Here is a 288,358-nt window from a genome sequence, read left to right on the forward strand (position 1 = left end):
AATAAAATATAAGGACCCCCAGGCTCTGTGGCTCACGCCTATAATCCCAGCACTTTAGGAGGCCAAGGCAGGCCGATTGCCTGAGGTCAGGAGTTTGAGACCAGCCTGGCTAGCATGGTGAAACCCCATCTCTACTAAAAACACAAAAATTAGCCAGGCATGGTGGTGCACACCTGTAGTCCCAGCTACTTGGGAGGCTGAGGCAGGAGAATTGCTTGAACCTGGGAGGTGGAGGTTGCGGTGAGCCGAGATCATGCCACTGCACTCCAGCCTGGGTGACAGAGCAAGACTGTGTCTCCTAAAAAAAAAAAAAAAAAAAAAAAAAAAAAATATATATATATATATATATAAGATCTGGCCAGGCGTGGTGGCTCATGCTTGTAATCCCAGCACTTTGGGAGGCCGAGGCAGGCGGATCACCTGAGGTCAGAAGTTTGAGACCAGCCTGACCAACATGGAGAAGCCCCGTCTCTACTAAAAATACAAAATTAGCTGGGCGTGGTGGCACGTACCTGTAGTCCCAGCTACTTGGGAGGCTGAAGCAGGAGAATAGCTTGAACCCAGGAGGTGGACGTTGCAGTGAGCCAAGATAGCACCATTGCACTCCAGCCTGGGCGACAAGAACAAAACTCTGTCATACTAAGACGGACATTTCAGTTATTTCCATCTTTTGCCTATTTCAAATAGTGCTGCTATGAATATTTGTGAACAAGTTTTTGTATGAATACTTATTTTCTTTTTTTCCTTTTTCTTTCTTTTTTTTCTTTGAGACAGGCTGTCACTCACTGTGTTGCCCAGGCTGGAGTGCGGTAGCACTATCATGGCTCACTGTAGCCTTGACTTCCCCTGACTCAGTGATCCTTTCACCTCAACCTCCCGAGTAGCTGGGACTATAGGCATGTGCTAACATGCCCAGCTAATTTTTGTACTTTTTGTAGAGACATGATTTCACCATGTTGCCCAGGCTGGTCTTGAACTCCTGGGCTCAAGCGATCCCCTGCCTTGGCCTCCCAATGTGCTGGGATTACAGGCATGAGCCACTGTATCTCGCCTTATTTTCAATTCTTTAGGGTACATATATCCAGGAGTGGAATTGCTAGGTCATATGGAAATTTTATGTTTAACATTTTGGGAAACCATCAATCTGTTTTGTAAAGTGGCTGCACCATGGGTTGAGGCGGGTGGATCACTTAAGGTAAGGAGTTTTAGACCAGCCTTGCCAACATGGTGAAACCCCGCCTCTATAATAAAAAAAAATTAATTAAAACAAACAAAGTGGCTGCACTATTTTACATTCCCAACAGCAGTGTGTAAGTGTTCTGATTTCTCCATATTCTCACCAGCATTTATTATCTGACTTTTTTGTTATAGCCATTCTAGTGGATAAAATGTAAAATGGGTGAAATGTGATTGGCATTTCCCTGATGACTAACAGGGATCAGTTTTATCTCTGCATATTCATCAATTATATCCCTTTTTTTGTTTTCATTTTTTTGAGACAGAGTCTGGCTCTGTCACCCAGGCTGCAGTGCAGTGGCATTATCGTGGCTCACTGCAGCCTCAACCTCCCAGGCTCAAGCGATCCTCCCACCTCAGCCTCCCCCAAGTAGCTGGTACTACAGGCACGAGCCATCATACCTGGCTAATTTTTGTATTTTTCATAGAGACAGGGTCTCCCTATGTTGCCCTGCTGGTACCTAACTCCTGGGATTTAGTGATACTGCTACCTTGGTCTCCCAAATTACTGGATTACAGGCATGAGCCACCATGCCCAGCCCCATTTGTATATCTTGTTTGGAGAAATGTCTACTTAGAGACTTTGCCCATTTTAAAATTCGATTTTCTGTCTTTTATTATTGAGTTGATAGAGTTTTTTTTTTTTTATGTATTCTAGATATAAGTCCCTTATCAGATAAATGATTGCAAATATTTTCTCCTATCCTGTGGGTTGTCTTTTCCCTTTGCTTATAGTATCATTTGAAGCAGAAAAGCTTTTAATTTTGAAGAAGTCTAATTTACCTATTTTTTCCTCTTTTGTTGTTTGTGCTTTTAGCATCACGTCTAAGAATCTATTGCCATTTTTTCTTTTCATTTTTTTTTCTTTTTTTGGAAATGGAGTCTCCCTCTGTCACCTAGGCTGGAGTGCAGTGGTGCAATCTTGGCTCACTGCAACCTCCACCTCCCTGATTCAAGCAATTCTCCTGCCTCAGGCAACTGGTACTACAGGTGCCTGCCACCACACCCAGCTAATTTTTGTATTTTTTTTGGTAGAGATGAGGTTTTGCCATGTTGGCCAGGCTGGAAAAAAAGAGCATTCTTCTACAGGTGGCTATCAATTTGTCCCAGCACCATTTGCTGAAAAGGCTAGTCTTTCCTCATTACATTGTCGTGGCACCTTTGTCAAAAATCAGTTGGCCGGGTGCAGTAGCTCACACCTGTAATCCCAGCACTTTGGGAAGTCGAGGCAGGTGGATCATGAGGTCAGGAGTTCGAGACCAGTCTGACCAACATGGTGAAACCCCGTTTCCATTAAAACACAAAAAATTAGCCGGGCATGGTGGCACACACCTGTAATCCCAGCTACTCAGGAGGCTGAGGCAGGAGAATTGCTTGAACCTGGGAGGCAGAGGTTGCAGTGAGCCGAGATTGCGCCACTGCACTCCAGCCTGGGTGACAGAGGGAGACTCCATCTTCAAAAAAAAAAAAAAAAAAATTCAGTTGATCACATACACATGGGTTTATTTCTGCTTATCTATATATTTTGCACTTCATTTATTAAACTTATTCCTAACTTTCTTATTCTTTTTTATGCTCTTGTAAATAGAATTATTTCTTAATTTTATTTTCTTGTTATTCATTGCTAGTGTACAGAGATAGTTGATTTTTGTATATTGATTTTGTGTCCTGCAAGCTTGCTGTGGTAGTTTATGAACTCTAATAGTTTTTATTGTGTATTTCTTTTGATTTTCTTTCTTTCTTTATTTTTGAGACAGGGTCACCCAGCCTCTGACACCCAGGCTGGAATGCAGTGGTGCGATCTTGGCTCACTGCAACCTCTGCCTCCCCAGGTTCAAGCAATTCTCATGCCTCGGCCTCCTGAGTAGCTGGGATTATAGGTGCTTGCCACCACGCCCAGCTATTTTTTTTTGTATTTTTAATAGAGACAGGGTTTCACTGTGCTGGCCAGATTGGTCTCCTACTCCTGACCTTAAGTGATCCTCCCACCTCAGCCTCCCAAAGTGCTGGTATTACAGGCATGAGCCACTGAGCTCAATCTGACTTTCTGTATATAAAATCATGTCAACTGTGAATAAAGGTAGATGTACTTCTTCAATTCCAATCTGGATCCCCCTTTTTTTCTTCCTTATTTCCCTGGTTAGAACCTCCAATATAATGTTGAGGAAGTAGTGAGAGTAGACATCATCTCCTTGTTTGAAGTATAATTGACAAAAATTATATATATAGTCAAGGTGTACAATATGATCACTTAAGTATACATATATGTGAAACGATTGCCACAATTAAGTTAATAAACACATCCATCACCTTACATAGCTGTATGTGTCGGGGTGGGGGACGGTGGTGAGGACACCTAAGATTTACTCTCTTGTCCTTGCCATGATCAGGACTAAAACATAGAAAATAAAAAAAGATTTATGACTGGGCGTGGTGGCTCATGCCTGTAATCCCAGCACTTTGGGAAGCTGAGGTGGGTGGATCCCAGGATCAGGAGTTTGAGACCAGCCTCACCAACATAGTGAAACCCCATCTCTACTAAAAATACAAAATATTAGCTGGGCGTGGTGGGGGGCACCTATAATCCCAGCTACTTGGGAGGCTGAGGCAGGAGAATCGCTTGAACCTGGGAAGTGGAGGTTGCAGTGAGCTGAGATGGCGCCACTGCACTCCAGCCTGGGTTACAGTGCTAGACTCAGTCTCAAAAAAAAAAAAAAAAATTTACTCTGTTAGCAAATTTCAAGTATACAACACAGTATCAACTATAGTCACCATGCTGTACATTAGCTCCCCAGAATTTATTTATTTTTATAATTGAAAGTTTGTACTCTGCTGGGCACGGTGGCTCATGCCTGTAATCCCAACACTTTGGGAGGCTGCGGGGCGTGGGGGGCAGATCACCTATGTCAGGAGTTCAAGACATAATGAAACCCCATCTCTACTAAAAATACAAAAATGTAGCTGGGCATGGTGGTGGGTGCCTATAATGCAGCTACTCGGGAGGCTGAGGCAGGAGAATCGCTTGCACCTGGGAGGCGGCGGTTGCAGTGAGCCGAGATTGTGCCATTGTACTCCAGCCTGGGCAACAAGAGCAAAACTCTATATCAAAAAAAAAAAGAAAAGAAAAAAGAAAGAAAGAAAGTTTGTATTCTTTGACTAACATCTCCCCATTTCCTTTTTTCTGATCTTAGGGAAAAGTCATCCCATTTTTTTACCATTAAGTATACTGTTAGGTGCGGGTTTTTCATAGATGCTCTTTATTAGATTAGGGAAGTTCTCTTCTTTTCCCAGTTTAGGGGTTTTTATATGAAAGAATGTTGAGTTTTGTCAATGCATTTGATATGATGTATTACACTTACTGATTTTCCGATATTAAACCAACTTCATGTTCTTGGGATAGATCCAACTTAGTCATAGTTGCAATTTCTTTCTTTCTTTTTTTTTTTTTGAGATGGGGTCTCACTCTGTTACCCAAGATGGAGTGTAGTGGCACAATTTTGGCTCACTGCAACCTCCATCTCCTGGGCTCAAGCAATCCTCCCACTTCAGCCTCCTGAGTAGCTGGGATCACAGGCATGTGTCACCATACCTACCTTTTTTTTTTTTTTTTTTTTTTTTTTTTTTTGTATTTTTGGTAAAGACAGTGTTTTGTCATGTTGCCCTGGCTGGTTTTGAACTCCTGGGATCAACTGATCTGCCCACCTCGGCCTCCCACAGTGCTGGGATTATAGGTGTGAACCACCATGCCTGGCCAATCTCTGCCTTTAAATTGGATTGGTTAATTTATTCACACTCAGTGTTATTGGATTAGATTTACATCTGCCATTTTACATTTTTCTTTTCTATTATGTCTCATGTGTTTTCTGTTTCCCTTATTTATTTTATTTAATTAATTAATTTATATTTATTTATTTGAGATGGAGTATCGCCCGGTCACCCAGACTAGAGTGCAGTGGCGAAATCTTGGCTGTCCTGTCTCAGCCTCTCAAGTAACTGGGATTACAGGCACATTCCACCAGGCTTGGCTAATTTTTGTATTTTTAGTAGAGACTGGGTTTTGCCATATTGGCCAGGCTGACTGGTCTTGAACTCCTGACCTCAGACGATGCCCACCTCAGTCTTCCAAAGTGCTGAGATTACAGGCATGAGCCACCATGACTGGCCTATATATTTATTTTAAAGAGATGGGGTATTGCTATGTTGCCCATGCTGGCTTCGAACTGGGTTCAAATAATCCTCCTACCTCAGTCTCCCTAGTAGCTGGGACTACAGTCATGCACCACTAGGCTTGGCAATTTTTTTTTTTTGTACAGTCAGGGTCTTGCTCTGTAACTTACTTTTCAGTGCTCTTACTTTTTTTTTTTTTTTTTTTTTTTTTGAGACAGAATCTAGCTCTGCTGCCCAAGCTGGAGTGTAGTGACACAATCTCTGCTCACTGCAACCTCTGTCTCCCGGGTTCAAGCAATTCTCCTGCCTCATCCACCCTAGTACCTGGGATTACAGGTGCCCACCACCACGCCCAGCTATTTTTTGTATTTTTAGTACAGACGGGATTTCACTGTGTTGGCCAGACTGGTCTCAAACTCCTGACCTCATGATGCGCCCACCTCAGCCTCCCAAAGTGCTGGGATTACAAGTGTGAGCCACCGCACCCCACCTCTGTGCTCTTACTTTTTAGCGTACACAAAAATGGTGTGTGTATGTTTCAAATAACTTAGGTTGTTCCCTAACCAGTATATGCTGGATTTCCAAACCCAACATTGAATACAGTATTACAGATTTTTATTTTATTTTATTGTACCTTTTGAGATGGAGTCTCGCTCTGTCACCCAGGCTGGAGTGCAGTGGTGCAATCTTGGCTCACTGCAACCTCTGCCACCCAGGTTCAAGTGGGATTCTCGTGGCTCAGCCTCCCGAGTAGCTGGGATTACAGGTGAGCACCCCCACACCTGGCTATATTTTGTATTTTTAGAGAGATGGGATTTCACCATGTTGGCCAGGATGGTCTTGAACTCCTGACCTCAGGTGATCTGCCTGCCTTGGCCTTCCAAAGTGCTGAGATTACAGGTGTGAGCCACTGCCCCCGGCCCAGTATTATGGATAATATAGTATATGTTTTTTATTTTTGTTTTTATTTTTGAGGCAGAGTCTCACTCTGTTGCCCAGGCTGGAGTGCAATGGTATATCTCAGCTCACTGCAACCGCCACCTCCTGGGTTCAAGCGATTCTCTGGCCTCTGACACCTGAGTAGCTGGGATTACAGGCACCCACCATCTTGCCCAGCTAATTTTTGTATTTTTGTAGAGACAGGGTTTCACAAGTTGGCCAGGCTGGTCTTGAACTCCTGACCTCAGGTGATCTGTCCGTCTTGGCCTCGCAAAGTGCTGGGATTACAGGGTGAGGCCCTGTGCCTTGCCATTTTCTATTTTCTGTATATAATGATGTTTTGACATCTGAAAAAACTTTTCTGCCTAGAGTGATTGCCCATGCCAGGGCTAGCCAATTCTTTTTTTTTTTTTTTTTGAGACAGCATTTCGCTCTTGTTGCCCAGGCTAGAGTACAATGGCGCGATCTAGGCTCACGGCAACTTCCACCTCCCGAGCTTTTTAAGGGATTTTCCTGTCTCAGCCTCCTGAGTAGCTGGGATTACAGGCACCCACCACCACACCCGGCTAATTTTTTGTATTTTTGGTAGAGATGGAGTTTCACCAGCTTGGCCAGACTGGTCTTGAACTCCTGATGTCAGGTGATCCACCTGCCTTAGCCTCCCAAAGTGCTGGGATTATAGGCATGAGCCACCGCCGTGCCCGGCCTTTTTTTTTAAAAAAAAAAAAAAAAAAAAAAGACAAAGTCTCACTCTGTTACCCAGGCTGGAGTGCAATGGTGCCATCTCGGCTCCTACCTGCAACCACCACCTCCCAGATTCAATTGATTCTCGTGCTTCAGCCTACCGAGTAGCTGGGATTACAGGTGCATGGGACTGGGACTGGCTAATTTTTGTATTTTTAGTAGAGTCAGGGCCTCATCATGTTGGCTAGGCTGGTCTCAAATTCCTGACTTCAAGTGATCTGCCTGCCTCAGCCTCCCAAAGTGCTGGCATTATAGGCATGCGCTACTGTGTTCAGTCCCAATTATTTATTTTATTTTACTTTTTTGAGACAAGCTCACCAAGTCACCCAGGCTGGAGTGCAGTTGTGTGATCATGGCTCACTGCAGCCTCAAACTCCCCAGCTCAAGCTATCCTCCCACCTCAGCCTCCCAAGTAGCAGGGCTACAGGTGCATACCACCAAGGCTGGCCAATTTTTTTTTTTTTTTTTTAATCTTTGAGATGGAGTTTCACTGTCTTCCACGTTGGAGTGCAGTGGCGCTATCTCGGCTCACTGCAACCTCCGCCCCCAGGGGTTCAGGAGGTTCTCCTGCCTCAGAGTCCTGAGTGGCTGGAATTACAGGTATGCACCACCATGCCTGGCTAATTTTTATATTTTCACAAAAGTACAAATTAGCTAAAAATACAAAAAAATTAGCTGGGTGTGGTGGCGGGCACCTGTAGTCCCAGCTACTTGGGAGACTGAGGCAGGAAAATGGCATGAACCTGGGAGGCACAGCTTGCAGTGAGCTGAGATCGTGCCACTGCACTCCAGCCTGGGCAACAGAGCAAGACTCCATCTCAAAAAAAAAAAAAAAAAAAAAAAAAAAAAAAAAGAGAAAAGAAAAGGTTAATCTTTGGCCAGGCACGGTGGCTCACTCCTGTAATCCCAGCACTTTGGGAGGCCAAGGCAGGCACATCACCTGAGGTCAGGAGTTCAAGACCATCCTGGCAAACATGGAGAAACCCTGGTCTCTACCAAAAATACAAAAATTAGGTGAGCATGGTGGTGGGTGCCTACAATCCCAGCTACTCAGGAGACTGAGTCAGGAGAATCACTTGAACCCAGGAGGAGGTTGCAGTGAACCATGATCACACCATTGCATTCCAGCCTGGGCAACAGAGTGAGACTCCATCTCAAAAAAAAAAAAAAAGTTAATCTTTGAGGTCAAATTTGGGTTTGAATTCTAGCTCCACACTTTTAACTGTGTGATTCCAGCCAAGTCACTAAACCATTGAGTCTTCTTTCCTCATTTAATAATCCTACCCTGCAGCAGTGTCCTGAGGACTAAAAGAGATTAAATGAGATCATGTAAATAATTCTAGTACTGAAACCACCTTTGCAAAATTATGACTGAGACAGTGAAAGAGATCTAACTTAACTGACTCCATCTTGCTTCTCGGTTGAACTAACTTTGGGAGAAACTTAAGTTTGTAGTTTATAGTTTTAAAACAAAGACAGATGCCGGGCGTGGAGGCTCACCCCTGTAATCCTAGCACTTTGGGAGGCTGAGGTGGGTAGATTATGAGGTAAGTAGATCCAGACCGTCCTGGCCAACATGGTGACCATTAAAAATAAAAATAAAAATAAAAATAAAAACTCGTCTCTACTAAAAATAAAAAATAGCTGGGAATGGTGACGTGCGCCTGTAATCCCAGCTACTCAGGAGGTTGAGGTAGCAGAATCGCTTGAACCAGGGAGTCAGAGGTTGCGGTAAGCTGAGATCACGCCACTGCACTCCAGCCTGGGCGACAGAGCAAGGCTTAAAAACAACAACAACAAACAAAGACAGTAACAGTCCTTTCCCAAAGCACTTCTCCTTCTTGCCTGGATTGCCTTTGTAGGACTAACATTAACCACAAGATTAGAAATTACGGTTTAGGATTCATGCAGCTGGAGACTACAAGATTCTGACCCTCCCTAAACTGCTCCTAAAATCAGTGCTTGAGATACTTTGAAGACGCTGCACTTTATGGATCAGCTGGCACTACCCAGATGGATAAACTGGCTCATCTGATCTTGTGGCCTCCACCCAGGAACAGACTCAGAGACAGAAGACAGCTTCGACTCCCTATGATTTCATCTCTGACCAATCAGAACTCCCAGCTCACCGGATTCCCCCTACCCACCAAGTTGTCCTTAAAGACTCTGCTTCCCGAACGCTCAAATGCTCGGGGACACTGATTTGAGTAATAATAAAACCCCGGTCTGACACTGATTTGAGTAATAATAAAACCCCGGTCTGACACTGATTTGAGTAATAATAAAACCCGGTCTCTCACAGTCGGCTCTGTGTAAATTACTCTTTCTCTATTGCAGTTCTCCTGTCTTGAATCGGTTCTGTCTAGGCAGCAGTCAAGATGAAACCCATTGGGCAGTTATACTAGTAGGTCAGGATTTCCACGATGTTTTCTTTCCCATTGCCATTGTGAACCCCAAATATGTGAGACAGGTCTCAGTCAATTTAGGAAGTTTATTTTGTCCAAGTTAAGGACGCGCGCCCTTGACACAGCCTCAGGAAGTCCTGACAACATGTGCCCAAGGTGGTTGGGGCACAGCTTGCTTTTATGCATTTTAGGGAGACATGAGAGATCGATCAATATGTGTAAGATGGCCATTGATTCTGTCTGGAAAGGTGGGACAATTCGAAGCGGGGAGGAGGCTTCCAGGTCACAGGTGTTAAGAGACAAATGGTTGCATTCTTTTGAGTTTCTGATTAGCCTTTCCGAAGTAGGCAATCAGATATGCATTTATCTCAGTGAGCAAGGGGATGACTTTGAGTTCTGTCTGTCCTTTGTCCACAAGGATATTCCCTGTGAGGGTGGTATGTAGCTTTTCAATCTTAGTAGCTATACATATTTGAAAGGAATAGAATGAAAGGCAGGGGCTGGGTGGGGTGGCTCATGCCTGTAATCCTAACACAGGAGGCTGAGGTGGGTGGATCACCTGAGGTCAGGAGTTCAAGACCAGCCTGGCCAACATGGAGAAACTTTGTCCTACTAAAAATACAAAAATTAACTAGGTGTGGTGGCATGTGCCTATAGTCCCAGCTACTTGGGAGGCTGAGGCAGGAGGATCCCTCGAACCCAGGAGGCGGATGTTACAGTGAGCAGAGATTGCACCACTGTACTCCAGTCTGGGCGAAAGAGCGAGACTCTCAAAAATTTTAAAAAATGAAAATAAAAAGGATGAAAGTCCGGTTTTTAAGTAGTTCCCCAGCTTAGACTCAGTGATTTTGGGGTCCCAAGATTTATTCTATTTTCCTATCACACTATATTATAACGAAAGCTTCTACCTGTTTTCCCATTATTTTGTTGTAACTACCAGAGGCTTAAATTACTTAAACTACTCATTTTAGCAACTACTGGGAAGGAAAAATGCACAAACAGGAATAGGAATAGAAAAATGAGGTATGGTATTTTCAAGAAAAAGAGAAATTCAGTATGAGATCATTTTTCAAGGTATTCAGAAAAATTAGTTGATATACCACCCTGGATGCTGGTGTATGCTCAAAGCCTGCAATGATAGCAATTTTTTAAAAAAACCACTGAAAAGCCCAGGTGCAGTGGCTCACGCCTATAATACCAGCCCTTTGGGGGGCTGAGGCAAGCAGATCACCTGAGGTCAGGAGTTCGAGACAAGCCTGGCCATCATGGTATAAAACCCTGTCTCTAATAAAAATACAAAAAGGCTGGGCGTGGTAGCTCACGCCTGTAATTCCAGCACTTTGGGAGGCCAAGGTGGGTGGGTCACGAGGTCAGGAGATGGAGACCATCCTGGCCAACATGGGGAAATCTCGTCTCTATTAAAAATACAAAAAATTAGCTGGGTGTGGTGGCATGTGCCTGTAATCCCAGCTACTCAGGAGGCCGAGGCAGGAGAACCCCTTGAACCAGGGAGTCGGAGGTTGCAGTGAGCTGAGATCATGCCACTGCACTCCAGCCTGGTGACAGAGCGAGACTCCATCTAAAAAAAAAAAAAATTTGCTGGGCGTGGTGGCATGCACCTGTAGTCCCAGCTACTGGGGAAGCTGAGGTAGGAGAATCACCTGAGCCCAGGAGGCAGAGGTTACAGTGAGCCGAGACTGCGCCACTGCACTCCAGCCTAAGCAACAGAGCAAGACTCTGTCTCAAAAAATAAATAAATAAAAATAAAAATAACCAAAAAAAAAAAAATCACCATTCTATGTATTTTTTATTTTACTGAGAGAATGCTAATAATCCTTTGAGGTAGGTAGGACAGGCATTATTACCTCCATTTTACAGGGACTTAAAACACAGAGGGATTGAGTGACTTGTCTGTGATTATAAAACTATTTGATGAGGAAGCTGGAAATGAAGTCATGTCAATTAATTACAAATTACATAGTCTCAGAGCTTTTGATAATATCTCAAAATAAAGGTCATACTGAGAGGATAAGGGTCATTATGCACTTATAAATAATACAATACAACACAATATATAATAATACAATAGTATTATTAACTATTGAATAAATAAATATCAGATTACAAACAAAAATTTTTTGTTGTTGAGATGGAGTCTTCGTCTATTGCCCAGGCTGGTGTGCAGTGATGTGATCTCCGCTCACTGCAACCTCTACCTCCCAGATTCAAGGAATTCTCGTGCCTCAACCTCCTGAATAGCTGGGATTATAGGCGCTCACCACCACACCTGGCTAATTTTTGTATATATATATATTTTTTTCAGTAGACTCAGGTTTTCACTGTGTTAGTGAGGCTGGTCTCAAACTCCTGACTTCAAGTCATCTACCCACCTTGGCCTCCCAAACTGCTGGGATTACAGGTGTGAGCCCCACTTCCAGCCAGTGAAAATCTTATTACAGTGAATACCATTGCATACATACAATGAATGCCATTTGCATAGGAAAGGAAGCAAAGAGGATCTCCATGCTATTTAAGATGAGCTTCCTATTTCCAATACAGATTTTGGGAACAGAGGGTAGGAAGCATATGTATGGATATTTATTCTGATCAAAATTTAGCAGCCTGGGCGACATGGTGAAACCTGGTCTCTACAAAACAATACAAAAAATTAGCCAGGCTTATGGTGGTGCATGCCTGTAGTCCCAGCTACCCAGGAGCTTGAGGAAGGAGGATCTCTTGAACCTGGGAGGAAGAGGTTACTGTGAGGATTACCTGTGAGCCCAGGAGGTCGAGGCTGCAGTGAGCCATGATGCCACCACTGCACTCCAGCCTGGGTGACAGACCAAGACTCTGTCTCAAAAAAAGTGAAACAAAATAAAAGTTTAAACAAAATGAGTGAATCTTTTGAAAGCTTTGTAATTTCCCAGGCACTGTGGCTCATGCCTGTTATCCCAGCACTTTGGGAGGCCAAGGCGGGTGGATCATCTGAGGTCAGGAGTTTGAGACCAGCCTGACTAACATGCAGAAACCACCGTCTCTACTAAAAATACAAAATGAGCAGGGCGTGGTGGCTTACGCCTGTAATCCCAGCTACTCAGGAGGCTGAGGCAGGAGAATTGCTTGAACTCGGGAGGCGGAAGTTACTGAAAGCTGAGATCACGCCATTGCACTCCCGCCTGTGCAACAAGAGCGAAACTTCATCTCAAAAAAAAAAAAAAAAAGAAAGAAAGCTTTGTAATTTGACTTGACATGGACTTCATGGTAGTATGTACAGAACATTGCTGTTTTAGTAAACCACGTGAAGGTATCACTGGATATGGGAGTGTGTAAGTAAACAGACGCACATTATTCAATATCCTTAGATTCCAGACCACAAGATCCCTGAGGATACAGCCTGATCTCTCTCACATCCACATCACAGTACCTAGCACTAATGAATGAATACATAAATGAGTGAGTGAATAAATTCATTTTCTTTAAAATTATCCTTCTCCAACTCATCTTGTCAAAAGTACGTTTCTCTACTTCTGACCCTTGGGGCCGCTCTTCTGTCCTTAGTCAAAAATACTTCCACTCCAGGACAAGACTGAATTCCCTCCAGAAACAAGATCCATTCTTCCCTTTAATCTACGGGAAGATAAGTGACAGATTCGAGTGACTCTCACAGTCATTTGGCCCCTGACTATGTTGGGGTCTTCTGGACTGCTCACATATATTTGCTCATTACCATTTCCATTATCTTACTCAGTTTGCGTGTGTGTGTGTGTGTGTGTGTGTGTGTGTGCGTGTGTGTGTGTGTTTTTAGACAGGGTCTTGCTCTGTCACCAGGCTGGAGTGCAGTGGCGTGATCTTAGTTCACTGCAAACTCTGCCTCCTGGATTCAAGCGATTCTCGTGCCTCAGCCTCCCGAGTAGCTGGGATTACAGGCACGTGCCACCACACCCAGCTCATTTTTGTATTTTTAGTAGAGACGGGGTTTCACCATGTTGGTCAAGCTGGTCTCCATCTCCTGACCGCATGATTCACCCGCCTCAGCCTCCCAAAGTGCTGGAATGTATCTTACTCAGTTTTTATAGCCCAAGCTTCTGATCGAAATCAACACATTCAAGGTTCTTACTGCTTGTTCTATTTTCCAAGCCTTTAATTTCTGCATGTCGATGAAAAGAGTCAAACTCTGCAAAATATTTAAAGAGATTTATTCTGAACCAAATATGAGTGACCATGGGCCATGACACAGCCCTGGAGATCCTGAGAACCTGTGCCCAACGCAGTCAGGCTACAGCTTGGTTTTATACATTTTAGGGGGACACAGGACATCAATCAACACATGTAAGATGTACAGCCCAGGCGCGGTGGCTCACGCCTGTAATCCCAGCACTTTGGGAGGCCACGGCAGGTGGATAACCTGAGGTCAGGAGTTGTAGACCAGCCTGGCGAATATGGTGAAACCCTGTCTCTACTAAAAATACGTAATTATCCAGGTGTGGTGGTGGGCGTCTGTAATCCCAGCTACTTGGGAACCTGAGGCAGGAAAATCTCTTGAACCCGGGAGGCGGAGGTTGCAGTGAGCTGAGATCGCGCCATTGCATTCCAGCCTGGGGTACAAGAGTGACACTCCATCTCAAAAAAACACACAAAGATGTACATTGGTCAGGAAAGACAGGACAACTTGAAGTCCGGTCTGGTGGAGGGGCTTCCAGGTCATAGGTGGATTCAGAGATTTTCAGATTGGCAATGGGTTGAAAGAGTTTATCTAAAGACCTAGAATCAACAGAAGGGAGAGTCTGCGTTAAGATGAGGAGTTGCGGAGACCAAAGTTCTTACTATGCAGATGAAGCCTCCAGGTAGCAGGCTTCAGAGAGAATAAACTGTAAATGTTTCTTATCAGACACGAAAAGGTGCCAGACTTAATTCGCTCCTGGATAAGGAAAAAGACCTGGAAAGGGAAGGGGATTCTCTACAGAATGTAGATTTTCCTCCACAAGAGATAGCCTTGCAAGGTCATTTCAAAATATGTCAAAGAAATATATTTTGGGGTCAGGCGTGGTGGCTCATGTCTGTAATCCCAAGAACTTTGGGAGGCCGAGGCCAACAAATTGTTTGAGCCCAGGAATTCAAGACCAGCCTGGGCAACATGGCGAAACCCTGTCTCTACAAAAATTACCCAAAAGTTAGCCAGGCATGATGGCACATGCCTGTAGTCCCAGCTACTTGAGAAGCTGAGGTAGGAAGATTGCTTGAGCCAGGACGGTTGAGGCTTCAGTGAGCTGAGATCACGTCACTGCACCCCAGCCTGGGCAATAGAGTGGGACCCTGTCTCCCCTCCCAATCCCCAGCATATCCCCCGAAACATATATTTTGTGATAGAATACTTTTATTTCTTTCAGGGCCCACTATCTGTCATGTTGGTATCTTATTGCTACAAGAGTTGGCTTTGTCAGTCTTAAAGTCTCTGTCAATGTTAATGCTGGTCAGTTGCACCTGAATTCCAACGGGAGTGGGGTATAATGAGGCGTGTCAGACCCCCACTTCCCATCATGGCCTGAACTAGTGTTTTAAGTTTACTTTGGAATGCTCTTCGAGAGGAGTCTGTTCAGTTGGTTGGGGGCTTAGAATTTTATTTTTGGTTTATATTAAGAATCATTCAGGAATTTATTATAGTATTCCACAGTTTTATGGATGTATGAACTTGCGATTAACCAGTTAAGAAAAAAAAATTGGCCAGGCACGGTGGCTCACACCCGTAATCCCAGCACTTTGGGAGGCTGAAGTGGGCAGATCACCTGAGGTCAGGAGTTCAAGACCAGCCTGGCCAACATGGCAAAACTCCGTCTCTACTAAAAATACAAAAAACTTATCTGGGCATGGTGGCACGTGCCTGTAGTCCCAGATACTTGGGAGCCTGAGGCATGAGAATCACTTAAACCTGGGCAGCGGAGGTTGCAGTAGGCAGAGGTTGCAGTAAGCCAAGATCGTGGCACTGCACTCCAGCCTGGGCAACAGAGAGAGACAGTGTCTCAATAAAAGAAAAAGAAAGAGAAAAAAATTCACTCTATACAATTGTTATTAATCTGTTGTAAATGGATTGTTAATCAGCAACTACTGGAAATAAGTTGCCTTTTTTGGTAAAAGGGTAAGGGTAAGAAGAATGGGAAAAAAAATGAAAGGAAGCAACTTTTTTTGAGCATCTACTTTGTGCCAGATATTTTACTATGCATTTAATTTTCACAAAAACCTTATAAGTAAGGGAGACAGATAATAATTGTTCCTAAATATCGGTTCTTCCCTTCTCGAAAAGTAACAGATTTTTGGTGGGCACATGGCTCTTCTGCTAAGTTCTATGATTATATTTATCAGCCTATCTCATAGCTAGGGACTCAGGAAAGTGGCATGAGCAGAATGGATGTGTATAACTTGTGGATAGTATTGTGTAAGGAAAGGAATGTGCCCTCCTCTTGGCTTCTCCCTCTCCCTGTTGGACTAAATGTCGACTTTTCTTTCTATTTTTTTAGAGACAAGTCAACCAGGCTAAAGTGCAGTGGTAAAATCACAGCTCCCTCCAGCCTTGAACTCTGGGGCTCAGGCGAACCTCCTGCTTTGGCCTCCCAAAATGCTAGAATTGCAGGTATGAGCCACTCCACAACCAGCCTAAATGTTGACTTTTCATTCCAGACCACATGGATGAGAGCACAGTTTGAATAGCAGAGTAATAAGACTGATGAAATCACTGTCACCTAGGTAACTAACACTATGGTGCCTACACATCAGCCCTGGGCAGCATCCCCTTGGACTGTCACATAAGTGAGAAATAACTTCTACCTTGTTTTTTTTTTTTTTTTTTTTCTGAGCCAGAGTCTCGCCCTGTCACCCAGGCTGGTGTGCAATGGCACAATCTTGGCTCACTGCAACCTCCACCTCCCAGGTTCAAAAGATTCTCTTGCCTCAGTCTCCCGAGTAGCTGGGACTACAGGTGTCCACCACCATGCCCAGGCAATTTTTGTATTTTCAGTAGAGATGGGGTTTCACCATGTTGGCCAGGCTGGTCTCAAATTCCTGACCTCATGATCTGCCTGACTCAGCCTCCCAAAGTGCTGGGATTACAGGCGTGAGCAACCAACCGTACCCGGCCAACTTCTACTTTGTTGATGCCACTGTTATTTAAGTCTCTGTTACAGCTTCTGAACCAAGTTGTTGTGTAATTCCCTGTGCAATCTATGTGAGTGGCTCTCCTGGAGTTGTCCAACATGACAGCCGTGACCTGAACTAATATGGCAGTGAGAAAACAAGTTCAGAAAGATTAAAAATTTTTCTGAAGTCAAACTGCCATGTGATAATAGCAAAGACATGGAATCAACCTAAATGCCCATCAATGGCAGACTGGATAAGGAATATGTAGTATATGCACACCATGGAATACTATGCAGCCATAAAAAAAGAACAATAAAATGTCTTTTGCAGGAATATGAATGGAGCTTGAGGCCATTATCCAAAGCAAACTAACACAGGAACAGAAAACTAAATACCACGTTCTTACTTACAAGTGTATAAGTGGCAGATAAATAATGAGAACACATGGGCACAAAGAGGAGAACACAGACATTGGGGCCTGCTTGAGAATGGAGGGTGGGAGGAAGGACAGGATCATTAAAAATAACTAGTGGGTACTAGGCTTAGTACCTGGGTGATAAAATAATCTATACAACAAACCCCCATGACATGGGTTTACCTATATAACAAACCTGCCCATGTACCCCTGAACCTAACGTAAATGTTTAAAAACAAAAATGACAACAAAAAAACTACTATGTGATAAGGTGGGATTGAACCTAGACCTACATGATACCAAATAGTTACTGTACGAGATTCTAGATTCTAGCCCTAGATTTTCACTTTGTGAAACGTTGCTGACCAGAAGGAAAGTTCCAGCACTTGTGCTTTTAGAGTATGAGCAAAGTGGTTTTATATTTTTTATTTATTTATTTATTATTTCTGAGACAGAGTCTCTCTGTCACCCACAGAGGAGTGCAGTGGTTTCAATTCCCATATTAAAACAGCAACAACAACGGCAGTGCGGACCGTGAAGCAAAAGGAGTGCCCCTGCCCTGGACGTGTGCTGCTCTTAGGAACAGCAATGGTATGAAGGAATCCAGTTTGGTTGTACCTCTGGACTTTTCTAATGACACGAATATCACCATGTACAGATTTAATCTCAGCTTTTGTTCTCAATTCTCTTGCTTTATATCCTGGAACAAGTTCTTTCTTCCTACCTGGCAATCACAACAAACTCTGCAGGGGAGGCAGGGATGGGAAATGAGTCCAACAAGAGTCACACTCGACAGAAAGTTATCACAAGGCTGAGGACAGGGAGACGTTGATATAAATGTCAGTGGGCAGGGAGAGAAAGCTAGATAATAAATCGGATTATTTATTTTAGGGAACAGAGAAAAGAAAAGTTAAAGTTACTGAATGTCTACTACAGTTATGTGCCACATAATGACTTCCAGTCAATACCAGTATCCCATAAGATTATAATACTGTACTTATTTTTTATTTTAGATAGAATCTCGCTCTGTCACCCAGGCTGGAGTGCAGTGGCGCAATCTTGGTTCACTGTAACCTCTGCCTCCCAGGTTCCAGTGATTCTCCTGCCTCAGCCTCCCAAGTAGCTGGGATTACAGGCGTCCATCGCCATGCCCGGATAATTTTTGTATTTTTAGTAGAGATGGGGTGTCACTACGTTGGCCAGGCTGGTCTCCAACTCCTGACCTCAGGTGACCCACCTGTCTCGGCCTCCCAAAGTGTTAGGATTACAGGTATGAGCCACAATGCCCAGCCAATGAAACAACATTGACAGCTTACTAGGATTGATGTATTCTGACATTTTTCTGTTCCATTTTATTCTTTTTTTTTCAGAGACAGGGTCTCAGGTAGTGGTGCCATTACGGCTCACGGCTGCCTCAACCTCCCGGGCTCAGGCAATCCTCCCACCTAGCTTCCTAAGTAGCTGGGACCACAAGTCACCACCACACCTGACTAATTTTTGTATTTTTTGTAGAGACAGGATTTTGCCATGTTGTCCAGGCTGGTCTCCAACTCCTGAGCTCAAAAGATTCACCCGTTTCAGCCTCCCTAAACGAGGAGGCGTGAACCACCGTGCCTGGCCTGTTCCATTTTATTCTATCTGAAAATATTAAATGATGGTTGAGACCCAATAAACTGATTTCACACTCCCTAAATTTTATTCAACACACTTACATTAAAACTGTTTAGGCCAGGCGCGGTGGCTCAAGCCTGTAATCCCAGCACTTTGGGAGGCCGAGGCGGGTGGATCACGAGGTCAGGAGATCGAGACCCTCCTGGCTAACACGGTGAAACCCCGTCTCTACTAAAAAAAATACAAAAAAAAAAAACTAGCCGGGCGCGGTGGCGGGCGCCTGTAGTCCCAGCTACTCGGAGGCTGAGGCGGGAGAATGGCGGGAACCCGGGAGGCGGAGCTTGCAGTCAGCCGAGATCGCGCCACTGCACTCCAGCCTGGGCGACACAGCGAGACTCCGCTTTCAAAAAAAAAAAAAAAAAAAAAAAAAAACTGTTTATTACACCATTTAATGTAACAGGGTCAGGAAAATATTAATATAATTTTTTAAAGCTTTTACTACAAAACAGAGTTGAGGATTGAAATACAGACCTCTGACAAATCTTAGGTGTTGGTGCTGCTAAAATAAATTAGATGGAGCTGACTTCATTAAGGCCTCTCCCTGTGGCTTTCGCTCTTGGGCAGAAGGAGGAATCAGACCAGGAAGAAGGTAAGTTTGGTTTTTATGCTGCAGTAGGCAGACTAGAGGCTATATATATATATATATATATATATATTTTTTTTTTTTTTTTTTTTGAGACGGAGTTTCACTCTGTCCAGCCCAGACTGGAGTGCAGTGGCGTGATTTTGGCTCACTGCAGCCTCCACCTCCCAGGTTCAAGCGATTCTCGTGCCTCAGCCTCCCAAGTAGCTGGGACTACAGGTGTGCACCACCAGCTAATTTTTGCATTTTTAGTAGAGATGGAGTTTCACCATGTTGTCCAGGCTGGTCTCGAACTCCTGGCCTCAAGTGATCCATCTGCTTCGGCCTCCCAAAGTGCTGGGATCCTCCTACCTCAGCCTTCCGAGTAGCTGGGACTACAGGCATGAGCCATCATGCCGGGCTAATTGTTTTTGATTTTTAGTTGTGATGAGCTCTTGTAATGTTGCCCAGGCTGGCATCAAACTCCTGAGCTCAAGCAAACCTCCTGCCTTGGCCTCTTAAAGTGCTGGGATTACAGGCGTGAGCCACCACACCTGGCCAAATTTACCATCTTAACCATCTTTTTAAAAAGGAGATGGGGTCTCACTACGTTGCCCAGGCTGGAGTCCAACTCCTAGCCTCAAGTGATCTTCCTGCCTCAGCCTTCTGAATACCTGGAACTGCAGGTCCAAGGAACCTGGCAAGGCTACCTTAACCTTTTTCAAGTGTACAGTTCAGTAGTGTTAAGTACATTCCTACTATTATGAAACTAAGACTTTGAATTTATCCTCCAGGCAACTGAGATTTATGGAATTACTGAAAGATTTCAGGACCCTACTAGAGGTTTAGGAAAGTTGTCTTAGGGGGTGGGCATAGTGGGAGGTAGGTGATGGAGGCCAGCAAGGACTGGAAGGGATTGTAAGTTTAAAAGCTTGCAGCAGGCCTCGTAAGTGAGGGTTGGTTTTTGGTTTGGTCACAGGGTTTTCTGCCAGACAGGAAGTTAGAGAAGGGAACTCAACACACCACTGGCTGAGTACCAAGCCTGTATGGGCCAGACGCTTTCCAAGGGCTGCACACTTGAGCTAGCCAGCCACATCTTGCCAAGATGTGCACTGTTAACCCCTACAGTTAAAAAAAAAAAATGGGGAAAGGAGAGGTCGGATTAGTTGCAAAAATGGAAAAATTTGGAGATTTCACTTTTTTTTTTTTTTGACAGACTTTCACTCTTGTTGCCCAGGCAATGGTGTGATCTCGGCTCACTGTAACCTCCGCCTCCCGAGCTCAGATTCTCGTGCCGCAGCCTCCCGAGTAGCTAGGATTACAGGCACCCACCACCACGCCCGGCTAATTTTTTGTATAATTTTAGTAGAGATGGGGTTTCACCATGCTGGCCAGGCTGGTCTCGAACTCCTGAACTCAGGCGATCCGCCTGCCTCAGCCTCCCAAAGTGCTTGGCTTACATGCGTGAGTCACCGCGCCCAGCCAACGCCCTGCTAATTTTATAATTTTCTTGTAGAGACGGGGTCTGGCTGTGTGGCCCAGGCTAGTCTCCAATTCCTGGCTTCAACTGATTCCCCTGCCTCAGCCTCTCAAAGTGCTGGGATTACAGGTGTGAGCCACCGAGTTCGGTCTCACTCCACTTTTAACAAACCTTTTAATCAATATATAACAGACATATAGAAAAGGACACAAATAAGCGTAGAGTTCAGTGAATATTCACAAAGCAACAACACCTGAGATGAACCAGCACCCACATGAACAAGCAGAACGTTGCTAGCATCTCTGGAGTGATGCTCATTTAACCCTACGAAACCTCATGAAGCCGACCGTTTTATCAACCCCATTTTACGCATCAGGAAACAAGCGTGGAGAGGTCGGTCTCAAGCAAAACCCTGTCGAAACCGACATTTGAATCAGATCCGCTGACTGACTCCAAAGCCAATGCTCTCAAGAAGAAGCCGGTTTGGGGGTTAGACGGTGAGTTCAGCTTTGAACGGATGTTGAGTGGGCGTCTCATTTTATCTGGTTTTACAGAAACTTACTTCCAGACGTCACAGCCACAGAAACCACAGCTAACCAGGCCATCGACGCTTTGTCTACACAGCGCAGCTTCCAGTGAGCCCGCGGCATGCCGCGCGACCTCCCCACACACGATGGCGCTGTCGCAACGACAGTAACAGGAGTGGCGCTCTCTACTGTCGCGGAATTCTTGAGGCCGGAAGAATGAGAGGGCAAAGGTCACGTAGACGGCGCGCCCAGCCCAGTACGCCTAAGTTCTCGCGCGACTTCCATTTCCGCCCTTTCGGCTCTCTGATCAGCGCCATGGCGGTTGGCAAGAACAAGCGCCTTACGAAAGGCGGCAAAAAGGGAGCCAAGAAGAAAGTGTAAGTGGCGACTGTCGTGGCGTCCTGCTTTTTGGATGTCTGCTGGAATCGGCAGGCTGGTCCTAGATCGCGGCGTAGGCCGGATGGCGAGGATTCCAGTCGGATTTTACGGGCCGTGGCGGGTTGGTGCATCCAGGAACGCGGCCTGGAGGGTCTGTGTGTTGAGTAGCGGCAGGTCGGCTGCCTTTCCCAGGCCTTCTGGTCCTTGCGCACTTCGCATTTGAGCCGGCTTGCCGCCGCGACTCGGCTGGAATGTTTGTTTTGTGGGCTCACGTGCTGCCTCAATTCCGCGGGTGTTTGATGGCACTGCGACAGCAGGAGTTGAGGAAAGCACCCTCCTATCCATTCAGGACCTGTCAATCCTGCATTTGCTTTGTCCCGCTGGAATCTGCGAGCTCCTACTAAGCTTTGAGGCCATGCAGGGTCTTAGTTATCAGTACATGCCATTACGTACCAGCAAAGTTAATGAGATTGCATGTTACTCGTACCTGTGTAGTGGAAGGACCGATGGATGTCACTCGTGTCTGTGTAGTGGAAGGACTGATGAGGGTGGGAAGTGGACATAACCTTTCGAAGTCTGATGCATGCAGTGAAACGTAGAGTGGGAAGAGCTAGATTTATGTTTGTGCCCCTCACCTCACTGTGAGATACAATTTAGTATCAAATTGCCGGTTAGCTTTTTAAAATATTAATGGAAAATAACATTAACAGTGATATTAGAGTGAAGAAAGCACAGAATAAACATGTAAAAATGTAAGAATAAAATAAAAATGTAAGAATGATCTGCAATGAAACTTAAGCATTTTCTTAAAATCCAGGGTTGATCCATTTTCTAAGAAAGATTGGTATGATGTGAAAGCACCTGCTATGTTCAATATAAGAAATATTGGAAAGACGCTCGTCACCAGGACCCAAGGAACCAGTAAGTAGCTTATTCTTGGTTTGTATTTTCCTTAAGTTGGCGCTTGTATATTGTAGCAGGCATCTTGGTCTGTTGGTCCTGTGGTGGGAGACTTTAAGGGAATGTCAGCTCTCGGTTGCAGCCTTGGTACCTGTAGTGCTTGTTTTTAGTACAGCACTTGGAGAAGCAAGATGGTGCTTTTTGAATTAAGAAAATGTGCCATAGGTAGTTCTGAGCTTCTAATAAGTACTGTCGATAAGTCACTCGTGTCTGGATAGATTTGACAACAAAGGTTAAGGTCTTTACGATTTACCATTAACTTAATTTCTACCCTCAGTTTACAGGCTTGACTTTGCTTATATGGTTCCTAAATGTTGATACTTGTTTTTTCTTTTGTAGAAATTGCATCTGATGGTCTCAAGGGTCGTGTGTTTGAAGTGAGTCTTGCTGATTTGCAGAATGATGAAGTTGCATTTAGAAAATTCAAGCTGATTACTGAAGATGTTCAGGGCAAAAACTGCCTGACTAACTTCCATGGCATGGATCTTACCCGTGACAAAATGTGTTCCATGGTCAAAAAGTGGCAGGTGAGACCCAAAGTTCCTTAGAGTGTGTTGTGCTATGCGTGTTTGACCAAGGATAGCATGGTTTGATATGACAGGAAGGAGCAAGTTCATTTTATTTATTTATTGATTGAGACCAGTGAAATGTCCACAAAGTTCATTTAAAATTTTGTTTTCTTGCCGTTATTGAGTGCTAACTCTGGGGTTGCCACACCATGATATTTTACTTAATATTTAAATCTAAGATTTAATAGTGGTGTATCATCAAAGTCAGATTTTCTTGCTGCATAGATCAGTGGTTTTTTGAGGAACGTTTAGGTGCAGGTGGACGGTTTTGCCTGTCTTCAGGATATTTTTTGACCTCAGAATTGAGTGTTGATTAACTGTGGCAATAGAGCATAATTGTGGCAGAGCCTCTGGTGTGAGGTTAAAATCTTGGCTCCATTTCCCTATTGTGTTCTCTTTGGAAAGTAACTTGTTTTCTAAGCCTCGGTTTCTTTATTTGTAAAGTGCAGGTGAGAGTATCATTTTATTGAATTGTGAGGATGAAATGAAAATATTTCAGATGTTTCTGGCTAACTATCCAGTTAGAATATTTTGGGGGAGTTTTTTGTTTTTGGGAGATTGAGGCTCCAGGCTAGAGTACAGCGGCACCATCTCTACTCACTGCAACCTCCTCCTCCTGGGTTCAAGCGATTCTCGTGCCTCAGCCTCCGGAGTAGCTGGGATTACAGGTACCCGCCACCATGCCCAGCTAATTTTTGTATTTTTAGTAGAGACAGGGTTTCACCATATTGGCCAGGCTGGTCTCGAACTCCTGACTTCAAGTGATCTGCCTGCCTCAGCCTCTCAAAAGTGCTGGGATTACAGATGTGAGCCACTGCACCTGGCATAGTTTGAATATTTTGTATGTGGGAATGAACGATGACAAAATGTTTCGGTCCCAAATGATACATACTGATTATACCGTTACATTTATCCTGGCATTCCTCTAAGGCTTTATGGTTTACATTTCTGGAAATATTTTAAGGTCTCTTATCTGTAAATTGTATTTGATTTTTTTTTTTTTTTTTGTTAATACTAAGGTTTAAAATTTACAAAATGCAAAAAAGGCAAATCAGTTTTCATCACTACCCAATATGGTTTTTGTTTTTTCAGTGTAGGCAATAATATGACCACTAATTAGGGGTTTTTAATTATATTTTAGCTCTGAAATTGGGTATTTAATCATCAACATGGCTTTAGTTTGGAACATTAAAGACATCTCTCAAGGTGTACATTTAGAGTTGTTATAGCAGTCACCTATTCACAACACAGTTTTTTGAAAATGATATAATCACTGTAGATGTTCATATAAAATACCATGGATCCTCTCAGAACCTATTTTCCTCTGGCATAGTTTTACACTTGAAGGGGGATGAGCTGTTTAGAGGGGTATATATGTATTTGCAGTGGATGTGGGTTTGGGTGCCGTCGAAATAGTAGTAGTGATGGAGGGTAGAGAGGAGGAAGGGCAGTTGAGAGGACCTGGTTATTTAATTGGGTAAGAATTTGGGGGTAACTATTGGTAAGTTCAAGGAAGTTAATTCTGTAAACTTAAGAGATGTTATTTATATTAGGATATTTTATATTTAATAATGAATGTTTGACAATTTGACAATCCAGCTTTTTAAAAGTAGAACTTCAGGTATAAATGGATAACGTAAAACCTGTTAAATCTGACAGTATCTTTTTTCTCCAGACAATGATTGAAGCTCATGTTGATGTCAAGACTACCGATGGTTACTTGCTTCGTCTGTTCTGTGTTGGTTTTACTAAAAAACGTAACAATCAGATACGGAAGACCTCTTATGCTCAGCACCAACAGGTCCGCCAAATCCGGAAGAAGATGATGGAAATCATGACCCGAGAAGTGCAGACAAATGACTTGAAAGAAGTGGTCAATAAATTGTAAGTGTTTCTTTGCTTCCTCACACATCACAACCTTGAGTATTGATTATTCCTCAGATAAGGGAAAGCATATGAGACAAGGTAAAGGTCCGTTGAAATCCTGTCTGTGAATCCTTCTAGCTATATCCCTTTACGTGAAAGAGTAAGTACTCAGTAAATATTATTATTTGAGTCAGAGTCTTACTCTGTTGTCCAGGTTGGAGTGCAGTGGTGCAATCCTCCTTGGCTCACTGCAACCACTGCTTCCTGGGTTCAAGCAGTTCTCGAGCCTCAGCCTCCTGAGTAGCTGAGAATACAGGGGACTGCCACCATGCCCAGCTAATTTTTTTTGATTTTTAGTAGAGATGGGGTTTCACCATGTTGGCCAGGCTGGTCTTGAACTCCTGACTTCAGTTGATCTGCTAGTACTCTGTAAATGGTAACAGTTTTTTTTTGTTTTTATTTATTTTGAATGAAGCTGTCTCACAGTAGATGGAGTTGAAGGACAGGAAATGTTTTTCCCCTACTTGGAAAATAGACTGCTGAATAAGCTGAGTGCAGTGGGATGTGCCTGGAGTCCTGGCTACTCAGGAGGCTGAGGCGGTAGGATTGTTTGAGCCCAGGAGTTTGAGGCCAGCCTGGGCAATATAGGGAGACCCTGTTCCAAAAAATAATAAACATACGTATATATATATACACACAGAGAAAATATACCGAATAGACAAAACCTTTCATGATTAATAACACATGGGAATAAGTGATGAAAAAAGTTTCGGTCCCAGATGATGGCCAGTGATAACTTACATTTTTCTGATGTTCCCATGCAATATACAGTTAGCTAAGAGGGTGTAATGGAAAAAGCATAAGACTTGGACTCAGAAGACTTTACTAAGTGTAATTCAGATAGATCATCTATCCTTTACATGTGAAAGGAAAATAATAGCTTATCTTACAGGAGGATTTATGCAGGTTAAATGAGGTAGGTGTTACATGTGTAAGTTTATTCCAAGGCTTCTCTGCATTTAAAGGAAATGACTTATCCCCTTATATCTCATAATTAGGACTTTAAGAAAAAAAATTTACTGTTACTGGTTTGCAGGATTCCAGACAGCATTGGAAAAGACATAGAAAAGGCTTGCCAATCTATTTATCCTCTCCATGATGTCTTCGTTAGAAAAGTAAAAATGCTGAAGAAGCCCAAGTTTGAATGTAAGTGAGAAATCACATGATTCCTGTAGGGCCAAATACATTGTTTTTGGGTGGAGGAGGAGTTTGGGGCTATATCATGGCCTTCTTTTTCTTCCTGTCATGCTTGCATAGTAGTGATGACCATTGTTTCAAGATACACTATTACTAACAGGTTTTTTTTTTTTTTGCCTTTTAGTGGGAAAGCTCATGGAGCTTCATGGTGAAGGCAGTAGTTCTGGAAAAGCCACTGGGGACGAGACAGGTGCTAAAGTTGAACGAGCTGATGGATATGAACCACCAGTCCAAGAATCTGTTTAAAGTTCAGACTTCAATTAGTGTCAAATAAAAAGTTTTATTTGTGATGGTTTGCTTCTGAACATTGTTTTTTTAAAAATAATCTGACAGCTTGGTGGATTAGATAGTAAATTTGACAGCTGGTAAACTTTTCTGACCCAGACAAATTGGATATAAACATACTACTATGCACTTTTACTGTAAAGCTGAAATGGGGCGGAGAATCTGTTACCAAGGTGGCATTTAGTGCTATCCACCTACAGTCATTCATTCATTGAGTTTCTACCTCTTCTCAAGCCTTCAGTTTTCTCACTTCTTGCTTAGCTGATAACCTTGCTTCGTATAATCACTAAAAAAAGTTGTAAAGCAGATGAGAAAAGAACCCCACAAATTTCTGTTACCTATTACTTTGCCACCTATGCATGTGTTAAATCATACTACCTTCTGTCATACCACTGGATGGATTGTGCTAAGACATAAGACAGCCTTTTTGTTTTTGCCAAATTGGCCTCATGGCTCCAGCAGTTCACACCTTTATCAATTCCTTGCTATGCCTTCCATCACCACACAAGTACTAGTAATACAAATCCCAGAGCACCTTACTCAGCCCCTTGATAGCAAAGCTCAAAGGAATGTTTTATGTATCTACCATTTTTTTTTTCTTTACATAGAAAAAATCACATATTTGAGGTCGTGTGCTAGCTCATGCCAATAATCCCAGCACTTTGGGAGGCTGAGGTGGGTGGACTGCTTGAGGTCAGAAGTTCAAGACCAGCCTGGCCAACATGGTGAGACACCGACTCAAAAAAAAAAAAAATTAGCCACGTGTGGTGGTGGTCACCTGTAATCTCAGCTTTTTGGGAGACTGAGGCATGAAAATCACTTGAACCTGGGAGGTGGTGGTTGCAGTGAGCTAAGAACACACCACTGCACTCCAGCCTGGGCTACAAAGAGACTGTTTAAAAATAACGTTTGAGAGACATGATCTTCCTCTCACCCAGGATGGAGTAGAGTGGTGTGATCATAGCTCGCTGTAACCCCAAACTCCTGGGCTTAAGTAGCCCTCCCTCTCAGGCCTCCTGAGTAGTTGGGACAGGCCTGTGCCACCACACCCTGCTTTTTTTTTATTTTAAAGACAGCCTCACTGTCACCCAGGCTGGAGTGCAGTGTTGCAATCTTGGCTTACTACAACCTCCATCTCCCAGGTTCAAGTGATGCTTGTGTCTCAGCCTCCCCAGTAGCTAGGATTATAGGCGCCCGCCACCATGCTGGGCTATTTTTTTGCGTTTTTTAGTGGAGATGGGGTTTCACCATCTTGGCCAGGCTCATCTTGAATTCCTGGCCTCAACTGATCCTCCCGCCTTGGCCTCCCAAATTGCTGAGGTTACAGGTGTGAACCACTGCACCAGGCCCACCCTGCTAGTTTTTAAGTTCTTTGTAGGGTCTTGGCTGTTATGTCCAGACTGGTCTCAAATTCCTGGCCTCAAGGGATCCTCCTGCCTGAGCCTCCCAAAGTGCTGGGAGTATAGGTGTGAGCCATGGTGCCCAGCCACATTTTTTAGTTTTTATTTTTCTTGGATTTGTTGCAGTTAGGCTTTTCCTCCAACACCACTCCAAGAAATTTCATTGTTAAGATTAGCAGTGATTTTGTTGGTAAGTCCAGTGGTCCATTCTTTTACTCGAGGTCTTTTGACCTCTATTAGTGACTTTTGGTTGTCACCTCGTCCTATTAGTGATTCTTGACAGTTGATTTCTTCCTGATTTTAACTGTCTTCCAGATCCTCGACTCAAGCTTTTCCTACATCATTGGCTACTCCTTTGCTAGTTCCATTTTTTAGACTTTTAATCAGTTTTATAAGGCCCTAGGGCTGGTTGGGTGCAGTGGCTCATGCCTGTAATCCCAGCACTTTGGGAGGCCAAGGTGGGTGGATCACGAGGTCAGGAGTTAGAGACCAGGTTGGCCAACAGTGAAACCCTGTCTCTACTAAAAAATAAAAAAATTAGCTGAGTGTGGTGGTGGGCACCTGTAGTCCCAGCTACTCGGGATACTGAGGCAGGAGAATCGCGTGAACCTGGGAAGCAGAGGTTGCAGTGACCTGAGATTGGGCCATTGCACTCCAGCCAGGGTGACAGTGTGAGACTCTGTCTCAAAAAAATAAAAGGCCCTAGGGCTTGGTCAGTCCTTACACGTTTCTATACTCTCCCTAGGTTCTTGGTTTTAAATTAATGGAGATTTTTATGTTTCTAGCCTGTACCTTTCTTTGGGAGATCAAGGTTTGTCTAAGTGCCAACTTGATATCCCCACTTGGATGTCAGACAGGCATTTAACATACAATGTTCTAAAATGGTATCATCTCAATTGTACCCACCCTTTTGGTTGCTTAGGCCAAAGTCCTCTGTGGGCATCCTTGACCATTCAGTTGATTCAAACCATATATATCTGGAGTCTAATCAGTTATTACCACCTTTCGCTATTTGAAACTAACCACCATTACTACTTGGATTGTTAACTGCCTACCTTGTCTATGTCCTCTCTTGTAGAAGTCTTTTATTTTTTATAGGCAGGATCTCACTCTGTTGCCCAGAATGGAATGCAGTGATGCAATCATAGCTCACTGCAGCTTTGCATTCCTGGGCTCAAGCGATCCTCCTGCCTTAGCCTCCTGAGTAGCGGGGGCTACAGGTGTGTGACACCATGGCTGGCTAATTTTAAAGTATTTCTTGTGGAAATGGGGTCTTGCTATATTCCCAAGGCTCCAAGGCTGGTCTGGACCTCCTGGCCTCAAGTGATCCTCCCGATTACAGGTGTGAGCCACTATACCAGGCCCTGAAAATCTGTTTTAGATGATTCATTCAAAGATCCATGCGATCTTGCGTCTGACTTGTTTCGTGCTCCTATTCCCCTTGCTCTTTCCTGTGCTTGAAATATTCTCCTTTACGTGGCCATAGTGGTTATTTCACCTCCTTGAAGTCTCTGCTGTTTGTTGTTTATTTTTAAGCAACCTGAATGAGGACTTGAAGTCTGTTCTAATAATGTCTCCTCCATAGAATCTGGTGATGCCCTCTGACACTCGTGATTTTTTTCCAGTTTTGTTTACTTGTGTCTATGAGAAAAATTCCATGAGGACAGTGTTTTTGGTGGTGGTGGGGCACAGATTCACTGTCAGATCCTCATTGCCTAGGTGTTCAATTCGTTGAATAAAGGAATGAGTGATATACCCTATTAATGTCCCTTAGCCAAGAAACAAATGCCTTATTTTCTACTAAGGGCTGGTTTAGACATAGATATGGGTCCCAAATGGTAAGGGCTCCCTCCCCAGGGTAGAAAAAGAGGTCATGGGATGAGGACTGGTTATTACATAAATGGTGGTTTTCCTTTTGATGCATTGAGGCTGGATATAATTTAGTAAAATAATAGTATAATCCATAATCAAGCTCTAATCTGCTACACCTCAGAACAGGGGTTGGCATAGTATTCTACTTTTAGAAGGGCTCATTTGAAAAAGGTTCCAAAAGTAATTTTTTTTTTTTTTTTTTTTTGAGACAGAGCCTTGCTCTGTTGCCAGGCTAGAGTGCAGTGGCATGATCTCGGCTCACTGCAACCTCTGCCTCCCGGGTTCAAGTGATTCTCCTGCCTCAGCCTCCCAAGAAGCCGGGACTACAGGCACCCGCCACCAGACCCGACTAATTTATTATATTTTTAATAGAGACAAGGTTTCACCACGTTAGCCAGGATGGTCTCGATCTCCTGACCTCGTGATCCACCTGCCTCAGCCTCCCAAAGTGCTGGAATTACAGGCGTGAGCCACTGCACCTGGCCATATTTTATTTTTAAAAAATGGTTTGGCTTATTTGATGGATTTAATCCAGTTTCCTTCCCAGAGACCAACTCGAAGGTGGTTAACATAACTATCTACTGAAAAACACTGTAAGGGGTGTTGCAAATTTCTCATTTTAAGTATCTGGATGGCTTTCCTTTTTTTTTTTTTTAGAGACGGAGTTTCACTCTTGTTGCCCAGGCTGGAGTGCAATAGAATGATCTCAGCTGGATGGCTTTTCTTTATTGATTTTACTTGAACGATGTTCCCTTAGTTTCTCATAGGAAAACTTTTGTGATCAGGGATCCACGACCCTTCAAAAACAGATGACTAGCTGGAGTGCAGTGGCTCACTGCAAGCTCCGCCTCCTGGGTTCACATCATTCTCCTGTCTCAGCCTCCTGAGTAGCTGGGACTACAGGTGCCTGCCATCACGCCCAGCTACGTTTTTGTATTTTGTAGTACAGACGGGGTTTCACCATGTTAGCTACGATGGTCTCAATCTCCTGACCTTGTGATCTGCCCGCCTCGGCCTCCCAAAGTGCTGGGATTACTGGCTTGAGCCACTGCGCCCAGCCAAGGCATCGCTGTTGTTAGCAGCAAACTGAATATTCAATTTGAAATGAGCTTTTGCTTCTTTAATTTGAACAGTTGAGCAGTATCACTAATGAAAGTGCATACTCATGTGAAAAGGGAGAAAAACTGCTAGGGAGAGTATCCTGAATTACCTGGGTAATTCAGTAATGACACTGGTTCATAAATGTGGAAGAGTGTGGAAGGGGAGATCAAATGATTACTGAAAACGGTTACAATTTTTGGGGGCATGTGCTTATCCCAATTTTCCCCACGAAGTTTTCATAGTTGCACTGTGTCAGAACTGCTTGAGTATACAGCCATCACTTGACTACTCTCCCTTTTAGCCTTCATTTAGTCTCAGTGCTGCGAGTAACTATGTTTTGTTGTTTTTCTTTTGAGAAGAAGTCTTGCTCTTGTCCCCCAGGCTGGAGTGCAGCATGTGATCATGGCTCACTGCAACCTCCACCTCCCCTGTTCGAGAGATTCCCCTGCCTTAGCCTCCCGAGTAGCTGGGATTACAGGCGCCTGCCACTACACCAAGCTAATTTTTTGTATTTTTAGTAGAGACAGGGTTTCACCATGTTGGCCAGGGTGGTCTCGAACCCCTGACCTTATGTGATCTGCCCACCTTGGCCTCCCAAAGTGCTGGGATTACAGGCGTGAGCCACCATGCCTGGCCACAAGTAACTGTTTAATGCCCACCACCAGTCTTTAGATTGATGGCTGTCTAGTTATTCTGGTTGTCTGAAGCATGTTCTTTGGTAGGTTCCTTAGGAAGTTCTTATTCTTCCATGGTGAGTATAATTTGTCAGTGTACTTTCTGTCTCAAAAGCACTTTTGCTGCATCCTTAGCTCACTCTGAGCATCTTAAATACGCTACTTCAATTTTTTTTAATAACATAAAGCATTGCTAGTGAAAAGTATGATAATTAAGTTTCTTTTAAAAGTCTTTGGCTTTGGGTAGAGGCCCCCCCAATTTTTTCTTTTTTTTTTTTTGGAGACAAAGTCTCACTCTGTGCCCAGGCTGGAGTGCAGTGGCACGATCTCGGCTCACTGCAAGCTCCACTTCCCAGGTTCACACCATTCTCCTGCCTCAGCCTCCCGAGTAGCTGGGACTTCAGGCACCAGCCACCACGCCCGGCTAATTTTTTGTATTTTTAGTAGAAGCGTGGTTTCACCGTGCTAGCCAGGATGGTCTCGATCTCCTGACCTTGTGATCGGCCTGCCTCGGTCTCCCAAAGTGCTGGGATTACAGGCGTGAGCCAACTGCGCCCAGCCTTTCTGTTTCTTTAAAATCCAGTAATTTTGCTTGAATATGTCTTGCTAGGGTTTTTTTCTGATTAAGTAGTGTTACATAGGCAGTATATTCTTTTTTTAATTTTTGATACAGAGTTTTGCTCTTGATGCCTAGGCTGGAGTGCAATGGCACGATTTCAGCTCACTGCAACCTCTGCCTCCCAGGTTCAAGTGATTCTCCTGCCCCAGCCTCCTGAGAGGATGGGATTACAGGTGTGCACCACCATGCGTGACTAATTTTGTATTTTTAGTAGAGATGGGGTTTCACCATGTTGGCCAGGCTGGTAATCCCAGCACTTTGGGAGGCCAAGCTGGGCAGATCACTTGAAGTCAGGAGTTCTAGACCAGCCTGGTCAATGTGGCAACACCCTGTCTCTACTAAAAATACAAAAATTAGCCGGGTTCGGTGGCATAGGCCTGTAACCCCAGCTACCTGGGAGGCTGAGGCAGGAGAATCACTTGAACCCCAGAGGAGGAGGTTGCAGTGAGCCAAGATTGTGCCACTGCACTCCAGCCTGGGAGCCAGAGCCAGAATCTGTCTCAAAAAAAAAAAAAAAAAAAAAAAATTTGCAGGTAAAGTTTTCCTAAATTGCAGTTTTTATAGATTTGAAAAAATATTTTACTACCTGTGAAAATTATATGAAATCCAAAATAAATGTAAATATCCACAAATCAAATTGTATTGGAACACAGTCATACTCATTCATCTTTAAGTATTGTCTGTTTCTGCTTTTTAAAATTTTTAATCTACTTCTAAATAGACATGGGGTCTCACTATGTTGCCCAGGCTGGTCTTAAACTCCTGGACTCAAAAGAATCCTATTGCCTCAGCCTTCCAAAGTGCTGAATAACAGGCATGAGCCACGGCACCTGGCCCACTTGCTGCTTTTTGCGCTACAACTGCAGTGGTGCGGATGCAGTTCACACTGAGGTGGTGCACTCATCACTTCATACCGAGGTGCACACTGCAAACTGCAGTGATACTGCGCTCAAACATTTTGAGCGCCATGTTTTACCTGAGAAAACACACCTTCACAAATGAAATACAGGCGAGGTGCTGTGGCTCATCCCTGTAATCCCACCACTTTGGGAGGCCAAGGCGGGTGGATCACTTGGGGTCAGAAGTTCAAGACCAGCCTGGCCAACATGGTGAAATCCCGTCTCTACTAAAAATACAAAAATTAGGCGTGATGGCATGCTCCTGTAATCCCAGCTACTTGGCTGAGGCAGGAGAATTGCTTGAACCTGGGAGGCAGAGGTTGCAGTGGGTGGAGGCTGCAGTGAGCTGAGATGGCGCCACTGCACTCCAGCTTGGGCAACAGAGTGAGACTCCGTCTTAAAAAAAAAAAGAAAGAAAGAAAGAAATACAGAAAATCTTGTTACGAATCATTGTTCACAGATGAAAATTTGCAACTCATTTTTATAATGGAAATCACTAAGCCCTAATTTAATGAAATGTTAGTCCCCATCCCAAAAGAAAAAAATTCCATTTTTTTCCTCATTAGTAGATCTGTATTACAAAAAAAAGTACTCAATTATTATCATCATAGTTTGAATTTCATTACTAATTTTGTGGAAATTGTTTTCTCTTGTTATATGCCTACATCCCAGTTTTGCTTCTTGGCCCACAAGGCCACAACGATTTATCAGGCTTTTTAAGAAAAAAGTTTGCCGGGGCCGGGCGCGGTGGCTCAAGCCTGTAATCCCAGCACTTTGGGAGGCCGAGGCGGGTGGATCACGAGGTCAGGAGATCGAGACCCTCCTGGCTAACACGGTGAAACCCCATCTCTAGTAAAAATATAAAAAACTAGCCGGGCGAGGTGGCGGGCGCCTGTAGTCCCAGCTACTCGGAGGCTGAGGCGGGAGAATGGCGGGAACCCGGGAGGCGGAGCTTGCAGTGAGCCGAGATCGCGCCACTGCACTCCAGCCTGGGCGACACAGCAAGACTCTGTCTCAAAAAAAAAAAAAAAAAAAAAAAGAAAAAAGTTTGCCAATGCCTACTGTAAATAAGAAAATAAAGCATCCAAATTAAACTGAAAGGGTTTGGGCAAAACTTGCTGTGGAGAAAAAGGTTTCTTAAATTTCTTAAATTTATAAAATTTATTTAAAAAATATAAAAATTTTATTTTTTTGGATATGGAGTTTCACTCTTGTTGCCCAGGCTGGAGTGCAATGGCACGATCTCAGCTCACTGCAACCTCTGCCTCCCAGGTTCAAGTGATTCTCCTCCCTCAGCATCCCCAGTAGCTGGGATTACAGGCATGTGCCACTGCGCCAGGCTGAGTTTGTATTTTTAGTAGAGATGGGGTTTCTCCATGTTGGTCAGGCTGGTCTTCAACTCCTGACCTCAGGTGATCTGCCGGCCTTGGCCTCCCAAAGTGCTGAGATTACAGGTGTGAGCCACCGTTCCCAGGCAAAAATATTGTTAAATTTAAGTGTGTGAGTCCCTCTGGGCCAATTCAGTGTTCTATTTTCCACTGCTAAATGTGAGATTGATGTGTACATGCTTGTGCACTTCATGTTTCAGAGGAGGATCTCCCATTCAGGGCACTGCTGTATTTAGAAAAGTGTTAATGGAACAAACTCCCCTGCCATTTGCCATGTGTGTGTGAGTGTCAGTATTTAAACACAAGTGTTTCTACTCTCTGATGGCCACAGTTTTCACATGAGAGAGAGGATGCTGTCCAGTTGTTTGACAACTCAGAATTCTCAATCTCATACTTTGTGGTTTCGCCACACCTCCACCAACAGGAGTGTTTGATAAAACTCCAAAAAAATTCAGGAGCCCGTTCACCAAGTAGTTTCTTGGGACTGTGTGGATGGATTCACAGTGCTTAATCCCTCTGGCAGTCGAGGACAAACTGCTATCTCTGACATTTCACTGCTTCTAGGCTTATTGGAGGGCTTTGGGTATTGGAAACCGCAAGCCTCACTTAAAAAGCCTTGCTGATAAAAAAAAAAAAAAAAAGTGTGTTCTGGGATGTAGCAGCCTTAGGATTGTCTTGGTTTTGCATGAAGTGCTAGTAGAAACTTCTGGAAAACTGTTTATCTCGCACTCCACTGCGTGAAGCGTACTTGCACCTGTTGGCTCAATGGGGTCCTTACTTCACATAAGTCTCCTAAATGATTGGACCTGATTCACTGATGGCTCTGCAGAACGGCAAGCTGATACTATCCATTGTGCTGCTGTTGCAATCCAACTTCAGTGATAGCCATGCAACTGAAGTGAATGAAATCCCTGCTCAGTGGGCGGAACTCAGTTCTCATAGCCAATACTGCTTTTGATTAACCTTGTCCTATTTTAACAATTATTATTTTTAGAGACAGGGTCTTGCGCTGTTGCCCAGGCTGGAGTGCAGTGGTGTGATTGCAGCTCACTAAGGGATCCTCCTACCTCAACCTCCTGAGTAGCTGGGGCTACAGGTGTGTGTCTCATGACCTGCTTTTTAAAATTTTTGTAGAGATGGGTGGCGGGGGGGGGTCTCGCTATGTTGCCCAGGCTGGTCTTGAACTCTTAGACTCAAGGGATTCTCCTGCCTCAGCCTCCCAAAGTTGAGATTACAGGTGTGAGCCATCACACTATTTTTTGCTGACTTGGGCTGTTACTAATGGCCTAGACATCTGGTCTGCCACTTGAAAGGCAGACTAAAGACATCTCTTTTAAGGCTATAAACTATGAAAATAAATTGTGGCTGCCAAGCGGAACATCTGGGTCACTCATGTAGATGGCTGTGGTTAAGGGCTGATAACACCTAAGACTGATAACACCTTGGAATCAAGCTGCTAATGAAGTCAGCATCACCTGGATTGTCCTCACAATGGCAACACATCCACCATGGCGGACTAGGCACCTCGTAAAGAACTTTCTCATGCATGCCAATCTTGGTGACCCCTGCTAAAGTTATCCCATTTGTCTGGAGGTAAATAAGGGCACATTACACAGGATATGGGCCTACTTGCTCCGAACTGACTGACTACACTGGCCATTTGGCCTCCTCTTAGGACAACTCATGACGGACAGGCTGACTGCTGTTGAGACATTCTTAGGCTACGACGTAGCTGTTTCAGCCTTATCAACTGACTTGGACCACACAATGACAGCTATTGAAACTAATGTGTCATATTCTTAGTCTATCAAACTATTTGCAGTCTGACAATAGGGCTCCTTTTGTCACAAAGGCCACTCAGCAGTGAGCCAAAAGAGATTATTTGATGACTATTTCACACTCCCTACCATCTGCAGATAACTGGCATTGTTGAGCATTAAAGAGGTTACTGAGTATATCACCGTGACGACTCCTGTTCCACATACCTGACTATCCAGTATTTGGGTCACAGAATAGGACAGTCCTAGAATCCCAGAAAGGGATTATCTCCATTTCACTGTCTCCTGGATAGTAATCAGGACAAAGGTCTGGCTGAAAGAGGAAGGTGAAAGAAAAGGTCTGGATGAAAGATGGGATGATTGAAGAAAAATGTGTTACAGGTATTAATTTTGTATCAGTGGAGGGAAGGCAACAACCCTGGCAACCGGGGAGAAAACAGCTCAGACCACACTAAGGAGTAAAGACAGGGTCTCATTCCATCACTGAGGCTGGAATGCCACGCTGCTATCACAGCTCACTACAGCCTTGACCTCCCGGGCTCAAGGGACCCTCCCACCTCAGCCTCCTAAGTAGATGGGACTACTGGCACATGCCACTACACCTGGCTAATTTTTTATTTTTTGTATTTATTTTTGTATTTTTTGTATTTATTTTTGTATTCACTGTATTTCCCAGGCTGGTCTTAAAACTCCTGGCTCAAGGGATCCTCCTGCCTTGGCCTCCCAGAGTGCTGGGATTACAGGTGTGAACCACCATGCCTAGCTGGAAGGGGAATCATTAATGCACAATTTGTTCCCTAGGTCAGTTTCTCAACCTTGGCACTATTAATATTTTAGGCCGGATAATTCATTGTTTAGCAGTTACACTAGCCTGTACCCATTAGATGCCAGTAGCACCTTCCCTCTAGTTGTGACAAATAAAAATGGCTCAGACATTGCCAAATGTCCCCTGAGGGGGCAAAACTGCCCCCAGCTGGAACCACTGCCCTTGATTCAAAACCACTACCTGAATCAAGTGGCAGCTGCAGCTAACAGTCTACCCTGCTGCTGGGTTTGTCCAGACCACTATGAAATGTGCTATGAAAACAGAAAATCTCTGTGGACATGGTCAGTCCTGCACTGTTCTGCTGTGCCTGATATCATCAACAACAGCACCCAAATTGGAATGTATACAGACATCAGGACCAACACAACCTTGATTCAATCTGACTGATCGTATGCTTTCCATGCCTGAGTGGTCTTGGGTAATACCATATATGGCTATTTGGTGACACTGCCCCTGTGACTTAACCAATGTGATGATACAAATCAGGTTTAGCAACGAGTCCTGAACCAAAGTGACTTGTGTCCTTTGGGGTTATATTTTTGTATGTAGGGGAAAAATGGGTCATGAGATGTCTCCCCATTAAGGACAGGGGTCACTTTCTGGCCCATTGATTGTCTAATTATTGCCATGACACCAGAGATTAACAGACCAGTTTAAACTCTCCGTGCAGGTCTTAATGAGTAAAATACCCTGGCCCTAGAATACCTCATGGCTGCTAAAATCGGACTGGTACTCCCTGAGATTTATTCACAGTGAGCTGTCTGGGACCCTGGAGAGGAAGACTGAGATCAATACTGCAGGTTGGCTTCATCTGCTGCTTTGAGTCTTGATAATAGACTTAATTAAACGTCATATGAGACAAATTGAGTGGATTTGGTTCTGGCTTCTATTGGTTAGATTAATCGAAGTGGTTGGTTGTCAGAGAAGCACGCTTGTGTAAAAATTTAAGTTTGGCCAAGAATGTGTCAGGCTGAGGAGTGAATAGTGACAGAGGCAATGTACTGTAGACCCCAAGTGTCTCTGCACATTCTTGCTGAGTGTGCCAAGAATACAATCCCTTGACTGTTCTTTACCCTGGCCACTTCTCAGGGCTGTTTTTGCACCCTTGTGAGCAACCTTGAAGGATGAGGTAATGTCTCCCCCAAGAAAAAAGCAAGCTTGCTTCCACTTGCTATAGTAGATCTCAGTGTTCCTCTCCTGTCACACAACTCACTGTATAATGGGCCCTTTGCATCACCTCCTCGGGATTTGGGGGGGTATAGGAAACTGACACATAAGAACATGAAACTCTGGTTCTCACTTTTGCTGTGAGTGATAAAGTCTTTTGTTCCTGGCCCAGAAGTCTTATGTCTTCTGCTAACATCCATGAAACCATGACAGACTAACTTTTTAGCTTACAAGTTGGGTAAAATGGCTAACACTGCACAGTTCCTGTCAATTTCTCCTCCCCAATTATTTGAAGCAAATTGAACATATCAAAAGTAAATATTTCATCATGTATCTCTAAAATGATTTAAAAAGAAATGTAACCACAATCCTATTAACACAACTCCAAATTTCAGTAGGAATCTTTAATTTCTTTAAATATCCAGTCATACCAATTTAATGAGTCATTAATTCTCTGACGTAATGCTGTGATAGGCAATGCAACTGTGACAGCTATGAAGGGTAATGGGTTGCCATTTGCTAAGATCATTTAAGAAGTCAAGGTAGGGCCGGGTGCGGTGGCTCACATCTGTAATCCCAGCACTTTTGCAGGGTGAGGTGGGTGGATCACCTGAGGCCAGGAGATCGAGACCAGCCTGGCCAACATGGCGAAACCCCATCTCTACTAAAAATACAAAAAATTGGCTGGGCACGGTGGCTCATAACTTTAATTCCAGCAGTTTGGGAGGCCAAGGTGGGTGGATCACCTGAGGTCATGAGTTTGAGACCAGCCTGACCAACATGGTGAAATCCTGTCTCTACCAAAACTACAAAAATTAGCTGGGCATGGTGGTGGACACCTGTAATCCCAGCTACCTGGGAGGCTGAGAAGGAGAAGGGCTTGAACCCAGGAGGCAGAGGTTGCAGTGAGCCGAGATCACACCATTGCAATCCAGCCTGGGTTGACAAGAGTGAAACTCCATCTCAAAAATAAAAATACAGATACAAAAAATTAGCTGGGCGTGGTGGCAGTCACCTCTAATCCTAGCTACTCCGGAGGCTGAGGCACAAGAGTTGCTGGAACCTGGGGACAGAGGCTGCAGTGAGCCAAGATCACACCATTGGACTCTAGCCTGGGCAGCAAGGGCAAAAATCCGGCTCAGGAAAAAAAAAAAAAAAAGAAGTCAAGGTAGGAAAAATTATTGCAGGTATCAATTCCTCGAAGTGTGTAACATCCATCCCAGCCCTATTATTTTTTTGATACGGATTATTTTTTGATATGTATATGTATATATACGTATATATGTGTATGTGTATACACGTTTGTGTATATGTATATGTATATACATATGTATGTGCATATGTATATACACACATACGTATATGTACATGTATATATACAAACACGTGTATACATGTATACATACATGTATATATACACATACACATGCATACATATATAAATATACACATACCTACATATATGTATACACAAACACTTTTTTTTTTTGAGACAGTGTCTCTGTCGCCCAGGCTGCAGTACAGTGGTGTAATCTCAGCTCACTGCAACTTCCATTTCCCAGGTTCACGCAATTCTCCTGCCTCAGTCTCCCCAGTAGCTGGGATTACAGGCCCGTGTCACCATAGCCTGGCTAATTTTTGTATTTTTAGGAGAGACAGGGTTTCCCTATGTTGGTCAGGCTGGTCTTGAACTCCTGACCTCAGGTGATCCACCCGCCTTGGCCTCCCAAAGTGCTGGAATTACAGGTGTGAGTCATACTGCTCTGCCAGAGGCCAATATTTTGGTATTGTCAGTTAATTTTTGTGAAACACAGACAGACAACCAGTAGGTAATATTCCTGCCAGAATTATGAATGTAAAACATTACTTCTCCTAAAAAATATTTAATTATTGCCTAATTTACAATACTTGAAGATAAATAATCCGTGGTATACATATAATTAGAATTCCTTTAAAAAATCAGAATACGTCTCAGACTCTGAAATATAAATCTGTTAGCTTAACAGTGCTTTGGTTAATCTATTAGACTCCAATATACTTATACAGTGTTTTGTGTTATATTTTAATGAAAATCTAGATTTATGATTGCTCTACTGTTATCAAGGGTAGAGCTCTACAAAATACAGCTGTACAAGATCTGATGTTCTAAATATTTGAATATTTTCTATTAAAGAGAAAAAGGAATCCCCATTAGTGGATCCATTCATGTTTCAGTTTCTAGGTGACATCAATATAAATTGTCCACATAAAACCGAGAAGCTGACAGGACTTTTCTTCCTGAAGGATAAAACTTCAAGGCTTTAATACATACTGTGTAATTCTTTCTAATCATGAAGTATTAGAGGCTACAACCATTACAGGCCAATGAAACAGATCAATTCTTCTTGTTTAACTGCTAAAGAGAAATGTATCACGTTGCCATAATAAATGGAAAAAGAACTCGATTGGAAATCCGCAGAGACAGGTTTTACTTTAGGCTCTGCAAGTAACTGTGACCTTAGGCAAATGATTTAACCTCTGCAAGTTGAGCTCTGGTCTCCAAGGGCTCTCTTCTGTGGTGTAACAGGATGAGCTTGCAATTAAGAGAGAGGCCCCTAGATGGTGGTGGTGTTCTGAGTCAGGCTTTCTATTTTTTTCCTTCTATAATTACAGTGAAGTAAAAAGGCACAAGTTAGAAAATGACTTCACGTTAGTTCTGAAAAAAATTCAGTTGGCTGGGCAAGGTGGCTCACGCCTGCAAACCCAGCACTTTGAGAGGTCGAGGCGAGAAGACTGCTTGAGCCCAGGAGTTCAACACCAGCCTGGGCAACATGGTGAAACTCCGTCTTTACAAAAAACAAAAAATTAGGCTGTATGCGATGGCTCACACATGTAATCCCAGCACTTTGGGAGGCCGAGGCGGATGGTCACTTGAGGTCAGGAGTTCAAGATCAGTCTGGCCAACATAATGAAACCCGGTCTCTACTAAAAATACAAAAAAATTAGCCAGGCACGGTGGTGCGTGTCTGTAATCCTAGCTACTCAGGAGGCTGAGGCAGGAGAATCACTTGAACCTGAGAGGCAGAGGTCACAGTGAGCCCAGATCGTGCCACTGCACTCCAGCCTGGGCAAGAGAGCAAGACTCCATCTCAAAAAATAAAAATAAAATAAAATAAAATAAAATAAAACAAAATGAAAAACAAAAAGTTTGCCAGATATGGTGGCACATGCCTATAGTCCCAGTTACTTGGGAGGCTGAGGTGGGAGGAACACTTGAGGCCAGGAGTCTAAGGCTGCAGTGAGCCGAGATCATGCCATTGCACTCCAACCTGGGCAACAAAGTGAGACCCCGTCTCGAAAAAAAAAAAAAAAATTCACTGTGAAGAATTCATTCAATGGCATTCAAAATGACATTGAATCATGAATCATATGGCTCATGTGCATTTTACATTAATTAAAAGAAATAAACCATTAATGATTATACCAAAGTGAACATATCACCTTATAATTAGTCCATATAGTCATCATTATTTTCTCTAGGTATATTTAGGTAAGCTTAAGAAACTGAGTAAAAACTAAGCAATGATTGTTAGGAGTACTGATTTACAACCCTATAGAAAAATGATTTTTTTTTCAAATGCCAGTCCTACTAATAAATTCTGATAAGCACACTTTCTTTCAGTTTGAGTATTACAGACTGAATTCAAGACCTGTGATTTCTATGAGCACAATGACAGATATATTCCATTACCCTTCCAGCCATGTAAACAAGGGCATCTTTTAAAGAAAAATGCTTTTAGTGTTCAAAGGATAAGAATAATATATTAAATGGCTTCTCTAGGTTTTTTTTCACCTGAGTCTGCTTGCTAGGAAAGGCTTCTCTAGGTTTAACTTATCAAAGAAAAAGGATTAAGAGATTCTAGTTTGAGGAGGTTTAGATTTTAACCTAAAATTCCTGAAAGGAAACAGAATGCATTCCTATTTCTCTCCCATAAAATTCACTGAGTATAAAAATTATGTTTCTCCTTAAACATGGTCAGTCTTGCCTTGAATTCAATCAATATGCAGAATAAGAAAGTACCTATGAGAGCCCATATATTAGCTTTTTGCTTCCTGTCAGTTGGGTGGGTAATGAGTGGCAAGCACAAAATAGAACATGAGAGTGAAATGACATAAAACTGTGAATTTTGTTTCAGTATAGATTTATGTCAAAAATTAAAGTGGAAAGATATTGAGTGAATCCAAGATAGTATCGCTGTATGTGAAAGTCATCCATCCATCCATCCATCCATCCATCCATCCATCCATCCATCCATCCATCCATGCATGCATCCATCCATGCATCCATCCATCCATCCATGCATCCATTCATCCATCCGTGCATCCATCCACTCCAACCAACCAACCTACCCAACCCACCAACCAACCTTTATTGAGCCTGAATGGTGCAAAGGACTAGAGATACAAAGATAAGTAAGATACCACAGGCCAGGTGCAGTAATACCAGCACTTTGGGAGGCTGAGGCAGGCAGATTGCTTGAGCCCAGGAGTTTGAAACCAGCCCAGGCAACATGGTGAAACCCTGTCTCTACAAAAAGAAAAAAAAAAATACAAAAATTAGCTGGGCACGCTGATGTGTGCCTGTAGTCCCAGCTACTCAGGAGGCTGTGGCAGGAGAATCACTTGAGCCCAGGAGGCAGAGGTTGCAGTGAGCCAAGATTGCATTGCACTCCAGCCTGGTCAAAGGGAATGAAACATGAAACCCTGTCTGAAAAAAAAAAAAAAAAAAAAAAAATATATATATATATATATATATCACTACCACCTCCATTCTCAAAAAACTCAGTCTAGTATGAGAAAGGGACTTTGAAAGTTCAGTTCAGTTTATTACAGTGTCAAGTAGATTTACAACTATTGCACTTATCATTCTGCTGACAGAAGGCCAAAATTTAAGATGGAGATTTTCCTCTAATAAAGATAGGTCTTCAGAATCTTCAATATAAGATGTTAAAATTATAAAGGCAAAGATATATACCTCATGTTCCAGTCCATATCCTTCCTGCTGTTGTACAGTTTGCTGCAAATGATAATTTAATTTGGATAATGCTTTAAATAGATTTCTCATGAAATTACTTTTGAGTGAAATTTGACAAGAATTTTCTTTATACTCTCTTCTTCACCAAAACGTATTAGAAGTCCCCATAGTCCAAAATAAAATGTAACCACAGAATGGGGAGATAACTTTAGTCAAACACCAAGTAAATATTAGCTTCTTTGCAGAACTCCAGGTGGTATTCATGTAAAAGTGTGGTCATTGGTTGCCTAACTTTTTGGACAATGGGGAAAAAAAACAATAAAAGCTAAAATGTGGTCCAGCATATGAAACTCTTCTCAAAAACAGAAGAAGGTCATGAACATTGTTGGGAAAATGTTTCACATTTCCAATGAAATTCTATTCCATTGATCTGTTTGGAAGATTGTCTTCAACCTATTTGGCTCTAGTCCATAAACTGTAATTGATTCAGTCATGTAAAGAACCACTTTTATCTTAAGCTTAGAATTTATAACAATGGAAAGCAGGAAAATGGTTTTTCATTTACTCTAATAATTGTGCAGGGATGAGCTAGGGAAAAAATAAAACAAAAAAGTATCAGTCTTCTGTCCTCTTATTTTTCATTCTGATTATATCACAAAGAAATGAGCTGTGGAGGTTTGGCACTGTTTTCCATCTTAACAGTTGTTCTGTATTCTAAGATTTTATATGTGATTCATAATGTACTACTATAACAAGACACAATTTTTATATATTACTGAAATAATGCAAAGAAAATGAATTTTCCTTTGGGTCCAGTAATTGTCAAAGGAATGATTGCAGATTCAGGAAATGTGCTTTGTAATAACTCTGTTAACATAAAGTATACACTGAGAAAAAAAATAAGTATGGCACATATATGGAAGGATTAGTTGTATTAGCAAGGCATTTCAGGGATGGTTTTGGTTCTTTAGACTAAGTAAGACACATCCAATTTAGACCCCCTTCAAATCCTTAAGACAAATGGGAATCACTTGGTAACATAAGGATTATTTTGGTGGGCAGGGGCTGATTTCACCATGTGCTTACAAATGCTCCAACTAGTTGGTAAACTCCCACCTGAAGGAAGGATTTGCTCTGGTAATAAGGTTGATATGCTCAAGCTGTAAGAATTAATTTGAATATCAAAAATGAAATTTAGATTGCTAACCATGTCGTTACAGCATGTAGAATATTAAATGTTCTCTTTTTAAACTAAAGTAAAAAAATGAAGAAGCATGGTTAATTCACTTGTGCTGATTAAAACAGACGTCCACGTGCAACTTCTGCGTGTAAGCCTCCCCATGCTGCCATGCATGCCACCAGATGCTTTCCCTTCGCCTTGCTAATCCCACTAGATGATTTCCTCGGTAGAACCCTAGCTCATGGGTTTCCATGTGCATGTTTCTACTGTAATGAAAACTATCTACAAAATCTAGACGTTTTCTGCTTTCAGAAAATTCTAGTGTACCATGTACAGCTTAGATATTTCTTTTTCAGTTAAAAAAAATAGTGCAAAAACATATCTGATAGTCAAGGTGATAGTTCAAGTGAGTTCTTGTGCCAAGGAACACAGTCAAGCTTCTCCTCTAGCTGATCTGTAGAAACTGTATGTAGTTTTTGGGAAATATTCCAGATTTTCCCATTAGTTCTCCACTCATCCAGTCATCATCTACAGATTCCAGCTCTGTTATTATATCTCCAGCCTGTAAGACAAAAGGAGTTAGAATTATTGGTTTCTGTTGAGAATAAGCATAGTAAATAGTGGCCTACCTAGGGCAGCATGAATAATCTCTATAGAACTCATTTATCTTGATTGCTGAGAGATTAAATGACAAAGATGATCTATACCTAATGATGCCCTTTGCTTGTATGCCTCTATTCCTTAAATCTCATTCCTTTGCCATTGCCACCCTTGCTGCACTTTGATTTTCCTGCTTATATTTTGTGCCTCTCAAATTCACCACTCCTAATCTAAAATCCCTCTTGAACAAATAATACTAGTTACCACACACACACACACACGATTATTTATTGAGTACCCACTATGTGTCAGACACTTTTCTGGGCACAATTAATATTCCCTCATTCTACAACGGGAAGGCAAATAAGCTAGCAGAAGAGGACAGAAAGCATGGGATTGCCAACTCATTAGGGCCATCAAGGGAGGGCCTCACTGAAGGTGTCATAAAGGCAAAGACTTGGAGATGAGTGAGTCATGTGCTTCCTGTATGCCTTGTCTTATTCTGTGTACTTCACAGGAAATAACTTATGTAAACACCACCACAGTCCTAGAGATGAGTATTATGTTATCCTCATTTTAGAGATTTTTTTTGTTTGTTTGTTTTTTCCAGACAGAGTCTCGCTCTGTTGCCCAGGCTGGAGTGCAGTGGCGCAATCTAGGCTCACTGCAACTTCTGCCTCCCAGGTTCAAACAATTCTCCTGCCTTAGCATCCCAAGTAGTTGGGATTACAGGTGCCCGTCACCACGTCCAGCTATTTTTTGTATTTTTAGTAGAGACGAGGTTTTACCACATTGGCCAGGCTGGTCTCAAACTCCTGACCTTGTGATCCACCTGCCTTGGCCTCCTCGCAAAGTGCTGGGATTACAGGTGTGAGCCACTGCCCCTGGCTGAGATATATTTTTATAGATTTCCTTATTTTAGTGAAAAAGAAACCAAAACTCAGATAGATTATAACTTGCTAGTGTCGCATGTCTAGTTAGTGGTAGAACCAGATTTCAAATCTAGTGCGATTCCAGGGCTTGTATTCCTAACCACTAGACTATGTGGCTGCCACATTTTACAATGGTCCTTTTTACTTAGAAAGGCTTTTACTATAATTGCCTTTTATCAATACCCAGAGCATTTTGCACTTTACATTTATTCTTGCACATAATGGCATTTCTCCTCTACCATTTGGTTTATCACATTCCTCCTATGGCCCCGGTATCTTTTTTTTTTTTTTTTTGAGACAAAGTCTCACTCTGTGGCCCAGGCTGGAGTGCAGTGGCACAATCTTGGCTCACTGCAACCTCCGCCTCCTGGGTTCAAGCGATTCTCTTGCCATGGCCCCAATATCAAATTTGCATTTTTCCCATTTTAAAGAGCTTCACCTTGACTCAGGACACTGATTTATCTTCATCGGGTTAGTCAAAGGGGCTGTGTGTCTTATTCATGTGCAAATTAGAATTCCTTCAGCAGATGAAGACATAACTATTTTGTTCTTTATGGTTTCTAAACATTTCTTAGAATCTGTGTTTAAGATGCTACAATGGTCCAATATGACTCTGGCTACTGTTAAGAATACCTTTATCAGGCTAACTGGATTTATTTGTAGCCTTAGTACATTACCCTCTGGGAAAAAAAAGTGGCTTGATTTAAGGGTTTTCTTTATGGAAAACGGAAAGGAAACATGCTATCAGATGTTATTAATTTACTCTGCTCTGCTAAAATCTGTAAAAATTCTGGCAATTCAAAGTTTTTGTTATAAATAAGTTCCTTCTGGTTCCTAAATTATAATTTAATAGTTAACTGAAGCTATTCTTGTAGGTCTGGTCCAAACCTACATACCGTGTCAGTTTCCTGAGGGCTAGGACTATTTGTTTTTTTTTTTGAGACGAAGTTTCGCTCTTGTTGCCCAGGCTGGAGTGCAATGGCGCGATCTCGGCTCTCTGTAACCTCCGCCTCCCAGGTTCAAGCGATTCTCCTGCCTCAGCCTCCAGAGTAGCTGGGACTACAGGCGTGAGCCACCACGCCTGGCTAATTTTGTATTTTTTAGTAGAGACGGGGTTTCTTCATGTTGGACAGGCTGGTCTTGAACTCCCGACCTCAGGTGATCCGCTTGCCTCGGCCTCCCAAAGTACTGGGATTATAGGCATGAGCCACTGTGCCCAGCCAGGCTAGGACTATTTTAAAAAATGAGTTTTGGCTGGGCACAGTGGCTCACACCTGTAATCCTGGCACTTTGGGAGGCTGAGGCACATGGATCGCCTGAGCTCAGGAGTTTGAGACCAGCCCGGCAACACAGTGAAACCCCGTCTCTACTAAAATACAAAAAATTAGCTGGGCATGGTGGCACATGCCTGTAGTCCCAGCTACTCAGGAAGCCGAGGCAGGAGAATTGCTAGAATCTAGGAGGCAGAGGTTGCAGTGAGCTGAGATTGCACCTCTGACTGTACTCCAGCCTAGGCAGCAGAGCAAGATTCCTTCTCTAAAAAAAAAAAAAAAAAAAAAAAATCAGTTTTATCTATTAACATTCTGTGGATATTTAATAAAACTGAAAGCAGTGTAGAATCCCTTAATAACAACAACAACAACAACAATTCTAGAACTATCTTATGGACAACCACTTGTAAAATGAAATGAAGATAACCTGTTTTCTGGGAGATACTGTGCATTCTGTTATTTATATTGACATAGTTTAAATGAAGACCAAAATAACATCCAAGAAATTTGAATTCAGATTTTCACTTGCAGTAAGTTTATGTAAAGATAAAAGGAATACATTTCGAGCCACTGACTCTCAAGGACTAAGGCAACAGTTTTCTTTCTTCTTTTTTTTTTTAAAAAAAAATTTTATTTTAAAGATCAAGACTTTAAAGGAAAAAAGGGAACTGATAGAAGGTTACGAATTTTTAATTTTGCATAGCTACAGCATAAGAAATACCTATCATTTATGGCTGGGTGAGGGGGCTTATGCCTGTAATCCCAGCTCTTTGGGAGGCTGGGGGTGGGGTGGATCACTTTGAGCTCAGGAGTTTGAGACCAGCCTGGCCAATATGGTGAAATGCCATCTCTGCTAAAAATACAAAAATTAGTCAGGTGTGGTGGTGCACATCTTTAGTCCCAGCTACTTGGGAGGCTGAGGCAGAAGAATCACTTGAACCCAGGAGGCAGACTGAGAGCGTGCCACAGCAATCCAGCCTGGGCGACAGAGCAAGACTCCATCCAAAAAAAAAAAAGAAAAAGAAGAAAGAAAAGAAAGAAAGAAAGAAAAGAAAGAAAGAAGAAAGAAGAAAGAAAGAAAGAAAGAAGAAAGAAGAAAGAAAGAAAGAAAAGAAAGAAAGAAGAGAAAGAAGAAGAGAAAGAAAGAAAGAAAGGAAAGAAAGAAAGAAAGAAAGAAAGAAAGAAAGAAAGAAAGAAAGAAAGAAAGAAAGAAAGAAAGAAAGAAAGAAAGAAAGAAGAAAGAAAGAAAGAAAGAAAGAAAGAAAGAAAGAAAGAAGAAAGAAAGAAAGAAAGAAAGAAAGAAAGAAAGAAAGAAAGAAAGAAGAAAAGGAAGGAAGGAAGGAAGGAAGGAAGGAAGGAAGGAGGGAAGGAAGGATATCTATTATCTGCTAACAATATATTATAACAGAAATGACATTTAATACAAAAAGATGCAATAACATTTTATTATTCAGAATAAAGTAAAACTCCACCACAAAATAGGAAGCTAGCAACCTTATGCTGACATATTTCAGTCAAGGTATCCCCCTCTTACCCCAACAAAGGCTGCACATACCTGATTCCGGTATTGCCTTGTTTTCCTCTTTTTCTTTGTTGAGATAGGGTCTTGCTATGTTGACCAGGCTGGTCTTTTTATTTTTTCATTTTTTATTTTTTTTTTTATTTTTGACACAGAGTCTGGCTCTGTCACCCAGGCTGGAGTGCAGTGGCCGGATCTCAGCTCACTGCAAGCTCAGCCTCCCGGGTTTACGCCATTCTCCTGCCTCAGCCTCCCGAGTAGCTGGGACTACATGCGCCCGCCACCTCGCCTGGCTATTTTTGTTTTTGTATTTTTAGTAGAGACGGGGTTTCACTGTGTTAGCCAGGATGGTGTCGATCTCCTAACCTTGTGATCTGCCCGCCTTGGCCTCCCAAAGTGCTGGGATTATAGGCATGAGCCACTGCGTCCGGCCATTCAGGCTGGTCTTAAACTCCTGACCTCAAGTGATCCTCCTGCTTTGGCTTCCCAAAAGTGTTGGGATTAGAGGTGTGAGCCACTGTACTTGGCCTTTTTCTCTTCTTGTTGTAGGCGAGTGAAAACCCTGTTTGGCTCTCCACTGTTTTAAACCACACCTTGTCCAATCATTCCTTGATATGTTAATTCTTTCTATAGCATCCTTGCCTCTGACTGAATATCTTCAATGCTAGAGAATTTACCACTGTCTGACACAGGCTATTTTTACAGCAGTGACTACTAAATCCACCCTCCTTCTTCTAGCACTGTTCCCAAAGTACTTTCCTCTGACCATGGTCCAGTTGTGGATTAGGGAAATAGAATCATGAAAATACCTACTTTTGGCCAGGCACAGTGGCTCACGCCTGTAATCCCAGCACTTTGGGAGGCCGAGGTGGGCAGATCACGACGTCAGGAGATCGAGACCATCCTGGCTAACATGGTGAGACCCTGTCTCTGCTGAAAATACAAAAAAATTAGCCGGGCGAGGTGGCGGGCGCCTGTAGTCCCAGCTACTCAGGAGGCTGAGGCAGGAGAATGGCATGAACCCAGGAGACGGAGCTTGCAGTGAACCGAGATCATGCCACTGCGCTCTCTCCAGCCTGGGTAACAGAGCAAGACTCTTGCCTCAAAAAAAAAAAAAAAAAAAAAGAAAGAAAAGAAAATATCTACTTTTACTTTAAGAAAAAATTAGGCATTTCTTCGGTGGAAAAAAAACAAAACAAAAACGAACAAACAAAAAACCTCTGCAAACTAGCTCAACCTTTTGGGACTATTTCCCCAAAGCTCTGGTCATTGCCTTTGTGGACAAGAATTTAGTGTCTTATAAGGCTACTATGCTACTAGTGCAAATTGTAGCAGGTGCTATCTGATTCTCCATCAGTTTCAAAGACATGTCAATGGCAGGCTTGGAGGGCCATGTAGACGGTCATCTGTTACTAATAAAAAGCCTAATATTACTGAGATGTGATGATGTAAGACCAAGGAACAGGGGATTACTTTGGGGATGTATGGGGGTGTAAAGCCAAGGTTTTCTCTAAGCACCTTAATGCCTGGTTGATACTGTAAATTAACAGGCAGGCCTATTTGCACTATTCACTTTCTGTAATGTCTTCCCTTATAATTAGGGTCGGAGATCTCTTCATTCTTGAGTAATGATCAATATTCCACCCAAATGTTCCATCATTCAATGGAAAACATTTAAAAAATTATAGTGCTTTATGTAGTTATGAAGAGATACACATTCTGACCTTGAAGGAAAGCTCATCTTCATTCTCCCCTCGGAAATCATATAAGGCTTTGGCCTTCCTCCCCTTCGGTACCATGGCTGACATACTTTTTGCCTCAGCTGTGAAGACATAAAAAATTTAAATATATAGAAACACAGTGGACTAAAACACAAATCTAACATCTAAAAAAAAAAAACTCTTGTCGCTCTAAAAACACAGTATTTTCTCTTCAGAGGTAGTGATATTAGAGATAAAAAACATTTTTAAAAACAGTATGTTCAATTAATTTTGAACTTATTTAACTTTCAAGAAGATGAACAATGTCCTCTTAGCAGGGAAAAATTACATAAACTGTTTTTATTAGATGGAATATTAGCCATTATTTAGTGAAGACATTTTTATCTTTTTTTTCTATAACTCTAACAAAGTATATGAATGCAGTTTGCACAACTTCATGTATCAACTCTTTCAAATATAGACAGACACACTGAGCAGGGCCAGAGGGGAAAGGAATGTATATAGTTTTGAAGGTTTCAGGCTCCCCGTGAGGAGTAGCACTCATGCCTTGCGGTTGTCATACCTGGGCAGGGCCTCACAAACACTGCTGGGAAGATCCCCTCCCTGTCCTGCAGTCTGCCCCTGCACCAGTCAGAATCCAGACGTTCCAGAATCTGGATCCGGTCTCCCCTCTTGAAGGATAAGTCATCACTGGTCTCTGCTGTAAAACTGTGAAGCGCTTCACACCATTCTGCAGAAAGACTGTTAACCTGTTATCAATTAGAAGTGTGGTCAGAAATGTAAGATTTTATTTGAAATTGAGTTCTACAAAGCTTAAAGAGTAGTGTGGAAAAAAAGTTAAGTGGTCTTAAGATTTCAAAGCCTGAAGACTTCTTTAAATTATCTAATACTTTATGTTGCTATCAAGTTTCAGAAACAAAAGTTTCCAATAATTTTTTCTTAAATTATAACTCTAAATGACAAGTGTGATAGAATTTGTGGCTTTTCTGCTTTTGAGGGATATACAAAGCTTAAGCAAACACTTTTTTCCTTTTCTTTTCTGAGACAAGTTCTTACTTAGTAACCCAGGGTGGAGTGCAGTGACAGAATCATAGCTCACACTGCAGTCTTGACTTCCTGGGCTCAGGCAATCCTCCCTCCTCAGCCTCCCAAGTAGCTGGGATTACAGGTGCGGCCACCACACTCGGCTATTTAATTTTATTTTTGCAGAGATGAGGTCTCACTATATTGCCCAGGCTGGTCTTGAACTCTTGGCTCAAGTGATCCTCCCAGCCTCCCAAAGTTCTGGGATTACAAGCATGATCCACCTCACTCAGCCAAAAAACTTTTTTCTTACTATGACCTATTATATTGTTATATTGAATAATTAGGTCAAAGCATAAAATATTTATGCATAGTATTTGACACTGAAAAAATTCTGATACAGTAATTATCAGTGAAGCTCTTCTTTATTTAAATTAGGAAGGATCAGAATGGGTGGGTCTATTAATTCCCAGGTCTTTATTTGATTCAGAGACTATTAGATTCCATAGCACAGAACTTCATTAATTCACACTTTTAATTTTATGAGGTGTAGTTAACTCTGAGATGGGCAGGATAACACCCAGATGTGGTGGGCTAGTGTAAGAACGCTTTTATCCCAGGTACATTAGAGAAAGGTTTTGCTCTGTGAAGAGGCAGCTCTGCCAGTTTGGGATGGGAACCCTATGTTCAAGAGGCTCAAGCAGATAATAGAGGATAATGAAAAGGCTTTTTTTTTTTTTTGTCCGAGATAGAGTCTCGCTCTGTTGCCCAGGCTGAAGGGCAATGGAGTAATCTTGGCTCAATGCAACCTCCGCCTCCCGGATTCAAGCAATTCTCCTGCCTCAGCCTCCTGATTAGCTAGGACTACAGGCGGGCACCACTACACCCAGCTAATTTTTGTATTTTTAGTAGAGACGGGGTTTCACCATGTTGGCCAGGCTGGTCTCGAACTTCCGGCCTGAAGCAATACACCTGCCTCGGCCTCCCAAGGAGCTGGGATTACAGGAGTGAGCCACAGCGCCTGGCCAGGACAAAGGCTTTGGAACTAGCCAGGCAAGGGTTCTAGACCCAGTTCTGCCACTTCTTAACTTCGTGACACTGGGCAAGATGCTTCTCTTAGCTAAGGCTCAGCTTCATCTTGGGGTTACTAAGAGGATTAAATGAGACAATGCATGTCTAACATTTAGTCCAGTGCCTGGCACATCTTAAGTGCTCAATAACTGATGGCTTACAAAACAAAAACAAAAACAAAAAGCAAGCAAACAACACTAACCTTGCCCTCTTGCCCCTGCACCTGAGTAACCAACCCTAAAGGATGGAACTTATCATTCCCCAGAAATGCAGGCAACAACCATGTGAACATTTCCTTTTGGAGAACTGTAGTCAGTTTCCTTCCTGTTTCACTTTATCAGTGGGTAGGGACAAAAGGATTAGGGGACACACAGGCCAATTACAAGTGACATTTTCACAAACATAATCATCCCATCAGGCTTAACTCTTCTAAATTTGTCACCGAAAAAACAATGGAAGGCTGGATGTGGTGGATCACCCCTGTAATCCTAGCACCTTGGGAGGCTGAGGCAGGTGGATCGCTTGAGCCCAGGAGTTTGAGACCAGCCTGGGTAACAAAGTGAGACCCTGTCTACAAAAAAGACAAAAATTAGCTGGGAGTGGTGGTGTGTGCCTGTCACCCCAGCTCCTTAGGAGGCTGAGGTGGATTGCTTGAGCCTGGGAAGCAGAGGTTGCAGTGAGCTGAGATCTTGCCACTGCACTCGACCTGGGCATCAGAGTGAGACCCTGTCTCAAAAAACAAAACAAAACAAAACAAAAACAAAAACAACAAACAAACAAACAACAAAAACAACAACAAACTAAAAAACAACAGAAGGTACCACATTCCTAGTACCTTTAAGCACTTCTGGAGTCATGTTACAAAGTGTAAAAATTTTAACCCATTATTTTTCTCCTTCTCATTATACAAATGAAACAATTTTTCCTAAATATTTGGTAAGCCGAGAAATGTATAAAGAAATGGAGGAGGCCGGGCGCAGTGGTTCATGTCTGTAATCCCAGCACTTTGGGAGGCTGAGGCGGGTGGATCATGAGGTCAGGAGTTCAAGACCAGCCTGGCCAAGATGGTAAAACCCTGTCTCTGCTAAAACTACAACAACTAGCAAAGCATGGTGGCAGGCGCCTGTAATCCCAGCTACTTGGGAGGTTGAGGCAGGAGAATCGCTTGAACTCGGGTGGCAGAGGGTGCAGTGAGTCAAGATCGCGCTATTGCACTCCAGCCTGGGCGAAAGAGTGAGACTCCATCTCAGAAAAAAATAAAAGAAGTTGGGGGGGGGAACCTACCCATTATATAATCTTACTACCTAGATGCAATTTAATACTAACTTGAATAATTTCCTTCCAGTCTTTTTATGCTATATATTCAATTTTATATCCCCTTTCCCTATATGTTTCCTCTCATGACATTTAAAAAATGATTTTACTTTATAAATCTAGTTTTTCATAGCTTTAGTACATTCTCCCAATAATGGTCATATTTAGGTCATTTCCAATTTTTTCTTATTATATTAGCACTATGCTCATCTTTGTGACTCAAACTCTCATTTTTTAATCCTTTTCTGTTGTTTTTTTTTTTTTGAGATGGAGTCTCGCTCTGTCGCCAAGGCTGGAGTGCAGTGGCGCGATCTCGGCTCACTGCAAGCTCTGCCTCCTGGGTTTACGCCATTCTCCTGCCTCAGCCTCCCGAGTAGCTGGGACTACAGGCGCCCGCCACCTCGCCCGGCTAGTTTTTCGTATTTTTTAGTAGAGACGGGGTTTCACCGTGTTAGGGAGGATGGTCTCGATCTCCTGACCTTGTGATCCGCCTGTCTCGGCCTCCCAAACTGCTGGGATTACAGGCTTGAGCCACCGCACCCGGCTTTTATCCTTTTCTTAGGGTGATAATAATGTGTACTTTCTCTCTTTGCTGACACTCACATGTGTATAATTGCTTGTTTAGTGTTGAGCTGCACTGAATCTTTGTTAACTGAATAGGTTAAATGGTATTTTATTGCTGTCTTATTATATATTTTCTTGATTACTAGAAAGGTTAAATATTTTTTCAATATTAGCCGCTTATTGTACCTCTTTTATGAACTCTCTAATCATGTCTCTTTTTCATTTTCTTTCTTTTTATTTTGAGACAAAATCTCGCTCTGTCACCCAGGCTGGAATGCAGTGGTGCTATCTCGGCTCACTGTAACCTCTACCGCCGGGTTCAAGCTATTATCCTGCTTCAGCCTTCTAAGTAGCTGGGACTACAGGTACATGCCACCACACCTGGTTAAGTTTTGTATTTTTAGTAGACAGTGTTTCACCATGTTGGCCAGGCTGGTCTCAAACTCCTGACTTCAGGTAATCCACCCACCTCGCCTTCCCAAAGTGTTGGGATTACAGGCATGAGCCACTGTGCCCAGCATCTGTTTTCATTTTCTATCAGGGTTTGCATGTCTTTGCATGAGCTCTCTATATAAAATATATTAACCATCTAAGTAATTTATTATAAACATTTGTTGTATGAATTGAAAAATTAATTCATACTATATTCCCTTAATAACCTGGCTGTCACTATAGTCATCTGTTCAAGCAGCCTACCTGAGAGTTTGAACCAGAATCTTCTTTTTTGGTTTTCAGTGGTACCTTTGTGCCTACATTAAAAAAAACAAACAAACACAGGAAGTCAGAACATTAGATGTGAGGGCCATATAGTATTAAAAATAAATGGTTGGGGTGGGAGTGAAGAGTCTGGGATTCCACACCAGTCTCTTCATGTATTGCCTACGTTGCCTTAACCTGTAGTACCCTCACTGAGCTTGTTTAGTTAATTGTAAAGTAAGCACAATTATTTATAGTCTACATACATTAGTAACAGTCTATAGTTCATTTCTGTTTAAAAGTCTTTGCCATTTATTTATTTATTTATTTATTTATTTGAAACAGAGTCTGGCTCTGTTGCCCAGGCTGAAGTACAGTGGTACAGTCATAGCTCACTGCAGCCTCAAACTCCTGGTCTCAGGTGATCCGCCCACTGTTGCCTCTCAAAGTGTTGAGATTACAGGTCTAAGCCACCACACCCAGCCTCTTTGCCATTTCTTATATGAAGTTATTGCTAATTACCTAAAATACCAAAACCAGCTCTTTGAGAGACGTCCACAAATGATGTCTATCCCATACAAATTCTCATTTTAAAATCAGTTTTCCTTCTACCTTAAAAATATGGCAATATGGATTATTATACAGCTTAAGTATAATGCTATTATTTGGTTTATTTGAATTAGGACATGACATAACAAAAAAAAAATTCTCTATACTCACTTAAAACATTTGCACCAGAGGTGGGATAATCCTCAACAGGTTCCACAAAGTTCAAGGGGAAAATCCCAGTTCTGCCTCGAACTTCTCCTCTGGCCCATTCCTCATTCACGTACTCTTTAAGAATAATAATTTCTCCCTCTGAGAAACTCAACTCATCCTTATGCTCTCCAATATATTCAAACCGAGCAACACATCTTGAGCCTCTGAATGAAGAACACATTTTGTGGATTAGACTAGAGAGTGCTTTTAAAATGTTTAAAAACCTTCATTCAGTCTTTCAATAAGTATTTATTCTGGGTTTACCATGGAATAAGGTATACTAGGCTAATTTGAAATTATTCCATGAAAAACAGTTAGTTACACTTCTAATTAACAGATAGGAACCTATTCACTCAAAAAGGCTAAAGCTCAAGATCACAGAGTGCACGCAGCTGGGTGGTTAGTTTATCCTGCTGTGTCTTTTGATCATCTTACTCCCCAGTCTCCATATGTTTGTATCCTTGGGCCACAGCAATCCATGGTCCAGTCTGAACCCTTCCAATCATAAATGCACTGAGTTGAGGAGTGTTAGCCCTAAGAATCTCGGGGCAAGTCATCAAATTTCCTGACTACTAATCAGGGCAGAATGCAATGGGCATCAGCTGGGCAAAGTCGATGCTCAATTAATCAGTGAGTTGGCCTTAAAAACTAGAAGGTTTAAAGAAAACAGAAACTCGGCATATCATAACACACAATCTCGGACCCAACTCTGTTACCTTTAAAAAGAAATGATTTTTGTATCGCCTTTAAAAGGGCTAAATTTCTGACATTTGGGACAATCCTTACATGATCTGCAATTTTGACTGAAAATAAGATAAAAGCAGAGATAAAATCGTGTCTCTAGAAGGTGTGCTTTAATACTAATCCCTAAATTTGAGGGTTTAGAAAGGAAGTTTCAATAGCAACAGGCTAAGGAGAAGCAATTGCCCAAAGAGAAAAGGCTGATTCTAGCTCTCACATAATTCTGATTTAAGTCAGATCAATGGGTCAATGACTGTAAAAGCCCACTTCAAATTCAACCTGCTGAGACACAGTATATGCTGCTTAAAAATAGAGAAAAACTGAATCTGAAATAGAATTCAACTACTGTGGATCAGAAGTTTTCTTATTTGTGATAACCTTTGCATTTGTTTTCTAAAGTCCTCTGGGAGCATCTCCTTATGTCTGACCTATTCATAGACAGGTTTACAGTCTCCAGCAGGTAATGAATTCTATTAATTTGCTCATTTAACTGGAATATAAAGTTGCATTATGGCAGTGTTTTAAATCACAAAGGAGTTACAACGACGCATAAAATGGTATATAAATTCAGGGAAAGGTCCTCAACTTAACTCTTCCTTCATTTTCTTCTAGTTCCTCTTAAAAACAAAAAAATACAAAATGTCTAGCAGTTATTGTAGGATTCATATTTCTACAGGATTTAATTATTTCTCATGACAAAAATACTTGAACCTTCTAAAAACTGGGTAGATAACACCAGAAGGCCAAAATAAAATGCAGTAAATGATGAAACTATCTCTGCTCATGCTAAGGCCAGGCTGCAGGAAGCACTGGCATAGACTGTGCTTTGCTGCTTTCTCTATGTCCTGCATTGATGTTGCAGAATTGCTTAGGTAAGCTTCTATCAGCATGTTCATGATGTATTTTCATCAGAATTTTAACCCATTGTCACCTTTTAAACAAGTTTTCTTTGTAATTAAAAAGACACAGTGAGCATTGGAATAATCACTATGTGAAGTGTTTTCTTTTAAAATAAAGAATAAATAAATAATAGAGAGGGGTTCTTGCTATGTGGCCCAGGCTAGTCTTGAACTCCTGGCCTCAAGCAATCCTCCCACCTCAGCCTCCCAAAGTACTGGGATACAGGTCTGAGCCACCATGCCTGACCTTGGAGTGTTTTAAGCTTGGTAATTCTTCACGATATAGATGGTTATCTCCTTTGTATTTTGTGCAAAAGAACACAAATAAAACTTACTTAACACAATGAGATGAAACAGATTCTCTTTTCCCGTTTCCTCCTTCTGGAATATCAATCTAGTAAAGACAAAATCAAGGCAACAATTATTTTTTTTTTCAGATTTTCGTCAGATAAATTTAAGGTTAAGTAATTAGAAAGTGCATGATTGAAATGGATTTGTTTAGCTAGGTGTTAATCTGATTAAGAGGAACTACAGGTGCTAACTGGTAAAAAAAAAATCCTGAATTTGGATTAAAAAAAAGTATAACGTGTGAAGTAGCCTTCCTTGAGTGGCCAATCAATTCTCTTATTTGCTGGAATAATCACATTAATATCACTCTAATTCTGACTGAATTTTCTTTATCCCTTTTTTTTTTTTTTGAGGCAGGGTCTAACTCTGTCACCCAGGCTAGAGTGCAGCGGCACAATCAGAACTCACTGCAGCCTCGACCTCCCAGGCTCAAGTGATCCTTCTGCTTTACCTCCCCCAAGTAGCTAGGACTACAGGTATGTACCACCACACCCGGCTAATTTTTGTATTTTTAGCAGAGACAGGGTTTCACCATTGTTGCCTGAGCTGGTCTTGAACTCTTGGACTCAAGCAATCTGCCTGCCTTAGCCTCCCAAAGTGCTGGTATTATAGGCGTGAGCTGCCACACCCTGCCAGCTCTATCCCATATTCTCCAGGTTGAAAACTGCAGCTGAGAAGGACTTAAGATAGAAATCAGGATTAGGCATTCACAGTGCCACGCATTAGCTCTACCACACCTACTCCAAGTGTTGGTAGAACCCTGCAATACTTCTCTGACCCCAAGGATAAAATATTTCAATAAAACTTTGGATTCTTGGGCCGGGTGCAGTGGCTCAAGCCTGTAATCCCAGCACTTTGGGAGGCTGAGGTGGGTGGACCAGGAGTTCGAGACTAGCCTGGCCTGGGCAACAACTGCGAGACTGTCTCAAAAAACAAAACAAAACAAAACAAAACAAAACAAAACAAAACAAAACAAAGCAAACAACTTGTGGATTCTCTTCACATTTATAACTGGAACATTTTCCCCCTTCAACATGAATAGGGAAGGAAGAAAGGAATCTGTATTTAGCAAACATCTACTAAGTGGCAAGCACTTTATTTTATTTATTTTTTGAGACAGGGTCTCACTCTGTTGCCCAGGCTGGAGAGCAGTGGCATGATTATGGCTCACTGCAGCCTTGCCCTCCCATGCTCACACCATCTTCCCACTTCAGCCTCCCAAGTAGCTGGAGTTGCAGACACCTGACACCATGCCCAGCTAATTTTTCAATTTTTTGTGGGGACAGGGTCTCATTATGTTGCCCAGCCTGGTCTTGAACTCCTGAGCTCAAGTGATCCTACCGCCTCAGCCTCCCAAAGTGTTGGAATTACAGGCATGAGCCACTGTGCCCAGCCAAGCACTTAATATAGTATCTTATTTCCAAGGCTCAGTAGAGGAGGGCTGGGTTGCGATAAAACATTTGGCTATAATGCATGCAATCTAAAACTACTTAAAGCTTGAGGTTTATATTAATTAAATCAGTGCCTCCTTGATAAATTTTAAAGGTTTGAAGTTTTAAAACAATTTTTTAAACTCGTGGGCTTAGAAATAACACACCAATAATGTGGCAGATTCTGTGTGATTGATTTCAGTGTGGTAATTGTGCTTTTTAAAGTACTGCTACATCGGGCAGAAGAAAAATGAGGAAGAGTGCTAAAACAAACATTATTCTTAATATTAATTTAGAGAATGTAGTTGAACTTCTTCAAAGAATCAAGGCATAGATAAACTAGACAATTTTTAATGCCTACCCTTCATAATCCAAGAGATTCAAATTCATTTCCATTTGAAGAATTCAGATTTTCTGTTAGTCTTGTTTTCTAATTTTGTGATGTAATGGAATTTGTTTACTTTTTCCTTCCAAATAAGCTGTTAATGCAGTTAAGCTAGATTTTTTTGATATTTCATGGTATCATAAGTTATATCAGGGACGAAGTCATCCTCTTCCAATGATACAAATGTGTGAGGGCTATCTGATTTTATCCCCATATTTCACAGCCATCTGGGCTTACACACAGCTCTCACACACAGGAATGCTTTCACAAGTTAGGCTGTGAGGGTATATAAAATTCTGGTACTTTAATATAATTATTCTAATCAGATTAGAAATTATTTTGTGGGCACAACCATTAATGAACCACTATCTACAATACAAATACCTCTGTATTCCCAAATAGATTTTTTTTTTTAAAGACAGAGATAAATAAGAATGGAAAAGATGAAAGAAACCCAAACCAAAATGTACTCCAAAGAAAAGAAGTGGTACCATAATCTCAGAGGACACCTCTACAGGATAATCTAGTATCGTTCAATTCATGTTCACTAAATGTCTCAAAGAATTACCATATATCCTTAAGTGCTTAACAACCCTCCAAGAACAGCTGATTCACCAGTTGACCTGTGGTGGTCTTTCACTTTAGGATTTCAGACAGCATTTAGGCATTAAGTTCTAACACCCCATAATATAATAATTAACCATCATCTAGTTGACCAAATCTTTATTTTTGAGTTTTCCAAATGGCAAATGAATCAATGAAAAAGAGAGAACTAGAATCTGGGTTTCTAGTTATTTTTTCCAACCTACAAGTCACATAGAACCCACTGAGTATATGACTAAATTAAAACAAATACAACCCACTTACAATCACTTTGACATAGTTGGCAGGAAATATGCCAGTCTGGTTTCTACAGTTCCCTCTGTACCAGTCTGTATCTATCTTCTCCAGAAGATAAACAATTTCTCCAGAAGTGAGGTTCAAATCATCAACTTGCTCTGTAATATAAAATTATGGTTATGTATGATGAATTATCCTGGGTGCACATTTGATAAAGGCACAAAGTAGCATTTGGTTGTGTACACTGAGGCAGTTACGTTCCACTGATTCTGAGAACATATTATACTAATCAAATTGACTTAAAAAATGCTATTCTTTTTTTGGATATTGTTATGAGCTCCCTTTTTAAAGACCAAATTAGTTACATTTACCATGCTTTGATAGATGGGAAATGGTTGAATAAAAACACTATTGTGTTAGCAAATGTTTCCTACTGTGCCAATATAAACCCATGCTGAATACACACTGAACAATGAAAAAAGTTTATAGACGTGGTATAATATTCTTATTATTCTCAATCATGCTTACAAATCATTTTAATTTCAAATGTTAACTAAGGGAGTACTATAACTCTTTAGCAAATAAGTATACCCATACCAAAATAAAAATCAGCCTATCAAGTGGATAAAAAGAGATTGTAAGTAAATCAGGAGTTTATTTGTAGCCTTGGGTAAGAGGGTATTTTAAAAATTATTACAAAAATAATTATGTGTGGGCATGGGTGGCTCAAGCCTGTTATCTTAGCACTTTAAGAAGCTAAGGTGGGAGGATCACTTGAGGCCAGGAGTTCAAGACCAGCCTGGGCAACATAGCGAGACCATGTCCCTGAAAAAAAAAAAAAAATTAGCCAGGTGTAGTGGCATCCCTGTAGTCCTAGCTACTGGGGAAGCTGAGGGGGGAGGATCACTTGAGTCCAGGAGTTCAAGGTTACAGTGACTGTGCCACTGCACTCCAGCCTAGGCGACAGAGCAAGATCTCGTCTCAAAAAAAAAAAAAATAATATTTTGCTCTCATAGGTAAGTAGCAGCTGAGACAACTTTGAGGACAAAAGAACTTCAGTTATTATGTTAGAATTAACTTTATTACTAATTTTTTTTTTTTTTGAGACAGGGTTTTGCTCTTGTTGCCCAGGGTACAATGGTACAATGTCAGCTCACTGCAACCTCTGCCTCCGAGGTTCAAGCGATTCTCCTGACTCAGCCTCCCAAGTAGCTGGGATTACAGGCATGCATCACCACGCCCAGCTGCTTTTTTGTATTCATAGAGATGGGGTTTCAACATGTTGTTCAGACTGGTCTGGACTCCTGACCTCAGGTGATCCACCTGCCTTGGCCTCACAAAGTGCGGGGATCACAGGTGTGAGCCACTATGCCCAGTCATATTACAATTGTTCATTAGTACCCACTATTTTGAAAGAGTTAAAGAGTTTGTGACTGGTAGGCAATTTGCAATGTTCATCTGTAAGGGAAAGTCTCTCTCTCTCTCTCTATTTCTCAGGGAGCTTCAAAGGCAAGGGTATACAACTAAGCTTTCTGGAATGGCTGGTACAATCGACCCTTCTTGAAGTGGAGTCCTGGATAAGATGACCTCTCTAGTCTAGGACACTACAAGCACAGAAAATGAAGAAGGAAGCCCTTGAGAGGCTAACCCCAGGGCAGGGAGAAAGACTTACTCCTGGATCCTGTGGTTCTCCTACTGTATTATTTACATCCTTACCTGCTGGGAAATCATGAAGAACAACAGCATGAGGAGCACCACTGTCAACAGGCTTTTGAGCGTGGCTTGGATCCTTAGGGGGGAAAACAGGGCTGTGAATGAAGTGTGCAGGATAGATGGTGGATTTATTATTCACTCTGAGACCAATTTTTTTTTCTCATTAGAGTCCTCTTGACACAATTACATTATGAGTACAAGATGCAAACCACACAGTTGAGCCAAACAAGGGAATTATTATCAAGTTGAAGAAGAATGTGTCCTTGCCAAGGGAGGACGAAAATCTCAATTAAAATATCCCCCAGTGTGTTCTGTTTTTGCTTTTTGAAACTGAGTAAAACAAAAGGGAACTGTTCGTTTACTTTTAAACAGTGCCTATTCTACCCTGAAGTAGTGGTTTTTGACCTCTTTCCCTTTCAAGGGTAGCTTTTTCCTTAAAACGGATCAAGACGGAGTCTTGAAAGTTGTGTCTTTATTAGGATGGGAAAAGGAAGAAAGTTCTATGATTTATGCTCTTGCCTTTTGTAATGAAAGGAGCTAATGACTTTCCACAAAAGTATAATTCACAAAAAGTAAAATCCATTTCATTTATGACCTTAACTAAGTGCTTTTTCTAATTTGAAAGCAATGCTGCCTCCCATGCCTGGTCTGCATTCTGTCTTTAATCCGAATGGTTTATTCCAACAGTAGTTCTAAATAAATTAGCAAAAATAATCTAACATTCTCTATCCATCTAGCCAATTGCCTAGACTGGCCAGAGGAGAAGGCAAAGCTGAAGAGTGACCTCTTCTTATTGACTAGCAATTGTTATTCTTAGTTTCTTTACATGAAGAGACAGGCTTATCCTCATCATCAAATCTCACTGAAGGATATTATTTGGAGTTATAACTTAACACTCTTCAACACTGGCAAGCCTGTGAAATAAATAAAGGCAGATTTTTGTGCCCTTTCTTGTCTCTTCACCTCCTCTAATAACTCTTGTCCCCTTAGAGACATCCTGACACTTCAATACCTCTGCCCTTCCCCTGGCCATGATGCACCAGGCTGATCAGAGTGCACGGTGAATGATGGTCCACTCCATTTCAACCCTGCAGCACCTTTGCTGAGATCTTTTCTAAATCTCACCTGCTCTTTCAACCAAAATGCCCCTGCAGAAACAAAACTTTCATTCTCTCAACTTAGGTAAACTGAAATATAACAAGTCAAGACTCTAATGGCTAATGTAGCTTACTAAAGTGGCTTACCAAGATGACCCTAACATTTTTTCATGGACTGCTTAATGCTTTTCTCTAAATAAATGGACACTATGGAAATTTCATGAATTCTGAGATATTTTAGTTCTGACATGGCTTTTTTTTCTTTGACACAGGGTCTTGCTCTGTCACCTAGGCTGTAGTGTAGTGGTGCAATCACAGTTCACTGCAGCCTTGACCTCCAGGGGTTAAGTTATCCTCCCACTTCAGTCCCCCAAGTGGCTGCGACTATAGACGTGCACTACCATGCCTGGCTAATTTTTGTATATTTTGTAGAGATGGGATCTCGCCATGTTGGCCAGGCTGGTCTCAAACTCCTGGGTTCAGGTGATCCACCTGTCTTGGCCTCCCAAAGTGCTGGGATTACAGGCGTGAGCCACCACACCCAGTCCCTCACTAAATTCTGGAATTTTACACAAAATCATATAATTTGTCAACTCTGAAGACAACTCTGTGGGCAGTTATCTCACACATTAAAAAAATAAAGTTTAGAGAAGTTACATAACCACCGAAGAAGGTGGAAGGGGAACCAAATGCCACTTCCCTGAAACCCAGGTCTAGGGTCTCAACCACGTACCAGGCAACACCCTTCCACTGTTCCCATGATCTCTCTGATTCAACCACAAATGGTCATGTTCATTCAATATTTTCTGTTTGCCAAGTTAGGGGGAAAGTACAACACATTCGTAGAGATATTTACCTTAAAACTAGGCTTTCAAATAGGTAAGTTTTATTTTTAAAAAATGTAACAAAAGCCATTAACCCAGAAGCATAAAGGACGATTCATTTCATTATCACCAATAGCTGCCTATCAGAGGCCAACTCTCTGCAAGTCTATAGTAAAAGATGAGAAGGTGGTATGTAAGGTGGGAAGAACTTTGCACTGTTATAAAAGACTAACTTTTGGCTGGGCATGGTGACCCATACCTGTAATCCGAACACTTCGGGAGGCCCATGCAGGCAGATGGCTTAGCCTAGGAGTTTCAGACTAGCCCTGACAACATAGTGAGACCCTGTCTCTACAAAAAATTTTTAAAATTAGCCAGGCATGGTGGCGCATGCCTGTAGTCCCAGCTACTCAGGAGGCTGAGGTGGGAGGACTGCTTGAGTCGGGAAGGTCAAGGCTGTAGTGATCATACCACTTTACTTCAGCCTGCCCATGGAGTGAGACCTTGTCTCAAAAAAAAAAAAAAAAAAAAAAAAAAAAATCTACTTGCTTTTAGCTTCTATTTTTCACAAAGGAAAGGTTTTTGGCAGTATAACTCCCACTGTTGCCATGAGTGTGTTCTGAAAAGAGGAAGGACAGCTATGACAGATGGATAATGCTGTACCAAAACAGACAAAAAAGAGTCAGAGGAGAACTTTCCCCATGGGAGCTAAAGTAAGGATTTTCATATGCCAGCAGAAGCTACCTTAACACATATCTCCTCTGCTCTCCAAATACAATTTTTCAGTTTCTTAGCAAACTTCAAAAGATAAACTGCCTTCTAAGAAGAAAAAGCTGGAAAAGATTATGAAAACTGGGATAAATGGCAAACCAAGTACTTTACTTGATTACTATTATTTTTCATATTTACTTCATTTTTTATTTGTATTTTTTTTCAAGACAGAGTCTCGCTTTATGGCCCAGGCTGGAGTGCAGTGGTACAATCATGGCTCACTTGTGGCCTCGATCTCTTGGGCTCAAGTGATCCTCTCACCTCAGTCTCCTGAGTAGCTGAGACTACAAGCATGCACCACCATGCCAGACTAATTTTTGTATTTTTACTAGGGACACGGTTTTGCCATGTTGCACAGGCTGGTCTTGAATTTCTGGGCTCAAGTGATCTGCTGCCTTGGTCTCCCAGAGTGGTGGGATTACAGACATGAACCCACTGTGCCTGGCCTATTTTTTATATTTACTATGTTAACAGATAGTGAAATTTTACCTGGATAACTTAAGAAGCTCTTTAAAAAATATACTCCTACAAATTGTTCAACATCATTTTTCTTGCTAAACAAATGACTTTCAATAATCACTGCATCTTCCCAGGTTCCACAAAATCGGGACTTGAGGTTGTTGGATTACATTTTATTGTTTTATGAGCTATCATCAGAGAAATGAGGTTTATATTAAGCTTAAATCTTAAAGGGAAGTGCTTTTTAGTGTCAGACTTCCATTCTGCTAGAAAACTATTCTCTGACACTTTGGTAAACAGGTTTACATTACTTAAAAAACAAACAGCTCTTACAGTTGAAAATTAATGACTGAATATTCTGGTTGTCATAAGTCAGCACATTATGAAGAAAGCAAAACACAGGGTAGTCACTCTATCGAGGTGATTAATATGGCAGTGGCAAGTCTCTTAGTAGTAATTTATTCTAAAAGTGGAATAAAATGCTACTGTAATTTTTACTCTGGTTACAATAAATGTGCTAATAAAAACCTGAAGATGAGATGTAATTAATAGTTCCATGAAATGTGCTGCTACGTGTGATATGAGGGCTGTAACAATATTAATCCCTTACGTGTGGTCTGCTTCTAAGATGTTCATCAAGTGGAGTGATAATCTTCATTTGAGACAGGTGAACTCTGCCAGTGTCTTCTCCCTTTTGGCACTCCAAGTAATTATTTTCCGTCTGCTTCAGCATCACAAGTACATCCCCAAGCTGTAAGGTACAATCCACTCTCTAAAGCAATTATTATTTAATAAAACATTATTACTTTTTCACATTTTAATCTTTGGAGCCTAAAGCATTTAATAACGTGTAATAGTAGGATTAATTTTTTTTTTTTACATTAACCAGTAAAGAAAGAGCTCTACTTTACCTTACAAGAGAGTTCTCCAGGGTTTTGTGAGACAATATCTTCATTGGCAATTCCATGAGGCACAGAGAGCTTAAATGTAAACCAATAAAAGGCTTATTCACAATCAAATAACCTCCTCTTACGTTACTGATCATTTAGGAATTTGGCATGTGTGTGCCTAAAGAGCACCTTCTCCAGCAGCAGTTCTCACCCGGCTTCATCACGCTCTAGATCAACAGGGCCTGTCATTTCTCATGGATGTTAAGAGGCTCTTGGGAGTTGGAGTTGGGCCCATAGAACCACAAGAGCTGAACATGGCCTAACATTCCCTTAATGACTATAACCAGGAAGTTCCATTCTACAGGATAAGAGCCACCAAGTCCCCTGGGGGTTTGAAGGAGAAACACCCAGCACTTGACCTCACAGCCAGTTCTTTAATTCAGGGTTCTTACAATGGTGGCCTCTGAAGGCTGATCAGTGATTGGAGCTCTCCGTGTACTGCCTGCCTGCCTGCCTGCTTGTTTCCATAGACCTTGAAGCTCTTCTTCTCCTAGAGTCTCTCTGATAGCAAGTGTCTACTTAAATCCATTTCATGGCCTGATCCCAGCCACTTCCTGGTCCACTCAGCTCTGTCTGATCTTAGAATGGTTTTTACATCTGTACTGGACCTTGTCCAAGGGGCTCTGTTTCCTGCTTTGGAAAATTTTAGCTGATTGAGTGCACATCAGAGGGTCTGTATTATATAAAACGCATACCCCAGAAATGTAACCACACAAGCTCACATCCAACATGGGAAGAAGGCTGCCTGGGCGTTGGGTCACCCAGGAGCAAAGATCCACAGTGCAAGGATGTGGCCCTGTACCGCTGGCTTGGTGGTGCCATTTCCCAGCATCTTTGTCAGATTCCTGGCTAGCAATTTAATGGTACTATAGGCAGGCAATAAATGAAAGATTTAAAGAATTATTTTGTAATAAGACATTCAGCTCTAAATATACCATCATTTTGAATGCATTGAGTTTTTAAAAATGCTTTATTGACATTATACGACTATGCTAAGAACTGTCAGGCCTCTGAGCCCAAGTTAAGCCATTGTGGCCTGCACATGTACATCTAGATGGTCTGGAGCAACTGAAGAACCATAAAAGATGACATTCCACCATTGTGATTTGTTTCTGCCCCACCCCAAGTAATCAATCGACCTTGTTATGTTCCTCCCACGGAAAAAGAGTCTCCTGATCTCCCTACCCTACACCTTGTGACCCCTGCCTCTGCCCACAAGAGAATAACCCCCTTTAACTGTAATTTTCCACTACCTACCCAAATCCTATAAAACTGCCCCACTCCTGTCTCCCTTTGCTGACTCCTTTTTCAGACTCAGCCTGCCTGCACCCAGGTGAAATAAACAGCCTTGTTGCTCACACAAAGCCTGTTCGGTGGTCTCTTCACACAGACGTGCGTGACAAGAACCAAACGTGAAATCTGGTTCCCCTTGAGAAAGGGCTCTTGACACAGAATGGCCAAATCAAGTAGAGGCTACAATTGGCATGATGGTTAGGAGCAGGCATCAGAGCCAGCTGACCTGTTCTCAAATCTTGCTCCCACCATTAATTAACTGGATTTACAACCCTGGGCATGTTACTTTATGTCTCTGTTTCTTATTTTTCTCACTTGTTCAAGGATAATAATATCTACCTCACAAGGTTGGTGTGAGGAATAAATGAGTTATTTAATATACACATAAAGTGCTTCAAACAGCGCCTGGCTCATAATTAGTACTCAATATACATCAACTACTGTTTTTATTTATTAATTAAGTAATCTATCCCAAAGAACACTCCTGGGTTTTAGCAATTAAAGTTTTATCAGTTTAAATGAATATTAATATATATGAATATACTGCCTCCTTCTTATTTGTCTATACCCTTCTCTAAAGAGGATTTTTAAAAAACTCTGAACAGCTTAAAGAAAAAATAATTCCTGGTTCGATGATGGAAATGTAGTAACACAATATAGAATTATTAATTGCTGTTCTTGTTACAAGCTACTCTGTCATTCAATTGGTAAAAAGTGTAAGCAGTCCTGCTCTCATGATCATTTTTATTTTTTATTTTTTTTTAAAAAGAGTCTCACTGTGTCACTCAGGCTGGAGTGCAGTGGCATGATCTTGGCTCACTGAAACCTCCACTTCCTGCGTTCAAGCAGTTGGCTTCCCAAAGTGCTGGGATTATAGGTGTGAGCTACTGCTCCTGGCCTCCTTATCATTTTTATTTGTTTTACATCTTTCAGGTTAACCTGATTAATGTAGAGAACACATCAACTTGTTGTTGTTGTTGTTTTGTTTTTTTTTTTTTTGAGATGGAGTCTCACTGTTGCTCAGGCTGGAGTACAGTGGCACAATCTCGGCTCAGTGCAACCTCTGCCTCCTGGGTTCAAGTGATTCTCCTGCCTCAGCCTCCAGAGTAGCTGGGATTACAGGCGTATACCAACACGCCCAGCTAATTTTTGTATTTTTAGTAGAGACAGAGGTTTCACCATGTTGGCTAGGCTGGTCTCGAACTCCCGACCTCAAGTGATCCACCCGCCTTGGCCTCCCAAAGTGCTGCGATTACAGGTATAAGCCACCACCCAGCAACTCTGTTTTTTAACTGTGGCAAATGCAGACAAAAGTTTAGGCCATTTGATGAGAAAAACATTAAAAGAGAACAAAATCAGTATCTCAACTATTGATGAAAACTTCTAACTGGTAACTATTAAATGGATCATGATAATTATTAGGCTTACAAAAGGGGAAAATGAGGGAAAAATCATCCATCTTAGTAAGAACTTTCTACTTCATTTTAAAATTTACTCAATGGGAAAAGGAGTTATTAGATATAAACTACATCAAGATATAAACCATAAGCCTGGAGGGGAGGCATGCTCCCATAGCCCCAGCTACTCAGGAGTGTGAAGCAGGAGGATCCCTGAGCTCAGGAGGTCGAGACTGCAGTGCACTATGACTGCATCACTGCACTCCAGCCTGGGTGATAGAGCGACACTCTTAAATGAAAGGAAAAACAAAAGATATAAACCATAGTATCTATCAGAGTTTTCCCATTAGTATTACCCACAGGGTCAGGTTTTTCAGAATTTCTGTTTGGTCCAGCCAGGCAGCAAGTTACAAGCGTGGCCTGCCCGGCTTTCTCTCCCCTTTCCCTACATTTCTCCTAATAATGAAACCCTGCTTTAAAGACCTAGGTGTTTTGTTTTTTTTGAGACAGAGTCTTGCTCTGTTGCCTCGGCTGGAGTGCAGTGACGCGATCTTGGCTCACTGCAATCTCTGCCTCCCGGGCTCAAGCAATTCTCACGCCTCAGCCTCCTGAGTAGCTAGGATTACAAGATTGTGCCAACATGCCTGGGTAATTTTTTGTAATTTTAGTAGAGATGGAGTTTCACCACGTTGGCCAGCTGGTCTCAAACTTTTGGCCTCAAGCTGCTGCACCAGCCTCAGCTTCCCAAAGTGCTGGGATTATAGGCATGAGCCACCATGCCCAAGACCTAGAATTTATTATGGCTACTCATCTAAAGCACTCTTGGTGTCAAGGGACAATTCCACATTTGTTCCATCATCTTTTTCTAAGGAATAAATGAATCTTATATATACTTTAGGGCACATCTCTTGACCACAAACATTTTTAAAAGCTAAATTTACCATGTATTTACTGTAGAGAGGGTGTCCTGGTTTGGGGCGAGGGGGTAGCACCGGATCTTGATTTTTAATAACTTGACTCTTGGCTTTTGAGAGTCCAGTTGCCAAGTTACTTTGTTTTTTCTGAAGATCCATGTCAGAAGAGGATCGATTAAAAGGCAGTTTCTTATTAGATCTTCTGGTTGCAGAAAGCTTTGGGGGAGGTGGTCTCTCAGGGGGCACCTTGGTTGGAGGCTGTTGAGTTGGAATGGTTTTTCCATTCACAGGTCTGAAAATCAATGTAGCAGCCATGAGTCAGTGTTCTGATCAGTATTAAATTCTGTTCTGTCCTGTCTTACACACACACACACACACACACACACACACACACACACACACACACACACAGCTTTCTGCTAGTGGAATACAATTTACTGAAACATGCAGTGTATGCTATTTTTGAGCAAATGACTGCTGCTGCATTAAACATTACATTATTAGAGGAAATGCCACGATTTTCCAGCTTCCTCTTATCTTGTACTAGAGATTCATTAGTTCAAGACAAACAAGCATTTACTATCATGAGCTCTCTAAGGTCCCATTTGCTCTTAAACACATCATGACTATTTCTGGAAACTAGGCACTTTCCACCAAAGTCTGAGATGAAAAGCTTATAAGATATGATGCATGTGTGCTGGGGTCTTGCACATTATTAGAAAAGGAACATCAAAATCCCCTAATATTCATGTTATAGGTGTTACTATTAAAACTCTAATTTAGATTAATATAAAGAAAGCTAGTTCTGAAAGGATAGGACAACTATTACTTTGAAAGCTTTTCCTTAATCTCTATGACATAAATAATTTTCAGCCGGGCGTGGTGGCTCACGCCTGTAATCCCAGCACGGATTTTTGGGAGACCCAAGCGGACGGATCACGAGGTCAAGAGATCAAGAACATCCTGGCCAACATGGTGAAACCCCATCTCTACTAAAAATACAAAAATTAGCTGCACATGATGGCTCATGCCTGTAGTCCCAGGCCTGTAGCCTACTCGGGAGGTTGAGGCAGGAGAGTCGCTTGAACCTGGGAGGCGGAGGTTGCAGTGAGCTGAGATGGCGCCACTCACTGTACTCCAGCCTGGAGACAGAGCGAGACTTCGTCTCAAAAAATAAACAAATAAATACATTTCAACATAGTAATAATGTCTTCTGATAGCATTACAGCCCTTTATTTGAACAGCTCTGGAACTCAGAAGGCAGTCACCTCTGAGCTCACAAAGCCAGTCCCCTTTGGAAATGTCAAAAACCAGTCTCTTAACCAGGAGGGTGTTAGTGGGCATGTATATGTATATTCTAGAAGTGGAGCTGTTTTAAGTTCAGAAATGAGTCTTGTTCATTTATTTGAGGAAATAAATGCTCTATGAGTTGAACTGTGTTAAAAAGGGAGCAGAGATTCCCACAACCTACCGTTATAAGCAGACTGTGGATTACGGGGCCTGGGTGAACTGGTGAGATTATTTCATCGCTAAAAAAAGATCCAAGGCCAACAACACTGAATTGTGGTGGTAAAAAAGAGAGCTGGGTCTCTGAGTCATTAATTTTTCTCTAACTTTTCCCACATTTACTTACCTCGGTGGCAACCTTGGGGGTCCTCGCACAAAACCTCCTGTTTGACCCGGGTGGTTGGATTCCTGCAAGTAGCAGAGAATGCTTTTTAGTTAAGGTTAATCTGAAACGAGAACTTGTCAAGAGAAATTCTGGACAACCTTTTGGCTGGATCTACAAGCAGAAACGCAGTTGAGTTACAGAAAGTAGCTTACAAGAGCTTTCAGCATTAAACAATATTAACTTACTTCTGCCTAAATTATTCATGTCCTAATACAAGTGAAAACACTGACAGGAAGAAACCAGTCTCCTGTTGTGGACCACAGCTTGACCAATTGCACTGCATGGTCATGCACTCAGTGGATTCACGAGATATTAAGGGAAAATTTAAGCAGGCCCTAAAGAGAATTTAAAAATATATGTTCTTGGTCAGGTGCGGTGGCTCCGCCTGTAATCCCGGCACTTTGGGAGGCTGACGCGGGTGGATCACGAGGTCAGGAGATCAAGACCATCCTGGCTAACATGGTGAAACCCCATCTCTACTGAAAATACAAAAAATTAGCCGGGCATGGTGGCGGGCGCCTGTAGTCCCAGCTACTCGGGAGGCTGAGGCAGGAGAATGGCATGAACCCGGGAAGCAAAGGTTGCAGTGAGCCAAGACCACGCCACTGTACTTCAGTCTGGGCAACAGAGTGAGACTCTGTCTCAAAAACAAAAAACAAACAAACAAAAAAAAAACTATCTATCTATCTATCTATCTATCTATCTATCTATCTATCTATCTATCTATCTAATCTAATCTAATCTAGATATATATGCTCTTTATTCATTCCTCTTTATTCATTCCGTGATCACACATAAGAAACATACTGCTCCTAAGTTTAAACACATAGTAAGTGGGGTGGTTACTAGTTGGTATTGCTTTGAATAGGCAGATCTTATCTCACCACTGTTTGGTTTCAACAATTTGCAGTGGGTTTTGAACTAGAAGGAGGTGGGAACGTAAAAGAAGCTTGCAGGATGGTCTGAGAGGAAGGCATGTGAGGAGAAATAGTTAAGGTCCAAGAAAGCAGTGTGCTTGTACCACTCCAGCAAAGGGGCTGGATGGGGTAAAAGAGTTTTGTAGAAAAAAGGAAAAGGAGAATAATGTGAAAAATAAAAGGTACAGTTGGAATGTTTTATTTTAATGGTAGATGAGAGAAACTGGAAGTGGGGAGATCAATAGGAAGATTTCTGTAGGGGAAGGGATTCAAACTGTTCCATTTAAACAGGTTTTCTGAACATGTTATAGCCCAAGGATTGGGAAATGAGAGTAATACATGGAGAATATTTTCAGATCCTCTGTGAGTGGGAAGCCAAAGGATCTCAAAGCCAAAATTTCTGTTTTTTGGGAGGGGGAAAAAGCCTTCACAAAATTCTTTTTTTTTTTTTTTTCTTTTTTGAGACAGAGTCCCGCTCTGTCCCCCAGGCTGGAGTGCAGTGATGCAATCTCAGCTGAATGCAACCTCTGCCTCCCAAGTTCAAGTGATTCTCCTGCCTCAGCCTCCCAAGTGGCTGAGACTACAGGCGAGACTACATTCCTCTAATGCTGTCTTTTCTTTCCCCCACTTTTCCTACTTTCTAAGTCCCCAACACTAACACTCAGGAAATAATATTTCTCCAAAACTTCATAAGAAAAAAAAATGCTGACCCTTTATATTACACTTTTTTTTTTTTTTTTTGTAAAGGAGGTTTAATTAAAGCTTGGGAATCTTTGGGCTGCTTCAGACTGTTTTCCTCCTTCTTATAAATGAGCCAAAACTCACTTCCATGATTTTTAAATTAGACTGAATATTTATAACCTTTTCCTTAAATACCAAATGATTAATTGCCAATAACTGTGATCATTTAAACATGTTTCAATGTTATAAAATCCCATTTTAAAAAACAAATTAAGCTTGCCCTTAAAACTTGGTTTCACTAATGAGTTCAGTTAATGTAGTGAGGCAAGTAACCAGCTCATAAACCCTGCAATATTCCAGAATATAATCCATGCCTTATAATTACACTGCTGCCCATATTTTTCCTGACAAATATTGCCATGATGCTTGAAAAATGCATTTATTTCTGTGGCTACCTTTAAAATTAAAACAAACTCTAGCAGATAGGAAGAAACTTTAATTGCTTTTATCAAAGCTGTAATTTTGGCCGGGCGCAGTGGCTCAAGCCTGTAATCCCAGCACTTTAGGAGGCTGAGACGGGTGGATCACGAGGTCAGGAGATTGAGATCATCCTGGCTAACACGGTGAAACCCCATCTCTACTAAAAAATACAAAAACAAAAACTAACCGGGCGAGGTAGTGGGCGCCTGTAGTCCCAGCTACTCGGGAGGCTGAGGCAGGAGAATGGCGTAAACCCGGGAGGCGGAGCTTGCAGTGAGCTGAGATCAAGCCACTGCACTCCAGCCTGGGAGACAGAGCGAGACTCCGTCTCAAAAAAAAAAAAAAAAAAAAAAAGATACCTTGATAAAGAAAATTTAAAAAACAGATGTATAAATTTGACATGGAAAGATGCAGATGATGTACTGTACTGTAATAAATGCATAGCATATGACTCTAATTTTGTACCAAATATTAGCTGTAGTTTTTCCTCGGTGGTGGTATTTTTATGGGAAATCTTAAACATCTTTTTAATTTCTTAATTTGCAACAGTAAGAAAATTTTAAATCAGGAAAAAAGAGTAGCACATTCAAATTCCTTTTTTTTTTTTTCTGAGACGGAGTCTCGCTCTGTTGCCCAGGCTGGAGTTCAGTGGCACAATCTCGGCTCACTGCAAGCTCTGCCTCCCGGGTTCATGCCATTCTCCTGCCTCAGCCTCCCAAGTAGCTGGGACTACAGGCACCCTTCACCACACCTGGCTAATTTTTTTTGTATTTTTAGTAGAGACGGGGTTTCACTATGTTAGCCAGGATGGTCTTGATATCCTGACCTCGTGATTTGCTCACCTCGGCCTCCCAAAGTGTTGGGATTACAGGTGTGAGTCACCGCACCCGGCCACATTCAAATTCTTTAGGGATGTTAGGCACATTCCTAAAGGCACTTCTTTATCTGACATACTCCAAATATTGAGAGAAGGAGATAGTTCTTGCAGGAGCCATTGTCTTAGCGTTTGCTCAAGTCTGGGTTTACATCCAGGTTCTGCTGAGTCTTTGCAAGATAACTGATTAGGGACTTCCTCCTCGTGGGTATTCCACAAATAACCTGAAGGCTCTCTGCATTTGCTTTTTGGTAGTTTTTCTCTAGCTCTGATATTCCTGAACTCTGGCTTTTAATGTGTTTGGACAAGCATTTTAGTTTCTGGTGAAGCTGGTTTTCCTGCTTGTATTGTCTCTGCAGATTCCATCTTTTTGTTCAAGATGGAATAATCTTGGAACATTTTGGAATATTATTCCATTGGAATAATAATAGCTGGGACTACAGGTGTGTGCCACCACATCTGGCTCATTTTTGTATAATACTATTTCTTTTTTTTTTGGAGACGAGTCTTGCTCTGCTGCTCAGGCTAGAGTGCAGTGGTGCAATCTCGGCCCACTGCAACCTCCACCTCCTGAGTTCAAACGATTCTCCTGTCTCAGCCTCCCAGGTAGATGGGATTACAGGTGTGCATCACTATGCCAGGCTTTTGTATTTTTACTAGAGATGACGTTTCACACCATGTTGGCCAGACTGATCTCAAACTCCTGATCTCAAGTGATCCACCCGCTTTGGACTTCCAAAGTGCTGGGATTACAGGTGTGAGCCACTGTGCACCCCAATATTATTTCAATAGAGCTTTATAGTTTATGAAGTCCATTAAGTATGATGGGCATTACATATGATGGATATTAACGAATGATGTTTTACTTACTTATCACCCTCTCACTCCTTTTTATGACCATTTCAGAGTAGAAGCCAGTAACCTTCTCAGGCAACTTTTCCTCCACGGGAATTTGGGATTTTCCTATTTAACATTAGTATGGTAGGAACCCTACTATCCTCTTTTGGGCTTTCTTGGCCCAGATTTAATAAAAATTTATTACCAGCTACTTTGAAAATCACAAGTGATCACTAAATTTTAATTCATTCTTCAGGAAAATCTCATTAACTAGATATTGACTAATTTAATTTAATGTCTCCTTCAAAGAAATTTTTCTTTGCCAGATGATTAGGTGGGCTTGCCTGTATAATAAACATAGTTAATGCACAATGTAAAACCATTATGAAATTTGAACTGCAAATTTGGTTCAAAGACTTTAAAAGTTAATTTCTCTTAAAACAAGCCTTAAAGATCATATGCCATATGGACATCTAAAAAAAATGAGTGTGGTCCAGCGTGGTTGCTCATGCCTGTAATCCTGGAACTCTGACAGGCCAAGGTGGATGGGTCACTTGAGGTCAGGAGTTCAAAGATCAGCCTAGCCAACATGATAAAACCCCGTCTCTAATAAAAATACAAAAAAAATTAGCTGGACATGGTGGTGCGTGCCTGTAGTCCCAGCTACTTGGGAGGTTGAGGCAGGAGAACTGTTTGAACCCAGGAGGTAGAGGTTGCAGTGAGCCGAGATCGTGCCACTGCACTCCAGCTTGGGCGACAGAGTGAGACTCCATCTCAAAAAAAAGGTGTGATCTCATATCTAGAAAAACCTAAAGACTCTACCAAAAAACCCCTCTTAGAATTGATAAATGAATTCAGCACAGTTGCAGGATACAAAATTAATATACAAAAATCGGTAACATTTCGATACATGACAAAGAACTAGCTAAAAAAAGAAATTGAGAAGGCAATCCCATTTACGATAGCTACAAAAAGAAATACCTTGTAATAAATTTAACTAAGGAAGTGAAAGACCTCTAGAAGGAAAACTACAAAACACTGATGAAAAAATGGAAGAAGATACAAAGGATACAAACAAATAGACATTCTATGCTCATGGATTAGAAGAATTAATACTGTTAAAATGAGAATATTACCCAAAGAAATCTACAGATTCAATGCAATCCCTATCAAAATACAAGTGACATCTTTACAAACATAGAAAAAAAAATCCTAAAACTTGTACAGAACCACAAAAGACCCTGAATAGTCAAAACAATCCTGAGCCAAAAGAACAAAGGTGGAGGCACCACACTATCAACTTTAAAATACACTGCACAAAGATGTAGTAGCAAAAACAGCATGGACCTAGCATAATAACAGACACATAGGCCAATGGAACAGAATAAAGAATCCAAAAATTAATCCATGTATCTACAGCCAACTGATTTTTGACAAAAGTGTCAAGGACAGTCACTGGGGAAAGCAGTCTCTTCAATAAAGGCGCTGGGGAAAACTAGATATTCATATGCCGATGAATGAAACTAAACCCTCCCACTTACTCTTGACAAGACTCAACTCAGAGACCTAAATCTAAGACCTGAAACAATACAACGACTAGAAAAGCAGGGAAAACACCTCAGTCCATTGGTCTTAAAAAACGTTTTATGAATAAGACCTCAAAAGCACAGGCAACAAAAGTAAAAATAAGCAAATGGGTTTATATCAACCAAAAATCTTTTGCACAGTAAAGGAAAAAATCAACAGAGTGAAAAGACAACCTACAGAATGGCAAGAAATATTTGCAAACTACTCATCTGATAGGGGATTAGTATCTAGAATACAAAAGAAACTCAAACATCATAACAACAAAAAACCCAAACAATCTGATTTTAAAGTGGGCAAATAAACTTTGGGAGGTGGAGGAGGTGGAGGCCGGATGACTGCTTGAATCCAGGAGTTCAAGAATGGCCTGGGCAACGTGGCAAAACTTGTCTCTACAAAAAATACAAAGAATGAGCTGAGTGTGGTGGCATGCGCCTAAAGTTCCAGCTACTCAGGAGACTGAGGTGGGAGGATCCCCTGAGCCCAGGTCAAGGCTGCAGTGAGCTGTGATCATATCACTGCACTCCAGCCCAGGAGACAGAGTAAGACCCTATCTCAAAAAAAGAAAAAAAAAAAAAAAAAAATCAAATGATCTGGATATTTCTCAAAAGAAGACACACAAATGGCCAACAAATACATTAAAAAATGATCAACCTCACTAATCATCAGGGAAATTCACAACAAAATGGCAATGAGGTATCATCTCACGCCAGTTGGGATGGCTATTATCTAAAAGATAAAAAAAAAAAAAATGCTGGCAAGAATACAGAGAAAGGGGAATTCTTATACACTGTTAGTGGGAATGTAACCTAGTACAATCACTGTAGAAAACAGGATGGAAGCTCCTCAAAAAACCACAAATAGAACTACTATACGATCCAGCAAGCCCACTACTGGAAATTTATTCAAAGGAAAGGAAATTACATTGAAGAGACATCTGCACATCCATGTTTACTGTAGCACTACTCACAATAGCCAAGATACGGAATCAACCTAGGTGTCCAACAACAGATAAATGGATAAAAAAAATGTGGCATGTGTACACCATGGAATACTATCCAGTCATATAAAAGAGTGGAAACCTGTCATTTGTGGCAACATAAATGGAACCGGAGGATATTATGTTAAGTGAAGTAAGCCAGGAACAGAAATTAAACACTGCATCTTCTCATTCATATATGGAAGCTAAAAATAAGTTGATCTCATAGAAATAAAAAGTAGAACAGAGAATACTAGAGGCTGGGAAGGGTAGAAAGAAGGGAGAGAGAAGGAGCTTTGTTAAAGAATACAAAATTATAGCCAGACAGGAGGAATAAATTCTAGTGTTCTATACCACTATAGGATGACTATCGTTAACAATAATATATAGCTTCAAATGACTGGAAGGAAGATATTGAGCATTCCAAACAGAAGTGGCGAAAAATGTTTGAGATGACAGATATGCTAACTACCCTGATCTGATCCCTATACAGTATATGTACTGAAACATCACTATGTACCCCAAGAATATGTACAATTATTATTTGTCAATTTAAAAAAGAGGAAATAATCAGGAGCTTTGTCATGGGCTTCCCATAAAGTCCTCTGAAAGCCTTTATTCATTCTTTATTTATTTATTTTTTGAGACGGAGTCTCACTCTGTCGCCCCAGGCTGGAGTGCAATGGCATGATCTTGGCTCACTGCAACCTCTACCTCCCGGGTTCAAGCGATTCTCCTGCTTCAGCCTCCTGAGTAGCTGGGATTACAGGCACATGACACCACGTGCAGCTAATTTTTGTATTTTTAGTAGAAACGAGGTTTCACCATGTTAACCAGGCTGGTGTCGAACTCCTGACCTCAGGTGCTCCACCTGCCTTGGCCTCCCAAATTGCTGGAATTATATGTGGGGGCCATCGCGTCCAGCCAACTTTATTCTTTTTCTTAAATCACTTATCTAATTACTTGTTGCATGTCTGTTTCCCTAAGAAACCACATAAATTGGAAGACCAAAAAAAAAAAAAAAAAAAAAAAGTATGAGGATACTGAGGTTGAAATGAAAAATATATATATTTACTTCAAAAAATCTTTGACCACCATCTTAACAAGTGCACAGCAAAACACTACTTTTTAAATTAAAAAAATACATTTTTCTTAAATTTCAGATTTAAATATTCTTATGGTAATTATCTCAAATTTTTGTCACTAATTGGGTATTTTAAATAAAAACTGACAAGTTGAATAAAGTTATTTCCCTGAATATTAAAGGTGTTTAGAGATTTTAATAACCTCATTATTAGTTTCATTTAAAAGACAATGTCATTAAGTTGGTATACAAATTATTTTATAGTGAAGTACAATGAAGTGGCCTAATCTCTCTACAGGGACTTTTAACATATTGAACACTACATTATGTAAGTACATGGGGCTTAGAAACTGGTCTCTAATAGAGGGTTCTTGTTTTTAATTTGACCAGTAATAAAATAATTTAGATATTAGCTGACTATTCAAAATTAATGCATAACTACGTCTTCAATCTAATACAATCTATAATGACCACTTACCAAGTTTCTAGTTCTGTCAACATTACTGAGTTTTCCAGATACTGTACTGAAAGTGTTTCCAATAGGTTTTTCAGCAGGGAGAGGAGGTGGGCTTTGTGGATCCTCATGTAAACCTGGAAAAAGTAGCAGTAATTCATCAATAATTTCTAGTTTTTAGGATTCCAAAGAATGAAATGATTGCTGTTTAGTTTATTAGAAAAATGGCTATCATAAAAGATACACACAAATAGTTAAGCAAATGAGAAAGAGCTCCCAGCAAACTTCAGAAAATTGATGTGCTAGTCAACATCAGTTAATTTTACTATATGTTTTATAGAGAGTGAAAATAATACTAAATAATTACAACAGCAGCCAGCATTGTTGAGAACCTTTTATGTGACAGGCATTAAGTTAGGCTCTATATTTACATACATTTCACCAACCAAGATCTATGTGCTAGATTTGTCCAGTCCACTAGCTAGTAGCTACATCTAATGATTGTCTTAAATCTTAATTAAAATTTCAGTTCCTCAGTTGCACTAGCCACATTTCAAATACTAGCCACTGTGACTAGTGACTACTAGCACAGTTAAAGAACATTTCTATCTTTGCAGAAAAGTTCTATTGCACAGTGCTACACTAGATAATATCTTACCTGTTTTACAGATGAAGAAACTGAAGCTAAGAAAATAAATGTGCTAACCAAGGTCTTACTGCTAGTAATTGTCAGATCCATTGTTTTGAACCTAAAAGTCCATGTTCATTTTGATAAGACATGCTGCTTCTTAATAGGTGGTGTATTCAACACTCTCTCATCCAAAAATAATTCAATGTGTTTTCTTTCTTTCTTTTGTTTTTTTTTGAGATGGAGTCTCGCTCTGTCACCCAGGCTACAGTGCAGTGGCGCAATCTCAGTTCACTGCAAGCTCTACCTCCCGGGTTCACACCATTCTCCTGCCTCAGCCTCCGGAGAAGCTGTGACTACAGGTGCCTGCCACTAAGCCCAGCTAATTTTTTTTGTATTTTTAGTAGAGACGGGGTTTCACCATGTTAGCCAGGATGGTCTCGATCTCCTGACCTCGTGATCTGCCCGCCTCGGCCTCCCAAAGTGCTAGGATTACAGGCGTGAGCCACTGTGCCCGGCCAATGTGTTTTCTAATTCATTAGCTTCTGATTAATGAACATAACTGCCCTCAATTAAACAAACAATACCTTTACATCCAAACCACAGCCATATCAGTGATAATTTATCCCCAACTTATTTTAAAAAGAAGGAAACAAAGATGACCAGATTTAATTAGTGACAGTTAATTAAAATGCGTGTGCAAAAACAACTGGAGAGTGGATAACTGTAACATACTGAAGGACGCTAAAGCCACCTTTTACACTGTTTGGTTTAGGCATTAAAAGGAGATGAGCAGATAAGCATTCTCTCTCTTTTCTTTTTTTTTTTTTTCAAATGTACACTCTCTACTTCCATTTCATGTGAAAAACCTATAACAAGAAGATGATTTGTCAGGTTCCTGTTTTATCCGCAGACAGGAAAACATTCTCCAAGGGAGGAAAATACCCAGGCCAGCAACTAGGAAAACAATGATTTAGAGCGAGGCAAACATTCTTAGTGAGAGGCAAGGCTGCTCTGGGAATTAAGACATATATAATAAAAACATCCAACTCAGTCACCATCTTGAAGATATTTTCTGTGCTGTGGTTTCCGTATTCTTACAAGGAAATAGTTGATCATTTAGAATATAATACTGTTGTGACAAATATTTAAGAGTATACGCCAGTAATATGAAAGTAGAAAGGAGATAGCTTACTGGAAGGAGGAACACAGGGAGTATCTGGTGTGAGTATGTGTGGGATGTGGAGGAAGGAGATTTCCAATTTTAAATAATGTAGTCAGGGAAGGTCTCTGAGAAAAAGTGGCATTGAGTGAAGACCTGAAGGACTGGTGAGGGAGGGAGCCTTGCAGACATCTGGGAAAAGGACAACCTGGTCAGAAGAAACAGGCTCCAGGGGAAAGGAGCTGACAGGTTCAAGTAAGATCAAGGACATTTGCACCATGAAGCTATCCCCTTTTTCCCAAATTCTTCAGACACCAAAGTTTAATTCTTTTTCCTCCACAGAATATATGCATTGCTTATTAACAAAATTCTGAGGAACTGATTTTTGACATAAATACAAATAACTCTCTAGAAATCATTCTGTCATTTCAGTTCTCCTACATTTAGCAGTATAGAATTCAACTTTCTTTTTGTTTTTTTAAGACAAGGTCTCGCTTTGTTGCCCAGGCTGGAATGTGGTGGCATGATCTTGGCTCACTGCAACCCCTGCCTCCTGGGTTCAAGTGATTTTCCTGCCTCAGCCTCCCAAGTAGCTGGGATTACAGGCGTGTGCCACCATGCCTGGCTAATTTTTTTTTTTAATTGAGCCTTTATTTTTATTTATTCATTTTTTAAAATAATTTTTAAAAAAATTTTACTTTAAGTTCTGGGATACACGTGCTAAACATACAGTTTTGTTATATAGGTATACATGTGCCACGGTGGTTTGCTTCTCCTATCAACCTGTCATCCAGGTTTTAGGCCCCACATGCATTAGGTATTTGTCCTAATGCTCTCCCTCCCCTACCCCCCAACTCCCCAACGGGCCCGGTGTATATTGTTCCCCTCCCTGTGTCCATGTGTTCTCATTGTTCAACTCCCACTTGAGAGTGAGAACATGGGGTGTTTAGTTTTGTTTCTGTGTTAGTTTGCTGAGAATGATGGCTTCCAGCGTCATCCATGTCCCTGCAAAGGACATGAAATCATTCTTTTTTTATGGCTGCAGCCGGGCTAATTTTTATATTTTTAGAACAGATGGGGTTTCACCATGTTGGCCAGGCTGGTCTCGAACTCCTAGAATTCAATTTTCTACCAGTTCTTGGAGCTTTGTCAGGATAATAATGAAAGTTGCTTCCTCAGCATATCCTTTTCAGGATTTCAGAGCTTATTAATGCAGTTTCTGAGTGTGCAGAAAAAGTAAACATAGCAGGCCTGAGACTTCATCCCTAGGAAGTCCTACTTACAAGATTGGTCCCTTTTTTTGAGTTTCGCTCTTGTTGCCCAAGCTGGAGGGCAATGGCATCATCTCAGCTCACTACAACCTCCACCTCCCGGGTTTAGGCGATTCTCCTGCATCAGCCAGGCACACGCTACCATGCCAGGCTTATTTTTGTAGTTTTAGTAGAGATGGGTTTTCACCATGTTGGCCAGGCTGGTCTTCAACTCCTGACCTCAGGTGATCCACTTGCCTCTGCCTCCCAAAGTGCTGGGATTATAGGCATGAGCCACCATACCCAGCCACAGGATTGGTCCTTGACTGGCATATAGGAACTTGGACTTTGGGACAGTTCTCGCCATCCTCAAAACTGATAAAACAGAATACGTGGTTTATGCTGAACATTTGCTTTCCTCCTGGAAATCTGGAATTTTGCTATGTGCCAACATTTCTAGGAGTGCCTACATAACCAGTCCCCAATAAAAACCCTGGGCACTGAATCAGTAGTGAGCTTCTCTGGTTGACATTTCACATGTGTCGTCACAACTCATTGCTGAAGGAGTTACGTATGTCCTCTGACTCCACCAGGAGAAGACTCTTGGAAGCTTGCATCTGGTTTCCTCCGGACTTCACCACATTTGCCTTTTCTCTTTGCTGATTGTACCACTTACACTTTTGCTATAATAAATAATAGCCATAAATACAACTATATGTTGAGTCCTGTGAGTCCTCCTAGTGAATCATCAACCCTGTGGGTGGTCTTGGGGACAATGACACAACAGATGAATAAATTTAAAAATTTGTATTTATTACTAATGTCTGTAAAAGTTGTATTACTTAAAATCCAGGCAATATTTCTCATCATTATATGTTGGTATACCTGTTAAAATCCAGAATATATTTAACAAAGTAATAGCAAACAGGCAGATAACCCAATGAGCTATCATTTTACTGATTTGTGGGCTATATAATACTGTCAAAAGAAACATACTGCCCATTTTTTCTTTTCTATTTTTTTTTTTTGCAGATGGAGTTCTTGCTCTATTGCCCAGGTTGGAGTGCAGTGGCATGATCTCGGCTCACTGCAACCTCCGCCTCCCGGGTTCAAGCAATTCTCATGCCTCAGCCTCCCAAGTAGCTGGGATTACAGGTGTGTGCCACCATGCTTGGCTTTTTCGTATTTTTGATAGAGACGGGGTTTCATCAAGTGATCCGCCCACCTCAGCTTCCCAAAGTGCAGGGATTACAGGTGTGAGCCACCATGCCTGGCTACCACTGGTTTTTAAATCTAACATTAAAATATTACCTCTAAAAAAATAAAATATAACTTCCTAAGAAACTAGAACCAGAATTTGATACCTCTGATTTTTTTCTCCTCCACATTCTTCATAGCAACTCAGTTCAGTTTTCTTGCTACTTGGCTGAGATCCATCAGTTAGTAACAGAATCATCAAGAAGACACTGAAACCAAGAGACTGATCCTTCTGGGTAGTGCTTTATGGAAAAACCAAACTCCTAAAATAAAGGGAATATGCCTGCAGTACAATCCTGGGTGCTACAGGTGAAAGAGTGGGATGCTTGTTCTGCTTTAGGAGGAATGAAGTGGGCAGAATCTCTTGTTAGACAAAGGCAAGAATGCATGTGGGCTATAATATAAAGGCATTGCAGGCATAAATGAAATTAGAGGCCCACAGAGAAAGCTGTGTGATCACTCCAAGCAGTGCCATGAACTGCTCTGGAACCCACTGTGTGTGTGTGTACACATAAAAAAACACACTTTTAATCACACTTTTTAATAATCTGGTGCCTAAAATAAAGAGTACTGGCCCTTGTGGCTTTCCCATTATAATAAATATCAGATTTCTTTTTGAAGTACTTATTAAAGCTCCTACTGAATTTCATTTGTTATACTATTAAAAAATCAAGTAAGGAAAAAATCAAGTAAGGAAGTAAACCAAAATGTAACGTTATACTAATATAAGAAGTTTTCTTTTTTGAGAAGGATTCTTACTCTGTCACCAGGCTGGAGTGCAAGTGGCCCAATCTCGGCTCACTGCAACCTCCGCCTCCCAGGTTCGAGTGATTCTCCTGCCTCAGCCTCCCAAGTAGTTGGGACTACAGGTGCGGAGCACGACGCCCAGCTAAGTTTTGTATTTTTAGTAGAGACAGGGTTTCACCATGTTGGTCAGGATAGTCTTGATCTTTTGACCTCGTGATCCACCTGCCTTGGCCTCCCAAAGTGCTGGGATTACAGGCGTCAACCACTGTGCCTGGCCAATTTAAGAAGTATTTTTATAAACTATTATTTCAAGCTTTTGGTTACTGCTCTTCACAGAATTCACACATAGCCATATTTGAGATTATGCTGATTGGAATAATATACTCCTGACTGATAGACATATACACCTTTATTTGCTTTTAGTTTAGATTACTTTCCAACCAAATTTGTACCAGAGGTGTTAACATGGGATATACTAATTGTTCTAAATTTCAGTCTCCCTCTATTCTCTGTCTAAAGACAACATTAAAGAAAAATGAAATCCCCAGCCTGACCAGTGAGGTGAAACCCCATCTCTACTAAAAATACAAAAATTAGCGAGGTGTGGTGGCATGTGCCTGTAGTCCCAGCTACTCGGGAGGCTGAGACAGAGTTGCTTGAAACCGGGAGGCAGAGGGTGTAGTTAGCTGAGATCACGCCACTGCACTCCAGCCTGGGTGACAGAGTGAGACTCCCCCCAAAAAAAGGGAAAGGGAAGGGAAGGGAAAGGGAAAGGGAAAGGGTAAGGTAATCCAAATTTACTGAACTAATTCTTCAAAGAATTGTGAAAAAACAACTTGCTTTTAAATAGCTTTGACTACGAATGAGAGATTATACATAATTTCAAAACCAGACATTGATAAATTGGCATATATTTCTCCCAGGCTCTTGAAGAAGCAAATAAAGAAAGCAGAGAAGTGCTTACATTTTCCTGGTTTGGCTGGAATTCGAATTACAGTGGGCTTCCTGGTGGGTGCTAGTTGAACTGCTCGTTCTTTTATTGGTTCTGTTTTTGCAGGGAGCTGAAAAGGATCTAATGAAAAACATAGTTTTATTTTGCATGTTTTAGTTAACATGGACTGAAACAAAAAACCTCATTCATAATTTAAGAGTCATACTTTTCATGCCCCTGGGGAAACTATTCATGGATAAACAAAATCTCAGTTTGCAGAGACAAAAACAAAGTTGGAACTCATAAAAGGAAATAAGTTAGTGTTCTGTAAATAATTCATGTGGCTTTTCTTCCTCTCTGATGAGAGAAATCGAGGATGATCTTGAATTATGTAGAAGCTGATCTTTCAGGGGAGTGTAATCATTTCATACATGTCTGCCTGAAAATGAGGGGCAATTGAGATGAGGAGACCATGTTTCCCACATCCTAAAGCCTCCCAGACGCCACAGAGAGGAAAGACTCTTTCCCCGTACACCCCCTGTGCCTGTCCCAGAATATTTACTCCCAGGGCCCTCATCCTACCCAGTGCTGTGCCTGGCACAGGGAAGGTGCTTAGCAGTCTCAGACTTAGTAGTTTAGTAAAACTACACTTCAGTAACATGAAAACGAAAAACATTCTATCCCAGAAATAAAATAAGACATATCCCTTCAAATATTTAATTTTGCGGCAAGGATATATGACTCGGCATTCCTCTATCTTAACCGATTTATTAAGTAATTGCAGTTTTTGCCATTAAAAGTAATGCACCAACCCAATATTTTAAATGGACAGTATATACTTAGGAGAAATACTTTAAACAAAAGCATAGTTCTAAACCTTTTACTGAAACAGTCTTTAACATAAATGTCCTTTTTAGTGGTTTGGAAAAATGACTATAACTTTTTTTTTAAAATGGGAAATCTACAAGTAAAAAGATTAGCAAAAACAAAAGAAAATGCTCTATAATGGATATTCTACTCAGCACACAGGATCGCATGAGACTGTCTTTGCTTTTATTTAACAAGAGGCGAAATGAGTGTATGCTGTAATTCTGCACCTGTTCTATGGATCTTGCCTGTGGGGAGATACTCTCTATAAAACTATGCACTCCATAGCTCCTGGGATGAACAGCATTCAAATTCTGCCTGTTATGAGGTGTAATTCAATAAGCACCTTTTGCTGACCAGCTCTTTGCAGGATACATGAATGGCTGAGCTAAGAATAAAAGCCCTTTTGGTAATCTGATACTTCGCCTTCTCTTCCACTCAGTTTTCAGTCAACCTCACCATCAGATACCCTGCTAGAGGCATCACTCTCTCACTAGCTACTTGCTCATATATTTATGCCAGTAACAGTGCTGGGTGGGGAAATATGACGGTAAAGTACAATCCTAGTTTAAGTTTCTTATCTACCACTTAGGAAGGGTCCCCAGATGGCAAGCTAGCTAAAATTATTATTATGCCACTGAGGAAAAAATAAATCGATGACTCCTCTGTGGAATCTTACCAGCTCACAATGAGCGAGGCGAGTCTTACGTCAAAAACGCCAACTCAAGATTATCAAAAGAATGGTATCAAACTTTAAAAAAAAGACTACTAAATTAATAATATAACTTTCTTCCACTGTGACCTATGTCACCCATAAAACAACAAAGCTCCTGTTTTCAGATTTAACCAAATTCCTTAATTATTTAATTTTATTATAACAAATATATATTAAGTATAATAGTACATTTTCACTTCACAGCAGTATTTGTTGTAAAAGTAAGAAACAGTAAGAATTATATAAAATAGAAAAAGAAAACCTCTTGTAATCTTATCTCTCTAAAATTAATATTGTCTAAAATTTGGTATATCTGTCCATGTATTTTCTATAAATATTACATGTATCATTATTATATAAATATTTTGAAAAACAAACCCAGGATCATTTTATATCAATTTCTTTGTAGTTTAATATCAATTTCTTAGTACTTTTATATCAATTTCTTTGTAGCACTTTTGTTCATTCAATATTGACTGGGTGCCTGCTATGCATTAAATACTGGGAATATAGCAGTGAACAAAGCACAGAACTCTGCCTTCATGGAGTTTGCATTCCAGCAGGGAGATGGAGACAAGAAACAATACATGTAATAGACAAGGAATTTACGTGGTATATTAGAAGGTGAGAAGTATATTGAAAAATGAAAAAGCAGAAATGAAAAAGGTGAGGAACTTCAGGTGTGGGCAGAAGGGAAGCAGGCTGCAGAAGGAAACAGGAGTGCAGTAGGTGAGGCAGGTGATATTGTCTTTCCAAAAACTGGATTTTACATATTTCAATAGTTCTTCCAATAATCATTCACGGTGTCCTACCTTTCAAGTAGTATTTCTTTCTTTCCTTTTTTTTTTTTGAGACACGGTCTCACTCTGTCACCCAGGCTGGAACGCAGTGGTGCAATCATGGCTCATTTGTAGACTCGACCTCCTGGGCTCAAGCAATCCTCCCACCTCAGCCTCCTGAGTATCTGGGACTACAGAAATGTGCCAGCATGCCTAGCTAATTTTCATTTTTTGTAGAGATGAGGTTTCACTGTGTTTTCCAGGCTGGTCTGGACCTCTTGGGCTCAAGAGATCCTCCCATCTTGGCCTCTCAAAGCGCTGGGATTATAGGTGTGAGCCACCGTGCCTGGCCTGAAGTGCTATTTCTTAAATAGCTGCTTTTGGTACCAATAACCTGTTGGTTATTAGTTTAAAATTTCAGTTAATGATGCTTTTGGGGTGGGTGTGAAGGGGGAAGAAAATCTTGAGCATGTAATGACTTAAATTGTTTCCCAAATCAAATTAAATTCTGGGCCAGTATAAGACCTACACCTCACATTTCGCAGGTAAGGGCATGGATGGGGGTAGGGGTGGGCAGGGAAAGGAGAAAAGAGGACAATCAGCACCTCTGAGGGGCTGAACACAGGGGGCATCCAAAATGTGCTTGCTGTGGGAAGAATGGCCTTAGGAAATCCTGATCCAAATCCTGCACACAGTGTGGGCAGATCTCACCTATCGTGTTAAAGGGTCCAATCATTTTTTGTTTTAACCTGAAGGATTTAAATTGAAGTAGCATAGGTATAACTTATGAAGTATTCAAAGTGTCCTAGCTTACTCTTTCTCGTTTTTTCATTTTTAATACTGTTAGCTGTTTTTTAATAATTGGCAGTTAGATTGTGTATAATCATTCTACTATACATGTCTTCGGAAAAAAAAAAAATTCTTTCTCCATGTAGCGAGGCAAGGAAGTCTTCGTGTTCCATCACCGCAGGCTGTTTGGCAGGAGTGGTCTGTTTAATGATCTCCCCCAGCTGTGCTCACTGAGTCAGTGAGCTCTGCATCTGCCTCTCTGTCTGCATGTTGTCTGGGCTGTGATCCATGCGAGGAGTGCAGATTAGTGGGGAGGATAAACAGCATCACTTCAATGAGAAGGTGGAGCCAGAGGCCTGTTTTTTATCTTATGATGGTGTGCAAGCTTCTCTCTAGCAACATAAGTTCACTTTTTATGTCTTCTCATAAGAGGGCTATTTTTTTTCCAACAGAAGTTATAAGTGGGCAACATACAAAGCAAAGCTGGCACTTCATATTGGGGTACTCCAGACACCACCAGGTAAGAAACTGGATCATTAGTACTAGTTAAAATGTTTAACGTTCATAACCTTTGACTAGTAGTCCCACTTTCAGAAATTTATTCTTCAGAAATAAAAGCCTCAGCAGAAGTGAACATGCTTATGAGGGTATTTACTACAGCATTTTTTGTAGTGGCAAAAACCAACAAGGAACAAAACAAAATAACCTCCCCCTCCACCAAATAAAAAACAAACGAAACAACCTGAATGTCCATCAACAGGGGAAATACTGAAGCAGCTATGATACACTATGAGGTATGAGGCAGGTATAAGGAGACAATGAATTAGAATTAGATCTATTATCCTGAAGAGAAGTGATAAATGGCATTGTTTAATAAAGCACTCTGCTGAGTAACAGGTATAGGATGGTAAAAATTTCTGGGAAAAGTCCATTATGTGTATATGTGTAAGCTTTGGTTTGGCATGCCCAAAGGCACAGAAGGCTGCATACTTTGTTCACACTGGTTACTGTGGGGAGATTACATTTTTTTTTAAATCCAAAATCTCTGAATTGTTTGACTTGTTACAATGAATATATTTTACTTTTCTAACAGAAACAAATCCAATAAAATAAATTCAATCATAAGGAAAAAGTTACAAGATTAAGCTGAGTTAACACCTCTGCCAAACAAACCAGAACAAAACCACTTAAAAATAAGAGAACAAAAGAGGAAACTTCTGGTTTCTTTCGTTGCTTTTTCAAGGCAATAATGGCCATAAAATTTTCCATAAAGCAACTAGAAAAATAAAAACTCTTTTTTTTGGATTTAATTTAAAAGGAAATAATGCAGATATGAAATTTTGAATTTATCTAATTTAGATGTATTTAGTTCATAACAATTCGCTTCTATTTGTAACCTTGAATAATATAACCGTTTAGATAAATCACTGTTTTGTTATTTTAAAAATTTCTACTTATCAGAATCTGAGGGTCAGTGGGGGAAGCAGTTCTTCAGAAGTGGCAAAGACGACAAGAGATAATTCTCCCAGTTTCTTTCAGCCTAATTATGCTTATGTTCAGCTATTTTGAAAAGATTATTGATTAAATACCTTGTTAAAGGTAATGCCTCCACATGGTCTGAAATTCAAAAGGGATCAAAATGCTTACAGTGAAACCAAGTTCCCTGTTCTCTCCTATCCAGTTCCTTCATAAAAGACAACCTTTGTACCACCTTTTCATACATCTCTGTACATTGCATTTGAAATTTAACACAAACAATAGCTAAAATAACACAAAAAGTATCCTGTATCTTGCATTTTTCATCTAATAATATCTTGGAGGTTGGTCCAAAGTAGGGGATAACAGGTTTCTCTCCCTTTTAATTATCACACAATACTCCATTGTTATGGATGTACCATAATTTATTTAAGCAGTCCACTGACATTTATTTCCAATATTCTATAGTAGAAGTCCTTAATTCTAGAGCCCAAATGGGCCCTCGAAGCTCTGGATATTGTACCTTGAATTGTGTGCACATGACTAATGGCTATTTTCTTTTTTTTTTTTTCCTCACGCTCCAGTCATTGAATTAATGGCTATTTTCAAGGCAGAGAAAAGACTCTCAGGCTACCTCAGATTCTCAGAGTTTGGTAGTCTGGAAAGGGTTAAGAACTTGCTGCCATAATTCTATTATAGACTGCTCTTGCTTCTACAGAAAAACAGAAAACAAAAAACACGGAGCATCTCAAGAAGAATCTCCTATCTGAATCTAAGACAAGAAAATGGCATTTTTGTCTACTTTTGTTTGCAGTGATGGCATTTTTGTCCACTTATATTTGCAGTGTTTATTCTGTCTTCCCTCTACCCCCTCACACCAGCACCAGTTATTCTACACCTGCTGATGAACAAGCAGAGGCCTCTTCATAACTATACCCGCACGGTCTTCATTACCGGATTGAGAAAAACACTGATGATAAAGTAGTTTTCCACCCATTAACTGTCTCTAATAATATGCTTGTCGTCACAATTAGTTTCACCATCCCTGGCTTGCTTTTCTGTCATTTCTTTCCCTTGAGTTCTGTTAATAGCAGACATTGGCTGCTAAACTATTATTCTGGTCTGTGTAATGGGGCTGCCGGCAGAAACATTCTCCTTTTTCTGACAGCTGGGTATGATTTGTAAAGGTGTGAATAAGAATTGCTAATACTTCTGGGCTCCATTACATTAACCTGGAAGGCATTCTACCCAAGAAATGAATCCAATATTAAATTGCCTGTTTTATGAGTTTTCCTTTAGTAATTTTTCTAATCTTTACAATGTTTTCATAGCTTCAGTATTTTCGGATCTCTATTTCCTGAGATTAATATGGCAACTTCATTTTACGAATGCTATTTTATTAGATTTTCTTTAATTTTGAGGTAAGAGAAAGGGAAGAGAAGACTTATTTGTAAGTTTCTCTTCTTTCTCCTGTGTTCCTCTCCCAGTTTCTGCCTGGTGTCTGGATGATTAGGCAAGGTTTCCCAGGACCATAAACCTTTACTTACAACGATAATGCTACCAAAATACCGCCAAAAAGTCACAAACTCCAAATCAAAAAGCAAACAAAAACCCCTCCACAGGTCAAGGCATTCAGAGGTGATCCTGAAGGCCTTTGGAGGGCGTAAGCAGGGAGGCAACAAGGGCCAGTGTGCAGTATAGAAACTCCCCCTGGGTAGCCACAGTATGGAGTGTGATAGGCTTGTCTGAGTGGGCTCAATTTAGGAGGCCACTGCAGCCATCAGAGTGTAAAGGCCGAAAGTGGGGCAGAACAGGGAAGGATGAAAAGGAGAGGCAGAGTCAAGAACTATTTGGAAGGTAAAACCAGCAGGAGTTGGTAACTAATGAGATGTGAAGGCAGAGAAGTAGCAATCATAAAACTACTACTTAATGATCATCATATTTCACACAATGTGATAGAGCTTTCCTATATGATCACATTAAACCCTTGCAATACCCTAGGTGAGGAGTAGTATTATGTCTTCCAAATGAGGAAACAGAGGCACTGTGAGGTTAAGAAAATTGCCCAAGGTCACATAACAAATGTGGTAGACCCTGGCGGACTCCAAATCTGAACAGCTAGTCACTGCGTGACACAGTGAGAAGACTCAACGATGATCTCTGGGTTTCTCCAGGGAAGGCTGGTGTGTGTGATGGTGTCACTAGTGAGTTGCAAAATATAAGAAGAAAGACAGGTTTAGAAAGAAGATAGTATTCAGCTCAGTATAACTCCATAGTCAAGAGCAATGGTTAAAGTCAGATAGCACAAGCAAATTACACACTTTGCTAAAAGACGCCCCAATAATTAAATGTTGTGCAATGAAGTGGTAGAAATCAAGAAACAGAAAAGGCTGAGTATGAAGCATGAGACTGTATTTATGTTAAAAGTATATTGTTGACCTTCCTTTTTGAAGATGACTATAATTATCTGCTAGATGATACAAAATAAATTCTCAGCAATTATTAGTCAAGTTGCCATCCCCATAGAAACTAGCAAGTTCTACAAAAGGTAATATTTCTCCAGCTTGCTGTTGGGTTTATCTATCCCTGTCCTTCTCTGAATCTTGTTAATACCAAAAAGGTTTATACAAGAAAATGGTATTATCAAAGACTTGAAAAGTTTTTAAAGTGTTGCCTGGTTAAGGATTCATGAAAATATTGGGTAGCAACATTATACAGTGAAAAATAAACTAGACTTAGAATAAAAACACTAAGTTTGAATCCTGACTTGGACAATTGTTTTATGACACTGGGCAAATGATCCATAGATCTCTCTCAGTCTCACTGTCTTCATTTGCAAACTTAGGCAGTGATATCTCACAGAAGGTTGTTGCAATTATTAAATAAAATAATGTATGTCTCAGTATTTAGCAGAGCATTAGGTACACTGCAGAAGCTTAATATATTCAAATGTTTTTCCTTCTACCCTTTATGGACAAAAGCCATGTATGTCTTTTAGTTTATATGCTAAAATGTTGTGTGTCAGTTACAATGTTCTGTGCATGATTAATGTTTAATAATGTGTATGTTTGCTTTCATTTTAAATACACCTGTGCTATGCAGAATTTGGTTTTGAAATCACAGAGCCTTTCAATTTTGATGCATGTTATTTTGATGCATGTTATATTTTGATGCATGTTAAACATTTATACAGTGACAGCTAACCTTTTGAAAATTCTATTAAGTTTATATGTTCACAAATTCCACCCAAATAAGTAAACAGCAGTAAAATAAATCTTATCAATGACAAGTAGAGCAGCTTAGCTTGACAAATCAAAGATAAGCTTTACCATCACACTCTCCAACGGAACAGTGAGAAGAAAGAAAACACACTCTCTACCTTCTGGGATATTTAATTGTACTGATCTTGGCAGCTAATTTACAACTGTTGTATTTTATTTACAAAATTTTTCACTCTCAAGGGAAGATGTTCTGTGAAGATTAAAGGAACAATTTTGCAACATGTGGCTGGGTCTTCATTCCGTACATTTTCGAGTCCTCCCCTGGAGCTGGCCCCTCGCCCAGCACTCCCAGCTGAGGCCCATTTCATCTGAGGAGTCCATCTGGGGCCAGGGCATGACTTCCCATCTATGAGAAGCCTCCTCTGCATCCTTCTACACATTCCCTAACCTCCCTGGATCCTTTCAATGTGAAGCCTGAACTTCCAACTGTCAAGAGTAAGGGAAGCCAGCCCCACAACCTATTATAGTTTAGCCCCTAGCCCCAGTCTGCTTACTTCTGGCTCATATCATAGTAATCGATGCATGTGTCTCCCCCTTTCTGACTCCATCACCCCCATCCCATATTTCCCCTTCCTTCTCTGTCTCCATTCCCCACTTAGCTCCATGTTTTGTGATCTCTCTGTTCATTCCTGTCTGTTTCTATACACACACATGCATGTGCACATACTTGCACACACACACATCTCAGTAACTTACGTACTAGAAACTAAAACAGCAAGTGCCATTTAAAATACCCTATCATGAATTTAGATTACCCTCCACTGCTGACTTTCCACTCACCTAGAACCATCTCTGAACCAACAGATTCTTCAGCCAGGTTCCCCGATGGGGTGGGCAAAACATCATCATCAAAGCTGATGAGATCGATGTCCCCCAACGGCTTGCTCTGCAGAACTGGAACTGGGGGGTTGGCTGGGGGCCCTTCTCCCAGTGACTTGTATGCTTTGGCTTGTGATGCCCCTGCGAGTCGGGGAGGAACAGTGACAGGTTTCAGTGGAGCTGAAGGGTCAGTGGGATTTTCTGAGGAAACAGATTTCTTCAGCAGCAAAGGCCGCGGGGCAGGAGTTGGCACTTTCTTCCCACCATCAGAGCTCTCAGCCAGGGGCCCTCTTCCTGGAATCTCAGGATTAACACTTCGTATAAGGCCAGGGTTTGGTTTCTTTGGCAATTCAGGTTTGGTTACTGGGATGCTTCCTGCTTCTTGCAGGGGAGGGCATGGGGTGAGTCCTTCCTTGGAGGTCACCTTGAGTCTGTTCTCAGTCCCAGAGTCCCACTCTCCAGAAGCTCTGTTAGCAGCTGGTTTGGGAGCTACAGAAGGTTTCCCTGAGGAAACAGTAGGCTTTGGAGGAAGTGAACGTGGAGTAATTTCCGGTTTCTTGGGCAGTCCTGAGGTTTCTATATTTGCCTGACCCTCAAACACTTTAATTCTGGAAACAATACTATTTTGGCTTTGTTCCGTGTTCATAATGTTCATCACTGTCTGACTGTCTGAGGTGCTAGCGTTGTCCAGGAGAGACTGGGGCCGGCCTGGGGATGACTCCTCTCCTATGGCTGCTGGGCTGATTTTCTGGTGACTTTGCTCTTTAATGTGAGAATCTCTGAGTATTGGTCTGAGGTTGCTTTTTGATCTTGGTTTTGGCACTGGACATCTTGTAGCACTGGGGTTTTCTGGACGATTCTGTTCTTCAGAAATATCAAAGACTATTAAAGGTGCCACATTTGTTGGAAGATTGCCAGATGAGACTGTTGGGAAAGGCTGAAGAGGCTTGAGAGGTGCCTGTAGTGCTGATGAGACCAAAACAAAACCAAAACAAATAAAAACAAGCTGTAATGTTAACAATTTATAAGAAAAAAACATAGAAGATACACAGATTTAAAATTACATACATGGAATATCAAGAGATTTTGGTTTCTTTAATTAGTTAAAAGTGATTCAAAAATGGAAATGTTTATTCTGTTTCCTGTAGGAGTGCTCTTCATATAACACATTTTTTTTTTTTTTTGAGACAGGGTCTTGCTCTGTTGCCCTGGCTGGTGTAGAGTGGCTCTAACGCAGCTCACTGCAGCCTTACCCTCCAGTGTTCAAATGATCCACTCACTTCAGCTTCCCTAGTAGCTGGGACTACAGGCACACACCACCACACTCAGCGAATTTTTCCATTTTTTTGTTTTGTAGAGATGGGGTTTCACTGTGTTGCCCAGGCTGGTCTCTTTTTTTTTTTTTTGAGACTGCGTTTCGCTCTTGTTGCCAAGGCTAGAGCGCAGTGGTGCGATCTCGGCTCACCTAAACCTCCACCTCCTGGGTTCAAGTGATTCTCCTGCCTCAGCCTTCCTGAGTAGCAGGGATTACAGGCGTGCGCCACCATGTCCGGATAATTTTGTATTTTTAGTAGAGATGGGGTTTCTCCATGTTGATCAGGCTGGTCTCGAACTCCCGACCTCAGATTATCCGCCCGCCTTGGCCTCCCAAAGTGCTGGGATTACAGGCGTGAGCCACTGCGCCCGGCCATCAGGCTAGTCTCAAACTCCAGTGCTCAAGGAATCCACCCACCTTAGTCTCCCAAAGTGCTGGGATTGAGCCACATGAGCCACTGTGCAACACTTTAAAAAAGCCTAACAGGACAACCACCCTTAGCATCCTATCAAGTATAAGTTGCTAAATATAAGACTTCTCAGTGGAAATGAATGGAATCAGTGGTAATACCCACCATGAATTATACAGATAATGTTTTTGTGATATAAACTAGGGTAAGCACAAGAGATTGGGGCTGCAGTTTGTACGAATGATCTATTATAATAATCACCACGTACCCAAAAAAAGCAAGTGCACAGTGATCACACTGACTGGGCAGCACAGCTCAATGAATTATGCACAAATTGCAAATTATTTTAAAGGCTGGAAGCCTACAGATCACTTCCCTAGAGCTAGGTCAGAGTTAGGGAAGACAAATTACTTGCATTACTTTGAGGCAGATCGTTGTCTACTTCTGAAAAGTCAGTCTGAGTTGCAGAAGTAATAGTGTGCCTTGGAGTAGCAGCAGCATTATTATTATTTGTAGTATTAACTTGAACTTGGTTGATTTCTTTTATAACTTGTTCATAAGATGGTGGGAGCTGAAAAGTAAAGAATGAAGATTTTAGACATCTAAGGGCAATAGCCAAGGTGTTGACAGTCTCACTGTTCTTAGCTTCGAATTTCATTTAAAAAATAAAATGCAAAGAGATAATGTAATGTTCATTCACCTCAGCAGGAACCAGCTCATTAGGCCTCCAAGAGCCTGCTGCAGATGATGTAGGAAATCCCAATCCTGGGGGTGGGGTTCCTGGAAACCACGAGGCTGGCCTCAGCGGCTCAGCTGCCACAATGGTGATCTCTGGGCGCCTAGTGGACAGAAGCCTCAGTGAGGTTTTGCAGGATGGTAACAAGCTACTGTCTATCTGTAAATGTCCAAAGATTCATGAAAACCACCACCACCCAAAAAGTTATGAGAACTAACACAGTCACAGAAATGACCCGTCTGGCCTAGGCTGTCTCTGACAGTACACCCAGACAGGCTTCAAGGGAGCAAGTGACAATCATCCTCTATGACTTTGGCCTCAAAAAGTTAGAGCTAGACCCTGGGCACACTTGGCTCTGCCTTGGTTGATAAAAACTAAGTAAGGGCCTATACAATCTCTTCAATCCAGAGCTATCTAGCCTTAGGGCAGACATATAGCATAAGATATGAAAGCCCACCAGTCAAATGGAATTGTTTTTCTGTTGTTATTATTATTATTATTTGAGACAGAGTCTCACTCTGTTGCCCAGGCTGGAGTGCAGTGATGTGATCTCGATCTTGTTTCCCTGCAACATTCCACCTCTCAGGTTCAAGCAATTCTTGTACCTCAGCCTCCCGAGCAGCTGGGATTACAGAAGTGCGCCACCATACACGGCTAATTTTTGTATTTTTAGTAGAGATGGAGTTCCACCATATTGGCCAGGCTGGTCTCGAACTCCTGACCTCAAGCAATCTGCCCACCTCAGCCTCCCAAAGTGCTGAGATTAGAGGCGTGAGCCACCATGCCCAGCTTGGTTTTCTGTTATTACAAAGCACATACTCTGAAATGAAAATTACTATTTAAAAAGAATATCTTCTTCTGCCTTACTTCATCTCTGTTACAATTCACAGTTATGTTTAAGTGTTTTGGGTTTACATGTTCACTTCTAGACTTTGATATGTGTCTCTGGGTTCATGGTCAGTTTTGTATATGATTTGATGATTAATCTTTAATAGTGGGGAGCTGTAGTGATTTAGCATGGCTCCTTTTATCTTTTTCTTCATCTGATTCTACCTTCTCATGTTTAAAGTAATTAATTAATTTTGCAGAGACAGGGCCTCGCTCTGTTGCCCAGGTTGGAGTGCAGTGGCGCAATCACAGCTCACTGCAGCCTCAAGCTCCCCTCTCCTCAGCTTCCTGAGTAGCTGGGACTACAGGCACATGCCACCATGCCTGGTTAATTTTTAAAATTTTTTTGTAGAAATGAGGGCTCGCTATCTTGCCCAGGCTAGTTTCGAACTCCTGGCCTCAAACAATCCTTCCAAAGTGTTGGGATTAAAGGTGTAAGGCACTGTGCCTGGAGCATGTTTACATTTTCTCTTCAACCTGATTTCCTAACAAACACCAACTGTGTGACCCTGAACAAATCAATGAACAGTTTTGATTGGAAAACTCAAGTTTTCTCACGGGACATATATGGATAATACCTGCTCTGCCTTTCTCTAGCACTCTATGGAAAATAAAAACAAAAAAGCACTGTCATTATCAAAATTATATATTATATACACACTCATGCTACATTGTGAAACAGTAGAAGCTGATCATTGATTAAATTTGAACTGCACTCCCTAAGAACCTCTGCTTATAGCTTTTGTCTAAACAGTAAGAGTTATTAGTTAATAAATGTTAAGCATCGTATGTACATTAATTCTTATGACAACCTTGTGATGTAGGTATGATTAGCACCATTTTAAAGATGGGATAAAGGAGCTAGCGAGATTAAGCAGCTTGTCATCCAAAGTCATATGGTAGAAAGTGGTGGTCAGGATTTGAACTTGGTTCTGATTCTAAAGTCCTTGTCCTTCATTACTCTATACCATACTGTAAGAAATTTGACAGCAGGGACCATGACTTATAAAAACCTCTCTATCTGATTGAATGTCATGATGTAATGTAAATAAAAAAGAATCTATCCATCCATTTAGCCATTTGTCCACTTCTCCCATTCTTTTATTTGTCCATCCATCCTTCCATCCATTCTATTGTCCATCTGTCCACTGGTCCTTCCTTCTATCTACCCAAATATTATCTCTTCTTCCTTCTCTTTTCCCTTCCTTTTTCCAAAAAGCCGTCCAGCCTTTATTCATCATGCCTATCTCCTCTTTTCCTTTCTTTATCCTTTCATTCAATTTCCTATCCTGTCATCCATCCATTTGGTTAGGCAATAAGTACTACTATGTAGCATGAGGTACAAAGCATTTCTCTGAAGCAGTTACAATGCTTTACATGTAGCAGTTGTTTAAAAAACATTTAAAAAATCAACTTCAGTAAATAATTACACTCAACATTTTCAAGTCTGTATCACTCATTCTCTCAAGCAAAATCATCTTTCAAACTTATAAGTTAATTCAGGAGATATACCGATGAAACAGAATATAAGAATACATTGCTTATGAAAGCAAAACATTTAACTTGCTACCTAATAACACACTTTTATTTCAGTTATTAGCCTAATATATGTCCTCCATTATAAATATAACCATACCTTCTATCTCGATGAAGTTCACTCTGAATAGAAGTCCGAGAAGCTGTTGAAGAAGGAATAAACTGGTATAGTACAAAATTAGTACGTTCGGTAAAGGTTTAAATTTTTACAGATTACACAATTGGAAAAAGCTTATACTTGACATCATATAGAATGTATGAATTTTAATATCCTTAAATAAAAAAGTAAATCAAAATGATTATTTTACTGGCATAAAGTTAATTATGGTTATATATTGGAGATTGCATAATATATAGATTTCAAAAACTCCCCAAAGAACATTCTGTAGTTGTGAAAATAATTTGAAGAATGAACAGAGAAAAGAAGACACCTATTAAACATAAATTGCATGGTTGGAGCATTAAGATGATGACATGAAGTAACAATGGGCAGAAAAAATTTTAAATGTCTATTCCAATCTATATGACTATGCTTTTGTGATGTTTGTTTATAAATCTATTGTAGAATGAAACTGGTCAAATTTTCATTTTTAGTCTAACTTATCTGAAATTTTATAACCTTTAAGTTGTTTTATTATTTATTTTGAGACAGGGTCTCACTCTGTTGCTCAGGCTGGAGTGCAGTGGCATGATGTTCAGGGCTCAATGCAGCCTCAAGTTCCCAGGCTCAAGTGATCCTCCTGCCTCAGTCTCCTAAGTAGCTGGGACTACAGACACATGACACCATGCCCAGGTATTATTTTGTATGTTTTGTAGAGATGAGGTGCCGCCATGTTGCTGGTCTCAAACTCCTGGGTTCAAGCGATCCTCCTGCCTGGGCTTCCCAAAGTGCTGGGATTACAGGCATGAGCCACTATGCCCAGCCTTTTATTATTTAAATTAAGATATAATAATAAATGTAAAAGGTGTTCAAATCACTTTTATAAATGTGTTTATAGCATATATTATATATGCAGCACTGACTTTTTCCTTAAGTCTCAAACTCAAGTCCTTAAGCTTGATAGTTAAAATTTTTCCCCAAATTTTACTTCATAAAGTAAATCAAGTCTTAATCAGATAATCTGGAACATATCACATATGGGGTCGTTTTTCTTTTCTTTTCTTTTTTTTTTTTTGAGACGGAGTCTCGCTCTGTCACCCAGGCTGGAGTACAGTTGCATGATCTCGGCTCACTGCAAGCTCTGCCTCCCAGGTTCATGTCATTCTCCTGCCTCAGCCTCCCGAGTAGCTGGGACTACAGGCAACTGCCACCATGCCTGGTTAATTTTTTTGTATTTTTAGTAGATATGGGGTTTCACCATGTTAGCCAGGATGGTCTTGATCTCCTGACCTTGTGATCCACCCGCCTCGGCCTCCCAAAGTGCTGGGATTACAGGTGTGAGCCACTGTGCCCGGCCCATATGGGGTCATTTTTTATGTAATAGAGACTATTACCTCTATTTTTCAAGGTACATATTCTAAAGATCTCTTTGGGGAAAAAAAATCTTCAAATACTATACTATAAAGATTTGTGCACAAAGGAAATTTGTTTCAGATATAAAATATTTTAACCATTTGCTTTCATATCTCTATAATACTCAACTTGTTCAATTCTTCCTATTTGAAAAGATTGGAAGTATAGATCTTCCTCCTCTCCTACTAACTTCTGCTTCTCTCTGAACAAGGAGGCTGTCAAAACTGGGGGAGGCAGGGGTGGAAGTTGAAGGTGGGAATGAAATTTAGGCCGGATTGGAGCCATGACAGGTAAACCTCTGCTGGGTTGGCAAAGCAAACCTCTAACATCTGAAACCAAAACCCTGGGTCTCTACTTGGAGGATGTCCTCATATTCATACCATCAACTGGTTTGACTGACCATTCACTTTTTTTTTTTTTTTTTGAGACAGAGTCTTGCTCTGTCGCCCAGGCTGGAGTGCGGTGGCGCGATCTCGGCTCACTGCAAGCTCCGCCTCCCGGGTTCACACCATTCTCCTGCCTCAGCCTCCTGAGTAGCTGGGACTACAGGCGCCCGCCACTATGCCCAGCTAATTTTTCTTTGTATTTTTAGTAGAGATGGGCTTTCACCGTGTTAACGAGGATGGTCTTGATCTGCTAACCTCGTGATCTGCCTGTCTCAGCCTCCCAAAGTGCTGAGATTACAGGCGTGAGCCGCAGTGCCTGGCCCATTAACATTTTTATTAGGAGCTAAAACCAAGCTGACAGGGAGGCTGGAGCTCTGCATGGTGTGTCTAATTGGTAAGAATGGTTTTATTAAGTCAGAGGCCCACTCAAGTTTGCTACAGTCACATCACCACCATCACTAACGCTGAAATCAGCAGGGACAACACTTTTGAAGACTACCTGTTATCGTCACAAACATACCTCTTCCACGGGGCATTTTTGCTGTGTACTATTCATGAGTGCTAAGGGAAAAAAAGAAGGGGTTATAGAAGAGGAAAGGAAGAGCAAAGAGTGAACCTAGTTGTCTAATCTTTAAAAGGAATTCAGGAGCATGACTGTCTTGCCATACCACTGATTACCCCTGCTATGCACACTTAAATGGAAAAGGAAAGTTGATGATCCACAGTTTCAGAGAGTAAAGAAATATTGCTGCAAAGATTTGTCTGTGCAGACCAGGATATCCACATACATAACCAATTGAAAAACCAGCTGGTAGGTTTTTTTCTTTTTTGAGACAAGGTCTCACTCTGTCACCCAGGCTGGAGTGCAGTGGCGCAATATTGGCTCATTGCAGCCTCGACTTCCCTGGCTCAAGCAATCTTCCTTCCTCAGCCCCCCTGAGTAGCTGGGACTACAGGCATGCACCACTACACCTGGCTACTTTTTGTATTTTTTGTAGAAACGGGGTTTTGCTATGTTGTCCAGGCTGGTCTTGACTTCCTGACCTCAAGTGATCCGCCCACCCCAATTGGCCTCCTAAAGTGCTAGGATTACAGGCATGAGCCACTGTGCCTGGCCTGTCTGCAGTTTTTAACAACAGTTTTAAAAAATCCAAAAACTATTCTGCAAAATCAGTTTGCTACTTCAATAAGTATTGATTTTAAAGTATGGATAGTACTTAAAAGGTAATTCAGTAGTCGATTTACATTGTTTCAAAGCAGCAATTTTAACTTGATTCTGCTGGTTCACACCAGAGGTCATTCGTAGCAGGCCCCCTGGCAGCAGAGTGGCACTGCTGCTGCAGAACACAGAGGGGTCTTGCAGTCATACTTACAGATCTCCTTCTGCACATCCTTTGAGAATCACTGCTTTCCTCTCTCCCTCTCTGATTTTTTTCACATTCACTCATCTATGAAATCTTTCTTTTCTCTCTTGATCCTTCTGGAAAAACTGACACCTTCTGTCAGTGCTGAACAAGATTAATAGCTACAAGCACTTTCAGTTTTTACCGCAGATTTTCATGTGTTGTCTTATGCTCTTTCTGCTAATTTCTCAACTACCCGGTTATATATCTCATTTTCACTTCCCCAGATTAAACAAATTTGCTGTAGTTGCCCAGGAAAATTGAATTTGCCAGAGTGCCCATATAGACAAGCATGTCCCATTTTACCTTTCTGCCACAAGCTGCTAGTCTTGTACGTTTTGGGTTAATGCCACAGAATAAAGGCAGTATTTTCAGTAAAAGTTATCCTATCATTTCACAGAATTATTTTCAAACTTTTCTTTTTTTTTTTGAAATGGGGTCTCACTCTGTCGCCCACACTGGAGTGCAGTGGTGCAACCTCGGCTCACTGGAACCTTCACCGTCCAGATTCAAGCGATTCTCCTGCCTCATCCTCCCTAGTAGCTGGGATTACAGGTGTCCACTACCGCGCTGGGTTCATTTTTGCATTTTTAGTAGAGATGGAGTTTCACCATGTTGGCCAGACTGGTCTCAAATTCCTGACCTCAGGTGATCCGGCCGCCTCAGCCTCCCAAAGTGCTAGGATTATAGGTATGAGCCACTGTGCTCGGCATATTGTCAAACTTTTCTAGTTCAAGTGGTTAAATTCTAAACACAAAATATATTCATGTTAGAGTTGAGATGTAGATGTGCGGTATCACCACCAATAAAGAACCTTCTCGAATTCCAGCAGGATCTCAAGCCTGGAAAGGCCCTCAGAGATCAACCTACTCAAATTTCACAGAGGAGGAGACTGAGATACAGAGGGGTTAAATGAATTATCCCAGGTCCAACAGCCCTTTAGGAGCAAGGCTAGGAGCGGTTTGTTTCTTGAAGCAGTTTAACTCTATGTGGAGCCAGGAGAGGGGGATGCTAGCTAGTCTTGATCTAAATAATTCAAAATTATCAATTAAATGATATCAGAAGAAATAAACACATAGAAAGATTATTAATTATACATACCCTTGCCATAGAACTATGAATGAATGATCAATGAACTATGAATGAAAGATCAATGAAAATCACAATAATATAAGAAACTTACTGACTACATTTGTTTGGGACAGGGTATGAGAGTTAGATGCATTTGACATGATAACAAGAACGTCTGTAGAGTGGAAAGCTGAATGGCCTTGAAGTCAGGAAGCCAGGTTCATATCTCAGCTCTACCTTGTGAAGCCATTTAACCTTTCTGAGACTCAGTTTCACTACCACATGTAAAATGGGTCAACACCTACCATGCAGAGTGCTATTCTATAATGTATGGAAACAGTGCCTGACTTATGGTAGGTAAGCAATATTAACTAAGTCTGAATTTCAGAAAATAATTTTCTCTTAAAAAGTTAATGAAAGGAAGAACGTAAAATTCTAGATGTATCCAATTAGGATACATCAAAACACTTTACCAAAAATATTCAGGACTCATAAGAATACATGCAAAGTAAAGGACCCCAGTGCTTGACTGGAACCAGAATGATTATGAAATAAGTTGAACTACAACCAATTAAGGAATATCACTTTAAAATGGGATAAAGTCTTTCTGCTTGCCAGGGTTAGATGACTGAGTATGGGATAGTAACATATACATTTTAATGGGCTGGCTGACATAAAAATTATTTACAGCTTTTTCTTATAGAATAGGCAAAAAGAAGAAAACAAAAGGAAAAGGCACAATTGTTCCTCATTCTGTATTTATATGTTATCATGAAAGGATCTGTTTGGCCTTCCTGCCTAAACATCAGGAATACAAGTTTACTTTAGTGTTTACAAAGTGACTGACAGAAGAATTAAAAGACAACTGAGTTAAAAACCAAAAAACACCAGCTACTTCAAAGCAAGGGTTTTCCCTTTGTTTCACATCCTCCTTCCTCTCTCTGCTAGGGCCCTGTTTCATCGTTTTCTCTTCTTTCATGGCTCCAGTCTGATCCCTCCACTGACTGTTTCCCCGCTGCCTACAAATGTCTTCATGCTTCCTCATCCTAAACATGGTCAGATCTCCTCTTTCCTTAATTCTGCCTCCTTCTCAAACTACAGCCCATATCTTTCCTGTTCACCACCAAATTTCATAAAAGAGTAGGCTACCCTAGCTGTCCCAACTTCCACATATTCTGTTCATGGTTGAAACTGAAGTGTGGCTTCCAACTTCAATATTTACTGAAAATGCTCTCTCATGGGTCTGCACTGACCTCCTAAGCGCCAGACACAAGAACCTGTTCTCAGCACCTTTTGCTTGGCCTGGCTGTAGTATTAAGAGCTACTGGTGATTAGCCTGTTCCTTTTAAAATCACCTTTGACCTCTAAAACACAGCTGTCTCTTGTTATTTATGTATGTATGTATTTATTTATTTATTTACTCTGACCATCTCTTTTCAGCTTTTATTGCCCATGTCTTAGCTGCGCCTTGCACAGCATAGGGGTCTCTAGGTGAGCAAGATCCATCTTGGGGATCCATGGGAAGTCAGGCACAGGTTGTGATTCCCTAACAAAAAAGTCCTGAAATCCAAGGGAGTTAAGGTAAGAAGCCAGGGAACAAAGGCAGGAGCCCACAGATATGACTCAGTGAAAGGAGGCCTTTCACAGCAGGGCTGGGGTCATTGGGTCATGCATTTTTGCCTTACGCCCCTTGAAGGCATAGCTTGTCCTCAGATGTCAGTGTCTCCAAGATTCTATCCCTTCTCATCTTTCTTATCCTGTGTACTTTCTCCCTACATGTTTGGCTACTTCCAGGATTTTGCTTATATCCGTGATTACTCTAAGTTATATCTCCAGCCAATAAATTCTTACCTAAGTTCTAGACCCTAATTTTGTATTTAAATTATCTCTCTGCCTGTCATCGCCTACCACCCCCAACCCAAGGGTTACAAGGCATGAAAGGCTATCAGTAATTTTTCATTTTTATATCTGAATTCTTTTCATCCTATACCATAGCATTCCACATATTTATAGTTCACCAATAAAGCAAAAAAACAGAGTGGGGAAACATGGCATATTTTTCTGTATTGTCACCTTGTAAAATTTTCACTGGAATTGTTCAAATGCATATTCTTCATGACCTGTGAATATCCTAAATTAATAGTAAATATTACAAATTATGGACCGGGCATGGTGGCTCACGCCTGTAATCCTAGCACTTTGGGGGGCCAAGGTGGACAAATCACTTGAGGTCAGGAGACCAGCCTGACCAATGTGGTGAAACCCCATCTCTACTAAAAATACAAAAATTAGCCGGGCATGGTGGTGGATGCCTGTAATCCCAGCTACTCAAGAGGCTGAGGCAGGAGAATTGCTTGAGCCTAGGAGGTAGAGGTTGCAGTGAGCCGAGATCGTGCCACTGCAGGCCAGCCTGGGTGACAGTGAGAGACTCTGTCTCGGGGGAAGAAAAAAAAAAAAACCAAGTTATGCTTCTAAAAATAGGGCACATTCTCCTCAGGGCAGTAACCTCAGCCCAAATAATGTGAAGAACATCTAAAATCCTATCTTTATCCTTTTCTAACACAGGCAATCCATGTTCTATTTTTAAAGAGACCTTTCCAGAGACTTTTATTTAAAAAAGTGTTAAAATACCACACTAATAGCAAGTTTTGAAGTTTTAACCAAGAGATAAGGACAGAAAATAGAAATGTTCCTTTCTGATGGGAATTCTACTCTTAGCACTTCTATCTTGATGTGGTAGTATAAGCCCGTCTTTATAGGCACTTACACAGTTAAAAAATAAATTTTGAAGAGTACCTGTAGAAACAAATGAACCACAAGGATTAATATTTCTTTTTTCTTTTCTTCTCTTTTTTTTTTTTTTTTTTTTGTTTTTTTTGAGACAGTTTCGCTCTTGTTGCCCAGGCTGTGAGTGCAGTGGCGCGATCTTGGCTCACTGCAACCTCCGCCTCCTGGATGCAAGTGATTCTCCTGCCTCAGCCTCCCGTGTAGCTGGGATTACAGGTATGTGCCACCACGTCCAGCTAATTTTTGTATTTTCAGTAGACAGGGTTTCACCATGTTGGTTGGGATGGTCTTGAACTCCTGACCTCAGGTGATCCACCTGCCTTGGCCCCCAAAATGGTGCTGGGATTACAGGCGTGAGCCACCGCACCCAGCCAGGGTTTAATATTTCTTAAACCTGTAAGATATCTCTAACTCTAGAAGATAGTTACATAAAATTTATATTAGATCACAGAAACTAGATAGGCAAATTAAAAAAATAAAAAAACAGATTTATACTATCACATTTGGGATTAAGAAAAAAAAACCCAGCTTTGTTCTGTAAGAGAAAAACACAGTTCTGAGAAACTGGCTTATCAATAAATGTAAGCTGAAAAGTAGCTGTTTGTCTGAAATGCTTTAATACTTCTTAGGAGAAGCTACTCTTGGGTACTTTGTAGATTTGTCAAATACAATCACCTGCTGGAAATCTAAATCATCACTTAAAATTATTACAGAGGAAAATACAGAGAAGGAAAAAACAAACTTACATCTCTTGATTACCGCTCTAATGGATGACAAGGGTCCTTGGCTAGAAAAAGAAAGAAAACTTATTATACATTCATTAATCCTTTTGAGAAGAGTCATTCATAAGGCCGAGTCATTTCTGGGATTCAATATGGTGCCAAGCCACAAGTTTGATACATTCTTTACTGGCCTATCCTCTTTACAAATCAAAAATTAAGGAAATTTTAAAAATTACCTTTAATTTGTTTTATGGGAAATATATTTGCGGTGTAAGTAAAATTTTGCCTTAAAATTGCTTTCGTAGCTGCTTACGTATCTTCCAGTGAAAACCTGGATACCACTCGTAATTCGACAGCATTACATCATGCTCAAAATGACGTTATTCCCTATAGCTCTTTTGTGTTTGACACTGAAATTCCTGTCTTCACATACCACATCAAAGTACATTATCTACATAGTCAATTTGACCTAAGGACCAACAGCATTTCTTCTTAAGATCAGAATTTAAAACATCACCACCTAAAAATAAAATAATCTTGTGAGACGTTCCCCTCTCCCTCCCAGACTCCCTGTCTCTCTCTCCCGCTTCTTTCTCTCGCTTTCTCCCCTCCTATGCAACACCCTGCTTCCTCTCTTGCTCTTCTGCCTTTCACCATGGGATGACATGGTAACAAGAAGACCCTCTCCAGATACCAGCCTCTCAATCTTGGAATTCCCAGCCTCCATACCCATGAGCCAATACATTTCTGTTCATTATAAATTACCCATTTTGTGGTATTATAGAAACACAAAATTGACTAAAACAACACTATTGTGCTATACAAGGGGAAAGATTAAGCTCTAGGAGGTCTCTGACGCCATAAAGAGAGGACTGTAATATAAAGATACAACTGTTTACAGTAATACTGATTTTTAAAAGAGTGCTTGAAGGCTTTCTATAAAACAGCTACTTGAAAAAAAGGATTGGTATAAGGTACAGGTGGAATGTCCCTCATCCAAAATGCTTGGAACCAGAATTATTTAGGATTTATTTTTATTTTGGAATATTTGCATTATATACTTACCAGTTAAGTATCCCTAATCCAAAAATCTGAAATCTGAAATGATCTAATGAGCATTTCCTTTGAACATTATGTTACTGCTCAAAAAATTTCAAATTTTGAAGCATTCTGGATTTTGGATTAGGGATACTCAATCTGTAATACAGAAGGGGTAACAGCCCTCTTAGTGAATACATCACAATCTCCTTGCTCACTACCACTGATTTGGCAGGGATAATATTATGAATTTAAAACATCCTTTGTTTCTTTTGTTGAGAAGGAAGATGTACTGATATGGATGGAATATGGAAGGTGTTATAGGTTGAACATATCCTCCCTCAAAAAGAAATGTTGGTGTCCTTACTGGTAGGACTTCAGAATGTGATCTTATTTGAAAACAGAGTCATTACAGATGTAAATAGTTAAGATAAGGTCATACTGGAGTTGGATGGGCCCCAATCCAACTTAACTGGTTCCTCAGAAGATGGTCATCTGAAGAGCCAAACCAAGGTACATCAAAGACTGTACCTTATGCTGGTCAACCTCCATAAGCTAATATGCAAGGAAGAATTCGCCTATGAGTTTCAGAGGGGGGCATAGCCCTGCTGACACCTGATTTCAGACTTCAAGCTTCCAAGACTGTGAGATGGAGTCTCGCTCTGTCGCCCAGGCTGGAGTGCGGTGGCACAATCTCGGCTCACTGTAAGCTCCACCTCCTGGGTTCACATCATTCTCCTGCCTCAGCCTCCCGAGTAGCTGGGACTACAGGTGCCCGTCACCATGCCTGGCTAATTTTTTGTATTTTTAGTAGAGACAGGGTTTCACCGGGTTAGCCAGAATGGTCTCGATCTCCTGACCTCGTGATCTGCCTGCCTTGGCCTCCTGAAGTGCTGGGATTACAGGCATGAGCCACTGCGCCCGGCCTAAAGGCATTCAGTTTTATAAGGGAAGCAGAGCATAAAAGTTTGGCAAATTTGCAGCCTGACAATGTGATAAAAGAGAAAATCCCATTTTCTGAGGAGAAATTCGAACCGGCTGCAGAAATTTGCATAAGTAACAAAGAGTCAAATGTTAATCCCCAAGACACTATGGAGAGAATGTCTCCAGGGCATGTCACAGGTCTTCATGGGGCTCCTGTCATCATAGGCCCTGAGACCTAGGAGAAAAAAATGGTTTCATGGGCTGGGCCCAGGGTCCCTCTGCTGTGTGCAGTCTAGGGACTTGGTGCCCTGCCTCTCAGCTACTCCAGCTGTGGCTGAAAGGGGCCAACATAGAGCTTGGACTGTGGCTTCAGAGGGTGCAAGCCCCAAGCCTTGGCAGCTTCCATGTGGTGTTGAGCGTGCAAGTGCACAGAAGTCAAGAATTGAGTTTGGGAACCTCCACTTAGATTTCAGGGGATTTATGGAAACACCTGGATGTCCAGGCAGAAGTTTGCTGCAGGGGTGGGGCTCTCAAGGAGAACCTATGGTAGGGCAGCGCAGAAGGGAAATGTGGGGTCAGAGTCCAACACAGAGTCCCTACTAGGGCACTGCCTAGTGGAGTTGGGAGAAGAGGGCCACCATCCTCCAGATCCCAGAACAGTAGATCCACTGACAGCTTGCACTGTGCTCCTGGAAAAGCTGCAGACACTCAATGCCAGCCATGAAAACAGCTGGGAGGGAGGCGATACCCTGCAAAGCCACAGGGGTGGAGCTGCCCAAAACCATGGGAACACACTTCTTGCATCAGCATGACTTAGATGTGAGTCAAAGGAGATAATTTTGGAGCTTCAAGATCATTTTGGAGCTTTAACATTTGACCTGCCCCACTGGATTTCAGACTTGCATGGGGCTTGTAGCCCCTTTGCTTTGGCCAATTTCTCCCATTTGGAATGGCTGTATTTACCCAATGCCTGTACCCACATTGTATCTAGGAAGTAACTAACTTGCTTTTGATTTTACAGGCTCATAGGTGGAAGGGACATGCCGTGTCTCAGATGAGACACTGGACTGTGGACTTCTGAGTTAATACTGAAATGAATTAAGACTTTGGGGGACTCTTATGAAGGCATGATTGGTTTTAAAATGTGAGGACATGACATTTGGGAGGGGCCAGGGGTGACATGATATGGTTTGGCTGTGTCCCCACCCAAATCTCATCTTGAATTTTAACTGTCACAATTCCCATGTGTCATGGGAGGAACTTGGTGGGAGGTGATTGAATTATGGGGGTGGGTCTTTCCTGTACTGTTCTCGTGATAGTGAACAAGCCTGGAAGATCTGCTGGTTTTAAAAAGAGGTGTTCTCCTGCACAAGGCACATAAGTAGAAAGCATGATATATCCACTGGGGCAGTACAACTGTTGGAAGAGTAGGGAATCTGTTCTTATTTATTTATTTATTTTTTGAGACACAGTCTCGCTCTGTCACCCAAGCTGGAGTGCAGTGGTGCGATCTCGGCTCACTGCAAGCTCTGCCTCCTGGGTTCATGCCATTCTCCTGCCTCAGTCTCCCCAGCAGCTAGGACTACAGGCACCCGCCACCACGCCCGGCTTATTTTTTTGTATTTTTAGTAGAGACGGGTTTTCACCATTTTAGCCAGGATGGTCTTGATCTCCTGACCTCACGATCCGCACACCTCGGCCTCCCAAAGTGCTGGGATTACAGGCGTGAGCCATCACGCCTGGCAAGTGTACAGAATATGTAGTCAGTTAGAGGTGTTTTCTTATTTGTGTGAGCTGGCCAATTTACTTACTTGCTGGAATTGTTTCCTTATCTGTAATATGAGGATACTAATGCCTATCTTTTGGCTTGTTGCTAAGACTGAATAAGAAAACTCTGTGAAATATATATCACAGTACTGGGCACATATTAGAGTCTCAAGATATGTTAAATTTTCTACCCTATTTTCCAATATAAACGTTTCTGTGGTTCACAATATATATGGCTGAAATTTTTGGGACTATCCTGCCATCACCAGTGAGTTAACCTATAGTTATTATAACCCTACCTTATACATTTAAATGATTTGCATTTCTGCAGAATTATTATTTACCATTTACAATCATTCTGAGTTTCACAACACATACTTCTCATATACCCAATCTCCTATGAAGCCAAAGCAGCAACAAAACCAAGAGAACAAAACAAACCTACAAGCTTTTGTGAACACTATATTTTCCCCATTGAAAACACAGACCTCTGTTCCTTTAGGTCATCCTTCTCAGGATGTTTCCCAGAAAATGGGCATGCTGATCAAGTAGCTATGTATATTTAGTTTCATATTGAACTCTATTAAAAAAGAAATTCCGGCCGGGCGCGGTGGCTCAAGCCTGTAATCCCAGCACTTTGGGAGGCCGAGACGGGCGGATCACGAGGTCAGGAGATCGAGACCATCCTGGCTAACACTGTGAAACCCCGTCTCTACTAAAAAATACAAAAAACTAGCCGGGCGAGGTGGCGGGCGCCTGTAGTCCCAGCTACTCGGGAGGCTAAGGCAGGAGAATGGCATAAACCCGGGAGCCGGAGCTTGCAGTGAGCTGAGGTCCGGCCACTGCACTCCAGCCCGAGCGACAGAGCGAGACTCCGTCTCAAAAAAAACAAAAACAAAAAAAAAAGAAATTCCACAAAAAAGTTCAAAGATCTTGGAAAAGACTTTCAATTATGTTATTTATAACTACAGCCAGTTTAAAAATCAGAATACGTTGCCCCGTCCTTCTCAATTCTTCTTCTTTTTGTTTTTAATCACACATTCCTGTCTTGACTCTCTAATTAGGCTGCAAGCTTCTCAAGGAGAAAGAATGTATCACGTAACATGTGCCCACTACTGGACTAATGTGAACTCAACTCTGCTCACAGAGAGAAAGAAATATTATAATTTAAATAGTACTAGTTATTCCACCTATAATCAACTTAATAAGCAAATCCCCAGGGATAATTTTGCTGCTGGTTTTGTTTTGTTGGACTCAATTGCCAGTTACATCTCACTATATGCATGTCTTATCAAAAGTGTTTGGTTTAATGTTTAAAGTAGTTTTTTTGTTGTTGTTTTTTGTTTTTTAAATACAAAATGTCATCTTGATGAGCATTTGGTGTTAACTAAAGAATAGCATTCCTAATGGAAAACTGGCCAGGTTGAACTTATTTAGAGATGGTGCAGTAGACTTCACCAAGGCACTTAAATTGGCAATAAATCTTGTACTTTTAGTATCAATTAACAGAATTTTGGAAGTAATTCTGCAATTTGGTTTTCTCATTGTACACTTTCTTTAGAACCTGTCTCTTCATAAGTTAAGACTCTGGTAGTTCCCAAGCAACAAGCAGCACAAACTCTTCACTGGTATACTGCTAAATTTCAAACCATGTGTAATATACAGTAACATACAGTGATGTTAATCAGATGGAACTTGTCTGAGTGGGTTATGTTACATGACGTGGAACAGATACAACTTGGTTTGGGAAGAGGTATGGTGCATGTCAACCCAGCACCTAAGAAATGTGGCATTTACGGCAACATATGAGCACAGAATCTAACCCTTTCAAATGTGAACACAGAAAGGTTAAGAACTGTGGGTCTGATGTATAACTGTGTTCAATGAACACCTGTTGAATGAACCAAGGAATTAATAACCAGAATAAACCTTTTCTGGGGTTATATCTTTCCTCCACAGTCAACCTAAGTGATCTATAGAAAGAGTTTATACAGAAAACCTAAAAAGACAAAAAGGGCTAAAATCTAATCCTCTCTTTTCTAGATGTGTAGCAGTATAGTAGGATTAACTTTTTTTTTTTTTTTTTTTTTTTTTTGTCGCTCAGCTCTGTCACCCAGGCTGGAGTGCAGTGGCATGATCTCGGCTTACTGCAACCTCTGCCTCCTGGGTTTAAGTGATTCTCCTGCCTCAGCCTCCCAAGTAGCTTGGATTACAAGCGCCCACCACCACGCCTGGCTAATTTTTTTGTATTTTTAGTAGACACAGGGTTTCACCATGTTGGCCAGGCTGGTCTTACACTCCTAACCTCAAGTGATCCACCCACTATGGCCTCCCAAAGTGCTGGGATTACAGGCATGAGCCACCACCCCCAGCCAGTAGGATTAATTTTTATGATTAGGAGTTATTTGTTGGTAAAAGGCATAAAAAGGATAGCACAGGTCTAAAGAGGTGTCTATTAAATGCCAGGAGAAAAATAAGAGATAAAATATAGACACATATATGGTAGTTTCAGTTTGAAGCATCCACAACATCTACAGATTGATTTTTCAAACTTTTGTCTTTTTCAATTCTCTCGCCTCTGTCTCCCGAGTAGCTGGGATTACAGGCACCTGCCACAACACCCAGCTAACTTTTTGTCAATTTAGTAGAGATGGGGTTTCACTATGTTGGCCAGGCTGGTCTCGAACTCCTGACCTCAGGTGATCCGCCTACCTCAGCCTCCCAAAATGCTGGGATCACAGGCATGAGCCACTGTGCCTGGCTAAACTTCTGTCTTATTAGCTGATGATTTCTTTATTTTTCATCAAACGATTAATGTGCATTTAACTGTTAAGAGTTAACTTTAATTTTCAGCTGGGCATGGAGGCTCACACCTTTAATCCCAGCACTTTGGGAGGGTGAAGCGGGTGGATCACCTCACGGCAGGAGTTTGAGACCAGCCTAGCCAATGCGGTGAAACTAAAAATACAAAAATTAGCCAGGCGTGGTGGCACATGCTTCTAATCCCAGCTACCTGGGAGGCTGAGGCATGAGAATCACTTGAACCTGGGAGGTGGAGGTTGCAGTGAGCCAAGATTGTGCACTGCACTCCAGCCTGGGCGACAGAGGAAGATTGTCTTAAAAAAAAAAAAAAAAAAAACAGGCCAGGCACGGCGGTGGCTCACGCCTATAATCCCTATAATCCCAGCACTTTGGGAGGCCGAGGTGGGCGGATCATGAGGTCAGGAGATCAAGACCATCCTGGCTAACACGGTGAAATTCCATCTCTATTAAAAAAAAAAAAATTAGCCAGGCATGGTGGCGGGTGCCTGTAGTCCCAGCTACTAGCGAGGCTGAGGCAGAAGAATGGCATGAACCCTGCGGGCGGAGCTTGCAGTGAGCCCAGATCACCCCACTGCACTCCAGCCTGGGCGACAGAGTGAGACTCTGTCTCAAAAAAACAGAAAAGAAAAGAAAAAAAGAGTTAATCTTAATTTTCAACCAAGAAACCTAATGCCTATGCTATTCCGGGCATTGTGCTGGGCACCAAAGAAAGAAGATTAACTAGGACATGGAGCCTGTCCATTGGTGCTCGTGGTCTAGTGAGAAGCCTGTAGATAAGAAAAGAGCTTATGATTTGAATTTCTGTTTTTCTTAAAATTAGAACATTTATATATTTTTTTAATCTTTTATCAGAGAGGTATTTTTACATATTAGTTCCTCTACTAATTATAGAATATAATCTCCTTCTCAGGCCATATACATGTTGGAATGATGTTGCACATAAATCCTAAATTAAAAAAATAATTACAGCAAATTTTAAAAAATTGAGGCAATTTAAGAAGTCCTCTTGACACGCCCAGATTCCGTGCCATAAAATACTTGAGATCATATGTAAAGAAAAAGTTTCTGAAAAACAACTGACTCATCCAGTTACACCCTACTCCCTGCTTAACAATGACTTTAAAATATGTGAAGAGAAGTTCTTAAGAAAAAAGAATTTTCTCAAACCTGTCATCCTGGTTTCAAAAACTATATATATGCAAAGGGGTGACACATCCCTTCGGACGCTTCCTTAGAACGTTTGGGGAAAACCTAGTATAAGCTGCTGCCACAGACAGACTGGCAGGGGAACACTGCCTGGCAAGAGAAAGTAGGACACAGGAAGCTGGGTGGAAATTCAAACAGGAATCATTTGGTCATATCAAAAAAGGAACGTCAAAGGCAGATGTTTTCTACATCACAGTCCATATTTAGAGTCTTAACATCTATACGTACAATAAGAAACAAATCTGGGCAACATAGTGAGACCCCTATCTCTACAAAAAAAAAAAAAATTAACTGGATGTGGTGGTGCGTGCCTACCCGTAGTCCCAGTTACTTGGGAGGCTGAGGCAGGGGGAAGGCTTGAGCCTGGGAATTCGAGGCTGCAGTGGGCCAGGATGGCACCACCACAGCCCAGCCTGGGCAACAGAGAAAGATCCTGTCTCAAAAACAAACAAACAAAACATAAAACACAAAGTAAAAGCCCTCTGTCCAGGGACGAAAAAATTCTCAGGGAGAAAAGGGAAGGAGAAAAGATACTAGCTTATCACTACCTAGAAAAATCTGCTATTTATAGTATTAGTTTTTTTTAAAATTAAACATATACTGAATACTCCAATATGTTGGTTCTCATCAGAACATAAAATCTATTTTTCTTGATGGGACTTAATTAAATTAAAAAGCTTCTGCACAGCAAAAGAAATAATCAGCAGAGTAGACAACCCACAGAGTGGGAGAAACTCTTCACCATCTATACATCCAGCAAAGGACTAATATCCAGAATTTACAAGGAACTCAAACAAGTCAGTAAGTAAAAAACAAACAATCCCATCAAAAAGTTGGCTAAGGGCATGAATAGACAATTCTCAAAGGAAGATATACAAATGGCCAAGAAACATATGAAAAATGGCCAACGACATTAATTATCAGGGAAATACAAATCGAAACCACAATGTGATACTCCCTTACTCTGCAAGAATGGCCATAATCAAAAAATCAAAAACAATAATAGATGTTGGCCTGGATGCAATGAAAAGGGAACACTTTGACACTGCTAGTGGGAGTGTAAACTAGTACAGCCACTATGGAAAACAGTGTGGAGATTCCTTAAAGAACTAGAAGGAGAACTACCATTTGATCCAGCAATCCCACTCCTGGGTATCTACCTAGGTATCGCGCACTGCACTCCAGCCTGGGTGACAGAGTGAGACGATCTCAAAAAAAAAAGAAAAAAAAGAAAAAGAGTTAACCCTAATTTTCAACCAAGAAATCTAATGCCTATGCTATTCTGGGCATTGTACTGGGCACCTTAGGGTAAAATAAGTCATTATACCAAAAAGATACTTGCACATGCATGTTTATAGCAGCACAATTCACCACGCCCAGCCTTCTAATTTACTTTGAATTCGTCAGAAGGGATAGTTGCATGGCCTGGGTGTCTAATATCTACTGATGATGTGGCAATCAAAATCAGCACGAAAATTCAAATGTTCCAAAAGCAGTTAATATTTGGAACTAGGTTAGCAACAAATGTCACAAACAAAGGGGTGTGTGCATGCATGTGACCATTTGGGAAGATGCCTTAACCTTAACATGTGATATTTTCAAATGAGAGCATATTCATCTCAATTAACCAGTGCAATATTCTGTAAAAAATAAAACCCTACTATTAATTCTAAAACATATGAAAAATCGGTGTGTTTAGAAGGCAGAAGGGAAAGAAAAAAGGTGAGAACCATGATTTTGTTTCTCTCCATTCTTTACGAGATTAAAATAAAACTACTGTAAGGGAGAATAGTGGTCATTTTAAAATGTAAAAACAAAGACATATTTTAAGCATCTGAAAATGATCAAAACATTAATTAAATGACATTTCTAAAAACTTAGAAATTAGGTCAGTTTGAAGCCAAGGCTTTATGTGAAATAGTGAGGCAGATACTTTTTTAAAAAGCAAAATTTAAATGTTATTAATAAAAATGTATAAATTATTTAAATTGTTGTGACACTGTAAGATTTTTTCCACATCGTGTAACTTTAAAAAAAAAAATGTATCTTTCAGGCCAGGTGCGGTGGCTCATGCCCGTAATCCCAGCACTTTGGGAGGCCGAGGTGCGTGGATCACGAGGTTAGCAGATTGAGACCATCCTGGCTAACAAGGTGAAACCTCATCTCTACTAAAAATACAAAAAATGAGCCAGGCCTGGTGGCACACGCCTGTAGTCCCAGCTACTCGGGAGGCTGAGGCAGAAGAATCACTTGAACCCAAGAGGTGGAGGTAACAGGGAGCTGAGATCACACCACTGTACTCCGCCTGGGTGACAGAACAAGACTCTGTCTCAAAAAATATATATATAAACATATATATAATATATTTATTTATATATTATATATAAATATATATTTCTTTATATATTATATATATTTATCTTTATATATATTATATATATATATATATCTTTCAAATGTGAATGCCCTAGTCACCCATTTCTTAGTTTGTATCACTTGATCAAAGGTTTTAGGTTAGCTAAGCCTTCCTTTGACCTTTTAGAGGCTCCTACATCATTACATTTCTAGCTTTTCACCAAATATCTAGTGATGTCTAAGCCAAAATAAAATACGCTCAATCAATGGTTGAGAAAATAATGAAGCAACAAATATATACATAACAGCAAAACTTAATGTAAATTCATAAAAATGCATAAATTATTTAATTACCAATAAAAACAAACACATTTTAAACACTTATTTAATTGAATCTTTCAAAAATAGGCAGCTCTTAAGGAGTTACTGTTATAAAGCTGAAGGCTTTAACCAAGAATATAAACGCAACGTGGAAACAGCTGAACTCATTCTTAACAATCAAAGATTTGTTCTCCTCTGGAAATTGCAACAGAAACTTCAGCAGTGGGTAGGCACAAAACCTTTACTCTAAATATTCAACAATTTCTCCATGACACAAGCAGGGCTAGCAGCCTTCCCACCAGCTAATATCTCTCTTTTTTTTTGCAAAGTCACTGGAGAACTTTCCCATTAGATACCAAGAACATATTTGGTAGCCCAAGGACATTAAAGTGATTTAAAATTATAAATACCAATAGTTACATGAAATTACCCAAAAGATACAGTAAACTTCTAGATTTGGGAGCTCACAAATAAGTATGTTTTAGGATATTATTAATATGTATCTGAGGATACCATCATTTAAGGGGAATGACTGACTATAGACACTGAGTCTGAGTACATCTGTCCCCAAACAAGCAGTTCTCTTTTCAGGATATTTAAAAAGATTCACAGAGAGGAAATGTGCCTTTTATCAGCCTCAGTTTAAAGAAGCAGACAGGAGAAACACAAGAAGGTACAGCAGAGAATGTAGTACAGAACGGCAAGTATCGAGTTCAGCAGAACAAAGGATGGGGCACAATATTGTGGGTGGACAGAGCAAGGTTCCAGATATTCTCAAAGTAAGGACTCTGCCTGAGAAATGATAAAGTTCATTTGGCAGCATACTTTGAAATAACTGGCCTGCTGCACAGGGGGGCAGATGCTGTCCCATCCCCATTCATTCCCTCTTCTTTCCTGCCACACTGGAAGCATTTCATTCAGCTATTCTCATCTAGCCTCCCCTTGTAACCAGCTCCATCCACTGTGAAATGGCCTGAAGTGCAGACTGTGCCAAAGCAAAAGAGTATGCATGACCAAATGACACCGGAATCCATGTCTACAAGGTAGATAAACAAGTCCCCAAACTACGAAATAGCATAATCCCAATATTATATGTAAAATCTTACTTTAAAAAATATATATCTCTTTTGCTGTGGTCTGAATGTTTGTGTACCCATCAAATTCATATATTGAAATCCTAACCCCCAAGGTTTTGGTACTAGGAGATGTGACCTTTGGAAGGTGATTAGGTCACAAGGGTAGAGCCCTCATGAATGGGATTAATGTTCTCATAAAAGAGGCCCCAGAGAGATCCCTTGCCCTTTCTGCCATAAGAGGAAACAGTAAGAAGATACTGTCTATGAACCAGACTGCAAGGACCTCATTAGACAGGGTGGGAGTCTGCTGGTGTCTTATCTTGAACTTCCCAGCCTCCAGAAGTCTGGATTTTTTTGTCATTTATACTAATACATACATACATACACACACACACACACACACACACACACACACACACCCCACACACATACTTGTATAATTACATTTATACAAAAAAAGTGAGAATGCATCTACCCAGTGATGTGCTGGAGCCAGCTCATACTGGCTCATGTGAGCTGACAATTGAATTTTCAGAAATTTTGCAAGCCAGTTGTTAAATATAACCATTATGAAAAATTAAGTTATATAAACTTATAATTAAAACAAAGCTAATATTAAAGGTTCATCATTTCCTAACTATTTTCTTAAACTTTACTACTGCTAATGATGTGCTACTGTGCATCTCGTCCCAATCCATCACCAGCGGTATCATATTGGTAGCTTTAAATTGGCCATGGTGGTAATATTTATACCACAAAACTGGCAAATTAGGGCTTAATTTATCATTTTATTGACTGTCTAAACTTAAGAAAGTGACAAAGAAAATGTTAGTAATAATGCACGTTCAACCTAAAAGCATGTTATATGTGGCGCTGTTACATTATGACAAGAACAAAAAAACTGAGGAAACATTCTTCCAGTATTTGAAAATTATCATCTGAAACAGAAAAGAGGTTGCTCATGCAATTGACAAATGAATAGAAACTCTGACTTATATTTTGGTTTTGGTTTTTGTTGACACATATTTTGTTTCACGTTTATCTTACTCATTAATATAAACAAACATATCAAGCAACATTCATACTGGAATTACACTCAGACAGCGAGTTGCTCACATTTATCACCATACCACTGCACCGGCCCCAGATGTTAACAATAGTTGATTCTAAGAGGTAGAGAATTAGGAATGATTTGTCATCTACCTGTGTCTCTGAATTTTTCAAGCTTTATAATTACTTTAATAATTTGTATGCTATTTTTAAAAATTGCTATAGCAAAAAGCAAAGCAAAATAAATTCACTGGTTCATGTCAAATTCATGACCTCTAAATAATGAAGATTATAGCCAAACCACCAGCCAATCAATCACTTTATGGAAATAGCAGGCTGAGTTCAAAGTCACATGTAGATGTCATTATAGGGCTGAAAATTCCCCAGAATCCTGATGTGAATAACAAAAGTGAATTAGAGCATGCACACAACTTCAAATCTCTGTGTTTCCCATACCCCTACTGCTCTAACATACAATAAAAATACAGGGCATTAATAATCCAATTAAATCCATATAAACATTTAGAATTTTAAAAGCATTAATTTAGATATTATTTCCCAAGTGTTTTCTATGTTCCAGCAATTTTCCTAGGTGCTGAGAACAAAAGTAAAACAAGATGAGTCCCTCTATTCAAAGAGATTACACTTAAGTACAGAAGACAGAGAAGTAAACAATTTTTTTTAAACAGGTAATTTTAATACAGATTAGAAAATGTGGAACCACCTAGGAATATCTGGAGTCTTTAAAAAATAGTATCACAAATATAGAACTAACCATGAATGCCAATTTCAATGAAATACAATTAAAGGAGAGGGTAAAGTATAATCAAACTTTAAAAAATTATAAAATAGGCCGGGCATGGTGGCTCATGCCTATAATCTCAGCACTTTGGGAGGCCGAGGCAGGAGGATCACCTGAGGTCAGGAGTTCCTGACCAGCCTGGGCCAACATGGCAAAATCCCGTCTCTACCAAAAATACAAAAATCAGCTGGGTGTGGTGGCGGCCACCTGTAATCCCAGCTAATGGCGAGGCTGAGACGAGATTCGCTTGAACCCGGGAGGCAGAGGTTACAGCAAGCCGAGACTGCCCCATTGCACTCCAGCCTGGGCTATAAGAGCAAAACTCCAACTCAAACAAAACAAAACAAAACAAAAGATAATAAGGCTGGGCGTTGTGGTTCATGCCTGTAATCCCAGCACTTTGGGAGGCCGAGGTGGGTGGATAATGAGGTCAGGAGATCGAGACCATCCTGACTAACACAGTGAAACCCCATCTCTACTAAAAATACAAAAAATTAGTGGGGTGTGGTGGTGGGCGCCCGTAGTCCTAGCTACTCGGGAAGCTGAAGCAGGAGCATTGCTTGAACCCAGGAGGCGGAGGTTGCTGTGAGCCACCTCACAGTGACACTGCACTCTAGCCTAGGTGACAGAGCAAGACTCCATCTCAAAATAATAATAATAATAATAATAAAATAGATTCTTAGTGGCAAGACTATGCATACATGAATAGTAACATCTGCTTCTCTGTAGCAGCCAAAGCCAGAGTTGCTCCTCAAACTCCCAGCTAGTCCAGTGCTGGCATTTTTAGAATTGATGTGGCACTACAGTCCAGTACTAATTCCAACTTTTAGTTGTACTAAAGATGATCCTCCTCACACCTGTAACCAATGTCTATGTCACCATAAGAATGTCTATAAGATATGCCAACTGTCTCTTATGTCATGTCTCTTGTGTCATGTTGGAAAAATTCCTAATGATAGAAATCAACCGAAATGAAGGTGTGAATGGATAGATGGAGGGACAGGTAGGTAGGCAGACAGACAGACTTCTTTTTAACAACCTTACTTTCAAAACACAAGATACAGTCGTTAGTAATTTCCACTACCTTTAGGTTCCATCTATTTAGGTAGCAAGTATTTATGTTTTATTAATGGAGTAACAGAGCATGAGGGCCCTTCTAAACACCCAAAACTAGTGTGATAAAGTTGTACATTTTGCTTCCAGACAAATACTCTGACCATTAAAACCGGGGCTTCAATTTTCCCAGAAGAGATTATACAACTGTTTCGGTCTAAGTTGAACTATGTCAGAGGCTATTTGGAATTCTGCCTAAAATTTCAAGAATGTTGGGGGGTTGAAGGGGGAGAGGAGATGGAGACAAATGAGTAAAGAGAAACGTGACTGTTGGTGGTGGGGTTAGGATCTAAGACTCACTTCCAAGCTTTACTCCTAATCCCACCTCATTCCCACAGGCCACAGCCCTAACACCAAAGGTCTGAAAAAGACAGGTAGAATTCCCATGACAGGACCTCGAGAGATCGCAGTGTCGGTGCCACTGGCCCTGTCATCACCACCAGCCCTTTTCCAGGAAGAGTCAGCTGATGCAGAACAATCCTTGGCAGTGGGGATCAGGGCTACTGGATGACTTCAGCAGCCTGAGAAGACAAACAGTGTGAAGATCACCAATGCACAGATCCTAACCAGAAAGATTTTCTTTAGCTTATTTATTTTTGCAAGTAGCTTCAAAAAGGAATAAACTTCTAGAGGTCCTCAGATTCTCTGTTGTTTTTATTTCATGTGAAAATGTTTCCTCTCCACTCAGTTCAGGAAACATTCACCGATCGCTGATAACCTCATGGTGTCGGACCACGGCTGGAGATACAAAGATGAACCACTGCCCTCAGGTGGGGATGCGAGCCCCATCAACTTATAATGGTCATTTGTGCTCTAGATAAAAGTATGCCAAGGAACTGTCTTTGCTTTGTTTTTGACCCTGAGGCATCAAAATGTTTCAAATAATAATTTTAATCCCAGTTTTAAAATTTTAACACCAAGACTTTGTACTTGTATTCCCTTCTAATTCTATCCTGCTGTTAGAGATGTCTGTTTTCAAACTAGGACTTTCTATAAGAATAACGACCTTTCTCTTACTGAAATAATTCAGCCTTGATCATTTTATTTTATATTATTTGGGGAAACAGAATAAAAGCTTGTCACCATGCTAATACTAAATTGCTGCAATTTATTTCATCGTAGTAATTTTGTGTGTATGTTTTTGGGGGAGGATATTTTTAAAATAAACTTTTAATTGTAAATTAGTTTTAGATTTCCAGAATAGTTGTGAAGAAAGTTCTCATATACTCCACACTGCTTTCCCTACTATTCTCATCTTACATTAATATGTTACATTTGTCACAATATGTTTTTAACCTAATCTGGTATAAATTCTACTTTTCCATGTTTTATCTGTAAGAGGTTTATAGAAAGTAATAGAAAAAAGTCCTACATGAATTAGCATAACACTGAACTGTAAACACTGAGTGACAGTATTGTTAGCAAAAATGATGTCAAAACCTAAATATTTTCTTAAGGTAAAGTCATGTCCAAATTGAGAAGTGAGGTCAAGTAGGCCCATTCACAGGACTCACCACTTTGTCTAGCTAGCTCCGTACAAAGATAGAATATCTTGGTTGGTATTTTACAAAGAAGTACTAGTAAAAGGAAGAAAAAATCAGAAGGCAGGAAGACTGCTAACCCTTAATAGGGTTTATATAGTAAATCTGGGTGAAGCGAAAATTTCTGTAGATTTATTTTTTAGGGTTCCAAGTCTTTACATTTAGTATAAACTACCTCAGTGCCTAGCAAAATGCTTTTCACACACAATACCTTTTGAATATAAGTGAATCTCACTTTCAAAACATATCATAGTACAGAAACTCCAGTATATCTGCTGTTTGATGTCAAATATGGATTCATCAATGTTTCATGGAGATGTTATTTTTAAAATCATGATCTTTCCCACGTCAGGCTTACATAAATTAAAGTTGCAGTTTTGCCTCAGGCTTAAGCAGAACAAATCTATGGGAAACTCAAAGGTGGTATTTTTAACAACCATTATCTAAAGAAATATAGCAGTACCTTATTTAAATACTGAGATCAAGTCTGTTCTTTTTTTATTTTTATTTTTTGAGACAGAGTTTCACTTTGTTGCCCAAGCTGGAGTGCAGTGGTGTGATCTCTGCTCACTGCAACCTGTACCTCCTGGGTTCAAGTGATTCTCCTACCTCAGTCTCTCAAGTAGCTGGGATTACAGGTGCGCACCACCACACCTGGCTAATTTTTACATTTTTAATAGAGATGGGGTTTCACCATGTTGGCCAGGCTGGTCTCGAACTCCTGACTTCAGGTGATCTGCCCACCTCAGCCTCCCTAAGTACTGGGATTACAGGCATGAGTTACTGAGGCCGCCCGGCTAAGTCTGTTCTTTATGCAAACCGAAGGCCAAAGAGAAGAGGGAAGAGGTGAGCACACAAAGGTATCCTGGGAATTTGTACAAACAGGAAGTCCAGCTTAACTTTGTGCAGTGCTGGGAAACACGGCGGCTTTTCATGCAAGCTCTCATTCTTTCTCACTTTCTCTCTGAAAACACATAATTTCTGCTTCAGTCTTCACATCTTCTGCTACACTTGAACTCTTCTTGATTGTTCGCTGGCATTCCTGTCTTTGTACATAAACCATCTGTTTGTTTTAGGCTATCGATGAATTCTTGGAGACACAGAGAATGTAGGACCATCCCCCTGATGGTTGTCAGACACAGCATGAACTGTGTGAGGAGTCTAGGGGTCTGACAAGCCCAATTTCAGCTCTGCCTTTACTCACTCCATGAGTATAATCACATGTCAGTTTCCTTATCTGTAACATGACATTATTGGATTGGATGATCTCTATTCTACCCACTAGGTCTAAAATTTTTAAAATATGACACTTAAAACATTCCAAGATTCCAATTTAAATTCATTTAATAAGAACCAATTACTTAATCCAACCGCAGTAAAGGGAGCCGGACTTGATATTTAATCCATTCCAATAGTAATAAAGAAATAACTAATCTAATTGACCTATGCTAATGGTTTTACATCTCTTAACTCACTTAATCCACACATCCACCCTTATAAGAAGGTACTGTTATTATCCCAGTTTTAGAGATGAGAAAAGAGTTTACATAATTTAAATGTCAAAGGACTCACAGCTGGTAAATGGTGAAGTCAGGATTGGAACTTGGACAGTCTGGTTCCAGGCAGGGCCAGAGTTCTTTGCCACTGTGCTTCACTATCTCACAAAAAGTTCACATACAGTTGAATGTTGAGAGGAAAACACACACACACACAGAACATATTAAGTGAGAATTGTGATTTAATTACCAAAGAACCTTAAGTACTGTCTTCTTTCACTGAACATCCCATGGCTGGAAGATTTAAATCAGAGGCAATGGTGGAGGAAAGGGGACAGAATCTTAAATAGTATCAGAAAATGATTTAAAACTTTTATCACTCCTGGGATTTATTCATAAAATGTAACATGTCAGGGAGTATATACAAATAAATGATTGGATATTTATAGGTCTGGCTGTATTTTGTGTTGTTTTAGAAAATCCTAAAGAAGGGTTTTGTGTGTGTGTGTGTGTCTGTGTGTGTGTTTTGCCTTTTGTTGATGAAAAAAGACAAAACAATAAAGTCTTCTATTACTCACTGGCATAGATCTGATGTCAGTGTTCATAAGACAAGCAATACACTTCCCTCTTCACACAACATATTATATGGCACGGCTTTTGTTTCTCCATAAATACTGTAAAGTACTACCCTACTCTATTTTCTCAATATATTCATGGCACCCTAATCTATATGGAAATAAATTCTAGAATCAAGGCTATAGTTTTGGTAGTCCTAAAACCAATGTGAGTATGTTACGTATGTGACTTTCATTTCTAAATTACAGTAATTTTATCATTGTTTCTTCTAATGGTATTGCATTGTCTTGTGAGGTTAAAACAACCGAAACCCCTTTAAACTTGATTGAAATTAAAGGGGTTTTTATTATGAGCACACAAAGGTATCCCGAGAATGGGTATGAACAGGAAGTGCAGCTAAACTTTGGGCAGTGCTGGGAAACAAGGCAGCTTCTCGTGCACGCTCTCATTCTTCCTCACTTCTATCTAGGACCACATCATCTCTGCTTCAGTTTTCGCAGTCTTCTTCACTTGGACTCTCCGTTCATTCACTGGCATATCTGGCTAGTGTTCATCAGCATGCATATCCTACCAAGCCCAAATCTAAATAATTTTAAAGCTCCAGAAACCATGGCTCTCAGCTCTGTGTCTTTTAGTTTAAACTTTCAAGAGAAAAAAACTTGATTAGCACACCCTACAGGATAGAGTTCTATCAACTATGGCCAAATGGGGTAGGACCATGTGGAAACCTGGCCACAGGTGCCTTTCCTTCAGCTGAGATTGGAGGCTTGGGAGGCACTTCTCAGGGATGCAGTGCAACCACCACTACTGCATGAGATACGATTTAGTAGTAGTGCATCACCACCTCGTCGTTCAAAACTATGGAAAAAAAACTAAACACTGAAATGCAGGCCTAGAGAATCTACAAGAGGAGCAATTACAGGGGTTGTTTCCTGAGTGACTGGTAAAAGCTTTGAAACCCAAGGCCACCGGGAAGTATCCTAACAGTTTATCATGCTTTTTCCATTAGCTATTTCACTTCTGAGTGGTCTATCTTTTCCTACTTTGAGTGAGACGGCAAAGAAGACATCCTACATTCAGAATGAGAGGTTAGGTTATGCTCAAAGAAATGCAATGAGCTTCCCAAAAGGAAGTTGATCACTGTGTGGAAAAATTAGCACTAGTGAAAAGAGAGGACCAAATCTGTATCTTTTCTTCACGTAGCCAAAGGTAATATTCTGCCACTACGTCAGAGGCCTGTGGGACTCTCAACAGTTCCTATCAACTCCAGACTTTACCAGTGCATACAAAGCAGGCATGTGTGACAGTGTGCTTATCTAAGCACGAAGGGATAGCACAAATGTATAAGAGCAAATAGCGCCTGGATCAAGGTGTCTATGCAGATGATGGCTTATGTTCCTTCACAGAATCCCATCGTGACCACACACCCTGGCTTGAGTTGAGAATCCTTGAGGACAATAATAATGCAATTGTAGTTTCTTATGACAAAACTAACAAATATCAAACTGATATGTCAGAAAGAACTTCTGGGTTACAGAGACTTGAAGAGCCCCGACCTTGAAAAGCAGAGATAACACTGAAAATCATTTCCGAGTGGGTTTAGTCTGCTTAACTGAGGTCCAAAGCGACTATGATAATCAATGTTATGTGTCAACTCGGCTAAGCTACAGTCTCCAGTTCTTTAATCAAACATTAATTTACATGTCGCTACAAAGGCATGTCAGTGTGATGAAAGTCCATCGGTTGATGGGGCTTTATCAGAGATTATCCTACCAAATCTGTGTGGGCCTGTTTTAATCAGTTGAAAAGCCTGAAGAGCAGAGCTGAGGCTTCCCAATGAAAAGAAATTTCACCTGTGGATGGCGGCGTCCATCCATGGATGAGAGTTCCAGCCTGGCCTTCCTGGTGGCCTGCCTTACAAAATTCTGACTTGCTTAAATCAGCTCCAACAATCACATAAATATTTCCCTGCAATAAATCTTTCTCTCTCTCTTTTTTTTTAAAAGATGGAGTTTTGCTCTTGTTGCCCAGGTTGGAGTGCAATGGTGCAATCCTGGCTCACTGCAACCTCTGCCTCCTGGGTTCAAGCGATTCTCCTGCCTCAGCCTCCTGAGTAGCTGGGATTACAGGTGCTCACCACCACACCCAGCTAATTTTTTTGTATTCTTAGTAGAAATGGGGTTTCACCATGTTGGCCAGGCTGGTCCCAAACTCCTGACCTCAAGTGATCTGCCCACCTTGGCCTCCCAAAGTGCTGGGATTACAGGCATGGGCCACCGCACCCAGCCTGAAAAAGTATTTCTTAAAAATCATTTCGGATTGCCCTAAAAAGCTTCCAAATTTGGGCATGACCTGAGAGTATTTTTAAAATTCATTTTGGGTCACCCTAAAAGTTCCCCAAATTTGAGCACAGACAGTCCAGATTACAAATACAGGCTTAAGGGTTATGCACTGGTGTCTATGCCTTGAATCCAGGTGATCTGACTCCTGAATGGCTTCAGAAAGGCCTCTGAAAAGCTCCGAGCATACAGATTTCCAGAGGCTGTGGATTAGCACAAGACCCCTTTTGGAAAGCACTCTTTTGGGATCTGAAATAAAAATAACAGAAATGGGTTAAAAAATCTGAGCATTCTAACATAAAAATATGAGTTACACTGGAAGAAACAATAGTCTTATTGGACACCTTCTAGAATAGAGTTCTATTAGCTATGGCCAAATGGCACAGGACCATTTTCTTCTGGTTCATACATAAACAACACAGGGAAAGGGAAGAACCTCAAAGAATGTTACAGAGGTAAGAATGCAACCCTTCATTAAGACAATTTGGTAGTATATATGAAAAGCCTTAAAATGTTTATATATTTTTTGTTCCATTAATTCTACTGTTAGGAATTTATCACAAGGAGACAATCAGTGATGGTCCATAAAAATGCAGGTATAAGAATCTGATTACAGGATTATTTATAATAGTAAAATCTTAAAATAACCTAAATGTCTGATAATAGAAAAATGGAGTTTGGTATACTACATGACGAAATGCCATGAAAATCATGTTATGGGAAAATGTTTATAAACTATTGTTTTATGAAAAGAAGTTTATACATCCCATCCCGAGTTTTTTTGTTTTGTTTTGTTTTTGTTTTTGTTTTTTTGAGACAGAGTCTCACTCTGTCACCCAGGCTGGAGTATAGATCATAGCTTACTGCAGCCTTGTGACCTCCCAGGCTTAACCCACCCTCTCATCTCAGTCATCAGGAGTTCGAGAAAAGCCTGACTATCTCTAATTTTGTAAAAATACAAAATTAGCCAGGCATGGTGGCACATGCCTGTAATCCCAGGTACTCGGGAGGCTGAGGCTGGAGAATCACTTGAACCCAGGAGGCAGAAGTTGCAGTGAGCCGAGATTGCACCATTGCACTCCAGCCTGGGCAACAAGAGCAAAACTCTGTCTCAAAAAAAAAAAAAAAAAAAAAAAAATAGTGAACGTAATGGATAAATGCTGTGTGTGTTCTGACTGTTCCCCTGGCAGTTCCCCCCTCTTTTCCCCTCTCCTTGGGTCTCCTTATTCCCTGAAACAATATTGAAATTAGGGCAATTCATAATCCTACAGTGGCCTCTAAGTGTTCAAGTGAAAGGAAGAATTGCACTTCCTTCATTTTAAGTTGAAAGGTAGAAATGATTAAGTTTAGTGTGGAAGGCAGGTCGAAAACTGAGATAGGCCAGAAGCTAGGCCTCTTGCACCACACATTTAGCAAAGCTGTAATAAAAAAAAAAAAAAAAAAAAAAAAAAAAAATAAGATTCTTGAAGGAAATTAAATGTGCTATCCCATGGACCACATGAATGATAAGAAACTGAAATAGCCTTGTTGCTGATATGAAGAAAGTTTCAGTGGTCTGGATAGAAGATCAACCCAGCTACAACATTCCCTTAAGCCAAAACCTAATTTAAAGCAAGGTCCTAACTCTCTTCAATTCTATGAAGGCTGAGATAGGTGAGAAAACTGCACAAGAAAGTGGGAAGCTAGTAGAGGTTGGTTCACGCAATTTAAGGAAAGACGCTGTCTTCATGACATAAAAGTGCAAGGTGAAGTTGCAAGTGCTGATGGAAAAGCTGCAGCAAGTTATCCAGGAGATCTAGCTAACATGATTGGTGAAGGTGGCTACACTGAACAACAGATTTTCAGTGTAGATGAAGTAGCCTTATATTGGAAGAAGATTCCATCTAGGACTTTCCTAGCTAGACAGAAGCTAATGCCTGGCTTAAAAACTTCAAAGGACAGGCTGACCCTTGTTAGAGGCTAATGCAGCTGATGACTTGAAGTTGAAGCCAATGCTCATTTACCATTAAATAATTTTTTGTTTTTTAGCGACAAGGTCTCACTCTGTCATCTAGGCCAGAGTACAGTGCTGTGATCAAGGTTCATGGCAATCCTCCTGCCTCAGCCTCCCTGGGACTACAGGCACATGCCAACACACCTGGCTAACTGTTATTTTTTGTAGAGATGGGGTCTTGCTATGTTGCTCAGGCTGGTCTCAAACTCCTGCCCTCAAGCAATCCTCCTGCCTTGGCTGCCTGAAGTGCTGGGATTATACGTGTGAGGGGCACCTGGCCTCATTCACCATGTTGAAAGTCCTAGGGCCCTTAAGAATTATGATAAATCTATTCTGCCAGTGCTCCATAAATGGAATAACAAAGCCTAGATGACAGCATATCTGTTTACAGCATGGTTTACTAAGTATTTTTAAGCCTACTCTTGAGACCTATTGCTTAGGAAAAAAGATTCCTTTCAAAATATTACTGCTCATTGACAATGCACCTGGTCACCCAACAGCTCTGATGCAGATGTATAGGGAGATCCATATTGTTTTCATGCCTGCTGATACAACATCCAATCTGCAATCCATGGATCAAGAGTTATTTTGACTCTGAAGTCTTATTATTAAAGAAATATATTTTGTAAGGCCATAGTTGCCATAGATAGTAATTCCTCTGATGAATTGGGGCAAAGTAAACGGAAAACCTGGAAAGGGTTCACTATTGTAGATGCCATTAAGAATATCTGTGATTCACGGAAGGAGGCCAACGTAACAACCTTAACAGGAGTTTGGAAGAAGTTGATTCCAACCCTCATGGATGACTTTGAGGGGTTCAAGACCCCCATGGAGAAAGTAACTGCAGATGTAGTGGAAATAGCAAGAGAACTAGAATTAGAAGTGGACCCTAAAGATGTGACCAAATTGATGTATCCGATGATAAAGCTTCAGTGGATGAGGAGTTCCTGCTTCTGGATGAGCAAATAAAGTGGAATTTATTCCTGGCGAAGATGCTGTAAACATTGTTGAAATGACAACAAAGGATTTAGAATAAATTTAGTTGATAAAGCAGTGGTAGGATTTAACAGGATTGGCTCCAGTTTTGAAAGAAGTTCTATTGTAGATAAAATGGTACCAAACAGCATTGCATGCTACAGACAAATTGTTTGTGAAAGGAAGAGTCAATCGATGTGGCAAACTTCATGGCTGTCTTATTTTAAGATATTGGGACCAGGAGTGGTGGCTCACGCCAGTATTTTGGGAGGTAGAGGTGGGCAGATAACTTGAGCCCAGGAGTTCAAGACCAGACTGGGCAACATGGTAGAACTCTGTCTCTACAAAAAAAATACAAAAATTAGTCAGGCATGGAGGCATACACCTGTAGTCCCAGGTACTTACAAGGCTGAGGTGGGAAAATTGCTTGAGCCCAGGAGGTCAAGGCTGCAGCGAGCCATGATTGCACCACAGCATTCCAGCCTGGGTGACAGATCAAGATCCTGTCTTGGGTGGGGGTGGAGGGGGAGGGGAGATAGGAATTAATAATATGAATTTATTTATTTATTTGACAGAGTCTTGTTCTGTTGCCCAGGTGTGTGGTGGTACAATCCTAGCTCACTGTAGCCTTGAACTCCTGGGCTGAGGACTTAATCCTCCTGCCTCAGCCTCCTGAGTATCTGGGACTACAGGTGCATGCCACCGTGCCTGGCTAATTTTTAAATTTTCTGTTGCCCAAGCTGGTCTCAAACGCCTGGCCTCAAGCATTCCTCCTGCCTTGGCCTCCCAAAGTGTTGGGAATACAGGCGTGAGCCACCACACCCAGCCTCATGAAAATATTTTGAAGACCGTAGTTCAGTTTACAAGGCTTCTTCTACCAAGAAGTTCTCTTCTACGGTTTCTCTTCAGAATCCGTAACCAAGAGAAACCACTGGGCAATAGATAGTGATAAACTTTAAGTCCTGCCTGTCATTCCTTGATAGCATCCCTGAACTGCCTGAACAAGGCAGTGTGCCAAGGAAAAACATTATCTTGAGGAAACAGGTTTATAGCTGAGGGAATGTTTGTATTGCAGACACAATGTTACTCTGAAGCCTTCAAACAATCGATACTTTCCTTTCATTCTTTATTTTTTTAATTAACAAAGGATACTGATTCTCAATCCTCCTATCCAAAAGGAAGGAAGGTCACCAAGGAGACCTTTCAGATTCCTGCCTTAAATTTTGCTGCATTTAGAAGTGTTGCAAAAGAGCCGGCTTGCTCACTCTGCATTTCTGGAAACATGGCCTACAACTAAAATGAGATTAGAAGTGGCAAAAACTTATTACGAGGGCAGAAATGAATGCTCTGATTTATTATGCAGGGGAGCTGCTAATCAACAAAGATACTTCTAACCTTGAAATTGAATTCTTGGGACCAGGCCTGATTTCTGGTTTCAGGAAAGGGTTTTACCTTTTTTTTGACGGGAGTCTTGCTCTGTTGCCCAGGCTGGAGTGCAGTGGCACACTCTTGGTTCACTGCAACCTCTGCTTCCTGGGTTCAAGTGATTTTCCTGCCTCAAGCCTCCTGAGTAGCTGGGATTACAGGCGTATGCGACCATGCTCAGTTAATTTTTGTATTTTTTTTTTTTTTTGAGGCGGAGTCTCGCTCTGTTGCCGGGGCTGGAGTGCAGTGGCCGGATCTCAGCTCACTGCAAGCTCCGCCTCCCGGGTTCACGCCATTCTCCTGCCTCAGCCTCCCGAGTAGCTGGGACTACAGGCGCCCGCCACCTCGCCCGGCTAGTTTTTGTATTTTTAGTAGAGACGGGGTTTCACCATGCTGGTCAGGCTGGTCTCGAACTCTTGACCTCCTGATCCGCCCACCTCTGCCTCCCAAAGTGCTGGGACTACAAGTGTGAGCCACCACACCTGGCTAGGGTATTACCTTTAAGGACAAGACTGAATTCCGATCAACAGCAGTTTACTTTCAATGAGACAGGAGGTGACTGAGCTAATTAACAACTGTTTAGCAATTCTGTCCTAAGATTTTTCGAGGAATTAGCTAGTACGCTTCTGTGGCATACAGTCATAATCAATACATTTGAAGAACGTGATGTATGCTGTGTTCAATAAGGGAAAATATTTGAATAAAAATTTAAAGTCCACTTGCACAAGAATATTTATTAGTTGGAGTAAAACCATAACCTAAGGACAGACTGAGGGCCACAAAGATGTATACAAATTTCACTTGACTACAGGCTGTTTAACCGAGATTTTGTAGAACTGTATAAACAACTACTTCTAAATTACACTGCAGAAAGGTAAATAACTAATATAAAATATAACCCAAGGGAAGAGAGGAAAGAATTAGGATGAAAAAAATTTAAGGGCCAGGAGTTCCATGCGCCCTGGACTGCTGAGAAATGGGTGACCAACATGCCCATCTTGAGAAAAAGTAATAAACACAGGACCAGCTGCTGTTCCAAAGTTAACTGCCTGCTGATAGTTTAATTTGAAGCAACTTCAGAAAAGCCCCACACTAAGTACTATGGCAGTGGTAGACCAGCCAATAAAACTTTTCAATTACCCAACTGATACACCATATAAATGCTTCATTTTCATTCCCATCACACTAGGGGGAAATGCTAAAGTTACCTTTCTGAAAACCACAACAAAACAACACTGTGTGTGTGTGTGTGTGTGTGTGTGTGTGTGTGTGTGTGTGTGTATTCTCTGCAGGACAACAAAAAAATGTTAATGGTCCTTTCACATCTTCCTTTGCAAAAGAATTTCCTGCCCACAAAACCTGTATACATCGAAATGTTTCACATTGTTTATGGCATTACAGATGCTGCAGCAAAAGTAATGTTTCTCTTAAAGCTTAGAAAACATAATGCCAGAAAGTAATTACACACAGCCATAGTTTATAGAGGTACAGGCATCAAAACATATGGTCAGGGAAATGCTACAGAATTACAGTATTAAACTAACCTCAGCAGAGCATGGTATTTTGATAGATATACTTAGAAAAGAAAACAGCTAAAACAAATTAAATCTTTTGCTTTTAGCTAATCTATTTAAACCACAATGTGATGATAGTTAAGTGTCAAAATAAAATCTTCAACATCTTCATAAGATCAACAACAGGATACCAATGCAGAGAACCAACACCCTTTCAAATTCTTAACGATATAATGATTGCTGTAAGTTTTAACATCACCAACTACTAACTCGGAGTGTACTAAACTATGTGTTACAAACATTCTGCATGTTGTTTCAGTCTCTCCCTGTGCTGGGTGACACTTCAGGTCACACTATGGGGAGGGAAGTTGTAATGGGCTCTAGAGAACTTGGAACAGTACCAAACACCAGGAAGCGATCTGAGATTTGGGAAGAAAACAGACATGTACGGTATATAGTATTTAAAAACTTTAAGTAATTGTGAATGAAAACAAAAACTTAAAAAAATCTATCTTGGAAGAACAATAAAGGTTTTCCTACATATCTATATACAAAGATATGAACATAAAGATGCTTATTGCAACATCATTTCTAACTGCAATGAATTGGAAACAACCTAAATGCTATCAATAAAGGACTGGTTAAATGAATTATAATAAGGTTACACTGGAAATTTTTATGCAGTAGTTAAAAAAATAATGAAGTGGGAACTGACATGGTAATACTTTCTTAAGTGAAAAAGGCAAATTGACAGAAATACATATATACGTATATAGGCCGGGCGCGGTGGCTCAAGCCTGTAATCCCAGCACTTTGGGAGGCCGAGACGGGCGGATCACGAGGTCAGGAGATCGAGACCATCCTGAAACCCCGTCTCTACTAAAAATACAAAAAAAAAACTAGCCAGGCGAGGTGGCGGGCGCCTGTGGTCCCAGCTACTCGGGAGGCTGAGGCAGGAGAATGGCTTAAACCCGGGAGGCGGAGCTTGCAGTGAGCTGAGATCTGGCCACTGCACTCCAGCCTGGGCGACAGAGCAAGACTCTGTCTCAAAAAAAAAAAAAAAAAAAAAAAATATATATATATATATATATATATATACACATACACACATATATATAGCCCCATTTTTTCTAAATATTATTTAAATATGTGCTATATATACACATAGAAAGCAGACTATGATAGACACTGAACCACCACTCTTATGTCACCTATGGGATAAAGGCAGACACCACATGTTTCTGTACTACTAAAAAATGTTTTCATGAGATACTCGTAGAACTATTAAGTGACAAAAAGGAGACAAAAATTTTCAGAGAAATACAAGATGCTTCTGGTAAAAGGAGACATGGGAGCAAGACTATAAGTAGAGGTAAAATCTGAACAGTGTTTAATCAATTTTTTTCTGAACATTCTTGACTATTTCCTCCATTTAATTTTTCTCTTTAAAAAGAATTCACTCAATTTTATACTCATGCCCTATAAAAACATCTTCTTCACTGTCATAGGATTCAAGGTCTCCTGATGGCCTTTTTTAAAAAAAATTATGAAAATATGCAGAGTTTTTTTTTTTCTTTGTTTAGAGACAGGGCCTCACTCTGTCACGCAGGCTGGGATACAGTGGTGTGATCATAGTTCACCACAGTCTCAAACTCCTGGGCTCATGCAATCCTCCCACCTTAGCCTCCCAAGCAGCTAGGACTGCAGGCATGAGCCACCATGCCCAGCTAATTTCTAGGAGTTTAAAAAAGTATAGATATTGCAAATCCTATCACTTAGCTTAAGAAATAAAGCAGTAAAGATACACTTGAAGCTCCCTATGGATCCTTTCCTGGCCCATCCATTTGATAATCAATATTCTAATTTCACTACTTATGACTCCGCACATCTTTTTATACTTTTAGTACCTATATGTAGTCATAAAAATATACAACAAACAATGTATTGTTTGTGTTTTGCCATGTGGTCCTTGTTGTGATAACTGTCCTGTTGTAATGTGAAAGCAGTCCAAGATGATATGCAAATGGACATGGCTGAGTTCCTATAAAATTTTAATTACAAAATGGTGGCAGGCCAGATTTGACCCATTTGCTGACCTCTGCTTTATATAAATGGTATTATACTGTATCTATCCTTCTACAGCTTGCTTCTGTCATCCAAAATTATGTTTATGAGATTTATCCATGTTCTCATATACTACATATCCTTAATTCAAACAGGGCTACTCTGAACTGACAAAGATTCTGAATCTTTTCCCAGTCCCATCTGTGTACTTCCTTGTAAAATCCAGTTTTGGCAGTAAGTCAGTTTAGCAAGAATCCTCATCTTCAATATCAGATTACTCTCTTTTTTTTTTTTTTTTTTTTTTTTTTTTTTGAGACGGAGTCTTGCTCTGTCGCCCAGGCTGGAGTGCAGTGGCCGAATCTCAGCTCACTGCAAGCTCCGCCTCCCGGGTTTACGCCATTCTCCTGCCTCAGCCTCCTGAGTGGCTGGGACTACAGGCGCCTGCCACCTCGCCCGGCTAGTTTTTTGTATTTTTTTAGTAGAGACGGGGTTTCACCGTGTTAGCCAGGATGGTCTCGATCTCCTGACCTCGTGATCCACCCGTCTCGGCCTCCCAAAGTGCTGGGATTACAGGCTTGAGCCACCGCGCCCGGCCAATATCAGATTACTCTTAACACCTGATCAGGTTCAATCCCCCACCATCCTCCTGGTGATGTCTGATCACCCTGGTCTGACTTCAACAAGAATCCTATTATGTCAGCTTAGCCATAATCCCCTTGATCCCCAATGTTTCCTCTCAGTAATTTTCTATCCACTGACCCCCACCCCTGCTCCTTTACTATAAATTCCCACTTGCTCATGAGTTGAGCCCAACCTATCTCCCCCACTGCAAAATCCCATTGCAGTTGTCTCCATACCTATCATGATGGTCCTGAATAAAGTCTTCCTTACAGTTGTACCAAATTACATACTCTCATATGTACTTGGTATTTTCAGTCTTTGAGATTTCTTTGCCAATTCCATGGAAGTGAAATGGTATCTCATTATCACGTTAGTGCACATCTTAATCCTAGCAAGGTGAAGAATCTTTTCGTATATTAACTGGTTACTTAGGTTTCATCTTTTATGTGTCCCCTACCCATATTTACTTGTCTTTTTCTTCCGTATACGTAGTTTTTCTTTATCCTGGATACTAACCTTTGTCGCCTACGTGCACTGCACAGTCATTACTTCCCTTTTCACATGCTTCTGATGTATTCATGTACATAAATTTTAAATTTTCACATAGTCAGATTTATCAATCTTTTTCTTCATGGTTTGTATTTGTTGAACCTTAAGAACTCACTACCTCATAAAGATATTCTTATACATTTATTTGAAATGTTTCCATTTTACTTCTTTCATTTCTTTAGATTTTTATCTCATGTCATAAGATAAATCAAATTCTGTGTAGATTAAAAATATGGATAATCAGGCCGGGTGCGGTGGCTCAAGCCTGTAATCCCAGCACTTTGGGAGGCCGAGACGGGTGGATCACGAGGTCAGGAGATCGAGACCATCCTGGCTAACCCGGTGAAACCCCGTCTCTACTAAAAACTACAAAAAACTAGCCGGGCAAGGTGGCGGGCGCCTGTAGTCCCAGCTACTCAGGAGGCTGAGGCAGGAGGATGGCGTGAACCCGGGAGGCGGAGCTCACAGTGAGCTGAGATCCGGCCACCGCACTCCCGCCTGGGCGAGCCAGCGAGACTCCGTCTCAAAAAAAAAAAAAAAAAAAAAAAATGGATAATCAGTTATTCAAGCACCATCTGTTGACATCTGCTTTCCCTCACTGATCTGCAATGTTGCCTCTATCATATCACATGACACAGAACTCTATGTATTCATCTATGTCTGTGGGCTCTTTAGTCTGCTTCAGCAACCTATTTCTATGTTTACTGACAAAAAAATTGTCTTAATTACTTACAAGAGTCCACCTCTCCTCTTTCATCTTCAAAATTGCCTTGGTTAGTCTTGCTCTTCCTTACACATTTTAGAATCACTTTGCTGAATTTCCATTTTCTTACTTCTATGATTTTTAATGAAATTTCATTTAATTTTATTAATGGATATCGAAGGGGATTATGACAGCTGACTGTAAGAAGGCTTTAGGGAGGCCAAGATTCAAATGACAATTTTTGAGAAATAGAGTTAAGATTCTTTGTTTTGCCGCCTTCTTTTTTTGCTTCTGTAAAATATTTCCTTGTAGTAGGTAAAACATTTGAGATGAATTAGGTGGTAATTCAGACCCCTAAGTCATCAAGATCTATTATTTAGAGCTGGTGGGGTGGTAAAAAGAGCTCTTAATTTTCTGTTTGTGGCACTGACTGCCATAGGGCTTAACATTCTTATTATCTTTAGCTCCTACTTCCCTCTAATTAGTTTCCCAAACTGCCATTCCATGGTACTTTTTTCTAGATGTTATTAATAGCTATGTCTGGGAAAAGAAGTTATAAATTCAACTAAATTTTCAAATGGGTGTGTAGTGTAGCTCTCACTTGGAGTTTTATAATGTACTTGAGTGTATTAAAGACTCTGAGGAGCATCACAGTAAAGAAATATGTCTCATTTTGTTTAATTCGCTATTTCATAAACTTTTCTGCATATTAACACTTATTTCTTGACATACGGATTAATAATCTACAGAAGAGAGTTCTGTGGGACATCAATTTGGGAAATGGTGTGTTTAAACTAACAAGGTTGAGACAAGAACAACTTAGATATTTCTCACATGTATATCAATCAATCGGCAGCAAGCAAATCAACATCAAAACAAAGTAATCAAAAAACACCCAGGATGCCTTTTGCTTGGGGTCTTAGTGTTGGCCTACATGTGATAAAACTTTTCCTTTAACTTGACAAGAATTATGTTTTCCTTCTTAGTCTAGCACTGAAGTGAAAGAACAGGCAGACGTCCCAGATTTATTCACCTCTTACTATGAAAGCTATAGCAGTGCGTGGCCTCTAAAAACACAAACAAGAGAAATGCATTTCTGTTATCACTGCGGGGCTTTGAGCCCATCATTCTTGCTGCTGAGTGCCCTGAGAACCGAAAAACCAAAATTAAATGACTTTTTGTTTATATTTTCTTCTTTCTGCTCTGTTGATGCAGCAAGTATTAATCTGCTTGATGCACTGCTGGCCTGGCAGGATAGCCCTGCTTAGCGGAGGATGGCAGGAGAAGAACAGGTCACCGCCAATGTCAGCAGATACCCTGGACAGAAAATGATGGCCTTTCCTGAAAAAACATTTCCCCTTTCTTATAGGGCATCACTTCTTGCTGTTGTAACACACATATCCAATAATAGTTGTGGGCGAGCTTTTCAGAGTCAGGTTCTTCCCGATTTGCAAGAGAAAAATACTGCCATTTCCCTTTCTCTCCTCAAAATACCTTTGGCATTTATTTATTCAACAGTTATTTATCGTTTATTGTGGGCCAGGCAATCTACTAAGTGCCAGGGTTACCAAGACCAGTAACACAGTACTAAAGAACTTGTTTATACTAAAGTACAAGAGATTAAAAATACAGAGAATACTTTCGAATACCCTCAAAAGTACCACATCATTGCCTAAAATATAACTGTAAAGACTGGGAACTTCACTTTAGGGTCAATAGATTCTCAGAGATGGGGAGTGTAAGTCCACAATAATGGACCCTCCATCAACCTGGAGACTTTTTCTTATATTCTATTGTATCCTCAGCCAGAATAGAGACTCACAAGAGATATTTATTGGCTATTAGTGTGCAAGGAGCTGGAGCCATCTAGAATAATGACTTAGCCATGCGTGAATCTTCTCTATTTTTATTTCCAGCGCTAGCTTGTTTAGCTTTTCTTTGACAGTATTACTTCACAGAGTAGCCCATTCCATTTTTGACCAGCTCTGTCAGGAAATTCTTCCTCATTTTGTGTAGAAATATATCTCCCTCCAAGTTCCACCCACAGAGGTGCATTCTGTCCTCCGGGACTCCCAGGAACACACACAACAGTTCTCTCCACTGTTTCTTTCTATTTTGAAATTTTCATGTGTACAAAAAAGCTGAAGAAACAGTATAAGTAACACCGATATGCCTTTCGTCTATTCACCAATTATTAATAGTTTTCAATATCTGCTTCTTTATTGCTCATCCTGGGTTTTTTCCCCCAAATTGAGATTTAGTTGCTAACATAAAACTATATCACCCTTATATTAATACCTTGGCATATATCTCCTAAGAATCACATTCTCCTGCATAATGACATTTCTATTCTACACCTTAAAAAGTAATGTTTAATAAAATATTATTTAAAATAACATCCATGTTTAAATTCTCCCCTCCCCAACCTTTTTTAAAGTTGGGATTTTTTAGTCCTAGATTTTTTTTTTTTAATTCACATATTAGATTTGGTTGTCAATATATCTTTGGTCTCTCTCTCTCTCTCTCTCTCTCAATGGAGTCTCACTCTGTCGCCCAGCTTAGAGTGTAGTGGTGTGATCTTGGTTCATTGCAACCTCCACCTTGGCCTCACGAGTAGCTGGGATTACAGGTGTGGACCACCATGCCCAGCTAATTGTTAGCAGAGATGGAGTTGGCCAGCGTTGAACTCCTGACCTCAAATGATTCACATGCCTTGGCCTTTCAAAGTGTTGGGATTACAGGCGTGAGCCACCAGGCCCGGCCTCTTTGGTCTCTTGTTATCTGGAATATTCTCCCAGCTTTTTTTTTTTTCTTCCCTAGGACTACTACATAAGTGTACTACTTATCTCACTAGTGATAATATACATGCTGACCACTTGATTTAGATGGTGACCACTAGGTCTCTCCATTAAAATGGTAAATTTTCCCCTTTGCAATTAAAAACTGATCTATGGGGTGATATTTTAACAACTTTTCCCAATAACCTTTTCTTCTTCTTCTTCTTCTTTTTTTTTTTTAACAGCAGCTGGTATCTTTTGGTTTCCCAACAACTTTTTACAGAAGTTTTAGCTGCTACTGATGATCTTTGCCTGCATCAACTATTACTTTAAGAATTACAAAATGATGATTTTCTAAGTTCTGTCATTTCTTCTACATGGGATCCATTATCATCATTTTTTTGGATACTGAAATTACCCCAAAATTTGGCCAGTGAAAATCCCTTGATGCTACCATCTCTCTTTTCAACATGACCCCATTAGTTAAGCACTTCCTAGCTTTCCATCACAACTAGATATCCAGGATCATCTTGATTTTCCCTTAGCCCAGACCCAGAATCTGCCATTCCTCCAGTGGCCAGGGATCCTCTTAGTAGAGAACAGTATTTATTAGGAAGAATTCTGCTAGTTTCCTCCACATATCAGCCTCTGGGTGTTTGAAGCCAGTTATCATTTCCATCCCATGCACTTCCCCAAACTTCCACATCTGGGTTAAGTTCTCCCAATTCCTCACACCAGTCTTCCTATGGTTTAGCTTTGACTTTTATCTTACTCTTCTTTTTCACCTTCCCTGTCCCAACTCCGCTGCTATATTCTAGACCAGTGGTCCCCAACCTGACTACACATCAGAATCACTGGGGGACTTGTTTAATATACAGATTTTGAGGATTCATTCGAGACTTATGAAATAGAATCTCTGGGGTGTCAAAGTCCTTTTTCTTACATTGCTTTATTTTTAACAGAGATGAGACAGTGTTTTGCTATGTTGCCCAGGCTAGTCGTGAACTCCTGGGCTCAAGTGATCCTCCTGCCTCAGCCTCCCAAGTAGCTGTGATTACAGGTGTGAACCACCATGCCTGGCTGCTATTTTTCTTTAGGTATCTAAAATAAAAGAATCTTACAAACTGTTTAATGATTATGGTGGTAGATACATAGTTGTACATGCCTGTCAAAACTAATAAGATTATACACAAAAAAGAATGAATTTTAACATATGTAAATCGTACCTGGAAAACAAAAATCAGTCAATATTCTAAATACCCAGCTATATTCTTCTCTCAGATTAGGTCTCACTAACTTATTTTGATTGACAATTTCTGCAAAATGCATTGCTACTCTAAGTAATGAAATTTTTATAGATTTTATATTTTTATTGATTGAAGTCAATGAGGATTTGGTTTACCAAAGCAGTCAACCCAATAAGTACATTAACAATTCCCACAACATAAAATATTTTAAAAAGGTGGTAGAATGTGGAATAAAAAGAAATTAATATTAGAAAAATTATAATCTTTCATAGTACTGGGTTAAAAATATTAAATATAGCCTGTCAGTCCTGCCTATGAGAAGTCAGACAACTTTTCATCTCTAACTTTGACAAGGATTTTTAAATGTACTCTTCAGTGTCGGAGAATTCTAGTGAAATACACTCAGTGTGGTTGAGAGCCTAAGTGATACAACCTTCCCCGCCACTTGAAATACCTAACAAAAACATGAAATAATCCATTTGAATATATACATACATATATAATCTAAAAGTCTAGAAAGAAACATACCAAAATTTTAGCAATAGCCAGCCATCGCTGGCTGATGGAAGGCAGTCTGGGTTTTGTTTTGTTCTGCTTTTTTCATGCTCTGTATTTTTAAAATATCTTTTAAATTTCTACAATGAGCCTATATTCATTTTATGATTAGGAAAACAGCAATACACACTTATAAAAATACTGGTTACAGGGAGGGGAGGAAAATAAGTAACAAAATAAAGAAATGAGAGTAAAATAATTTTTATGAAAATATATCTGTCACTGATAGGAATTCTTAAAATAAAACATGTTTTCCGGGTAGTCAATAGTTTTGTACGAAATTTTTATTCAGAGAATGAACAAGATTTCCCTTATGAAGCTTCTCTGAATGCCACAGAAGATTCCAATAGACAGTAACTCTAAAGAGGACACTTACATTGCCTCCCAACAATACTTTTCAAATAAGAAACTTTATACAGGATTATCAGATACTGTAAACTCATACCTTGAAGAACGGTGTTCTGGTTTATTTCGTTCGTTGCGATCTGTAGAGAAAGAAGACGGTTACATGTGAAAATGTTCGTTTTCAAATACCAGCTGCCATACCATTAGATTTCACAAAGGACTGTTCAAAGGCAGTTGGGTCTTCCTAACTATAAGGCTCTTCATCACAGTTCGTCTGACAGAGGCAGAAAAGAGACAACAAAGGACAGGCGTAAAAGCTTATGGTTTGTTAAAATCATCATTGGAAAACGTATCGTTACATGTATTATTTCATTTTAAAAGATCTCTCCTGTGCTAAATACTTTGCTAACACCAGAAGAGATTTAGCTAAGGAAAGAAAGCAAGGAAACTGCAAAGCCACAGATTACTCAGCTCAAAAAAATCATTCCATGAATCATGGTTGGCAGAAGCTTCTAACAGAATGGGGAGGGGGAAAAAATGAACAGTCAGCTACAACATCTGCAAATACTAAGACCAATACAGCTTCACCCTTAACTATCTATCACCCAGAACGTTTCAGAAGTTGGATTTCAATGTTTCTCCAGTAATTAGATATAATATGCCCTCCATATAAAATTTTTGATTGTCACAACTGGGAAGAAGGGAGCTCTTCATGGGTAGAAAGCAGGAATATTGCTAAAGGTCCTACAATGCATAGGGCAGTCCCTTTCACCAAAAGAATTATCTCATCCAAAATGTCAGTAGTTCAGAGGTCGAGAAACCCTGCTATAGGGTAAGAAATAAGAGCACACATGCTTGAACTTTTCAAAAGTGCCTCTCTAGACTGCTGTAAAATGCTATTAATCAACCTTGAGACTATCATATATAAGAGAAACAATCATAAAACCCACAGGTTGTCTTTTTTGAATCTGAGTAACAATTTTTCCTCCACTATATGCTTAAAAATTAAAAATAAATGAAGTAAAAGGCCGCAGTGTCATGCAAAAATAAACAATAAAAAGCAATATACAAACCACAACATATCCTAAGCAATGACTTTAAGAAAAAATCCTATGGAATATTATCAAAATACAGTTTTCTATAGTATCTTCTGAATTAATGCTAACAAGATAGAATTTAATGGCAATGTAAAGATTAGACAGGAATTCTTTTAGTTTTTCCTTAATTTTATTGCTGGTGGAACAGAATAAGAGGATTATGAAACATACTCTAAAACTTCTAGAAAGAAATATGGAAGAAAAGGAATAGGATTTATACGGTTAAACATATGTAACAATTCTTTCTGAATGAGTTCATAAAAAAAAACAAATGTTTTTCAAAGCCAAAGAGTTAGTACTCATGAAAACACTGTTCTCTGAAAGACTAGTAAGTAAAAAGATCCACAATAAAGCATGTCTGCTTAGATATAATGCTTTCCAAACACATAGTGTTAGCACGTTTCTGGTTCCAATTTCTCTACACTGTGACTTAGTATTACTGCAGCTTTTAAAACTTTTCTGTTTTAATTTAACTTGGTTTTACCCCTCCCTTAAATGAAAATATCATGTTTTTCATTTGATGAGTATTAAGATTTTAAAGTCATAGTAACGCAGGGCACATTTAAGTCATTTCTTTCAATCATTCTTCTCCAGTTTTTAGCCTGCTAGCTTCGCTACAAAAATGACGTATAATGTCTCAAAGTAAAACCAAAAACTGAATACAGATTAGCTATCCCCATATAACAAAGCAACAACTCTTACCTGTGGCTAAAGTCGAGCTAAAACTCTGTCCAGAACATCATTTGCTGTGGCTGTGATCCTAGTTTCATAGTTTATTTAGGAATGTAATAGCAAATTTCCCCACTAATCTTCCTAGTGGTACAACACACAAGAGGAAGGGAGAAACAGAGTCACGATGCATGTAAACAAGACTCAGTATCCAAGGGCTTCCCTCCAGGGCCTGTTCTGATTGGCAGATGTGCTATGACCAGTCTGCACAGCTGGAATGTGGCCACTCAGGAAGCAAATGGCTCACAGCTCTCCTTCATTCTTGGTTAAAACAGGAAATTCTACAGTCATTTTTACACTTTCTGCTCTAAGAAAATATGAATGCCTTCTCATAGCACTTCTCTATTGAACCAGTAATTAAAATTCAAGAAAAGACTTGATTATCTGCTGAGTGAAATTTAAAAAATTTTCCCCCAAATTCACTATTAGTGTTATCTGTGTTACATTCCTGTGTAAATACAGATACACAGTACTTATAAAATGTTATTCCTAAGAACTCATATAGTTGATAATCTGAGGGTAAGGGTAAATTATCCATTACTCACAATATTTCCCATACCTCACCTCTTGACAATGAAAAACAAATTGAAACACATGTTCTTGGCTTGATCTTTTCCCTCAAAGTATACAAATATTTTGATTTCACATTTTGCCATAGAGCCATATTTTAGCTTAAATACATATAAATAATGGTGTGTGTGTGTTGCGTATCTGTGTGTCTTATATACTTATACTTCTTCATATACTTATATTTTAAACAAAGTAATTTTCATGACAGTCAGGATTATTGTGCAATTGTCAAGAAATATATTAGCAGAAATAAACTTTTTGGCAAAATAGTAAGTGGTTATTATTTTGTTCCAAAAGCCAAGACTGAACAAAACAAATCACGAGGGTGGATTCAGAATCTGCTTTCTTGCCAACAATAACAAAACATTTGGATAAAATCCCCTTAAGAACGAGAACAGATCTACAGCAAACACGGAAATTTAATTTGGCTATATATAGTGCTTTAAGTGTATGGATTTTCTTTCAAATCAAATACTCTTCAGCACATTCTCCGAATTTTTTCTTTTTTCTTTTTCTTTTCCTTTTTTTTTTTTTTTTTTTTTTGAGACAAGGTTTCGCTCTGTACTCCAGGCTGGAGAGCAGTGGTGCAATCACAGCTCACTGCAGCCTTGAGCTCCTGAGCTCAAGTGATCCTCCCATCTCAGCCTCCCAAGTAGTTGAAGTAGTTAGGATTACAGGCACATGCCACCATGCCCAGCGAATTAATTTTTTTTTTTTTTTTTTTTTTTTTTTGTAGAGACAGGGTCTCCCTATTTTGCCCAGGCTAGTCTCAAACTTCAGGACTCAAGCAATCCTCCTGCCTTGGCCTCCCAAATTGTTGGGATTGCAGGTATGAGCCACCATGCTCAGCCTTCCAATTTTTTAGAGTTTCCAATTTTCAAATAATTGGGGAAGAATATTTCTAAAGCTTTTCTGAACTTCTGCATATTTAGAAATCATATGAATAACTTTCTGGCCTAAAGTCTCACCATTTCTATGAAAAAGAGTTATTAAAAATAAAATGCCTTAACTCTAAAATTTGCCAAATGCTACACATTTGCTATGGATGATATACTTATTCCAGGGGCCCGCCCAGCAGAGCATGATGGTTTAGGTCACTCAAAGACCAGCAGGACATTCTCAGTGTGAGGGTAACCATGGCTGGGTAACCATGTAATGGTTTTGTAGATATGTATGACTGACACACACACACACACACACACACACACACACACACACACACACATATACCCCTCGTGTGTTCCTTGTCCCTCTCATCCATGCCTCATGGTTAATAAAGCTAACTGAGGAATAGAAGAGTACTCTGTAAGCAGAACAAAGACAGAAAATAAGGCAGAGGCTGGGGGGCCATGGTTCACACCTGTAATCCCAGCACTTTGGGATGCTGAGGTGGGTGGATCACCTGAGGTCAGGAGTTCGGGACCAGCCTGGCCAAGAAGGCAAAACCCCATCTCTACCAAAAATACAAAAAAATTAGCTGGGCGTGGTGATGCACGCCTGTAATCCCAGTTACTGAGGGGGCTGAGGGTGGGAGGATCACTTGAGCCTGGGAGACAAAGGTTGCAGCGAGCCAAAATCATGCCCATGCATTCCAGCCTGGGTGATGGAGTGAGACTCTGTCTCAAAAAAAAAAAAAAAAAAAAAAAAAAAAGACAGAGCTGGCACAAAGACTGTTGGTTGTGTATGTATAAATGCTGTGGGGGAGATGTGAGGGATGCAGTGGGGGAACCCATGGTTTGTCAAGGGGACTGAAGAACAGTTAGGAGAGTGGTAGGATGTTATCATGGGTTAAGGACTCTGTGTAAGAACTCCAGATTATCCACATTTTCTTTTCACGTCAACTTGGTTCCATGTAATCTAGACACATGATTCCAATGTTTATGTATTTAGGTGTTATACCACTTATGTAGAAATGGGCCCCTATTCTGGCAGGGACAGCTTTTGGGTACGGCTACGCAGATCCTACTGATGTGGAACCATTCAGGGTGATTCTGACTCTAATAACACTTTGAAATGGAAATGACAAAAATGCAAATGTCATCTTTGCTTTGATTAAAACTAAGAAGAATAGCCAACTCGGAACATATTAGAATCTGTTGTAAGACATTCAGGCTTTGATGATTTAGCTTTGATCACTTAACTAGAGAGAAAAATCAAACCCCATTGGGTAGGGACTTACTTTACTAACTTAAGTTGGAAATGAAAGACCTGAAATCATTCTTTGAAATTAGGGGGAAGGCTCAGTCTATATGAATGAATATACACAGATACACTCACAATGGAGTAAGAAGTGGTTTAAAGTGAGTCTATCTTTTTTTTTTTTTTTTTTTTAATTGAGACAGAGTCTCACACTGTTGCCCAGGCTGGAGTGCAATCTTGGTGTGATCTTGGCTCACTGCAACCTCTGCCTTCCAGGTTCAAGCAATTCTTCTGCCTCAGCTGGGACTACAGGTGCATGCCACCACACCCAGCTAATTTTTGTATTTTTAGTAGAGACGGGGTTTCACCATATTGGCCAGGCTGGTCTTGAACTCCTGATCTCATGATCCGGCCACCTCGGCCTCCCAAAGTGCTGGGATTATAGGTGTGAGCCACTGCGCCCGGCCGAAGTGAATCTCTTATATCTCATCTTGGCATATCAAAATCTCTTTAGCAGGAGCATTACCAAAGAAGTGATTCTGCAGCATACTCCCAAGCATTACTGTTAAGTTCCAGCTTGGGAGTATATATAGTAGATACCATTTTAAAAATATGGATGAACCCTACATAAACCCTTTGTGCCATTCAGAATTAACTAAAGTTTCCTTGGGGCTAAAAAGGAATAATTTGTAGCAGCAATGTCATTACATCTTTACTTATGACAAGCAGAATAAATAAAACAATGAAGTCATCCATTATAAGACATAAGATACCCAGTGTTCATACATCTTACTCTGGTGATTCTTTAAAAGATTGCATAATTGATTCCAAACAAATAGAACATGGATGGGATTTTACTTATCAGATACCAAAATTTCAAATACTTTTCTAAAAACTTTAAATGGTTCTTATATTTAGAGAGAGAAAACTGCAAATATATATATATATAAAATATATATTTCAAGTATATGCTTCAAGCATATATATATATATATACACACTTGAAAAGAAGGCAGTGCTCATTCTACAAAGTTACTGACACTAACTAATATGAATCCACCTCTGTTTTCTATTTGACAGCCTTGTTTAGGTGTGTCTCCAAACTGATTTTTATTTACATTTGAGATTCCCACAGTGATGGTCTATTCTTTACATGAGAGCTTTTCAATAAATATATATTTGTTGTTGCTGAACTAACACATTGTTGAACTTAAGTCAGAAAGTTCCTACTCTCTTGGTTAAAAAAGCCAAGAAATTAAAGAGGGTCTCTGTCAGTTACCACTGCAGGGGAGAAATAAGACATATGACAGAGAAGTTTACATGGCTGCTGCTGCCCACGCTTCTATGGATAAATGGGAAAGTCTGGTCTACAGCACTATCAGTACTGACACTGTTCATTAATTAAAGTGCCTAAATTCATTACAATTCATTAAAATGCAGTAACCTAATCACCCAGGAAGGGAAGAATTGGAGATGAAAACGAAGTTTTTTCAAACAAGAATTTGTGTCTTAGCTGGGTGTGGTGGCTCATGCCTGTAATCCCAGCACTTTGGGAGGCTGAGGCGGGCGGATCACTTGAGGTCAGAAGTTGGAGACCAGCCTGGCCAACATGGTGAAACCCTGTCTCTACTTAAACTACAAAAATTTGTAGGACATGGTGGTGCACATATGTAATCCCAGCTGCTCAGGTGGCTGAGGCAGGAGAATCGCTTGAACCCGGGAGGTGGAGGCTGCAGTGAGCTGAAGTCACGCCACTGCACTCCAGCCTGGGGGATGGAGCAAGACTCTGCCTAAAAAAAAAAAAAAAAAGGAATTTATGTTTCAACAAAGAAGCAGACTATTTCTGGAATGTTTTCTCCTTCTCATCCCTACTGTTTTTACCCTCATTTTAGGTTCTTATCAGCAACTGTCTCGACTCTTAGGTCCTGACTGGATTTTCTGGCCCCAGTTTCTTCCCCTCCAACCCAATCATATTGCTGGTCAAATAAATCTAGGCCTCAGAAAAAATATACATCACTTAGATCTTGAGAGGATTAAATGAGATAATGCCAGTGACATTCTTAGCACCCTGTCTGTACACTTAAGCACAGCACAAATGTCAGCTGCCATCATGTTGTTAAAAGGCCAGCTATTAACTAGTTGTAGCAAATGATACTGCATCATAGTGACTGTACAAGTTGCTTAACCTCCTTAAGCCTCAGTTTTCTCATCTACAAAATGGGAAAATACTATCCTTATGGAGGTTTTATGAGGATAAAAGAATTAAAGGGTATGAAAGGTTTAGCTCAATATCCAGACCATCAATTCTAGGACTCTAATTCTGTGACTACCACTCTTAGTATCTTTTTTTTTTTTTTTTTTTTTGAGGCAGAGTCTCACTCTGTCGCCGGGGCTGGAGTGCAGTGGCCAGATCTCAGCTCACTGCAAGCTCCGCCTCCCGGGTTTACGCCATTCTCCTGCCTCAGCCTCCCGAGTAGCTGGGACTACAGGCGCCCGCCACTTCGCCCGGCTAGTTTTTGTATTTTTAGTAGAGACGGGGTTTCACCGTGTTAGCCAGGATGGTCTCGATCTCCTGACCTCGTGATCCGCCCGTCTCGGCCTCCCAAAGTGCTGGGATTACAGGCTTGAGCCACCGTGCCCGGCCCACTCTTAGTATCTTTAATGCATGGCTCAAGAACCACCTTCTCCATGAAGCTGTCCCTGATTCCTCTCTCTCTTCATCATCCTTGTATTCATTTCTTATTGCTGCTGTACCAAACTACCACAAATTTAGCAGTTTAAGATAACAAAAATGTATTATCTTAAAGTTCTAGAGGCCAGAAGTCAAAATGAGTATCACTAGACCCATTAATGTGGGGGTCCCCAACCCCTCTGCCATGGACCAGTACCAGTCCATGGCCCGTTAGGAACTGGGCCACAGGGCAGGAAGCAAGCAAGAATTACTGCCGGAGCTGCGCCTACTGTCAGATAAGCATCCACATTAGATTCTCACAGGAGAGTGAACCCTATTGTGAACTGCACATGGGAGGGATCTAGGGTTTATGCTCCTTAAGAGAATCTAATGTCTGATGATCTGTCACTGTCTCCCATCACCCCCAGATGGGACCATCTAGTTGCAGGAAAACCAGCTCAGGGCTCCCACTGATTCTACATTATGGTGAGTTGTATAATTATTTCATTATATATTACAATGTGATAATAATATAAAGCACACAATAAATGTAATATGTTTGAATGATCCTGAAACCAGCCCTCTGCACCTGGTCCATGGAAAAATTGTCTTCCATGAGAACAGCCCCTGGTACCAAAAAGGTTGGGGATCGCTGCATTAAGGTGTTTGCTAGGCTGCATTCCCTTTGGATGCTCTAGGAGAGAATCCATTTCCTTGCCTTTCGCAGTTTCCTGAGGTCACTTGCATTCCTTGGCCTGCTGTCCTTTCCTCCAATAGTGTAGCATTTAAAAATCTCTTTATGACTCTGGTTTCCTCATCTACCTCCCTCTTCTACTTTAAAGGACTCTTATGATGACACTGGGTACACCAGGATAATCCAGAATAATCTCCCTATGTCAAGTTGATTCACAACCTTAATAGTCCTTTGCCATGAAATGTGACACATTTGCAGGTTCCAGGGATTACAATGTGGACATCTTTGTGGGGCGGGGGATAGCATCATTCTGCCTAACGCACCATATCTGAACTCTCAGACTATCCGTCTATAGCACTCACTTCACACTAAGCATGATAGTGTGCACTGCTGTTCAAGGTTTTGGGCATGTGTCTGTCCCCTTTATCGAAGCAATGTCTGATGTAGGCAGGGTCTCTGTGTTAGACTCTGCTTCACAGTCAGTACTCTGTAAATATTTGTTCATAATGGTACTATCCAATGCCCTCCCATTTCCTTTTCTGCCCTGCATCCTTTATGCTATAGTTGGTTCATGGATATATCTAATATTGCTGCAAAATGATGTGTCTTCTTAAGAATTACCATACATTTTTTGACTTTTTATAAATACAATAGTGATTTTAGTGTCAACTTTCTCCTAAAACAATTCACATTTGGTCTATTCTTCTGCTGAACATAGGCCTCGCCAAAACAAAAAACGCACAGGAAAAAACTACAGCACATTTGAACTGGAAGAGAAACCAGCTATTTGGTGACAGGCTGCTAATTCTTTTTAATAGTTCTTCTTCGAAATGGTTCAAATGAATCATTTTGATTGTTGAATTCAACTATCGAATCAGGCTTTTAATGATTTGGGGTTCTTACGTTAGTCGTTTCAGAGATGAAAAATCAAAGCCACCATCTGTATTGCCCCTTTTTACCCCAGGGTGAATTTGGTAGAGACTTTAGGAAAATAACATTTGATCAGTGTCACTTGGGTCCTGGGAAGTAAGGCAGGGAGGGGAGCACCAAGGGAAGCTGGCTTAGAGACAGGGGGTCATCAACCCTTCCTGCTGCTCCCTCCTCAAGCTCCCTAATGATTCCCTTGCCTTAACAGTTACCTTCATACCTCTTTTTGTTATAAAATATTTTTCAGTAAGCAACATTTGTGATTTAAGGAGGGATAAAAGGACCTTTTAGTTCCCTATCAAATTCAAAATATTGGGCCATTCCTAAGGGTTTTTCTTTCTGTTTTTTGGTTTTTGTTTTCTTTCCAAGTTTTTTTTTTTTTTTTTTTTTTTTTTTTTTGAGACAGGGGCTCACTCTGTCACTCAGGCTGGAGTGCAGTGGTGCAATCTTGGCTCACTGCAGCCTAGACCTCCTGGGCTCAGGAGATTCCACCTCAGCCTCCCCAGTAGCTGGGACTACAGGTGTGTGCCACCACACCCAGGTAATTAAAAACACTTTTTTTCCTGTAGACATGGAATCTTACTTTGTAGCCCCGGCTGGGCTCGAACTCCTGGGCTCAAGTGATCCTCCTACCTCAGCCTCCCAAACTGCTGACATTACAGGCATGAGCCACCACCCCCGGCCTCCAGCTTTTATTTTAGGTCCAGGGGTACATGCGCAGGTTTGTTACATGCATCAAAGGGATTTGGTGTACAGATTATTTTGTCACCCAGGTAATGAGCACAGCACCCAACAGGTCATTTTTCAATCCTCCCCCTCCTCCCGCCCTCCACCCTCAAGTAGGCCCTCGTGTCCATTGTTCCTTCTTTGTGTCCAAGTGGACTCAATGATTAACTGTCACTTTTAAGTGAGAACATGTAGTATTTGGTTTTCTGTGGGTTTTTAATAAGGATCATAAATTTAACCTGGAATAAGATATGCTATAAGAAAGGCAATCTGAAAAAGTGACCTAATAACGGATTGCTTTCAGTGTTTCCCTCTCAAAATTCTGCAATTAAAAAAATTTATTTAACTTTGTTTAACACATTCCCCTAACTAATCTGAGGATAAAACTTTCTTACAGGCCGGGTGCGGTGGCTCGCACCTGTAATCCCAGCACTTTGGGAGGTTGGGAGGTGAATCACATGAGGCCAGGAGTTCAAGACCTAGCCTGGCCAACATGGTGAAACCCCGTCTCTACTAAAAATACAAAAATTAGCTGAGCGTGGTGGTGCACGTCTGTAATCCCAGCTACCTGGGAGGCTGAGGTTCAAGCTACCTGCTTGAACCTGGGAGGCGGAGGTTGCAGTGAGCTGAGATCGTGCCACTGTACTCCAGCCTGGGTGAAAGAGCAAGACTCTGTCTCAAAAAAAAAAAAAAAAAAATTTCTTACAAAATCAGTTTGGATCAGACTTAGTATCTGGTACCTAAGCATAGACAATGTTATCTCATTATCACCATCCGCTCTCCCAGGAAACCAAAGTCCCTTATACAGAGCTTAGTCTTAGTCATCTCCATGTCCAGCACCAGGCCTGACCCACAGCTATCACTTCTCAAATGAATTGAACTCCAACTGCTATAGGGTCAGGTACAGGCTCCAAGTGCCAAAGGGAGTGGGAAGCAAAGATAAATCAGTCTCCCCTCCAATCCAATCAGGTCACAAACCTTTTAAGATCTTTTAAGATTATATTAATTATACATTTTCTTTAATTCTATCACTTATATATCTTTGATTTTGCATCGCTTAGGTTAATTTGTACATCTCAGAATAACAGGTTTCACAAAGAAGGTCAGCACCAATTGCTTACCATCTCCAGGTATCTACTACTGGGGTGTGCCTGCAGTAGAAAATCAATAAATATTTTAGTATGACAATCTACACAGATGTTAAAAGCAGGAACTCTACATCAGACAGGCCTTGTTTTGAGTTCTTGCTTCACTACTTATTTATTACCTGAAGGACCGCAACAAACTGACATCTCTAAGCTTCAGGGTCCACATCTGTAAAAGGGGGAATAATAGTAATACCCATCTCATCAAACTGAAGGAGGATTAAATGAATAAAGTTATATAAAGGGTAGTATATTTGCTATGAATAAGTGCTCAACAAACATCTGCTATTACGATGATAGTATCAGGAATACAGAATATTTAGCAAGTTCATAATATTGTGGGGAGAATTACCTAAAAGGGTAATTTTCCTTTGTCTAATAGGGATTTCTTAATCTGTAGGATTTTTCTTTCTTATTACTGGTCCAGAGGACAGCAATGTACTAAAAGTAATTTCTAAACCTTCCCTTATTCAATGGTTCAGCCTATTTTTCCTTCTCTTCTTTCCCTTCCCAGCCCTTCTGAACCAGAGGCTATTATGAAAATTAATAAATCTGATTTTCATTTTCCCACTGTAGCCTCCAGCAGAAGTAATAAATAAGCCCTAAAAGTAAGCAGAAGAGGGAGAAAGCGAGCTAAAAGGCAGGCAGATAAACTGTGCTGACCAGGGATCACCATCCCTTCCATTCTCCCTAATGTCTTCCCTCATTCCTAGTTCCTCATGTGGGTTTTAGTCCTCACTGTCATTTTTTAAGACTTAAGAGAAGAGTTCCCAAATGAATTTTCTGAATAGGATGAATGAGTGGCATAAAGCAAGGAACTGGATTAAATGTAAATTTTTATCTATTTATGAAATTACTAGAATCTCCCATATTTCAGAGTAGTATGGAATCCTTAGAAAATAATACAGAAAACAAAAATTAAAAGTATTATTTCAGGTGCCAAAGGACGGATAACGTCTCTGTACATTGGTTTTCAGCTGTTAAGGGTAAAAATAAAGATTTTATTTTCTTTAAAGGGCAAAAGTCCCACTTTTTACTGTCTTTTCTTCCATTAGTTTTGTTTGTGCCACAGAGCTCATAATGAACCTGCAAAATGAACAAATATCAGAAACTGCTGTAACCAAGAGACTCCTTCACGGGCTCCCAAGACCAGGCACCTCCCTCTGGTATAAGAACACTCAGCTCTGGCAACCTTTTCTACTTGGATGAGGATTCTTCTGATCTGTGTCTTCAAACTAAGATTTTTATCCACAGTGGGGCAGTCTTGGTCTCTAATCTAGAGTGATAAAAAAAAAAAAAATAATTTTTTTCTTTTAATCAAGAAGAGGTAAAGCCACAGCCAGGCCTTGACAAACTACCTGAGGATAGGGAATATATTCTCTGTACAATACAACATCTGTTGCAAATTCAAGCCCACTCCTGTCCTTCCTCTCCACTTCATTAACTTCCATCCATACAACACTTTCAAAATGATACAGAAATACAAACAAGGAGAATGTCCAATTGTTTCATTCTATTATTCACTGTGTAGAATGCTTCTAAAGTAAGTGTTCAATTCTGATTTTTCACAGTTCTAAAGATTCACAGAATTCTTGAGTGAGAAGAGACACCTAGAGACATCTGTCACCTTTACTTTGAAGCCTTATTTGATCTTCCACAGGCAGAAATAATGCCCTCCACCTTGACATCTATATATTCAGTGCTTAGCACCTATGGGCACTTACCACATTTTGACTCACATTATAATCCTCCTTATGGCTTATTGCTTCTACTAAGATAAGGTTCTTTAAGACAGAGCCTTTATATCCCTTGAAATGGCTGGCAGAGCACCTTACACAAAATAGGTACAACATAAGTGTCTGCTGTTGAAGATACTGGTGTGAGTCCTCTCCACACCTCTGCAAGCTGGAGATCAGCTGAGCTAAAAAGCCTCTGTGTTGTTTGTTTTTGTTTCTTTTAGGGGTGGATGTTATTAATTCATAGAGAAGAAATACTGTGCTTACCACAAGGCTTCAAAAATTTTTTATTTGGAAATAACGCATTTTGAAGTACTACTTCAGAATTGCAGAATTACTAAAAACATAATATTCATGTAACGAAAAATGTACTATTTTGGGAGGGGTGGGAAGCAATGCAATCATGACAAGGAAGCATAGGAAGCTACATGAAGGATTCCCTTCTGTGGAACAGACATAGATAAATGTAATCTAAAAAATATGTTGACAGAATTTTAAAGAACACAAGTCAAAAACACAGAGATAGAAGACATAAAAATTAAGAGCCAAGAAAAATAGATTCAGGAGGTCCGTATCATTCATTCTTTTACACTTCTCCTGAAATGCTAATTCAGCATAAGATTAGATAGTAGAGCTAATAGAGGGGGTAACATGTTCAAAGGTATGGCAGTTGAAAAGTTATAAATAGGAAATAAGCTACCCTGAGACCTTAGTGGATAAATGACCAGATTTATCTTTAGAACATGCTCTAAAATTCTGTTATGAAGAAAACTCTTGGGCCAGGTGCCATGGTTCACACCTGTGATCCCAGTGCTTTGGGAAGCTGAGGCAGGAGGATTGCTTGAGGCTAGGAGTTTAAGACTAGCTTGGGCAACATAGGGAGACCCTATTGCTACAAAAAAATTTTTTTTTTTATTAGCTGGGCACAATGGTATGGGCCTGTAGTCCCAGCTACCTGGGAGGCTGAGGCAGAAGGATCCCTTAAGCCCAGGAATTCAAGGCTGCAGTGAGCTATGATTGCACTACTGCACTCTAGCCTGAGTGACAAAGAACATGTCTCTTAAAAAAAAACCAAACAGGCCGGGCGCGGTGGCTCACGCCTGTAATCCCAGCACTTTGGGAGGCCGAGGCGGGCCGATCACGAGGTCGGAAAATCGAGACCATCCTGGCTAACATGGTGAAACCCTGTCTCTACTAAAAATACAAAAAAAAATTAGCCGGGCGAGGTGGTGGGCGCCTGTAGTCCCAGCTACTCAGGAGGCTGAGGCAGGAGAATGGTGTGAACTCGGGAGGCGGAGCTTGCAGTGAGCCAAGATCGCGCCACTGCACTCCAGCCTGGGCGGCAGAGTGAGACTCCGTCTCAAAAAATAAATAAATAAATAAATAATAAATAAATAAAAAACAAAGTCAAGGGAGGTTTTCTTCACTACGTGTTTCATAAGCAGAAGATTCTGCACATGAGGCTTAATTTCTCAGTCATTCTCACCGTTGACCAGTTGTCACCGAAGCATGAGCAATATAATTTGTATGTATTTAATTTTAAGAAGTTACTAAGAATACACAATAAGATGCCACTTCACATCCATTAGGATGGGTATAATGAAAAAGGCAGATAATATTAATAACAAGTGTTGGCAAAGATGTAGAGAAATCAGAACCCTCATACACTCCTGGTAGGAATGTAAAATGGTACAGTTGCTTTGGAAAACAGTCCAGCAATTGTCAAAAGGTTAAACATGGAATTATTATATGACTCATAAATTCTACTCAGATTTCTATCAAAGAGAAATACAAACATGTCTACACAAAATCCTGTACACAAATGTTCATAATAGCATTATTTATAATAGCCAAAAAGTGAAACAACTCCAAAATCTATCAACCGGTGATGGATAAAATGTGGTATAGCCATACAACGGAAGGTCATTTAGCAAGAAAAAGGAATAAAGTACTGGTCCATGCCACACATGGATAACCCTTGAAAACATTAAGTAAAAGAAACCAGCCAGGTGTAATCCCAACACTTTGGGAGGCTGAGGTGGGAGGATTGCCTTAGCCCAGGAGTTTGAGACCAGCCTGGGTAAGGTGGCGAGACCCGATCTCTACAAAAAAGAAAAATTAAAAAACTAAACAGCCGTGGTGGCACATGCCTGTAGTCCCAGCTACTTGGGAGGCTGAGGCGGGAGGATTCCTTGAGCCCAGGAATTCAGGGCAGCAGTGAGCTATGATTGTGCCACTGCACTCCAGCCTGGGTTACAAAGCGAGACCCTATCTCTATAAATAAATAAGTAAATAAATAAATAAGTAAGCAAGCTAGTCACAAGAGACCACATGTTATATAATTCCATCTATATGAAATGTGTAGAATAAATAGGTCTATTTATAAAGACAGAAAGTATTATAAATTAGTGGTTGTCTAGAGTTGAAGGGCATAATGAGTGAAGGCTAAAACATTCAGGTTTCTTCATGGATTATGAAAATGTTCTAAAATTGATTATGGTGATGACTGCACAACTCTGTGAATACACTAAAAACCACTTTATTTATTTATTTATTTATTTATTATTTTTTTGAGACGGAGTCTCGCTCTGTCGCCCGGGCTGGAGTGCAGTGGCCAGATCTCAGCTCACTGCAAGCTCCGCCTCCGGGTTTACGCCATTCTCCTGCCTCAGCCTCCTGAGTAGCTGGGACTACAGGCGCCCGCCACCTCGCCCGGCTAGCTTTTTGTATTTTTTAGTAGAGACGGGGTTTCACCGTGTTAGCCAGGATGGTCTCGAACTCCTGACCTCGTGATCCGCCCGTCTCGGCCTCCCAAAGTGCTGGGATTACAGGCTTGAGCCACCGCGCCCGGCCTATTTATTTATGTATGTATGTATGTATGTATTTATTAATTTAATTTATTTATTTAAGACAGGGACTATGTTGCCCAGGCTGGTCTTGAACTCCTGGGCTCAAGTGATCTGCCCATCTTGGCCTCCCAAAGTGTTAGGATTACAGGTGTAAGCCACTGTGCCCAGCTAAATTGTACACTTTAAATGGATGAATTCTATGGTATACGAATTATATCTAATAAAGCTGTTACCAAAAAAAGAATAAGCCTGATTAAATGAGTGAATGGTTGAACTGTTCATTTTAATACTTATAGAAGTATACAACTATATGAACTAGAACTCTTAAATATATTTTCAATGGATACAATTTGGTATGATACTAAAAATTTAAAGTTCATTATTTCGGCCAGTGTTGGTGGCTCATGCCTATAATCCTACCATTTTGGGAGGCTGTGGTGTGAGGACTGCTTGAGCCCAGGAGTTTGAGACCAGCCTGGACAACAAGTGAGAACCTGTCTCTACAAAAAATAAAAAATTTGGCAGGTGGTGGTGCATGCCTGCAGTCTCAGCAACTCAAGAGGCTGAGGCAGCAGAACTGCTTGAGCTTGGAAGGTCAAGTCTCCAGTGGAGTGTACCACTGCACTCCAGCCTGGGCAACAGAGTGAGACCCTGTCTCAAAACGAAAAAAAAGTTTGTATTTTCAATTAACAGCATTCTAGAAGTGGATTTCTGGTTCTTTATGAAAATGACTTACAAATTTCATATATTGGCTTGGCCAACAAGATCTATGCCAACCTGAAAAGTAATGCTAATAATAATGCTAATAATTAGACCTGTGTTTATTGACTTCCATTCTGTGGGCCATGTGCATCAACTCTAATCCTCACTGTCCTACAATTAGTCCTATCTTAGAACTTCAGTTTCCACATTCTAAATAATATGCCCAGAGTCACAAAATAGGGGATAAATAACATGCCCAGAGTCACAAAACCAGCAAAGGGCAGATCTGGGACTGGAACCCCACTCAGCCTGACTGCAATCCCATGATCCAAATGCCTTTTCAGGCAGCACATTCCTGACATACCTTTAAAAACAGATAGTGAAAGAAAGTAAAAACATCACATTTTTATTAATAAGTGGGAGTTTTGCTTATAAAAAGGAAAAACTGAAATGGAATGAAAAGGAGAAAGTATATTTAGAAGCATAGCTTTTATATGATTTTATATAATTCTTTATACCCTTGGGTGACAGTTGATTAGGAAATTAATGATAATATTCTAAGACATAAAGCGTCTGGTTATGAGAGCTTTGATGATAAAGGGGGTTATATTTAATGAGGGATATAAGATTCTAAATCTCTAAATATGATACATGGGAAATAAAAAAGATAAATGATCTTTCAATAAAAACCTGTAAGAAAATCTCCCAGATATACGTAGGAAGCTGAACACAGATTCGGCATTGATAGTACAACCAAGCTGTATGAATCAAGAGGGAAAAGAGAATATGCAGAAGAAATTTCCCAATAACAACTCCAGGTGACAGGTGCACTGATAATTCTATGAGGTAATTCTATTAGAAAAATTGCAAAAAGATTTACAGGGAAGAGAACATTCCCAAACTTGTCTTCCATTTCCCTAGAAACAAATAGCACAATAAGAAAGACCTATCCCTGGTTATCGGTCCTCAATCTTTATGATGCTAATCAGCTTGGAGCGGATAGAACTACAATAAAGAATCTGTATACTTCCTAAATAATCTGTGTCCAAATATTTGTAAGAAAAATCATTTAATATCTAAGTTGAGAGTACTCTGTTATGAGCAATAAAAAGTATAATAAACAACATGAAAATTTAAGCTTTTATATGATAAAGTAGAAAAAGAAATGTCACTTGCTTTCTATTTCCCTCTGTAAATACCGTTAAGATGTGGCAGTGAAATTGTATACGTTGTTGACATGGGCCCTCAAAACAAAATGAGAGTGAATGTAAGTGATCCCTGTCTCTTACATGTCAGGATGTCACTGACAATATGGAAATTCTTAACTGTTCTAAGTATTCATATTATGTTGCCAAGTGGCAGAAATTAAGTCCTATATGGACCAGAGATTAAGCAAGATAATGGGTATGAAGGTCCTTCATAACACAAATGACTAAGTGTTAGTGTTATTATTTTGAAAACTGAAACAGACCATGAGACACTAGATCTGTATCATACGTCTCCAGGGCTATTTCCTAAGTCAAAGCATTACAACTGTTGGGATAAAAGCTGGACATTCCAAAAAAACTACTCATTTTTCTTGAGTATTGAGGAAAGCTGCTATTCTTTGATATAAGCTCAGAGAAGACTGAATACTGCAGTTTGAGAATTGCTGCTAAAAAGGAGACAAACCATAAACAGAGATTTTCAAACTCTTGCTATACCACGAACTGAACAAGGAGGATATCTCCAAATATCACACCTTCTTCAAAGAGTAAAAAATTCCGTGGATCTTGAAGACCCACTGTGGAATTTCCAAAGCCTTACGTACATTTGTTCAAAGTCTTATCAGGTGTTGATTGGAAGGGAGGCTGAGTTGTTTCTGTGACTTGATAAAACAGCTGGCTATTAGCCCCTGAATTTAATAACTAGGGAATAAAAGTTTATTTGACCCTTAAGGGTCTATAGTAAACAAGACACAGACATCTTACTGTAGTACCACAGAATCTTCCCACATCTCAAACAACAATAATAACAACAACAAAAATACACAAAAAAACCCAACCCTGCTTAAGGGTTTTTTATTTTGTTTTGTTTTGGTTCAAAGATATCTTAGTACATGAGTTTGGAGAACAAGCCTTTAGATTTTAGAGAAATTGTTCAAACGTTGATAGGGCATAGAAGGAAAGCTTAATGTGCAATTTAACTCAAGGAAAAGAGAATCTGCAACAAAGTCAGCAAAGGAAGATTCTAATACTTGCTTCTAAGTTGTTTCTTCTTACATCCGAGGATCACAAAAGAATGACTTTTTCTCAGAATTATCTTGTAAATAAAAACAAACAATAAAGATTATTCAAACTGAGATTTAAATGTAAATCCAGGTCTATTTTTAAAGGGCCCGACCAAATCATGTTATAGTGAGAGACCACACAGAACAGTCAAGTGAAATGTACATTCTGAGACAGCCTGAGGTGCCAATGTACCTCAGAAGTGTGGTAGTCCTTTAATTGTGCAAACTATTTAAAACAGATAATCTGTACGTAAAACATGTTTCCAATATTGAATTGAAATGTTAACCAAGTGTCACTGGGTGTAGCTATCTCTAAAACATAGCCATAGCAAAAATGACAGGTAAAAAGATTTCCCCGTTGTAGAGAATTCAAATATATATAAAAATAATTGAGTGCAGTGTCTCAGGCCTGTAATCCCAGAAGTTTGGGAGGCCGAGGCAGGCAGATCACGAGGTCAGGAGATAAGAGACCATCCTGGCTGACACAGTGAAATCTCGTCTCTACTAAAAATACAAAAAATTAGCCGGGCGTGGTGGCACACACCTGTAGTCCCAGTCATTCGGGAGACTGAGACAGGAGAATCATTTGAACCTGGGAGGTGGAGGTTGCAGTGAGCTGAGATCACACCACTACAATCCAGCCTGGGCAACAGAGCAAAACTCGGTCTCAATAGTAATAATAATAATAATAATAATGATAATTAAGTTGCTTAGGAGTTTTATCACTACTGACCTTTCTGAGTTAAAGCCTTTAAAAATCACTAATATATTAATATTAATTTGTTCAAGTCTTAATTAAGTAGTATAACTAACTACTCAGTTCCCTGTTAATTGGTTTTTTTTTTTAGGGGAAAAAGTGGAGACACTGTTTGGCAAGATTTACACATCAATGCTTGATTAAGGAAAAGGTACTCCTCCCTTAGCAGCGTGAAGCCTGGATAGAGATGGGTTCTTTCTACTTTCCAGACTTTAAAAGCAACTGTGCCCAGAGCTTCTAGATATTCCTTATACCTGTTCCCTGTAAAAGACCATAAACATTCCTGGTTTACTGCAGCTGAAAAGTCATCTAAACTCAAATTTATTGGATGCTTTGCATTGGTCCAGTGTGGTCTTACAATTTTTTTTTTCTTTCTTTCTTCTTTTTGAGATGGAGTCTCACTCTGTCACCAGGCTGGAGTGCAGTAGCATGATCCTGGCTCACTGCAACCTCCGCCTCCCAGGTTCAAGTGATTCTCCTGCCCCAGCCTCCAGAGTAGCTGGGATTACAGGCGTGCGCCAACATGCCCAGCTAATTTTTGTATTTTCAGTAGAGACAAGGTTTCACCATGTTGGCCAGGCTGTCTCAAACTCCTGACCTCAAGTGACCGCCTGCCTTGGCCTCCCAAACTGCTGAGATTTACAGGCATGAGCCACTACACCCGGCCTGGGTTTATGAGTCTTTCACTGGGACTTGACCCATTCTCACTTCCCAAAGAGTTTAAAGATTGGGATGAAGTTAACTGGAGTAGAAAAAATAAGTAAGATTGGAAAGATATATGACTTTATAACCCTATTGAAGACATACAAAAAAAAATAAAAAGTAAGGCTGAAATATAAAGTTTTCCCTGGTGGCATTTGTTTTGGTACGTTATTTTTAAATTTACATTTTCAGGAAAAATTCTCCATCAGATTAAATTGCTAAAGTTACAAAAGGCAAATACCCTAACACCACATAAAATTTGAATCTGAAAAGGTAAACCTAACTCCTGGTATATAACTAGAGGGGTACTGACAACGTTTCTGTTTCTCTGAGATTCAGGGATTTCAGGATAACATTTGAATTAAGGTTGTGTATCTATCCTTTCAACATTTGAATCATTTAACACAGAATGATCAAATGCTGTTTCTGGCCTATCAAATCACCTAACACTTTCTTTGCAATGATGATGTTCAAAGCTGGTGCAAATAGTGCAGGATGGAGTCATTCTTAGCTGCCATTGGTAGGAGTGGGTACGATCTTTCTGGAGAGTAATTTGGGCCTTTAAAAACTTTATGACCTTTTCTCCAAAATTCAGCTTCTAAAAAGCTATCTTCAGGAAATAGAAAGGTGAGATAAATTTCCAGATGAAGATATTTATTGCAGTGTTCTTTACAATAGCAAATCTAAATGGTCAACAATAGAGAAATGACAAAATACATTTTGTCATTAATAATTTTTAAAATATACTATACAGTTATTATCATATTTGACATTGTGTCAGGCACTTACCTAACTGCTTTACTCACTTGGCCTTCTCAAGAGCCCTATGAAGTACATTCTCTTACTTAGAGTTCCCATTTTACTGATGAGAAAAGAAAGAAGTGAAAAATGAACACTGAATATCTTATGCCCTATAATGGATGAGTTCATTGTTTTATTTATTCTGCTTATCGTAAGTAAAGAAGTAATGACATTGCTGCTACAAATAATTCCTTTCCGGCCCCTATAGGACCTTCGGTTAATACTGAACAGCACAAGATTTATGTAGGATTGATCCATGTTTAAACTTGCCCAAGGTCATGGAGCTAGGAAGTGATGGTGCTGGGATTCCAAACCAGCAGCCCAGCTCCAGAGCTGAAACTCTTTAGCATTATACCATATTGATGTTTTGTGTATTACTTTTCTTACTTTTCTTTTGTGTATTATTTTTCAAATGTGATCCTGAATTCTATAAAATGATAAAATTTTTATAATTTTTCTCTCACAGATTTTTGTTTCAATATTCACACGCAAAATTGGTCTCTGGTTTTTTTTTTTAAGAGAAATGTATTTTCCATGTTTCAATATCAATGTTATTTCGCCTTCATAAAAAGGAACGAACTGGAGGCCTTCCTTCATTTTCTATGTTCTAGGACAGTTTAAAATAGCATTAGAATAATCTATTTCGTAAAAGTTTGGTAGAATTTCTTTGCAAACTCTGAAGGACAGGGAAAGGACAGTAGCTCTATGACAACTTCTTTGTTACATCAACAATAACGGTTCTTTCAGATTTTCTAAGCGTTCTGGAGTCAGATAGTCATATTTTCTATTTATTTAAAAAATTAAACAGATTTATTGAGATATAGTTTATATTCCATAAAATTTACCTGACTGAAGTATACAACTGGATAATTTTTAGTAAATTTACACAGTTGTGCAATCACCATGAGATCATTTTAGAACATTCCCATCACCCTAGAAAGATCACTTGTACCTAATTGCAGTCAATCCCCGCTGCCATCACCAGCTCCTCCATTTTAACAGTTCAGCTGTATAACTTTAATGTATATAAACAGACATGTTTATTTTATGTGGATTAAATAAGATAGCAGAGGCAAATCTTGGGTGTATTGTATGTAATGTGACTATACTACATAAAAAATATTTAACTTTAAGAATTGAATGTGGTACTCTGCGCAAACAGTACAATTTTCTTATAGCTCATTAAAGCTACCTGGTACTTAGGGAAAAAACAAACAGTATGACTGTTTTCATTTTCCTATGATCAGCGCTGAGACTTCCATAAACACATATTCCTTACAGCTCCATTGGCAGCAAGCAACAGGAAGCAAATACCAAAACATGATCACAACAACCACCCTGCCTACAGATGAAATTGCCATTTTTCTTTACTTCATGTTGACCAGATTTTCAAAGTATAAGGTATTTTTTAAAGTTTTAATTTTTCTTTTTTTTTGTTTTTAGAGATGGGGTCTTGCTATGTTGCCCAGATTAGTCTTGAATTCCTGGCCCCAAGCAACCCTCCTGCCTCAACTTCCTGAGAAGCTGGGATTATGGTGTAAGCCACCGTGCCCGGCTTTATTTTCTTAATTTCTTCTATTTTTCCTAATGAGAGTTTAGGAAAAGTCTAGCTATTTCTGAAATAAACAAAGTGTTTTACCCATAGTGTTCAGAATTTAGTGCTTAGAATTAAGCACAGCTGATTAGAACACCAGCCAATATATTTTTAGTTTGCACTGAACAGAGAGTTCTCTAATTAGGAAGCATTAGGGTCATTTGATTTCTGATTCTTGCTTCAAAGTTTTCCCCATAAAACAGGGAACTTTAAGTATAAGATTAAACTTAATTTAACAAGAAAATATTTTTACATGTTCAAACATGAATAATCCAATCAGTAGCATTTTTAGATCTAAGAGTATTGGAAAAAGTTGCTCTCAGCATTGAGAAATTCTTCCACTGATAAAGGTCAACAGAAAGCAAACTCTTGGAGAGGTAGAAGGAACATGGACTTTGAAGCCATTGACATGGGTTCAAATTTCAGGTCCACCAACCACTAGATAGGTGTCCATATTCTTCCTCTTGCCTCTTTCTTTCCCTCCTCCCTGCCTGGCATCCCCTTGTAAAAACAAAGCAAAACAAAATGTAAACAACACACTTCAATGGAAACATACTCCCAAGATTTCTTTAAAGTGAATTTACACTGCTTAAATTTTTTTTAAATTCAGGAACTAAAGTAACTACGTTAAGTTCTCCTCTTGTTAACTCAATATCCTTGTTGGCCATCTGTTACTTTTCTATCATCTTCTACTCAAAGACATAAAGTGAGCCTCAAAAACATTTAAGTGCATATTGCAAGATTGTTTTGAGATTTAAACAGATGTGTACTTACATGAATGCCCAACTATCAAACACTCAAGGGTATGTAATTATTGTGCTGACAAGTATAAATTCACAATAAAGGTATTCAAAACACACATATACTCACAGAGGTATTCAGAGTCTGTCCATACACTTCATGTTAGGTATATATTGATCATATCTATAAAAGTCACAATATTTAAAAATATTTTCTTAGTTAAATAAAAGAATTATAATTGGCTCTTCTAATTTCATACTTAAGACTTGTTTTCAAATGTTTCTGTGAAAGAAGTATTAGAAAGTTATCAAGTGATCAATAAGAAATGTGACTTTTAATTGGATGGAGATCATAAATAAAAGATTCTGTATAGAAAAAGCACGAGCAAACGAAAAATGCTATTAACTCTAAATCTGTACTATTATATATTAAACATATACTATTACAGGTCCTTCTTTCCAAAATAGGTTAAAGTTTAAGGATCCCAAAAATCTGAATATTGACATAAAACTTCTTTCCAACTTAATCACTACAAACTTAATCACTACAAAATGAGAATTAAACTCATATGAAATCTGAAATCAATACCTCATTAAGGGTTTAGCACAAAATTTGCAATTTTTGTAAACTTCCTGCAAAAAAAAGATTTAGAAACAAAATTTTCAGGAACAAAGGAACAGAAATCAGATCTGATCTTTTTTAATGCCTTGATGACTTTCATTACTCTCCATCTCTTCCCCTGATCACTTTCCTCTTTAAGGAATTAGTTAAGGACAGATCTACTCAAGTCAAGTCTTAAATTAAATTTTGGAGAAATATTAATATTCAATCCTCTATATAAAAAAAGAATAAAATATATTCCTATTTTCTAATTCCTGAATTTCAGTTATTCTTCCCAAATTGGTGCCGTATGCTCTGGTGAAAATATTTTATCCTGATGGTCTCATCAAATTGGCCAAAATGTAGGGGTTAGGGGAAGAGATAATCAGTGTGAATGAGCACATGGGAAAAGGGATGTTCTCCATCAATGTGAATTGATGCCATCTGTTTGGAGGATAACGTGGCAATAGAGAGGTCAGATTTTTAAATGCACATTGTCTTTTCTTTAATACTTCCACGTCAAAGCAATTCTTGTCAAAGCAATTGCACAAGTACTCAAAAAGAGGAGTAAAGAATATATATACTGCAGCATAATTTATAATAGCAAAAAATAAAGAAAAATAAGTGTCCATCAACACAGGCATGATTTTAATGTTAGGTTACTTCTGTATGTGGAATGTTATGCAGCTATTTCAAAGAACAGTAATCAGGTCGGTACACAGTAGCATGGAAGGACTTTGAAAAAAGTTAAGTTGCATGTAGAATGATATACAGAATATTTGCATGTTTTCCTGTGATGAAAATACATATTTTATTTATATATGTGTGTGTGTGTATATATATTATACACAGACGTGTATATGGACCCCACACAAATATATATGGATGCAGGCAGCAAGAGAAGAAAAAGAAAGCGAGAGAGAGAGAGAGAGATCGATCTGGAATGATGCTCACAAACAACCCATGAGTGCTAGAAGTGGAGACAGTAAGTAAGTATATTTTACCGTATACATTTCTCTGCTGTTGAAATTTTTTTAGTAATTGTAAAGAAAAAACCCAACCATATATTATGCCCAGCAGGCACCAGAAGAAGAGGGAGTCAAATCTATTAATATTTTAATAACAGTTATTAATTCTCAGATTTCTTTCCATCAGTCTGCTGGAGAGAAAGAGCATTCTGCTTTGGTTGTCAGTACACAATTCCTAACACAAGGTCTCCCAGCACGGTTTCGTGAATCAAATGGAAACCTGTGGCCCAAATAGGAGCACAGTTTAGCTGGATACATTGTTAGTTGAGGATCAGTCAACAAAGACTGTTGGCCAATGGATCCATTCCAGTCTCAAGTTTCAGGGGCTCTGGCGGGAGGGAGGGCACAGACCCCAGAATATTCCTGAGAAGCCCTCGCCTATCCCTCCTCCATTCACTGCCTTTTCATCATAACCTGCCTTTAGGATTAAATGATCTTTCACCAGACCTTAGGCACTACTTCCATGGTCTTCCTGACCTTGTTATCACCAATAGCTGCACCCTTTCCAGAATCTCAATTTTAAGCATCCCACCTTGCCAACCCTTCCTTTCCTTTCCTCTCCTTCCTCTCCTTTCTCTTCTCTTCTCTTTTCTCCTCTCCTCTCCTCTCCTCTCCTCTCCTCTCCTCTCCTCTCCTCCCCTCCTCTCTCCTCTCTCTCTCTCTCTCTCTCTCTCTCTCTCTCTCTCTCTCTCTCTCTCTCTCTCTAAGGAGTCTTGCTCTGTCACCCAAGCTGGAGTACAATGGTGTGATTTTGGCTTACTGCAACCTCTTCTTCCAGGGTTACAGCGATTCTCCTGCCTCAGCCTCCCGAATAGCTGGGATTACAGGTGCATACCACCATGCCCAGCTAATTTTTGTATTTTTAGTAGAGGCAGGGGTTTCACCATGTTGGTCACACTGGTCTCGAACTCCTGATCTCAAGCAATCTACCAGCCTTGCCCTCCCAAAGTGCTGGGATTACAGGTGTGAACCACTGCACCTGGTCCATTTGTTCCTTCTTGAACTCCTTACAACAAGAAGGCCAGTTCCAATACTTTTCTACTCCATCAGGATTTATCATCTACTAACTTTATCTCGCTTTACTCTCTACACCCCCTTCATTCCTTACTTTCCTCCTTTCCAGCTTAAGTTCACGACTTCTCATTGTAATCACTCCCCTGTCCCCGCTTCATCATACCTACCTCTGAAAACCTCACCCTGCTTGCAGCCAACCCTCTGCTCTCTCCATGTCTCTACCTATGTTGCTGAGCAGCACTGGTGAACACACAATTATGCCAATTTCACTCGAAATTCAAGTGGATCCTTTCAGCTGCCCAGCAGTCACGCTATTATTTTCTTAGTTCATTCATCTCCCACACTGCTACATGACTAGCACACTTCTCCATAAGTCCTCAATACCTCCATTCCCATCCTCGTTCTCAATGGATAATTTCTATGCTTCACTGAGGAAACAATAAGCAGAGGAATTCCACCACCACACCTGCTGCCAAGTCGCATCTGTGCCCATTGCCTTTGCTCCTGTTTAGGAAAATCCATCTGTGTTCCAATCTAAGCATTCTCACCTTCCAGTTGGCGAGTTGGGATCTGTCCCCTGCTCAAGGACGCCTCTGCAGCACTATTTGCTTTCTTTCATGTGTCATCAATTTCCTCCTCTTTGCTGGATCATTCAATTTGCACACAAACAGGATGTAATTTCTCTCATCTTAAAACAAAACAACAAGAACAAAAGACTGTGCCACCCAGCCTCTTCTGCCAGCTGTTTCTCTGTTCCCTTTATAGCAAAACTACTTTTTCTATCTCAAAGCACTCCCCTTTTATTCTCTCTTGAGCCTGTTCCATGATGCTAAATCCAATGGTCAGTTCTCAGCCATCTGCAGCATTTGGCAGCCTATCACTTTCCTCCTTGAAACACTTTCCTCCTTGAAACACTTTCTCTACTCGGCTTCCAGGATGCTACTCTCAGTTCTCAGTCTACCTCACTGCTATCCTCTCAGTCTCTTACTGGTTCTTACTCATCTCATGAAACTTACGTGGGCTCAATCCTTAGCATTCACAGTGGGCTTTATTTATACTCACTCCCTAGGGGACCTTATCTCATTTCATGGCTTTAAATACTATGACATGCTGATGACACTCTTATCTAGCCCTAGTTTGGGCCAAGTCTCCAAATTCCAGATTTATATATTCAACCACCTACTGGACATCTCCAGCTGGATATCGATCAAATATCTTAAACTTATGCTACCAATGAACACTTTACCCTCCAGAAACCCTCTCCTCCTACAGTGTGCTCCATTTCAGTAAACAGTACTTCCATTCTTCCAATGGCTCAGGCCAAAAACCTTGGAGTCATTCTTGACTCCTGTCTTCTTCTCACAATCACATCCAATCTATCAGCAAGTCCTGTGTGTTCTACCTTCACAATGCAACTGGAGTCTGCCACTTCTTACCACTTCTCTGTATCTCTGGTCTCCAAATCCACCACCACCTCCTGCCCAGATTACTGCAGTAGTTTTCTGCCTGGTTTCCCTGCTTTTATCCCTGACCATTATCAATCTACTTGACAGTTTGATTCATTTAAAATTTAAGTCAGATCAACTACCTTCCCATACTACTAAGAATAAAAACCAAAGTCCTCACAATAGTCTGCAAAAGCCTACATCATTTGGTCTCCATTCCCTGTCTGACCTATTTCTCACCACTGGAGCCCCTCACTCACTCCTTTGCTCTGGTCTAAATGTTTCCTAAATGTCCCAAGCACACCCCTGCCTCAGGGACTTTGTACTGCTATTCTCCAAGCTTCAACCTCTTTCCCCTCAGTTCTCCACCTGGCTCATTTCCTCTCTTACCTCTCATGTCTCTGCTCAGAAATCACCTCACTGATGCCTTGTCTGACCACCCTATTTAAAAGTTATGCCCTACTCCAGCATCCCTATGTATCTAAGCCTGTTATTAAGCAAAGCACTTGTTGACTGGGTGCAGTGGCTCACACCTGTAATCCCAGCACTTTGGGAGGCTGAGGTGGGCGGATCATGAGGTCAGGAGACCAAGACCACCCTGGCTAAAACGGTGAAACCCCATCTCTACTAAAAATACAAAAAATTAACCGGGTGTGGTGGCAGGCGCCTATAGTCCCAGCTACTCGGGAGGCTGAGGCAGGAGAATGGCGTGAACCCGGGAGGCGGAGTTTACAGTGAGCTGATATCGTGTCACTGCACTCTGGCCTGGGTGACAGAGCGAGACTCCCTCTCAAAAATAAACAAAAAACAAAGCACTTGTCATGATCTGACTTACAACTACAATACAACCTCTATGAGGACAGCGGTTTTTTCTATGTTGTCATACCTCTATTCTAGAAAACAGTCCCTGGCATGGGTATTGAATAAATGATTGCTGGACGAACGAATGAGGTTTCCTGGACTTGGGAGGCTGCTGTAGCAAGATAACCAGATGATGACTCAGAAGATCTGGGTTTGAATATGATTACAGACAAGAAAACAGAAGTAACGCCCATCTTTGTTACTGCACAGTATAATTAGTTAAGCCATTTAACCTCCAAGGGCCTCAGTTTCCTCATCTATAAAGGGAATGAAAACATGCTTTACCCTCTGTGTGAATGAAAACGTCAGGCAAATGTAAAACACCATCAGGCTTCTGTAACTGATCACATATGTTAAACTATTTAGAATTAACATTTTTTTAGACAATAGTTTATGCTTAGAAGATTTAGTCACTTTGTAAACCAAAAGGATACCTTGAATTATAATAAAGATTTCAAACTGTCTTTCCCTCTCTAGAGTTTGTAATTGTCTCTACACAAATTGTATGCTTTAATATCATATAAACTTCTGGGCATTATGGCTAACATTATTTTTGTTTTCTGCCCTGAGGCCTTATCCATTCTCTTCTAAACAGGGGGATATGAGACTTGTCATCTTGAGATCTTTGATACTTTTATTTGGCTCTGGAACTATCCTTCCCACAGGTGCAGAAATACAAGTCAGATTCCTCAGTTTACGTAAAATGTCGAGAAAGTCCAAAGGCCATTGAGAGAACCTGGGCCTTGCCAAAGCACAGCTGGAGGTAGTTGCATTTGAAAGAGGAAAGAAGCATCTTCTATTAGGTTCCACTTCTGTTTCAAGTTACATAACAAGAAATATAAATACTTCAATTAAATTAGTTTAACTCTTCACAGAAATGCCTTAATCATGATTCAAAATGATAGTGTTCGCATTCACTGAGAGACAATATAAAAAATAAGGAATGTTTCTCAGTCCCCTATAGAACTGCATTTTACGTTAACCAATGTGCTTTTTACAAAGGTGAAAAATTCTTCCCCTGACTAAAGAGTATTGTTCTTATTATCCGATGACATAAGGTGTATGGCACACTTTTTTTTTTTTTTTTAACTTGGCCTCCAGAAAGCTTCAAGTTAATTATTATTATTATTATTATTATTTTGATACAGAGTCTTGCTCTATTGCCCAGGCTGGAGTGTTGTGGTGATCTCAGCTCACTGCAACCTCTACCTCCTGGGTTCAAGCGATTCTCCTGCCTCGGCCTCCCAAGTAGCTGGGGTTACAGGCATGTGCCACCATCCCCAGCTAATTTTTGTTTTCTTAGTAGAGACAGGGTTTTGCCATTTTGGCAAGGCTGGTCTCGAATTCGTGGCTTCAAGTGATCCACCTGCCTCAGCCTCCTAAAGTGTTGAGATTACAGGCATGAGTCACAGAGTCAGGCTGGCCTAGTTAATCTAGTTAATTTCTTTTCTTTTCTTTTTTTTTTTTTTTTTTCAGATGAAGTCTTGCTCTGTCTTCCAGGCTGGAGTGCAATGGCATGATCTTGGCTCACTGTATCCTCCACCTCCCGAGTTCAAGCAATTCTCTTGCCTCAGCCTCCCAAGTAGCTGGGACTACAGGACCGGGTCACCATGCCTGGGTAATTTTTGTATTTTTAGTAGAGGTGGGGTTTCACTATGTTGGCCAGGCTAGTCTCAAACTCCCGACCTCGGGTGATCCACCCGCCTTGGCCTCCCAAAGTTCTGAGATTACAGGCATGAGCCACCGTGCCCAGCAGTTAACTCTTAATTGTAATAATTATAATAATCCTAGCCTTGATTTTTGTAAGTATAATCTTCTCCATTTTTTCTATGGCCCTTCTAACTCTGCTCATTTTTACTATACACATGATGCCGTCCTGTGCCAGGCACTGGGCTTGGAATATTAAAGTGTCTCAACAACTATTTCTTCTTCTTCATCATTATTATGTTATTAATCATTATCATGCTATTAAGAATAGTAACCGTGGCTGGGTGCAGTGGCTCATGGCTGTAATCCTAATGCTTTGGGAGGTTGGGGAGGGAGGATTACTTGAGTCCTGGAGTTTGAGAACAGCCTGGGCAACACATCAAGACCCTATCTCTACAAAAAATAAGCCAGGTGTGGTGGTGCATGCCTGCAGTCCCAGCTACTCCAGAGACTGAGGAGGGAGGATCGCTTGAGGCTGGGAGGTCTAGGCTGCAGTATGCTATGCTCATCCCACTGTACTTCTAGCCTAGGTAACAGAGTGAGACCCTGTCTCAAAAAAAAAAAAAAGAAAAGAAAAGAAAAAAAAAAACCAACAACAACAAAAAAACAAAAGCAACAACAATAACAAAGCCAGTTCTTGGGGAGAGCCAGGAATGAGGCTGAACAGTCTGTGCCACATATGCAAATGCTCTCTGTCATAGTCCCATGTCACAGTCCCTTGTTTAGTTTCCATAGTCCCTTGTCCCCCTTTTCAAATGAACAGGATATAAATTATAAGTAAAAACCTCCTGAGTTATTTCCTTATTCCACCTCTCTCCCACTAGATGTAAACTCCTTGAAGACAGGCAGTTCCCTATAGATCCCATTCCACATTTTAACACAATATCCTTAACACAACAAAGACCTAAGACATATTTGCTACCTAAAGAAGGTTAAGAGCAGGTAACGATTGAGGCACAAAGGGAGAGAGAGAAAACAGAAAACACTGGTCAGAGAACTGACTGGTTCATTTTCCCTTTATTTTCTCCTGTCAGTCCTGTCAGAACCATTCTAGAGGCCAAGGACCTGGGGTGGCCAGTCGGCACGGCCGTTCGAGATCCCAACTCAGGGATCTGTCCTCCCTTGGTTCACCTTTGGTCAGGGCGGAATTAAATGGGCACACCAGGGCAGGTCCCTGAGATGTTGCAGGTTAGGCAGAGGGGAGTGTGTTAACTTAGATTTGTTCAATACCCGGGTCACTAAACACTGAGCGAGCCCTGCTCCTTCCAATGCCCACCTCCAACCTTCCCTTCTTACCTCCCATCACCCACCCTCAGGCTGAATCTCAGACACCCTGCTCTTCCAGGACAGCAGGGGGCGCCGCAGACCCCCCCCCCCCCCCCGCCCCCCCCAGTTCCTTCCTTGGGTCCTGCGGCTGAACTTCTGAAGTCTGTTCCCTTCAGGATCTGGCAGGGGGTGAAGACCAAAGGAGAGGAAGGGGTGAAGCAGAGGAATCCATCTAAGAGGAGATGGTCCTGCTCCCTCTTCTCTGGGTGCTCTCCACTGGCCTCTCCCTGGGATCCTGAGTCCAGGGGGCAGGGAGTGCTGGCCCTGAGAACAGAGACATGGTGCTGCTGGCTGTTCATTCACGCTGCTCCTTCTGCTGGGGATTTCGGGTGAGCTCCCAGAGCGAGGTAAGCTCTAGGTAGGGACAGGGGCTTCAGACCAGGAAAGGCTGCACAGGGCATGGGTGAGGGCCCTCTGTAGCAACAAGAATGCATCAAGAGTGCCTCCCACATTCCCCATTCTCCCACTAGGAGGTCTAGGCTGCAGTATGCTATGATCATCCCACTGTACTTTTAGCCCAGGTAACAGAGTGAGACAAGGTCTTCCCCCATTTCATTCAACGATATAACCAGTTACTCAAGACAAATATTGTATCTCACTTCCCCTCACCTTCCACATCCAATGTATATGCCATTCTTGTCAGTTCTACTTCCAAAACTGACAGATGAGGATGAACCAGAGAATCTCTTGAAGTCAAGTAAGATACCTCAGGCAGGGGCAGCGTGCCTGGATGGACTGAGGGAAGGGAATCTGTGTACAGAGGAAAGAGGACCTGAGTTTGGGAAATGACCATGGAGGGGTGAGGGCAGAGGGGCAGGATTCCAGGCTGCATCCCTCCAAGTTTTCTTGGCCCAGTATCATCTGGCATTGACTCAGGCTGGGAGGCTAGTGTGGGGCAGTGGCCCTGGCAGGTCAGCATCCGCCAGGGCTTGATTCATGTCTGCTCCGCCACCCTCATCTCAGAGGAGTGGGTGCTGACAGTGACGATCTGCTTCCGGTGAGTGTCGGCCCTGCTGTGGGGAGACCTATGAGGGTACCTGGGTGACTGCAGCGCCTGAGCTGAGGCTGGGCGGGGCTTATCGTGCACTGCCCAATACACTATGTTGTGCGTTATTGGTGGGTTCAAATATTTCCTACTCCAGCTCTCAGTTCAGTGCAACTACTCTCAGACTTTAGGCTTCTTCAAATGTAACATCACCTTGATTGAAATGACTACCTAAAAATAGTTACATTCTCCCACCCCATTCCTCAAATCGAAGCCTTAACCCAGGAGACATCCCCCAGGAAGGGCTCCTTCCCTTACAGCATGCCTGCACCTCATACCACTCTTCAGATGCACAATCCTGAGCCCTCTTCACTATCCCTAAGTTAACTCATCCATCATTTTTTTTCTTTTGGAAAGAAAGTGTGCCTCTTAGTTTAAAATATTTTTATTTTATTTGTATACATTTATGGAGTACAACTGTAATTTCTGTTATATGCCTAGACTGCATAGTGGTGACATCAGAGCTCTTGGGGTATCCATCACCCAAATAATGTACATTGTACCCATTAAGTAATTTCTCATTATCTACCCTCATCCATTTCCCTTGGTTTAAATGTCATATATTTGCTGATAACACTCATACTTGCATCTCTAGCCCCAAACACCAGTCCTGATGCACTTCCATTTGGCATCTCAAAGGTAACATGGTCAGAAAAGGTAATTTTACCACCATCACTGTCCCCCAATCTTTTTCTCTCTCTCTTCCTCATTTCATTCAACAACATAACCAGTTACTGAAGACAAATATTGTATCTCTCTTTTTCTCACCTTCCACATCCAATGCATATACCATTCTTGTCAGTTTTACTTCCAAAATATACTTTGACTCTAATATAGCTACCCCTGGACCACTGCAACAGTATAATAGGTTTTACTACTTTCAATACACATCAAAAAGTGACTTTTTAAAGTTAGGGGTGAGATAATATCACTCCCTGCTTTGAATCCTCCAGTGGTTGCTCAGGCACCTATAATAAAACCCAAATGCCACATTGTGGCCTAAAAGCCATGAATCACCAGGCGTGCGCCCACTTTTCCAACCTCATCCCATTCTCCACTTTTTCTTTCAATTCCTGGAGACGGCCAAGCTTTTTCTCACCCTCAAGGCCTTGCATACTCTATTCCCTGTCTGGAATGCTTTTATCACTCTTATGGCTGACTTTTTCCTTTTGGGACTCAGTTGAAAAGTTACCTCTTCAACAAGACCTTTCCTGACCATCCAATCCAAAGACTCTCCCCGATTCCTTTACTCTCTACTTTAAAATTCGGTTTTCTTCATAACATTTATTACAATTGTAAATTTTGTATTTGTTTGTTGTTTCTCTCGCCCTGCCCCAACACACATACACACACACACACGCATCCCTTAAAATTATAGCCCCGTGAGGGCCAGATCATGTCTATTTTCATTTCATTTATCAGGAGATGCTCAATACTTGTTGAAGGAATGAAAGCCTCAGAAGAACTAGAGGAAAAATGCCATATCCAGAACAACGGGCTCTGCTATGATGACCCAGGGCAGAGTCACAAGAAACCCATGGTATCTCTTCTGCTTCTCTTCTCAGGTCTAAGGATGCCAGGAAATATAGTGTATTGGTGGTAGATCTTTGGTTGTGCAGACTCCAAAACGATAGCACATGTGTCCCAGATTATCCCCCCACCCTGATTTCCAAGCACATACATCTAGTGCCATCGCTGTGGTAAAACTGCCCTCCCCAGTTTCTGTTAGCCCTGTTGTCCTGCTCATCTGCCTTCCCTCGTCTGAAGTCCACCTGAGGAAGAATACAACCTCCTGCTGGGTGACTGGATGGGGCTATACTGGAGTGTTCCAACGTGAGGATACATAGATTTTCTGTGTTCTACTTCTTCGACTGACATTCTCTCCGCCTGCTCTCTATCCTAGCCCTAGAGCACCAGATATACTGCAGTAATCTGAGGTGCTTCAGACTTCAAATTCTTTGTGACCCTTTGCCTCTTTCATATTTCTTCTGCTATAATCTCTTTGCTTATTGATACCAGCTTTTGTTCTTGTTTAGCAATAGTGCTGAGACCTTAAAGTAAAAAGGACAGAACAATGAATTTAGAGATAGGATAGTTCTGTGCAGTCTGATAATATAGTTCTCCCTCCGCACCTGGGTGGAGTGTGTGTGGGTAGGTGGATAGGGGAAGGAGACATGAAGATGTGTTCAGGAAAGTAAGGCCACTCAGCAAAGGTTCCTGAGTCAAACTAGCTAGGAGAGTACAGCCTCATTTCTGGGTAATTCTTCTTACTAGATCTACCCCTTATTCCTATGGAAAAATAAATATACATTCTGAAGACAATTTAATTCTGCATTCACTGTTTTGGGTTTTCCTAAATTACAAGATTTTTCTGTTATTAATTTGTGCTATATGAACAGGAGCCAACTGCCCAGAGCCTTGTCCAGGGCCGGGGAGCTCAGCCTTTAGGTTGTTTCCCAAACCAGAAATCAGGATGGTATCTAACACAGGGCAGAATATTTGAAATTAGAGCTTTCTCTGAAAATCAAAGGCACAAAATCTGTATCCATAGCGAGAAATCACTTTTTAATTAAGACAGCTTTGACTGTTTTTGGCCCTACAGATATCAAGCCTTCTTATACACTGATGGAGGTGAAAGTGTCCCTCACTGATCTCCAGACATGCGGTGACTACTATCAAAATGAAAGCTTGCCGCACAGAGTTGAGCTCATAGTCAGTGAAGCTCTGATCTGCTCCAAGCTCCCAGTGGGGCAGATGGATCAGTGTACTGTAAGAATCCACCCCTCAGGCACCTTTCACAGGCCTTGCCTTCCCCACTGTGCTTCCTCCACATCTCATATCTTCGGAGACCCTGGGTGAACCCAGGAGTGTCTGGACAGGCCTAACCGCACAGTTCTTGGCTAAACTGTTGAAGAGTTTCACCTCTTCCCTTTGCCCTATGCACTGTCTGGCCAACTTTCCTCTCTCTCTCTCTCTCTCTCTCTCTCTAGGCAGTAGAGGAGACCCCCTGATGTGTCAAGTTGAAGATTTCTGGGTCCTGGCAGGAGTGGTGAGCCAGGGATCAAACTGCATCCAAACCAATGGGCCTGGAATATACACAAATATCCATTTCCACAAGTCTTGGATTGAGAAGTCTGCCATCTCGCTTGTTGAGTTTTCTGCTACCCTCAGTCTGGGCCTCTCTGGGCTCCTCCCTATTGTGCTTCTGCCTCTGATTTTCCTGGGGCCACCTTAACTGGCTGAGGTCAGTATGCCCTGGGTAAAGTGGCAATTGAGAATGAGAGAAAAAGGAAATTCCAGAGCTGAGATTCTGAAGATAGATTTTGAAGGGTCAGCAAGACAGATGCAGTTCTGCTGTCCCATAAGCCTAATTTGCTTGCTGCCTTTCCCCCGCACAAGTCAGCCTAGTAAACAAGATCCCCAGAGTGAATAAAATTTGGTTGATTCTAACAATTATTTCTCATATTCATTCTTTTGATGAAATTGAAGACAGAGCCTGGGGAAATGCAGAAGCAGAGAACTTGAGGGCTAAAAGGAATCTGGACATCACTTAGCCCAACAAACCCCACATTCTACAGGTGAAGACACTGGGGTCCAGAGGTTAGTTTGCCACTGGCTTAATCCAAGATGAAAACCATCCAATCCTGGGATTAGACTGGATTCTGACGAAAAAGTAGGGACTTGGAAGATTACAAGGTTTCAAATAAAACAGGCCAGGCTGGAGGAGGAACTCAGGACGTATATTAGTTATCTATTGTAGTACAACAAATTACCCCAAAACTCGGTAGTTAAAACAATGAAGATTTATTATCTCATAGTTTCTGTAGGACAGTAATCTGGAAGACTTAGCTGGTTAGTTACGGTTTAGGATCTTTCAAAAAGCTGCTGTTGTGTCAGCCACAGCTGCAGTCATCAAGGCTCAACTAGGAAAGGATCAGGTTCCAAGCTCACTCACGTGCCTGTTACCATTCATATGGGCCTCTCTGAAGGAATGCCTTTGGCAGCTGGCTTCTCCCAGAGTGAATGATCCAAGACACAGCAATAGAGAGCACCCAAGATGGAAGCTACAGTCTTTTTTTTTTTTTAATGGACAAGGTCTCATTCTGTGGCCGAGGCTGGAGTGTGGTGGTAAAACACAGCTCACTGCAGCCTCGATCACCTGGGCTCAAGTGATCCTCCCCACTTCAGCCTCCTGAGTAGCTGAGACCACAGTTACACACCACCACTCCCAGCTATTTTAAAATTTTTGTAGAGACAAAGTCTTGTCACATTGCCCAGGGTGGTCTTGAACTCCTGAGCTGAAGCGATCCTCCTGCCTTGGTCTCCCAAAGTACTGAGATTACAGGCATGGGCACCCATGTCTGGCCAACCACAGTCTTTTTATAACCTAATCTCAAAACTGACATCTTGGCCAGGCGTGGTGGCTCACATCTGTAATCCCAGCTTTGGGAGGCTGAGGCAGGCAGATCACCTGAGGTCAGGAGTTCGAGACCAGCCTGGCTAACATGGTGAAATGTCGTCTCTATTAAAAATACAGGAATTAGTCGGGCTTGGTGGTGGGCATCTGTAATCCAAGCCACCCAGGAGGCTGAGGTAGGAGGAGAATCGCTTGAACCCGGGAGCTGGCGGTGAGCCAACATCCCATCACTGCTCTCCAGCCTGGGCGACAGAGCAAGACTGTCTCAAAAAAAAAAAAAAAATAATAATAATAATAATAATAAAAACCCTAACATCTCATTACTTCTTATAGTATTCTATTCTTTAGTAGTAAGCCAACAAGGTGTGACCATCAGGAGCTGAAGGTCATTGGAGGCCATCTTGAAGGCTGCCTGCACAAGTAGAGAGTACAGGAAGAGTCTGGAATGAGAGCCTGAGAAGCTAAGGCTGACTGTGCTTAGCAGTCATGGATTAAATGTTACAGTTGTGTTCTCAGGAGTGTTGGCGTTAATGAAGGTGTTTACTAGGGATATTTCCAAAATGTAACATCCTGTAACCAGAGTAGTCTAAGAACATGTTTCATATGAAGAATATATGGCTGCCTTATTTTCTTTTTTTCCTTTTTTTTCTGATATACAAAGAATGATTAAAAACATGGGACCTGACACTGACCAGAGCTGAGACGGATTTCACAGTATGCAGATTAAAATATAATAATAGATACAGTGCTCTACATTACTTGATGAATAAAGAGTAAAAAATAAGGAAGGAGTTTTGGCAAGACAGTGAAATGAACAACTGCAAAGTGAATATTCCTCACTCTAATTGAGTACTAATAAAATCATTGTTTGAAAATAATTTTCATAAATAATCACAAAAATAAGGTAATTACATAATAATAAGTTAATTAAATGTGGGCCATGAAAAAGCTTTCCATATATATAAAAAAAGAATTCAGAAGAAAACAAATTCCCAAATGCAAAAATTATCAAATTATAAGCAGGATAAAGAACGATTACAATTTATTCTCAAAGGGATACTGTTTATGTCAGTAACATCTTGTTAGAATTTTTGTAGATGACACCACCACAGAATTTCAAACAAGGCATACTTGACACTGTGGAAAATGCTTCAGCAAAAGAAAACGTAAACTCACTACCCACATGGGATGCTAAATCAGTTGAAACAAACAAAAAAAAAAAAACAGGATAGAATGTGAGAGAAGATGATGGATCTAGATAGTGGAGCCAAAAAATAGGAGATAAAGGAGGTTATAAAATCACAAAATATAACAGTTGGAAGGCACTTCATAAATTATTCGATACTACTCCAAGCTCAAGGCATAAGTTTACTTTTTAATAGAATGATCAGTTAATCTTTATATTTCTTCTATTTCTTTTCTTTTCTTTTTATTTTATTTATTTATTTATTTTTTTAAAGACAGAGTCTTGCTCTCTTACCCAGGCTGGAGTGCAGTGGCGCAATATCGGCTCACTGCAACCTCCACCTCCCGGGTTCAAGCAGTTCTCCTGCCTCAGCCTCCTGAGTAGCTAGGATTACAAGAGTGCACCACCACACCCGGCTAATTTTTATATTTTTTGTAGAGACATGGAGTTACTCCATGTTGCCGTTGCCCAGGATGGTCATGAACTCCTGACCTCAAGCCATCCACCCGCCTCAGCCTCCCAAAGTACTGGGATTACAGGCGTGAGCCACAGTGCCTGGCCCCCTTATACTTCTTATTACAAGAGCTTTGGAAAAGTATTCATCGTTGGGAATGAGGGAATGGGAACTATTTTCACTACGCAGTATTATCCACCCCTTGCCCACAAGAATCCTCTAAAACTGAAACTTAACAAGTAAAATAACACACATAATGGATGAGATAGTTACATGTAGGACAAACCTTGAAGTAAATACATATCTCATGTTTTAGGAAGAAGGTAATCTTGGAGACTTGGGTATAATCTTAAGGCTACGTACTGGGAATGAGATCGCACTGACGAAAGTTTAAATCTAATCAATAGTATTATGCACTGGTTGAAGAAAACCAGGATTAAGACAGGAGATAGCATGGAATCTAAGAAGGGAAAAGTCCGTTAACTATATATGTTCATCAGATTCTAGGCTGTTAAGGGAGAAAAACCCTGAGTCTAATGAATATAAACTTTATAATCACTTAGAAAAACATGTTCCATTTTAGAAAAGTGGTCTTTCAGTTTTTGTAAAGATGAGATATTTCCTCTTAGTAAGTGAAATGCTCCTGAAGATTAGCCACCTTCATTTATTCTCATTTTAAACCTCTTTAAACCACAACACATTTGGCTTCTTGACTCATATGAAGAAGAGGTGCCCTGGTAGGGAAAACTGAAAATTCCAAATAATGGAAATGAATAGCCCTTAGTGAGAATAAATATTCTGGTTCATATATAAGCCTCAGAGTTTAGTGAATCAGTCCCTTGAATTTGATCTCTTCTAGGTGCTCTGACAAGGCCTGAAGTCCAGAAGCTAAAAAGCTAAGAACCCAGAAACTAGACTGAGATTACTTGAGTCAAAGTCATGTTGCTTGTGGAAGAGCTGCCTAAGTGAATTCTCTGGATAACATGACATATCTCATTTCTTAACAATGGCAGGAACTCATATTTACTTTATGACTCCTCTGTGTTAAGTACTATGCTGGTCACTTTAAATATTATCTTATTTAGTCTTAACAACTCAAGAAGGTATTATTTAGCCCCATTTACAAATGAAATAAAAACACACAAAACTGAGGTTCAAAGAGGCTAAGTAATCTGCCTAAGACTAAACAGCTAATATTTAATTTAACAGATCTATCCAGGGCTGTCAGACTTCAAAAATATGGCTTTTTCAGCTGCGTGTGGTGGCTCATGCCTGTAATCCCAGCACTTCTGGAGCTCGAGGTGGAAGGATGGTTTGAGGCCAGGAGTTTGCAACAATCCTGGGCAACACGGTGAGACCCTCTCTCTCTCAAAAACAAAAAACAAAACAAAACAAAATTAGTCCAGCATAGTGGTATGCGCCTGTAGTCCCAGCTACTCATGAGGCTGAGGTGGGAGGATCGATTACGCCTGGAAGGTCAAGGTTGCAGTGAGCTGTGATTGTGCCACTACACTCTAGCCTGGGCGACACACTACACTCTAGCCAGGGCGACAGAGCAAGACCCTATCTCAAAGAAAAAAAAAAAAAAAGGCTCTTTCCACTATACCAAATTACCTCCGTTCATTGTTGGAAAGCTGTAAGATTTTTCCTTATATTATGCCAAAATAACACTTGGCCTTTGGCCCTAGTTATTTGTACCTCTTGTTGTATTTCTTCTCTCTATTTGTAGTTCCTTGGGTGCACATAGCTTTTACTTTTCCTTCTGAATAAAAACAGACTTGAGAAAATAAACTAATGTCCTACTCATCTTTCTGACCTTCTAACAACATGTAGTATCCTGCAAACAAAGTATTGAATCTTGTTTTTTCAATTAACAAAATGAGAACTATAGACTATAAAAAGCCAGCTGTCAAAACTGTAGGGAAGAATTCCTTTAGTATAAGTAGAAGTGAATAAACATAAAAAGGGAAATGTATTTTGTTAGTGATCAAAAGAACAGGTGCATTAGTTGGTGATCAAAATAACCAGTCCTCCCTGTAAAGGGGGGACTGGTTTTAAAGGGCATTAGTGTTCCAAGCAAGTAGGATGGTGCTCAGAGCAAGATTAGTCCCTGTCGAGGAGATGAGTGCAGTCCAGGGAAACCTGTAGACTGGTCAATAAGGCAAAGAGTCGGGAAGAGAAAGAAGATTATCTCTGAAAGGTTGTCCAGGGCTTGGCCCTGATATAACATGCTAAGTACATGACATGTTGCTTAATGATGGAGATACGTTCTAAGAAATGTGTCATTAGGTGATTTCGTCATTGTGTGAACATCGTAGAGTGAACTGACACAAAACTCAATGATACAGCCTGCTACACACTTAGGTTACACGCTATAGCCTATCGTTCACAGGCTACAAACCTGTGCAGTAAGTGACTGTACTGAATACTGTAGGCAACTATAACACAATGGGAAGTATTTATGTATCTAAACATAGAAAAGGTACAGTAAAAATATATTATAGAAGATAAAACCTGGTACACCTATATAGGGCAACTTACTGTGAACGGAGCTTGCAGGACTAGAAGTTGCTCTGGATGAGTCAGTGAGTGAGTGGTGAGTGAATGTGAAGGCTTAGGACATGATAGTACACTACTGTAGACTTCATAAACACTGTACACTTAGGCTACATTAAGTGTATTTTTAAAAATTTTTCTTTAATAATACATTAATCTTTGCTTACTATAACTTTATAAAATTTTGATTTTTAAGAACTTTTGACTCTTCTAATAACTCTTAGCTTAAAACACAAACACACTGTATAGTTGTACAAAAATATTTTCTTTCCTTATCTCCTTATTCTATGTGCTTTTTTCTATTTTTAAAATTTTTTTATTTTTACTTTTTAAGCTTTTCTTTAAAAAAAAACTAAGACGCAAGCACAGACATTAGCCTAGGCCTACACAGGGTCAGGATCATCAGTATCATTGTCTTCCACCTCCACATCTTGTCCCACTGGAAGGTGTTCAGGGGCAATAACATGCATGGAGTTATGATACTACTATGTCTACTATGATAACAATGCCTTTTCCAGAATACTTTCTGACAGACCTGCCTGAAGCTGTTTTGCAGTTAACTTTTTTTTTAAAGTAGACAGAGTACACTGTAAAATAATGATTAAAAGTATAGCATAAAAAATACATAAACCAGTAACATACTCATTTATCATGATTATCAAGTATTATGTTGATATAGTTTGGGTGCTGACCCCCACCCAAATCTCATGTTGAATTATAATCCCCAATGTGGGAGGTGGGGCCTCGTGGGAGGTGATTGGATCACAAGGGTGAGTTTCTCCTGAATGGTTTATTACCATCCTCTTGGTACTATCCTCAAAACAGTGTGTGAGTTCTGGTCATTAAAAGTGTGTGGCACCTCCCCACTCTCTCTCTTGCTTTCACCATGTGATGTGCCTCCTCCCCCTTTGCCTTCTGCCATGATTGGAAGCTTCTTGAGGCCTTCTCAGAAGCGGATGCCGCTATGCCTCCTGTGCAGCCTGCAGAACCATGAGCCAATTAAAGCTCTTTCTTTATAAATTACTCAGTCTCAGGTATTTCTTTACAGCAATAGAAGAATGGCCTGCCACATATGTACTATATGTAATTGTACATGTTATGCTTTTATACAACTGGCAGTCAGTAGGTTTGTTTATAACAGCACCACCATGAACATTTGAGTAATGCATTGCCCTACAACTCTAACGTCACTAGGCAATAGGAATTTGTCAGCTCCATTATAATCTTATGGAACCACCCTAGTATATGTGGTCTGAAATGTCATTATGAAGCACATGACTGTATATGGACTAATTCTAGCACTTACTGATTTGTGAAAGAAGTAGAGGGAACACAAAGGCAAAAGCCAAGGCCTGATATACATGTACTAGAGAAGTCAATTATTCTTTTTTTTTGAGACAGGGTCTCACTCTGTCACCCAGGCTGGAGTGTAGTGTCCCAATCACAGCCCACTGCAGTCTCAAACTCTCAAGTTCAAGCAATCCTCCCACCTCAGCGTCCTGAGTAACTGGGACTACAAACATGCAGCACCCCACTTGGCTAATTTTTTATTTTTTCTGTAGAGATGGGGTCTCACTATGTTGTCCAGGCTGGTCTTGAACTCCTAAGCTCAAGCAATCCTTTCGCCTCGGCCCCCCAAAGGTCTAGGATTATAGGTGTGAGCCACTATGCGTGGCCTCAATTATTCTTTAGGAGACTGTTTTATAAGAAGATCTATTCATTTTCCAATATAACAGATTGATTGATGGGTTGAATTAGAAAACAGACAATGGTGTCCATTTGCCCTTTCTGTTAATACAGATAAAAAGCTACAAAGCTTGCAAATCTATTGTTTTCCCTGTTTTATCCTCAGGGTGCTCAAAAGAAGACTGAATTCTTGAAGTAGCACCTTTGCTTTACAGCAGTGGTTCTCCCAGGGGACATTTGTCAATGTTTGGAGATATTTTTGGTTGTCACAACTAGGTGTAGTAGGTATGACTGGCATTTAATAGGTAGAGATTAGGGATGCTGCTTAATATCCTACAATGAACAGCCTAGCTACCCCACAACAAAGAATCATCTGGCCCAAAATGTCAATAGTGTCAGGGTTAAGAAGCCCTGGTCAATAGGTACCACCAACATCAATCCAAGCCATCACCAAGATAAACTGTTTGGGCAGAATCAAATACTTAAAGCTAAGAAATGAGTTCAACAACAATAATAACAAAAATAGCAGCTGCCATTAATTATCATATGCTAAATAGGTCAAACCCAAGATAAGTATTAGCTCTATAGTATCTCATTTAATTCTTATGAAACTCTTGCGTGATATTATTATTCCTATTTTGCAGAGATTATTATTACTATTATTATTATAGTTATTGTGTACAGCAGAGGTATTTAAAGATAACTTTAATGATAGCATAGGGTAATAATCTGGGGACAGAGAATCTAAGACCTGAAGACACAGCATGATGAGAGATGTAGGAACTGTAAGAGCTGTGTTCAGGGAAGTCCCTGGGGTGGGCATTAAGCAACCACTCTCTTGCTTCCAACTCTTTAGCACTTCCTTATAAGAGTCAATGAAGCAGTAAAATGGCAGATCCAACATGTTTCTTGATTACTGAATGAAAAGGAAGAAAATATTTATAGACAGATAATATAGGCAAAAGGCAAAGATAAATAGATAAAACATGGTGATAAACAAGCAATGCATAATTTAATCTTTGAGATAATGAACTGATTCCAGCGCCTTCATGGTACAATGGGAAAATACAAGCCTTAGGGAAAAGGTGACTTGCTTAAGGTAATACAACCATACCCATGAAAACAAAAGAATAGCACTGTGGGCTGAAAAACAGAAGAACTTTTCTTTTTTTTTGAGATGGAGTTTCGCTCTTGTTGCCCAGGGTGGTGCACAATGGCGTGATCTCGACTCACTGCAACCTCCACCTCCCAGGTTCAAGCGATTCTCCTGCCTCAGCCTTCCCGAGTAGCTGGGATTACAGGCATGTACCACCATGCCCGGCTAATTTTGTATTTTTAGTAGAGACGGGGTTTATCCATGTTGGTCAGGCTGGTCTTGAACTCTCGACCTCAGGTGATCCACCCGCCTCAGCCTCCCAAAGTGCTGGGATTACAGGCTTGAGCCACCGCACCTGGCTGCAACCAGAAGAACTTTCTCCAAAATGATAAATCATTTTAGCTTAGATTTAGAAAGGGTTAAGAGGGTCCCACCTTTCTCTTTAGGAATAGATAGTTTCTTAAAAAGCTAAATGCCATTATCACACCTGCCAAGATTAACAATAAGTTGGTTTGTTAAATCAGGATCCAAACACAAAATTTCTTATAATCTAAATCAGCCTCTCTCCCTTTTTACCCTTATAACATTGACTTACGATAGTAACTGGGTCAGCTGCTTTGTAAAATGTCCTACATTCTGGATTTGACTATTTACTTCCTTAAGTAGTAATTTGACTTACTCCTTTATCCCTTATATTTGCTGCAAGGGAAAGGAGCTTTAGAGATTCAGGTTTCACTTTTCTTTTTTTCTTTTTTTTAACAAGGATACTTCATAGGGGGTAACATCAGGAGGCACATGTCTGCCTTGTCCCACTTTTAGTGATGCTAAGATTGATCAGAGGGTTCAAATGGTAACAGCCTAAGCTCTCTATCAACTTTTCATCTAAAGATTTGATAATCATTCCTTGAATCAATTATGTCATGAGGGGCTGTAAGTGGTGATTTTCTAATGCTACTGGTCCAACTACATTTATTAGTTGGAATTTTTCCCTCACCAACTAAACCTATTTTAATACTCTGAATGACAGTTTATACAGGAAAAGTAGGATAACTATTTAATTATTTCCTTTTACCTTCCAATTTTCAAAATAAAGTACTGCTGCCTTATTATTTCCAACTAAATTTAACAGACACCAAAACTGAAATATATATTTACAAAACATTTAAACAAAGGAGAGGAGAGATTCTGTGAGCAATCCAACTAACATATAAAAGGTATAAGCCAGTACTTCAGATTTGTCCAGTGATGTATTAATAAAAGTCCCGCCGGGCACGGTAGCTCACGCCTGTAATCCCAGCACTTTGGGAGGCTGAGGTGGGCGGATCACAAGGTCAGAAGATCGAGACCATCCTGGCTAACATGGTGAAACCCCATTTCTACTAAAAATACAAAAAATTAGCCAGTCTGGTGGCACGCACCTGTAATCCCAGCTACTTGGGAGGCTGAGGCAGGTGAATCGCTTGAACCCAGGATGGGGAGGTTGCAGTGAGCCGAGATTAGGTCACTGCACTCCAGCCTGGGCAACAGAGCGAGACTCCATCTCAAAAAAAAAAAAAAAAAAAAAAAAAAAAAGAAGTCCAAAGACCTGGGACAACCACAAAATCCTCAGAGGGAAAGGACTGTCTGGTCAAGATTTTTGCTCCTGTGGTAAGTCAACAGAAAGATCTGTCCAAAGCTTTCAGGTCTCTGCAAAATGAATAATAAGCTACCTTTACTCTAAACATGATCAGAAGGCAAATCTCAAACTGAGGTCTGACTTTTTAAAAAAACTATACTTAAGTGACTTAACTCAACAGCCAAAATTGTCTGTGAATACCATAAATTAATTGGAATACTCACATAGATGGTTGTGCTATGAATAAGAAATCTTTTTCTTCAATGAAATGAGCTGGAGAAAACTGCCAGTTGTAATGTTAATTTCAGAAAAAATTAAGGTGAAAAATACTAAGAGTCATTATATAATGAAAAAAATCACAGTTAGTGGCAGAAAACCAGAGCGATTACATAAACAAAAAAAAAAAAAAAAAAAAAAAAATTGGATATACAAAACAAGAACCATTAAAAATGTATACAGAAACTATCACAAATGTAATAGTAGTAGGAGATTTTCATCCCAATCAAGCAGACATAAAGGAAAACAAGTGAATCTGAAAAACATACATTTGGTAAAAATTCATGGTGTGGCAGGGTTTGTTTAAAAAAGCAAATGAAGAGATTTTTTTCCATGTGTTCACTTCTAAAATCTTTTAAAAGGTATTTAAAGAGGTAAACATCTTTATGCTACTTTACTAAGATATAGCAAACCTGGCATCTGCCCTGCCACAATAGCACCTGCTGCTAAGCTGGCCATATTTCTGCATCTCCATCTTCTCACCTTCCCACATAAGGGTACTTACCCCAAGGACAGTTAATCCATGGCCATGAACCTATAGCCTAGTTAGAAAAGATAATCTGTACCAAATAAGACATCTTGGGAGTCTGAACTGAAAACAGGGAACAACTTGAGCAGTTTATAGTAGGACAGAAAGAAATGACACGGAATGTGGCGTATTAATATGGTTGAGCCATATTAATAGCAGAGAACCAGAGAGAAGATCCTGCTATGAGCTCTTAAGCTATCAAGAATCCAGAGCTCCTTTCAGCTCTGGTCTTCAGGGTTGTCCTATGGCAGCTCCAGGTGTCCTTGTTATCCTGTTCTTATTGTTCCATAGACATCTACATAAGTTTGCTAGGGCTGCTGTAACAAAGTACCACAGACTAGATGAACTTAACCAACAGAAATTTATTTTCTCACAGTTCTGAAGCATGGAAGTCCAAGATCAAGGTAGCAGCATGACTGGTTCTTTCTGAGGGCCATGAGGGAAGGATTTGTTTCAGGCATCCTAGGCTTGTAAACAGCTGTCTTCTCCATCTGTACATGTAACATATATGACATTTCCTCTTCGAAGGACATCACTCATATCAGATTAGAACCCAACCTAATGACCTCTTTTTAATATAATTACCTCTTTAAAGACCTTATCTCCAAATATTGTCATACTCTGAGGTATGGGAGTACAGTTAGGACTTCAAGATACATTTTTGAGGAGACATAATTCAGTTCAAAACAATAGCTTTAAAATAATCTCCTCTTGATTTAAGCTAGCTTAAGTGAGCCTCAGTGGCCTGTAACTGAATAGTTCTTACCAAAATAGCTACATTTTCTGGTCTTCCATTATTATTTGAGACAGGTTCTTTCTGTCACCCAAGCTGGAGCACAGTGGTACAATCATAGCTCATGTAGCCTTGAACTACCGAGTTCAAGTGATCCTCCTGCCTCAGCCTCCCGAGTAGCTGGGGACTTCAGGTGCACGTCACCACACAGGCTAATTTTTAAATTTCTGTAGATATAGGTATTGCCCAGGCTGGTCTCAAACTCCTGGCCTCAAGGGATCCTCCCAGCTCAGCCTTTCAAAGTGCTAGGATAACAGGCGTGAGCTACCACACCCAACCACCTCTATTACTGTTATTAATTTTTTTTTTTTTTTTTTTTTTTTGAGATGGAGTCTTGCTCTGTCACCACGCTGGAGTGCAGTGGTGCCATCTTGGCTCACTGCAACCTCCGCCTCCCAGGTTCAAGCAATTCTCCTGCCTCAGCCTTCCAAGCAGCTAGGACTACAGGCGTGTACCACCACGCCCAGCTAATTTTTGTATTTTTAGTAGAGACGGGATTTCACCAGGCCAGGATGGTCTCAAACTCCTGACCTCAGGTGATCCAACCGCCTCGGCCTCCCAAATTGCTGGGATTACAGGTACGAGCCACCGCGCCCGGCTTATCACTTTTAAACTATTTAATGTTTCTTTCAAGCATCCCAATATTTTAAGTTGCAAGACAGCAGTAACGTTTTAATAGTTCATTGAATTCTACCTCTACAGACTTAGCACCCTATAAACAATTGGCACAGAAAGCAAAAGGCACAATGAAGATTTCTGAGGCAGATGTTGTGGTGTACCACCCAGACCACCCTTTATAACTGAAGCATTCATTGCCCTAGCAGCTAATAGTGTTGGCTGCTGACAGTTCACAGATAAGTCCTATCCCAAGAACTGCCAACAGAGCCACCTCACCCAAGGTAATGCTCCCTCCTAGGAGGGGGCCTGCATCCAATTATGCAGACTTCTAAGAGCCCATCCTTCTTAGCTCAGTACAGAAATTCTCTGAGGGCCACCTCAGCTTCAGAGAAACTTGTGAGATAGGCTGAGGCCTCTGTTGCAAATGCATCACAGTTCAACTCTCCCTCTAACCAATCCTACTACCCACCCAAGAGGTGCTGATCCTGAGACCACTCTAAAATAAATTTCCTGCACACAAATCTCTGTCTTAGAGTCTTATTTCCCAGGAAACCTGACTTGCAGTGCCGCTAACACTATAACAGAAATGAAAACAAACAAAAAAATTCAGAAAAATTCACCAGATACTGGGTTCATTTCCTCTTTTCCATTTCTTGCTTTTAGAGAATCATGTCCACCTTCTATCTCCTTGCTAGAGACGGGGTCCTGTTCCTTCCAGCGCCCTCAAGCAGCCACTCCTCAACACCACAGGCAGAAACCCCAGACAGCAGGGGGACAGCAGGGGGCGCCGCAGACCCCAGTTCCTCCGGGACAGCAGGGGGCGCCGCAGACCCCACTTCCTCCCCTGGGTCCTGTAGCTGCACTTCTGAAGTCTGGTCCCTTCAGGGTCTGGTATAGGGTGAAGACCAAAGGAGAGAAGGAGGTGAAGCAGAGGAATCTATTTAGGAGGAGAAACTAGTTCTGGTGGCTCCCCACTGGCCTCTTCCTGGGAGCCTGAGTCCAGGAAGCAGGAAGCGCTGGCTCTGAGGGCAGAGACATGGGCCCTGCTGGCTGTGCCTTCATGCTGCTCCTTCTGCTGGGGATCTCAGGTGAGTACCAGGGTGGGGTTGGGAAGGAAGAGGCAGAGGATTTTTACTCAAGAAGGCATCATATACAACAATGTGACACTTCACCCATGGGATGTTACTTATGAGAGTATGGCCTGAGAAGGTCCTGAGAGGCTACTATATACCCAGCACCATTCCAATGCTCCTTATTGGAAATAGCAGTACACACACACACACACGCACACACACACACACACGATCCCTATCTTCGTGGGACTAATCAATGCACATATTAAACGTATAAATTATAAGGCATGTTAGAAGGTAATAAGTACTATGAAAGGAAAGGGGCATCTGAAGTACAGGGGCAGGAGTGTTGCAATCTGTAGAAGGGTAAAGAAGGCCTCACTAAGAAGTCATTTGAGCAGAACCGAAGGAGATAAGTAAATTAGCTAAGAGGATCCAGGAAAAGAGCATCTCAAGCAGAGGGAACTGGAAGAGCAAACACAGTTCAATGATTTCAGGTATACGCTTGAGCAAACACAGTTCAATGATTTCAGGTATACGCTTGTTCATTTATTTTTCTGGTCCACAGGGATTTAAAAGAAGGGTATACTGGCCAGGCACAGTGGCTCATGCCTGTAATCCCAGCCCTTTGGGAGGCCAAGGTGGGCAGATCACCTGAGATCAGGAGTTCAAGACCAGCCTGGGCAATGTGTCGAAACCCCATCTCTACAAAAAATATAAAAATTAGCGGGGCATGGTGGCGGGCACCTGTAGTCCCAGCTACTCAAGAGGCTGAGGCAGGAGAAGTGCTTGAGCCTGGCAAGTGGAGGCTGCAGTAAGCCAAGATAGCGCCACTGCACTCCAGCCTGGCCGACAGAGTAAGACCCTGTCCCCCCAAAAAACAAAAAACAAAAAGGGTATGTTGAAAGAGCAAAAAACTTAACAGGTAGCAAAGAAGAAAGATACACGAATACTGCAAAATGCCAATTCAGTTAAACCAAATAGCACAAAAGTAAACAGCTTGCAAACCTCAACCGCATCTGAGGGCATCTTTGTATTTATAAACTACAACACTTCATATTCCTGATGGTGACTTTGAATCAAGTAAAAGTTAAATTTGAATCTTCATAGAGCATATACATATTTTTTTAAGAGACAGAATCTCATTCTGTCACCCAGGCTGAGTGCAGTGGCACAATCATAGCCCACTGCAACCTCAAACTCCTGGGTTCAAGCAATCCTCTCACCTCAGCCTCCCTAATGGCTGGGACTACAGGCTTGCGACCACACCTGTTGTGTTTGTGGCCCAAAAGAGCTGAAGACAAAAAAAAAAAACCCTGACTGGTATTTAGGAAGTGATTTGCGAAATATAAGAAAAGTCTCTAATAGCACCTGTCTCCAACCTTCCTTTTTCTACTTCTATGCCCTGTCTCTGGTCATTCCTAGTTTGAGAGTCCGATGTGACCTAGGGTTTCCTTCTGCCCTGCCTATCTCACCACCATTTTTTCCTTTTTTTTTTTTTTTTTTCAGACAGGGTCTTGCTCTCTCGCCCAGACTGGAGTGCAGTGGCATGATTCCAACTCACTGCATCCTCCACCTCCCGGGCACAAGCGATCCTCCTGCCTCAGCCTCCCAAGAAGCTGGGACTACAGGCATACACCATCACACCAGGCTAATTCTTTATATTTTTTGTAGAGACGGTGTTTGGCCATGTTGCCCAGGCTGGTTTTGAACTCATGGACTTCAGCAATCCACCCACCTCAGTCTCCCAAAGTGCTGGGATTATAGGTGTGAGCCACGGCGCCCAGTCAATCTTACCACTTTCATTTGTCTGTTGGTTCATTTATGTAGTCATGCAAATATTCACTGAGAACCTGTTGTGTACTAGATACCAGCTAGAGCTCACACTTGTATGCAGTGTGCTGTTGTCAGTATCCACTTCTCATCGATGAGGGAACCGCCACAGATAAAGCTGTGGTCCAAGTGTAGGCTGACCTGCCAAGGCCAGCGCCCTGTAGCAGCATCCTGGCCACCTACAACACAGCTTGAGTATACAGGTCACCAGCACACTGGAGAAAGCAGAGAGAGGGAAATATGGAAATCTTTTTTTTTTTCAATTTTTTTTAGAGACCTGGTTTCACTATGTTGCCCAGGCTGGTCATAAACTCCTGGCCTCAAGCACTTCTCCCACCTCATCCTCCCAAAGCACCAGGATTACAGGCATGAGTCACTATCCCTGGTTTAAAAAACAATAATAAATTTTTATTTTTTAAATTTAAAAAAAATTTTTTTATTATTATACTTTAAGTTCTAGGGTGCATGTGCATAACGTGCAGGTTTGTTACATATGTATACTTGTGCCATGTTGGTGTGCTGCACCCATCAACTCATCAGCAAAAAACAATAATAAATTTTAAGTTAAATTGTGTTTCATGTATGCTGCTAAAGGCAGCTAAATATGTTTGTGAAGGTTCCCACTAATAGGTAGAAGCCATTTGAAAATTTTGGCCTTTAACACCAATCTGGAAAATTTAAATATAAAGGAAGGTTCTCTGTTCAGTGAATCTAGATATTAGATATGTTATTATGTATTAATGATACCCTATTTCTTCCTTAGGGTCTTGCTCATGCTCTTTTCCCAAAAAGAAAGAGCTGCAATCAGGTGAGTGGTCTCCATTTTGAGCCCAAGACTGCTGGGTGTGGAACCAGAATAGGAGAATAGGATAGAGTATGGTGTCTAGGGAGGGTTCAGGTCCTAGGAATAGATGGGAGTTTGGGAATGATGATAAGGTGGAGGCCAGAGAAAAAGGACTCCTAGGTTTCCACATTTCCCTTTCTTCTCTTTCTCTAGTGTGCGGGCGACCTGTATACTCAAGCCGCATTGTAGGTGGCCAGGATGCTGCTGCAGGGCGCTGGCCTTGGCAGGTCAGCCTACACTTGGACCACAACTTTATCTGTGGAGGTTCCCTCGTCAGTGAGAGGTGGATACTGACAGCAGCACACTGCATACAACCGTGAGTTCTAGCTGGCAGCTAGCACACAGACAGGTTGTCAGTGAATATTTGTAACACTTCATGGATGAACCAACTGACAAATGGAAGTGGTAAGATAGGTAGGGCGGAAGGAAACCCAAGTCATGTCAGACTATCAAACCCGGAACATCTAGAGATGGGTCATAGAAGTAGAAAAAGGAAAGTTGGAGACAGGCACTATGTTAAAGACTTTTCTTATTTTTTGCCAAATCACCTTCTAAATACCACTCAGGAGATTTCTGTCCTAAGTTTTTTGGGGTCATAAACACAATCTGAGCTCTAAGAGCCACTGCTGTGAGATAAGCAACTTGTCATGTGGTGAGTGTCCCTATGGAGAGGCCCATGTGGAACCCACATCTCTAGTCAACAGTGAGAAGACCCAAAGCCTACCAACATAAGTGACTTTGGACCCAGATCACCCCAATAAGATGACTGCAGCTCACCTTGATTGCAGCCACATGAGAGACCTTGAGTCAATGGTACTCAACTAAGTCACACCTGATTCCTGACCCATAAAAACTATGAGATAAATATTTGTTGTTTTAAGCCACTAAGCTTTATGATAACTTGTTATGCAACAATTGATAACTAATACATACAGAAATTAAAATTCCAGGACTCTTCAATAACAACACTGAAAGTTCAAATAAAATAAGCCAGGTGTGGTGGCTTGTACCTGTAATCCCAGTTACTCATGAGGTTGAGGTGGAAGGATCACTTGAGCCCTGGAGTTCAAGGCTGCAGTGAGCTGTGATTGTGCCACACATTCCAGCCTGGGTGACAGAGTGAGACCCTGTCTCTAAAAAAAAAAAAATTAAGTTTTAAAAAAATTCAAAGAAAATAGAGTAATAACTTCAAAATGCTAAAAGAAAATTATTTCCAACTTAGAATTCTACCCATATGCAAACTATCAATCAAATGTGGGATAGAAGTAAAACATTTTCAAATATACAAAGCAGCAAAAATGTTACCTCTCATACACATTTTCTCAAGAAGTCATAGGAGAATCTGTTCCACCAAAATAAAGGGGGAAAACAGGAAAAACAGCAAAACACAGAATCCAGACAAAAGGGGAATGAAACAGAGAAGAGAATCCCTAAGAAAGTCATAAAGGATAAAGAAAGTGCCAAGATGATGGCTGTGTAGCAGCCCGGTTTAGAACAAGAGGGCAGAGGGCTCCAAAAAAGATAGTATTGATAGAATGCCTGACAAGTTTGAACAAAATGAGAGGAGATTTACACTTCCGGTAGAGAGTCTGGGGAATGAGACTGGTGATGGGTATAAAGATAAAAACAAAAAACCAAAGTGAGCCCACTTACCAACTCCAGGAGAAGCAAAAGGTTTTACAAGAAATGTAATCACCCAATAGGACCCAGTAGTGAATAATGTTTACATAGTCACAAGAACAAACACATTAATGAGCTAACAAAAAGTTATGATAACACTGGCTAGGAGGATGGGTGGAATGGAAGTGGGAGGTGGGGGGTAGAAAGCGATATGTAAGAAAGTTCAATCCTCACCTTCCACACTAGGAACTCAGGATTCTAAAACTGAAAAAGAAAAATCAAGAAACAGGTATACATAGGGTTTCTTGAAAACACTTGAAAATTACTAAGAGCTAAAAGAGGTGAAAGTCATTGCCCCTAAATAGTTTGAACTGAGGGTGGTGGGGCAGATAACTTGTTATTCATTATTTATTTATTTATTTTGTACATCTTCTCAAACTACATACAAATAAATACACTATTTAACTGTGTATATATATTAACTGTGGTTACATTTTGCTTTAAAATTTTATTCAGAAATGAAAGTCTAGTGCTCAGAACAGGAATCAGTATAGACAATAAACACCAATGTCTATTAAGCATACAGGTGATAGTTGAAACCATGGAGAATGGGAGAGGTAAATGAGAGAACCGGAGAGAAAATACAGGACAAAACTCAAGCCACAAACCTCTAGGAAGAGACCACAGAAAGAGTGGTCAGGGAAGGAGACAAATCAACCCTAGTTGAGGTTGGAAGTACCATGGTTAATTCTCAGTTGGCTACCCTCCTTTCTTGACTAGATACTTAGTGCTACATATAGGCAGCTTGTTCTGACCCAGCTGCAGGCCATAAGCAGGCCTCCTTTCTTTTCTCCGCAGGACCTGGACTACTTTTTCATATACCGTGTGGCTGGGATCGATTAAAGTAGGTGACTCAAGTAAAGGTGTGAAGTACTACGTGTCCAAAATCGTCATCCATCCCAAGCACCAAGATACAACAGCAGACGTTGCCTTATTGAAACTGTCCTCTCAAGTCACCTTCACTTCTGCCATCCTGCCTATTTGCTTGCCCAATATCACAAAGCAGTTGGCAATTCCAGCCTTTTGTTGGGTGACCGGATGGGGAAAAGTTAAGGAAAGTTCAGGTGAGAATGGGCAGAGAGAAGGGTTGTTTTATATGTCACCCTCTTGTACTCCAGAACATTCCTATTCTAGGCATATCCTTACCATGGCAAATATTTTTCAACAAAACCAGATCAATCTAGTGGTATTATCTATACGTTTTTAAATAAAATATCTTTTTTGACATTTATATTTTTATGTTATTTACTCTTACATCTTGCAGAGTCTAGCTATAGCTGGAAGAGCAGATACTAAGAATTTAAACACATAACTACCTCTCTCAAACAGAGGTTAACAAGCCTTATTTAAAGTTTGGAGACAGTCTAGTGTTTTTTAACTGTTTTTAAAGTTTTGTGTCAACTCTTTCCCAGGTTGGAGTAGAGACAAGACAGGAACTGATCTAGAAGCAAAAAAAAAAAAAAAAAAAAAAAAAAAAAAAAACGGGGGGGGAAGGAAGAAGTTTTAGAATCCTTTAGAATACTCATACCTTTACTCAATCAGAATTTGTCAGCAGTACTTGTTATGTAGAACAATGACTCAATTTAAAATAACCTCAAAGCAGCAGAAATAATTTAGAATTACTGAGTTTTAGATTTAAGTGTACCAAAAGATCCAACCATAAGCAAATATGATTGGAAAGGGATTGTAAACTGCTTTTGGATTCCTATTCAGAGACTTCCGCACATCATGACTGAGTGCTGCCCCTGCACTTTTCCAGGTTGCTTTAATCTTTTGTTCCTGTCTTCCTCCGCAGATAGTGATTACCATTCTACCCTTCAGGAAGCAGAAGTACCCATTATTGACCGCCAGGCTTGTGAACAACTCTACAACCCCATCGGTATCTTCATGCCAGCACTGGAGCCAGTCATCAAGGAGGACAAGATTTGTGCTGGTGATACTCAAAACATGAAGGATAGCTGCAAGGTCAGGGTTTGCTCTTGAGAATTTTTTCTTTTAAACATGAGATCTTAATTTGGATCCAGGTTTTCCTATCTGTAAATAACAGTGGATTGGGAGTCAGGAGATGAGGGTTCTAAGAATAACTCTTATGTCACCCTGGACAAATCACTTAACTTGCATCTGTGAAATCAATTTCTTCAACTATAAGACTATTGATCTAGACCAGTGTTAATCACTGGTCAGTGGACTTTTTTTTTTTTTTTTTTTTTAATTAGAGACAGAGCCTTGCTCGTCACCCAGGCTGGAGTGCAGTGGCATGATCATAGCTGACTACAGCCTCCAGCTCCTGGGTTCAATCAGTCATCCTCCCGCCTCAGCCTCCTGAGGAGCTGGGACTACAAGCTCACACCTCACCAGGCCCACATACTTTTTTCATTTTTTTGTAGAGATGAGGTTTCACTATGTTGCCCAGGCTGATCCTAAATTCCTGGCCTCAAGCAATCCTTCCTCCTTGGATTGCTGGACTTTTATAGACTGGTATATTTTCATAAGTATATTATGAGGTTGAAGCAGAATTGCCAACTTTTAAATTTTTTCAAGTAAGAACATTTCATTCTATACCTAAAATATGTCATTCTATTGTCTCCTGGTCATAACTGATGAAAAATCAGCCATTATTTGCATCTTCATTTCATTGAGTGTAATGTGTTGTTTTGCTCTTGGCTGCTTTCAGTATTTTTTTCTTTACCTTTGATTGTCAGCAGTTTGAACATGATGTACTAAGTGTGGTTTTCTTTGCATTTATCCTATTTGGGGTTCACTGAGTTTTTGGTTTTTTAAATCTATTCTTTAACATCTTTCACCAACACTTGGAAATTTTTCAGTAATGATTTCTTTAAAAACTATTCTGCCTCATTTCTCTCTCCTCCCCTTCTAGATGAAACCATAAACTTGTTAAGTTATACCTTTTGGTATTTTCACACAGGTCCATTTTATTTTTATGTTTTTCTCTCTGTTCTTCACATTGGATACTTTTAAACTGATCTATATTGAAAATCACTGCCTCTTTCTGCTGTCGCTTACATTTTACTTTAAGTCCGTCTAGTGACATTTTTATTTCAGATTTTTTATTTTTTAGTTGTAGAATAACCATTTGGTTTTATTCTCTCCTTCTCTCATCCACACATACTTTCTAGATCTCTGCCAAGATTTTCTATCTGTATATTATAAATATTTTCCTTTACATGTGTTGATCACAGTTATAATAGTTACTTTAAATCCTTCCTGCTAATTCCAAAATCAATCTGAGTTATCTCAGGGATATTCTCCAACAATTGCTTTTTCTCATGAGTAGCATTTTCCAATTTATCTTGGAAAACATTTTCCTGTTGTTTTGTTTGTTTATTTTAATATCTAATCATTTTGGAATATATCCTGGACAATGTCAGTAGCATGGTGTAGGGGGTACAGATTGTTATGCTTCTCTAAAGAATGTTGATTTCCTGTTTCAACGGGAAGTCAACTTGGCTGACCTCAAAATCCAAACTGGATCTCTCCTGTGATAGGCATCAGCAGTTATTTTAGCCTTAGCTGAGCTGCTTGGAGTCTAACCTACACATGTGTGTAGTTCAGGGTTTATTCAGAAATTTGAGCAGAGTTTATATGCAGAACTCGGAACTCTCTCTCTGTGGCTCTCTCCTTTCTGGTATATTTCCCTTCACTTTCCAAATGCTAAGGTAACTTTAAACTCTATCCTCTGATTCCTCAAGTCAGTAAGACTGTGGGTTTCTTTCCAAGTTCCAGTCACTATGCATGATAATAACTGGGACATGCTTTAAGGGAAAAATCATTTTTTTAAAAAAAGAGTGTCATCCTTTTCTTCCAAGGATTGACTCTAGTTTCTGCCTATCAGCCACTCTCCACTGACTTCAGAGAGTAGCCTTTTATATGCTGTCCACAATTTATAACTGTTATCCGAAGCAAAGTTTGTCAGAGACAAGTCACTCCCATAAGAAATTTTAAAAACAGAAAGAGTCTTAAGAAGGGCAGAATATACTTTCTTCTTAAGTGCCCATGGAACATTCTCCAGAATAAACCATATGCTAAGCTGTAAAACAAGCCTCAATAAAGTTGGAAGGATTAAAATTATACAAAGTATATTTTCTAATCACAATGGAATGAAATTAGAAATAAATAAGAGAGAAATATGGAAATTCACAAGTATGTGGAAGGTAACACACTGCTAAATAACCAATGGGTCAAAGAAAAAAAGAATCATACAAAAAAATTAGGAAATATTTTGAGATGAATAAAAATAAAGAAACGACATACCAAATCTTATGGATACAGCTAAAGCAGTGCTTAGAGATACATTTATAAATGTAAATGCCTACATTAAACAATAAATCTCAAATCAGTAACCTAATCTTCCATATAAGACACTGGAAAAGAAGTTCAAGATCAGCCTGGGCAACACAGTGAGACCTTGTCTCTACTAAAAATTAAAAATTAAAAAAATTAGCTGGGTTTGGTGGCACAAGCCTGTAGTCCCAGCTACTTAGGAGGCTGGGGCAGGAGGATCCCTTGATACCAAAAGTTCACATACGTAGTGAGCTATGATCACACCACTGCACTCCAGCCTGGACAACAGAGCAAGACTCTGTGGCTCTGTCTCTTAAAAAAATAAATATGTAAATAAAATTTTAAAAGGCTGGGTGTGATGGCTCATACAGCACTTTGGGAGGATAAGGTGGGAGATTTTTTTTCAGCCCAGGAGTTCGAGACCAGCCTGGGCAATATAGTGAGACCCTGTCTCCACAAAAAAAAAAAAAAAAAAAAAAAAAAAAAAAAATCAGCCAGGCATGGTGGTACACTTGTAGTCCCAGCTACTTGGGAGGATCATTAGAGCCCAGGAATTCAAGGCTGCAGTGAGCTATATTTGCACCACTGTGCTCCAGGCTGGGTGACACAGTGAGACCCTGTCTTAAAGGGGTGGCGGAGGTGGGGGAACAAAAAAACTAAACCTAAAGAAAATATAAAGAAGGAAATAAGGGATATAGTGGAAATTACTGAGATAGAGAACAGAAACACAATAGAGAAAATAAACAAAAGCAAAAGGTGGTTTTTAAAAAGATCAATAAAACTGAAAAAAACTTTAGCTAAACTGAGCAAGAAAAAAAAAGACTCAAATTACTAAAGAATAAAACTGGGACATTACTACTAACTTTACAGAAATAAAAATAATTTGTAAGATACTACTATGAATAACAGTATGCCAAAAAATTAGATAACTAAGATGATATGGACAAATTCCTAGAAACACATAAACTACCATAATTTACCTAAGAAGAAATAGATGGTCTGAACAAACCTAATAAAAATTAAAGAGACTGCATTTGTGATTAAAAACAACAACAACAACAAAAAACTACCAACAAATAAAAGACCAGGTCCAGGTAGATAAATTCTACCAAACATTTAAAGAATTAATACCAATTCTGGCCACATGCAGTGGCTCATACCTGTAATCCCAGCACTTTAGGAGGTGAAGGCGGGCAAGTCACTTCAGGCCAGGAGTTCGAGACGAGCCTAGCAAACATGGAATAACTCCGTCTCTACAAAAAATACAAAAACTAGCCGGGCATGCTGGCACGTGCTTGTATTCCCAGCTACTCAGGAGACTGAGGCATGAGAACTGCTTGAATCTGGAAGGCAGAAGTTGCGGTGAGCCGAGATCGCGCCACTGCACTCCAGCCTGGGTGACAGAGTGAGATTCTGTCTCAAAAAAAAAAAAAAAAACAAATAAATAAATAAATAATAATAACAACAATTAATACCAATTCTACACAAGTTCTTTTGAAAAATAAAGAAGGAACTGGGCACAGTGGCTCACACCTGTAATCCCAGCACTTTGGGAGGCCGAGGTGGGCAGATCACCTGAGGTCAGAAGTTTGAGACCAGCCTGGCCTACATGGTAAAACCTCATCTCTATTAAAAATACAAAAATTAGCCAGGTATGGTGGCACATGCCTGTAATGCCAGCTACTCAGGAAGCTAAGGCAGGAGAATCACTTGAACCTGGGAGGCAGATGTTGCAGTAAGCCAAGATCATGCCACTGCACTCCAGCCTGGGTGACAGAGCAAGACTCTGTCTCCACAAAAATAAAAATAAAAAAAAGGAACACTTCCCAACTCATTCTGTGATCAGTATTACTGAGACCAAAACCTGACAAAGGCATCACAAGGAAGCTATAGACCAGTATCTCTTATGAATAGAGGTGCAAAAATCCTCAACGAACCAAATCCAACAACATATAAAAAGGATTATATATACCCGAATGCCAATTTCTTGTTTCAACAGGAAGTCAAGTTGGCTGACCTCAAAATCCAACTGGGGGTAATTACAAATGGGTATGTGGATTCTTTTTAGGATGTGGTGACTCAAGCCTTGTATTCCAGCACTTTGAGAGGCCAAGATGGGAGGATCACTTGAGGTCAGGAGTTCAAGACTAGCCTGAGCAACATAGTGAGACCTCGTTTCTACCAAAGATTTTAAAAATTAGCCAGGCGTAGTGGCATACACCTGCAGTCCCAGCTACTTGGTAGGCTGTGGTGGGATGATCACTTGAGACTGGGAAGTCGAGGCCACAGTAAGCAGTGTTTGTGCTACCACATTCTAGCCTGGGAGACAAAGTAAGACCCTATCTCTCTCTTTTTTTATTTTTCAAAAAAATTAAAATAAAAAGGATATACCATAAACAACTGGGATTTATCCCAGGAAACTTAGGTTGGTTTAAAATCCAGAAATCGGCCAGGTGCGGTGGCTCAAGCCTGTAATCCCAGCACTTTAGGAGGCCGAGACGGGCGGATCACGAGGTCAGGAGATCGAGACCATCCTGGCTAACACAGTGAAACCCCGTCTCTACTAAAAAAATACCAAAAAAAAACTAGCCGGGCGAGGTGGCGGGCGCCTGTGGTCCCAGCTACCTGGGAGGTTGAGGCAGGAGAATGGCGTAAACCTGGGAGGCGGGGCTTGCAGTGAGCTGAGATCTGGCCACTGCACTCCAGCCTGGGCGACAGGGCGAGACTCCGTCTCAACAACAACAACAACAACAACAACAACAACAACAACAACAACAAAAATCCAGAAATCAATTAATGTTAATATACCATGTTCTTAGAATAAAGAGCAAAACCATATGATCATGTCAAATAAATATGGAAAAAACATTTGATAAAAATCCAACAACCCTTCACGTTAAAAAACAAAACAAACAAACAAACACTCAACAATGATATGAGTGCAGTTTTTCTACTCGATCAAGTGCAACTACAAAAAAGCCCACAGCTAAAATACTTCATGGTAAAAAACTAAATGCTTTTGCCATAAAGTCAGGAAAGAGACAAGGATGTCTACTCTTGCCATTTCTATTCAACATTGTACTGGAAGTTCTAGCCAGAATTAAGCAAGAGACAAAAAAAAAAAAAAGACATCCAGATTGCAAAGAAAGAGTAAAACTATCTCTATTCAAAGATGACATGATTTTATAAATAGAAAATCTAAAGGAATGCCACCTCCCAAAAATTAGAACTAATAAACACATTCATCAAAACTGAAGGATATAGGGACAATATACAAAAAGCAACTGTAGGCTGGGTGTGGTGGCTCACGCCTGTAATCCCAGCACTTTGGGAGGCCAAGGCAGGTGGATTGCTTGAGTTCAGGAGTTTGAGACCAGCCTGACCAACATGGTGAAACCCCGACTCTACTAAAAATACAAAAACTTGCTGGGCGTGGTGGCAGGGTGCCTGTAATCCCAGCTATTCATGAGACTGAGGCAGGAGAAACACTTGAACCCGGGAGGTGGAGGTTGCAGTGAGCTGAGATCTCGCCACTGCACTCCAGCCTGGGCGGGGCAACAAAGCGAGACTGTGTCTCAAAAAAAAAAAAAAAAAAAGCAACTGTATTTCTATGTAGTTGCAATGAATAATCTAAGGAAACATATAAGAAAACATTATTCCATTTATAATAGTTTTAAAAAGAGTAAAAGCGAAATAAAGTTAATATTGTTTAAATTGCAGTATTCTCCAAATGGATATACAGATTCAATGTAATCCCTATGAAAACCCAGCTGGTTTCTTTGCAGAAACTGGCAAGCTGATCCTAAAATGCATATGGAAATTCAAGGGGCGCGAAACAATCTTGAAAAACAAGAAACAAGTTGAAGGACTCACATTTTTCATATTTCAAAACTAACAGTAATCAAGACAGTGTGGTATGGTACTAGCATAAAGAGAGACATATATAGATCAATGAAATAGGATTGAGTGTATAGAAATAAACCCTTATACTTATGATCAATTAATTTTAAACATTGGTATGGAATCAATTCAATGAACAAATAACAGTCATTTCAACAAGTGATGCTGGGACAAGTAGATAACCACATGCAAAAGACTGAACTTGGACCCTGACCTCACCATATACCAAATTAACTCAAAATGGATCTAAGACCTAAATATAAGAGCTAAACTATAGCACCTTTAGGAAAAAACATAGGTAGGTCTTTGTGACCTTGATTAGGCTACATTTTCTTAGATATGTTATCAAAAGCATAAGCAACAACAAAAAAAGATTAGAGTTCTTCAAAATTCAAAACTTTTATGCTTCAGTGGACACCATCAACAAAGTAAAAAGGTAGCCTATGAAATGGAAGAAAATATTTGCAAATCATATACGTAAGGGATCTGTATCTAGAAAAAAGAACACTTGTAACTTGATCATAAAAAGAACACAATTTTTAAAAGAGCAAAGAATTTGAATAGATATTTTTCTAAAGATACACAAATGTCCAAATGGTATAAAGATATGCAAATGTAGAGAAATTGGAGCCTTCAAACACTGTTGGTGGTAATATAAAATGGTGCAGCCTCTTTGAAAAACTGTTTGGCAGTTCCTCAAAGGTTAAATATAGAATTACCATATGACCCAGAAATTCCACTCCTAGGTATACGACCAAGAAAGATAAAAATATGTCCATACAAAAACTTGCACATGAGCTGGGCACAGTGGCTTCCACCTGTAATCTCAGCTACTCAGAAGTCTGTGGCAGGAGGATCACTTCAGTCCAGGAGTTCAAGACCAGCCTGGGCAAAACAGGGGGACCCTGTCTCTAAATAAACGAACAAAGAAAAAACTGGTACAAAAGTGTTCACAGCAGCATGATTATTATTTTAGAAACAGGGTCTTGCTCTGTCACCCAGGCTGGAATGCAGTGGCAGGATCATAGTTCATTGTAAACTTGGCTTAAGCAATATTTCTGCCTCAGCTTCCTGAGTGGTTGGGATGACAGGCATATGCCACCACAGCAGTTATTTATTTATTTATTTGTTTGTTTGTTTGTTTTGTAGAGACAGGATTCCACTAGGTTGCCCGGTTTGGTCTCAAATGCCTGGCCTGATCCTCCTGCCTTGCCTCCCAAGACACTAGGATTACAGACATGAACCATCATGCTGGGCCATAGAAGCATTATTTATAATATAATAGCCCAAATAACGGAAGCAATCACAATGTCCATCAGGTGATAAATGCAGAAACACCAAGTGGTACATCCATACAATGGAATATTATTCAGCCATAAAAAGGAGTGGAATACTAATACAACATGAATAAACCTTGAAAAGAATGTGCTAACCAAAACAAGCCAGACACAAAAGGCCACATATTACATGATTCCATTTATATGAAACGTCTAAAATAGGCAAATCCATAGAGACAGAGAGTGGACTACTGGTTGGCCTAGCTGGGAGGGCTGGGAAGAAATGGGGGTAATTATGAATGGGTATGAGGTTTCTTTTTAGGGTGATAAAAATGTTCTAAAATGGGTTGTGGTGATGGTTGTACAACACTGTAAATATACTAAAAACCACTGAATTGTGTAGTATGTGAATTATATGACAGTAAAGCTGTTACAAAAAAGAAAGAGAACAAGACTGCAAGACTACTACCAACTTCTATCACTATCATTTTAGGTAAGAATTGATTACTTAGCACTAAAAAAGAGCAGTAAGAACAGGAAATTAAGGCAGTTCATTCATCTGAATAAATTTATCTTTAGTGAAAAAATCATCCCATTAGTTTTATTTCTCTTTTTATCACAGATAAACATTTTGAAATTACTCATCTATTTCACTAAGGTCCCTGACAATTTCAATTCTATGATTCTAAAACTCCTGTGATCTCTCCCTAAAGCAGTGATTAGTCTAGCTCCCTGCAGTTCCACAGCTCCATGAGTCTCATGGCCCAGTTTTAAAGAATTCTCCACCCCTTATTACTAGTCTCTTCTTCATGCCTCTTTTCACTATGCTCATTACCTTTATTTCTTCCTTAGGGTGATTCTGGAGGGCCTCTGTCGTGTCACATTGATGGTGTATGGATCCAGATAGGAGTAGTAAGCTGGGGATTAGAATGTGGTAAATCTCTTCCGGGAGTCTACACCAATGTAATCTACTACCAAAAATGGATTAATGCCACTATTTCAAGAGCCAACAATCTAGACTTCTCTGGTTTCTTCTTCCCTATTGTACTACTCTCTCTGGCTCTCCTGCGACCCTCCTGTGCCTTTGGACCTAACATGATACACAAAGTAGGCACTGTAGCTGAAGCTGTTGCTTACATACAGGGCTGGGAAGAGAATACATGGAGATTTAGTCCCATGGGCAGAGAACTCACAGGAGAGCCACTGGTAACCCTGGATGACTTTATTCACAATTTGAAATGATTTTGTTTGTAAGGTTCTTGATTTTGTAAGTTTTGGGGTTGGAATGTGAAGAGTTAAGAAATAAAGCTGCCACTTTGTACATTCTTTGTCCCTGACTAATGAGTCTTCCAAGGCAGGAAGGATGTCCTTTATGAATAAGTATTTGTAGACACAAATTAAATAGTACTACAGAGGCAGGCAAGTATCTGTGATGACACAGGAAAATATAATAAGGGTCTACCTCATGCCCATGGGTTGCATCATGGGATTCTAGTCTATTATTTCTCACCTCCTCTGCTATCTTTAACTTCCCTTCTAACCCCTGCTTTACCCCTCAACTGTAACAAGAGGGCTAATAAAAAATTCATATAAAGCCAACTCTGGGTACACTGCCTAGGGATTAGCTAGCCCTGCTCCATAAGGAGCAGTAAAAAAAGAAGAAAAAAAGAGAGATGCAAACATGGGTCAGGCATGTTGGCTCACACCTGTAATCCCAACACTTGGGAGGCCAAGGATCATCACTTGAGGCCAGGAGATGGAGACCAGCCTGGGCAACACAGCCCCTGTCTCTATAAAAAAAATAAGAAATTAGCCAAGAATGGTGGCTTGTGCCTGTGGTCTCAGGTACTTGGGAAGCTGAGGTGGAAGAATAGCTTGAGACCAGAAGTTCGAGAATGCAGTGAGCTATGATCACATCACTGTACTCCAGTCTGGGTGACAGAGAAAGACCCTGTCTTTGAAAAAAAAAAAGGAAAAGAAAAGAAGGAAGGAAATGCATATATGTAGTTCAGCTCTGTATTTTTCTGAAGTCTTTACTTTTTAAAATATCAGTGTGACCTACTACCAACAATGGATTAATGCTATGATCTTAACAGCTAATCTGGACCTATCTAAGTGTTTTAACTTCACATCTATTAAAAAAAACACTTTAAATATTTAGAACAGGCCGGGCGCGGTGGCTCAAGCCTGTAATCCCAGCACTTTGGGAGGCCGAGGGGGCGGATCACGAGGTCAGGAGATTGAGACCATCCTGGTTAACACGGTGAAACCCCATCTCTACTAAAAAATACAAAAAAACTAGCTGGGCGAGGTGGCGGGCGCCTGTAGTCCCAGCTACTCCAGAGGCTGAGGCAGGAAAATGGCCTAAAAAAACCCAGGAGGCGGAGCTTGCAGTGAGCTGAGATCCGGCCACTGCACTCCAGCCTGGGCAACAGAGCGACACTCTGTCTCAAAAAAAAAAAAAAAATTTAGAACAAAGGAAATTATAGAAAAGAGCATTATATCCCATGCTTCCTTTGTTAAACAATCACATGACCTATCCTATTCCCTTCTATACCTAGGCTGCCAGAAACTCAGAGCTAACTTTTGAACTCAATTACAATCATTATCTTCACCATAGATTTTTCTGGTATAATTCCATTCATACTTCTTTAAGTCATCCTTTATTTCTCATTTAAATGAACTTAAGTTTTATTGCATCTGTGTCTTTTACACGATATGGCTCCTTTTATAAAAAAAATTTGAAAGTTTTTGAAAGTAAGTACACTTTGGCTTACTTTAAGCTTTAAGCTACAGGTGGCTCACACCAGTAATCCCAGAACCTTGGGAGGCCAAGGAGGGTGGATCACTTGAGGTCAGGAGTTTGAGACCAGCCTGACCAACATGGTGAAACCCTGTCTCTACTAAAAATACAAAAATTAGCCAGGTGTGGTGGCAGGTGCCTGAAATCCCAGCTACTTGGGAGGCTGAGGCAGGAGAATCACTTGAACTCAGGAGTTGGAGGTTGCAGTGAGCCAAGATCCTATCACTGTATTCCAGCCTAGGCAAGAGAGCGAGACTCTGTCTCAAAATAAAATAGAATAAAATAAAATGAAATAAAATAAAGTACATTTAATGGACATACATTTAATAGACAGTAAGGGTAGATTTGGGAACTTAAAATTCTTGCTAACGGTTAACCCCACCTGGGTTAGTAGCATCTGGATTGCCTTTACAGGCTCCTAACTAGCATTTCCACATCCTTTCTTATGCCTTCCATTTACACCCAACTCCATTTATTCTCCTCCACAGCATTCAGATTAGTGTTTTAAAAATAAAAATAATTTTTATACCTCTCCCCTTTTCCCCTGCTTACAGCACTTCAAAGGCATCCTCCTGTTGCTCACAGAATAAGGACCAAATCCCTTACTGTGGCCTACAAAGCCCAGCCAATCTGACCCCAGCCTGTCTCCTCAGCCTCATTTGGCTCACTTTCCAGCCTATTCTCTATGCTTAAACTTCTTCAAACATTTTAAGCACCCTTTCAGCGCCAGACTTTTGCATCTGCTATTGCCTCTCTCCGCTGCCCTTGTCTAGTTAATTCTTACTGTGCCTTCAGATCTCAGTTTATCCTTCACTTCCTCAAGGAAGCCATCCCTGTCTCTCCTAACCAGGACAGGTCCTCCTAATTCTCATAGCACTATGGAGCCCTCCTTTATAGAACCCAACAAAGCCATAATTGAACATTCATTATTTGTTGTCTAATTAACATATGCCTACCTTATCAAATTGTAAGTCCACAAAAAAAGAATTTTTGTTTTTATCCACCACTGTATCCTAGTCTCAATAAATATTTGTTGAAAAAATGAATGAGTAATAAACATCAATTCAGCTTATTTGTCTCCCTAACTATACTGTGAGAACCTGGATATTGTTTATGGAGGTAGCCCAGAACCTCAATGTTTCGCACAAAGTAGGTTTCAAATATTAGTTAAATACAAGGATGAAGGATGAAAAGAATGTTCCAATGCAATTCTCTTCTTCAGGCCTCTCTGGCCGTAAGGAACAAAGGATGGAAAAAATTATACAAAGTAGGTAAATTGAAAGGTTTCTCAGCAGCAAGAACTCAAGCTAAACAGGATCTGGAATGATGCAGAGGGCAAAGCAAAATGGCAGCTGAGAGGAAAGAACAAGAGACAAAGAAAGGAGGGGTAAAGACAGACTGCAAAGAGAAAAGAGACTATCATCAAGAACCAGAGAGGAACAAAGAGAAAGCACACAAGTATGTGGGCCAGGATGACACAGCAAGGGGACATAAAGATCAAGAAAGCCAAAATATTACTTCCTATCATTCCTCTCACTGTTGAGTTTGAAATTGGAAGCCACTGTTCCACAGCATAGGATCTGGCAACATTTTTCTCATCAACAATGAATAGAAACTTGGAGGGACCAGGCCATGCAAGCGGAAAGAAAGGAGTATCAAGAGAATAGGACATAAGATCTCACTATCTTGATCACTACTGGGTGGATGCACCAAGGGTACGCACCTAACATAACAGTTGCCCAGGGGGTGGTGGGGCAGTTAGCCCAGCCATCTTAGATGCACTCAGTATTGGACAACACAACAGACCCTCCTCTGGAGAAGTCTAAGTGTGAGCCATATAGTATGTCTACGTGCACTCAACAGTATTAAGTGCCCTCCATGTACCAGGTACCATTCTAGGCATGGAGGACACTACAGTAAATATAACACGTCAAGCCAGGCTTTAAGTAGTTTACATTGCAGTGGAAGACAGACAATAACCAAATGCAAAATAATTTCATATTATAATGTCATGTACAAGAAAGGCTGATAATAAAATAGAAGAAGCAGATAACAGTATCAGGATGGGAAATTCCACCTTAGACAGGGTGGTCAGGGAAGGTTCTCTGAGGAGGTGACATTTGATAGAGGCCTAAACAAAGGAGGGAAGCAAGGACTAAACGCAGGAGGGAAGGTGCAGCCGAGTGCACAGCGAGTACAAAGGTTCTGAGGTTAGGTGGGTGTGAGGAAGAACAGGCTGGTCAGCGTGGCTGGGGCACTGTGAGCAAAGGTGGAAAGGTGTATGAACTGAGACCAGAAAGAAAGGGAGCAGCGGCCAGGTCCTGCAGAAGCTACGAGGCCTCAGTAAGGACTCTGAATTTCATTCTCAGTGACATGAGAAGCCACTGGTGAAGTGAGAGCAAGGGAATGATGAAAGAACAGAAGAGAATCCCACACCACTGCTCATGGGAATATGCAGAGGCCAGGAGGGGGCCAGGATGGCAAAGAGGACAGTCAGATGGTAGCAGAGTCAGAACAAAAAGCCGAGAGAAAGAATCAGACACCAAGGCACTGAAGTAGAGCTGAGTAAACAAGGACTGCTATAACCTGAACATCAGTGAGTTTCCACACGAGGCTATGTGCTATCTTATCATCTTCCCCTATTCTTTATCTGCACTGTCCTTAGAGTAAGGCCCCATTTACCAACTGACTTGAGAAAGGTACAGCCCAAGTTTCCTAGCACTGACTTCGGAGTTCGTCACCAAGACAGCTAACTCACTTCCTGTTTGTTTTCTTCTTCTTATCCAGACAAGTGTTCTCATTTCTTCATCCCATTTCCACCTCAAGGCTTTATTTCCTCTGTCCTCTACACCTGGAATACCTTTCTTTTGATACCTCAACCCACTTATTTCTGCCCATTGATTAGAAAAAGGAGGCAGTGAATATCTAAAAAACACATTAAAAGAACCCTAGAAAATGGTTTTTAGGCTGGGTGCGGTGGTTCACACCTGTAATCCCAGCACTTTGGGAGGCCGAGGCGGGCGGATCACGAAGTCAGGAGATCGAGACCATCCTGGTTAACATGGTGAAACTCCATCTCTATTAAAAAAAACACAAAAAATTAGCCGGGCATGTTGGCGGGCGCCTGTAGTCCCAGCTACTCAGGAGGCTGAGGCAGGAGAATGGCGTGAACCCAGGAGGCGGAGCTTGCAGCGAGCCAAGATCACGCCACTGCATTCCAGCCTGGGCGACAGAGTGAGACCCTGTCTCAAAAAAATAAAATAAAAATAAACATTTGCATTCACAAAATAAAATTATCAAGTACTTACTGGTAACTAATTTAATCAGTAACACCACAAACAAGGAAGAAATAAAAGGGACATCTTTACTTTTATGGGGTTCAATATAGCATTTCCGCCTTAAAAATGAATATAAATTTGCAGAATATTTTATTCCATGGAATATCTGATTTTAATATGCTTCAATTTTCATTTCACACATCTTGAGGAATTTTAATTAAGGTGAGATTTTAACAAATAAAGGTTGCTAAAAATCCTATGACCACTTTTTTTCCTAAACGTGGGGAAAATTTGTAAATTCAGTTATTTCTTGATCTTTTCACAATACACTACTTCAAGTATGACCCATTTTTTTCCTATATTCCACTAAACTGTAATGTTACCCCCAAAATGTGAGGACATAACGGAAAAAGGATTCAGAATAGTAAAATGTCGAAGCTATATTTTGATAATATTTCGACAGTGAATGTTATATCTTTTCAGATGTTTGACTTCATCCTCTCTGCCCAACTGTGTATAGTTTATCCACACACTAGAAATCAGCTCCCTGAGAACTTTTTAAAATATATTGTTTCAGGAAATGGAGGAAGGGGAGGAGCCATTCAAAATAATCAGAGATCAGATTACTTTATTCTCTGCTATTAATAATTGAGAAGAAACATTGACTGTCTGAAGAGTAAAAAAGATAGAAGTCTTTAATGGAAATTCTATTTGCCTTCCAGGATAATTATCCTCTACCAACCTAAATCCTCTCCACTGTCTACTACTAGGTAAGCCTTCACTTTCCATCTCCATGTAGCTGAATAAAGTAATTGGAATCTAGTCCTGTGGCATTTTGTGTACCATTCTTATGACACTTAGCCCACACAGCCTTGTACCATAATTATCTCTGAACACCAAGGAGTGAAAAGACTAGGATAGGATGAGGGGCCTGTGGCTCCAGAATGCTAATTCTACTCTGCTTTTAGTGAAAATTAGTGAGAGGAAGACAAATCTAGAGACAGTTGGGTAGTAGAAGCAAGATAACATATTGATTGGATTTGGATGTAATTTAATGAATTGGATGTAGATGGTAGAAGGAAAAAATAAAGACAAAGAGAAATCAAGAATGACCATAGGTTACTAGCCTGAGAATGTTGTACCATTAAATAAAATGAGGAAGGCTAGAGGAAGAATAGATTTGCCAAGCTAAGAAATCAAATGGTGGGCTAAACAATGGCCCCTCTAAGGATGTCCATGTCCTAATCCCCAGAATCTGTGAATATGTTACTACATGTAGTAAAGGGGATTTTGCACATATGATTAAGTATCCCGAGATGGGGACATTATCTATATTATCTGGTGGGACCAATGTAATCAATCGCATGGCTTCTTATAAGAGTAAGATAGGAGGATCAGGGTCGGGGATACTAATGAGAGTATGCAGAAGACAGAAGGATGGAAGCAGAAAGAAAAGAGGAATGAAGATGCTACACTGTTGGCTTTGAAGATAGAGCAAGGGGCCATGAGCCAGGGAATACAGGTGGCCTTTAGGAGCTAGAAAAGGCAAAAACAGGATTCTCTCCTAAAGTCTACTGATGGAATGCAGCCCTTCCAGTACCTTGATTTTAGCTCAGTGAAACTGCTTTCAGACTTTAGACCTCCAGAATTACAGGATAATAAATTCTTTTTCTTTTTTTTGAGACAGGGTCTCAAAAAAAAGGCTGGGGTGCAGCTCAGCACACTGCAACCTCCGCCTCCCAGGTTCAAGCAATTCTCCTCCCTCAGCCTCCCGAGTAGCTGAGACTACAGGTGCCCGCCACCATGCCCAGCTAATTTTTGTAATTTTAGTAGAGAGGGGTTTCACCATGTTGGCTAGGATGGTCTCAATCTCCTGATCTCATGATCCGCCCGCCTCGGCCTTCCAAAGTGCTGGGATTACAGGCGTGAGCCACCGCGCCCGGCCAAATTCATCTTGTTTTAAGCCACTAAATTTGTAGCTAATTTGTTATAACTGCAATAGGAAACTAAATGCAGACATTTTAGAGTTGAGAGGCCTATTAGATATCCAAGTAGAGATGCTGAACAGGCAGTCTAGAGTTCAGAAGAGAGGGCAAGACTACAGAAATAAAAGCCTAAGACTCTGTTTGAATCATGGACCCTCTTCTCCATATCACCTTAACACTGCATCCAAGAAAGCCCTCATGCACATTTACAATATTTTTTCATATAATTTCAAGATGTTCAAGAATACCCTATATTCATAGAACTCCCAGAACATTATATATAATGACAAAGCAGCCTATTCTAACCCTAATAAGATTGTTGCCTCCCTGCGGAGGAGGAAATCGAATATCGTTTCACTTAAAAAAAAACTTAAAAACCCCTTTTCCACTTCTACTTATTAAAACAAAAAACAAAATGTCACAGAAATACCTTACATAAAAAGTTCAAATCCCCCACATAACCGTAGTGTTCCTCACCATCACCCTCTAACCTTTCTCCTTATACTTAAGGATTTGGTCATGGTCAATATGCCACTGATTCCTTTTTAAATGTTTAAAATCTTGCTTTTTAAAATTAAGCTTGCTTTTTAAAATTAGTTTATGGTAACAGAAAGCTGCGGTTGCAACAACTGCAAAGTTTCAGAGTTCAGAGATTTGAAAAATTGTATTAAAAATTCCATATTACTAGGCTAGATAAAAATAAAAAATAGCAGTTGGTTGATCAAAGAAATCTGTGTCAACAAATTTTAAAAAATGAAAACATTCTGGCCATAAAAAATTAAAATCATGGCTGGGCGTGGTGGCTCACGCCGATAATCCCAGCACTTTGGGAGGCCGAGGCGGGCGGATCACCTGAGGTCAAGAGTTCGAGACCAGCCTGACCAACATGGAGAAACCCCCGTCTCCATTAAAAATACAAAATTAGCCGGGGTGGTGGTGCATGCCTGTAATCCCAGCTACTGGGAAGGCTGAGACAGAAGAATTGCTTAAACCTGGGAGGCAGAGGTTACGGTGAACCGAGATTGCACCACTGCACTCCAGCCTGGGCAACAAGAACAAAACTCCATCTCAAAAAAAAAAAAAAAAAAAAAAATTAAAATCACTGTAGCATCTTCAAAGCCAAGTATTTGGATTTTAGGACAAATGTATTCCCTTATGAGTTCAATGAAGTTATTTTTATTTCTGAAACAGCGGGCTAATATGAAAGACCTCAAGGAGACAGTAGCATAAAGAAGAAAAAAAAAGCACGTGTCTCACATTCTTTTTATCCAGAAGCTGCTAAGTGTCATACAAGGAAAAATATGTTAACCCATTTAAAGAGGTCTAATAAACAACTAGTTCCAAAATAGGCCTATTTTAAACTTCTAAAAAACAGGTTGCAGAGAAAGAAATAAAACTAATGTTGGCTGGGCGTTGTGGCTCATGCCTGTAATCCAAGCACTTTGGGAGGCCGAGGCAGGCAGATCACCTGAGGTCAGGAGTTTGAGACCAGCCTGACTAACATGGAGAAACCCCGTGTCTACTAAAAATACAAAATTAGCCAGGCGTGGTGGCGCATGCCTGTAATCCCAGCTACTCGGGAGGCTGAGGCAGGAGAATCACTTGAACCCAGGAGGCGGAGGTTGTGGTGAGCCGACATCATGCTATTGCACTCCAGCCTGGGCAACAACTGAGGTTGTTTGTAACCACAGCATTAACAACAAAATATGACAGGTACTGGTGTCTAACAAATAAGAATGTATGACTTATTAGTGTTTCCCCTCTTCAAGTCAAATTTTTCTGGTGGCTTGCTAAGAAGACCTGATGAAAAAAATACTTGGCCCAAGTATTCCAAAACTAGAACAAAGAATTTTGAACCTGAAAAGAAACTTGACAGGAGTTAGCAAACTTTTTCTGTAAAGAGTTAGACAGTAAGTATTTTAGGCTTGCAGACCACATGGACTTTGTTGCAATGACTCAACTCTGCAGATGTATGACAAAAGCAGCTACAGACAATAAAACTTTATTCACAAAAACAGTCAGTGAGCCTGGGCTCTGGGTCTAAATCTTTCATACTGTCAATGAAGAATCTGAGAGATTAAATCAAGGTCATACAGCAGGCTAGTGGGAGGCTGAGCATTAGAAAGCATGTCTTCTGAATCTAGTCCTCTAGAACAAGTTCTGTTGGGTCACAAGATGGAGATGAAATGCACACAATAAATAAAGCAGGGAATGCTAAAGATAGGTTTTGATTATGTTAAACAGCTTTCAACAGTTTGGTTATAAATGAGGATTTGGGGTTTTGATTATGTTAAACAGCTTTCAACAGTTTGGTTATAAATGAGGATTTGCTTTTCGAGTGATTATAGTTTTCATGAAAAGAAGTAAATGTCATGAGACCAAACAGGTAAACAAATGATAAATTAGCTAGTGTTTTGAAAAACGATCTTCAGAGGAAACACAATTATATACTCCTTCCTACTACCATTTTCTTGAATAGTTTATCAATCATTTCTTTTATTAACGGGATGGCATTTGCTATGATCATTATAGTAATTCATTTTAGGGAAAAATAGGTTTTTAAAATACCATAATATGAACAACAAATATACTGGACCAGCAGCCAATTATTTCTCCCAGTATTTTGAATTTATTTTTCTTTAATTTTGAAAGTAATAAACATTCATTGTAAGTAACTGAAACAACACAGAAGCATAAAGTGACACATTCCAGGCCCTCCTCAATTCCACTCCTCAAAGTATTAGCCACACATTATTTTTTAACATGACTGATTTGTTCAGAATGGTGCAGTAAAGCTATTTCCTCTGAGCCACTTTAACAACAAAGAGGAATATAGAGTTCCCCTGGCCAGATATCCCATGGATATCATGTTTTGAAAAGTAACAAAGGGGTTTGGGGTGGTACATGGCATAGAAATGAGAAAAGCAAGCTGCCCATTCAGAGTCTGAACATGAACGAGGGGTTTGAGCCCAGCACTGTAACCAGCTGAGTGAGGCTCTTCTTCATAAAAACACCTTGATAATTCTTCTGTAGAATGTAGAAAAACTTCAAAAATGGGTTAAGAGTATCCCTACCTCCTCTTGCTCTCTCTCTCTTTTTTTTTTTTTTTTTTTAACTTGGGCTGGTTTACTCATAAAAACACTGATTTTTTTTTTTTTTTTTTTTTTTTTTAAAGAGAGAGGGTCTCACTCTGTTGCCCAGGCTGGATTCAAACTCATGGGCTCAAGCAATCTTCCCACTTCAGCATCCTGTGTAGCTGGGACTAGAGGCACATACTATCCAACCCAACTCTGATTATCTTAATCAGTTTTTTTCTTTAAGCCATATTTGACATATCTGAGTGACATCAGAAAAAATGGCAGGGTTAAGACCTCCAAAAGTCTATCCCTCCATAAAAGCAATAAAAACCTGATAGAAACTGGCAGAATCAACTTTTCAGAACTCTAGAAACTAACCAAAAGCTTGTAGCGACTAGTGAAACACTGAATCCAGAAAAACTAGCTGGATTTTGGTTAGAATATCGAGCTTTGTGGCATTTTAACTTACCCTGGTCCCCTACCTCTCCCCCAGCTCAGTGGGAACCTTAAAAATGTTAGCCTGCATTCCTGCTACCAATATCAGGACCAGAGGGAGCAAAACGAACCTTATTCGCAAAGAACTGTAATAATTTGCCTTGACCTGTCTGGTTTCTCCCTGGAGAGGACTTTCTTCTATCTTACCTAATTTGGAACTATCAGTGCAAAAATGGCTAGCTAGAGGGCACTTGCTGAAAACATTGACAAGCAAATATATTAGTTGCTGCTGCACGAGGATAAGAGTTAGGGCAAACAATAAACTAACCAAAAAGGTTGGGAAGATAGGCTAGAGAATGAGATGCTTTGAGGAATACAGGCTTCGAATAGCTCCCACATATTCCTGGGAATCTAGAAGGCCAACTGCATTACCAGGGTGGGCATATGCTCAGAAAAGATCTGAGAAGGCCTTAAGCTGCCACCTCTGGCTAACCGTCAGAATATGCACAAAGAAGTAAAGGTAACACAGAGTTGTAAACTGCCTGTCTGAGTATTGAAGATGTGTCAAAACACAACAGAGCCCATCTGCATAAGCTGGGAGGTTCTTTTTGGTTCTGGGCATAAAACAAAACAAAACAAAACAAAAACCTCTGTCCAATCACTAGCTGACCACTAAGCTAATGAAATTGAAACTTCAGTGTCATGCATGACAAAGAACATAGGATTTACAAAATTAGTTCAGAGAAGTCACTAAACAAACAACAACAACCATAACAAGCACCAATAACAAACCCTGGGGAGGGAGAAGAATCTGATTTCCAAAGCTGTTACATTATAATATTCAAAATGTTCAATTTTCAACTTTTAAATACGAGGTATGCAAAGAAATAAGAAATATGGCCCATACACAGAAAAAAAAGTAATCAATACAAACTGTTCTTTCTGAGGAAGCCCAGACACTGGATTTACTAGACAAAGACTTTATACTTCTGTATTGTTGTTTTGGGAGCTCTTTATGTATTCTACATTCAAATCTTTTGTTGGATATATGATTTGAAAATATTTTCTCCTATTCTGTAGCTTATCTTTTTATTCTATTTAACAGTGCCTTTAGCTCTTTGAACATATTTAAACAACCCAATTTTTAAATGTGCAAATATTTGAACATTCCCCAAAGATGACATATGGATGGCAATTAACCATATGAAAAGACGGTCAATATCAGTAGCCAAAAGGAAAATGCAAATTAAAATTACAATGAAATATGACTATACCTCTATTAAAATGGCTAAAAACAAACAAACAAACAAAAACTAGAAAAATCTAGCAGCATCAAGGGCTGGTGAGAACACAGAGCAATGAGAACTCTCATACATTACTGGTGAAAACACGTAACAGGATAGTCACTCTGGAAAACAGTTCGGAAATTTATTATAAAGTTAAACATATATTTATCATATGACCCAGCAAACCTGTACACAAATGTTTATAGCAGCTTATTCATAATCACTAAACACTGAAAACAATCTAAATATCCTTTATCAGGAAAATGCATAAACAAACTGGTACACTCACACAATAGACTACTACTCAGCAGTAAAGCAGATCAAACTATTGATACAGTAACAGAATGAGTAAATGTCCAAGGCATTCTCCTGAGTAAAGGAAACCAGTCTCAGAGGTTATATATTAATACTTTATGAATTCATTTATTTAATATTCTAGAAAAGGCAAAATTATAGAGACAGAGAGCAGATCATTGGTTGCCAATGGAAGGGCGTGTAGAGAAGGTCTGACTACAAAGGGCAGCAAAGGGAATTTCCAGGTGAAGGAACTGTTCTGTATGGTGACTACAGTAGTTGTCACAAGAAACTACATGTGTAATAAAATTCATAGAACTGTTCACCAAAAAGAAGCCAAGTTTACTGTATGTACATTTAAAAATTAAAGAAGAAAAGACTACAGGGATTCAAATCTCAGCTGCACTTAACTTCTCTTTCTGTCATTTTTCTCATTTTAAGAACAGGAAGACAAAAGAACCTGCCTTCCAGGATTGTTAGGAAAATTACATGAGTTCCTGACATATATTTAGTATAAATAAATGATTGGTAAATATTTTGTTCAGATATGCTAAAAAGTTGGTCCTTTAAAAGAAAAGTCTACTGCAGGAATAAGAAAACTGGGGACTCAACTAAAACAGGGGAAAAAAGAATATTGGAAGTAAAACCCCAATTCTTCATTAACGTCATTAAACATCCATTGGAAACCTATGAGGTGAGCAATACCAAATTACATTCTACAAGGTTGGCAAAACCCATGTGCTCAAGGAGCTATTGAAAGGTTTGTTCTAAATGCTACATAAGTACTCGTCATTAAATTTAACACTAATAGCAAATGCGCTGTAATTAAGGTTTAATACTAAATGTTCAGTGTCACTGTCCCTTTCCTGAAGAGGCTGTCAAATGGTAACCACCTTTTTCCAAGTTACAAAACGTTAGCAACACTGGACTTGTCCCTCATGTTGAGGCCCTGCATCCCATGTCACTAACCCAGTAGATTCCTTCTCAACTATCTTTATCATCCACTCTTCCGCATCACTCCTTACAATTTTCAGGGTTTGGGGTTTTAAAAACCAGCAGCTGCTGCAATCACTCCTAATGACGACTTCTCTCTTTTTAGTGTCTCCCTCCTTACCTGAACATGAACTTTCTTTGGCCAAATACCCAAAACTACATTTAAGCTTCAAAATCCAATTTAATCAGGACCCAAGGTGGCGCCGCCCTCATGAACCCAACAAGCCACTCACATACGGGCGCCAACACTTAGGCTCTGCTTTCCCAGGGTTCCTGGCGCTAGACCCGTCGGGCAGGTGTGCGCCCGCGGGGCCTGAGGAAGGGCATAGTGTTTAGGAGTTCGAGGCCTTGCGAGGCCCCTTTGCTGACTTTGAGGACAGTTGGGAAGGCCTCTGGGCACTGGATTTGACATCCATGAACTGTGCAGCAGCCCAAAGCCTGGGTCGGTTGTATTGACACCAAATGGCAAACATCTAAAGCGCTCAGGAGTAACAAAGAAACAGGAAAACGTGAAGTTTGCATATTAGTATGCATGGTTTCCCCTCCACAGAGTGAGCCATGAGCAGAGGAGGGATTTGCCTTCCAACCTTGTGTACATAAGAGTTCCAGTTAGACAGGCCGAGCGCGGTGGCTCAAGCCTGTAATCCCAGCACTTTGGGAGGCTGAGACGGGCGGATCACGAGGTCAGGAGATCGAGACCATCCTGGCTAACACGGTGAAACCCCGTCTCTACTAAAAAATAAAAAAAATAAAAAAATAAAAAAACTAGCCGGGCGAGGTGGCGGGCGCCTGTAGTCCCAGCTACTCAAGAGGCTGAGGCAGGAGAATGGCATGAAGCCGGGAGGCGGAGCTTGCAGTGAGCTGAGATCCGGCCACTGCACTCCAGCCTGGGCGACAGAGCAAGACTCCGTCTCAAAAAAAAAGTTCCAGTTAGAATGAAATGTAATCGAACTAAAAATAAAGACTACATTAAACCGTCTTTATTTATTTATTTATTTTATTATTATTATTATTATTTAGACAGTGTTTTGCTCTTATTGCCCAGGCTGGAGTGCAATGGCACCATCTCATTGCAACCTCCACCTCCCAGGTTCAAGTGATTTTCCTGCCTCAGCCTCCCGAATAGCTGGGATTACAGGCATGCACCACCACACCCAGCTAATTTTTGTATTTTTAGTAGAGATGGGGTTTCACCATGTTGGCCAGGCTGGTCTTGAACTCCTGACCTCAAGTGATCTACCCACCTCAGCCTCCCAAAGCACTGGAATGACAGGCATGAGCCACCGTGCCTGGCCTAAAACATCTTTTAAAAACCTCAAGACTGTCCTATTTGACAGCTATGTACTGAGAACATGTGTCAAGCACTAGTCTGAGTTATGAGGGATATGAACAAAGTAAGCCTCTTCCCTCAGGAAACTCACATTGCTGAAAAGTCAGAGTGGTCAGTTTATTCCTGGAGCCTACCAACTTTACCCTCTTTCCATTCTGAGAAACCTCAAGGTACCCCCCACAGGCTCTAGGTCCCATCAGACAGAAGCAATTGCAGGCATTTCTAGTATGTAGGTGAGTATGTGGGTACCACAAGACTCCGCCATCTTGCCCCAAAGGGACCTGGGATGGATCTGAAAAGGCAGCTCTCTACGGGTTTGCCATAGACCTCCATTGTAAATGGGCATAAGAACCCTGCTGCAAAAGGCCATCCTGTGCAGAACTGTGGCTGAGCAACCTACTTAGAGACTCTTTCTTGGGGAGGCTGACTGTGAGAAAAACAAAAGACAGCCAATTATTTAGTACCTTAGAAGCCATGGAAGCAGACATCAATAAACCGTAGTGTCACTAACCATAAGGAGCAACGTCATTCCAACTTATTAAAAACTGTTCTCCAGAGTAGCTATTTGCTGTCAGTTTTTTAGAGTTACTCTCATTTTCAAACACTTTCTGAAACTGCTTCCTGCGTCTTTCTTTTTTATTTTTTTAGACATCTTGCTCTGTCACCCGCTGGGGCTAGAGTGCAGTGGCACAATCTCGGCTCACTGCAGCCTCCACCTCCTGGGTTCAAGCAATTCTCATACTTCAGCCTCCCGAGTAGCTGGAATTACAAGTGCACACCACCATGCCCAGCTAATTTTTGTATTTTTTAGTAGAGATGGGGTTTCGCCATGTTGGCCAGGCTGGTCTTGAACTCCTGACCTCAAGTGATTCACCCACCTCAGCCTCCCAAAGTGCTGGGATAAGAGGTGTGAGCCACCGTGCCTGGCCATATTTTCTGTGTCTTTCAACTTACGTGTGTATCCTTCCAATAAGCCTCCATCAGCTAAAGTGAGCATGCCTGTTTCTTGCAAGCTGAAAGAACATCATGAACACATACAGTGCTTTCCAGTTACTTCAATGATAACTCACTACACAATTCTTTATGTGGAGCCTACTTAGACTATAAAATAATATAGGAGTTGACTAAAATCCATGTATAAAATTCATGGTGGGACTAAAAAGTTTCTGCAAAGCAAAGGAAACCATAAAAGGAAACCCAAGGAATGGAGAAAAATATTTGCAAACCATATATCTGATAAAGGGTTAATATCCAAAATATATAAGGAACTCATATTACTCAACAGCAAAAGAAACCCCAGATTTTAAAATGGGCAAAGGATCTGAATAGACATTTTTTCAAAGAAGGTATATAAATGCCCAATGGGTATATGAAAAGGTACTCATGGCCGGGCGCAGTGGCTCAAGCCTGTAATCCCAGCACTTTGGGAGGCCGAGACAGGCAGATCACGAGGTCAGGAGATCGAGACCATCCTGGCTAACACAGTGAAACCTCGTCTCTACTAAAAAATACAAAAAAAAACTAGCCGGGCGAGGTGGCGGGCGCCTGTAGTCCCAGCTTCTAGGGAGGCTGAGGCAGGAGAATGGTGTAAACCCAGGAGGCGGAGCTTGCAGTGAGCTGAGATCCGGCCACTGGACTCCAGCCTGGGTGACAGAGCGAGACTCCGTCTCAAAAAAAAAAAAAAAAAAAAGAAAAGGTACTCATTACTACCTACCAGGGAAATGTAAATCAAAACCACAATCAGGTATCATCTCACACTTGTTAGGATGGGTATTATCAAAAAATCAGCCAGAGGCTGGGCATGATGGCTCACTCCTGTAATCCCAGCACTTTGGGAGGCCGAGGCAGGAGGATCACTTGAGCCCAGATGTTCTAGGCCAGCCTGGGCAACACACTGAGACCCAATCTCTACAAAAAATTTAAAAATTAGCTGGGTATGGTGGCACATACCTGTAGTCCCAGCTACCTGGAAGGCTGAGGTGGGAGGATTTCTTGAGCCTGGGAGGTCAAGGCTATAGTGAGCAGAGATGACACCGCTGCACTTCAGCCTGGGTGACAGAGCAAGACCCTGTCTCAAAAAGAAAGTCAGCTGGGCATGGTGGCTCATGTCTGTAATCCCAGCACTTTGGGAGGCTGAGGCAGGAGGATAACTTGAGGCCAGAGTTCAAGACCAGCCTGGTCAACATAGCGAAACCCTGTCTTTACAAAAAAAAAAAGAAAAAAAGACTGGTGGTGCACATCTGTAGTCCTAGCTACTTGGGAGGCTGAAGCAAGAGGATTCCTTGAGCCCAGTGGCTTAAGGCTGCAGTGAGCTATGATCACACCACCACACTCCAGGCTAGGCAACACAGTAAGACCCTGTTGCACCAAACAAAGAAAAAAAAAAAGTCAAAAGATATGTGTTGGGGAGGATGTGAAGAAAAGGGAACTCTTACATGTTGTTGATGGGTGCGTTGGTATAGCCATTATAGAAAACAGTACGGAGGTTCCTCAAAAAAATGAAAAATAGAACTACCATTCAGCAATGCCACTTCTGGAAATAAATCAAAGGAAATAAATCACTCTCCCCCCCTTTTTTTTTTTAGACTCTCGCTCTGTTGCCCAGGCTGGAGTGCAGTGGTGGGATCTTGGTTCACTGCAACCTCTACCTCCCGGGTTCAAGTGATTCTCATGCCTTGGCCTGCTGAGTAGCTAGGACTACAGGTGCACACCACAACACCTGGCTAATTTTTGTATTTTTAGTAGAGACGGGGTTTCACCATATTGACCAGGCTGGTCTCGAACTCCTGACCTTAAGTGATCCACCCACCTTGTCCTCCCAAAGTGCTGGGATTACAGGTATGATTCACTGCGCCTGGCCAATAAATCCCTATCTCAAAGAGATGTCTGCACTCCCACGTTCACTGCAGCATTATTCACAATAGCCAAGATACATAAATAACCTAAGTCTGATGATGAATGAATAGATAAACAAAATGTGGTGTGTGTGTACACACATATATATAAATGCATATATGTGTACACACACAGTGGAATTTTATTCAGTCTTTAAAAAGAAGGAAATCCAGCCTGGGCAACACAGTGAGACTGCATCTCTACAAAAAAATTATTATAATAATAATTAGCTTGGCATGGTGGTGAGCGCCTATAGTCCCAGCTTCTTGAGATACTAAGATAGGAGGATCACTTGAGCCCGAGAGGTCAAGGATGCAGTGAGCCATGATCATGCCACTGCACTCCAGCCTGGGTGACACAGCAAGATCCTGTTTAGAGAAAAAAAAGGAGCAAATCCTGCCACTTGTGACAACATGAATGAACCTGGAGGACATTATGCTAAGTGAAATACGCCAGACACAGAAAGACTAATACTGCATGATCTCATTTATATGTGGAATCTAAAAAAGTCAAACTCATAGAAGCAGAGAATAGGCTAGGCACAGTGGCTCATGTCTGTAATCTCAGCTCTTTGGAGGCCAAAGTGGGAGGATCACTTGAGACCAGGAATTCGAGGCCAGCTTGGGCAAAAGAGCAAGACCCTATCTCTATAAAAAAGTTTTTTAAAATAAAAAATGAGCAGGGCATGTCCCTATAGTCCCAGCTACTCAGGAGGCTGAGGTGGGAAGACCATTTGAGCCTGGGAGGTCAAGGCTTCAGTGAACCATGATTGCACCACTGCATTATGGCCTGGGCAACAGAGTGAGACCCTGTTTGGACAAAAAAAAAAAAGAACCAGAGAGCAGAAAGGTGGTTACCAGGAGTTGTGAGGGTAGGGGAAATGGGGAGGTGTTCAAAGGTCTAAACTTTTAGTCATAAGATGAATAAGTTCTCGAGACCAAGTACATAGCATGGTGACTATAATTAATAATAACGTATTATATTTAAAATTTGCTATGGGAGTAGAACTTAAGTATTCTCACTATAAGAAACAAGAAAAAAAGGTAGCTATGTGAGGTGATGGATACTTTAATTAGCTTGATTGTGGCAATCATTTCACAATATATACATATATAAAAACATCATGTTGTACATCTTGAATATATTCAATTTTCATTAGTGAATTATATCTCAACAAAGCTGAAAAAGGGGGAAAAAAGAAAAATGCATGGTGGATTCTGTTTATTCTGTTTGAATAAAAGTTATCACAACATGAATTACTTAAGATGGAAAAACTAACAGTTCAAATTATAAGAAATCACACTGAAACCAATCAACATCATAACATCATTTTTTTTTTTTGAGACGGAGTCTCGCTCTGTCGCCCAGGCTGGAGTGCAGCGGCACGATCTCCTCTGACTGCAAGCTCCGCCTCCCAGGTTCACGCCATTCTCCTGCCTCATCCTCCTGAGTAGCTGGGGCTACAGGCGCCCACCACTATGACTGGCTAAATTTTTGTATTTTTTTAGTACAGACGAGGTTTCACTGTGTTAGCCAGGATGATCTCGATCTCCTGACCTCGTGATCCACCCGCCTGGGCCTCCCAAAGTGCTGGGATTACAGGCGTGAGCCACCGTGCCCGGCCAGCATCATATTTTTAAATACGATACTAGGGCAGTGATTCTCACCTTAAGTACAACTTTAAAAATCCAGTTCCTCAGCACCTATTACAGAAGTAATGAATCTGGAAATCTGAGGGTGGGGTCATGAGCACGTCTTTTTTAAAGTTTCAAAGTTGATTCTGATGTCCTGCCAGGAGTTGAGAAGCCTGGCCCTACAGTAGAGATAACTGAGGGCCTTGTTACTCAAAATGTGGCCCAGGGACCACCAGCAGCAGCATCACCAGTGCCTTGTGAGAAATGCAGAGTCGCCGGGCGCAGTGGCTCACGCCTGTAATCCCTGCACTTTGGCAGGCCGAGGCGGGTGGATCATGAGGTCAGGAGATCGAGACCATCCTGGCTAACACGGTGAAACCCCATCTCTACTAAAATTACAAAAAATTAGCCAGGCGCGGTGGCGGGTGCCTGTAGTCCCAGCTACTTGGGAGGCTGAGGCAGGAGAATGGCGTGAACCCGCGAGGCGGAGCTTGCAGTGAGTGGAAATCGCACCACTGCACTCCAGCCTGGGCGACAGAGTGAGACTCTGCCTCAAAAATAAGAAAAAAAGAAAAAGAAATGCAGAGTCGGCCGGGCATGGTGGCTTACACCTGTAATCCCAGCAGTTTGGGAGGCCCAGGCGAAGGATCACATGAGGTCAGCAGTTTGAGATCAGCCTGGCCAACATGGAGGAACCCCGTTTCTACTAAAAATACAAAAAATTAGCCAGCGTGGTGGCGGGTGCCTGTAGTCCCAGTTACTCAGGAGGCTGAGGCAGGAGAGTGGCGTGAACCCAGGAGGCGGAAGTTGCAGTGAGCCAAGATCGCACCACTGCACTCCAGCCTGGGCGACAGAGCAAGACTCCACCTCAAAAACAAAAAACAAACAAACAAAAAATTAGCCAGGTGTAGTGGTGAGCGCCTGTAATCCCAGCTACTTGGGAGGCTGAAGCATGGGAATCGCTTGAACTTGGGAGACGGAGGTTGCAGTGAGCCGGGATCATGTGACTGCACTCCAGCTTGGGCAACCAGGGGGACTGTCTGAAAAAAAAAAAAAAAAAAAAAAAGAAAGAAATGCAGAGTCTCAGCTCTACCGAAAACCTACTACATCATATCTGCATTTGAACAAGATCTCCAGGTGATCTGTAGACAGATCAAAGTCTGAGGAGCACTCTTTAGAGTTCCCATTGCTACAGAGGTATTAGAAATACCAAACCACATTACAAAGTTGAATACCTCATGAAACTTTCTATGAAGGAGAAACAGGAATGGAACAAGGTGGGAAATAAAATGTTACTTGTGATATAAAAGAATGTCACGTTATGAAGCATCTAATTAAGAGTAATATTCAAATAGAAGTCTGCATACTTTATTTATTTATTTTAGAGATAAGGTCTCACTCTGTCACCCAGGCTGGAGTGCAGTGGCGCAATCATGACTCACTGCAGCCTCAAACACCTGGGCTCAAGCAATCCTCCTCCCTCAGCCTCCTGAGTAGCTGGGACTACAGGCACACACCACTGCGCCCAGCTAATTTATTTTTTATAAAGACAGGGTCTTGCTTTGTTGCCCAGGCTGTGCACATTTTAAAACTTGCAATAACATTCCTTATTCCAAATGAATCCCACTTCCAGATGCTCCCTCCACTGGCAATAGTTACACTTTCACTGAGAGAAACGAATCTACCTTGTAATCTCCAGGTAGCCTCAGTAGTGCCCACTGAGCTAGTGTGTATGTTGAGGGGAATCCTTGTGAAGGAATGAAGAAACAAAGGGTGTGGTGGCAAGATAAGACAGGATCATTTACATGGGTGACCCTATGCTGGGGGCCTTCGAGTGTTATGTGAACACCTTTGCACTAGTTTCAGAGGACTATTTGGAAATGGTGACAATTATTGCCAGAAAAACTAATTCTCCACATCTTGTACAAACATCTTCTTCTGAGCCCTTTGTTCTTGGCCAGCTCTGAGAGAAAAAGCGGTTAACTATCATCCAGTATAATGATTCCTTGATTAATATATCTTCTGGAAACAAAGCTCCAGTATAATGAAGGCAGCCATATTGAAAACAAATGAACTCTCAGTCCCATGCAGCAGCCCTGGCATGCATTCTAGGGCTCATCAGCAATGCAATTGTTAATCTGCTCAAATGCATCAGAGCAGGGACAACATCACCTCCCTTCACAGCTTCTATTTATTTATTCTGAATTAAGTTGGCACTAGGCAAAATAACAAAACCAGAAAACTATATTCAGATTCTAAAGGCTTCCTTTTTGGTACCCTTCAACTTGCCCAAGGATGGCCACAACCACTTCAAAAACTACACATCACACATGAACATTTGAAGTTTACAAGCATGTTCCCCATAATGAGCCTGCAGAGTAGTTAGAGCATGAATAATTCCTATTCCAAAGATGTAAAAAATACAGTGGAGCGGGGGCCTCATAAAACCTAACCAATGTGTCCAAGGTCACACTACAGTAAAGTACAAAATAGCAACAAGAATCTAGGTATCTTAGGGTAACTTCATTATAACAAAATGTATTACAGCTTGGTGGTAAGAGGAGGGAAACAACAAAATCAAGTTAGAATCTATCAGTTAGGAATTGCCTTCAGCTGCCAGTTGAGGCCTACAATAACAGTGGCTTAAACAAGGTAGAGTTTCTTATTCCTTCCTTCTAAATACAAGAGAAGGCAGGCAATCAAAACTCATTTGGTGACTCTCTTAGCAGCAGTGACTGCAGGGCCATCTATTTTTCTGCTCCACTATTCTCAGTGCTTGGGTTCCAACCTCAAAGTAACCTCATGTCCCAGGGTGGCTACTCTGAGCTACACAGCCTTGTTCCTGGTAGCAGGTGGGAGGAAGGTGGTAAGGGGAAAAAGGTACTCTGTGCAGCTGAGTGAACCCCCTTTAAAGAACTTTCCTGGCAACCCCATTCAACAACTTTTACTTGTATCTCATTAACAGGCTAGAAGAAGTAGCTTCATAGGCGGGTACATTGCCGCATCCAGAAATACAGGGGTTCCATTGCCCAAAAAAGGAGGAAATGAGGAAAAAAGGAGGCAACCAGCAGTCCATGCTACCGAATCCTATTCTGTCACTCACTTGCTGTGTGACCTTGAGGAGATTATTCACCCTTTCTAGGTCTCAGGTTCCTCATCTGTTAAATGAAGGAAACAATCACACCTACTGCATAGGATTGGTACTCGGACTAAATGAGAAAAACACACCGAAAACAACTGCAATTGTCTCGGCACCCAATGCACAATAAATATTAACTTGTTATTTGATTATCTTAGCCCAGTGCATTTCCAAATTCCTTTCCTACTCTAGCTTCCCCTCCATTTCCAAAATTGGAAAGGAATTTACATTAGTCATTTGTACCTGCTGACAGAGGACTCTAGTGTAAATGAATCTCAGTCACAGGTCACCTCAATCAGACAAATGCATTTCATGCCTTTCCTTTCTAATTATACAATGAAATTATCTCCCAGACATCCACACAGATCAGATATTTTGGACAGAATTGGATGGAGAAATTGAGCTTACATTCTCCAACAGGTGGGGCCTAGAGACAATCCTAACCAGATCTTTGGAGAGACCAAACAAAGACAGTATTAAAGAATTTAGGCTGGCACAGTGGTGTGTGGCTGTAATCCCCTCTACTTGGGAGGCAAAGGCAGGAAGATCCCTTGAGCCCAGGAGTTTGAGTTGAGCCTGAACAACATAGCAAGACCCCATTTCTACAAAAAAAAGTCTCTCTCATGCAAAATAATTCCAAAAAAAAAAGTATGTAGATACTCTACCTTTGAAGAGGTATAGCATAATTCTTTACTCCCTAAGTGTAGCATAACTCTTACTCCATAGTGACTTCCTTCACTTCCTACAGTATGGAAAGAGAGGAAAAAGGCCAAACGTTTAAAAAAAATTTCTTTTTAAGAACTACTGCAATGGGGTCTTGCAGTTGGGGAGGGAGAGTGGACGCCAATGCCAAAAAGAGTAACTTTAGAGCAGAGAAACTTCACAAACACTACCTCTGCCAGGTAATCAAGGTCAGTATCAATAGAAAAGTCATGATAATAATATATGCCCTTGAATTGTGATAAAAATGGCACTTTACCTCTGTGATCTTCTTCTCAAACACCCATAAGCCAGTCTGATCATGAGAAAAACATCAGACAAATCTCAGCAGGGGAACAACATACAAAACATGTGACCAGTACTCTTCAAAACTGTCAAGTGTCATCAAAAATAAGGAAAATCTGAGAAACTGTCATAGCCAAAGGGAGCCTCAGGAGACATGACAACTAAATGTAATACAGTCTCCTATATGGGATACTGCAACACAAAAAAGGACCTTAAGCAAAAACTAAGGAATCTGAATCAAGCATGGAGTTTAATCATATATCAAGATTAGTTCATTAATTGTGATGAATCTACCATACTAATGTAAGATGCTAATAATCAGGGTGTGGGGTATATGGGAGCTCTTTGTACTATCCTCACAATTTTTCCGTAACTCAAAACATATTCTAAAAAACAAATTTTATTTTTTTAATTTATTTTTTCTTAATTCATTTTTTGTCCTTGGTATAACTTGGAACAAATTTTTTTTTCCCTTGGTATAACTTGGAACAAATTTTATTTTTAAAAAGAAAAAAGAAAAGAATGGTCCACAGCTCCTACCCCCACCCCCATGAGCTCATCCCCACCACAAGGACAAGCTTACAGTTCCTGAAGGTGAGGCCGACAGCGGCTGAGGAGCAAGGACTCGTTCCAGCTGCTTCTAAACAAGGGGCCAGGCCTCCGCCAGAGCCTTCTCCTTCCTGCCCTGTGTCAGGCTATCCAAGCTTCCTCCTCAACCTTTACCCTGCCCTATGCCCTGAAACTACCAGACACCTATTTTCCTCTTGTACTTAATTGATAGCAGCATTTCCCTCATACACGTGTCAAGTACTATAAATTCCCCTAGAACACATTCCATGTCTTCCATTGATGAAGGGGAACACTGCCACATTATCAGTGCATGAAGCTGCTATCTTGAAAAGGAGTCTGCACGACAAGTTACGCTAGACTACTTATGCCAATGTAACTGCCCTCACCAGGGAGACACCGTCTTGAACTTTGCCCCTTTGGCTTCTCCCGCACCAGTGAAGCAGTTCACAACGAGCCCGGGAGAAACTCTCCAAGATCTAACTTAGCACATGGGCAAACTTCTGTACACTATGTCGGAAGTTATCTTTCTGCTCATCTCCTAATATCGTAAAATGTAAAGTTGGAAGCCTTATTCTTTCAATCAATAAAGCAAAAGCTAAGGCCCAGAAAGATGCTATAAATTGCTGGATGCTACAAAGCTAATTGACAGATGGGATTAGAACCAAGTGTTCAAAGGATTAGTCTCTAAGCACCATTGGATGAAAAGCTGAAATGACCTAAGGGAAAACAGTGAATACGTTGTCCTCAGAATATAATATGCCAGTGAAGTTATAGAACCGCTGGATGAATAGTGTCAGAGAGGGAAAGAAAACAGAATGAAGGGATGCACTCTAACCAGAGTTAGAGTCATAGGATGATCAACTCACTTCTGATTTGCTGAAATCACTTTGAACATAATTGCTTATGTCACAATAATGAGCTTTCAATGGACAATAAAGAAAAGTTGAACGTGGGCTGGGCACAGTGGCTCGCGCCTATAATCCCAGCACTATGGGAAGCTGAGGCAGGCATATCACCTGAGGTCAGGAGTTTGAGACCAGCCATGCCAACTCGGCAAAACCCTGTCTCTACTAACAATACCAAAATCAGCCAACGTGGTCACACGCACCTGTAATCCCAGCTGCTTGGGAGGCTGAGACTACTCGGGAGGCTGAGACTACTTGGGAGGCTGAGGCAGGAGAATCACTCGAACCTGGGAGGTGGAGGTTGTAGCGAGCTGAGATTGTGCCACTGCACTCCAGCCTGGGCAACAGAGCGAGACTCTATCTTAAAAAAAAAAAAAAAGATGGGCCGGGTGCAGTGGCTCACGCCTGTAATCCCAGCACTTTGGGAGGCTGAGGTGGGCAGGTCAGAAGGTCAAGAGTTCAAGACCAGCCTGGCCAATATGATGAAACCCTGTATCTAATAAAAATACAAAAAAAATTTAGCCGGGCATGGTGGCACACGCCTGTAGTCCCAGCTCCTTGGGAGACTGAGGCAGGAGAATTGCTTGAACCCAGGAGGCAGGGGTTGCAGTGAGTCCAGATGGCGCCACTGCACTCCAGCCTAAGCGACAGAGCAAGACTCTTGACTCAAAAAAAAAAAAAAAAAAAAAAAAGAATAGAAAGCATTATTACCAGGCCATGTTAAAGTAATTCATATGGCTTAAGAAATATCAAAGGAAGAACTAGCCTCAGTCTTTGGGAGTCCCCTAGAATTAAGATATTTCCAAGAGATACATGAACTCCAAAGAAAAGCAACTACATTTGATTATTAAATGATGACACTGCAGATTTACCTTTTTCCTCTGCCAACATGAAATTCATAACTATTCCCAAGTAAAGAAAAATGCAGACTCAACTGTGAAATATTTTATCAATAATAAGAAAAAGGAGACATAAAATAAGTGCTAATAATTTTATAGGTATTTACTATGGGCTTGGCCATGTTCTGAGGGCATTATATACATTAACTCATTTAGTCTTCAAACCCAATGCAATAGGATTTACTATTATTCAAATTTAGAAATATAAATAAAGAATAGAAGAGAGGTTAGGTAACTTGTCCAAGGTCACACAGTTAGCCAGTGGTGAGCCAAAAAATGAACCAAGGCAGTCTGATTCTCTCATATCAAACTGATATCCACCATGGACTACTTTATATTCTTAATTACCTTCTTTAAAGTGTAATAATCTTACCTTCCCTAATTCTATGGCATAGTCTTTAAAAGCAGAGAGCCTATTTTATATATCTCTTTATATTGCCAGTATTTTAGGCACCATTTTGCACACATTATATTGATGGGGATAACTAGACAGGTGTTTTTTTCTTTTTGAGATAGAGTTTCACTCTTGTTGTCCAGGCTGGAGTGCAGTGGTGCGATCTCAGTTCACTGCAACCTCCATCTCCCTAGTTCAAGCAATTCTCCTGCCTTAGCCTCCCGAATAGCTGAGATTACAGGTGCCTGCCACCACATCTGGCTAATTTTTTGTATTTTTGGTAGAGACAGGGTATCCTCAAGCTGGCCAGGCTGGTCTCGAACTCCTGACCTCAGGTGATCCACCTGCACTGGCCTCCCAAAGTGCTGGGATTACAGGCGTGAGCCACTGTACCCGGCCCAGTTCTTCTTAGAGAATGTGATGAGTACAGGATTTTTAAACAACATGTAAATATAGTTTCCATGGAACTTAAAATTTAACTTTCTCAAAATAAATTAGACAACTTTGGAATTCAAATAACAAAACACAGTAAGCTGGTGGTCCCGAGAACTAATGCAGTTTTCAACACTATCTAACTAACTAGACAAAGTCATAGACTCTGAGAGGATACGACTTGACATGTTATATGAATCAATTAAACAAAACTCTACGACTTGCAACACACAATAGAGGCGACTGAGGTTCAGCTATACCTAGTTGCGTAATTTTAGATAAAACCTTCTAACATTTCTGAGTCTCAGTTTACTCATCTTTAAAATGGGAACAATAAAACTTACCCTCTTCCCTCTCAGTTTGTGGTAAGAATCCAATTAAATGCAGTTGTGAAAGCCCTTCATAAGTAGAAAAGCACCACATAAATGTAAAGTACTTCTAAAATACAGCAAGCAGCATGCAGGTATAAATGTGTGGAGCATCAATAGTAACTGACTTGTATTAGCAGTCAGTGTGATCACCTGAAAAAACATGGACTTCCACTTAACAAAAAACCTGCATTCAAATCACCATTCCAGTATTTACTGGCTGAGGGACTGTGGATAAGTTGCTTAAATGTTTGTGAGCCTCAATCTTTTCAATGATAAAATGAAGAAAATAGTATCTACCTCACAGGTGATAACACAAAGAAGCACCTGGTACACCGCGAACACAGTGAATGTTCTTCTGTGCCCTCGTACTGATGACATTAAAGTTATTTTACTCAAAGCACAACAGACAACAGTTATATCAGTCCTTCCAGGGTTTACCATAAACACATCAAAATACAGAAAGAGTAAATTTATTTAGTATTTAATAAGCCCTATTATGTGCCTACTACTCTTCCAGATATTGGAAGGAGGATCCACAATCTTGCATATCCTCCCTTTGGAGAAATAATATTAAAATGTTGTATGTCAGGCAGAGATTCTCAAATCTTTTTGAGAATCTGATGAATGCTATGGCATTTCTCCCCAAGGAAAGCTACAAAGCTTTTAGGGGACAATAGGGGAGATATAGGAGACTATTTTCATGACCTTGGATAGAAATCATATTCTTAATGAGGGTGAGGGGGGAAGAGACACAAATTATAAAGGAAAAGATTCATAAATTCATCTATACTGAAATGAAGAATTCCCACATCAAAAGAAACCATAGAGAAAATAAAAAAGTAAGCCAGAGTTGAAGAAGATATTTGTAACACACATAACGAACAAAAGTTGAGATTCCTGGGTAAACAAAGAACTCCAATAAATCAATAAAAAATAATAGGCAAAATGCTGTGGTATATATTTATACAATGAAAACAAAACAAAGAAAAAACCGACTGGGCATGGTGGCTCATGCCAGTAATCCCAGCACTTTGGGAGGCCAAGGCAGGCGGATCACCTGAGGTCAGGAGTTCGAGATCAGCCTGGGCAACATGGTAAAACCCCGTCTCTACTAAAAATACAAAAATTAGCTGGCCATGGTGGCATGCACCTGTAGTCCCATCTACTTGGGAGGCTGAGGCAGGAGAATCACTTGAATCTGGGAGGCAGAAGTTGCAGTGAGCCCAGATCACACCACAGCACTCCAGCCTGGGCAACAGAGCAAGACTCTGTCTCAAAACAAACAAAAAAAAAAACCCCACAGCTACATGTAACAATACAAATAAATCTTACAAACTTAATGTTGAGTGAAAAAGCACCTGGACTAAAGCAGGGATGTTAGTATAAATAATATTATCAGTAGCCTTTATCCTCACTTCTTCCCCCACCCAAGCTATCTTTCCACTATGGTGACTATCCTTGATTTGCCTGGGACTGAGGAGTTTCCATAAATGGGGCACTTTCAGTTTTAAAAGCTGGAACAGTCCTGGGAAACTGGGAAGAGTTGGTCACCCAATCTTGCCCGCCTATTCCCCCCACTCTCCACTTCTTGCCCTTGGCTAGCACTAACCAGCACTAACGCAGTGGCACTAACACACCAATCTTAGTTGTGCAGATAGATATGAAGAATATGCAATCAATAACAAAGAAAAAAAAACAAGAAACAAAAATGAAGTTGATCATAATTGCCAGGCTGCATAAATCAACCATGAAATCCTTTAAGCTACTGAGGAAATCCACAATGGAAACTAAGTCCCATATGTTAGTCTGTGGAAATCTCCATGTTTATCTCATGGGTTTTCATCTGATCTACTAAAAAGGACAAGTTAGCCAAAGGAACTATTTCTTAGAATTTAACAATCAGTGTTGGGGTGTGATTTCTCTCTTAATTATGTGGAGTTTGCAAAGTGCATCATCCTTTTGAACCAGCAACATAAGTATTATCTGGGAATGTGTCAAAATGAAAATTCTCAGGCCCTATCCCAGACCAAGTGATCAGATACTGAATGTGTACAAGGCCTTCAGGCAATTCTGATACATGTGGCAAAAGTTTGAGAACCACTGGATTAGTGTACCCACATCCTCTCTTCCTTTTTTGTGATGGGCATTCAGAATTCAGGTGTTGTGTCTAGTTTTCATATTACCACTCTCCGTCAGGTCAGGCAATTAAGGATCTTGGATACCACCATCAACAGTAAATATTTCACATAGTGCCAGATGTATGACACCTTAGCCTCAGCACATGACACCCAAACAGTGAAATACTCTCTGCTCCCCATTTACTTTCCTGTATCTGCTTATTAATCTTATGCATCCTGAACTGCTACAGAATTAACCTTCACTGGCCGGGTGCAGTGGTCCACACCTGTAATCCCAGCACTTTGTGAGGCTGAGGTGGGAGGAGTTCGAGACCATCTTGGCCAACATGGTGAAACCCCGTCTCCACTAAAAATACAAAAATTAGCCAGGCATGGTGGTGCACACTTGTAATCCCAGCTACTCTGGAGGCTGAGGCATGAGAATCGCTTGAACCTGGGAGATGAAAGTTGTAGTGAGTGGTGACCACGCCATTACACTCCAGCCTGGGCGACAGAGCGAGACTGCCTCAAAAAAAACAAAAAAATAAACCTGCACTGAATTGACCTCAGTACTTGATTGCCTATAATTCTGCAAAAAAAAAAAAAAAAAAAAAAATCAACTGAACTTTTTATTTTAGAATCATGTATTTTATTACTTTAAAAGCTGGAAAACATAACAAATACATTTTATAAAGAAGGTGAGCACAAGATCAACCATCATTCTTTGTTGTAAGATGAAATTGTGATTAATCAAACCCAATTTTTTTTTTTTTGAGACAGAGACTTGCTCTGTCTGTCGCCCAGGATGGAGTGCAGTGGCTGGATCTCTGCTCACTGCAAGCTCCGCCTCCCAGGTTCACACCATTCTTCTGCCTCAGCCTCCTGAGTAGCTGGGACTACAGGTGCCTGCCACCACACCCAGGTAAATTTTTTTTTTTTTAGTAGAGATGGGGTTTCACTGTGTTAACCAGGATGGTCTTGATCTCCTGACCTCCTGATCAGCCCGCCCCTGGCCTCCCAAAGTGCTGGGATTACAGGCTTGAGCCACCACGCCCGGCCAAACCCAATTTTCTTAACATTATTTTAAAAACACACACACATTTATTTCCAAGGATGCCCTACAAGGACTGTCCTGTGCTCAGAACCTGCCTGGGGCTCTTGGCCTTTGAATGAAAAGAACTCATTCCAGACATTTCATAATCTCAAGTCATTACTTGCTTTCTGTTGGGTTGATAAAATACAGGATGATTCCACTTATTATGATTTTAAAAGGTAAAACTAAACAATATTTTATAGAGATGCATATGTGTATGGTAAAACTATACAGAATAAAAAGGAAATAATAATCACAAAGGTTAAAAAAAAGGGTTACCTGTAGGGGAGAGAGGAGGCTAAGTCTGGAAGGGATGGGAATCCATTTTTAAGGAACTAACTATATCCTATTTCTTGACTTGAGCATGAGTTACAAGAGTTTTTACTTTATATTACAAATCTTACACGCTCTTCTGTATGCATGTTGCAAAAATAAATAAATGCACTTACACAACCACTCCAAAATTTAGCAGGGAGAGAAGGAAGAGTTCACAGACTACCTTAAGTCCATAAACCCCAGGTTTATGGTTATCAAGCTATGTGAGATCAGAGAAAAGGAAACTCTTTAGATTGTAAAATGGTAAGGGAAGGAGGGAGCACTGAGAACAGGAAAAGTGAAAAACTGAAAAGGTGATGCAGAAAAAACATGAAGCTTCTGCGTCAGTTCATACCCTCTCACTTGGAGGAGAGCAACGTCTAGCACAGACATAACTAACAAATGCCCAAGCTTGGTAAGGAATGTGTTAGTGTCTGAAAAACATGTTAACTAATAAGGGCAAAGTGGAGCTCAGCTTGTAAAGAAATGTAAACTATCAAATAATTTCTTCTAAAAGAAATAAATCCAAAAATTGCAAGTTTAACCCTCTTACTCATTCCATAACATCATCCTTACACCCTTTAATGAAAAAAGGGCATATAAATGGTTAGACAACTACAAACACCAATTACTGAATGCAAAAAGTACACAATGTCATGTCTCAGCAAAATATTATCAAAGAATCTAGAAAAGCCTTTGCCAGCCTTGGGAAATTAGGGAACTGGTGAAAACTAATTACAAAATGTCATTTCCACACTGGAATAAATACACATATTGCAACTAAATGATAAACACACATCTGGATCATATCTAGTCCGAACTCCAAAAGAGGTCTTCACTGTACAGTCTCTTGTAAGTGAGAGTGAAGCTTTTTGCTGAAGGTAACAGGAATCTAAGGTGGCCTACCCTGTTTAAATCCACAGGTCAGACATGGCGGTATATCTTTGTAAAGTTTTTTTCATTGTACTCTTGCAAGAAATATTCACTTATATCCAGCAACTATTCATTATTTCACCAGGTCTGGGTTTACACTGAACAAAATTACCAATTATGTTCAAAACTGGTGTTCATATAGACAGCCAAATGCCTTATTTTGATGAAAAGTTGTAGTATACGCATGGAGAATTATTTTTATGGTTCCAAGATTCTACCAAGGGCATTAAATTGACTATTTCTTCAAGATGTTCTTCTCAAGTTTTCCTTTCATCCTACCTTCTACCCTCCATTTGTTCCGCACAGATGCAATATCTTCCCTATTTCTCCAACTTTCTCTTAGTGGTTAAGGTAGTCACACAGAAAAGGTTCTCCACTTCATGGAATATTCACTATATTCCACTTTCTAACGAGGCTCTCAGTGAATCGTTCTCCTCCGACTCTCTCACTTCCCTATCTCCCTTTTGTTGCCAGTCCCCCTAGGTTTGTTCTTCCCTCTTGTTTTCAGATAACTCGGATTACCCAGTTGGAACCAAAGGCCAAAGAATTTCCTCTCTATTATGTTTGATTGAAAAGCCGCCCGGGAAGAGGGAAGGGGTGTGGATCTACACTTATTCACTCTTTCACTAATGCGCCAAACTATTTGATCCGTGCCGCTTTTGTGTACCCAAAACACACTATGATAAAAGTAATTATAGGCCCGAAAATGATTCTCAGCCCAAATAAATGGCCTTTTGGGATGCTATATTCTGGACTTCTCTTTGCGTGGGGGAGGGTCTCACAAATAATGAAAACAAGTCCTACAGAAAACTGGTGAGCTCGGCGGCTGGGGGAGGGAGGGAGAGGGTAACAGGTCCGAAGTTCAAGGGACGCCGAAACAGGACTTGACTCATTTATGAGCACGTGCTCTGACCTGGCTGGGGCGTCGCACGCAAACCCCTCGGGAGGGGTCGCTGACCACCGAGACGACTACTGGCCTCTGACTCATCCAGAGATAAGTCATCACCTAGGCCACAAGTCCCAAGCCAGCAGCTCCTGGATGTAGTGTGCACGGAAAATTTGGAGTTTCAGCTGCATGACCACTAGCAGTCAGAGATGGGTCTGAATTTCCTCGGGCTCAGCCGGAAAGTGTGGATGGCGATGGAAAGGCCACCCTCCCCGAGTCTGGCCTCCGAGAGTTAAAGCCGGTCCCATCCCGGCGCGTGAAGGAGCTGCCGCAGTGTGGGGCAGGACCCGAGCGGCCCCAGAGCGCGCTGCTCTGGGTCCCGGTCGCCCCGTTCCCCGCGCCCGCGCCTCTCACCTGCGGCCGAGTGGCCCGAGAGCGCACGGCCCCGGGCGCGGCGCTGGCCACCAAGCTCGCGGCGCTCGCGTAGCTCTTCCTCCTCGTCCTCCCGCCGCCGGCCCTCAGCCATGGGCGAGGCACGGGGCGCAGCCGCGGGATGGCCGGCGAGCTGCGGCCCCGGTGCCCCAGAACGCGAGCACCCGGCCCCACGCCACCGCCCTCGGGCCGGGGGGAAGGCGGCTCCCGGAGAGGAGGCGTCGGCGGCGGCTGTGGAAATGGCCACCTCCGCGAACTCCACCTGCAGCCGGCCCGGCAGGAGCCGGGCGCGGGCCGAGCCGATTCCCCGCCTCCTTGCGGCGTCCCGGCGGCCTCTCAATCCCTGGCCTTTCCCACTCCCACTCCCGCTCTCTTCCCCCTTCCTCTTTCCCTTCCCCGCCCCACAGAGCTCCACCGCGGATCGGGCGGGTTCGGGCCTGGCCTCGCCTCCTCAGGGAGGGGTTACCGGCCCCTAAGGCCGCCCCATGGCCACACATGCTAGAAACACCCGCTCGACCCAAACAAACGTATGCAAAATAAATAAACGGGATAGGAAGAGAGGAAAGAGGAGGTGGCCTGGCCTCTTCCTGCTTTTTCACGATATTCCAGTGTCAACAGGAAACCCATTTGTTTGACACTTAAACAAAAAGAGGAGGAACCCGACCGGGGCCGAACTGAGAGAGATGGCACAGCTGGGAGCTGCTGAACTTTGGAGCAAACTTGGCTTGGTGTTGGGTCGAGCCTCTGCGATGCGAACTTTTTTCTTTCCCTCTCTTTTCGCCGTTAAAAATCTAGCCTTGCTGGAGCACAGAGGATTTTTAGGGCAGTGAAACTACTATGCGTATGATTCTGTAATGGCGGATGCCTTTGTCCAAGCTCATAGAATGTACAAAACCAAGAGTGAACCCCAATGTAAACTATCGACTTTGGGTGATTATGAGGTGTCAATGTGGGTTCATCAGTTGTAGCAACTGTGGCACTCTGGTGGGGGTGTTGATAATGGGGAAGGCTATGCATGTGTGGGAGCAGGGAGGGTACATGGGAAATCTGTGTACCTTTAGCTCAGCTTTGCTGTGAACCTAAAACTGTTCTTAAAAATAGTCTAATAAGACCGGCGCGGTGGCTCACGCCTGTAATCCCAGCACTTTGGGAGGCCGAGGCGGGCAGATCAAGAGATCAGGAGATAGAGACCATCCTGGCTAACACGGTGAAACCCGGTCTTTACTCAAAATACAAGAAAAAAAATTAGCCGGGCGTGGTGGCGGGTGCCTGTAGTGCCAGCTACTTGAGAGGCTGAGGCAGGAGACTGAACCTTGTGGTGAGCCGAGATCTCGCCACTGCACTCCAGCCTGGGAGACAGAGCGAGACTCCGTCTCAAAAAAAAAAAAAAGTCTAATAAAAATGTTTAATAATAATTCAAGCCTCACTGTATTCCAGTTCGTTTAGGGCTAGGATATGGCTACAGTTCTCAGAAGAACAGGAAGAAAATGTGTTAAGGAGACCCATATGTGATTATTTGTAGAGAGGCAATTAGGGGAAGTGGAGAGAGCACTGGCTCTGGAGTAAGAAACTGTCATTTGAAGCACTTAGCTGTGTGAGCTACCCCTAAGAAAGTTTTTCAAAGCTGGAAAGAACCGTGTAACAAAAGTTGTGTGTACCTGTATAATACACATCTTAGGTTCAGTAGGTGCACGTACCTACTTTCACACACAGAGGAACAGATTCTGGAATTTCACCAGAAGATACCCAAGTAGCAGGCAGAAATATTACCTGGACATGAAACCTTAGGAAACTCATGAGTGCGATGAACGGGCCTTTATCTTTGGCGTCTTGCTCTATTTCTGAGAGAGTATGACAGCTCCTAATGTTCAGCAGCTAGGAGAGAAAAAGAAAGGGAGAAAAAGGTCACTGAAAATAGAATTGCCTGCCACACCTGAGTGCCATTTCTTTGCCTTTTCAGTAGTGGCTGTTGCCGCCTGAGAAAATCTTTCCGCTTTTAAGCAGATAAGAACCACAATCGATTCTGTGGAATTGAGGTCAAATCCACAAGTTAAAACTTTATTACTGCATAAGCGATTAAATAAGTAGACACTTAGAGAACTGGAAATTAAGCCAACAACAACAAAACAAAGGTTCTGGACCTTTAGGGTTGTTTTAAGTGTTTGGTAAGTGAAACCTTACTTGTCACTTCCCTTCAAGGATGAATAATTTAGAAGCCCCTACCTTGACCAACCGTACCATTTCATTAAGCCATTGGAGTCAGTTTCTACTATCATTGAGTCTTTTTTTTTTTCTTTTTTCTTTTTTTTTTTTTTGAGACTAGAGTCTCACTCTATTGCCGAGGCTGGAGTGCAGTGGCAGGATCTCGGCTCACTGCAACCTACGCCTCCCGGGTTCAAGGGATTCTCCTGCCTCGGGCTCCTGAGTAGTTGGGATTACAGGCATGCACCACCACCCCCAGCTAATTTTTGTATTTTCAGTAGAGACGGGGTTTTACCATGTTGGCCAGGCTGTTCTCAAACTCCTGACCTCAAGTGATCCACCCACCTCAGCCTCCCAAAGGGCTGGGATTACAGGCATGGGCCATTGCCCCCGGCCATTGAGTCTTAATTTGGAAAGGCCTGAAAGTTGTTCTGGGTTTCCCAGCCAATTAGAGCTTTGGGAATCCACATTTTTGTGGTGGGTGGGTGGTGCATGCCCAAGCCCACTCTACAATTAACAAACGTTTATGGTAACTGTTGTGTGCCAAGCACCACGCTAGGTGCTGTTGGGAGACTCAAAAGAAGGAAAGAAATATCCATTATCAGACCTATGGTAGGTGCTTTTCACATATGTCTCCTCATTACAAAAGAACAAAACAGATTCCCTGTCCTCCAATGAGAGAGGAAGGTCTATCCAGTTTACCACAAAATGAGACAAAACTTGGTAAGTCCTTCAATAAAGATATAACTTTGGACAGGGTGCCAACATAATTTAACAGGGAAGGAATTATCTTTACAACTGGATATCCACATGCATACGAATGAATTTGAGCCCCTATCTCATCCCATGTGCAAAAATTAACTCAAAATGAATCATAGACCTAAACGTAAGAAATAGAACTATAAAACTCCTCAAAGAAAACATAGGATTAGATCTCTGTGACCATGGTTTAAAAAATAATTTTTTAGATATGATACCAAAATACATAAATATCAGAAGAAAAAATAAATTGGACTTAGCAAAATTTAAAACTTTCATGTTTCAAAGGACACGATTAATAAAGTGAAAAGACTGAAGGGGAGAACATATTTTCAAATCGTATATCTAATAAGGACCTTATATTCAGAACATATAAAAAACAACTCAACAATAGTTGTTTAAAAACCCAATTAGGCCAGGTGCAGTGGCTCACATCTGTAATCCTAGCACTTTGGGAGGCTGAGGCGGGTGGATCACCTGAGGTCAGGAGTTCCAGACCAGCCTGGCCAACCATGGCCAACATGGTGAAACCCCATCTCTATAGTGAAAATACAAAACTTAGCCAGGCACGGTGACACATGCCTGTAATCCCAGCTACTCGGGAGACTGAGGTAGGAGAATCACTTGAACCCAGGAGGTGGAGGTTGCAGTGAGCTGAGATCCCACCATTGCACTCCAGCCTGGGCAACAAGAGTGAAACTTTGTCTCAAAAAAAAAAAAAAAAAAAAAAAAAAAAGGATGACCTTTGAAAACATTATGCCAAGTTAAAGAAGCCAGAGACAAAAGATTCCTATGATCTTGTTTATGTGAAATGTCCAGAATAGGCTAATCCATAGAGACAAAATGTAGGTTGGTGGTTGCAGGGGAGGGGAGAATGGGGATGATGGCCAATGGGTATAAGGTCTCTTTTTGAGGTGATCAGAATATCCTAAAATCAGAAGTGGTGGTGGTTGCACAATTTTGTAAATATATTAAGGGATACATTTTTGGTGCATGAATTATATCTCAATAAAGCTGTTTTTAAAAAAGATATAACTAGTTAACTGCAAAAGCACAGAAAACAAACCAGGGAGAGGACTGCACTCTGAAGTCATCATACTGAGGAAGAGAAACCAGATAGAAGTTACAAGCCAGAACAATGTAATCATATGAAATCAAACCAAAGGTGTGGCCAACTAGTAACTAAATAAACATGCTCAAACATCCTACCCACCCAAGTGACACAACAAGAGCCAAACCCATAGAAGGAAAGTGATAAGAAACTTGGAAAGAAAATTTACATCCTAAGAGTAAAACAAGATTCACCCTCAAAGCTTGAAGGTATAAGAATTTTTTTGTAAGAGATATTGAAAAAGGGCCCCCATTTTAAAGGACAATGTTCTTGGTTTCTCACTTTAGATATATAATCTTACCTGAAGCAAAATGGTCTGCAAATAGAACACTATAAAAAATAAGAATATACTATATAAATATATATGTGGTACAGTGTTTAGCATACAGAAGCACAATAAATATTTGTTTAATGACTGAATGAATATAATTCCAATTTTTTCTTGCTGAATCATCAGAAGGCCTGAGTCTCAAGGCTTTTAACTTAAAAAGTAACTATCTGGAGTTAAAAGTTTACAGTTGCAGACTTCAATGGAGAAAAAAGAAGGAAGGCCAGGGATATACAATGGATTTTAAAACTACAGCATGTCCAAAGTTTTAGCTCTTCACGTGACAGAATTTTAAGATTAAAGTAGGAGAGTAAGTCCATGAGTGATTATTATATTATTCTCCATATTTTCTATTTGCCTTTAATTTTTCATTAAAAAAAAAAAGCAGGCTGGGTTCCATGGCTCACACCTGTAATCCCGATGCTTTGGGAGGACAAGGTGGAAGGATTGCTTAAGGGCAGGAGTTCAAGGCCATACTGGGCAATATAGTGAGATCCCATCTCTATTTAAAAAAGAAAAAATTAGTTGGGCCTGATGACATGTGCTTGTAGTCCCAACTACTCAGGAGGCTGAGTTGGGAGACTGACTGCTTGAGCCCAGAAGTTGGAGGCTGCAGTGAGCTATAATTATGCCACTGCACTCCAGCCTGAGTGACACAGTGAGAACCCATATTAAAAATAAAAATAAATGAAAAGCTAAAAGTACAGTATAGTAGATTGAGATAGCTATAGTTTCTGTTTGTCCAGTGCTGTTTGTCCATAGTTTCTGTTTGTCCACTATAATTCTGTGCATCCACTTTAGCAAATTCTCCCTGTGGCAGATTATTGCAAAACTGTTCCAAAATCTTTATTCCCCCCCTCTATTCATACATTTCTAATGTACATTTGCATCTTCTTCATCAAGAAGTGGTTCCAAATTGCAGCTACTCAGGAGGCTGAGGCAAGAGGATCACTTGAGCCCAGGAGTTTGAGGCTGCAGTGAGCTATGATTGTACCACTGCACTCTAGCCTAGGTAGCTAAGTGAAACCCTGACTCTAAAAAGTAAACACACAAAAAATGGTGTTCCCTGTCTCCATGAAGCTGAGCTAGCCCTTGGATTTGCTTTGGCCAAATAGAATATGGCAGAAAAGACAGTATGTGAATTCCAAGTCTAGACCTGAAGAGGCCTTGTTTGCTTCAGTTTGTTCTCTTGGATGATGTATTAGTCTGTTCTCTCACATTGCTATAAGGAACTACTGAGACTGGATAATTTATAAGAAAAGAGGTTTAATTGACTCACAGTTCTGCAGGCTGTACAGGAAGCATGGCTCGGGAGGCCCCAGGAAACTTAAAATCATGGCAGAAGGTGAAGGGGAAGTAAGTATATCTTCACATGGCCAGCAGGAAAGGGAGAGGGAAAGGGAGAGCGAGAGGGAGAGGGGGAGACAGACAGACACACACAGAGAAAGAGAGAGAGAGAGAGATGGATGAAGGGGGAAGTGCTCATACTTTCGAACAATCAAATCTCATGAGAACTCACTATCATGAGAACAGCAAAGGGGAAATCTGCCCCCATGATCCAATCACCTCCCACCAGGTCCTTCCCCCAACATTGGGAATTACAATTTAACACGAGATTTGGGTGGGACACAGAGCCAAACCATATCAGATGCCTTCCACCACCATGTGATCAAGCCAACGTGAGCCAGCCAAAGAATGCACCACTATGTGAAGGAAAGGCCAGCTGTCCCAGTTGAGGTTATTTAGACCAGCATGTAGCCAACCAACTCCCACACATGTGAAAGAACCCAGTTAAGATCAACAGAAATGCTTATCTAACCAACAAATGACCACAGACACCTGAGTGATCCAGCTAAGACTAAAACCACTGCCACCTGGCCTGTAAACGTGTATGCGGTAAGTAGTGCTTACTGTTTTATGTCAGTGAGGCTTTGTGATTGTTTGCTATGCAGCATGTGCTGGTTTGGGATTCTCCAGGAACCAGTGGGCTGAGAGTTCTAGTACAAAAGTTTAGAGGGTAACACCTGTGAAAGGAGCAAGGGAGACAGAAAGATTGGTCAAGGGGAACTGTCATACCCCTATGCAGACCTGACAAAGCCTCTGCTAGTCCAACAGGAAGCTCTAGAATAAAGATCAGAATTCTACTTTTAATATAAGCAGGTGGACCCTTGAATCACCACCTTGCTCAGTCATTGACTTTGACTGCATGAAAGCTGAGGCAGACACTGTTGGAGACACAAAGAGATATGCCACTCAAATCTCCCTCCAACAAAGCCTTGCTGCACAGGTATGCTGAATATGGTATGATATGTCAGTATGCTGACAGTTCCTAGCTTCAGTGTCTGACTCAGCTTTCATGCAGATCTATTCCTTGTATCATGCAAATCTTCTTTCCCATACATGTTCAGGGAATAGCTCAGGTTACCCTCCATCACTGCAGTTGGTCTCAGGGCCTCCAGTATAGTATCCCTTCTCCACCCTCCATCTAAATTCCTCTTGCCCCCAGCCACCACCTCTGTTGGTCTTGGCGGCTTATCTAGTGGTATAACTCAAACTTTCATTATTGAGTTTTCTTAGCCCCTAGTGATCATATCCTTCTCAGGTGGGAGTTGCTTCACTTACCTGTTCACAGTTATGATCTATCAAGGGAGAACCAACAACCAAGAAGCACCCAAATGGGTCATCTTGAGTTCCACGCATATGTCTCCTGTTCCCATTGTGTAAGATCAGTCTTACCTCCCACTGTTGATCAGAGTTATTATTTCTGCCAAGATGGTTAGTCTTCTTACCTGCTGGCCCCTAGTCACAAGAACCTCAGTGCCCAGATGGCATCCATAGTTTGTAATCAATTGGACCTTTGCTGCGTCCTCTGGTGAGCATGTGCCCCTGCTGGCAACAGGACCTCTAACCCTATGGAGTCCCGGAAGCAAAAAGGTCTCCAGTAGGCCATTGGGAGTGATTGTAACTGCAGCCAATCCTGGGTCCACCCCTCTGATCCCAGATTTAAGATTCTGACTGGAGATACAGCACCATGTAAAGATCTCTGATACAATGTGTGTACTGCATTCTGGAAGATTAAACTTCATATTCTCAGGGTATTGCCTCTGATTTTGCACTTCATTTATGCCTTCAGCAGGAATACACATATATAAACTAGAAGTAAGAAGTATAACATATAAAACTATTTATTTTTTTGAGATGGAATGTCGCTCTGTTGCCTAGGCTGGAGTACAGTGGCACGATCTTGGCTCACTGCAACCTCCACTTCCCAGGTTCAAGCGATTCTCCTGCCTCAGCCTCCTGAGTAGCTGGGACTACAGGCACATGCCACCACGCCCTGCTGATTTTTGTATTTTTAGTAGAGACGGAGTTTCACCATGTTGGCCAGGCTGCTCTCGAACTCCTGACCTCATGATCCACCTGCCTCGGCTTCCCAAAGAGCTGGGATTACAGGCATGAGCCACCACACCCAGCCAAAACTTTTTAAAGTGGTATTTCACCCATCAAAAACAAATCTATAAAGCATGTGAACATAAATTCTAAACTTCTCAAAGTTACATTCATAAAACATGTTGTTATTAGTCCTTTCCCTCAAACAAAAATGAAGCCTATATTGCAAAATCAAGACCAGGGCTCTTAAGAGCTGTAGCTTCAGGTTCAAAATATAATAAAACAGCTGCAAGTGTCAAAAACGAGGGAGCATTTCCTTACTCCTTCATTTCGAAGAGTTCTTCAGACTCATCTAAAAAGAAAAATGTTAGTGACACATCTGAAAAAGAAAATGTTAATGGTTTATATAGTGACCTAGAGCTTCTAATGTTCTTAGAAGGTCATGGCAGGTCAAGTTTTAATCCTTTTCCTTCACTATTTTTCTCTCTTTCTTTCTCTTGATTCCTGTCCATCTTTTAACTTCAAGTTTTTCCCCTTTCTTCTTCCCTTCTCTCCATCAGTTTGCCTTTATCACTGTCTCTTGATGCCTCCTTGGCACTCTGGTTTTCTTAACTGCTGTGTGCCTCAATTTCTTCAACTGTAAAATGAGGATAATAATAATAATAGCTATCTCACAAGAAAGTTGTAAAGATTAAAATGAGTTAATATGTTGCATTGGTTTGCTGAGGCTGCCATAACAAAGTACCGCTAATTGAGTGGCTTAAACAACTGATATTTATTTTCTCATAGTTCTGGAGACTACACGTCCAAGATCAATGTGCTGGGAGGGTCCTGTTCCCTCTGAAGGCTCTGGGGGAAGGATCTGTTCCAGGCTTCTCTTCTAGCTTCTGGTAGGTCCTTGGCTTTTAACTTAAATCTTTTTAATCTTGGCTTTTTAACTCAAATTTTCACATGACGTTCTCCCTGCATGCTTGTCTCTGCGTCCAATTTTCCCCTGTTTATATAGACACCAGTCATATGGGATTAGGGCCCCACCCTATTTCAGTATGACTTTATCCTAAATAGTCACAATGGCAGCAACCCTATACTAAATAGGGTCACCTTCTGAGGTACTGGGACATTAACATAGGAATGTTGGGGGAACAAAATTCAACTCATGATATATACATAAAACCCTTAGAACAGTTCCCGGCATATAAAAGCACCACATATTTGCTATTTATTGAATATATCCTGTATGTGCAGCCCTGTGTGAGATACTAAAGATATGACAGTGAATAGACACAGATTTGTCCTTAAGGAGCTCATGGTGTGATACGATCCATGGTAGAGGTGATGTAGGGTGACCAATCATCCCAGTTTGCCCAGGACTGATGTGTGTTTGGGAGGTTTTGAGACACAAGACTTTCAGTGCTAACTCCATAAAAGCCCCAGGTAAACCAGGCCTAGTCTTTCACCCCAGAGGTGAACAAGATAGGGAGGATACACACTCTTAGAGGGAACATAGAAGAGGCATTGTGGCAAAAAGTGCTAGTTTCCCCCAATATCTGTTATCTCCTTGGCATTTGGTGGTCAGGAATAGAGACGACATTCTCCAGTGTCCCATGGCGTTACGCACGCCCATGTGATTATGTTCTGGCCGTAGGAAATGGTACGAATGACTTTACAGGAATATATTAAAGGGAAGAGGCATTCCTTCTTCTTTTTTTTTTTTTTTTTTTTTTTTTTTTTTTTTTTTTTTTTGAGACGGAGTCTGGCTCTGTCGCCCAGGCTGGAGTGCAGTGGCCGGATCTCAGCTCACTGCAAGCTCCGCCTCCCGGGTTCACGCCATTCTCCTGCCTCAGCCTCCGAGTAGCTGGGACTACAGGCGCCCTCCACCTCGCCCGGCTATTTTTTTGTATTTTTTAGTAGAGACGGGGTTTCACCGTGTTAGCCAGGATGGTCTCAATCTCCTGACCTCGTGATCCACCCGTCTCGGCCTCCCAAAGTGCTGGGATTACAGGCTTGAGCCACCGCGCCTGGCCCCGAGGCATTCCTTCTTTAGCCCTTTCCTCTGTTGATCAGAATTTGGATGTAATGGTGGAACCAGAGCAGTTATCTTGGATCACAAGAAGGCCAAATTTTGAGAAACTGAAAAAAGACTGGACTCTTGATGATTATGGAGAAGGCATATCTGCTATGGACCTCATACTTCTAGACTTCATTTATGGGGGAAAAAAAGAAACTTCTACTTTTTAAAGATATGCTTATTTTGGGTTTTCCGTTACATACTTAATATATTTCAAACGAATACAGACATTAAATTGTGTCTTAAACAGTCATGAAGGGAGCTAAGAGGGAAAGAAAGTGTACCAAACAATAGAAACCATGTATGTCACGCTTGCATCAAAAAGAGAATCTGGGCTGGGCACAGTGGCTCATGCCTATAATCCCAGTACTTTGGGAGGACAACGCGGGCAGATCACGAGGTCAGGAGCTCAAGACCATCCTGGCCAACCTGGTGAAACCCCATCTCTACTAAAATACAAAAAATAAGCTGGGAGTGGTGGCACGCACCTGTAGTCCCAGCTACGTGGGAGACTGAGGCAGGAGAATTGCTTGAACCTGGGAGGCGGAGGTTGCAGTGAGCCGAGATCGCACCACTGCTCTCCAGCCTGGCCACAGAGCAAGACTCTGTCTAAAAAAAAATAAAGAAAGAGAGTCTGGAATAACTTTTGATCTTATAGAGTGGACTAAATTATTACAAAATATCTCTAATGAATTGAGGGAAATCTCCAAGGCCCAAAAATAAATAAGGAGCTAAACCAGAGTGTCAGTAATAGTTGGCACACATATGATGCCATTCTAAGTGTTTTACATAGCTCAACTCACTTAATCCTAACACAAACTCCATGAGGTAGTGTTTGTATCGTCATCTTATAGAAAAGGAAACTGACATAAGAGTTATAGAGATATAATGATAAGGTACAATGACTGTCCAACCAGAATTCTAGAACGGAAAAGAGAAAAGAACTGAGGAGAGGCAACATTTGAAAAGATAATGACTGAAAATTGTCCAGAAATAATAAATGTCATGAATCTTCAGATAAATGAAGTGTGACGAATCCCAATTTGGTCTCTAAAATAATACTAATACAAAACACAATAGCTAAATTTATTCAATACTTAAGAGTTAGGTACTATTTTAAGTACATTATATAAATTATATCATTTAATCTTCACAACAACTTTAAGGGATAGTTCCTGTGATTATTCCCACTTTGCAGAAAAAGAAACTGAGGTGCAGAAAAGGACACTGAGGCACAGATAAGTAACCCTCCTAAGATCACAGAGCCTGCAAACAATAGAGTTGGATTCAAACTCAGACAATTTGATCCCAAAGAAGGCACTTTTCACATCGCTTCTTTGCAAAATCTCCTCTGGGGGAGAGCAATGAGTTTAGGATATTTAAGTGGAGCAGACCAAATGGCAATTAAAGGTATAGGTCTTTTCATTGTCCAATAGAACTTCCTGTGATGATGGCAGTGCTCTGTATCTGTGTTTTCTAATGTGGTAGCAAGGAGCACATTGACTACTGGACACTGGAAATGTGGCTAGTGCAGCTGAAGTACTAAATTTTAAATTTTATTTATTTATTTATTTATTTATTTATTTTATTTATTTATTTTTTGAGACGGAGTCTCGCTCTGTCGCCCAGGCTGGAGTGCAGTGGCCGGATCTCAGCTCACTGCAAGCTCCACCTCCCGGGTTCACGCCATTCTCCTGCTTCAGCCTCCCGTGTAGCTGGGACTACAAGCGCCCACCACCGCACCCGGCTAGTTTTTTGTGTTTTTAGTAGAGACGGGGTTTCACCGTGTTAGCCAGGATGGTCTCGATCTCCTGACCTCGTGATCTGCCCGTCTCGGCCTCCCAAAGTGCTGGGATTACAGGCGTGAGCCACCGCACCCGGCCCTATTTATTTTTAATTAATTAAAATTTAAATTGAAATCCCTACATGTGACTGATGGCTACCATATTGGACAGCACAGGTTCAGAGCTAATGCAGAAATCCAATGGAATGGCAAGGTTAATTCACTACTCCTCTTGATCTCATACTGAAATAGCTGGGTGCCTCCCAATTTTAGATGAGAAAAACTGATAAAGCGAAGTTTCTTCTTAAGCAAGGAATAGTCAACAAATTACCTTTGAATAGCTTTTTATTTATTTATTTTTTGAGATAGAGTCTTGCTCTGTTTCCCAGGCCGGAGTGCACTGGCACTATCTTGGCTCACTGCAACCTCCACCTCCTGGGTTCAAGGGATTCTCCTGCCTCAGCCTCCTGAGTAGCTGGGATTATAGGTGTGTGCTACTATGCCTGGCTAATTTTTGGATTTTTAGTAGAGACGGGGTTTCATCATGTTGACCAGGCTGTGATCTCAAATTCTGGACCTCAAGTGGTCTGCCCGCCTCAGCCTCTCAAGGTTCTGAGATTACAGGCATGAGCCACTGAACCTGGTTCCTTGGATAGTTTTTAATTGCCTATGAAGAACTGTATATATACATTGTTTATGCCACCACGTCAGGTAATGTGTATGTGTAGTGTATGTAGGAATGTTTAGAATTAGGAAACATAAAGAGAAATCTGCAAAGGCGTGAAAAGAAGTGTCCAGTGAGGTGGGAGGAGAACCAAAAAAGGAGGCTTTTCATTAGGCAACGTGAAGAATGTGTTACAAGAAGAGAGTGTGTTCTGTCCGATATTGCTGATAGCTTATAGAATGGGATAATCGAGGTAGGGTTATTGTTCATGTTGTTTAAATTATTGTTCTCTCCTTTCTTTTCCTCTAGTACATATAGTAGAATACAGACAAGTTAAATGCATATTTATCATACGAATACATGATAAATACATATTTATACATGTGTACATATACACTGTAAGCTTCCTTGAGGTATAAAGCATTATATTAGTTTTCTATTGCCTTATACAAAATTACTACAAATTTAGCAGCTTAATACAGCATCCACTCATTAGCTTCACAGTTCTGCCTAGGCTGGGTCGAATAGGTTTCTGGTTAGAGTCTCACAAAGCCAAAATCAAGGTGTGGCCTAAGGCAGGCTCTTATCTAGACGAGAATAGTCTGTTTCCACACTCATTCAAGTTGCTGGCAGAATTCACTTCCTCATGGTTGTGAGACTGAAGTTATCATTTTCTTGCTGGCTCTCGGCTCCCGGCAGCCACTCTCGGGTTCTTTCTACGTGGCCCCTCCATCTTCAAGTCAGTCATGGTACACTGAATCCTTCTTGTGCTTTGAATCCCGGCTTCGTCTTCCGCAACCATCTAGAGAAAATTCTCTGCTTTTAAACGGTTCATATGTATATGTTAGGCCCATCCCAAATAATCTTCACACAACATAGCATAATTTTAGTAGTGATGTCTCATTATATTTGCAGGTTCCACCCACAGTCAGAAGGATGAGGATTGTTGGGGATCATTTTAGAAATCCATCTACCACAAACATTATCTCATCTACTTCAAAATTTGTCAGTTGAGAAAGTTCTTTAACCTAACACATTTCCTAAACAGACTGCTTTTCTGAATTCATAATGTCTTAAAAATCAGTGAAATATGATTATACAAAATCTGTATTTAAAAGCCAGCTGAGATTTGTTGAACTCCTGTTATCGATTAGGTACTGTCTGAGGCCCTGAGGATACGGAAGTGAATAAGGCAGACATAGCTCCTAATGGCTCCTCCTTACTACTTTATCTTTGACTCCTTGTTTGTTTTGTCCCCCATTTGAATCAGACTGCAACCTCAAATGCCTTCAAGGATCAAGATAATATAGCTGAGCAAGACAACGAGGAGCTGGGAAGATCAGGTGAATGGGAGAGCTGACGCCCATTTGAGAGGGGCAGCAGCAAGTCAGTTGCTGCACGAATGTGGAACCAGTCTTTTCTTTTCAATTTTCTTTCTTTCTTTCTTTTTTGTTTTTAGAGACAGGGTCTTGCTTTGTTGCTCAGGTTGGAGGGCAGTGGCATGATCATAGCTCACTGCAGACTTGAGCTCCTGGGCTCAAGTGATCCTCCTACCTCTGCCTCCCAAGGTATTGGGATTACAGGTGTCAGCCACCACACCTGGCCTGGGACAAGTCTTGACAGGTATTCTGGTGATGACAGCAGAACTCAACAGAGTACCCAAAGCAACAGGTCACAAAAGGATTCTTGGGGCCAATGCAAATAAATCTATTAGCAGATATCCTGCCCCAAAAATGCCATGATAGAGAAAAAGAGAAAAGCACTGTACTGGGAAATAATAGGGGCGCACAGGTATCAGACAGTAGCCGAGGAGCTGAAACACAGAGAGATGCCTGAACTGGACACCACACAGAGCACTGAGCAATAAAGCAAGGTTTTGCGTGTTATGTATTCAGAGAAAAAGAGGGGTCTTTGGGTCCATGCTTAGGAATGCTGAGGTTGGCCTTGCTGGGGGTTCTCTATTTTATGGCCTTATCTTTCCTGCTTCCCTGAATGGAAGAGCTGCCAAACAGGACCACTAGCTGGTCTCTATGCTGACCTACAAAAACTCCAACACCAGCCGGGCACGGTGGCTCACGCCTGTAATCCTAGCACTTTGGGAGGCCAAGGCAGGCAGTTCATGAGGTCAGGAGATCAAGACCATCCTGGCCAACATAGTGAAACCCCGTCTCTACTAAAAATACAAAAATTAACTGGGCATGGTGGCACACGCCTGTAATCCCAGCTACTCAGAAGGCTGAGGCAGGAGAATCGCTTGAACCCAGGAGACAGAGGTTGCAGTAAGCCAAGATCTTGCTACTGCACTCCAGCCTGGCAACAGAGCGACACTCCGTCTCAAAAATAAATAAATAAATAAATAAATAAATCCCAAAAAATAAAAATAAACAAAACCAAAAAACACCAAGACCAGTGCTCAGCCCTCAGCCCGGAGCACTATCCTGCTCTGCTCCACTGGTAAACATCCTCCACATCTTCCTGGCTCAACTAGAGACTCTGCCTTCCTTAGGAAGCATCTCCTGAACCCCCTCCTCCCCCCAACCTAACTCCTGTTTCTCCTCTCTTTAGCCCCTATGCCACTTTCTACCTCCCCTTGTGAACATTTCACACTTGTCTGGTATAATTGTCCATAGATGCATGTCATTCACCAAAATATTACCAAGTGCTCTACACCTCCAGAAAAGAAAAATTACTAATCTTACTCTATGCCTTACGTCTTAGTATTACATCTTACCATCTTTCATATTGATATTGTATGCCCTTGCTACAAAGTGTGGTCCATGGACAAGCAGCGTCAGCATTACCTGGCAGCTTATTTAAATACAGAATATCAGCTCCACCCCAGACCTGTGGCATCAGACTCTACATTTTAATAAGATCCCCAGGTGATTCACATGCACAGTAAACTTTGAGAGGCAGTGTTCTATGCACTCACCAGTGCAAACCTATTGCAACATAATAATAAAAACATCTAACTTGAACCCTTTGGTATAAATTTCTGGTATTACCAGACTGTAAACTCCACCAGTGCAGGGACTGTGTTTGCCTTTATCATGACTGCATTCTTAGTGCCTGACACCAAACTAGGCACAGAGTAGGTCCTCAATAAAAACTAGTTAAATAAGTAAATAATATTGGCAGAAAACATGTAAGTTTTTATTATGGGAACAAGAAGATATGCTATTAAAATGACCTGGGCACGGTGACTCATGCCTGTAATCCCAGCACTTTGAGAGGCCGAGGCGGGTGGATAACTTGAGGTCGGGAGTTCAAGACTAGCCTTGCCAACATGGTGAAACTCTGTCTCTACTAAAAATGCAAAAATTAGCCGGGCGTGGTGGTGTGCACCTGTATTCCCAGCTACTCAGGAGCCTGAGGCAGGAGAATGGCTTGAACCCAGGAGTTGGAGGTTGCAGTGAGCCAAGATCCTGTCACTGCAATCCAACCTGGGTGACAGAGCAAGACTCTGCCTGAAAAAAAAAAAAGGCCTCTTTTGGTTTGCTTTAATCTAAGTTATACTTTAAAATATATCAGATTAAATAGGTATTGATAATGTTCTTGAATTGCTCTTAATTGAAACTCAATGCTAATGCATTTTCTGTTATATTAAAATCAATACCAAATGTATTATTTAAAAAGCTAGGTGGAAACAATATTTTTCTTCCCCTAGTAGAGCACAAATAGCATCCTGCTCCTTCACTTCAAATCATGTGATGTTTTCAAGGGTGTAATAGAGATCAAAGGTAAATGTTCTATTTATTTATATTTCTCAAAATAAAGAGGCCATAGGATGATGAAAGGAAATGTCCTCATTTGTAAGCAGTCCAACAATCTGGGGGAAAAGAGTGAGTGGGTCTTCTTTAAGGACTTGTTCAATTTCAACATTATTTTCTGAACCTTCTGTTTGAATTGGTGTTTATTTGCAAAACTTATTATGTATGGAATCTTGATTACTGTGCTTCCCTCTAATTTTGCTTCTGAAAGACAAACATTTTTGCTTACCTCTGCTTATGTAGTGTCTCCATAGTAATTGTCAGAACTCTTCCTCAGCAACAAACCCACCACATTGACCTTAGCAAGACTAAAAATGTCTTACACAGAACTTGTCTTATTCTGTGCATTCCAAAGGGAATGTTCAGCTTCAGCAATTCTTAGAGCTAAATATCATGAGCAAATTAGTGGGACTGACACATTTTACGAGTGTTAGTACTTGCAGGCCCTTCATAGCCTGGCCATGACCAGCATCCACTGCCCACTGGTCCCCTCTCCACCCTCCGCTGGTCACTGTCCTCAACACAACCTTCTCTTTAATGTCTCCACCTGGGCTAAGATAGCAGGAATGAACAGAAAAGATGGACTTTGGACAAACTCAGGTTCACTTCCTCATCCTGTGATTTTTCAGCAAGTTAATTAACGGCTCTGAACTGTTTATTGATCAGTAAAGTAATAGATAGCAATATCCAGGCCAGGCGTGGTGACTCACACCTGTAATCTCAGCACTTTGTGAGGCTGAGGTGGACAGATCACCTGAGGTCAGGAGTTTGAGACTAACCTGGCTAACATGGTGAAACCTTGTTTCTACTAAAAATACAAAAAATTAGCCAGGTGTGGTGGCGTGCGCCTGTAATCCCAGCTACTCCGGAGGCTGACGCGGAGAATCACTTGAATCCAGGAGTCAGAGGTTGCAGTGAGCCGAGATCACACCATTGCACTCCAGCCTGGGCAAAAAGAGAGAACCTCAGTCTCAGAAAAAAAGAAAAAAAAAAAGAGATTGCAACATCTAGCATTCAGAGCTGTCGTAAGGACTAAGTGAAGTAATAATGGTTAGCATTTAATGGGCACTTACCATATTCGATGATTGTACCAAATGCCCAATATTTGGAATTCCTTTTTTTTTTTGAAATGGAGTCTGGCTCTGTTGCCCAGGCTGGAGTGCAATGGTGCGATCTTGGCTCACTGCAACCTCTACCTCCCGGGTTCAAGCCATTCTCCTGCCTTAGCCTCACAAGCAGCTGGGACTATAGGCATGCACCACCATGCCCAACTAATTTTTGTATTTCAGTAGAGAAAGGGTTTCACCATGTTGGCCAGGCTGGTCTCAAACTCTTGACCTCAAGTAATCCATCCGCCTTGGCCTCCCAAAGTGCTAGGATTACAGGAGTGAGCCACCTTGCCCTGTCTGAAATTATTTTCTTACTGATCTTTAAACCAGGCAAACACTATGCCTGACACCAAGGAGGGGCCCAATAAATGCTTATTTAATGGATTGATGGTATAACATTGCTGATAGTTTGGCCACCTCTGCACTGTCACTTCCCTTCACCAAATCTCAGGTATTCCTCTACTAAAAATACTTATCTTGCATAGTTATTTTGAAGATTTAAAATAATAGTGTGGGCCAGGCTCAGTGGCTCATGCTTGCAATCCCAACACTTTGGGAGGCCAAAGTGGGCAGATCACATGAAATCAGGAGTTCAAGACCAGCCTGGCCAACATGGCAAAATCCCCTCTCTACTAAAACTACAAATATTAGCCGGGCATCGTGGGGATGCTTGTAATCCCAGCTACTCGGAAGGCTAAGGCAGGAGAATCACTTGAACCCGGGAGGTGGAGGCTGCAGTAAGTTGAGATTGTGCCACTGCACTCCAGCCTGAGTGGCAGAGCTAGACGCCATCTCAAAATAAACAAATGAATAAATAAAATACATTAAATTAAATTAAAATAAAGTAATACTGTGACACAAAGATACATGGGGAACATGTAAATGCATATTGCTAAGTGAAAGAAGTCAGTCTGATAAGGCTACATACTGTATGATTCCAACTATATGACATTCTGAAAAAGGCAAGATTAGGGGTATAGTAAAAAGATCAGTGGTTTCCAGGGGTTGGGGGTGTGGGAGGGGGAGTACAGTGGAGTTTTAGGGCACTATTCTGTGTGATACAAAGGTAACTATTTGTTAAAATCCACAGAATGTACAATACAAAAGGTGAACCCTACAGTAAACTGTGGACTTTAGCTATTAATAATATGAGTATTGGCTGATCAGTTGTAACAAATTTACTACATTAATGCATGATGTTAGTAATAAAGGAAACTGGGGGGGCAAAGTGAGCAGGTGTATGGGAACTTTGAACTTTCTGCTCACTTTTACTAAAATTGCTCTAAAAAGTAAAGTCCACTTGATGTGGTGGCTTATGCCTGTAACTCCAGCACTTTGGGAGGCCAAGGCAGGAGGATCACTTGAGTCCAGGAGTTTGAGGCCAGCCTGGGCAACATGGCGAGACCCTGTCTCCACAATATAAAAGAAAAATTTTTTTGAGACAGAGTTTTGCTCTTTTGCCCAGGCTGGAGTGTAATGGTGTGATCTCGGCTCACTGCAACCTCTGCCTCCTGGTTCAAACAATTCTCCTGCTTCAGCCTCCTGAGTAGTTGGGATTATAGGCGCATGCCACCACGACCAGCTATTTTTTGTATTTTTAGTAGAGACAGGGTTTCACCATGTTGGCCAGGCTGGTCTCAAACTTCTGACCTTGTGATCCGCCTGCCTCGGCCTCCCAAAGTGTTGGGATTATAGGTGTGAGCCACTGCGCCTGGCTCAAAATAAAAAAATTTTACAAATTAACTGGGCACAGCATTGCATGCCTGTGATCCCAGCTAACTGGGAGGCTGAGTCAGGAGGATCACTTGAGCCCAGGAGGTCAAAGCTGCAGTGAGCCACGTTGGTGCCACTGCACTTCAGCCTGGACAACAGAGCAAGACCCTGTCTCAAAAATAGAAATGAAAGAAAGAAAGAAAGGAAGGAAGGAAGGAAGGAAGGAAGGAAGGAAGGAAGGAAGGAAGGAAGGAAGGAAACATAAAGCCTATACATTATTTTAAAATAAAAAATTAGAATAATATTAACATAATAGCTTTAGAGTAGATGACAGGCTCTATAATAATTACATTCAGAAAATATCTGTTGACTAGCTGTTCTGTGTTAGGCTTGGTGCTAGGTACTGGATTCATGTAAATGGAAGACCTTGTCTTTTCAGGGGATTTAAGTCTCATGCGAAACAGAGATAAAGAGAGAATTTCCAGTACAGTGTGACAGGCTCAGGTATGCACAGAGGAAGCACATCTAATCCAGGCTGAGAAGGAGCTGTGGGTAGGGCAGGGAATTCTCGCTGGAGGAGGTTCTGCCTGAACTGAGTCTTAAAAACAAGCAGGCATTAACCAGGCAAAGAAGAGAGGAGGGTCTAAGAAAGATCTCCAGGCATGATCAAAATAGAGAGTTATGAACACAGTATTCAGAGACTTACAAATAGTGGAATGTTGCTGTGGCCAAGAGAAAAGGATTGTATGGGCAACAGGTGAAGCTGGTGAGATAAGCAGATGTGAAATTATAAAGAGCCTGTGTGTGTACTACGCTAAGAGACCCATTGACACGGCATAGAGATCCGCAGAAGGGTTTTTCGGGGGTTTTTTGTTGTTGTTTTTTTGTTTTTTTTTTGAGACATAGTCTTGCTCTGTGGCCTAGGCTGGAGTGCAGTGGTGCAGTCTTGACTCACTGCAACCTCCGCCTGCTAGGTTCAAGAGATTCTCCTGCCTCAGCCTCCTGAGTAGCTGAGATTATAGGTACTTGCCACCACGCCCGGCTAATTTTTGTATTTTTAGTAGAGACGGGGTTTCACCATGTTGGTCAGGCTGGTCTCAAACTTGTGACCTTGTGATCCGCCCACCTCAGCCTCCCAAAGTGCTGGGATTACAGGTATGAGCCACCACGCCCGGCTTTCCATGGAAGGGTTTTAAGCAGCAGAGTGAACGGGTGGCCAGGAAGAGCAATCAGAAAGGCTAGTATTTTTTTGTTTGTTTTGTTTTGTTTTGTTTTTTCTTGAGACAGTCTCACTCTGTCACCCAGGCTGGAGTGCAGTGGTGCAATCTCAGCTCACTGCAACCTCCGCCTCCCAGGTTCAAGCAACACTTGTGCCTTAGCGTCCGGAGTAGCTGGGACTACAGGCACATGCCACCACACCTGGTTAATTTTTGCATTTTTAAGTAGAGACAGGGTTTCGCCATGGTTGGCCAGGCTGTGTACTCGAACTCCTGGCTGCAAGTGACCCACCTGCCTCGGCCTGCTAAAGTGCTGGGGTTACAGGCGTGAGCCACTGCGCCTTGCCAGGGCCAGTATTTTGAATTCATCTTTCTCTCTGTATCAAACCCCCATCTCTGGGCAGCATTGCTGCTATCACTTTGGTCATTTGTTTCCTTGGAAAAGGTCTAGGAGTTGGCAGTCAATGAAAATTTGGCTTGGAGATTTTGGCAGCCAAATGGAGATGGAGTTAGGCATGAAATAGAGGCAGAGAATATGGGTGCCTTCTCTGGCTGCTCATGGCCCATAAAGGCTGCTTTTCTACAACACAGACTCTTTCCATGTCAATCCTCAACTCATTGGCTTAACCCTGAGGATGCCATCTCCACACGACCACTGTATGTGGTTATTAATATAGAAACTGAACAGCAAGCACAAAGCCAGATGCGTATGAAAAAGACATGAAAGTACTATTAAGCAAGATCTTGTAGAAGATAAACGGAGTAGAATTTCTGGGCCATAAACTGGCTTCAACTTCCATGAAAGTGTGTAAGAGTCACTTCTGGGGAAATCAGTGGGCAAGGTCATGGGTGAGATCTGGGAAACAGAACTTAACTAAGGTTGGAGCAATTGGAAGGCGGCCTGGGTGCAGGACATCTGGCAAGACTATGGTCAGGGAGAGGGTTGCTTTATATTTTCTGCTTCTAAGTTCACCAAAGCCCATCTCCGGTTCTGGAATAGAGCAAAGAAGACAACTTCTGTGGGGTCCTCAGCTTATCCAGGCAGTAGGTCATAGTGGGGGACAGATAGGTAGGAGAACAGAAACACCATCAAAACATGAATAAGGCAAATCAAATACAAACAGCAACCTGGATTAGGCTCATCCAGGCATTCGATCTGCAGGTTTTAAAAAGTACTAAAATGGCGGTTGACATCTTAGTGATAGCCTCTGCCGGTGCATCTTCTTTCTGGCATTGCATTGTTCTAATTTGGAGTTGTTGCTCTCTACAACTGATATACAGCTAGTAGACCATCATCCTCAGGACTCCCTTCTATTTCCTTAGCGGGATCTTCTGTTTTCCTATAGTCCATAACTTCTTTCTTCTTTTCTCTGTCTTTTTAATTTAGCACATCCTACCTTAGCTTCTTAAGAAAGGAAAAGATTCTTGAGAATTTATGTATATTTTACCTTTGTTCTTTTTTAAAAACCTTTTTTTAGATACAGGGTCTTGCTCTATTGCCCAGGCTGAAGCACAGTTGTGCAGTCATAGCTCACTGCAGCCTTGAATTCCTGGACTCAAGTGACCCTCCCACCTCAGCCTCCCAAGTGGCTAGGACAGCTGCTGCATTGCCAGCATGCCTGGCTTCTACCTTTATTCTTGATGAACCATTTGGCTGGGTGTAGAATTCTATCCTGAAAATAATTTTCCTTTAGAAATTTGGAGGCGTTGCTCCACTGTCTCTAGCTTCAGGGTTGTTGTGAGAAGCCTGATGCCATCTGGATGTCTACTTCTTTGTATGTGCTTTTCCTCTTCAGAAGTTTTGGATGTTTTGTCTTTGTGCCTGGCATTCTAAAGTTTCAGGATAACATGCTTTGTACGGGTCTGCTTCCCGTCACAGAGCTGAGCACTTAGTGGGTCCTTTCAATCTGGCAATTTAGGTCTTTCTGTTATCTTTCATGTTAGAGGATTTCCTAAGATGCTTGGGAATCCTGGTTGTCTGCTCGTATTCAAGGATGAGACAGCAAAAAGCTTCATCGTAGAAGCCCTGTGCTTTCGGGAAGACCTGTTGCCTAGGAACTTTATTGTAAGATGAAATGGGTAGGCTCTTTGTTGGGGAATTCTACCCACACCTATCCTACTCCATATTACCCCTTATCACTATCTTTTGGGATTTTTTTTTTTTTTTTTTTTTCCTTTTGGGCTGGTCACATTCCTTTAAGAAGGCTTTTCCAATTTTCCGCTTGGAAAGTAAGGCTTGACTTCCAGCATTTTAGGAAGTGGAGAGGATCTGAGCATTTAGCATGCCTGCATTAATTAATTAATCCCAGTTTTCTCTCTAAAGTCCCTAGCCCCTTCAACTATGGCTAAGAAGTGGACAAACTTCTGCATCTGTTAGGACGGAGGAGGGGCAGTCACCCAGTAGAAAGGAGTAGAGAGCGTGAATATAAGAAGTACTGCTACTTTTTAAGTAGTTTCCAGCCTCCAACTAGTTCCCTTATTTTATTCCTTCTTCATCTTCACTCTGTATCCTGATGATTTTGCAATGCCTCTAACTTAGCATTTGGTTTTCTCGGGTCTGCTAAGTCCTTTATCACTATTCTCTGGCCTCCAAAATTCTGTTGCTATTGCTTCATCTCACTCTCTTCACATTCTTGAGGGTTTTAGTGGGGTTCTGGAGGGAATCAGATTAGATGCATTTGTTTGATCCATCATCTCTACCTGGAATCAACTGTCAAACATTCCAAAAAAACTGAGATTTATTTATCTACTAAATACTGAGTGTCTGTGATGTTTCTGGCACTTTGATAAATGCAGGAGATGAACTATGATTTATCTTCATAGTGATAACTGATGCTCTAACATAGTGTTTTGGAAAGAAAAATGTATCTTTCCTTGCTACCACCCTGAAATTCTATTTTGTGAAGATTGGTAAATGTTGGGGTTGTTTTGGGCTAGGGCTGCCTCATAACTGATACTGATTTTAAACAACATCTAGAAGATTTGGATCATTTCTGATATCACCCACCCACTCATCCACCCTGGATGTGTTTCTGAGTGTCAGTGAGTGCACTGGCCTAATACCTAATTCCAATAGTGTATGCCAACTTATCTTAAAGGCCATTCATTCTGAACACTGTATAAGCAAGATCAAACACCTCAAGCTCTGACTGAAGGGTGAGTATGCAGCTGTCTTAACAAAATTTTTATATGCCCTCGATTGTGTCTCTGTTCCTGGTGACAATTTATTCTAGATCTTGTCTTCAAAGTTTGGCAATCACAATAATATGATAACAGGAGGGAGGTTTAACAATCATTGAGCGCCAACTATGTGTCAAGCAGTGGCCTTGATACTTCATAATTAGTAACTCATTTAACGCTATCCCTTAATAAATTATAATTAGTAACTCATTTAACGCTATCCCTTAATAAATTCATAAGCATAGCAAAACCCTCCTGGAACAAAGCCAGTAGTTCAAGCATTTGTCACTTTCTTTTCAATGTTCTCCTCACTCAGAATTCAAACTCCAATTCCACATTTTTGTATTCTATTGTATAAAATCTCTTGATGCCAAACAGACATATTACCCCTTATCACTATCTTTGGGGATTTTTTTTTTTTCTTTTGGGTTGTATATTTATACAAATCACATGCATATGAGGGCGGGCCCTCAGAAATGTTGACAACCCTACTTTACCCTGTTTTTATATTTCCAACAGATAAACTGCATACACCTAGTAGCATGGCCCAGTTGCTCTGGTGGCAGGTTCGGTGCACCCATGGAACAGAAAGATGCCAGGCAGGCTCCCATCAGGACCAACCTCCATGAGCTACAGTGGCTGCCATCTTTTGCCCGAAACACCAGTGTCCACGGTGATAAGGTTTTACTTTGAGAAAACGTTCTTTTGGCTTTCCAACTTTGTCCTGACATTGAGAAGATGCACAGTTTTGTTTTGTTTTGTTTTTTAATGGATTGTGTCATTTTAAATTTCTGGCCTTGACTATTGATCAGAGTCTATGATGAATTGGCAAAGAGAAAATTATCTCTTGTTACTGGTATCTTACATTGGCAAAGAACTGAAAGATCTCTGGAGTTCTTCCTCTTTTACATGAGTCAGGAAAATCACACATTTGGAGCAACTATCAGTAATAATGACATTAACAATTACATTTTATTTTTGTGAAGGTTACAAAGCAGTATTTTCAAACTAGTCTCTACCAATATCCTTGAACTTGGTATTCTTTGATTTATAACTGTGTGAGTCAAAGATTATACTGTAAAATCATTAAAGACTAACACAGCGAACATCAACTAATGATTTTCCAATCTCAATTTAAAGGTATGGTTTATGTGGGAAATTCCCCACCCCCGTAATAGAACCCCCTCAAAAATCATGAGAACAAGGAATTGTAGCAAATAAGCTGTTTGAGCCTTAGAAGCAGTACCATAAGACAGAAACATAAAATCTCAGTGATGGAAGAAACACTGAAGGTCAAACCTCTGCCTAAATCCTGTTCTACATTCAAATATTCTTCCCCAGGGGAAGGCTCTGAATGCTCCTAAAAGCATTTTGCATTTCCTAGATAGTGGATTATCCCTCTAAGCCAGTGGGTTCACAGGAGTAGGAGGGAGAATTGGGGGCAGTGGATAATAAGGAATTAGAAAAGGAGAAGAGGAAGGGAGAGAAATGGGAACTGCCTTAGGGAGAGAAAAGTGGAAAGTTTACAGGCACACTTGTTTTATTGAGCTTTATTTTATTGCACTTCGCAGATACTATATTTTTTTACAAATGGAAGGTTGGAGAAAGTCTGTCCATGCCATTTCCCCAACAGCACATACTCACTTTGTGTCTCTGTGTCACGTGTTGGTATTCTTGCAATATTTCAAACTTGTTCCCGGTTTGTGTATCTGTTAGGAGGATCTGTGGTCAGCAGTCTTTGGTGCTACTCCACAAACCATGCCCACGTAAGACGGCAAACTTAATTGATAAATATTGTGTGTGCTCTGATTGCTCCACCAAGCAGCCATTCCCACATCTTTCCCTCGTCTCAGTCCTCCCAGTTCCCCAAGACACAATGATATTGAAATTAGACCAATGAATAACCCGACAATAATACTGGGTGACATAGTGAGACCCTGTCTCTAGAAAACATTTAAAAATATTAACTGGGCTAGGTTGGGCCCAATGGCTCATGCCTGTAATCCCAGCACTTTGGGAGGCTGAGGTGGGCAGATCACCTGAGGTCAGGAGTTTGAGATAAGCCTGGCCAACATGGTGAAATCTCGTCTCTACTAAAAATACAAAAATTAGCTGGGCGTGGTGGAGGGTACCTGTAATTCCAGCTACTCAGAAGGCTGAGGCAAGAGAATCGCTTGAACCCAGGAGGTGGAGGTTGTAGTGAGCTGAGACTGCACCACTGCACTCCAGTGTGGGCAACAAGAGTGAAACTCCATCTGAAAAAAAAAAAAAAAGAGCTGGGCTTTGTGGTGACCACCTGTAGTCCCAGCTACTTGGGAAGCTGAGGTGGAAGGATCACTTGAGCTGAGGAGGTCAAGGCCGCAGTGAGCCACGTTCACACCACGGCACTGCAGCCTGGCTGACAAAGTGAGGCCCTGTCCCCAAAACAAACAAACAACAACAACAACAACAAACCCTACAATGGTCTCTACGTGTTCAAGTGAAAGGAAAAGTTGCAAGTCTCTCGCTTTATTTATTTATTTGCTCGTTTATTTTTGTAGAGATGGGGGTCTATTATGCTGCCCAGGCTGATCTAAAACTCCTGGTCTTAAGCAACCCTCCCACTTTGACCTCCCAAAGTACAAGGATTATGTCTCTCACTTTAAATAAAAAGCTATAAATGATTATGCTTATTAAGGAAAGCATGTCAAAAGATAGGCTAGGCACGGTGGCTCATGCCTATGATCCCATCACTTCGGGAGGGAGCAAGGCTGGAGGATCACTTGAAGACAGGAGTTCACGACAAGACTGGGCAATATAGTGAGACCCTGTCTCTAAAACAAAAAAATTGTTTTTTTTTTTTTTTTTGGAGACGGAGTCTCGCTCTGTCACCCAAGCTGGAGTGCACTGGCCAGATCTTGGCTCACTGCAAGCTCCGCCTCCCGGGTTCACGCCATTCTCCTGCCTCAGCCTCCCGAGTAGCTGGGACTACAGGCGCCCGCCACCTCGCCCGGCTAGTTTTTTGTATTTTTTTAGTAAAGACGGGGTTTCACCGTGTTAGCCAGGATGGTCTCGATCTCCTGACCTTGTGATCCGCCCGCCTTGGCCTCCCAAAGTGCTGGGATTACAGGCTTGAGCCACCGCACCCGGCCAAAAATTGTTTTTTAATTAGACAGGCATGGTGGCATGTGCCTGTTGCCTGTGGTTCCAGCTATGTGGGAGGCTGAGGTGGGAAGATTACTTGGGCCAGGAAGTTGGGGTTGCAATGTGCTGTGACTGCGCTACTGCACTCCAGCCAGGGTGACAGAGTGAAACTCTATCTCAAAAAAAAAAAAAAAAAAAAAAGCTAAGATAAGCCAAAAGCTAGGCTTCTTGCACCAGTCAAGTTGTGAATTTAAAGGAAAAGTTCTTGAAGGAAATTAAATGTGCTACTCCAGTGAACACACAAAGGATAAAGAAAGTGAAACAGCTGTATTACTGACTTGGAGAGAGTCTGATAGAAGATCAAACCAGTCACAACATTCCTTTAAGCCAAAGCCTAATCCAGAGCAAGGTCCTATCTGTCTTTAATTCTGTGAAGGCTGAGAGAGGTAAGGAAGCTGCAGGAAAAAAGTAGGAAGCTAGTAGAGGTTGGTTCATGAGATTTAAGGAAAGACGCCATCTCTGTAATATAGAAGTGCAAAGCAAACCAAGTGCTAATGGAAAAGCTGCAGCAAGTTATCCGGAAGATCCAGCTAAGATAAGATGAAGGGGGAAACAAAAAACAGAGGGTCGGGGAGGGGCGGAGGGGGGGGGTTAGGGGGGGAGGGAGGGAGGCAGGAGGGCGGGAGGGAGGAGTGCGGGTCTGGATCTTCGTCCTTTCTGAGCTTATTGAGTTTGGCAGGGGTCAGGGAGGAGGTATTGGGATTTCATAATTAGGAGTCGTTTCTGTAGGAATGTTGTCATTAATTCCTTCAGGCCTTACGCCTTCATATTTTCCTTCCTTATTCTTCATTTCTCCGCTTTCCTCCTTCCCTCCTCCCTCCCTTCTTCTCTTCTCTTTCCTTCCTTCCTTCCTTCCTTCCTTCCTTCCTTCCTTCCTTCCTTCCTTCCTTCCTTCCTTCCTTCCTTCGACGGAGTCTCGTTCTGTCGCCAGATTGGAGTGCAGTGGCAGGATTTCGGCTCATTGCAACCTCTGCCTCCCAGGTTCAACAGACTCTCCTGCCTCAGCCTCCTGAGTAGCTGGTATTACAGGCGCCCGCCACCATGCCCACCTAATTTTTGTATTTTTAGTAGAGATGGGGTTTCACCAAGTTGGCCAGGATGGTCTCTATCTCTTGACCTTGTGATCCGCCCACATTGGCCTACCAAAGTGCTGGGATTACAGGCGTGAGCCACTGCGCCCAGGCAACAGATTTTCATTGTAGATAAGACAGCCTTATATTGGAATAAGATGCCATCTAGGACTTTACTAGCTAGAAAGAAGTCAATGTCTGACTCCAAAGGACAGGCTGACTGCCTTGTAAGGGGCTAAAGCAGCTGGTGACTTTAAATTGAAACCAATAATCATTTACCATTTCTAGAATTCTAGGCCCCTTAAGAAGCATGCAGCTGAGCACAGTGGCTCACATCTGTAATCCCAGCACTTTGGGAGGCTGAGGCGAGTGGATCGTGCAACATTGCAAAACCCTGTCTTCACAAAAATAAAACTAAAAATAAATTAGTTGGGCATGGTGGCATGCACCTGTAGTCCAAGCTACTTGGACTTGGGAGGCTGAGGCGGGAGAATTGATTGAGCCTGGGGCTGTGATTGCACTACTGCACTGCAGCCTGGGCAACAAAGTGAGACTCAAACAAAAAAAAAAAAAAAAAAGAAAGAAAGAATTATGCTAAATCTGCTTGGCCTGTGCCCTGTCAATGGAACAATAAAGCCTGGATGACAGCATATCTGTTTACTGTATGGTTTACTGAATATTTTAACTCTACTATTAAAATGTACTGCTCAGAAGAAAAAGATTCCTTTCAAAATATTACTGCTCATTTACAATGCACCTAGTCACCCAAGAGCTCTGATGGAGACATACAAGGAGATTCATGCTGTTTTCGTGCCTGCGAACACAACATCCATTCTGCAGCCCATGGATCAAAGGGTCATTTCGACTTTCAAGTCTTATTACCTGAGAAATACATTTTGTAAGGCAATTACTGCCATAGATAGTGATTTCTCTGATAGATCTGGGCAAAGTAAATGGAAAACCTTCTGGAAATGATTTGCCATTCTAGATGCCATTAAGAATATTCATGATTCAAAGGACGAGGTCACCGTATCAACACTGGGTTTGGAAGAATTTGATTCCAACCCTCATGGATGACTTTGAGGGGTTCAAGACTTCAGTAAAGGAAGTCATTGCAAATACGGTGGAAATAGTAAGAGGATTAGAATAAGTGGCATCCAAAGATGTGACTGAATTACTGGAATCTCAGGATAAAACTTGAATGGATGAGGAATTGTTTCTTCTGTATAAGAAAGTGGTTTTTTGAGATGAAACTTACTCCTGGTAAAAATAACGTGAATATTGTTGAAATGATAACAAAATATTGAGAATATTACATAAATTCAGTTGATAAAGCAGTGGCAGAGTTTGATAGGATTGACTCCATTTTGAAAGAAGTTCCACTGTGAGGAAGATGCTACCAAACAGCATTGTATACTACAGAGAATTCTTTTGTGAAAGAGTCAGTCAATGCGGCAAACTTTGTGGTTATCTTAAGTAATTGCCACAGCCACCCAAACCTTCTGCAACCATCATCCTGATCTGTCAACAGCCATCAATCTAAAGGCAAGACCTTACACCTGTGAAAAGAGTATGTCTCACTGAAGTATCAGGTGATCATTAGCATATTTTAACAATAAGTATTTTAAAATTAAGGTATGTAGATTTTTTCAGCCATAATGTTATTGCACAGTTAGTAGACTACAATGTGCTATAACCATGACTTTTATATGTGCTGAGAAGCCCAAAAAATTGTGTGACATGCTTTATTGTGGTGATCTGGAACTGAACCCACAATCTCCGAGGTATGCTGTTTTTCAGGAGACACTGACCCCCCTCACCATGGACCAAGCAGAGTTGGTGATGTGAACATATACAGAGGGAGAAAATAGACTCAGCATTCAGGGAGTTTACAGCTTAGTGCAGAGGGAAGAACCTCTTGCATGAAGCAGTTAAATTTAGAAAGTGCCAGTGAGTCACTGGTAAACTCTGAGAACTGGACTAGTAAAATAAAGGCAAATCAGATTATACCGGATACAGATACTGTCAGATACAGGTACTTTAAAGGGACCAAACAACTCTCAGGCCAAGCACATGATTTGTTCAGAGCAGAATTGGGAGATGTTAACTTACCTACACGAAGAGTCTGGGCCAGGTGCGTGGCTCACACTTGTAATACCGGCATTTTAGGAGGCCAAGCCAGACAGATCCCTTGAGGCCAGGAGTTCGAGACCAGCCTGGCCAACATGGTGAAACCCCATCTCTATTAAGAATACAAAAATTAGCCACCTGTGGTGGCACGCACCTGTAGTTCCAGCTACTCAGTAGGCCGAGGCAGGAGAATTGCTTGAACCCAGGAGGCGGAGGTTGCGGTGAGCCGAGATCTCACCACTGCTCCAGCCTGGTGACAGAGCAAGGGTCTCTCTCACACAGAAAAAAAGTCTGGTCACCAGCTGGAGGGGACCAACTAGTTGCAAGTTAGGACCAAAAAGCAAGTCTGAGGGTCTCTTGGATTCCTCATCCCATTCTGAGGAGAGACCCAAACACTGGCTTCAGGGAAGTTTCCCAGTTGTGAAGATGGCCTTACAGGGGCCTGCAGGTGCCACAGTCAGGACTGCCTGCCATCTGCTGCTGTGAGCTCACTCTTAGCAACAGCCTTCTGCGTGATCTGGCGTTGCAGGTAACATCTCTGTGAAGTTTTCCTGGGTAGCATTTCCACCTCCTGGGTAGCATTAACCACTCCCTTCTCTCTCTCCACATTTATTGTGTACATACCTCTCTTATGGATCAACCATACTGTGTCTGGAATTGGTTCCTTCTGGTGGGTTCTTGGTCTGGCTGACTTCAAGAATGAAGCCACAGACCCTCGCGGTGAGTGTTACAGTTCTTGTAGATGGTGTGTCTGGAGTTTGTTCCTTCAGATGTTCAGATGTGTCCAGAGTTTCTTCCTTCTGGTGGGTTTGTGGTCTCGCTTGACTTCAGGAGTGAAGCCCCAGACCTTCTCAGTGAGTGAGTGAATGAGTGAATAAGTGAATGAATGATAAATGATCAAATAAATAAAAGGGTACATGGAAAATTAATGTGAGCAAATAGTTCAAGTCAACCAGGGAACAATGCTAACAATGACCTGCACAAAGCCTATGTGAAAAGAATCAAAAGATAGTGTGGATTAATAGAGTTTAGGCCAGGTAATGAAAGGCCTTGAGTGCCAATAAACATTCCTTTGTTTATTCATTCATTCCCCCAAAATATGCTGTTAACTTTATTAGGTTGTGCCTCTATCCTTAGGGAGTACGGAACTGAGGAGGAGAGGATGCCCTCACTACAGCTACATTCAAAGGCAGATGGTGGCAAGGGTAGTCAGAGAGGCACAACTCAGGGGCCATGGAGGTTCAGGGATCAATAAGTCACTTTTGGTTGTGCTGACAGAGAAGCATTTGAGCTGGACTTCAAGGGTAAGAGGACCAGCAGAAGGCACGGCATCAGCAGGGTAGCAGAGGTGGGATTGTGCAAGGAATATAGGGAGGCTGAGAATGGCGCCCCATGGCTAAAGCAATTCAGGAATCAGAGGGGCAAGATAGAAGATAAAGAAGATAAAAATGTAAGGAGAGGTGGTTCATGCCTGTAATCCCAATACTTTTTTTTACTTTAAGTTCTGGGATACATGTGCTGAATGTGCAGGTTTTTTACATAGGTATACACATGCCATGGTGGTTTGCTGCACCTATCAACCTGTCATCTAGGTTTTAAGCCCCACTTGCATTAGGTATTTGTCCTAGTGCTCTCCCTCCCCTTGCCCCCTATCCCCTGACAGGCCCTGGTGTGTGATGTTCCCCTCCCTGTGTCCATGTGTTCTTACTGTTCAGCTCCCACTTATGAGTGAGAACATGTGGTGTTTGGTTTTCTGTGCCTGTGTTAGTTTGCTGAGGATGATGGTTTCCAGCTTCATCCATGTCCCTGCGAAGGATATAAACTAATATTTTTTTCATGGCTGCATAGTATTCCACGGTGTGTATGTGCCACATTTTCTTTATCCAGTCTATCCAATCCCAATACTTTTGAGGCCAAGGTAAGAGGATTGCTTGAGCCCAGAAGTAGGAGACCAGCCTGGACAACATACTGAGATTCTATCTCTACAAAAATGTTTCAAAAATTAGCCGGTTATGGTGGTGCATGCCTGTAGTCCCAACTACTGATGAGGCTGAGGTGGGAGGATCACTTGAGCCCAGGAGTTGGAGGCTGCAGTGAACCGTGATCATGCCACTGCATTCCAGCTGAGACAGAGCAAGACCCTGTCTCAAAACAAACAAACAAACAAACAAACAAACAAACAAAAAAGATGTAACGGGAGGTTATGTGAGCCTTGCAGGGTGTTTGTCAGGCTAAGCTGAGTGCACTTATTTCAGGAGTTGCTGGGGAGCATGTGGTGACTTGCTGCAGGTTTGGGTAGGGCTAATTACTATAGGCATTGATTGCTGTCAGCCCAGCCCTGGATACAAAGGTGAGGTAAATCTTTTTGACAGGCTTACCTAAGGTTTTGAATTTTTTTTACTGTATAATTAAGTGTCAAATGCTGAGGTAGTTTCTGAGGTTTTTATATAAAAACTCATTCTTCTCAGGTTGCCCTTTCATGGCACCAGATACTGTCATTATCATTGTGTAGTGTTTGAAGACAGACCTCAGCTGAGACAGATAACCATAGACCTAGAACATGGTAGGTTCTCCCCTGCCTAATTATGACACCGTTGATCATGGGGTCAGTGAAGCCTCTAGGAAATGTACTATGAAAACTTTCAGTTTCTCAGTACTTGGCACATATTAAACCTCTGTTACTGTTAGCCCAGGTATGACTGTACTTATATATCGGAAAAGCATTTCATGTCCTGTAGTCTTAGAACAGAATACAAGTGTATTTTTCAGGATTCCATTGGTTGTAAGTGACAGCCAAAACCACTTATTCTTAGAATTAGATTTATTGGAGAGATACTGAAGTAGCCCACAGAACTGAAAGAAAAGCCAGAATTAAGCAGCTCTGGGGGCTTGGAGATGATAGCTGGGCCAAGGCTGCCCAGATTGTCTATTTACCATTCCCTCTGCTAGTGGGGAGCAGGACTTCCGGCAGCCCCAGATTCACATCCTTCCTGCATCATGACCTAAGAGGCAAGAATGAGCCTCCTCTCTATAGCTCCAGTAGACAATTCTGGATAAAGGCTTGGAACTCCTTTGTTTGATCTGTGTGCCTCCTGCCCTCACACTGAAGTGGGGTGGGTGGGGTGATGGGGACAGAGCACCACGATCGCCTCAGCATGGGTTATATGCCCTCCCCTGTGGTCAGGGAGTCTGGGACTCTGTCAGAGAAGTGGGGAAGAAAGCAGGTACACAAAGACAACAATTACTATGCAAACGCAAGAAGTCCCATGTAGGTGCTCAGCTGACTTCGGCTGGAACTCCGAGGATTTCCTGATTCAAGTTCCAAAGACTTAAAAATTTATGACTGGGCTCCACTCAACTGAGTATGAATCAATGATGTCCCCATACTTCAGTGTATGTCTTAATTACTTCAGAGTCACTGACACATGGCTTAAGTCCTTCAAATTGTTTAATTTAAAAGGTATTTCTTTTTACCTTCAATCTCTGTTTATCTTGAAAGACATCTTTTAGTTTTCTTAGCTTAGACATGGAATTTTCTATGTCTAAAAGCCAAGTGTATGCATTAAAAGACACTCATAGTAGCTTTTGTGAGTTTTGTCCCCTAGGGACCAGGCGGTGACTTGGTCATGACTCACCAGCTGCTAATCTGTAATAACCCTTCCAGTGTCTGAACCTGCAGTGGGAGCACTGGTGCTGCGCCTGCTGGGTCAAAGCTGAAGAGGGAAGGGAAGAGAGGGCCTCCAGCAAAACAGCCAGAGGAATCGCTGACTCTTTTTTATTTTATGTTTCATAGAGACAGAATCTCGCTAGGTTGCCCAGGCTGGTCTCAAACTTCTGGCCTCAAGCAATCCTCCCACCTCAGCCTCCCAAAGTGCTGAGATTACAGGAGTCAGCTATGGTACCCAGTCCTTAAATTTTTTTTTTTGTAGATGAAGTCTCACTTTGTCACCCAGGCTCGAGTGCAGTGGCGTGATCTCAGCTCACTGCAACCTCCGCCTTCCAGGTACAAGCGATTCTCCTGTCTCAGCCTCCCAAATAGCTGGGACTACAGGTGCACTCCACCACACCTGGCTAATTTTTGTATTTTTAGTAGAGACGGGGTTTCACCATATTGGTCAGGCTGGTCTTGAACTCCTGACCACAGGTGTTAAATACTCAGAGTATTAAAAATTGCCTCGGCCTGCCTTGGCCTCCCAAAGTGCTGGGATTACAGGCATGAGCCACTGTGCCCAGCCCTTAAAATAAGCATTTAGCACGGGATCTGAGAATATAGTAAACGCTTGTAGTAGGGCAGAATAGGAGAGGTGGCAATCCACAGAAACAGTTTTCTTCCTCATTCAGATGTCTTGAATAAAAGCCTAGTATACTAAATATCCTGATTAAGAAGGACAAGTTAGCCAGGCACCATGGCTCATGCCTATCATACCAGCACTTTTGGAGGCTGAGGCTGGAGAATCACTTGAGCCCAGGAGTTCAAGACAAGCCAAGGCAACATGGCAAAACCCCATTTCTACAAAAAATACAAAAATTAGCATGGTGGTGTGTGCCTGTAGTCCCACCTACTCAGGTGGCTGAGGTAGGAGAATCACGTGAGTCCAGGAGGTAGAGGCTACAGTGAGCCATAATTGCACCACCACACTCCAGCCTGGGCAGGGTGAGACTCTGTCTCAGAAAAAAAAAAAAAAAAAAAAAAAGGAACAACAAGTTGCATCAAATCTAAGGGTATATTCAATTTTTAATACTCTAATTACATTATACTTGATATTTCTTGAAATAAAATGACTTTCAGTTGGAAATATTTTTGTTCTAATGAATTTTTATACAGTTGTACTTTATAGTGGATTATGCCTATGTATATATAGTCAGTCAAGACCTGAATTCAAATAATTTACCCAAAATGACTCTATATCACTGGTTCTCAACTAGGAATGATTTCTGCCCCTTGAATACATTTGTCAACGTCTGGAGACATTTTTGCTTGTCATGATAGGACAGCCCCTTACACTCTTACAACAAAGAGTTATCCAGCCCCAAATGTTAAGAATGCTAAGGTTGAGAAGGACTGTGGAGGACTATTCTCTCTCTCTCTCTCTCTCTATATATATATGTATATGTGTATATATATGTATATGCAGAAGTATAACCATAAAATAAACAGACTGCAAGTAATCTATAGTAAAAACAGGACTTTTCCAAGGAAAATGTGAATGGGCAAGGGAGGTACTGAGGTGAACGGCATGTCCGAAGGGTCTGTCTGTGGAGACGAGATGATCAGGATGTCAGGTTTCTAAACAAGTCAGCCAACTTTCCAATCCATCTGTCAAGAGCTCAGCCCAATTCTGCCTCAGCCGAGTGACCCATCTGTGAGCCTTGGCTACTGGAGACAAAAGTGCTGCTATCTCTTCGCAGAACTGGGCACAACTGCAGAGTAATGCACACTAGCATTCTTGTTAGGAGTTGGCAAGTTCACAATTAGCGCAATTGTTTCTGAAAGTGTGCGAGTGCACTATTGCTTCATGTTATTAATGTCTGCAGTGTGCTAGGAATAAAAGGATGGCTGGGGGGAGGGGATACATACATTTTAATTATTCAAATACATGCAGAATTTTACAGCCTTAAAGACTCTATTTCTGAGGCTCCTTCCTGCATTGACACAATGTGTTAGATTCTACCAAGAGCTCAAAATACCTCCCTTGCTTTGGGTTGGGATTTTAAAAGACACTCATTAATTCTTTTGGGGTACCAGGTGAACATTTGATCATTCCTGTTGTGGAGGGAACAAAAGAAAACAAAATCAGAAATGACACAGCCTGGACTGGTAAATGTCCCTCGGTCCACCCTACCATCTCCTTATTTATGTGGCAGCAACTCAGCGGCAGCCTTTCAACATAAGTCCCATATTTTATTCAGTTCTGTTCATCAACTGCTGTTCTTGTTGCTTTTCCATCTAATCTTGTTTTTAGCTAAAAGAAATATTTGGGGTTCTATGATGTCAGTATCAAAAGATACTTGCTCTTTGACAAGTTAAGTTCTTATGTCTCCAAAGAAAGATATGCACAATGTCAGACCACCAAGATGCTATTTTATGTTGGTCTTAGAGGTCATGGAGTGATTCAAAGTAAAATGCTACTCAGTCTTATATTATATATTATATAATATATGTTTTATATATTATATATTAATCAGCAAATATTTAATGAGTGATCACTGTTACTCAGGACCACCAGTGTTAGGTTCAATGAGACATGTAAATATATGCTATTGATCTGTAAATTTAAAAGCAAATATAGATATAGAAAGAAAACATATCAAATGTTTTTACTGAGTCAGAGACAGTATTTGTGGTGAAGGAGTGTTTTGATAGGGGGTAAGTCAAAAGACTATTCTATGGCAGCCAGTTAATAGAGTTTCAGGCTTCAAGGATATCATAATCTAGTTAGGAAGACAAATTACATTGATAGTAGAGAATTAATGAGTGTTAAATAGTTTGGTCTTCATTATCAGTGTAATGTTAGTTTATAAAAGGAAAAACCAGATTGGCTTGAATAAATGGTTTACTCTGTAAAGTAGTCAGAAATAAGATAAGATGAATAATTCATATCATGAAGCCAGTCAAGCTAGAAAGTCTGAAATTGATCACACACACACACACACACACACACACACACACACACACACACACACAGAAGCAACTCTCTTGAATAACGGAATGACAGCCATTCAAGGGCCATAATATGTGCTGGGCACTGTGCCAGTTGCTAAGGGCACCAAGATGACCAGTGTACGGTTCTTGCTCTTATGGAGCTCACAAAGAGGCATTTTAGGAAATCAATTTGGCTGAAGTCCACAGGATAGACAGGAATGGGGTGAGTTGAGAGCTAAAGAGACCAGCTATGAGGATGGCCAGTGAGAAAATGACGGCCTGGGCTAATGTAGAGGTCTTGTGAGAGCAGAGAAGAGTGAACCTGCAGGTACCGAAGTGCTTGCAGCCTGCGAAAGGAGGGTTGGAAGAGAGGGAAGCAATAAGGAGGGCAGGAAGGTGGAAACAGGAGGGCTGCCACCAACTGAAATAGGGCACTTGTAAAGGCAGCCAAACTACAGTAGCAGAGATTATGAATTTTTTAAAAGATATTGAAAGTGAGCTCATGGCAGGACATACACACTGAAATAAATACTAGGAAGATGGAACTATGGACTGATGCAGGATAGATGAGGCTGGATGAATTCTCCAGGAGCTGAATAGGGAGAGAAATCAGAGCCTTAGCGGGGGCACCCAGGGAGTTAGGAGCTGGGAGGGGAAGGGAGTGAAAAGTAGTTGAAAGGTCAAGAAGAAGGAGAATGCAGTGTTACTGAATCTAAGGGAGGAAAGAATTTCAAGGAGTGGGTTGTCAGGGTGGTTAAATGCCACAGAGAGGCTGAAGAGAATGGAAACCAAGAGAAAGCCATTCATTGTATAAAACTGCACTCTATGAGGGAGTCTGTGGGTTTTTTGTTTTAAAAGTAAATTAAAAGTATATGATATTAATAGGCTCTGAAACAAAACATATATATGCAAATGAATATCAAAGATTCAGTGACCTGCAGGACTGGGATAAGAGCGCCTTACAGTCATACAGCACTTTGGTTTTTAAAGTACCTTAGAATACATTATTTCAACCGATCTTTTATCACATTCCTGGGATGATTTTAAAGTACCTTAGAATACATTATTTCAACCGATCTTTTATCACATTCCTGGGATGATTATGACCTAAAAGGAATCACATCTCTGTTTTGATCATTTAGTTGCTCAATTACAGTTTTGCATTTGTATAACTATATTGATAGTTATAAATAATAACTAACAATAAATAACTACCTAGGAACTTTGTGACAGAAAATGAAAGGTGATGACAATTATGGTGATACCCATAGTAATAATACGCAACATTTATATAGCATGAAATGACTTCACATATGTTATTTCATTTTACCTTCAACAGCTCAGGGAAATAAGTCTCATTATCTCCATTTTATATGTGTGGGCAGCTTTTAAAAATCTATGCTCCAAACGGATACATTAAACAGGGCTAAACTAGACCAAATAAATGGGCTTTTATGTTTAATAAACTTAAAGCTCTGTTAAGAACAATGAAGGAAATTTTTATTATAGAACAAGAAACAAAATATTAGGACACATCAATTAATCTATCCCCTTTCTCTAAGAAGACAGAATATGGAGTTGCTTATCCCATTTGAAAGTCTCATAAATTTCCTCTAGTTAGAAATGTTTTGGTTGCAAATGGTAAGACCCACCTCAAACTAATTTAGGAAAAATAGTGGCAGGGGGATTGATTGCTCAATAATTGAACAGACTAAGAGTGGAAGTTCGGTCTAAAGGTTCAGATGTGACTGAATTCAAGCACAATTCTAGTTGGAAAAGAGCAAATGCAGAGTTCAGATGGGCTGAGAGTGTGCGTGTGTGTGTGTGTGTGTGTGTGTGTGTGTTGGGGGTGGGAGCGGGGGAGATGAGACAAAGCCCTACCTCAATTTCAAGAACTTAAAGTGGGGAAGAAATGGTCTTCAGACAGAAAATTAAGGTGCTTCCAGTAGAAGAAAGAAGAATGGATGCTGGGCAGGCAAAACCGTAGATATCCAAAATTACTATCCTCAGTGTTCACCAACTTACCTGAAATTCTCACTGTCAGAACTATTTCTTTAAGACTTTGGGTCTCAGGAGTTTCCTAGAGTAAATTGGCTACTCTGGGGCAAATGTTCTCAATGTTGGCTGTATATTAGAGTCACGTGGGTAGCCAGAAAAGGTTTCAAAAATATACGGATGACTGAGCCTAACCTCTCAAGTGGGGTCCAGTGGACGCCCCAAACTTTGTCGATGCAGTGCATTTTGAAAGGAACAACAAATTGTGCAAAATTAGTAGCAGAGTTATCAGGTTTTCATCCCATATCTTCTCTCTCTTCTCTTTTCACCTCCAACGCTATCAGTGAGGACTGTCACGGAGTAGGCATCCCATAAATACTGGCAGAACTGAGTATAACGGAACTGCAATGAGAGAATATACTGTATTTTCCGTGTTCCTGTGTTTTCCTCCTTTGAACACACTAGATTCCTACTTTCGGTTTGGGACTTACTGTCGACAAAATGAGAAAAGTGATGGACAAAGTGAGGAGCCGTGTGCTCAAGGACCCTCCGATCCAGCAGGGGAAAGAGCTGAGTTTCCCGGAATGACTGGAATTTGGTGAGCACATCTTAAAGAATCCAAAGTCGTCGAAGTCTTAAGTGAGATTTAGAAGTCAGGGCGGGGCGCGATGGCTCACACCTGTAATCCCAGCACTTTGGGAGGCCGAGGCGGGCGGATCACGAGGTCAGGAGATCGAGACCATCCTGGCTAACACGGTGAAACCCCGTCTCTACTAAAAATACAAAAAAAATTAGCTGGGCGTGGTGGCGGGCGCCTGTAGTCCCAGCTACTCGGGAGGCTGAGGCAGGAGAATGGCGTGAACCCGGGAGGCGGAGCTTGCAGTGAGCCGAGATCACGCCACTGCACTCCAGCCTGGGCACAGAGCGAGACTCTGTCTCAACAAAAAAAAAAAAAAAAAAAAAAAAGGCAGAGAGAGGGTGCATTGGGTGTGCTGAGCATGATTAAAGTACAGTAAGCAAGAAAGCCGGCCCATTTGAAGACTTGCTTCAGTTATTGCTAGAGGACAGTGCCTAAGGGCGAGGTGAGCAGGGCTGAAGCTGGGGAAAGAGCCCAGGACCTAAGTGGTATGTTTATCTTTATTTAAATGCTCAGGGCTCTAAAGGAGTGTTTATTCCAGACAGAAATCTCACACATTCTGTCATTTTTGAACATGTACATTTCTATTTGTGGACTGAAGAAAAATATTACAGTTTTAAGTTGGGTTTAAAAAAATCAGTCAAGAACCCAAATGGCTTCCATCAGGCCACTATGATTTGGCGTTCTTGGGCTGCATTGCCACCACTCGGCCACAGGGGAGCAGTGCAGCTCAGTCGACAGTGGGTAGCGGAACGCAGAATAGTTGAGGGGCGGGATTCCAGGGAATCCCTCCCCAAAGCAGCAAATACAGCTGTCCTTGAACTAGGTGGAACACATTAGCCCCATTTCTACGCCTCCACACTTCCTTCCTCTATCATCTATCCCCACATCTATCAAGTCTAGCATAAATTCATGCGGAGTACAAATATGTTTGCAAAACAATGAACCCTACAGGACTTGCTACAAGCCCCTCCATCTCAGTAAACAGTGGGCTTCCCTTGTAAAAAAAAAAAAAAAAAAAAAAAAAAAAAAAATTGGAAATAATGAAAAGGTCCAATGATCAGAGGCTGACTAAATGACTTGTGGTATGTTTATACAAAGAAATAGAATGCCTCCATTAAAAAAAATCTGTTCTGCAGATTATTTAAAGACAGAGAAAATGATAAAGAGAAAAAAGTGGAAAAAAAAGCATAATCCGAACAATATGCAGTGAGATCCCAGACTGCTTGCTTGCTTGAGACAGGGTCTCTCTATGTTGCCCAAGCTGGTCTCGAACTCCTGGGCTCAAATGATTCTCCCGTCTCAGCCTCCCAAGTATCTAGGACTAGGGGTGACCGCCACCACAACTCACTAATTATTTTTAGTTTTACTTTTATAGAGATGAGAGTCTTGCTTTGCTCCCCTGGCTGGTCTCTAATTCCTGGACTCAAGGGGTCCTCTTGCTTCCGCAGAACAGATATTTGTAACAAAATAGAAACTTATTGTTTTCTGACTTGCTAAATTCACATAACTATATATCCTGAACTTTTCCCATGTCATTAAGTACATGACTTTTTATAACTGGGCTGAATACTTATTTTAATGTAAGTATGAACTATAACATATTCAGCCAATCTCCTATTGTTAAATATCTCTTTTATTGCCTAGTTTTTAGCTGGTACGAATGAGGTTAATATCTGTTTGCTTTTGTGTCTCTTTGATATTTTCTTAGTATTAATTGTTAGAACTGAATTGTTGGATCAAAGACATTTCATCCATTTGCCAAGTGAAAGGGTGCTGCAATTTACACTCTCCTCAGTAGTATCTTTTGGAATATCATAGCATTATGATAAGTCTTGAAACATGGTACGGTTAGTCATTCAACTTTGTTCTTGTTTTCCAAAGTTGTTTTGGCTATTCTAGGTCTTTTATATTTCCATATGACTTTTAGAATCACCTTCAGTTTCTACAAAAAAATGTGTGAAATTTTAGCTGGGTGCCATTGTGTGCACCTGTAGTCTCAGCTACTTGGGAGATTGAGGCAGGAGGATCTCTTGGGCTCAGGAGTTTGAGGCCAGCCTGTTTCTAAGAAAATACAAAAACAAAACCAAATTTGAACTGGGATATCATTGAAACTAGAAATCATTTTGGGGAGAATTGGTTTATTCTTAAAAATTGGCCAGGTACAGTGGCTCATGCCTGTAATCTCAGCAGTTTGGGAGGCTGAGGCTGGGGGATCACTTGAGGTCAGGAGTTCAAGACCAGCCTGGCCAACATGGTGAAACTCTGTCTCTACTAAAGATATAAAAATTAGCCAGGCATGGTGGTATGCACCTGTAATCCCAGCTACTTGGGAGGCTGAGGCAGGAAAATCGCTTTAACCTGGGAGGCGGAGGTTGCAGTGAACCGAGATTGCACCACTATACTCCAGCCTGGGCAACAGAGCGAGACTCCGTCTCAAAAAAAAAAAAAAAAAAAATTAATACAGGTTTCTATTTAGAGCAGTGTTAGGTTGGCAGAAAAACTGATCAGAAAGTACAGAGTTCCCACATACACTCGTCACCTCTCAGTTTTCCCTGTTATTTAAATCTTGAATTATTGCAGTATATTTGTTATACCAATATTCATGGTTCTGTTGTACATTCTGTGGTGTTTAACAAATGATATAATGTCATGTGTCCACCATTACAATATCATAGGTTAGGTTCTTATTATTTATTTTTGTATATTGATCTCATATCCTACAACCTTGCTAAACTCAGTTGTTGGAATGGCTTTTTGCAGGTTCCATTTGATTTTCGATATAGATGGTCATATTGTCCACAAATAAGAACAATTTTACTTCTTTCTTTCCAGAGCTTTCAGTACAAAGTTGAAAAGAAGTATTGAGAGAGGAAAGACATCCGTGACTTGCTCTGATTTTAGGGGTAACCCATTAAATCTTTCACAATTAAGTATTAGGTGTAGGTTTTTATGGATGCCCTTTATCACGTTGATGAATTCCTTAGCTTGTTGAGAAAAAGGATTTGGATTTTGTCAAATGCCTTTTCTGCATCTACTGAGATGATCTTGTGGTTTTCTTTTTCAGTTTGTTAACATGATGAATTATATTGATTTACTATATATATACACATATACATGCACACACAAAAATACATATATATTTTAATTTTAATAGCGTTTGGAGTACAAGTGGCTTTTGGTTATAGAGATGAAGTGTATAGTGTTGAAGTTTGAGATTTCAGCATACCAGTCCCAAGTAGTGTACATTGGACTCAATATGTAGCTTTTCATCACCTATCCCTTCCCACCCTCCCCCATTCTGAGTCTGCAATGTTCATTATACCACTCTGTGTGACTTTGCACATCCATAGCTTAGCTCCCACTTAGAAGTGAAAATATGCAGTCTTTGATTTACTGCCCTTAGAATAATGGCTTCCAGGCTGGACACGGTGGCTCATGCCTGTAATCCCAGCACTTTGGGAGGCTGAGGCGGGTGGATCACTTGAGGTCCAGAGTTTGAGACCAGCCTGGCTGAAACCCCATCTCTACTAAAAATACAAAAATGAGCTGGGCGTGGTGGTGCACACCTGTAATCCCAGCTACTCAGGAGGCTGAGGTGAGAGAATCACTTGAACCCAGGAGGTGGAGGTTGAAGTGAGCTGAGATTGCACCATTGCACTCCAGCCTGGGTGACAGAGAGATACTCCATCTCAGTAATAATAATAATAATTATTATTATTATAATGGCTTCCAGCTCCATATTGATTCATTTTCTACTTTTAAGCCAACTTTTCATTCCTGGGATAAATTCCACTTGGTCATGATGTATTATCCTTTCTATAGATTGGAGACTTTAGAATTTCGGATCTATGTTAATGGATGATAATTAGTCTATGGAATTTTGGATCTATGTTAATGGATGATAATTAGTCTATATATTAGTCCATAATTGGTTTTGGTGCCAGGAAAATGCTTGCCTTGAGTGAACTGAAAAGTATTGCTCCCTTTGAATTTTTAGGAAAATTTGTTGATAATTGGTAGAATTTTTTTCTCAAATGTTTGCCGGAATTCACTAGTGAAGCCATCTGGCCCTGGAGTTTTCTTTGTGGGAAGGTTTTTAACTACACATTTAATTTTGTTAATAGTAATAAGGCTCCCCTTGCTTGTGTCCTGTCTTCCAGACCTCATTCTTCTACATTGTCTGATGTCTGTTGCCTTGAAAACTATGGTTTCTTATGTTTGGTCTTTTTCCTTTTTTGGCTGCTTCAGAAAGGACAATAAATCTGGTTTTTGTTATTCCATGTTGTGTGGAAACAGAAGTGCTTTACATGTTTCTATATTTTCAGAGTAAAATTTTTCTTTTTATCAGTTCAAAAATTATAAATATACATTTGGAAAATGCTACATAGCTTTGAAGAGCAAAGAATTTAGTAATTACTTTGAGAATTTCGTACAAGTCCTCATTATTTACTCTGAAAACACTAAACTGTAAAGCTCTATGCAATTATTAAATATTATTTTTGTTGTGTTTTCCATGTTGTACAAAAGCTTTTTAGATACTTTAGGCTTACAATGTGTTCCTACTTTCACATAATATTTAGAAGAGGCTGACTAATGAAAGTTGGAGAAACAGTATATGAAATGCTTAATTTTGGTTTATCAATTATATTCAGTAAGTTAAAATGTCTAGTTTAATGAGTCATTAAGTACAAATAACCTGGATAGGGCTATTTCAAAAGTTTATATTAGGCCGGACGTGGTGGCTCAAGCCTGTAATCCCAGCACTTAGGGAGGCCGAGACGGGCGAATCACAAGGTCAGGAGATCGAGATTATCCTGGCTAACACGGTGAAACCCCGTCTCTACTAAAAAAATACAAAAAAACTAGCCGGGCGAGGTGGCGGGCTCCTGTAGTCCCAGCTACTCGGGAGGCTGAGGCAGGAGAATGGCGTAAACCCGGGAGGCGGAGCTTGCAGTGAGCCAAGATCCGGCCACTGCACTCCAGCCCGGGCTACAGAGCGAGACTCTGTCTCAAAAAAAAAAAAAAAAAAAAAAAAAAAAAAAAAAAAAAAGTTTATATTAGAGAAGGTTTTCTCTCAACATCTTGACTTTATTTAGAACTTAAGGAAATGTTTAGGTGAGAGGAAAAGTAGCAAAAATTGTAGTGATTAATGAACATTAAGGACGAAAGTTAAAATACCCACTCAAAGCTGCAAATGTTAAACTGTATCTCTCATCATGGTTTGACTTGAATATGCTCTACTGCACACTGAAATATATCAAGTTCAATGATTTTATAAATGATAAGACAATTGTACGTTTTCAAAAAAAGATGGTGGGAATTGCAGTAAGTGCTTTTAGAGGATTGAATTCTGTTCAGATGATTTTTAAAAATAATTGGCAATAACTTAGTAAATAGTTTAGTAAGCTATTTCTTAAATCTTTTTTCATGCATGATAGATATAATAATGTAGCATATAAATAGGAAGAAGAGTAAACATAAGACAGTCTGAAGGGATGGGAACAATTTCTTTTTCCAGAGATATGGATTTCCTTATTCTGCACTGTATGGCAGAGTAACAACCAACCAACCAATCAGACAAACAAAACAAAACATCCAGACAATTTTTTTTTTCTTTGAGATGGAGTCTCACTCTGTCACCCAGGCTGGATTGCAGTGGCGTGATCTTGGCTCACAGCAACCTCTGCCCCTGAGGTTCAAATGATTCTCCTGCCTCAGCCTCCTGAGTAACTGGGATTACAGGCACGTGCCACCAAGCCTGGCTGACTTTTTTGTATTTTTAGTAGAGATGAGGTTTCACCATGTTGGTCAGGCTGGTCTCGAACTGCTGACCTCAAGCGATCCACCCACCTCAGCCACTTAAAGTGCTGGGATTACAGGCGTGAGCCACTTCACCCAGCCACAACCAATTCTTTCAAGACCACCTCATTAGTATTCACAGTGCTGTGTCTCCAAGGCTCTAGAGATAAATGAAATAACTGAATCCTTACTTGAGAAAATTCTATTTTCTTAATGATGAAAGAGGAAATAAAACTGGTTTTCTGATGAGTGCAAATTTAATACATATTTTAAAAGGGTAAGGTTGTTACTTGTCACAAACAAAATCAATCAAATAGAATACGGCAGCTCAGATTCTGAATGAAACCCTATTCTGTATTTTGAGCCATTCCGTGTTGAATCATACAGTTACCATGTCCTATCAAATACAGAAACCAGTGAGCAGGATAAATTGGACACCCAATAGCTTTCTAGTTAAGCAATTTTTACAGCTATCTTCACTGAAACTATTAGGAAATTTCTACTTGACTTGAACAGAACTATCAGACTGAGTTTCTTGTAAGAAAAAATGATTACTTACTATTGTATCAATTTGGAGACCCTTGGTTTCAATGAAAACAAGCAAGGTATATTCCCCTATGGGAAACGTATTACCCGAGATGTGGAATTCCTCTGCTTCTTTCAAACAAATACATCCTACTGTAAATACGAGGCTGCAGGCCACTGTGAATTTTTTTTTTTTTTTTTTTTTTTTAGGAGGGAAAAGTCAATCCTTTCCTTATTAAAAAACAATCATAATAGCTCTGCCACATGCTACAGCATAGCATCTTCATAGGTCAAACTTGAAGACACTATGCTAAATGAAGTAAACGAGCCACAAAAGGACAAAAATTGTATATTCCACTTATATGAGGTTCCTAGAATAGTCATATTCATAGAGACAGAAAATTGCATGGTGTTTGCCAGGGCCTGAGGGGAAAGAGGAAAAGGGAGTTGGGGCTTCACTGGTATAAAATTTCCACTGGGGAAGTTGAAGAAGTTCTAGAGATGGAGGTGGTAATAGTTGTACAACAATGTGAATGTACTTAATACCACAGAACTGTATAATAAGAAATGGTTAAAATTGTAAATTTTATCTTATATATACTTTAGCACCTTAAAAAACAAACTTACAATAGCACTTATTATTCCTTTAATTATAAAATTATAAAATTTCTTATTATAAAATTATAAAATACATGTCCATTATAGAAAATACAGTACAGATAATAAAAAAGAAATAAAAATTCTACATAGTTAGCCATTGCTAGTTTTACTTTGTAATTTTCTAAGTCATTTTGTTGCATACAGATGTATGTTTGTGTGTGTGAGAGAGAATTTATTTTATAACATGGCCTCTTTTTGCAACTGTGAAGCTGGAGAGAGAATGTTGGTGATTAGTTTGACATTTCTTTTTTTTTTTTTTTTTGAGACAGAGTCTCACTCTGTCACCCATGCTGGAGTGCAGTGGCATAATCTCAGCTCACTATATCCTCTGCCTCCTAGGTGCAAGTGATTTTTGTGCCTCAGCCTCCCAAGTAGCTGGGATTACAAGCGTGTGCCACTACACCTGGCTAGTTTTTGTATTTTTAGTTGAAATGGGGTTTTGCTATGTTGGCTAGGCTGGTCTTGAACTCCTGGCCTCAAGTGATCCACCGGCCTTGGCCTCCCAAAGTACCGGGATTACAGGTATGAGCCACCGTGTGTGGCCTAGTTTGACATTTCTTATGCTACTTTATTTAAGAGGAGAAGGTAATTGCCCTTAGAAAGAAACTGCAGGCTGTATTAGAAAAGATCATCAGAATGTATTAAGAAAGCTATATTTTTCACTTGAGCCAAGAGGGCAATGGTGCCCAAATTATCTGGTCAGAGTAGTTAGTGGCCAGTGGCTTGACCTAGAAATTTCAGAATGTTGGCTGTGGGAATTGGACAATAAGGTTTAGGCAGAAGCATATATATACAGAACCAAAATAAAGACAATATTCAAGACAAAGTTCTAAAGAAAACACTTTCAACAGAAACATGAATAACACAAATAGTAATGTGGGTAGTTCCTTTACTCATTAAATATTTGTGTGTGTGTGTGTTTTTTTTTTACTTTGGAAAAAATACTCTGAATATGGAAAAATACAGAGGATAGTATAATAAACATCCACATACCCATCACTCAGAATTAACAAATATTACCATGTAGTCAAATGAGCCCAAATACTTAAGTAATAAAACACTACACTGAAACATGACAGATAAGAGTGCCCTGCCCCAGGCCCACTGTCCTTCTTCTTTTCCAACCTCTTTCACTTTCATGATTGTGCTGTGTGTCCTTCCAGTCCACATTTTTGATAATTTTAATACATATATATTATTCATAAAAAGTACATTGTTTTGTGTGTTTCTAAAATTTACATTAGTGGATGTATGCTGTCTGTATCTCTTTTTTTGTAGCTTGCTTTTTAAACTAAAAGCTATATTTTGTGTGTGTGTGTGTCTGTGTGTAAGACAGGGTCTTGCTCTATCACCCAGGCTGGAATGCAGTGGCACGATCACGGCTCTCTGCAGCCTTGATCTCCTGGGCTCAAGCAATCCTCCCACCTCAGCCTTCCTAGTAGCTGGGACTACAGGCACACACTACTATGCCCAGCTGAGTTTTAAAATGTTTACTAGAGATGACATCTTGCTATGTTGCCCAGACTAGTCTAGAACTCCTGAGCTCAAGCAATCCTCCTGCCTCATCTTCCCAAATTTGGGGATTACATGCATGAGCCACTGCACCTGGCCTAAAACTATACTTTTAAAGATTGATTCATGTTACTAGTTCATTCCTCTAAGCCAATATCTCTTGACAGTTGTTTTCTTTTTTTTTGAAACAGAGTCTTGCTCTGTCACCCAGGCTGGAGTGCAGTGGCACAATCTTCGCTCACTGCAACCTCCACCTCCTAGGTTCAAGTGATTCTCCTGCCTCAGCCTCCTGAGTAGCTGGGATTATAGCCCCTGTCACTACGCCCGGCTAATTTTGTATTTTTAGTAGAGAGAGACAGATTTCATCATGTTAGCCAGGCTTGTCTCGAACTCCTGACCTCAGGTGATCCGCCTGCCTCAACCTCCCAAAGTGCTGGATTACAGGCATGAGCCACCGTGCTGGCCAACAGTTTTGCCTCCTCAGTGGACCTCTGGCAATATCTGGAGATATTTTTGGTTGTCACAGTGGGTGGTGGGGAGGGAGGTGCTATTGGCATCTAGTGGGTAGAGAGGCCAGTGATAACATCCTACAATGTGGAGGATAGCTCCCTGCAACAAAGAACGGTCTGGTCCAAAATGTCAGTAACGCCAAAGTTGAGAAACCCTGATCTAAACAAGTGATTCTCAAAATGTCAAAAAATCAGCATCCCCTCAGAACTTGTTAGAATGCAAATTCTTTGGCTCTGTCCCTCACCCAGTGAATCAGAATTTGCGGGGGAGAGCACAGAAATCTAAGGTTCTACAAACCCTCCAGGTGATTCTGGTGCACACTAAAGTGAGAACCACTGAGCTAAACTATGGAATTGTTTTCAATTGTATGGAAACACCCCACTGCATTTGTCTTATTGACCATTTCACATGTATCATGTAAGAAGATGTTCTTTATACTATGATGCTCCTTTGTCCTCCTACACTACACTGTACAACATACCACTTAAAACATTACAATGGACGTTTTAGCAATAATAAACATCTGTTGGAATGCTTACTATTTCCCTGGCATTATTCTAGGTTTTTCATCTATTAATTACCCATAACAACCCCAGGAAGTAGATGCCAGTACTATCCAATTTCACAGATGAGAAACTAAGTAGTAAAGTAATTTGTTCAAGGTTACACAACTAATAAGTGTCTGACTGAGCCAAGATTTGAATCCAGACTGTTTGGGACTAGAGCCTGTTTCTTTAACATTACACAAATTTCCAGAAACACAGACCGTACCATTTTGGCTTAATGTTCAGAACCTAGTATAATAGATTATGCATCCAAATGTCTAACAAAAAGATGACGTGGAGGCTGGGCATGGTGGCTCACGCCTGTAATCCCAGCACTTTGGGAGGCTGAGACAGGTGGATCACTTGAGGTCAGGAGTTCGAGACCAGCCTGGCCAACATGGTGAAACCCTGCCTCTACTAAAAATACAAAAATTAGCCAGGCGTGGTGGTGTGTGCCTATAATCCCAGCTACTCAGGAGGCTGAGGCAGGAGAATCACTTGAACCCAGGTGGCAGAGGTTGCAGTGAGCTGAGATTGCGCCACTGCACTCCAGCCTAGGTGACAGAGCAAGACTCTTGTCTCAAAAAAAAAAAAAAAAAAAAAAGGTGGAAATGAGAGAAAGAGAGAAAGGGTGCAGAAGTTGGAGTCTAATCTAAATTTGGCATGCTTCTACCAAGCACAGAATTCACATTTTCTCTAAAACGCCTCAAAGCACCTGTTCCAGTCATATATACAGGCACTTATATTTATATCACCAAGACATGAACCTTTACATGAAATTTGGAGAAAGAATCTGGCTACTCAACACTATATATATTTTTGAAAAGATTAAATACAGGATTTGGAATCAGGTTAAGTTTTCATTTAAGCACATGAAAAATAGATGCTAAAACTTTAATGGTATTATAAAAACAAAAAATAAAAAAACTTAATGGCCTTTAAACATTTACTGTGGTTTTAATTTTTCTTGAGTGTCACTTTATATTTTCATGTGGCATAAAAGCTTTAGTGACTTCCATCCAGAGATATTTTCTGATCACTTTCTAGAAATCTACAATGTTGTTAGGAGGATACAGCATACACATGCAAAGCAGTTAAATAGCAATACAAGTCCAGGTAACCTTAAGAGGTCAACGTTAAAATGTAGCAGATACCAAGCTTAACCTTAAGGGGTTAAGCTTAAAATGTAGCAGATACAAAGAGAGCAAAGGCTATAGAAACTCAGAGAAGAGAGAAAATATCCAAATTGACTGGAAATTTTTTATGAAAGAGGTCAACTTGCATCAAGTGAGAAGAATGGATAGTATTATGAAAGAAGGAAGGTACTTTATGTAAGTTTGAATTTTTTTTCTTTTTTTGGAGATGGAATCTCACTCTGTCGCCCAGGCTGGAGTACAGTGATGTGATCTTGGCTCACTGCCAACCTCTGCCACCTGGGTTCAAGTGATTCTCATGCCTCAGCCTCCAGAGTAAGCTGGGAATACAGGCGCGTACCACCACGCCGGGCTAATTTTTTTTTTGTATTTTTAGTAAAGATGGGGTTTTGCCATGTTGGCCAGGCTGTTCTCAAACTCCTGACCTCAGGTGATCCACCCGCCTCAGCCTCCCAAAATGCTGGGATTACAGGCATGAGCCACCGCTCCTGGACAAGTAACACTGAAGTTTTGAAAACTAACAGTACTCTCAGTGATGTGCAAAACAACTGGCAGCTTCAGATTTTCATTCTTCCAACCTAGTAGTCCCAGGAGAAAGATTCAGGTCAGCTTCTAGCATCCTTATGGCAATCCAGGGATGTATTCTGATTTTTCTGGTTCAGGACATGTGACTGTCCCTGGCCTAATCACTTTTACCAAAAAGATAAGCTGCTATGATAGGCCAGGTACAGATCTTGTACTTACTTCAGTGACCACATGGAATAGAGAACATGCAGTTCCTCAAGGAAAATAGGGGTCATAGACACTCAAAAATGACAGCAATCTACTTTACCTTAATATCAATGTTATTTCTGAGTTACTCCATTTTGCACTGCTATAAAGGAATACCTGAGACTAAGTAATTTATAAAGAAAAGAGGTTTATT

The 288,358-nt window shown here is 41.0% G+C and overlaps 3 protein-coding genes and 2 non-coding genes across 6 annotated transcripts; 4 read left to right on the forward strand and 1 right to left on the reverse strand.

Moving 5' to 3' along the window:
• The first annotated feature begins 21,496 nt into the window (after nt 1–21,496).
• Nucleotides 21,497–26,596, forward strand: RPS3A (ribosomal protein S3A). The gene is made up of 6 exons (XM_010372517.2): nt 21,497–21,651; nt 22,470–22,573; nt 22,952–23,139; nt 24,857–25,065; nt 26,144–26,253; nt 26,429–26,596. Exons 1-6 carry the CDS (start codon nt 21,590–21,592, stop codon nt 26,548–26,550), a joined length of 795 nt encoding a protein of 264 aa, XP_010370819.1. The 5' UTR covers nt 21,497–21,589; the 3' UTR covers nt 26,551–26,596.
• On the forward strand, nt 24,032–24,103 carry LOC115896193. The gene has a single exon (XR_004056125.1). It is a non-coding gene; the product is annotated as a small nucleolar RNA SNORD73 (small nucleolar RNA).
• Nucleotides 25,797–25,862, forward strand: LOC115896197. Its single transcript, XR_004056129.1, has one exon. It is a non-coding gene; the product is annotated as a small nucleolar RNA SNORD73 (small nucleolar RNA).
• Nucleotides 26,597–43,154: 16,558 nt separating the features above from the next.
• SH3D19 (SH3 domain containing 19) lies at nt 43,155–238,177 on the reverse strand. Of its 2 annotated transcripts, XM_030916386.1 has the most exons (22): nt 144,062–144,170; nt 142,363–142,402; nt 107,092–107,132; nt 101,605–101,645; nt 99,286–99,328; nt 96,726–96,864; nt 96,446–96,596; nt 94,263–95,267; nt 85,609–85,716; nt 79,625–79,737; nt 71,672–71,733; nt 70,066–70,330; nt 66,396–66,464; nt 66,095–66,235; nt 62,337–62,409; nt 60,648–60,778; nt 57,953–58,011; nt 55,939–56,141; nt 55,219–55,271; nt 51,113–51,299; nt 50,554–50,651; nt 43,158–45,069 (listed from the first exon to the last, which is right to left on the reverse strand). In XM_030916386.1, the coding sequence occupies exons 4-22, from the start codon at nt 101,618–101,620 to the stop codon at nt 44,953–44,955; spliced, it is 3,033 nt and encodes a 1,010-aa protein (XP_030772246.1). In that variant the 5' UTR covers nt 101,621–101,645; nt 107,092–107,132; nt 142,363–142,402; nt 144,062–144,170; the 3' UTR covers nt 43,158–44,952. The 2 variants fall into 2 exon arrangements, with proteins under 2 accessions (XP_010370817.2, XP_030772246.1); XM_010372515.2 differs by lacking the exons at nt 101,605–101,645; nt 144,062–144,170 and adding an exon at nt 237,756–238,177 and having other exon boundaries at nt 43,155–45,069.
• Nucleotides 190,400–205,514, forward strand: PRSS48 (serine protease 48). Its single transcript, XM_030916390.1, has 5 exons — nt 190,400–190,451; nt 193,267–193,429; nt 195,592–195,857; nt 196,589–196,758; nt 205,125–205,514. The coding sequence occupies exons 1-5, from the start codon at nt 190,400–190,402 to the stop codon at nt 205,512–205,514; spliced, it is 1,041 nt and encodes a 346-aa protein (XP_030772250.1).
• Nucleotides 238,178–288,358: the final 50,181 nt, after the last annotated feature.

Source organism: Rhinopithecus roxellana, chromosome 2 (assembly GCF_007565055.1).
Source record: "Rhinopithecus roxellana isolate Shanxi Qingling chromosome 2, ASM756505v1, whole genome shotgun sequence".
Taxonomy (NCBI): domain Eukaryota; kingdom Metazoa; phylum Chordata; class Mammalia; order Primates; family Cercopithecidae; genus Rhinopithecus; species Rhinopithecus roxellana.

Coding starts and splice junctions, on each gene's coding strand:
- RPS3A (XM_010372517.2), top strand. CDS start 21,590: ATGGCGGTTGGCAAGAACAAGCGCCTTACGAAAGGCGGCAAAAAGGGA. Junction 22,574..22,951: donor CACCAGGACCCAAGGAACCA/GTAAGTAGCTTA, acceptor TTTCTTTTGTAG/AAATTGCATCTGATGGTCTC. Junction 25,066..26,143: donor AAAGAAGTGGTCAATAAATT/GTAAGTGTTTCT, acceptor ACTGGTTTGCAG/GATTCCAGACAGCATTGGAA.
- PRSS48 (XM_030916390.1), top strand. CDS start 190,400: ATGGGCCCTGCTGGCTGTGCCTTCATGCTGCTCCTTCTGCTGGGGATC. Junction 190,452..193,266: donor CCTTCTGCTGGGGATCTCAG/GTGAGTACCAGG, acceptor CTCTTTCTCTAG/TGTGCGGGCGACCTGTATAC. Junction 196,759..205,124: donor ACATGAAGGATAGCTGCAAG/GTCAGGGTTTGC, acceptor TTTCTTCCTTAG/GGTGATTCTGGAGGGCCTCT.
- SH3D19 (XM_010372515.2), bottom strand. CDS start 237,867: ATGGCTGAGGGCCGGCGGCGGGAGGACGAGGAGGAAGAGCTACGCGAG. Junction 107,133..142,362: donor CCAGAACACCGTTCTTCAAG/GTATGAGTTTAC, acceptor TTCTTTTTCTAG/CCAAGGACCCTTGTCATCCA. Junction 85,717..94,262: donor TGGTTCAGAGATGGTTCTAG/GTGAGTGGAAAG, acceptor GTTTTTCATTAG/ATCCTTTTCAGCTCCCTGCA.